This window comes from Marmota flaviventris, chromosome X (assembly GCF_047511675.1).
Source record: "Marmota flaviventris isolate mMarFla1 chromosome X, mMarFla1.hap1, whole genome shotgun sequence".
NCBI classification, from domain to species: domain Eukaryota; kingdom Metazoa; phylum Chordata; class Mammalia; order Rodentia; family Sciuridae; genus Marmota; species Marmota flaviventris.
Genome location: NC_092518.1, coordinates 31,179,843 through 31,446,492, shown reverse-complemented (window position 1 = coordinate 31,446,492; position 266,650 = coordinate 31,179,843). Strand labels below are relative to the sequence as shown.

At 37.8% G+C, this 266,650-nt stretch overlaps 2 protein-coding genes and 1 pseudogene across 4 annotated transcripts; 2 read left to right on the top strand and 1 right to left on the bottom strand.

Annotated features, from left to right (window-relative positions):
• Positions 1 to 31,374: 31,374 nt before the first annotated feature.
• LOC114085940 (ferritin light chain pseudogene) lies at positions 31,375 to 31,983 on the top strand (annotated as a pseudogene).
• A 60,462-nt stretch (positions 31,984 to 92,445) lies between these two features.
• On the bottom strand, positions 92,446 to 149,847 carry Otc (ornithine transcarbamylase). The gene is made up of 10 exons (XM_027927433.3): positions 149,771 to 149,847; positions 136,137 to 136,275; positions 134,580 to 134,661; positions 124,642 to 124,729; positions 110,217 to 110,370; positions 107,818 to 107,940; positions 101,547 to 101,600; positions 101,317 to 101,466; positions 97,799 to 97,936; positions 92,446 to 92,505 (listed from the first exon to the last, which is right to left on the bottom strand). Exons 1-10 carry the CDS (start codon positions 149,845 to 149,847, stop codon positions 92,446 to 92,448), a joined length of 1,065 nt encoding a protein of 354 aa, XP_027783234.2.
• A 21,593-nt stretch (positions 149,848 to 171,440) lies between these two features.
• On the top strand, positions 171,441 to 227,858 carry Rpgr (retinitis pigmentosa GTPase regulator). 3 transcript variants are annotated; one of them, XM_071606852.1, is made up of 17 exons: positions 171,441 to 171,612; positions 174,705 to 174,830; positions 175,261 to 175,353; positions 176,758 to 176,820; positions 177,911 to 178,069; positions 179,481 to 179,630; positions 183,555 to 183,713; positions 188,234 to 188,389; positions 191,456 to 191,580; positions 193,172 to 193,357; positions 194,480 to 194,639; positions 200,141 to 200,238; positions 200,624 to 200,689; positions 213,680 to 213,859; positions 215,435 to 215,492; positions 218,700 to 218,791; positions 227,357 to 227,858. In XM_071606852.1, the coding sequence occupies exons 1-17, from the start codon at positions 171,585 to 171,587 to the stop codon at positions 227,558 to 227,560; spliced, it is 2,103 nt and encodes a 700-aa protein (XP_071462953.1). In that variant the 5' UTR covers positions 171,441 to 171,584; the 3' UTR covers positions 227,561 to 227,858. The 3 variants fall into 3 exon arrangements, with proteins under 3 accessions (XP_071462953.1, XP_034491159.2, XP_071462952.1); XM_071606851.1 differs by lacking the exon at positions 171,441 to 171,612 and adding an exon at positions 171,824 to 171,909; XM_034635268.2 differs by lacking the exons at positions 213,680 to 213,859; positions 215,435 to 215,492; positions 218,700 to 218,791; positions 227,357 to 227,858 and adding an exon at positions 202,961 to 205,516.
• Positions 227,859 to 266,650: the final 38,792 nt, after the last annotated feature.

Sequence of the window (266,650 nt, the reverse complement as noted above, 5' to 3'; positions counted from 1 at the left end):
CTGTGACTCATTTTTTTTCCTTGAAGACGGATAAGCAGCAGCTCATGCATTTTTAGAGAGCTCACAGATGCTATGTCGATGCATCTATTTTGCAATTTAAATATTTCATTTTTATGACTGATATTAAAAGCCTGCAGTAGTCTAATGCCACTGGATATGTGAGACCCTTACATAGACTTTGGTTTATTGTATGTAATGTTCAGAGTACCTGGAAGTCTTTTTCATGATGCCTAAATATTGGAAGATTTAAAACATATTATTTTGCCAGAGAATGTGAGTTTTCACACATCAAAGCTTACAAATGAAGAAAAAAAGTATAGCTGAGTTTTATCTAAATTAGACCAAATCACTATACAGACACAACTGCTGCACCACCAGGACACACTGGAATGACTATTGTTAATATATTGAAATATTTCCATATTGATTGGTCAACAGATGCTGCTCTGAGCTCCCAAAGTCCCCTGAATTGCCATCACAGTCACCTCCTTCCCTCCCCCAAGATCCCATAGGCCATTCCTTGAGCAGAAAATAAGAAGATATTTTGACCATATCAAACTGCCTTTCGGACCCTACTCCAACACACAGATGAATCTTTTAGTCTGGGGCCTGTGCTATATGCAGCTATTAAATATTTTAATATCTCTCTTACACACAGATGTGGTGGAGAGGAGACTGGCATAGAACTTGGCAGATTTAAGTTGGAGTCCTTGCTTAACCTCTCTGGGCCTCAGTATCCCCCATAGACAAAAATGGGAATTTGGACAAGATTATATTTAATGATCCTTTGAGGTTTATTCTGGGCTTCTATGATTTAGAAACATCTGAACATTTTCCATTTTCATCAGGAAGTTTTGGTGTCTTGCAGAGGGAAAAGAATGGCTGAAAGGAGTGGGATAACGAATTCCAGAAAGCTGGCCAAGCAGGGGGACTTGTCAAGAAAAAAAGCAGCAGAAACAAAACAGAACAGTGTATAAAATCCCTGTACAACCATGCTGAGAAAACCATTTGCAATTCTGATTCTGAAACTTCTCAAAAAATTCATCCTGGAGCTGAAAAGTGTCCAGGAAAGGGCAGCTAAAATGGCTGGAAAAATAGGGGACTTCTCTCTTTGAAGGCAGATGAAAAGATTTAGGATGCTTCTGCATGGAAAGGCAAGGATGAATAGGAGACAAAGCCAAAGTGTGTATACATTTTGAAAGACATGGAAGAATGAACATTGACTTATCCATTCAGCCATTATAATCCTGCACCTGGAAAGTAACTCTTGAAGATTGAAAGGTTGAAGTGTAGAGTCCTCTCCCCTTTGCAGCCCTGATAGGGGTGTGAAGTTGGCGTGATGAGCTTATGAAATTTGTAACTGCCAAGAAGTGCTATGAACTATTTGCACTGATTCAAATAAGATATATATTATTTCATGGCGACAAATCTATAACCTACGCAGGAACACTTAGGTTCAGTGTATATCGGGGAAAAAGTGTGAACCTCTTCTAACCCAGTTCAGCCACAGTCCAGGAGAGAAGGTAACCCAAAATGACACCTAGAACATTTTGCTTTTCTCTTTTCCCCTAGATTTTGTTTTTCTGTTTTTTCATATTAGTATCTATCAGAACAAATGAATGATCACTTCAAAAAGAAAATTCAAATAGTTCAGAAGACTATCAAATGAAAGTAAAAAAATGTTTCCCCTACCAACACCTTCTCCCCTGAGGTAACTATAGGAAAATGTGCTTGTTCATTTCTCTCTGTAAAAAATATATGCATGATTATATATATATATATATATATATGTGTGTATATATATATATATATATACACACACATATATATGCACATATATGTGAAAAGTGTATATATATGTATTGTGTGTATGTGTATAGTTTATTTAATAAATATCTTGGGTATCACTATATCATCAGGACACAAACTTATTTCTGGAGTAGTATTTCTTTGCATGAGTAAGCCATGATATATTTAACCCACCAATCAGAATTTAACATGTTTCCAGTATTTACCATATTTGCAATATTACAACAAATATTTTTTGTATCTGTTTATATCTTGTACTCGCTTAGCTTGTTTGCTAGGGTGCTTCTATATAATAAGTTTCTGGGAAAACAACTGCTACTTTAAATTGTACTACATGATATATTTTGATAAAATGGCCAGACTTGTCCTCTAACGTATGCTCAGTTTATGAGTATTCCAATTTTCTAATATTGTCACAATATGGCAATTTTTATGTTTCCGTGTCTTTATGCATCTTCTCCTAGCTAACAGAAATATATTCAGTTAAGTATATTACTACTCTCCTAAGAACACAGATGTTATGAGGATAGCAAAGTGATATAAATAAGCTTGGGAACTTGGAGAAATGCCATATAACAATATCTCTGTTGGCCAAATGGATAAAATTATGAAGAGTTTTCTGATAAATTTCATTTCCATGTTCCCAAATAGGGTATTTGATCCAAATCTTATTTTTAATTTAATTTTAGTATATATATATATATATATATATATATATATATATATATATATCATTAGAAAAGTATATACATTAGAATATATGAAAAATGAACACCTGTATACCATTTTCTTCATGGCAATTAGAGGTGGATTGAGTGAAATAATGGGAATTTTCATTTCTGTTGACCTGATCATTATTTAGATCACATAGTCTCCCCGTTCTGCCTCCTTCTTTACCTAATCCTCTACCTGTATATAGTGAAGCAGAAATTATTAATAGAGTCTATCCCTTTTAATTTTGTGACCATTTTAGAGGAGTTAATAACAACAAACATTGTAGGTTGTTTTGAATTCAAAAGCTAAGGAGATAAGTGTTATACATCCCAGGATTATATGCATATTACTGAGACACAGAGTCCTATATCCAAAAATAAATCCCTAGTTAGGAACTTTCTAGCATTAAAAAGCAGAGGGGAATGCATTTGATGAAGTGGGCCTGGAGGGAGACCTAGGTAAGGTCAACGTGTGTTGGGGAGGGAGGGTGATGGTCCACATGCTTCTGAAATATACCTGCTGTCCCCAGTTACACAATTTGGTGAAAGAATGCCAGGGCTTGGCAGCTAACTGGTGGTAAGAAATAGCTCTACTCTCTTGTCGGCTTCAGCCTGCAGCATATGGTACCAGGCTGTCACAGGCAGGAAGATAACCCTGGTGTCCTACACCTGAGCCAGTTCTCTCCTACCTCTACCCTAGCTGCATCCTACTACACCACAGGTACAGAGGCCTCTGTGTCTGATCAAGAGGGAGGTGTTTTTCAACCAAGAATATGAAATCTAAACTAGAATTTCAACTAGCTCATAGATCAGAGCACTTGGCGATTCCCTGGCACTTTGGTATTTATTATCATGCCTACACTTCCCACACTTTGTGTCCACGGACATTCACTGGCTTCATGTTGCTTTTTCATTTGAACACCATACTGCATTTTTTAAGCCCTAGTGCTCAGAGGGATTTGTTTGCAGAACCTAGTTCCCATACAAAATAAATAAATAAATAAGAAGCGCTTCCTCTTTTGCAAGGTTGCCAACTAGTTTACTTCAAGGGGCAATTATGTCGCTGCCAAAAACACACTGATAATCTCCCTGTATTTGAATTTTTAAATGAAGCCCTCAAGAGGGTTAGGCTCAGAAAGAAGCAGTGATAGCTTACTTTACTGGACTCAAGCTCCATTTAAAATTTGCATGTTAATAAAGAGAAGTTCTTTCTTTCTATTTTGGGCTGAAAGCGAGAGAATAATGATGAAAGGGAGTTAGGACTTACCTTAGTAATTAGGGAGTCCCCATGGATTAGACTTGCTAATAGAAACCCAATTAAAACGTATTTTTTGAAGGATTTTGTGAGAACTTGTAAATATCCCAGAGCTGGTTCTGGATTGTCAGCTTTTTTGTTCTTTTAAGTTTACAATTATATATTTTTTTGTTTTATGTTGCATACTAAGTGGGACTAGAAGAAATCAATCTCATTAATCAATTCTTTGACAATGCACAAGTCTTTGGTACTTTAGAACTTGAAACGGGTTCATAATTTCTTATAGTCCACATGTCATGGCCTCTCCTTTCAACAGAGAGGCCTGTTACTAATAGGAGAATCTAGGTGGCTTCATTTGTGTCTGAAGATCAAAAAATGGTGCACTTTGTAAGTTCACAGGCTCACTGTCAACAGGCAGGCACCTGCCAGGTTGAGAGGGTACAGCCATCTGGAACAGCAGAGAACAGGGTGAGGAAAGCTTTTTTCAATTTGCAGAGAAAGCAATTACTACATAAAATGAGCAAGATGGGACCCAAAAACGAATGCCCCCATCTATCCACCTGCTGTTCTTGATCTAGAAATAATTCAGTCCTTTGGTTATTTGCAGGGAGCTTTGGGAAAGGAACACATTTCATAAATCCCCATGGCTACAGAGATTGCTGCTATGGTTATGATCGCACGCAACACCCCTGGATTCCTGTGCACTGTTACATGGCTCTATTGACTCTGAGTCACTGACTCCTACTGCTGTGAAGAACCTTGATGTCCTCACTGCTGATAAACCCAGCAAGAGGGTTTAAGAGTGATGGACCAAGAAGATGAAATGGCTGCCTCAGGCTCATTGCAGATATTAACACCCTCAATTTTATCTCAGGTGTAAGTCTGGAGATTGGAATGATAAAGGTTATTCCTTTAACCCACAACACTGTGAGTCTGAGAATATACCAGAAAAAGCCTTTTATTGAATCTACTCTTAAGATTCTGGAACTCTTTCCTGGGGTCTTTAGGAAACCAAAGCAAGAAATGTTCGATTCAGTGATTAATCTGTTATAGTGATTGTTTTGATTCCCCTGGAAGCTGGCGTCAAGATAATTATTCAAACATGAGTAACACTTGTTTGGGAGATGATTCCAGGAAACACTAATAAGTGAATAGGGAAGTGAGACAAGGAAGAGAAGGAAAGCAATAAGGGGAGAGTTTTCCATCAAGATACCACTGTGGAATCCCCGGAGAAACTCTGAGAGGTAATATAGAACAGAGGTTGGCAGGTGACCACCCATGGGCCAAATCCAGTTGGGTTTTATGTAGCTTATTTGCTCATGTGTTAGTCATCTTTCTATCACTGTAATGAAATACCTGAGGCAATTAACTTGTAAAGAGAAAAAAATCTATTTTGGCTCTTGGACTTGGAGTCCATGATCTAGTTGGCCCTATGGTTTTGGGCATCTGATGAGGTGACACATCATGGTTGAAGAATATGGTGGAGCAAACCACTTTCCTCATGAGTAGACAACAAAGAGAAAGAGGATGGATCGGGGCCCTACAGTCCCCCTTGGTAGCATACCCACCATGATCTCAGGACCTCCCTCAAGGTCCTGCCTCTAAAAGGTTCAACTTCCTCTCAATTGCGCCACCTTGGGGACCAAAGCTTTAACACATAGACCTTTGAGGGACATTCAACATCCAAACTATAGTATGTAAGAATGTGTTTCATGGTTTTAAAATATCAAAAGATATTTTATTTTTCACATAAAAATTATGTGAAACTCACCAGGTGCAGTGGTGCATGCCTGTAATCCCAGTGGCTTGGGAGGCTGAGGCAGAAGGATCACGAGTTCAAAGCCAGCCTCAGCAACTGAGCAAGGCCCTAAGCAATTCAGTGAGACCCTATCTCTAAATAAAATACAAAATAGGACTGGGGATGGGGCTCAATGGTTAAGTACCCCTGGGTTCAATCCCTGGTACAAAAAAAAAAAAGAAAGAAAGAAAGAAAAAGGAAAAAAAAAACTATGTGAAACTCAAATTTCATTGTCCATAAGTAAAGTATTATTGGAATACAGCCATGTTCATTCACTTATGAATTATTTCTGGCTACTTTTACTCTACAACAGCAGAGTTGAGTAACTGCAAGAGAGACCATGTGGCCCACAAATCTTGAAATATTTACTATCTAACCTTAACAGAAATAGTTTGCTGACCCATGATGTAGAACATGTGCCTCAGAGTGATCCCATCTGAGAAGCTTGAGTATACTTATCCACAAATTTCTATTCATCACTGGATAAGGGCTGCTCCTGAATGGCTTTAATTTCCCAGTACTTACAGCCTGGCCTGCCATAAATGGAGAATACCCTGGTAAGTATTCTGAAGTCTATGAAAATTTATTCTCATCCCCCAAATGCATATTTTCATACTTTCCCTAATTAAACATGAAAACACATATTTTGTAAATTCCCAATTTTCTAAATTCCTGAAAAAACACAGTTGCATTCTAGGCAGAATGAAATAAATATTTCTGCCTATTTCACAGTTATGGATGGAAATAAGCTGTATGATAAATTACATAAAAGAGCATTAGGTTCAAAATATGCTGCCTGTATAGAGCAGGGCTGGTGGAATTAAATATTTGTTTATAATCAACAATGATCCACTGTAATGGGTAAGTCAATATCAGAATATCTTTTTTATTTCACATAATTTCACCATGTAGATAGAGAGATATTTCAGTTAGAATATCAAAACCCAATGAAGATTAAATTATATATTTAATGTTTTTGGTACCAGGAGTTGAACCCAAGGGAGTTTAACCAATGAGCCACATCCCCAGCACTTTTTTTAAATTTTGAGACAGGGTTTTGTTAAGTTGCTTAGTTCCTCACTAGGTTGCTGAGGTTGGTTTTAAACTTGTGAGCCTCCTGCCTCAGCCTCCCAAGTTGCTAGGATTACAGGCATGCTCTACTGTACCCAGCCTTATATGTTTAATTTTATATTCAGTAATGTTATGTTTATAAATAAATAACTGAAATTGATAAAGCATAAAAGGCAAAGGCATTGCCCAAGTAATTGTAAAGCAAAATTAGCATTTACCAAAGACAAAATTTGTTCTGGTACCAGAGTCTAGACATCTCTCATTCCCCAAACTGTACATCCTCTGCATTAATACTTTTTAAGAACAAATTTTTGTGGTTTTAGATGGAAAGAATGCCTTTATTTTATTTGTTTATTTTTATGCAGTACTAAGGATCAAACCCAGTGCCTCACGCATGCTAGGCAAGTGCCCTGCCACTGAGCCACAACCCCAGCCATGCATCAGCACTTTTAAAATTAAGCCCCAATTTAACCAATTACATACAGCTTTACATCTTAATTTATTTAGATAGTGAAGCACCACTAGACTTTCTTTAAGAGTAATAATGGCAGCACTGTTTAAAATCCAAAATGAGGGGCTGGGGCTGGGGCTCAGTGGTAAAGTGCTTGCTTTGCACATGTGAGGCACTAGGTTTGATCCTCAGCACCACATAAAAATAAATAAATAAACGTATTATGTTCATCTGCAACTAAAAAAAAATTTAAAAATTAAAAATGAGCAGTTCTGAAAATATTAAATTAAAAACAAAAATCAATTTCTCATTCAGAAATTCTCTCAAGTTCTTCTCTGGTCACCATACCTAAGAGCAGTTATTTCTTCAATAAAGTTGCTAAATGCTCCTGAATTTTAGATGTTGGTTATCTCTCTACCTACCAGTAGATTATTGTTAAAGAAAGAAAGTCTATTTGTCCAAGCCCAGATTCATAGAACAAACTATACATTTGAATGATCTTGTGCAAAATTCCCTTATTTCATACTATACATGCTGGAGAACACCTAGATTAAATGCTGCTAAACTTCATCATGGCTGCCTAAACTGCCCCCCTACTTTGAAGGTTAACTTTCCTGTTTTGGGATTCTCTCACAGACATACATGCTTCCTATGCAAGACTACCACAGTTTTCTGGTCTTAGGAGGAGGATGGTTGGTGATAGGAGGGCAGGAAAGTACTAATCTCCCCTGTCCTGCTTCTATTTTTATGGCTTGTTAGGTTGTTCCAAAACAACAAAAGGCACTTTTTCCCCCACTACTTAAAGTGGTTCCCAATAATTTCGCTCATTCATTTAAGTATTTATTCACTTGATAAATCTTTGAGATCTAACAATATGTCAGGCAGTAACTCCTCATTTCCCCACAACTTACCCTCAGCTACTGTTCACATAAAAACAAAACACATGCACACACACACACCCTTTCAACTTGTCTTGGGTATAACAGACAGGCCTGGAGAATGTGTGCACTGTACTAGAGTCTTGCACATTGCCACAGCCACAAGAACCACAAAATAGCTCTACACAAATTTAAATGGTAAAGCAAGAATGTGGGTGTTGAACCCAAGGGAGTTCGGTTGAACCCCTGAAAGAAAAGCTTTTCAGAAAAGCAATGTGATTTTCCCAGCAAGGTTTACCTTCTGGACTTTGACAGTTACCTGGCAGCTGAGTAGGTCTGGCTATCAAAAGAAATAAAAGTTATTAAGCTTTGAGAGTTCAGAGTTCCAGTTAAGGTGTGGACAATGTGGCTTTGTGGTTAATGAAATAGCTTTGGAAATAGATGATGACTGAAGTTCAATTCTATGCCTGCAAAATTAGTTTTGCAATCAATATTAGAGGAAGACTATCTGTGTCCTCCAATAAGCTAAGCAGTGTGATATGTAAACATGCCAATATCAGTTCTGTTTCTTCTCTATTTTAAATCATACCTAAATATTTCCTTAGGGTTCCAGTCTTAAGCTAGGAGATTTGCAAAGATGGTTTATATATTCTTAGTTTACCAGTATTATCTTTCCATCTTCTATTGGATCTCTTTATCTTTAAAAAAAACTCACTAACTTCTGATTTCCATATTCTTGGAAGGAGTCCATTATACTGTGCACCAAATTTCACTGATATCTGTAGGATCATATATGCCTCTGTTATTAAAATATTAGATTACCTTTTTAATTGTGATTAGTTCTCAATATTCCTTAGGGTGTTAGACAGCAGGAGTAGCAAATACCTGGTAAGCATGCTCTAATCCCCCTCCCTGTGCAGAGCAGGCATTGCTAACCAGGCACAGTCCTCTGAATGCAGCTTCTGAATATTTCTGAACACAAAGTTCAGGAAATCTTTATCAAGATGAAGTCTGTTGAATTCTATTTGACATTCTTGGTATATTAGGCAATGAATCCTATTCTTAGGGGTTAATATCAAGAAAATTACTTTTGAGATAGGTGTGAGCCAGTTTTTAATTTGGAAGGGATGAAGACAGAGAAAGAGAAGAGCAAATAGAGCATTGCTCATATAAAGCAATGTTTTTCCGAGGAGAATGCTTATCAGATTTCATTTCCATTCTAGCAGATGGATTTTAACGTTTAAACAGAATCACTTGGGTTTGAAGAGACCTCTGGTGGGTCATTTAGCTCATATCTCAGCACTACCACAAGATAGATCTCATTATTTTTCTTAAATCCTGTCTTAAAAATGAATGAGTATCTAATGAGTCTTTAAATAGTGATTTTACTACTTCCTTTGGTAGCATGTGTCATAATTTCTGTATTCTAATAGCTTTATAACTTCTGGATTCTAATGGCTAACAATTCTTCTTTAATATTTACTTAAAATTTCCCATTACATCAGAAGTTCATTGATGTATCTTCTATATTCACCTTTTAAGCTAACCTAGTGGGCAGTCACAGCTGGAAGTGACTGAAGAAGAAACATAAGCTTTGGGTGTCATAGATAGGCTGGCCACCCAAATTCCCTTGAAATTTCACAATTGCTCTTATCAGGTTCCTGTTTTGAACCCCATCTTCAAATGCTGGGAGGAAAGTTGGCAATCATGCCTCTAGCACTTTGGATTTACTACTGTTACTGAGGGTTTCAACTTTTTTCTCTCGCTGGCTCCTCCATTTCTTCATACCTAAGGCTGCTTCAGCAGGGATTCCTGCAGTACTGAACCCTATTGTTCAATCCTGACATCTGCATAGGGGAAATGAGACAAATTCTTCTAAATCCTCATTAGAATATTGACACTAAGTATGATGATGATATCTAGACTGTGCATACCCAGATCTATTAATCTGGGCCCTATAGATGGAATGGGAAGTTAGCTTTGTGGTCTAACTGGAGTGAATAGCCTCCCTAATCAAAAATATATTCCCTAATCAGTGTAAATGCTAAAAATTCGATCACTGAAGTGTCTTTTCTCTTGAATAATCACAAGCCAAGCCAAGACTCTCTTTTAAAATTTGATGAACTGGAAAGGTTAACCCATTAGATCAAAAACTCTTTAGTATGAATTGTATTTTTCAGCCTAATTTATTCCTAAATAGGTTAACATAAATAGTATACTAGAGTCCTTGGAAGTGGTACTGAAAAGAAAGAAAAGATAATAAAAGTGAGTGATGGAAAAACACCGAAGGAAAGTTTTGCCTACTTCCCCATGTGGTCATGGGCTAGCCTGAAATCAATTCTCACACCCACAAAAGTAAGACTTTCTCATTGTGTTTCCTTAAGGCTTGGTTCCAAATCAATATCCCTCCTACTTATCAAGTGTTCTTTATTCATTAATCCAACCTTTGGCTGCCTGAGACTTCAAAGATTACCTTCATGCTATCTTATTACCAAGGCCTGGGAGGCCTTTCTTCTTTTTCGCTTTCTGACAAATCTCAGCTTCCCCTCAAGGCCAAGATCATTATATACCCTCTACAAAAACCTTACCTGAGACCACAAGCCTTGCTCTAAATTTCTTAACAAAAATTACTCTAAGGAATAAAAATGAAGAAGAATCATACTAACTATTCACTATGTGCCAGTCATTAGCACATCTCATAGGTTATCTCTTTTTAATATTAACAACAACCATATCAAGTAGGTATTACTATCATTAAACAATGACAATGAATTAAAAGTTCTGTCTTGTTACTGTAAAAAGAAATCTAACTGGAAAACTGACCTGCACCTAACAGGGAGAGTTAAGAAGGGTACTGTGCCTTGTGTTCTTAGTAGAAGCCATTACTTTAGAGCAATTGGGAAGGTTCTAATTCCAAAAACTAGCTAACATTTCACAAAAGCTATCCATCTCATGCTGAGCAGCTTTCTAGTGTATAAACACCTAGAACATTTATGGGTAAGATGAGGTCAAACTTTCCTGGGAAAAGAATGTAAAAAAAAAAAACAATTTAAAGCAATTATTGGTGACAAGTAGCTTAGATTCAGCAGTGTGCCATTTTGCAAGTGTTTATTTTAAAAAAAATAGTTATATTAGTCAACTTTTCATCATTTTGACAAAAATATTCAACAAGAACAACTTAGAGAAGGAAACATTTATCTTGGCTCATGGTTTCAGATGTTCAGCCCGTGGTGGACTGACTCCATTGCTCTGGATACAAGGTTAAGCAGAACATCATGTCAGAAGGCTGTGGTGGAGGAGCATCGCTCCACTCATCATGGCCAGGAAACAGAGCGAGAGGAAGGGGTCACAGGAAAGATGCACCCTTCCAGGGCACAACCCCGGTGACCCACCTCTTCCAGTCATGCCCCACCTGCCTACAGTTACCACCTGGTTAGTCCATTCAAATTATGATGGACGGATTAGGTTATAGTTTGCATAATCGAAAAATTTCATTTCTGAATATTACTGCAATAACACAGGAGCTTTGCGGTGGTGGGGGGACCTCAGATCATAAAAATAATCAATCCAGGGGCTGGGGTTGTGGCCCAGTGGCAGAGTACTCGCCTAGCACATGCCAGGCGCTGGGTTCGATCCTCAGCAACAAATAAATAAATTAATTAATTAAATAAAGGTATTGTGTCCAACTACATCTAAAAAAAGAATATTAAAAAATAATCAATCCAGATTTTTTTCTCTCAGCAATTTCATGGTGTATCTGTTTTCATCCTTTTAGCTTTTAATATACTTTTATTGTTATACTTGAAGTGTCTCTTGTGGACAACTTGTCATTGGGTATTTTTTTTTTTTAGTTCATTCTCACAGTCTCTGACTTTTACAATTTACATTTATGGAATTATTGATATGTTTGGATCTAGACCTACTATCTTATCATTCATTTTGTGATTCATCCCTCTATTTTTCATTTCTCTACTTCCCTTTTCTTCCTCCTTCTGGATTATTATCTCTTTATATAGTATTTTTAGTGTTCTAGGAATTATATACATACTGAAGTTTTCACAGTCTATGCAAAATTGATATTATTAGATATGGAAAATGACAAACCCCCAAAATAGTGAGGCCTGGGAAAAGGGAGAGAGAAGGAAAGCCATACATTGAGAGCATTGATTCTTTCCCAGTACATTCTTTTCCAGTAATAAAACAAACCATGGGGAGGAGGTATCCATCAAACCTAGAAGCAATCTGGGAAGAGGCCAAAGCATTGATCCTTCCTTAAACAAATCCTTTCCCAGATACAAACCACTGACCCCAGGCCCCCCATCTGGTCCAGTAAGATAAATCCCAGATACTGACCGCTGACCCCAGACCCCCTCCCATTTCACCCAGTGAAACAGACCCCAAATTCCTGAGTGCCTAAGCTGACACGCTCATTAATTAAGTCACCTCTCAGTATAACCTATATAATCCCAGTTCCCTCCTTTGTTTAGTGGCTCGTTTTACACCAGGAGAGTGGGCCCATTCCTGTGGGTATAATCCTGTTCCTGGATAAAAGGCTGAGATGATCCGTGAAGTTTGCATCTGGCCTGGTTCTTTTGTACTAATAAATATTTTACTGTTTCAAACGGGAAAATATTACTGCATATAGGTTCCTTCACTACCTGCCTTTATATTGTTAGTTGCCTTTTTTCAGAAGCAGGGAATTTTTCCTTTATTCTTTGTAGTTTTATGTATAGTTTCAAGCATGTGTTATTTACAGTGAGAAAAAGAAGACATTTTTATTATAAAATCAAAATAATTAAATGAAAAAATACAAAGCATACAGAAAGTGCTCAAAAAGTAAGAAATGACTATCATTACAATTATGAGGTTCTGGGGGTAAGAAGTTAAAAGACACATAATAATCTTGAAATCTATTAAGGTAGGAGGTTAGAACTTAGTTTGCTTGGTCCTTCCCCATTTCTGGGTTCTAGTTTCTCCATCAGGACAACATGTATAGACCCATTGATCTCTAACAGCCCTTTCAGGTCTGGCATTCTCTGCTCTCTTATCAGGGTACCTGCTGCAGACTACAACCTGTGCTTCTTCCCAGAACCCAGTATGCTTATTTTGGTCTCCCTTCTGTCTAGTTACCTTCTCTGCCTTCTAGCACTTTCCGTAGCCCCACTGTGGCCACTTCATTCTGATTTTTTTGTCAGCTTGAAATTCTTCCACTTCTCTTTCTCTTCTTTCTTCATCATTCAACCCTCCTGCCACTTCCTCACAGGCTCCATGATGTTCTGGTCACACACTGTGGGCCACATCCCTGCCAATCTGTAGTTACCTTTTATTTTTTAAAAAATATTTTTTAGTTATACATGAACACAATATCTTTATTTTGTTTATTTATTTTTATATGGTGCTGAGGATGGATCCCAGTGCCTCACATGTGCTAGGCAAGCACTCTGCCACTGAGCCACAACCCCAGCCCAGTAGTTGCCTTTTATGTAATCTACATATATTGAAGACCCCTCAGAAAATGTAATAAGTTTGACTTTCAGTCATAACACATATTTTAAAGAAGTAAAGAAGGTAGAATATTTTATTTCTCCAAATATTTATCATTTATATTGCTTTTTTTTTTTTCATTTCTGATATTCCAGGTAACATTTCCCTTCTGTCTAAAAAACTTCTTTAGCAATTTTTTCAGAAAAGATCTGGAGGTAATAAATCCTTTCAGTTTTCCTTCATATAATAATGTCTTTATTTTATCATCATTACTGAAAAACTGGGTTGATAGTTTTTTTTTTTCTACCCAGCACTTTAAGAAAATATCATTCCAGTTTCTTCTGGTTCCCATGGTTTCTGATGAGAAATTTGTTGATATTCAAATTGTTTTTCTCCTGTAATTAATGTGTTAATTTTACTGGCTCCTCTCAAGATTTTTCTTTGTCTTTAGATTTCAACAGTTTGATTATGATGTATCTGGGCATAGATTTCTTTAGGTTTATCCTATTTGAGGTTTTCTGAGCCTCTTAAATCTGTAGGTTTATATTTTTTTGACTACTATAATTCTATTGATTTATCAACAAATTCATTCTTTTCTTTATTATCTTCATTTTTCTATTGAGCCCATCTTATGAGTTTTCTACATTGGTTTTTGTATTTTTAAGCTGTAAAATTTTCATTTGATTCCTTTTTGTATCTTTTATTTCTTTTTTTGCATTTTTCTTTTTAATTTTTTTCTATTTTTTAAAATTTATTTATTTATTTGTTCTAATTTGTTATACATGACAGCAGAATGCATTTCAACTCATAGTACACAAATGGAGCACAATTTTTCTTTTCTCTGTACACCAAGTAGAGTCACACCATTCATGTCTTCATACATGTACTTAGTAAGGTAACGATGCCCATCTCATTCCACCATCTTTCCTACCCCCATGCCCCCCTCCCTTCCCCTCCCTCCCCTTTGCCCTATGCAAAGTTCCTCCATTCCTCACATGCTCCCCCACCCCCAGCCCATTATGGATCAGCATCCACTTATCAGAGAAAACATTTGGCCTTTGTTTTGGGGGGGGGATTGGCTTACTTCTATTCTTTGCCAAAGTTTTCTAGCTTTCCATTTATTTCAAGAGTGTTTTCTCTTATTTCTTGGAGATATTTTAATAATAGTTAGTTTAAAGTCTTTGGTAATTCCAACATCTTTGTTATCTTGGCATGGATTTCTTTTGATTGTTTTCCCATGTGAGTTGAGATTTTTTTTTCCTGAATCTCTGTGTGCTGAGTAATTTTAGATTTTATCCTGGGCATTTGGGGGAGGTTATAAGACTCTGGTTTGTTAAATTCTATGAGGAATTCAGATAGTTTTTTTTTTTTTTTTAAACAGGCGATCAGTGTAACTGGGTTCAGGCTGCAAATTCCAACAGCCTTCTATGGGTTGTGGTTTCAATGGAAGTTCAGTTTCCAAAGCCTTTACAGTGCTGTCTGTGTTTGTCTCATATGTGTGTCACCCAGTGGCCTATCTAAGCCTGGGCAGCATTCTATTCCATAATTCAGTTCTCAAAATCTTTGGTACATCTTTCCATGTCATATATAAAAGTATAGCTAGGGAAGGAAAGTTCATAAAGAAATTTAGGAAGTAGTTTTCTTCATACTTTCTAAACTTTCCCCATTATTTTTTCCTCCCTAGGCCTCATCTTTCAGTCTCTGATGCCAGAAAGGTGAAGCTTTAGCTAACTATGTGATGCCCATGTCTGGGACCAAACATCAGGATGTAGAAAGAAGAGGGAGGGAACAATGGAGGTTGAATCCACCATTTTGATTAGCTGTTCTAATCAAAAACGTTTCTTCTCTTTCAGAGTTTAGGCACCTATAGGTCCAGTTGCTGCTGCTGTCTGTTCTAATGCTCTTGCTATGAAGGATTGCCTAGAGCTCAAGAGACCAGAGAATAGGGGTGGTGTTGGATTTTCCCCACTCTCTCTGAGCATCAGTGGAATGCTTTCCTGTTCTTTGAGACAGAAATAGAGAGTTTCTTCTAGAGATCTCTGGTATGTAACCCAGTACCTAATTCTAGATTTTGAGGCTTTATTTAGTCTTGGCCAAGGATAACAGAGGAAAAATAAATGATCTACTCAACACTAGTTTGGCAGTACTTCAGATTCTTGACTGTCTTCCTTCCTAACCTGCCTACTACTATTTATTTATCTTTCAGAGTGCTCAAATAGCTGCCCTATGCATTCTGACCAGATTTTATGGCTACATTGAGTGAGAGAAACAGGGTAGAGTTAACATATTTACTTGGAACCAGAACCTCCTACTTATTTTAGCTCTTGTTACAAATATAAATCTTAATTTATTAAAGATTTATTTTGTTATTTTTACAACTTTTTTCCTCTAGGAAAAGACTAATCAGTGCTGAATAACAATATTGACTTAGGTAGAGTCATCTAGAAACAGACTGAGATAGGGATTCTTTTCCTTAATTGTATATATGTAAGTGGATGAATGATGTTTTGATATTATACAGAGTGAAACAGTATAGTCAAGCAAGTTAACATATTGATCATCTCAGTTACCTTTTTCTCTGACAAGAGCATCTCAAATCTGCACTTTTGACAAATTTCCAATATACACTATTAAGTATGGTACTCAGGTGATACTTTAGATCTCTACACTTACTCATCTTTCTAACTGGAAGTTTGTACCCCTTTGTCCTACATCTCTCCATTCCATTATTCTCCTCTCCTCATTCTTCTGGTAGCCAGTGTTCTACTCTATTTCTAGGCATTCAATTTTTTTAAAAAAATTTTAGATTCCATATATAAGTGGTATCATACACTACTTGTCTTTCTGTATCTGGCTTCACTTAGCATAATGTCCTTTAGTTTCATCCATGTTGGCACAGATTTCCTTCTTTTTTAAAGATTGAATAATATTTTGTGTGATGTATAAATACCACAATTTCTTTATCTATTCATCCACTAACAGACACTTAGGTTGATTCCATAGCTTGGCTATTGTGAACAATGTTCCAATGAACATAGTGGTGCAGATTTGATCTCCTTTGGCATATTCCCATAAGAGGAATTGCTGGTCATATGGTAGGTCAATTTCTAAATTCTTGGAGGAAACTCCATACTGTTTTCCTTAATGGCTGTGCCAATTTGCATTCTCACAAACAATGTACAAGGGTTCCCTTATCTTTTTTAAAAAAAATTATTTTAAGATGTTGATGGATCTTTATTTTTTATTCATTTTTATTTATATGTGATTGTGAGAATCAAACCCAGTGCCTCGAACTTACTAGGTAAGCGCTCTACCACTGAGACACAATCCCAGCCCCAGGTTCCCTTATCTTTACACCCTCACTAATACTTGCTTTTTCTTGGAGTGCTCTCAGAAGAAACCTGTAAGGACGAAAATGAGGGAAATGGAAAAGAAGTTAAGCAAAGATGTGTTTTCAGCATAAGTCTAGCATCAGCCTGATCTCATAGAGAACTCCAGAGCAAGGATGGCACCACAGTTTTCTCCCTTGAGGCAAAGGGGCTGACCTTCCCTTTGCTCCTACAGGTATTGAGTATCCCTTGTCTGAAATGCTCAGGACCAGAAGTGTTTCAGATTTTGGAATATTTGCATTGACTTTACCTGTTGAGCATCCTTATTCTGAAATACTGAAAAATATGAAACTTTCAAGTGCCCACATAACACCCCAAAATATGTTTCATGTTTTGGAGCTTTTATGACTTCAGATTTTTCAGTTAGGGATGCTTAACCTGTATGTACTAGTGAGCCACTGTTGTGTTGCATAACCTTTTAGGCATCTCTGGGTGAGGCGGCCCCTATCAGCCAAGAGCAATTCTTGAGGGAAGAGTACAGCTGCAAGCTGTTAGCAGCCAACACTCAGAGTTGCTAAATATAAAATAAATAGAGCTTGTCCTGGCTCTGGGTAAGCTAGAGCAAGCAGCTGGGGGATGGGTACACCAGACTGGTAAACGGGCTCTGGGTGGGGCATCAACGCCATCATTACAATGATTAATCACACATTTCAGTGGTGATAATCACTGAATGCTGCCATTTCCTTCCAAAACAAAGAGAACTACTAACGAGTTGTGGCATTGCAGGAACCATGCCTACAGTGAAATAATCAGCCTCTAGGGCAATAGTTCTGCACTTATAGTGTGCATAAGAATCACTTGGGGAACTTATTAAAGATGCAGATTCCAATACCAATCCAGAGATTCTTATTCAGTAGATATGCTATGGGAGCTGCATTTTAACAAGGACCTTCATGATTCACTTTGAGATCATGAGGGTGGTCACACAATCCAGCTGATTTTCATGATAAGCATTATTCTGTTTTAATTATCTTCCCCCAACTAAATCTGAAGGTATTATGTGCAGATGTTAAAATGCAGGAGTCCCCCCTATAGTGACATTCACAACCATGAAGTGTAATGTACAGAATGTTTTAATTAAGCCCTTATTGATTCACTGTTCGAGTGATTCAAGTAACTACTTTATAGGAGGCCTGAAATGAGGTGATTATAAGAATCCGGAGCACAGAAGCAAAATCTCAGAGCATGAGCCACAGGATTTATAGAAGTCTAGGAAGCAGCTAACCCCATCGGCAGTGAGTCATAGCTTTTTAAGAATAATTGTCAGAGAGTTTCAGGGGTATCTGAGGCTTACTGACACAAAACGCCTATCTCTGCCAAGTGCCTGGCACCACAGATAAAAATGTATGGCAGGGCTGGGCCTGGAAGAGGAGCATCTGTTTTTACAGCTGTGATTGTCCATATAGATTGGCATTAGCATCAATCATATCATCTTTCACTATAAGAGACAGAATATTGACCAGTACCCATGTCTGCCTAATAATACCAGCTCCACTTTGGGTACCTAGATACAGTCTGAGATCAGGAATGGAACAGTATTTCCAAAGGGACATAACAAAACAAAAACGAATATAAGAAATCAATAGACTTACCAAGAGTTCTTTTCATTCCTTCATAAAAATTAGGCTGCATGCTGTGAGAGCAAAGGATTTGCTTAGGAAGATATATTTAATTAGACAAAGTATCTTCCCACAGAAAGTCTAAAAAATAAGCAGTTATGCTCTGCTGAGTTTTTCTTCTGTGACTTTATTAGCTTATCAAATACAGCACTACACACTTCAATAGGGCAGTTATTTTACCTATTCCTTTTTAAAAATATTTTTAGTTAGAGAGGAACACAATACCTATATTTTATTTGTTTATTTTTTCATGTGGTGCTGAAGATCGAACCCAGTGCTTCACATGTACTAGGCAAGTGCTCTGCCACAGAGCCACAACCCCAGCCCTCTATTCCTTTTTTTCTTTTTTTTTACACCTTTATTTAATTTATTTTTTTATGTGATGCTGAGGATCAAACCCAGTGCCTCAGATGTGCTGGGCAAGCCCTCTACCACTGAGCTACACCTCTAGCCCTATTTTATCTATTCTTGAAGATCAAATGGAAACAGATTCATCCTGTTGTAGTTTCGGAAAAGACAACATGTGAGGGAGCATATTAAGATTTTATGGGCCATTAAAAGTACAGACATTTTAATGATTACTCAGATCAAAATGTCATTTATAGTCATAACAAATAAGTGGTTTGGGGTTGGCTATTCCCAAAGAGAGTATCATTGAGGCTGACCCTTGCCCAAGGGCATGTTTATAAATATATCAACCTTTACAAAAAACGTATGAGGCACCTCGTTGTTTATATTCACTTAATGACTGACTCTTCGTCTGCTTCTGACATATAGTTAAATGAGCTTGTTGTTGGCTGATAAATCCTCCTAGGACTCAGGAGGTCAAAGTAAAGAACCAGTGTTGTGTGGCAACTCATGATCATCTGTCTTACTTCCTTTAGGAAAGAGAAGCCCTGAGCTGAAGCAATGAACAGTAGGCAAGAATTGATTAATAGGCATCATTTTCCTGGCTCCATTTATGTGCTTGTGTAAGCAGGCAGGCTAGACTAGCCAAGCCTCTGAGAAGAAGTGAAAAATGGGGATGAGTTGGTGAAGCAGCCAGGGAGCTTTAATCCTGGGAGGCCATTTTGTTTCCTGAGTTTTATAGTTTGTAGAAGTATACAGAGACCATGCAATGGTATAAGTGCACTGGGCTATACCATGCGTTGTAGGATAGGCTTTCTGGAATGCTGACTCTTTGATAGAGCAGAGGTAGCAGGTTGTTGATGAGGGTACATCCTTTGGATGCACTTCTGGGGAGGAAACTGGTGGACAGAGGAAGAAGCCAAACTGTGATACAGGCCAAATAGCAGCCTCAGCAGAACCACAAAGGGAACTCTGGAGCCAAAATGGACCTTCAGAATTGTCTCCAGTTGGGCTGGGGATATGGCTCAAGTGGTAGCGTGCTCACCTGGCATGTGTGAGGCACTGGGTTCGATCCTCAGCACCACATAAAAATAAAATAAAGTTATAAAAAACATTGTCCTACGAATGTGAAATAAATTAAAAAACAACAACAAAAAAGAATTGTCTCCAGGTGGGCCAAGGTGAGTGGAAGTTTATGTTCCTTCACTAATATATTACTAGATATGAGTGACCATAGAGGCTCATTAAGAGAACAGCTTCTTGGTCGTAGTAAGTTTGCAATTGAAGCAATCTCATAAAGGTCTGAAGATATCAGTACTCCTAGCAGCAGATATGACCAGTATTTCACTGGAAGGGGATCTGGGCAGTGCACCAGAGTAGTCAGCAAATGTAGTCAAATTTGAGCTGTGGCTCAAGTGATTGATTGTACCAGAAAATGGGAATCCAGAACTTCAGGGCTAGTTATCATAGGCAAATCAGGCCACCTAAACTTTGTTGCATCTATCTAAGAATCAATTTATTTAAAGATCTGACAGGAAGGGGCAGATGTGAACACTGTGGGACCTGGGACCTGGCCCTAGTCCTATCTAGCAAGGTGAAACCAAGCTAGAGTAGAGTCAAGGGTGGATGTGATACGAGACTGAGCCTGTATGTGGAGCATCTGAATGGTGGCTGGGTACATCATCCAAGACATTCAGCAAAAGTCAGTCAACATAGGGCATCTAAAATGAAACAAAAGTCAGATGAGGTAATACTTGGAAGTCTGTGACGTCTGTTGGAATGTAGAAGACAAGGCACTGGGATAAAAATGATAGTAACTATCCTTTATTAAATGCTTATGTCTATCAAGGACCCTGTTAAGCACTTTAAATATACCATCTCATTTAATGCTTAAAATTCTGTGTGGTAGGTTTTACTATATATATATTTTTAACCAGGGATTGAACTCAGGGAGTCTTAACCACTGAGCCACATCCCTAGCCCTTTTTATTTTTTATTTTGAGACAGGATCTCACTAATGTTCCTTAGGGCCTTGCTAAAGTTGCTGAGGCTGGCTTTGAATTTGCAATCCTCCTGCATCAGCATTCTGAGCCACTGGGATTACAGGCATGTGCTACCGTGCCTGGCCTATTTCCATCTTTTATGAGCAAAGAAATCAGAACAAAGAAGAACTTACTCAAAATTATACAGCTGGTAAGTGGTAGAGATTCTGGCAACTGACTAAATTCTAGCTTACTAGATATGTGACCTGGGACAAATTACTTAACCACTGTCTTCCTTGTTTTTTTTTTTTTTTCATCTTTAAAATGGAAAAAAATAACAACACCTACTTCTTACAGTTGCTATGAACATTAAATGCATTAATATCATTAAATTACCAAGATCAATGCCTGGCACAGCTTAAGAATTATGTAATTGTCAATAAGTGAATAGGTCACTGTTAACTCCTAACTTATATTTTAGACTAGTGTACTGCCCTGGCAGGACTCAGATTCTTTTTTTTTAATATACATTTTTTTAGTTGTCAATGGACCTTTATTTTATTCATTTATTTATATGTGGTGCTGAGAATCAAATCCAGGGCCTCACACATGCTAGGTAAGCACTCTATCACTGAGCCATAACCCCAGCCCAGGACTCTGATTCTTAGGATGTACCTGGAGAGAGCTGGTCAGTAGCTAAGATGTTAGATAACTAACCATTCATTGATTCACTCAATTATTTACAAATATTTATTGAGCAACTCTCTATATATGCTAGGCAATTTTTCTAGTCAAGATAAAGCAATGAACAAAATGGTCAAAGTCCTAGCCATCACCAAGGTTCTATTTTAGTAGGGAATGGTAATAAACAAAATAATTAATAAATATATAAATAATGACAGGTAATCAGAAGAGAAATTGTTACTAGGTAGCACAAGATCCCACCCAGGGAGGAAGAGGCTAGGCCATGATGCTTTCTGCTCCAGAAATATTAAGTCAACTTGTCAGGAAAAGAAGTTTTATTCAAGACCAGTTTTGAAGGAAAATGGAAGAAACTTAATTACTCCAAAGGTGCTATCTCCCCAAATCCCTGAAAATTAGCAGAACTTTTTAAAAAGAGGAGGCAGTGGATGAGGTGGCACAAGCCTATAACACCAGCGATTTGGGAGGCTGAGGCAGGAGGATCGTGAGTTTAAACACAGCTTCAGCAACTTAGTGAGGCACTAAGCAACTCAGTGAGACCCTGTCTCTAAATAAAATACCAAATAGGCACTAAGCAACTTAGCAAGACTCTGTCTTAAAGTTTGTTTTAAAAAGGGATTGAGGAGTGGCTCAGTAGTTAAGTGCCACTGGGTTCAATTCCTCAAAGAAAGAGAGATGGTGGGTGGGTGGGGTGGGGAGAGACAACAGTAGATTAATAAAATAAAAAGTGAGAAATATACATAGGCAGATATTTAGGTAGCCTGTGTTAGGCTGGGGCAGGAGGTAATCTTAACTCCCATCTTCTTTGTCACCTGTGGTGGTGGGGGGGGTCACAGCCCCTCCATCTTCCTTCACTCATCAGGAAAGGCAACTTCAGTTTGTTTCAAAATGAAGAAAATGAAAACAGGGCAAGGACTCAGGTAGACTTGGTGGTGGGGCTATAAGGAAGGGGTAATTGTGTGCTATTTTAGAAAAAGAGATAAGAAAAGCAATGATGAGGTGACATTTGAGCAGTGACCTGAATAAAGCAAGAAGGGATTCTGGCAGTAATTGAAGAGGCAAGCACAGACAGAGAAAATAACACAGGAAAAGCAGATATGGCCCTTCAGAGGTCTCCCAAGTTGGGGGATGGGAATGGCCCTTATTATGAGAAGAGATTTGGGGTCAGGTAGTTGTCTTCAGTGGCGGCCATTTGCAAAAAGGGCTGACAGCTGAAGCCCACCTTCCAGCAGCACTCCCAGCAGCTGGGTGCACAAGAGCTTCCTTCTGGAAGGGTGATGTGGGTGACACAGCCTCACTTCCAGCACCCTGAGATTGCTTTATTTGCTTTTTCTACAACTTGGCTTACTCCTGTGGAAACTGGTCCTTGCCACCAAAGAATATAGGCAGAACACTGAAAATGTCATCTGAGTTGTTCACAAGTACACAGGTTGAAATGTTACTTTGGATTTAAGTAGCTAGAAAAAATAATGTAAATATTGGAACGATGATTCTTGAATAACACAGGTGGAAAAGAACAAAAGTTGAAATCTGAAGGTTCTCTGGAAGGGAGTACATGGCAGATGGGCGATTTAAAAATGTGACACCAGGAATTCTTTTGCAACTTGATAACACATCAGCACTGCCCACACATTATAGAAACCATGTGAATGAAGAAGGCTGTCATTACAGTTGGAAATTGCTTTCTGATTTTGGCAATGGTTTCCTCTTAGGCCCGGTTCAGATTTCCCAATTTCTGACCAATTCCAACCAATGATTGTTGTTACTGTGTTTGGAGAAGGTTACTGGAGATTGTGGCAAAAGAATTCTCTGCAATTTTAAGGCATCTTAATCATGATTTGGACAGCACAGAAGCCTTAAACTTAGTAAACTGAGCAGCCATTTCCATAGCAGAGAAACAAGCTTCTGTTCAACCCAGAGAGGGAGCTTTCGGCTGTTATTTGTTGACCTGAGCAGAGAGAAACAAGATGACAGATTGGATAAGCAGCACACCATGCAATTTATGCCCTTCATGGACTGTCAAACATTAATTTAATGTAATTTTAATCATTACCATCTGGTTCTTATATAGCAAGTCAGGCCCAGATAGATATTTCCTTATCTTGAACTGGTGAATAGAGCTGTTTTTTGGACAGCAGCCACATCCATATACCCTAAGCAGGGGGCAGAGACATCATGGGAGGCGAAATTTGTACTGATGCCAGACATGCAGCTTTCAGCAGCCCCAAAAGCTGTAAATGGGACCTGTTGTACATACCAGCCCCACCATGGATCAGTAGCCCCTACTCTGGCCCCACTCATGGAGGCAAAATGCTGAGTCATGTCTTTGTATTCCTGGACATTAACAAAGGGGACTGGCTAGGGATGTTGTCTGGGTGAATTGAGGCATGTGGCTCTGTAGATTAAACCCCTTGAGCAGCTAAAGTGACTAGTTCATTAAGTAATTATTAAGCACTGACAATGAGGACCAAATGACCTTTAAGGTTTCCTCGCCCCTGACAATCTGCAATTCTTTGTGTGGATTACAGTGCCAGACCCAGTTGGGAACATGGAAGAAACATAAAGCAGGATCCCTGCCCTAGAGCTGAACTCCATCTCAGGAGGGATTCTCCTTTCTTCCCAGTCCCTAGACTGAACCTCAGATTATTAGTGTCTAGTAGGGAATAGAAGGGTTGCCAACAAGTCACAAGGGAATGGGGGGTTGAAGGAGGAAGGCCTTCATGTTCCTGAATTTTAATTTTTCCATTGCAAAGTAGCTTGGCGCCCACAAGACTGGAGGATGTCATTTAGCAAGCCAGCTCTGGCTTCAGGAGACAAACACTGAGCCTTGTTCATTGCTTTGTGTGCAAAGATCATATGACCTTCTAGAGAGAGGAGAACAAGTTTTCCTCCTTCCTTTGAAAGTAGAAACAGGTCTTTTTCCCTGATTTTCCTGCAGTAAATTTTATAGATATTCTTATTGCCAAAAAATCCAGACAATTACAGAAAGTTAGAAGGTAACAAATTGGTGACACACAAATATAGACCACTGTTAACATCATTTTAGTACATATGCCCTTACACACACACACACACACACACAATCATGTTCTAGGTAAAGAAGAGCAAAATTTCTTGCTGGGTGAATTTCTTCTCCAGCCGGATGTCAGCATGACCAGAAGGAATATTCAGGGGCTTCAAGCAGAGAAAGAGAGCATAGTATTGCAAAATTTGCCACTTCAAATTTCAAGGCTCAATGTTCTTTTGAGCTCAAGCTGTGTCTGTCCAACCCACCTCTTGGCAACTGCCAAGGACAGACTTGCCAGCCCTTCTGAAATAAGAGGCCACCTCTATTCAGAGTGTGAATCCTGTTTCTTTCTATGAAACATCACATTTTTCCTTTTAAAAATGGACAGAAAACACTTTTCATTGTGGAGGGCAAGGAACAAGTGGAGCATGGAAAAACATTTGCAAGAGGTAAAATGGAGCATGGTAAGGAAACAAAATCATTTTCTGCCCTCCTTTTCTAACTATAATGTGTTTAACCATTTTTGAAATTTTCTTTATGATTAAAAGAAGAGTATTCCATACAGAACTTTTTTTTAATTTTTTATTGTTGGTTGTTCAAAACATTACATAGTTCTTGATATATCATATTTCACACTTTGATTCAAGTGGGTTATGAACTCCCATTTTTACCCCATATACAGATTGCAGAATCACATCGGTTACACATACATTGATTTACATATTGCCATACTAGTGTCTGTTGTGTTCTGCTGCCTTTCCTATCCTCTACTATCCCCCCTCAGAACTTTCTTTTTTTTTTTTATTGTACTGGGGATTGAACTCAGTGGCACACAACCACTGAGCCACATCCCAACCCAGCCCAATTTTGTATTTTGTCAGAGACAGGGTCTCACTGAGTTGTTTAGCACCTGAGGCTGGCTTTGAACTCACAGTCCTCCTGTGTCACCCTCCCGAGCTGCTAGAATTACAGGCGTGTGCCCTGGGGCCTGGCACAAAACCTATTTTGACCTATGTGCAACAATATTAAAATGAATGATCTGCAAGTATATTTTGCCCCAAGTAAACATGAAACTTTGGCTCCCTGATTGGTGGGAAATCCAGTCCCAAACTTTGCAGAATAACCAGAGAGAAACCCACAGAGCAAGGCCATTTGCAATGTGGCACAAACAGGGTATGTCTCTGTGAAGAAAGGAAGTCTTCTATCAGTGGAAAAATGGGTGCATTTATTCTAGATTCTTCTGAAAACTAGAACCAGAATAAAAAGATCAAATGTACTGTGAGTCACAAAACTGACATATGAGGACTGGGGTTGCAGCTCAGTGGTAGAGTGCTTGCCTGGCACGTGTGAGGCCCTGGGTTCGATCCTCAGCACTACATTAAATAAATAAATAAAATAAAGATATTATGTCCATCTACAGGTAAAAAATATTTAAAAAGACTGACATCTGAGATTTAAGAGGATGTAGAAGGAAAAGGGATGAAGTCAATTAATATTTATTAAGAACCTACTGTGTGTCAGAAGTTGTGCTAAATTCTTTGTATTACCTCATTTTCTTTACAGTAATCTTAAAAGGTAGATAATATACTAGTATTTTATAGCTAGAGAATAAGATTCAGAGACATTAAGTAACTCTTTCAAGGTTCCACAGCCATTAATTGGCAGAAGTCAATTTAATCTCAGATCTCCTTGGCTCCCAAGTGGCTCTTTTACCCCTATATCACACTCTATGAAAGTTGAATCAGTAGCCCTTGTAAGCTAATGTGTTCCTGTGTACCTGGGTATATTAAGGCAAAGACCAAGGACTAGATAGTTTTTTCTTGGAGATGCTTTCTTTTGTTTGTTTGGTTGATTAGTTTGGGGTTGTTTGGTTTTGCAGAACTAGGGATAGAACCCAGGAATGCTCTACCACTGAGATACACCCTCAACTTTTTAATTTTTAAATTTTGAGACAGGTCTTGCTAAGTTGCTGAGGCTGGCCTCATATTTGCAATCCTCCTGCCTCAGGCTCCCCAGAAGTTGGGATTATAGGCAAATGCCATTGTGCCCAGCAGTGATGTTCCTAGGGGGATTTGTGTAGTGTTATAGAACTGGAACACATGGTTTCTAAGAATCCTTCCAACTACATGTTCAAATAAGGCCTCGCTAACTAAAACCTGCTACTCTTACATGTCTTCTAGGACATCTACCATGTTTATAATTAGAATTACTTTTTCAGCTAAGGCATTATCCTCAAAAAAGGAACTGAAGATATATCCCATGACATTTTCCTAGAAGACTAAACCCAGCAGATGTTGTTGGTACCCTACATAGTCCCCTCATCATTCACCATTCTCAAACATGCCATGCAGACTTGTTATAAGCACCCCAAATTCTCTACCTCAGGGTTTTCCTTTGATTCATTCTCACAGTGTAGGCCGGAAGTGCCAGAAAGTTAATATCCTTGGAAGCACACTCTAGCTAATGACAGATACTAACCAGAAGACAAATATTTCTGCTTTCAGAGCTATCCCAAACAAGATGACGGAAGCAGGAATGGATCCAAGTTGCCCACTGGGGTCACCTGTCCTTTATTTAATACACCCTTTATTGCTTTTCTCCAACCTTTCTGTCTCATTTCCCCAAATCCTTACTGGTACTTTCAGGGATCACCTCCAAAATGAAATAGTTGTTCTCAAGGCCCTGTCTCAGAGTCTATTTTTGAGGAAACCCATATCTGAACCTTGGCATTATTGACATTTTGGCCTGGAGAATTCTTTCTTTGGGCCACAAAATCAAACCCAGCTGAGAAGCACTGTTTGCTTGAGGTGCCTGTGGGAAGCTTGTGTGGAGGGGTAGGTCTGAGGCAGGCCTGTTGGGGTGGGCTGTGGGCGAGCTTAAGTTTAATGGAGGGCACAGGTGGGGTGAGGAGGAGGGTGTGTGTGTGTGTGTGTGTGTGTGTGTGTGTGTGTGTAGCTCTTCCTATTTCATAACTGTTCCTGCTGCCAAGCAGTTGCTTGTCCAAAATAGATAAACAGCTCAGAACTAAACTCTGTACCCCTATAGTTCCTTTCAGAAAAATGAGAAGCATGCAGAGACCATTTTGCTGTTTGTGTAACATCAGTTTTCAGGTGAATTCGGTTTGGATGACAGGCCCTTAAGCAGTCACTTCACAGCCTGTCAGTTTCTGGGTTGCTAGGATGTTTTGACTTTTAAGTACTATGTGAGCTATTAAAAAATCAATATGTGGTTCCACTATGGGGAATGCTGTCAATCAGAGTAAAGGGTCAGATAAAAGATGCAAATGTCTTCTTACCTGAAGCCTTGGGCTTGATTTGGCTGGTGTATATGCAAAAGAAACCCTTGAAGAAGATGATAGACTTTCAGGGATGACAAAGGAGATTGCAGATGTTTAAGATTGCACCCCAAGCCCTGTATCCCCTGTAAATAGAAGCAGTAAAGAGGAACAAATGTGGATTAATACCTATGATAAAGTATATTATTCATTAGATTCCTGGTATAAAGGTTCTGATTAAAGTTCCTCATTACCACTGAATTCTGAGACCTCCCAAGGTCAATCAGTATAGCAAGCTGGTGCTGGATACTGGACATGCCCTGCCCAAATCTACTTGGATCCCTTCCATTAGTTTGGTGTGCTCTGCACCCAGGGTCAGTGTGCTTTTCTGATAATGATTGGCACCTGTGACCTTCTTTGGCACCTTGCTCTTTGTTTAATGGAGTTGTCTTACCTATATATAGACTCTGGGAGTTTATATCACCCTAGGTAAGCCCACAGTCAATGGGAAGGAATAGGAAAGCCCAAATCCCTTGCCTCATGCTGAAATAAATTCTTGGTGTAACTTATACTCCGGACCTCCACCTTAGGATTAGGAAAAAGCTGAGACTTTTCCTGAAATTGCAGCCTTACATCTTGACTTCCTTTCTTTCTCTGTCCTGCAATCCCTATGCATTTTTTTTTTTTTGTCTCTTTCGGAGCACTTTCCCCATAAATCAGTTATACAAGAATCCTCATATCAGTATCTGCTTCTGGAGAATCAGACTGAACACATACGAATTCCAAGTTCGACATTTGAGTTGAAGGAGCGGTGAATTCTATTAGTTGCACGAAGTGTTCCAGAATCTTACCATTTCCTACGAGGTAGGAAGCCATGAGATGTTTCTTGTTGTAACTGGGAATGACCTTGGGCTATAAAACTGCCACAAAGTACCTCAGGAGATGCTGTGGAAGCACGTTTAGCCAACAGAAGGAAGAAAAGCTTGCTCATGTTTCAAGTGAGTTGGATTTTGGACACCCAAGTTGCGCCTCTCTGCTTTCCTGCTCAAAAGTCACAGAAATGATTTAGGCAAACCGGTCTATAGTGAGGAAACTTGGATCAAAAACATATTGGTATCTGCTCCTGATACTTCTTAGGGTTTCAGAGGCTCTTCACAATTTTATTGTAAAACCAATATGTCATTTCTTAGCTCCTTTTACTCATTTGACACTGTCTTCTCATGCATTATATCATTTAATCTTTGTAGTACACTCATGAGATATTAACATTCCCATTTGACAGGCAAGAAAGTTGAGGTTCAAACAAACAGGTTATGCTATCTGCCTCAGGTTGCACTCATGGTTGAATGCCAAAGCTGGGATTTAAGCCCATTTCAGTCTGATTCTGACAACAAGGTACTTAACCACCCACTAGAGTGTGACTCTGATGCTGGCCCCCTTTTCTCCAAAGTGATGAAGGAAAGATTTGTCAACATTTGCACAAAGCAGAAAACTATCTCATCTGGGAAGGTTTACACAGACATTTTTCTTTACCAAGAGAAATAAGGAAATGTATAGGAAATTGAAATATAGTAAATGAGCCTGACATGTTATGATACAGATAATATTTTATACGGTGAAGTTTTCTGTAGGCTTAGCATTTTTTTCTTACAAGGCCAATATGATGATTAATGGTTCATGCGCAAGATAGAAAATGATCATTTTCTTTGCAGCCCTTTGCAAAGTATTGCATCTTCTGTAATTTCCATCCTATTTGGCCACTTGCTAGGTTATTCTTGGGTTTGAATTTCTGTTTTTCCTCTTCCTGTTCAGTCCTAGCCCCCCTTTTTTGCAATATAACCAAGGCCAAGAAGGCTGCAGAACTACTTTTGTTTTATTCAATTCCCTCAAGGACTGAAAAATGTGGCTATTCCTGAATTCTAGCAGTTTTTGCAAACCTCAAATGCAATACGAGAACACATTTGGACAACAACCTTCCATGAAAAAAAAATCCTGTGTTTAAAATACAGGATATGTGTTCATATTTTTGCTTAAGCAGTAAAGGGAAACTATAGGCTGCTTTTTTGAAATTTTAAGGTGTCGGTTTTCAGCAACCGAAAATAAAATCTGAAAGTAGCTGCAAAAGAATTGATTTTTACTTTCATTTAGAACTAGGTCCAAAGTTTAGAGCAAAGCTCTCTTCTCTGGGGTTCAAATCTTGTTTACCCTGAATAGAATATGATTTCCTGTTTGATAGAAAACAAATGAAAATGTTGTAATTGTGAAACAGCCCTAGGCAAATGGTACTTAAGAATATAAAATGGTAAGCATGGAATCACAAAGCTGGAAGAGACCCTATGAGAATATCTAGTCCTGCCCCTCTCTTCCAATAGGGAAAAGCTAACATCCTCCATGACCATTCTATTTTATAAATTGATGTTTTTCATCTCTCATGCTGTTTATATGATGTTTCAGTTAATGGTGGAATTTCTGGAATCACAAGACAGCAGTATCTAACAAAACACCTGGTATATATGATATTCCATAGAACTTTCTAGAAGAAATGAATTCATCACTAAATAAAAAGCAAACTGGGCTTGGTGGTGTATGCTTTTAATCCCAGAGACTCAGGAGGTTGGAGCAGTAGGATCGCAAATTCAAGGACAGACTCAGCAATTTAGTGAATCCCTCAGCAACTTAGTGATTCCCTTTCTCAAAATAGAATAAAAAGGACTGGGAATGTGGCTCAGTGGTAGAGCACCCCTGGGTTCAATCCCAAGTACAAAAAAAAAGATATAAAATATGAATAGATGAATAGAAAATTTATAATGGGAGCTCTGCTATGATTAATAAAATGAAAATAAATTATGCCTAAGTTCAATGTTTCACAAATTCTATTCATGTCACATTCCTTAGTGTGTTTTGTCCTTTTGAATCAGAAAGGTGCCCATGTAATATGTATTCTAAACAGGAACACTTTTGAGAGAGAAAAGGGTTACATTAATAATTACACCAGGACGACAGGATTGCCCTAGGCAAACTGGGATTAATGGCTAATCATTGAGACAATGAGTGACCAGAGGCAGGAGAAAAAAAAAAAACACTGAAATATAGGTTCTCAATTAAGAAACAAGAGAATTTAAGTCACAAACAAAGATTCAGAGGGAATTCACTGTAATACTTTTTGACATTCTTACCTCAGCTTGGAATCATAGTTAAATATGGGTCAGATAACAAATAAGGACTCCTTTCCAATAATTATGAAAGAAGAAAGGATTAAATTCTTATCAGAAAGTAAACTGAGAGACTGAGTCTCCTGTAATCCCACCTACCTATCAAAAATGTGGTGGTGCACACCTGTAATCCCAGCAATTTAGGAGGCTGAAGCAGGAAGATTGCAAATTGGAGGCCAGCCTGAACAGTTAAGCGAGGGCCTGTCTCAAAACAAACAAACAAACAAACTAACTAACTAAAAACAAAAAAGGGGCTAGGAATGTAGGTCAGTGGTAGAGACTCCCTGGATTCAATCCTCAGAACGGCAGGGAAAAAAAAAAAAAAAAAAAACCTTAACCCTACCCCCAACGTCACACCAGCCTCTAGCCCCACCTCTTTACTCACAACTTCCGGTATATCTCCTCAACTTTCCCCTGCTTCCGGGGCGAGCCAGCATCATATTTTGTGTCTGCTCCGTCTTGCCACGCAGCCATGAGCACCCAGGGCCACCAAGTTTATACCCATAAGGTGCAGGCTGCCCTCGACCGCCTGATCAGCATGCACCTGCAGGCCTCCTATACCTACCTCTCTCTGGGCTTCTATTTCGAAGGAAACCGTGTGGCTCTAGAGGGCGGTTTCTTCTTCAGGTTGGCTGAGGAAAAGCGAGAAGGTGCCCATCGCCTCCTGAGGCAAAACCAGGTGAGCGACCGCTCCCTCTGCCAGGATGGGCAGAAGCTGACCCAAGATGAGTGGCATGATTGCCTGGAAGCCATGGAAGCTGCCCTGATCCTGGAGAAGAATCTGAACGAGGCCCTTTTGGATCTGCATGCCCTGGGTTTGGCTAACACAGACCCCCAACTCTGCTTTTTCCTGGAGAGCCATTTCTTAGACCAGGAAGTGCAACTCATCAAAAAGATGGGTGAGCATCTGACCAACCTTCGCAGGCTGGCCGGCCAGGATGCTGGTCTGGGCGAGTATCTCTTCAGAAAGCTCACACTCAAGGGTAACTAGGAGCCCCCGGGGCCCGGCGGCTTTGGAGCGGCTCCTCTGTGTTCCCCTAACATCAAGATGCGCCTGAGTTTCTAGCACCAGCCAAGAGACAGCTTCTCACCACCCAGGAGCACCCGCCCAAGCCGTGGATTAAATGGAAACAAAAAAGGTTCTTTTTGCAGAGAAGGGGTAAACTTAGGCTAAGATGAAAAAAAATAAGTATTCAGAATAGCATGCAGAATTTTTGGTCTGTTTATTTCTATAACCTGTTTAATGTTAATCTGTTCTTAACCTTTCTGAGTGATTTGTGGACTTTTGGGGATCCAACAAGCCGTCTTTTCTCTGTCAAGAAGAAACACACTCACCTTATTCCTAAACATTGCATATACAGTGTTGGACGTTTTGCAGTTTCTCCAAAACCATCATGAGGACTGGAATGATTGTAAAATGTATCCCTGATTTTGCCTAGCTAAAGAGTGGACTATCTGGACTACATCATACTGGACACTCCCAAAACTGTCAAATTCACAATAACAGTGTTTTTCCTGATCTTCAACTTGGTGTGATGCCATCTGCCTATTCTGAGGAATCCAAGAAGAAGTCCTGTGAAATTCATCTTTGCATCTCCCATTGGATTGCTGTTGAGAACACTGACTATAACATCATGTGCTGGTCTGTTAATGAAGCCTCTCAAGAGAAATTTTGGTCTGGACTTACTATTAGAAATAACAGTGTTCCACTTGTATGATTAGTTTGTTTTGGTTTTATGGACACTAAATGAACTAATTAACTTGCCTTTTCTGATTACCTACTAGAAAGCTTAGGACCAAATTTGTAGTCCACCCAGAGTAAATGAATAGAACTGTATTAAGTTTTGTTTTGGTGTGTGTATATGCTTCTTTCCTGATCTGTTATTAGATTCTTGGTGTATGTTATGGATCCTCTTAAACCACTTTAAACTCTTTTACATGGTTGTGTATAAATAGATAGCCAAATAAACTTTAAAATGTAGATTAAAAATGGTTCTGAAGTTTATTTTGGAGAAAAGGGAAGATAACTATAAGGAAGTGCTAAGAGAGCCAAAGTGATTAGCCTGGAGGTGGGTCAGGTGGAGGTTAAATTCCAGAAGACAGAAAAGCAGCAAATGTAACATTTTATTTAAAATATATTTCATCTTTCTCCTGAGTTATCTTCTCCTAACTTAATACATTTGGGTCCCACAGATAGCAGTGTAATAAGTGTGTATTGTTTTCCTTGCACATTGAAAGGCTGGAGTTGTAGCTTTTTCTCAAATCACACAAGTGGAAAAAAAGTAATTTTCCTACAGCTTCTTTCCCTCCTGAAGTGGAAGAGCAAACATGCTATCATTTCTTTTATTCTGGAAGGGTCAGAGATATAGGGAAAATATTTTGCAGAGATTGGGACAACTGTTTTGCTTAGTAAGGAGAAAAAAATCTTTCTCTTCCTGTTTTCATGCAAGGTCATTTGATAATAAAAAAAAGAATATAATGGCAACCTGATTCCTAGAGAAAAGAGGGTTTTTTTTGTCCATTTGCTAATAGTTGGCAATTGTCTTCAGATTTGATGTCAAAACTAATTTCTATACTTATATATTTACATAAAATATTTAAATTGGAGATTATTTTCAAATTTACATTCAAATATAAACACATAAATATTAATGATAAAAAACTGCCTAACACTGAGATCAATTGAGAGGCTGTCATTTGAGGTGCACTGTTTGGGAAGAAGTATGAAAAAATTGTTTCCAAATAATAACAGTATTTGTCAGATCATTAAAGCCTTCCAAACAGACTGACATGTTCTTTGGTCATCAAGCAATGCTTGAAAAACATCAATTTGGGGAGAAGAGAAATGATTCAAAGACGTGATAATATATTAGTTTGACTTTTGGAAATGACTTAAAGTTCCTTTTGATATGGTGGTGTATGCCTGTAATCTCAATGACTGAGGAGGCTGAAATAAATGGATTACAAGTTTGAGGCCAGCCTCAGCAATTTAGCAAGACTCAGCAATGTAGCAGGACCTTGTCTCAAAATAAAAAAAGAAAATTAGATGTAGCTCAGTGGTAAAGCACCCCTGGGTTCAATCTGCAGTACCAAAAAAAAAAAAAAAAAAGACTTACGGTTCTTGGCAAATTTCTTTGTATAAAAATGGGGATTTCGTTTTTTATGTGGTGCTAAGGATTGAACCTAAACAATTTAGTGAGACCCTGTCTCTAAGTAAAATATAAAAAGGGCTACAGATGTGGCCCAGTGGTTAGGCAGCTGTGGGTTCAGACTCTGGTACAAAAAAAGGGGGATTTTGTGACATTATATTTCTAAAGATTAATTTGGAAACAAATCCCAGAATGTTTTCCTATATGGAGAAACATGGTATGTGTACTTGCACAGAGAATTATAAAATGATTTTTGTAGGCTTTGGATAAATTTCTTATACCACCCTTTATTGATCTCCTTGGTCTGCCATGTATAATTTGCCTTTTAAATTGAATTTTCTATTACTTTCCCATTGTTGACATTTTGAGGGTGTCAATTGCTCATCTTTTCATCCAAGTTCAGAACAGACAAGAAGCCAGAGGAAAATCAAGATAGCTTTGCTCATAGTTAAGCTAAATTGGAGAATGTGGTATGGCTTTCCACTGCCACACCCTGAGTTAAACTAAACTACCTAGTTCCAAGAAGTGAAGCTGGGATAGAAAGAGCAGTAACTAGGCTGGTATGGCCAGGGGTAGGTTCAGTCTTTTCAGTTAACCCCATGGAGACCCAAGGAAACACTGGTGGCCCAAAGGATGTGGGGAGGGTGTAGCAGGTCCAATCGCTTTGTCCCTGCAGTGATCCTGTGCCCTGGCCAATCAATATCAGGCTGTCAGAATTCTCCACATTGACCTCTCTATCCACCTCTGAGGGTTTAGTTCAAACCTGCCTTCTGTGAAATTTTCTCTGGCCAACCCAGTCATCTGGAATGTATTCATCTCTTAGTTGTCTTATGGCAACTATTAGACTGTAGGCAAATTGAAAGCTGGAATGTCAATGGCACACTGGTTGAGTGATGGGCTCTGGGCCAGACTACCTGTGTTGAAATACTGCCTCCACTTTTAACTGATCTTGGCCAATTTCTTCACTTTTCCCAGTTCCAGCTTCTTCATCTGAAAAACAGGATATGATCATAATAATGATCCAACTAATGATCATAATGCTATCCAACTCATATAATATACTGAATATTAAATGAGACAAGCTATGTAGAGCTCCTAAGGAATGGCCCAGCACATTCTAAATGCACAAAAAATATTATTTTAATCAACTAACTTTGCATTTGAGCTATGCTAGTAACATCTCTAAATAAGCTTGCTTCTCAGTTTCAGGGAAATAGAAACTTTAGATTCTATTTTCCCCCTTAATAATCCCTTCCTCTCTCTAAATAGACCCTATGTGTGGAAGTAAAATATAGGAATTTGCTCATTTTCTTGGATGTGATCTTCAGTGAGTAGAAGCAGATGAAGGAGGACCACTCTCTCTTCTACCATATAAATTGAGCCACATTATTTAGGACCTAGGATTAATTGTTTTAATTACCACACCACTAAAAGCAGGCAAGACAGCATTTTAATCTCTCTCTCTGGAAGAACAAGCTGTACAAAGGGGTCATTTCCAAGCTGAAATGAATTAAGTGCTGGGTGCTAACCTTTACAAAGTTGCCACTTCTTGGAAGTCTTCTCCACCCATTCTTTTCTCCCACACTTCCTTCTCCTTCCACTTTGTGATAGCCTTGGATAATCCATGTCAGCATGAGGGAGCAGGAACTGAATAGGCAGTCAAAACTCCAAACCTCACTAAAGCCTTGACCTCCTTTGCACTAGGGCTTGATTAAAGCTCTTGCTTTGAGGATTCTATGTGGTTGACTTTCCTTAGAGATTGGATTGCAAATGTACTTATTTAGAAGAGGAGACAAATAAAAGAAATAAAGACAAAAGAATAAAATACAAAAAAAAAATAGAGGAGAAAAATGGCCTTACCACCTTCTTGTCATTATTTATCCCTGTCAGTCATTTATTCACCTTGATAGGTGATTTATGCATCACCATCATAATAAAGCAGACACTAGTCCATGGGTGAATGGAGACATACATCAGGAATTAACATAAGGTTTCAGTTAAGTCTAAACTCCCCAAGAAGCAGACATGCTCAAGGATTTTATCAATCCTTATAACTAAATTAGGGATCATAGGAAGAAGCAAAGAAAAATTAATGTAGTTTTGGTCTGGAATGTCCCCCCAAATCTCATATGTTAAAGGCTTTTTCACCAACTGGGGTACTGTTAGAAGGTGGTGAAAACCTTAGGAGGAGTGGCTTCATTGAAGAAAGCAGGTCATTGGAGGCATGTCCTTGAGGGTATATTTTGTCCCTAACCCTTCTCCCTCTCTCTCTGCTTCCTGGTAGCCATGAGGCAAGCAACTTTGCTCTACTGTGTGCTCTCCACCATGATGTTGAGACTTCCATCAGGCCCAAATGATGGGGCCAAGTAACCATGGACTGAAGACTTTGAAACCATAAGCCAAAGTAAACTTTTCCTCCTCAATTTGATTTATCTCAGGTATTTTGTCATAGCAATAGAAAACTGACTAATACAACCTAAATTTTGCAAGAAAACCTCACCCCCCTACAGCTATATACAATGTCTGGTCAAAGTTAAGGGAGCCCTGGGCAGAGGCAGGTATTCTGGGGTTTAAAAAATCAACCACTTATTCTTGTCATAAATTCATACAGTGAATCTCACCATGAGAAAACATCACATAGATCCACCTTGAAGGGAATTCTATAAAATTACTAGCTTATAACCATCAAAACTGTCAGGATCAAGAAAGAAAGAAAAAGACTGAGGAACTGTCCCAGGTTAAAGAAGAATACAAAGTATGACAATTAAATGAGTGAGCCTGGATTGAATCAGTTTTGGCAAAAAAAAAAAAAAAAAACTATTAAGAAAATTGAGACATTTTGCATACAGACTATACATTGTGTAATGATGTTATATCAATGGTAAATATTATGATTTGGATAATTGCATGGTTGTTAAGTAGAATAATGTCCTTGCTTTTAGAAAACACACACTAAAGTGTTTAGGAGTAGTTAACTAGGCAAAATATTTCCAAATTACAAATGGTTAAGAAAAACAAAGAAAAAAATTGGTGAATCTGGGTGAACAGAAGTTCTTGTAGTATTCATTGCAACTTTTCTGTAAGTTCAAAATTATATCTAAGTAAACTTATTTATAATTATTTATTTTAATTTATAAAATTATAAGTTATTTATAAAAATTATTGTATCTAAATAAAAGTTGTCACTAAAAAGTGAATCTTAGATCATTTAGATTTTATTGGTTCCAACCACTCATGGTTATACTTCCTCTGTATGTGGCACCTGCGATGTCACTTCTCATTGCAGGAGGTGAAGAGTCCGTCAAAAGAGGTGCAAGGGTTTGGCTATTTATTTATTGCTTTTTTGTTAAGTTAGTAATTATTTGGGCTGGAAATGTAGCTTAGTGTTAGAGCACTTGCCTAGCATGCATGAAGCCCTGAGTTCAAACCCCAGCACACACACACACACACACACACACACACACACAAGCTTAAGTCTCCTGCTGGACTATGAACAGGATTTGCTTTATTCATCTTTGTATCTCCTGCATGTATCATAGTACCTAACAAACTAAGTGTTCCAAAATAATTTATTGAACAAATATTGCAAAGATTTCTGAGTAAATATTTGGACTTAGATTTCCCATCATAGGGCTTCATAAACATTTTAGCTACCAGAAATTTTCATTTTTTTCTTTTCCTTGTGAGTATAAATTATATGCTTTCAGATTTGCTACATGACTCTCATCTACACAAAAGATGTCAACAATTTTTAAAAAGAGAAAGTAGCCAGGACAGGGAGGCAAGGAAAAGGAAATCCTATTATTTTATTACCTCACAAGTGATATTGGTACTGGACTAAGTATTTTAATTTTTCAGGCCTTCTGGTTTATATCTTCAAAGGAGGATTTGTGCTAGTTGCTTTTCTGGTGAAAAAAAAAATAGATTTCTTTCAGCCATTTTGTGCTTTGGGGACTATGCAGAGCTTCAAGATTTAAGACTCTTGTCAGCCTGAAAGGTCACAGAACAGGATGGAAGATCCAGTTGGCTTTTTGTTTTTATTCACTTCTTCTATTCAGCTCTCATCCCACATTTGTGAGAGCTATCAGCTCCTGCACATATAATCTTATTCTTTTCAGTCTTTCTCTCATCATGTCAAAAAAGGCATTCCTCTGTTCATAATTTATCTGACATCCAAAAGTGAACCTTAATATTATTACAAACAGGTCAAATGATCACAGCCAGGTTATTTGATTCTGTGGGACAGAAACAATCTTACAGAACACCAAACTCAGTTAAAGTCACTATGAGATCACTATATAATGAAGCAAAGCAAAAAAAAAAGTCAATTTATAAGTTTGTCTAAGCATAGACAAACTAAAAGCCCACATGTCTTTCACAAAATATCCAATCTTAGGATTACCTCCTCTTTTTGACAGCATCCAATTTACAGAAAAAAATCCATGCTTTCTTGGTCCCTTCACCAAATCATTCATAGATAGCTCAGATCTTATTATAGTTTTGTTATGGGGAGCCACTCCAGAAAGCACTCTAAGTCCAAACTTCAAATCAAAAGAGAGCTTTATTTACCTGGCCAGGGACTGTCACTCACCTGTAGAGACTCTATGGGAAGACAGCAGCTTTCTGGTCCATCCAAGGAGAATATAAGCACAAAAACTACAACTCAGTGACTTGCTTATGGTCATGTAAGCTAGCCAATCACAGAAATTAAAACATTAATAATAAGTGGGACCTATGGGCTCTAAGTAGGACAGGGATTTTCCAGTCAGCAAGCAAGCAATAAACAGAAGCAAAAAAAGCATTAGCTTTGCAGTTCAGTTGACCACAGTCCTGGGTTCAAGCAGGTGCTAGACAGTCGTATCTTGAATTTGGGTAGGGGTTGGCAGGGCGAGAATTTACTTCAAAGTCATGTAGACCCACAAGGGCATTCACACTAGGATGTAGCTCACCATGACCACTGCTGAATCCTGAGTAGGGTACAATTTGTGGGGTACAAAGTACAGAAAGACAATTTTTTTTATAAGAAAACAGCTTTATTTTCTATTTCCTAGAAATGGGTCATGCAGCTCTCTCTTCACAGGGACATAAACAAAGAAACTAAGATGGAGTTTCTATAGTCAGATCTTTTTACTCAAATGACTACAATGACCCTATTCCCATAATCCCAGCAAGGCAGGATTTGTTGCTAGTGACTAATGAGTCTCTACCAGAGCAATTGCTTTACACACTCAGTACTAGTAATTTATTTGATGCCTACTTAAAACTACAGTTATCTTATAGCTTACATACACATTTTCATCTGTCATTTACTAATATCTATTCTATCTTGCCTTATGCCTATAACCTATATCTATGACTTATCGATTATATTGATCAGTTCACACCATAACAGTTTCTTTCAAACATACTTTTATTTAGACACCCTATAGTCCCCCAAAAATGTATGTCACTCTCATTGAGATAAGAACTCAACTTGTTTAACCAAATAGCCATGTTCCTGGCCATCTTTGGCTGAAGGACATTGACACAGAATTCTCAAGAATATTCACCATGACCCAAATTCAATATACAAATATTTGAAAGGTATTTTAGGGATATCTAAAATAGGCATTTCCAGCTCCTTGTTTTATCTAATAAGAAAAATATTTATTGGTCACATTAATTTATCATTTAAAAATATTTTTGCATATTTACTCTATATCAAGCACTCAGCTGGGTGAGTGTTTGATATCTAAGAAACAGTTCACTTTCTCAATGAGCTCCAGTCTGGAAGGCAAGATTAATACATAAAAATAAAATTTATGGGCTGAGTGTAGCTCAGCGATAGAAGATGTGCCTGGCACGCACAAGGCCTGGGTTCCATCTCTAGCATGGCAAAAAATAAAAAATAAACTTCAGTATGTTAGGATAAATTGTATGGCAGATGTAAGGAGCAGGTAGTGGTTTGAAAAAGAGGACATGACTATTTAGGTGGTACTTGGAAATTTTTATGAAAGAAAAGTTACTTAGCTGATCTTAAAAGATGATTAATGTTGACCCATTGCACAAGGGGGTATGAGATATTCTAGGTAGAGAGGAGTCAATTGAGGAAGACATCAAGGAACAGCCAGAATGCTTGGGTTGAGAAAGTACACTTGGAAGAGAAGTCTGAAAAGAAAGGCACTGGCCCCCCAGTCACAGTGGGCTTAATGGACTTTGTCTTGCAGTAGCAAAGAACTCACCAGAATTTATTGGGGAGGGCAAGCAATACAAGTACAATCTGTGGCCCAGATTCTACTACAACAGTTTACATTCCCATTGGTGAGATAAAACTCACACACAAGAAACAACCAGAGAACGACATAGCAATATAGAATTATAGCTTTCATATTCTCTTGGTCTACTACAGAAATTGCTTGTAAATAATTCCCATACAATTCTTTGCCAGAGGTCACTCTCTGACCACAGGAGCATGTTTGCTCGGAAAGCAGGGCAGGTCAGAAGTGCCACGTTTGACCTCTACCCCTTCCCTCATAGAGACAACCTTGAACCAATGAAGCATGGAAATGAGTGGATAAATATTTCAGCATCCTCAGCTCTCAGCAAGACAATTCCGAAGCACATTTTACACAGTATCTTTAAGGACGTTCAGTGAGATTCAGCCCCCAGTGATAACCTTTCATTTATACACACTTAATTTTACTTCTCTCCTTTGTCAGAATCCTATTACACTGAGGATAAGCAAATAGAAACAAAAGTAGCTAATTGGGATCAGAGTATCCAATATACTGAGATCATGCTCCTTCCTCCAACAAACTACTGGCTCTTAACTCCTTGCTCAAGGTCTTCTTTTTCATAACCCCAAACTAAGACAAGCATGAAGTAATAAATTATGGGGCATGTCTCTATCAGTTCAAAGAAGTTCTGTAAGAAACTGTTATATTCTCCCTTTGTTTTCCAACCAGCATGTCTCACCCCTTCTGCTCCCACAAGCTTTGCCCGATTTATTGCTCATTACCATGCCCTAGATAAGTTACACTTTACCTTTAGAATTTCCATGGCCCCAGAGGAGACTCAGTTAGGAAAGCCCCTTCTCATATGCAAAGTTTCTCTTAATCCAGTCTCAGCCAGATGAGTGAGATGGCTGTCTCTTAACTTTCAAATAAAATGGTCACATTTTGGGAGCATTAAAATCATTGCCAGTCACATAAATTCCTAAATATAAATACAGCAGAGCTTGGTAAACACATTTTTCCAACCAGTAAGTCATTTGGAGTTCTCTGAATAATGACAACCATATAATGAATATAAGCATCCAGGTCGTGGACCCACTGAGACTGGAGAAGAACAGTTGAGCCTATTTCTCTAAAGCAAATATTAATGAGCCGGATATCTATTCTTGAGTCAGCTCACATTCCAATTATTATTAGCTGCTTACATCAGTAAACTTGTATTTAGCATGGCACCTGTTGCAAGAAGGATCATGTTTCTGTATGCCTGTAATAACAATTTAAATCTTTAGGATCAGCCAGAATTTGACATTGAATCTATTCTTATTATAATATTGATTTTAAGTCTTTTTACCATGGTAAGATAGAGTGAAAAGTAAAAACAACAACAAAAAACATGTTGGGATGTGATACCTTTTTAATGATTGCCCAAATCTAGTAAGAATTTTTCAGAGTATGTATCTTAAAATAGAATTTAGTAAGTTAGCAGGTTAAAAAAAATCAACATATAAATATCTATCATGGGTGTGGTTGTTAAGCAGTAGTTAGTAATGAGCAGTAGAATACATAGCAAGGTCACAGATAAACTTTAAGTTACTCTAAGTTTTCTTTAAATTAGTGCCAAGGCAGATGAGTAAATAACTTGGAGGATAACCTGTAGAAAAACATTAGTACAAAACCTTGAGGATAAGCAAATAGAAACAACAGGAGCTAATTTGGAGACTAAGTGGGGGAAATGTATCAAGAAAGAAGAATTAATGAGGCTAATTCTTGACAAGTCCACTAAAGTCAGGGTAAAGCTAGGAGTTATGGCCATAAGTGCCTCCATATATCTTGGAAGGGAGATTTCTTTAGTAACAAAGGCACACTAAGTAAATTCTGACGGGCCACTGACCCCAGTACCCACATTAACATAGGATTTACTTGTGGGTGAGGCTTCCCTGAATAGGATGGACACCATGACAGTTCTGGAAAGAACCAACTATGGTTCAAAACTCCACCGCCCAATATAAAGGAGGAATTGAACACCTGATTGTCAAAGAGTCCAGAAGATAGTCCCCAGCTCTCAAGGCAAACATCAAACAGTAATACATTTGGAAGCAGCATTGTTTCTTTTGGTATTCTCTCCTTGGAGAGGACCCACTGTATCTCTTCAGAGTGCTCTTTGCTTGAGCCTCAATTTACTTTCACTTAAAATAAAGTTCTCTTGCACGGATTTTGGTGTCTGACTTTAAATTTTCTTTCATCAGACACAAGAACCCAGATTTGGAGCTTCAGCTCCCTCGTGACATAGTAGCTTAATGGATATATCTATATGTATAGATATATCCATCTACACATATAGAGATATACATCTACATATATGTATATATACCTATATATACATTTTATACATATATGTACATATATGCATATATATGATACATGCACATTATATACATATATATGTATATAATATATACATATATATATATTTTAAGTGTACACTTAAAATCTGAATGTTATTTATATAAATTATATCTTAATAAAGCTGATTAAAATTAATAAACTTCATATATGTAAGTAATAAAAAATTAGAAAATTTAATGAAAGGGAAGACCCTTATTTAAAACAGTAAGGTATGAACTAAAATAAATAAAATACAATACCTAGGTGAAAACTTAGTTTTGAAATGTCCAAAACCTATATGAAAAAATACTGAAACACTTCTGAAATACACAAAAATACACATGAACAAATAAAAGGTCATACCATTGTCAATAAACAAAATTGCAATAATTAAAAAATATTAATTGGCTTTATTTTCTATTCTAATGCTGGGCAACATTTCATTGCATGAAACAGGATCGGTGTTTTGATGGTTTGAGCAGAATATTTGGTCTGGTCCACTGGAGTTCAGTGCAGGAGCTTAGCTCAAAACAATAGTCTCTTGTGATTTCTACTTAACACCATGTTCTGCATTAAAAACAACCATTATCACTAAAGTGTCAACTCTTCTTAACTTAACTTGTTTAAGTTAACTGACTATTTAATATTATTAGATTTAATTTTTATTTTTATTTAACACATAATAATTGCACAATTTATGAAGTACAGCACTGTTGATTTTTTGATGTGACAAAGCTATTGCAATTATATTAAAAGAATTTTGTTACTTAGAAATTCATTTTGAAGCATTTGTGAACAAAGTAAGATGTTATCTGGGAATTTCTTTAAAAAAAATCCAGGGGTGGGAGAAGGGGGACTATATAAGAGCATAGATGAATCAAGGTGGCCATGTTTTTTGGTAGTGGGAATTGAACCCAGGAGTGTTCTGCCACTGAGCTACATCCCCAGTTTTTTAAAATATATTTTCTTTTGAGGCAGGGCTTCCCTAAGTTGTTGAGGCTGGCCAAGAACTTTCAATCCTCCTGCCTAAGCCTCTCATCACTGGAATTACAGGCATGTGCCATTGCACCCAGCATTTGTGAGCAAAAAGAACAGAACTGGAGGCATCACACTACCTGACTTCAAAATATAATAAGCTGTAATAATCAAAACAACTTGCTAGTAGCAAGAAAATAGACATATAGACCAATGGAATGGGACAAAGGGAAAACAATAGAGGCAGTGATTCTTAACCAAGGTGCATGTCAAATCCATCTAGAGAGTGATTTATTTTCTCTTATTTTCTAGATTTGAGCGAGGCCAGTCATCTGTAATTTTGAAAAATTCCCCAGGTGATTCTAATGTATATCTTTGAATGAGAGTCACTGATTGTGAGCATATGAAATTTCTAGAAAGTCCCTGCTGTCAAGAAATTTGTTTGGCATTGCTTACGCTGACATTTCCTACACTTATGTGACCAAGGTACCCTTTTATCATACAACACCTAGTAAGATCTCCTGAAACCAAAGTTCTACAACAGGCAGCAAAATCCAAACTTGAGCTTCCTTGAATGCTATCTGAAAAGCAGAAGTTTGGATTATATTACCTCCAAAGCATCTTCTAGCTGTAAAATTTAAAAAATTGTAAGCCCCAGCTCTCTAGGACTGCAAATGTGACTACTGACATAATTAATTTGTGCCTTTGTATTCAGTCAAATGGTTCCATCAATCACTAATGTACCAGCAAATTTAAATGCACTCCTAGTCCATATTTTTGACAGCTTTCTGTCTTCCAAACTCACACTCCTATCTCCAACTCCCAACTTTCAGTTCAAATATATTATGTGAATAAAATTAGTAAAATCTTTCCAATGTCTGTCACTTTTTTGCTGAAGAAATAGAAGTTGTGGCATTAACTCAAACAATAAGCTCTGCCAGGAGGATATTTATGGCTTTCAAGGAGAAAAGTTGAAGAAAATAGCTTTTTGTTGACCCCTCTAATTAAAAAGCAATCATCAAAGCGAGCTGAGTCCTTTGGAAATTAAGTGTTGTTGCTAAGGTGACCACCCATTCTGATTTACAAGGGACTGTGTTGTTTCCAGGGACACGGGACTTTCAATGCTAAAATGAGGACAACTTCAGACAAATCAGGACAGTTGGCCATCCCAGTTGTTGCCAAACACTATTTTACAGGGATGGAGATAATGCACATGTTACCCTGTGGGTAAAAGAATATTATGCATTTGTCTTTATCGCCTGGCTTTTTTCTACTCCCACCATCATAGCAGCCGACTGTCACTCAATGTCATCCATTCCATTACTACTTTCTCTTGCCTATTCAAAAGATGGATTCAGGCTGCTGGTATAGTTGCATTTTTTTCAATTTTACTTTCATCATCTGACTTTTGATCTGTCATCCCATGGCAATGAGAGGAATAAAGAGTTGGAGAAAGCATCCTTGGTTGATTTCCATTTACATGACGACTGTGCTTTGTGTGGGTGAGTGTGCAGTGCAGAGAGAGGCACACATTGGGAAATGTGCAGTTGTCTAGGAGGCACTGAACATAGCTTTGCTTACAGTTGAGCAATAAGTCTGCTGGTGCCTGATTTGCACTGTTCCTTATTGAATGATGAACTGATTGGAACAAGGGAATGCTTATTTTGAATGCATTAAATAATTTCTTTAAAGAGCCTTCACTTATAATTTATTTGTTGTTTACTTGGTTATAAAGGCATCAAGTACAAATCATACTGAAAAGTTAATATTTTTGTTTCTTTTTTTCATAGTATTTTATTTTATTTTTTTGGTGTTTTTTAAAAAATTAGTGCATTTTAGTTGTACACAAGGATGGAATCTGTTGTTGCATATTTATACATGCACACAATATAACACTATCATCTGACCAATATCACTCTCCAGCACATTTTTCAACTGGTTTACTGCCATCATCCTAGATAAACTTATAGAATTGTAAAATTAACACAGGTGACAGATTATTAGTTAACATTTCTATTAATAAGTCACTAAACAAAAGGTTTCATGTATTAAACAGAATAACAATCCTCACTCTACTGTTTTTTGGGCAACAGAGTATTTTTTTTCACATTTAATATCTGTGGGCCAGGAATCCAGGCAGAGCTTAACTGAGCCCTCTGGCTCAGGGTCTCTCATGAGCTCCAGTCAAGATGTCAAAGTTCCACTGGGGGAAGGATTCACTTCCAAGCCCACTCTGATTGTTGGCAGGATTCAGGCCTTAGTTCCTCATAAGCTATTGATTGGAGCCCTGTCTCAGTTCCTTATCACAAGAGCTTACCCAATATGACAGCTTGATTCATTAAAACCAGCAAGATGATCTATTAGTGAGATAAAAATCACAGTCTTATATAAATAATCAAGGAATTAAATCCTTTTATCGTATTCTATGTATTAGAAGCAAATCACTAGGTCCAGATTGCACCCATGAGAAAGGGATTGCATAGAGTATTTATACCAAGAGTCAGGGATCTTCAAGGGTCATATTAGATGTCTGCCTTCCACATAGCAGTTTCAGGAGGAAAATAGCTAAGTGGTTGGCTGAGCTTCTGCTTCTGAAGGCTTGTTTGGATTCCTGGCATTGCCACCTACTAGCCATATAGCCTTGAAAAATCTTAACCTTTCTAAACTCCAGTTTTCACATCTGTTAAATCAGAATAATAATAGTATTTACCTCTTGGGTTGGTTGTGATGGTTAAACTAAATGAAATTATTTACATATGTGTTTAACATGGTGCCTGGCACATGGCAGGTACAATTGCCCAGCAGCAGACCCTGAGAGATAGGCAAATGGGTTAGGGCATAGGAAAGGAGAGTAAGACAAGTGAGGGTGGGAGCCTGGCATAAATCCTCCAAGGGGTAACTTTAGCCTGATCCTAAAATACGGAAACTTTGTATTATGAGTTAGGCATTTAAGCTGTACCATCTTTAGGTCAGGCATTTGTACTTTTATTACTATTATTATTATTATCATTTTCATAGTATTAGGATTTGAGCTCAGAGAAGCTCTACCACTGAGTTATGCCCCTAGTCTTTCTTATTTTTTATTTTGAGACAGGATCTAAGTTGCCCATACTGGCCTCAAACTTGTGATCTTCCTGCTTCGGTCTCTTAGGTCACTGGGATTAGACATACCCCACTGCACCTGACTGCATCTGTGATTTTATATTCCCAGTCATTGGTTAGCATCCACCTTGGGGTAGAGTGGCAGGATGGAAATGCTCAGCACTCATCCTCTGACCCTGTAGGAAAAGTAACTACAGTACCCTGAGTGCAGCTTTTTAAAGAGTAAACTCAACAAAGGCACTGGCCTGGCAGTTCAAAGAATAATGAAATTGGTGAAGAAAGAGTGCATAAGGGTCAAATGGTAAAAAGAGACCTAAAGAGATCTCAGTGGAGCACCAACATTGTCTAATAAACAGCCATATATCATTGAACAAGGATGCATTCTGACAAATAAGTCTTTCATCACTGTGCAAACATCCTAGAGTATACTTATACAAACCTCAACTATATGGTACTCACCTAGACTATATGGTAAATACACAATGATGTACCTCATGAGGATGTTTCAATCAATGATGGACCACATATATGATAGTGACCCTATAAGATTATAATGGAGGGGCTGAGGTTGTGGCTCAGTGGTAAGAGCACTTGCCTAGCACGTGTGAGGCACTGGGTTCAATCCTCAGCACCACATAAAAATAAATAAATAAAATAGAAGAAAAAGATTATAATGGAACTGAAAAATTCCTACTGCCTAGGAATATACCCAACATGATATAGCACAATGTATTAATGATGTGTTGCTCTATCTTAGAAAACCAATTAAACTTTGTTGGATATCATGAATTGGGAGAAGAAAGGCACGGGAAGAGAAATTAGAGCTTTATGGCAAAAGAGAATATGAATACTTGTGAGAATTAAGATCAGGGAAGTAATAGTAAGGATGGACACAGATATTGAAAAGGCAGGGAGCTTACAGATTTAGCCATTGAATAGACATAAGGAAGAGCAAAGACAGACTTTGAGCCTTTGAGAAAGGATATAATTTGTGGGAAAGCAAATGAATTTACCATTGGACTTGTTGCGTTTGAGATGCTATTGGATTATCCAGGGAGGAATATCCATTAGGGAGTCGTGAACATATGAATAGAGTTTGAGGAAATAAATGACTTAAAGAGACTTAAGGTTAGTAGATGAAACCTTGGACATTGATAAATTTATCTAGTACTATGGTTTGGATCTGAAATGTGCCTCAAAAGCTCACATGTTTAAAGCTTGGTCTCTAAAGCAGCAGTGTTCAGAGATGGGACCTGTGAGAGGTGATTTGATCATGAGAGCTCTAACTTCATCAATGGATTAGTCATGGATTAATTCATAATTTATTGGGCTATTGGGAGGTGGTGGAAACTTAACAGGTGGGGCCTAGAAGGAGGAAGTAGTTTCTTGAGGGTATACTCTTGAAGGTTGTATCTTGTCCCTGCCCTACCTTCGTATCCACCATGAGATGAGTTGCTTTGTCCCGCCACACATTCCCTGCCCTGATGTTCTACTTCACCACAAGCCCAGAAATAATACAGCCAAGTGACCATGGACTGAAATCTCTGAAACCACAATCCAAAATAAGTTTGGATTTTCCTTTCCTCCTTTAAGTTGATTTTCTCAGGTATTTTTGTCACAGTGACAGAAATCTAACTAACACATCAAGGTTCATGAGAGAAAAAAAATAAGGATCAAGAATAGAGTCCTGGAAAGCCTTTAGGATCAAAAAGAGGCATAAAAACCCAGATTTATTTGAACAAAAAGGCTTTACTGTCATAAAAGTCAGGAGTAGAAGGTTGAGGACATTACCAAATGATAGAAAGAAAAAAGATGGAAGAGGTAGAGAGGAATATGGAGAAAGAAATGGCAACAGGATTGACAATTAGAAGTTTATCTGTAATATTGGTGGGTGGTTTCAGTATGGTGGCAGAAATGGAATCCACAGTTCAAGAGGATAAGTGGTGAGAAGGTTATGAGAATTTCCTTCAAGAAGTTTGAGTGCAGTTAGTTTGGCAGCTTGTAGGAGGCAGGATATAACTATTTTAAATAGATGATAGACCTAAAAATGTAAGCAGGGCTAGTAAAACAGGTGGAATTGAACATTTAAATTGATAACACCAGGCCTAAAGCATCACCAGAAGAGAATGAGGTTGAGAATATCTGGATTCTTCCTGTCCTTTTAGATTCCAGCCAAGTAAGCAAACCCATTCATGACAGCTTCCTGTAGTTGATGTTATTATCAGCCCCCTACCCTTCACTTTAAGCTTAGAGACTGTCAAACTGTGACGCAAACAGTATCTCTAGTAAAGTGCCTAATTTCAGATGAAACTTTCCATTTGAAAAAGTAATATGCAAAAGATGACTTTATCAGGATGAAGAATAGCGGATGCCTGACTAGCAATGAGAGCTCACAAATCCACCCACACACTCATCAGTACGACAGGGAGTGATCACCCTTAAACAAAATGCAATTTACAGACCTCGTTTTTGGTTTCTATGTGAACCAGTTTACATCAGCAGAAGAATAAAACAACCTAGTTGGATTTCATGTGCCCAATCACTCTTGAAACCTTTATAGGTAAAGATTTGGGGATGATTTTTTTTAGTCAAAGGCTTTAAATAGAACCAGAAATGAAAAAATCTTGAAATTAGTCACTGTATTATTTTCATCTTCAATATGTTTTTGTGGTAATCATTGTTTAGATCTCTTTTCTCAGATACTATGAGAAGGGATTTGGGATTGTAATGTGGGCTTGGGAATGAGAAAACTAAAGCTATGTTTGTGACATCATTAGCATTTTCCCTGAGTATCACACTGGAATGCAATTATGAAATCCAGCTTCTTAGATTCAGCAAGACCTCACCTTGTGCAGATAGTGGCAATGGCAGTTGTATTCCCCTATTGAGGGCACAGTGGTGGTGGTAGAGAACTCTGAAAGCAGAGACTTGCTACACTGTGTGGCCACTTTGTAACTGCTTCGTTTATATATGCCATGCTCAACAAACTAAGAATTTAGTTATATGGTATGTACATGGGGTGGTTTCTTTTCATCAACCTGTATCCTATATGAAAAAATAATCTAAGGACAAAACAATAGAACAGGAAAACAATCACAGATATAAATAAGTAAAACATTGCTGAATACCATAGTGATACAGCCACATCAACGTTTATAGCAGTGCAATTCACAATAGTCAAATTATGGAACCAACCCAGATGCCTGTCAATGGATGAATGAATCAAGAAAATGTGACATATATATGCAATGGAGTTTTACTCAGCCATAAAGAAAAATAAAATCATGGCATTTGCTGGTAAATGGATAGAACTGGAGAACATCATGCTGAGTGAAATAAGCCAGACTAGAAAATCAAGGGTTGAGTGTTTTCTCTTATATGCAGAAGCTAGAGCAAAATGAGAGGAAAAAAGGGAGGGGATCAGATATTATAAAGATATAGGGAAGATCAGTGATGTAGAAGAAGGAGATCAAGAGGAAGGGAAGAGGGATAGAAAAGGAGAGGAAATGTGGAATGAATTTAACAAAATCAAGCTATGTGCATGCATAATATGCCACAGTGAATTTCATCTGATGGATAGAATGAACAAAATTTATCTTCATAAATTTTCTGGAGTTCAAGAAGACAGTGTGGCTTGGAATGTAGCTCAGTGGTAGAATGCCTGCCTAGAATACATGAGGCCCTGGTTTTGATCCCCAGTACCGCAAATAAATAAACACAGATTTTAAAAAAGTATGAGTGTACCTTTTTCACCACATCCTCACCAACATTTATTGTTGCCTGTATTCTTGATGATTGCCATTCTGACAGGAGTGAGATGAAATCTTAGAGTAGTTTTGATTTGCATTTCTTTAATTGCTAGAGATGTTGAACACTTTTTCATATATTTGTTGACCAATTATACTTTTTCTTCTGTGAAGTTTCTGTTCAGTTCCTTAGCCCATTTATTGATTGGGTTATTTGTTGTTGTTGTTGTTTTGGTGTTAAGTTTTTTGAGTTCCTTAAATATTCTAGAGATTAATTCTTTATCAGAGGTGCATGTAGTAAAGATTTTCTCCCAATCTTTAGGCTCTCTCCTCACTTTATTGTTTCCTTTCCTGAGAAGCTTTTTAATTTGAATGCATCCCATTTATTGATTCTTTTTTTCCCACATTTTATTTTTATTTTATTTTTTATTAGTTGCTCAAGACAATACAATGATCTTGACATATCATACATTTGATTCAAATAGGGTATGAATTGTCATTTTTCCATGTGTACAGATTGCAGGATCACATTGGTTATACATCCATGTGTATACATATAGCAATCCTAGAGTCAGTTGTATTCTGCTGCCCTCCCTATCCCCCTTCCCCTCTCCTCCCCTCCCATCACTATTCTCTACCCATTCTACTGTGACACTTATCTCTCTCTTTTTTTTTCTTCCCTTCCCCCTCACACCATCGTATATGTATTTTGTGAACCCATGAGGGTCTCCTTCCGTTTTCTGTGCAATTCCCCTTCTCCCTCCCTCCTCTTTTCCTTGCGTGGTAATCTTCTTCTCATGCTCTTCCTTCCTACTCTGTTTTGAGTCACCTCCCTTATTGCGCTTTTGGAGTCTTGTTAAGAAAGTCAGATCCTAGGCTGACGTGGTAAAGATTTGGGCGTATTTTTTCTTCTATTAGGCCCAGGGTCTCTGTTCTAGTGCCTAAGTCACTGATCCACTTTGAGTTGATTTTTGTGTAGGGTGAGAGATAGAGGTTTAATTTCATTTTGCTACATATGGATTTCCAGTTTTCCAGCACCATTTTTTGTCCTTTATTCTGTACCATTGGTCTACAATTCTATTTTGGTGCCAATATCATGCAATTTTTATTACTATAGCTCCGTAGTATAGTTTAAGGTCTGGTATTATGATGCCTCCTGCTTCACTTTTCTTGCTAAGGATTGTCTTAGTTATTCTGGGTCTCTTATTTTTCCAAATAAATTCCATGATTGCTTTTTCTATTTCTATGAAGAATGATGGGACTGCAAATTGGTGCAACCACTATGGAAAGCAGTATGGAGATTCCTCAGAAAATTGGGAATGAATCCACAATTTGACCCAGCTACCCCACTCCTTGGTTTATACCCAAAGGACTTAAAATCACTATACTATAGTGATGCAGCCACATCAATTTTTATAGTAGCTCAATTCACAATAGCTAGAGTATGGAACCAACCTAGGTGTCCCTCAATAGATGAATGGATAAAGAAAATGTGGTATACATACTCAATAGAATATTACCCAGCTTTAAAGAAGAGTAAAATTATGGCTTATAATTATTCCAAAATGGATTCAACTGTTGTGTATAAATAAAAAGAAATAAAATAAAAAGTAAATAAAGGAAAGGAAAAAACCCTAAAATAAATATATATATCATTTTTCATATGTAAAAAAAATTATGGCATTTGCCAGTAAATGGTTGGAGTTGGAGAATATCATGCTAAGCGAAAGAAGCCAATCCCACAAAACCAAAGGCCAAATGTTTTCTCTAATATACAAATGCTAATTCACAATAAGGCGCGGGAGCACTAGGGAAGAGTAGCATTACCTTAGATTAGGTAGAGGGAAATGATGGCAGGGAAGGGGAGGGGATGTGGGGATAGGAAAGATAGTAGAATGAAACAGACATTATTACTGTATGTATATATGTGACCACATGACCAATATGATTCTGCAACATGTACACTCAGAAAAATGAGAAATATATCCCATCTATGTATGATATATCAAAGTGCATAAATGCATTCTACTGTCATGTATAACTAATTAAAACAAATAAAATATCAAATAAAACATAATAAAATAAAAATTTGAAAAAAATGATTGCTGATGTAGCTCAGAAAAACAATGGTTTGGGGTTCAATCTCTCCCCCTCCACTCCCTACATACACATAGAGTCACAGAACAACACAAGAATGAACCAGGTGTATTCAACAGAAGTGGATAATAATAATGTGTCAATATATGTTCATGAATAATAAGAAGGGTTCCCCTACAATGGGAGCTATTGAGAGAGGGATGCTATGCTCCTATGTGAACAGGGGGTGAATGGAAGGCTACATTTCACACAGGCTGTGAACCTAATACTAGTCCTACCAATAAATCTTACTTATTTTTTTTTTAAAGTAAAGAGGATCTCTTGTGGGCATTAAAACATAAAGTCACCTATGAAGAGCACAGCAATGCCTATATACCTCTATGAGAAAAAGAGTCCTAGCAATGTTATAGCCAACTAAATATTGTTCAAGTATAAAACCAACAAATAAATATTTTTCACTATGCAAAAACTCAGTTAATATATTCCTTTGAAATCTTTTTGATGAAACCTAAAATATGAAATTTTCTCAAACAAAAGATGAATGGAGACTCCATGGCCAATGAAAAAGCAATAGGCTAGACTCCACTTAAATATGTGTCTACTACTAAATTAAGATGGTAGACAGCGAAAGTTGTACAATATGACAATGGGAAATGAAAGTACTAACATAACTCAATAGGTATAGGAGATATATATTCTAACAGATTATTACTCATTTGCAGAGATGCAATTGACTTCTATACATTTCGTTGTTTTTAAATTCAGGAAACTTGCTTAACATTCTTCTTGGCTCTAGTAAACTATAAATTCTTTCAGATTTTCTAAACAGATAATGACATCATCTTGCCATAATGACAGCTTTTCCTTCCTTTTAAATTCTGACATTAATTTTTTTTCTTTGTTATATTGCACTTGCTAGGATATCCAGTACAATGTTCAAAAGCCGGGTTAGCCAGGTGAAATGGCTTATACCTGTTAATTCCAGGGGCTCAGGAGGTTGAGACAGAAGGATCTTGATTTCAAAGCCAGCATCAGCAAATTTGCAAGGCCCTAGGTAACTTAGCAAGACCCTGTCTTCCACTAAAAAAAAAAAAAAAAAAAAAATAGACTGGGGATGTGGCTCAGTGGTTAAGTGCCCCTGGGTTCAATTCCTGGTATATTAAAAAAAAGCAGGTTCAGGAGGTTCTCTTGTTATTTTTTCTGATCTTAAAAATACCTTTCATTTTGTCACCATTAGTGCAATAATTTCCATTACATTCATAGATGTCCTTTATCAGGTTAGAAAAGTTCCCTGTTATTTGTAGTTTGCTGAATGTTACAATTATGATTAGTGTGTTAATCCATTTTCTGCTGCTATAACAGAATATCACAGACTGGGTAACTAATTAAGAAAAGGAATGTATTTTTCACAGTTCTGGAGGCTGGGAAGCTCAGTATCAGGGTGCTATCTAATCTAGTATCTTGTGAGGGACTTTCCTTGTGTCATACCGTAGCATGGGGCATCGCCTGGAGACAGACCACTTAACAGTAATAGAGAAAGAGCAAGAGGATAGAAGCAAAAGAACACATAGGGTGCAAGAGAGCTTGCTTTCTCTTAGCAAATCCATCCCCATGATAACTAAACATCTCTTTAAAATCTCACCTTCTAATACTGTCAGAATGGCAGAGGACTTTCAAACCATAGCAGATAGATATTAACTTTACTGTCCCTCATTTTAATTTTCCATATGATTTTTCAACTTTAAATTATCAATATTGTGAATTACATTGATTAATATTCTAATATTAAATTAATCTTGCATTCCTGATGTAAACTAAACCTGGTCATCAATTTGGGGTTTTTATTTTTGTTTTGGGAGAGGAGTTAAAATCTTTTTGTTCTGTTTTGTTTTTCTCTTCCTACAGTTACCTTTTTAAACATCACTAGTTTCAGTTTGTAATATAATGTTTGACTCTCCTACATCTATATTCATCAATAAGAACTGTCCACAATTTTCTCTTCTTGTATTATTCTTTTTTGTTTATTTTTTTTTGGGGGGAGGGGTTACATGGATTGAACTCAGGGGCACTCAACCACTGAGCCAGGTCATAGATGTCCTTTATTAGGTTAGACAAGTTCCCTGTTATTTCTAGTTATTTCCAGCCCTATTTTGTATTTTTATTTAGAGAGGGTCTCACTGAGTTGCTTACACCTTGCTTGCTGAGATTGGCTTTGAACTCGTGATTCTCCTGCATCAGCCTCCCAAGCTGCTGAGATTACAAGTTTGTACCTCCACACCTGGCTCTTCTTCTTGTATTATTCTTGATTGGTTATTGAATCAAGATTGTGCTGGCCTTATCAAATGAGTTGGGAGTGTGCTTCTTGTTTCTTTGCTGATCATATGGCTTCCCATATAATTCTTTTAAAATTATTTTGTATTCTTTTTCTTTTTTTTTTTCCATCTTGGGGATCAAACCCAGGGCCTCACACATACCAGGCAGATGCTGTACCACTGAGCCACATACTCAACCTTAATGGTCATTTTTTAAGCATTGATAGATTTAGTTGTTTTATTAGTTTATGTATTTAATTTGGATTTTTATCCATTATCATCTCTTCTTGCATTTCAGACCATAGATCTGAGATTATTTTCTCTTGCTTGATTGGCAATCTGTTAGAATTTACTTTAATGGGTCTGGGGGTATAGTTCAGTTGTAGAGCACTTGCCCAGCATGCATGAGGACCTGAGTTCAATCCTCAGTGCCACTAAATTTTTAAAAAATAAATAAATTAAATATTTGACCTTAATGAGGATATACTAATAGACCTTTTAAGTATTGTTTATAAAAAATTTTTCTTATTTCATTTTTATTCTTGAAAGTTTATCTAGGAACAAAATTCTAATTTTACAGGTATTTAATCTCAAAATATTAATGAATTATTCCACTGCCTTCTGTCTTCATTGTATCTATTGGTCTAGTAGCCATCCTTTTATAAACAATTATTAATCTTTTCTCTCTGGCTGCTTTTAATATTTTCTTTGTCTTTGTTAAACTGAAGTTCCACTAAGGTATATCATGATGTAGATTCCTTTTTATTTATCCTATTTGGAACTCCTTAGGATTTCATAATGAAGTTTGGTGTCTGACAGTAAATCTGGAAAATTCTCATTCTCCATTATCTCTTCTTTGAATAATTCCTTTCCTTCAGATCTCTCTCTCTCTCTCTCTCTCTCTCTCTCTCCTTTTTTTTTCTTTTTGGTGCTATGGATTGAATCCAGGGTCTTATACATGCTAAGTACATGCTCTATCAGTGAGCTATATTCCCAGCTCCTACTTCGTGTCTTTTAATCTTTCTTTTATAGATTTTATCTTCTCTTTCTGGGTTACATTCTAGATTGTGCCTTCAGATTTCCTCCCTGGTGCTGCCACAACACGTTTCTCTGATGGTTCAGCCTCTTTTACTCCCACACTGCAGTAGTGCTGTAGAACTTGGGCTCCTGGTTGTACCTTCCCTCTTTTCATGTATCTTATGTCACTCTCAGGAAACATGAATTAAAGTGGAGTTTGTTCCTGGAAACCTGTCTATTTGGTAGTCCTTCACTTTGCCAACTTCTCCAATTCTTGTTTCCTTCTTCTAATAGTACAGGGATAGGCCACCAAATTATCTGGCTACGGAGACATCCAATGAACGAGTGAAATTCCAGTCTCCTTTTCTAATAGTTATTCATAAATTTATGAATGATTCTCTTGAAGTCCCACCTTAACTTTGAAAAAGGGAAGTACCTTCTCCCCTGCCTAATCAGAGAAAGAGTGATGGTAACGCTAAAGGGCCAAAATAGCTCAGTTTACAGATATTAAGTCCATAAGCTTTCCCCTAACACCAATTCTCCCATTGCACTTACTAGGAGAGGGGTCAGGTAGGATCATTTTAAAAAATCTCCAGTTCAGATTCCTCGAAGGGGAGTGGCTGATCTTAACTCTAAATGACTTTATGAACTTAGATATAGAGTATTAATTAGATTTTTATCATCAGTTTTATGCATTAACTGAAATTTCAGAGAAAAGGGAAAATCCCACTCAATACATAGAGCATTAGTTTTGAGACAGTTTGCTTAACCACTGAGATATTCAACTGTTACTGCCAATTGTATTCTCAACTCTATTCCTTAATATACTGTGCTTAACTCAAATAGTTAAATGAATGTATGTTTAGAAGACTCACTAAATCTTTCTGAGCTCTTAGTTTTGATGTAGCAATTTATTTTATAGTTTCAAAAATGATATCTATTATAAGGGGTAGTTTGTTAAATACTTCAAGGTGTATGAAATCTACACCTCAATATCCCCTATCTTCATCTTGAATATTCCTCAGAACAACAGCAAACAAACAAAAACATCAACTTCTGGTCAGCTTTCCAAATAAGAGTGAGTACAAGAACAATCTATTGATTGTCTGGGATGAACACACACTGGCATCATCCATTAACAACTCTAATTAGGGGAGCCATCAATTAAAGTAAAGCAGGCCTTGGGCTGAGAGTAGACATGACAGAAAACAGTCATGATCTGCTAATTATCTAATCACTAATGGACATTAGTGAGTTGAAGGGCATTTTGACTCTCATAAAAAAGAAGTGAAAATCTTAAAGAAAATTACATATCTTTATTATAAAAAATTTAAATAAGACCACAAATATGAAAGAAAGAACACACAAATCTTCACAAATCCCCTAGCCTAGATACAGACACTTTTCATATTTTGGTAAACTTCCTGATAAACAACTATGTCATATCTTTTAAAAATAGACTCTTTGCCATGGTTTGGGTATCCCACCAATTGTCATTTCAGATGTTTTGCAATATTCCCCATAAACTCTTCATATGCTTTCAGATAATGAAGGATAAGTGACTAGCCATTTCTATTACGGACATTCACCTGAGTGGGGTTAACCTCTAGAATGGAAAGTAAAAAGGTTATGGAGCCTATTGAGAAGCATCTGAGAAACTTCAGAGTTGCCTATAATGTAAGGGAAATTCCTCAACTTTAATAAGAAAAATCATATTTAAAGTAATGATATTAGCAAGTTTTTCCCAGTTGATCCCATGCTGGTGTTAAATTTTGGTTTCTTTCTGTGGATCCTCCTTATAAGTTGTCTTTATGACGTGTTCTTTAATTGCTAAGCAGGACTGCCACCTAGCTTCTGTTGCCTAAGCTTTCTGAATGTCAGAGCCTCCATCAGGTAATGAGTGGCCAAGTTTCAGGTCCCTTCAAATGCCTTGATCATTTCTCAGTTCAAGTGCCTTTATCCCAGGACAAAGGAACTCTTCATTTGGGTTATTATATTTTAAGCTTTGTTATATTATTATTGCAGGCAACAAAGATTTCAGAGGGAAAAGTAGAACGATTTCTCTCTGTGTGAACAGCAGATAACAAGAATGAGAAGAAACTTTGACCATCCAGAGAATGGAGGAAAGGGAAGTATTCTATGGTCCTTGGTCAAGGATAACAGGCAGGGAAATCATTTTCCCCCAAGGAGACCTTAAGTTTCTCCATTACTCACAATATCAGGTACCTTATAATAGAAATTATTATTTGAAGACCATTAGAATTAATATTAGAATTTTCTAGAAATTCTAATATTATCAAGACTAGGGCCCACCTCCAGAGACACTGATTTAATTGTTTCAAGATATTTCTCAGGTACTGGCATTTATAAGCCTCTCAGTGATTCTAATGAACACCCACAGTTTCAAATCACTGATTCAATATGAATAGAAGGGAGAGGAAGCCTCACTGTATCTATAATTTAGAACAGGCAAGATGTCAGTTTGAGCAGATGCTGAAACTTTGGAGAAGGAGAGATGGGAAAAAAAGAGTTAGGAAATTTTCTCATTTTGGTCTTTTGTGCTTCTGTGCTGTTTCCTTAGAGCTAGGATGACCATATAATTTGTTGTCTACATCAGATCACTGTTGAGAATGAAAAGGAGCTATTAGCAATTATGCTAGTAAAATAGTTGTTAAGTATAACCATCTGGGCAACTTGAGACCCATTGTCTCTCTGCTCAGATCTGTCTTGTGTCTCCTCTTGGTCCCAGCAACAGCTCAAAGTGAAGCTATGCTGTTGTTGATGATTTAATATTTGCCCATTGGAAGACTTTTAAATTACTTTAAAAATACACGTGTTTTCATTGTATAGATTTTGGCAACCATATTTTGGAAAATAATTTTGAGGGTTTTAAAAATGTATTTTCTTAGCATTCTTATTTCATTTGTTCACCACCTTTCTCTTGAAAGAGAAATAGGAAATGGAACCCACATGCATTGCTTTTTAAAATATTTTCTTTAATCACTGTTGGATATTTTCTAAGATCTCCATACAAAGTTTAATGAAAAAGAAGTTAGAAACTATTTGCTATAATTGAATTTTTAGTTTTTTGTGTGGCCTTACACACAAACTGGGTCCATTTCCCATTAACAAGGATAATTAAATGTTAACTGGATTTAAGACATTTGTGAATACATAGTCTTAATTAATTACCTTTATTGATTAGCTTTGTTCTTCTAGCTAAATGAAATGTCTGTGAAAACCCTTTAAAGAAGTAGACCGTGCCCTGTAAATGGAAGGCATTATGACATCATTGAAATTTGTATTTTAAAACAGAGAATCCTCATTTTCCTGGATTGATTTGGTTCAATCAATGGGTTTTCAACACAGAAACTTATTTATAAAACAAATTTAAAAGATCAACAGCTTGAGGTTGAGTGAGAAGAAGCCATTGGGGTGGGAATGAAGTTCCTTGCCTTTTCAATCCACCTCCCTCCCCGGGACACACACCCTGTCCCTTGGTCACACACACACACACACACACACACACACACACACACACACCTCTTTCAGAATAAGAACACAGGAAGGGATAGATAGAGTAACTTTGAAAATCTTATTGTGTTCCTAGTTTCAATCTTAGCTTTCTGCTTTAGCCTAATATATTAATGTACTTCCAGAAGTTTTGTTTCCTTTGAAATTGAGGGAGGTTAATAAAATCTGCTATCTGTCTGCCATTCTGGGATGATATGTGAGCCAAAGATTATAATTATGACATACACTGATTTTCAACAATGAGAATTTAAATAAATCTAAAGTATTTTAGGTTTCTATAATAAAAATATTTACTAATTTTAAAAAGTGATAGGTCTAGAGAGAGAGAGAGAGAGAGAGAGAGAGAGAGAGAGAGAGCAAGAGAGAGAGCAGTTTAGCTGTTGAGTTAAAGGATATTTTAGCAAAAATTCTATTCCCTTTACATTTTGTTATGCATAAAGCAAAGCTGCCAGGTCTACAGGGTTGTTTTTCTTCCAGATTTCCTCTCTTACAATAATTCTCCTATAAACTAGTGAATGAAAGAACACATCACAGTATATTCACACAATGAAATATCACTCATTAGTAAAAACAACTTTTGATACATACAACATGGCCGAATCTCAAAAAAATATGGTGAGGGAACAAAGACAGACTCCAAAGACCACACGCTCTCTGACTCCATTTATATAACATTTTAGAAAAGACAAATCTGATCTACAGTAACAGAAAACAGGAGCAGTTGTTGCCTGGGGCTGGAAGTGGGGAAGATAAACTGGTATGGGGTGTAAGGAAAAATGGATTTTAGAAATGTTTTGCATCTAGATTGTAGTAGTACTTACACAGGTTTATAAATTTGTCAAAACTAATCAACATAAACACTTAAATAGGATCATTTTAGTGTATCTAAATGATGTCGATTTTGTTGATTAGAAAGTCTCATCTTCTTAGGACAAACACTAGTTTGTCTTTGGCATTGATGCCAGGGAGAAAGATAAAATATATTGAAATGACCCTGTGCAATATACAGATCAATTGATCTGCTTTTCTCTCTTAGACACTATTATATCTGTTTCTAGAAGTATAAATTCTAGATGTTAATGTTGTATCTACTTCTAAGTTTATTCCTAGCTTCTCTTTACCTTCTGATTAATTTTTCTTCACTCCTTTTTTTTTTGTGTGTGTGTTACCGGAGATTAAACCCAAGGATGCTCTACCACTGAGCTGCACCCCCAGTCCTTTTTATATTTTATTTTGAGACAGGATCTCTCTAAGTTGCTGAGGCTATCCTCAAACTTGTGATCCTCCTGCCTCAGCCTCCCAAGCTACTGGAACTATTGGGGTGTGCCACCATGCGTAGCTCCTCATTCCATTTTTAATGGTTGCTAATTTTCTATGTTGACATGCACCCATGCAAGTTATGTGAAATCCTTCTGGTATGTAGTAAAACATAATTTTTAAAAACAAAGTAAAATAAACTTCTTAAGGTTTTCTTCTTTTATCATAGTCAAAAGTGATATGAATTTTTACCTCACTACACTTATACTAGCATGTGTGCACACACAAAAATACACGCATACAATGCACACCTAAAAAAGTTACTAAACATTAATAGATTTACAAACCCAGTGAAGTTGGGTTTGAGAGGACATCTCACAATTGTGATAGGTTCAATAAATGAAATGTTCCTTATATTCTATTAGTCTTTTTCTACAATAGATGGAAACTTAACCAAATAGGAATAATAGTGGGTATCCTGTATTTGACACACCTGGCAAAAAATAATTCTAGACAACTCATTGGAAAAGCATATAGATGTTGTTTATCATATTCATGGTGGCAATGGAGACAAATAGTGACAAGCCTGCTCTGGTATTTAAGAATACTCCAAACCAATTTTCCTGGAATCAAAGCTGTCTCATAACACTGACAAAATGTGTCATTTAAAGGAGATTTGCTATTGGGAAATGTGCCCAAACAAAAGTACATAAATGAAGTTTTAGATATGAAGTCAATGAAATAAATGTAGAAGAGCCCCTAGTAAGCACTTTCATGTCATATATATGGAAATATACAAGAAATATATAGAATTAAGCCTTTTATAAGAATGAATAAGGATAAAAAACATACAACTCCGTTTGAAGGTGCATGTGGATGGTGGTTATATCTGATTGTGAGAGGAATAGGTAGTGTGGACATGATAATAAAATAAAAAATACCTTGGAAAATATCAAGTTCAAAATTTGTTCAAAATTAAAAAAACTAAATAAAACATAAATACAAAACAGTAAAGCAACAACCAAAATTTATAATTTTTATATTAATTAAATGTTCTTTGTACAAATTGAATATTCTTCCTTTAAGCTGTTTTTCATAAATGTGAATGCACTATTAGTAAGTCAATTTTTTCTTCCTTCACCATGCACGCTCATAAAGAAACATTATCATATTGAGATAAAACAAGATACAATTTGAAATGTTTGGGATTTGTAGCAAAACTTGGCATTGGTATTGTCTCTGCCCTTGATCTTTGCTACTCCAAGTATGGCCCATGGGTAGACCAGAAACAGCAATGTCACCTAGAAACTAGAAATGCAGAATTGCATCTCCCACAGTTGGCCTTTTGAATCAAAATCTGCATGTTACCAAGAAACTCAGAGAATATGGATATGCTTTGGTTTGATAATCCCTATCCTAAATCATTAACATAACCAGAATTATTAATAATTATATATGGATATGCTTTGGTTTGATAATCTCTATCCTAAATCATTAACATAACCCGACATTACCCTGGACTTGAGACTTTCAGTGCTAAAAATGGAAAAATCCCAGGCAAAAAAAGACAAAAAAGTCACTCTAAAATTGACCAAAGCTTTAGAACTGAGGAGAAAAATATCCAAATATGGTGAAATTATACTCTGGGTCAATTTGCATTCATGCTAGCTCTTCTTTCACAATCCATATTTCTGCTTACTAATTTTAAGTATTAAGAAAATAAGTGGAATGAGGAATAGCTTTGCTCTCTGCAATGTTAGAGTCTTACAGCTCCTTGGGTCATCTTATAAATCAAAACTTAGAGACCAGGGACAAAAGCCTAACAGGTAAAATCTGTTCCCTTTGTCAATAAGCTTCTTGCCACAGGGTTAAAATTCTTGAGTCTCAAGCAAGGCATTTTGTTTTATTCCCTTCCTGGTTTCTCATTCAGGATTGTTGAGCTGAGCTCTGGCCCACATGTGATTATCTTACAGTTGCAAAACCTCTAAGGAAGGCCACCCGGGATAGAGCTGTTTGCTCTCATTAGCTGGGAAAACAAAGCTCTGTTTATTCCTCTTGCTGGTGTCAGGAGAACCCTGGTTTAATTCCAACACAGGTCTGGGTGTTGATTTCACACAAAGGGATTACCTTGGGCGTCTGTGAAATTTCAAAGGCAGCCTCATAGGAGCCATCTGACTCAACACTGTGTGACTAGGGAAAACTGGGTGTGCATAATACACTGTAATTTTCTTTTAACACGTGATTAGCAGATAGTTGTGAAGTCAAATCAAGTAAATAAAATAACAGTGATGCTTTCTTATTTATCTGTGTTGATTTTGAAATCATTTCTGATAACGACCCTTTTGTACAATGTAGACCTCTCATCAGTGTGGGATGGGTTGTCATTCATTGGAGGAGATGCTGCAGTGTTCAGCTTGTAACCCCTCTGATCCCTTTACCATTTTAGTGCTTCCTGGCTCCCCATAGACTTGTATTTCCAACAGCCAGCATCCATATCTTTTAGTTGGATGACTATCCTCAAGCAGCTGGTCAGAGAGAGCAGGAAGTGCCTGGAAATCTGTCTCTCCTGAGAGCAATCTTTAACCAATCAGTGTCTAACAATGAAGAGAATAAACATCCCAGTTCCCTTACCACCAGCTGGAGACAATTCTGAAGTGCATGTTCCACAGTCTCCATAATCCCACTATGAGATTGACCCAGAACAATAGCCCTTGGAACTTTGCTTACTAATTATACCCTTGTCTTGCCTCCTTCCCTTCCTTGTTCCATTTCTTCATTAACATGCTACTGATCCATGGAAATACTTCCTAATTCACTTTCACATGACTCTGTCTTAAGGTCTGGCCCTGGGGAACTTAGTCTAAAACACTCACATTATGTAATTTGAAGAACATTCCAATCTCTACCATCCCAAAGCGAATGACTGTGTAAAATAGACCAAGCATATGCAAAGATGTTCTACAATAATCATGGAAAGAGAAATGTAAATTAAAACTACACTGAGATACCATTCAGTTGGCAAAAATTCTCAAAATTTAACAACATTCTCCATTGGTGAAATTGTGGAGAATTAGGCACTCTCAATACAGAAAGCTATTGGAAATGCAATTCCTTTGAAGAATTTGTAACATCTTTTAGAAATTATGTATATTTATCCTTTGACCAAGCAATCTTACTTTTAGAAATCTAGCAAAAAACCCAAGATAACACTCACCAAATGATTCCTTTCACCACTATTTATAATAGCAAAAGATTGGAAATAACCCAATGGCCTTCAATAGGAGACTGGTTGAACAAACTATGGTACACCTAAACAATGAAGAATCAGTTTATGTTAAAAAAGTGATAGGAAGACCTATCCATACTGCTATAGAGTATTATCCAGGACGTATTGTTAAAAGCAAAAAATTAAAAAACAAGTGGAGTAAATGTGTATAGTTGGCTACCTTTGGTAAAAGAAAAGTCTTGGGAGACATAACAAACTTTTCTTTTTCTTTTCAGTAAAAACAACAACAACAAAAACAATAGAAACCTAAAGCTAATATGGATTGTATATGTGAAGGGACATTGATGAAAGCTACTCTTTGAATATGCTTATTCTATAATTTTGACTTTGGAATCAGAGAATTCTTTACACACAAAAAAAATAAATTTGAATTAAAAAACAAAGCAACCTCTAAAATATACAACAACATTGGTGATAAATCAAATTATAGACCAATTTGATGGCATAACCACAGAAAAATGATTTCAAGTGACTTTAAAATGCATCCCTTCTATATCTCTTTACATTCTTTGAGGATTGAGGAATACATGTGAGAAGAAATAAAATAAAAGATGGGTAGAAAGGAGACAAAAGGAAGAAAAAGGAATTTAAGTTTCTTTTAAAAAATTTTTTTAGTTGTAGTTGGACACAATATCTTTATTTTATTTATTGTTATGTGGTGCTGAGGATCGAACCCAGTGCCCTGCACATGCTAGGCAAGTGCTCTACCGTTGAGCCACAACCCCAGCCCCTATTTATTATTTTTTATGTGATGTTAAGGATTGAACCCAGGGCCTCACATGTGCTAGGTGAGCACTCTACCGCTGAGCCACAACACCAGCCCTCTAACTTCCTTTTAAGACAGAGTCTCAGTAGATTACCAAACTGCCTTGAACTGTGAATGCAGGCGTGTCTGAGACTCTAACTTCAATCTAAAAGCCTTGTGCCAAAGTTCCATATACCTTTCCTCTCCAAGCCTGTCACTCCTAAATTTTTGGGAAACCTGTAAATCTTAAAGTTACCATAAACTCACTCACTTATGAAAATTACCTGTGTACTGTTAATTAGCCCACCAATAAATAGATAAAGTAAAGAGATACATTTTTTGTGGGGTACTGGGGATTGAACCCAGGTTGTTCTACCACTGAGCTACATCCCCAACCCTTTTTATTTTGAGACAAGTTTTCACTAAGTTGCTGAGGCTGGCTTCAAACTCACTATCTCCTTTGTCAACCTCCCAAGTAGCTGGGATTATCCCAAATGGCTGGGATTACAGGTGGTGCCATCTTACTAGGAAGAAAAATATATGATATTTTAGGAAACCTATAATTTAGGGTACTTTCCAGTGTTATGTACTGATCAGATAGTGGAGACCATGTCAGCCTAAGGAGTCTGAGAATGGCAAGACCACATAAACCATCTTGTGATCACTAGACTGATGTCATCTTCACATACCTTCCCATGTCCCCTCATCAAGTTTCCTTTAAAAGAAGAACCTAAGAACTCCAAAAGCATCTCTCACTTTAGAGATGGCCCCTTTTCTCCCCTGACTGTGTATTTCTTGTTTTTCTAAATCTCTGTATGTCTGACACATCCTTAAATTAATTTCTGCAAAGTTTATCAAGAACCTCACTTGTTACTTGTTGAGGTTCCCCACTCCAGGAAATCCTCAGATCTCCTCCAGTCATAAAGGTTAAGTAACCTCAAGCAAATATCACAAAGAAATAAGACCCAATAATTTTATTTTTAATAGTAATATTGCTATTTCTGAGACTGATATGTAAAGTAGGATAAATCAAATGACCGTGTTAGTGTCATTAGGAATGAACATTTTCAATACAAGAGAAAAGGGATGCATGTCTAAAATCAAAAACATCAAAATCTCTATAATTTTAATTTGCCTTGGAACTATCAGTATAAACTCATAATTTTTCACTTTCTAAAAATGTACATATTCCTAATTTTGTTCACTGAAAAAATATAGAAGTAATGAAAACTCAGTAGGAATGAGAATCCCTAGTGGCCCAATTATGGTCTCTAAATAGCATTTGCCACAAAAAGGAATCAGGGCTCCTTAGAATGTTTGGTTCCAAGTCTAGATCAGGAAATGTATAAAAGGAATTTCAGACACCACATTGTTCCAGAAAGAAAGGAAGCTATCAAATCCTATTGGGGTCATGACTAAAAAGCAATAGCATGAAGGGACTACTGTTGGTATAATATGGGACAATTAAAGTACCAAAAGAAATGATGAAACACAACAAATATATATATATATATATATATATATATATATATATATATATTTATATATTTATATTATATATTATATTACATATATTTGTTGTGTATGAAATGTATATATATACATATACACATTTATATATACATATGTATGCGTGTATATATATATATATATATATATATATATACATTGTGTGTGTGTATATATATATATATATTTCCAATATTTAAAAAGGAGGAGGGTTGGAAGTTACTAGAATATCAATTCCATTCTGAAAATTGAGAAAGAGAAGGAAACATTTATTTCACACCTTATAGAAGCTATATTTTAGGGTAACCACATAGGTGATGCATGGCATTTATAACAGCAATCATCATAAGTTGTCAAAATCATTAGGTGGATATCAATGGGGACATTTATAATGGAAGGATCAGAAAATATCTGAATACAATGTCATTTTTTCAAGTCACAGAAGGAAACAATATGGCATAGCCAAGTAAGATATTTGAGGATAGTTTCAAACAGTTTCTGTAACTATGCCCACGCTTACCAAGGCATGGGCATAGTTACAGAAACCAATAAGTAATGACAAAGTATCCTAGATTTAGATGAGCAGGATCCCATTAATCCTATACCTAAAAGTGGTAAAGGGAGAGATAAGTTACTGAAGTCTAGAGACAGAGCTATAGCTCTCTGAGAAGGCCACCCAGTGAGAGCTGTGGACTTCCATAGAGAAATGAATGTAATTACTGTCAGCCCAGATGGGAAGCAAACTAGGGGAATACATTTGGTGACTTTACCCTCTTCCCATTCAGTGATATACAGGTCCCTACCATTAGGCAAACAGGAGTCAGGGGACAAAGAAATCTGCTGAACCTGTCTATAAAAGTTCTTGGGACAAGAACAAGGTGAAGAGTAGAAATGGAAAGGAAATCATATCTGGCACTCAAATGACAAAACTTTTTAGCACCAGACTGACTTTTTAATAGACCGGAACAAAAGATTAAATAACATAAGGATGCTTCCAGAAGTCAGGATTTCTCAATTCCTCCCTCATATTGAATACTAATATGAAGGAATATGGATGGGTAGCTCAGTGTCATGTGCTTAGCATGAGTGAGGCCCTGGATTCAATTACCAGTGAGAGAGAGAGAGAGAGAGAGAGAGAGGCGGGCAGGGGAGAAAAAAGGGGTGAGGAAGACAGGGAGGGGGGAAAGAAAGAGAAAAGAAAAAATATGAAGCTCGTTGGTGTTGCAATCAATTCCATCAGAGTCCTCAGGATGAAAACTACACTAACACTGTTCATCCCTTTTACCATCTAGGAGACTAAAAACACTTATGGCAAGATGAAAGATAGAGTTAAAATTCTGAGCTCTGGTGACTACAGAGGAAGATAAAACCTGTGACAAATCCAATCTGTCTAGCCCCTTACAACTCTTAAGTAGATTTTAAACATTAATCTTCAACAAAATCTTGCCCAGACTGCAAGTCTTCCTTCTTCTTCAACTGATCCTTTCTATCCATGAAAAGAACTAATGACTTGTGTCATCTAATATCTAGAATGATCACAATATACATATTTGCAAATTTGCCTACTCACTAAAATTTATTTGTAACACCAAAATCAATGCTCATGATGCCTCTGCTGTCACTCACAGATATATGCCAAATGGCAAAAAAAAAAAAAAAAAAAAATGGAATCACCCAATGTTCATGTTCCTAGCTGAAGTTGAAAAAGGTGACGTTCCACATTTCTGTTCAGCTGTAATCCTTAAACAAGTGTTCCTCTTGTACATTTATTGTCATGTTTCCCCCCCCCCCGTTTTTTGTACATTTAGTGGGTGATTTGGCTGTTTAAAATGGCCCTTAAGTTAGTGCTGAAGTGCTGTCTAGTGTTCCTTAGCGAGAAAGTCTGTGATGTGCTTTAAGGAGAAAATACATGTTAGATAAACTATGTTTTCGGGCATGAGGCATGAATTATAGTGCTGTTTGCCATAAGTTCAACATTAGCAAACCAATAATATATGTTAAACAAGGTGTCTTTATATAGAAACACATATAACATAAGGTAATGCATTGATTGGTTGATGAAACTACGATTAGAAGCCCACAGGAAATTAACCTTATATAACCCTTAAGAGTGGTGGTCCAGTATTCACTAACTCAGTTTGCAGTTACTTTATAGAAGACAAGTACTAGGAATAACAAGAATGGACTGTATAAAAGAAAATATTTGGGGAAGTGAAAGATACAATATCTGGACAATGGGGACAAGAAGGACTGTCTTGGACGCCCCACATTATATTTAGTGAGTTGCAGCCAGCTCCTACTGAATTTCAGAGCTGATTGTGTGCAGCTTTGTCCAAACTCACTGTTTGATACCATATCAGTAGCTTAAAATTGGCCATCATGGGAGTCTTTGCTCCATGAAAATTGGCAAATCCTGCAAATCAGATTATCTTTCTCCTTGGAGAGCCAGTTGTTAAACATTTACCAGCACACCCTAACTATAACTCATCCTTTCTGTGATGTTTGCCTCAAATACTTCACCAGTAAGGGCTTTTTCCACAGGTCACCGATTATCCTGTTACCTTCCTATAAATTGGAATGAATTTTCTTCTCTGGATAATTCCTTTTTAGAATAATTCTTGCCAAATGGAATGGACTAGGAAGCTCCATATATCCCAAATTCAACTGTAGCAAAATTTGGTGATTGATCTAGATCTCACCAAATCTGTTCATGTACAGGGAAACTGCCATCAGTTTTCCCAGGGGATGTAGCACTAGAGGAGGATGCTCACAAATGTGTGGGAAAACCCCATGCCTGCTGCGTTAGTCTGTTGATGCCCATCTGCCTGTCATCAGGGAATAATAGCTCTTTCTTCATTCCACCTTCAGTTTCTCTCATAGCAGAATCTAACTGGAATTCTGATGCCAAGAAATCTGGGAAATATAGTTTCCAGGCTTCCCATCCTTGTGGTATGAGGGAGAACTTAGAAAGTGGAGATGATATTGAATATCAGCAAACCCTATGTTACATGGAGGAAAGATAACACTAACATTAGTATGCATCAATAAACAATTTAATAAATGTTTCCTGTGTGACAGCTATGTTCCAAGCACTGTGTTGGAGCAGTGATTTTTGAATTTGGGTTGGAAAATCTATAATAGATCATAATATAAATTTAGTATGTATGTCCAATATTATTTTCAATAAAATTGAACAAAGCAGACTTTAGAGTAGGGATTAGTGAATCTTTTTGGCAAAGGACCAGATAAATATGTAAATATAATGGACTGTCAAGACCATAGGGTCTCTGTGCAACTACTCAACTCTGCCTCCACAGGGGGAAAGAAGCAGAGATAATAAACAAATGAGCATGGCTGTGTTACAGTAAAATTCAATATACAACAGGTAGATGGCCATCAAGATATGACTCACAAGCCATAGTTTGTCATCTCCTAATTTACAGCAATGCTTTTCAAACTATCTGCGGTAAAACACCAGTGTGTGGGGTTTAAGCACTCGTGTTTACATGCATGTGCATGTGTGCACACATGTACACACGTGTGTATGTGTTTTGTTTTGTTTTATTTCTCCCTAATTAATTGCAAGTCAGACCATATGCAACTCATCCAAGCAAGTTTAACAACACTCAATCTGGCCTATGCCTTGTTCAACAAGGTGAATGCAATGATCATGCACTTAATATGGTCATATCAAACTTATATAAAATTGGTTAAATATGTACTTTTAGCTTATGTATTTATCTTGTTGAAGACTGGAAACAAAGAATTCAAGGGCCAACTCTAATCTACAAACCACATTTTATGTAGCACTTTGTTAGAGAACACAAAGAAATAGAAGATTCTGCAAGACACTTGGGTTGGATGCAAGAGATTTATGAGCTAATGGGAGTAAACTTGCTAAAAATAATACAAGATAAAATACAATATGTGCTCTAATAAAAAGCTAGTTCATAGCACATACAAATTTTCCTCAAATCTTAACTACCTGCCTGGAATGGCATATGCCATTTACAAAATTCCAAAGAAATTATTTAATGTATATCAACCATCATTAAAATGTCTCCTTTGATAATAACAATATATTTTGTACCAGAATTTTTCTACCATCTTTTTTGTTTTGAAACATGCCTTGTGAAATTAAAAGGAAAAAGCCCTTTCACAGACATCATTATGCACAATTCTTGGTGAATGACTTGGAAAACATCCAACTCAATTACTGCTGGAGCTGTGGTTGACCAACTAGAGACAGAGGCTATTGCTATTTCCATGTCAAATGACTTGCTTCTCTCTCCGATGAGTACCACTACTCTCTATATGCTAGTAGCAAAACCATTTAGGAAATATTTTTAGATTTATAAATATGTAATATGGTAGATAAAAGCTAGATCATAGTGTGATGGAGCCAAACTTCTTGGCAATTGAGAATATCTGACCGTTCCCCTCCCCATTCTCTCTAAATTGGATTGTTTTCCTGCACACTCCTTTTCCTGTATTCCAGGGAGGGACTTCTGATGAGAAGCTGGTTTGAGAGTTCTGTGTATCAGAATAAAATGATGAAGCAGAGTATGTGGACAAGAGTCTCATGGAACCATGGTTTGCTAGATGTGGGTACAGATCCATGTAGGCAAGGATTGCTAATGAAGATGATGGTTGAAAAGAGGATCTGTGGGGGCTCACCTATAGATTGAGATAGGAGTTTAGAGAAGAGGAATAAAAAAGGAGATTTATGGATTATTGATATGTTTCCCTTCATGGAGTCACTGAAACATAAGTTTAAAAATAATCTATTTAGCAGGAAAGGTGGTGGAATGGACTGGATATCATTACCCTAAGTACATGTATGACTGCACATATGGTGTGACACTACATCGTATACAACCAGAGAAATGAAAAGTTGTGCTGCAATTGTGTACAATGAGTCAAAATGCATATCCACCTAATTAAAATAAATAAATTTATTAAAATATAAAAAATAACCTATTTAAGGGCTGGGGTGTAGCTCTATGGTAGAGCACTTGCCTGGCATGCATGAGGCCCTGGGTTCCATCCTCAACACTGCAAAAAAAAATTAACCTACTTAAAAATTGCTTTTAGTTGTAAGAATTGTGCTCCTTTGAAGATAACCCCATGTGAGGAATGGTTTTGTAACACTAGTATCATTACCTTTAAATTAGTTATATTTGACCTTGTCCTTTTCCTCCTCAAAGCTGGATCTTCAGAATCTGTCAGAGCCCCAAGTTTTCCTTTGGTGAATGCAAAACTAACATGGATAATGTTGAAAGATTCCTGTGAATCATAGATTTGACACTTCATTTCTGGTGATTATAACATTGACTCACTTAGAATTGGGGCATCTTTTCCCTTTATAAAAACTTATGAAATGGGGATGAAGAAAGCAAGATAAAAATCAGTTTTACAAATGGTTGAATTTAAGCACAAAAAAATGTTTGGTTTAGGGTCACTTGGGGAATTGGGTCTCCCAATTAATTCAATTGCAGAGCGGACATAGACTCCCAGAGATTTTTGTTCCAAAGAGAATGACCACATGATATTTGCAATTGGAACAGCTGTAGACATAAGAATGAAGATAAACTCCAATCAATCCATTGATGTTCCAGCAGCCTCTTCATTCTAATATCTTGCCATGAGCAGCAAGGTGCTCCACAGACATATTACTCTTGAGGAAATATAACTTAGGAGTTTATGTGCTTAGGAAAAAAGGCTTTACTCCACTCATACCCGAGCCTCCAGCCCCACCATCTCGCTGACCCACACATGGCCCTCGAAGAGTCATACCCTCAATTACTTTAAGTTAGACTGGCATCTGGAGAGATTTGGGACACTGAAATATTATAATGTGAGACTGTTTTATTTCAGTGCTTTGAGGGGCAAAGATCCAAGAAACATTATCAAGATAAGAATTGGACAGGAAAAGGACAGGGCATGAATTTTGCTTGAGTTTATTCATTTTTTATTATGCCGTGAAATAGAAAGCTTGGCATAATTTTTGAGAACACATCCATGAATTAATGGGTCAGGAAGGAGCATTCTGAGTTAGTCCTGTCACTAATCAGAGAAAAGAGTTGCCAGCCTCTAAAATAGTCTCCCATGGGTAATAATAGATCTATCAGGTAGATAGCACTCCTCTCTGTGCCAGCAGAACACAATTAATGTCACGAAAAAAGCTCAAAGCTGGCGAGGGAGCATACATTTCATCTTTAAAAAAAGGGTCTGCTTATAACCTGAAATGTATGTATTTAATTTTCTCCAGAAATGGATTACAGTCATCTTTCCTTGTCACTGCATTTTTCAAGATGGAGGAAGCTCGTGTCTTTGTGTTTGTGGGACACTGTGAGTTCTTGAAGTGACTGATAGCACTGCAATCTTGGATGATTCAGGAAGGATTTTTAGTCCCTTTAATGTATTATTTTAATAAGCAAATTTAAAGAAGACTATTTCTCCACTTAATTGCTTTTGTGACATTCCACTGAGTCCCCATAGTTCATATAATAAGGCTGACTCGGTTGGAAGGATGGCCTGCCTGGCCAGAGGGGGGGAAATCACTTTTGGGCCTAATCTTACTCCCTGCATTGACTCATCTTCTGATGCTTCAGCACAATCTTATCTTGATTAGGGATATGGATAGAATAAAATCATTGATAAAACTCTCTCATATTCTGTTTCTGGTTCTTCCAAGGCAGGAATGCAAACTTGGCATCTAGCAAATGGGTCTTAATCTTTTATAGGTTACAGAACTTCTGAATATATGATGAAATATCTATTGATCCAGGTCCTCTGAGGTGAGATTAACCATGCAAGAGATTCATTGAGGGAAAAGCCTGTGAGGAAAAATGGGGGATGGCCTGGGGGAGGTTAGGAGAGCCACCAGACTGAGACTGATATCCCAACCCTCTGTAGAGGAGAGAGGGAAGGAAGGAAGTTTAGGTGAAAGTATCTTAGACTTCAGTGCAAATCTAAGAGAGTTCAGCAAGTCTATGTGAGAGTCCTCAAGCCAAAATTGTGAGTCAGATCAGTCCCACGTCTCCCACTAGGGAACCTGCCTTACTCTCCTTGAGCCTTCTCTATAATGTGAGCAGCAGGTGGGCGCATGGCTCCACCCCAGTGATAGATTTCTGAGCAGCAGCTAGGCCAGTTGATCAATTACATTTCCAGTATTCTCAGAGGTCTGAGAGGGCATTCTGTGGCTGTCAAAGTCTACTCTTTGCACTGCACATATCTACTTCACCCAAGTTCTAGGAACAGATCCTGGATGGTTCCCATAGGCTTCTTGACTTGCAAGGAAAAACTCATAAAAGGAAATTTAATGGAATCAATCACAACCCCTATTGCTGTAGTTGGACTTGGGGCTGCAATTGGTGCTTGTCCTTTCCCTCCTCTACCAGTCTATTCTAAATTCCCTTCATCTTCAGCAACCATGTGTGCAGGACTTACTGGCTTTACTTGATTGTGTGACCCAAACTTTCATTCTTGAGAGATCTGAGCCCTTGAGAATCATACATTTCTGAGGCTGGGTTCAGCATACTTGGGCAAGAGGGTACCAAGAGGCACTCAAGTGTATCATCTGGGTAGCACATGTTCTGGAAAAACTCAGTCTCAATATGTGAGTACTGGCTGCAAGGTGATGTGACACTGTAGAAAAAGATTCAGAATGCAGACAGTGCAATTTATTGGGGAATTAATAATAGAAGCATGGCTGAAGGTAGCAGCAAGACCAGTGGATCCCCATAATTTGGGTCAGAGAAAAAGGGACAAAAGTGATTTTTATCTAAGCCAAAATATACCTGGTTTATCTCAAGTTAAAATTAAAAACCCCAGGCATATTCCTGATGCTAAAGGCAGCAGGGTTTTGTAGTAAATCTCCATATACCACTCTAATGTTTTTATCTGTTTAAGATTTGCTGAGAAACTATGTAAGTAAAATAGACCAAGATTAATCAGGGGCAATCACAATGGTTACAATTCAACATGGCCCAGTCAGGTCAAGGTCAATGCCTACAAAACACAGTCCCCCTTGCTCCCATTGTGTAAAAGCAGCCCTTCTTCCTCTGATCATCAGCATCAATTTCTTTTTGTTGTTGTTGTTGGTACCAGGGATTGAACCTAATAATGCTTTGTCACTGAGCCATATCCTTAGTTCTTTTTTACTTTGAAACTGGGTCTCTCTCAGTTGCTGAGGCTGGTTCAAAATTGCAATCCTCTTGCCTTAGCTTCCTGAGTCATTGGGATTACAGTCATGCACCACTGCACCCAGCAGCATCAATTACTCTTGCCACAATTATAATCTCTCTTCTTTTTGCCTGCTGGTCTCTGGACACAGGGAGTTCAAAGTGTCCTGGTGACAGCCATGGTCTGTAGTTCAGTGGCCCCCCTTATGCATTATACAGCAAGAGTACCCTCTAGAATTATCTAATTTAATACGTGACCTATGCCCTAAAGGATACCTCCTTCTTTTTAAGTGTTGCCTTTAAACTGGCACATTAGTCACCACTTTCAAAGGTCATTCTAGCATTCTATGAGGCTGGCTGCCTCTGGGTAGTATGTTATCTAGTACAACCAGTGGATCCCATGGTCATGGGATCACTCCCACCCTTCTTTTGCTATAAGTGGGTCCTCTGGTGTATTAATCAGCTTTGAATTATTACAGTGAAATACCGGAGGTAGCTAACTCATAAAGAGATGTTTATTTAGTTGAGTTTCACAGGTTCAAAGTACAAGATCACGTGAACCCCACTGATTTGGCCTCTGATGAAAGTGGTGCATGCAGGAGATAGTGTGATAGGAGCATGTGTAGGAGCAAGCAATCATATCTCAAACAGGAACATAAAGAAAGAGAACAGATGGGTACAGGTTTGCTCTTTTTATAATAGCCCTATCATGAGAACTCAAGGGGTCATTTAGGAACTACCAAGTGGTCCCATGTGAGCTATGTCATACCCCTAATAACCTAAGGACCACCCCAAATTTTTACCTCCTCCATGCAATGTGCCCATTGTGCTAATTCTGGACTAAATGATGAAAAAAGCTAGCTAATGTCAACTGGCCAAGTCATTTTATCTTCTTCTTTGTTTGGTACCATTTCTGTGGTGAGTGATTTCTGGTGGGTATTTATAGATATACAAGGATCTTCACACTTTGCACTCACCTCATTGGTCCCTCCAATGGCCTCTATACCAGTACCTCTTGTCTTTGATCTAGTCTTTTTCCAGGCCCCTGAAGAAAGATGGCTGGACCACTGCCTATTAATGTATAAACATCTTCATCTCAGACCACTTCTTGTACATAAAGTGGATGACCAGATGTACCACTTCATCTCTACCCATTAGGAAGATTTTTCCCTCTTTCTGTCTTTTAGGGTGTTGAGAGCCACAGCCGAAGCCGCCCCAGCAAACTTCCAGCTGATTGGCTCACGGAGGACCAGCAAACTTCCAGCTGCCAGCTGATTGGCTCCTCTGCAGTGATGCTCATTGGGCTGTTTCCCGCCCTCCCCCCAAAGATAAACTTAAAATAACCCTTTTTACTCTAAACTTTTTAAATCCAAATGCCACAGTCTGGCTGGGCACAATTCAGGAGCCACTTGTCAAGGAGAAACAAACTTTATTTTTAGAACACACATGCTGCACCACAGGAGCTCTTCAGGAATTCCCTCAGAGCCCAACTGCCACCACCGGCTTCCAGCGAGCCTCTCAACCCCCACTCCTCCCGCTCTTGAGGCCCATTGGCTGGGTTGCATGGGCGCAGCCAAAAGAGTCCCCCAATGAGCAGCTCCCTGGTCTGAAAGGGCGGGGAAACAGCGCAATGAGCATCACTGCAGAGGAGCCAATCAGCTGGCAGCTGGAAGTTTGCTGGGGCTGTGGTGAGCCAATCAGCTGGAAGTTTGCTGGGGCCCGCTTCGGCTGTCGCTCTCAACATTAGGGGAACTCCTGAATGCATCCATCATTCATTTTCAGCTTTCATTCACATACTGAGTAGACTCATTTATAAACAAGAAACAGCTTTATTCTTCTCCTTCAGCTATTTATATAAAAAGTCTTTCTCTATTATGACTATAGATACAAACTGTGTTGGGGGGCACTAGTATAACTCATATGGGTGATGGGGGGGGTCTTAGCTACTAGTGCCTGCAACTTAATTGTGTCCTCAGGTTTTGCTTCGGCTCCATTCTGAATGAACCATTTCCATGGTACATGGTACAGCATGGACTAGTGCTAGGCCCATCTGAATTTATGACTTGGTAGGTCAGAAAGAATCCAACTCATAATGAGTAGTTCCAGCTGCGTAGTCTTTTGGTGCCCATGAGCAAGTCTTTGTCTCTAACAGGGCCCAGTATCATGCCAGGACCTGTTTCTCAAAAGACATATCTTTTATTACTATGGATAGCAGGCCCTTGCTCCAGACTCCTTAGAACCTACACTGTTTATCTCCCACTGCTTGCCATCAACTCCATACTGTATCTTTTTCCACTACTGACACCTATAATAACATATGGCCCACTGGGTTGTATGGTCTGAAAATCAGAATTACTTGAAGCATAACCTGGAACAGCTTCAGATTCTTTTCCCTGTTCAGGACTGTCCTCAAAGCTGGCATCCCTGTACGACATCTGATATATGGACCAAAAGAATATTCCTAGGAGTGGAATGTCTCCAAAACCCAAAGTGGTCTGCCAGATACCATCCTTCCTTCTCTGTGATCAGGGACTTAAGATGTAGTACTGCTTTTTACTTTGGAAGGAGTATCCCAGCCTGTCCCTGACCACTGAACTCCTCCACTGGGACATTATTCCGGTTCACCATCCATGAAATATTCGGCAATTGAGCCACAGCTTTGTGGCAGGGACTAACTATGCCTCATCTATCAACCAGGACATCTATCACCTGCTGTACAGTGAATGCCTGAGTTTGAATTCCTGCCTGTATTCTCAGACTACTCCTGATACTATTTGTGGAGTCCAGCTCCTCCAAGAAGTAGACATCACAGTGGGATTAGTCATGTAAGAAATTAATTAGAGAGAACGTCTGTGAGGAAATTGAGGGGAACCAGATGTTCTAGTCATCTTTTTTGCTGCTGTGACCAAAAGACCTGACAAGAACAATTATACTTGGTGTTCATGGTTTCAGAAGTCTCAGCCCACAGATTTCATTGCTCTGGGCCCAAAATGAGGCTGATTATCATGGCAGAAGGTGTGGCAGAGGAAAGCAGCTTAGGACATCACACCAGGAAGGAGAGAGAGAGAGAGATCCCCTCTTTACCATGGAGAAAATCTAAACCCCAAGGCATGCCTTCAGTGACCCACCTCTTTTAGCCACCACCCCACCTACCTGCAGTTACCAATGAGTTAATCCCCATAGGGTTTAATGCACTGATTAGGTTAAGGTTCTCATAACCCAATCATTTCACCTCTAAATTTTCTTTTATTGTCTTTTGCATGAGCTTTTTGGGGATGCCTAATATTTAAACCATAATACCAAGGGAGGCTAGAGACTTCAAAGCAGAGCTAACCTTGGGTGAAGGAGAGAGAAAAGAGAGAAATGAAAGGAAGAAAGATGGGTAGAAACATCCTAGACTGAAGTACAATTCTGAAGGAGTTCAGCAAGATTGCCAGGGAACTTGATCTGGAGTTGCCATTAAAGGGTCCTGCATCATTGGATGGCAACATGCTGTGGGAAGCATAGTCTTGGTATCAGCAGAGTGATAGACTTCCAAGTGCTGGGGCCATCAGTCACATACTGTCCTGACAGTAGATCTGAAAGGTGTGTTTTCAAGGTTGCCACAAAAGCTTTGATTCCCTTCACAGAAGAAAAATACTAATACACATATAAAAATATCATGTGTGATATCATGGGGTTCATACTGCCACTCAAGTCCATTCACAGTCCTCATGAGTGGTTAAAAACTCCTCTTTTCAGAAATGTTCAACATCTCTAGCAATCAGAGAAATGCAAATCAAAACTACTCTAAGATTTCATCTCACTCCAGTCAGAATGGCAGCTATTAAGAATACAAACAACAGTAAGTGTTGGCGAGGATGTGGGGAAAAGAGAAAAGAGAATGTCCCAGTGGAGGAGTTCAGTGGTTAGGGACAGGCTGGGATACTCCTTCCAAAGTAAAAAGCAGTACTGCACTCATACATTACTGGTGGGACTGCAAATTGTTGCAGCCAATATGGAAAGCAGTATGGAGATTCCTTGAAAAACTGAGAATGGAACCACCATTTGACCCAGCTATCCCATTCCTCAGTCTATACCCAATGGACTTAAAAACAGCCTACTACAGGGACACAGCCACAACAATGTTTATAGCAGTACAATTCACAATAGCTAAACTGTGGAACCAACCTAGATGCCCTTCAGTAGATGAATGGATAAAGAAAATGTGGTATATATACACAATAGAATATTATTCACCATTAAAAGAGAATAAAATTATGGCATTTGCAGGTAAATGGATGGAGTTGGAGAATACAATGCTAAGTGAAGTTAGCCAATCCCAAAAAAACAAATGCTGAATGTTTTCTCTGATATAAGGAGGCTGATTCATAATGGGGTTGGGGGAGAGCATGGGAGTTTATATTAACACTAGATAGGGCAAGGGGGTGGGAGGGGAAGGGGAAGGGGTATGGGAGTAGGAAAGATGGTGGGATGAGATTGACATTATTACCTTAAGTACATATATGAAGGCACGAATGGTGTGATTCTACTTTGTGTCCAACCAGAGATATGTAAAAATATGTTATATGAATTGTAATGCATTCTGCTGTAATATATAACACATTAGAATAAATAAAAATGTTTAAAAAAACTATTTTCAGAATTTATTATTGATCTCATTTACCAAGACAGACTGCTGTGAGCTTTTATCTGAAAGATACACAATGCATTTTCAAAAATCACTACAAATTCCTGCTACGGTTTGAATCTATGAGTCCCTCCAAAATTCATATGTTGAAACTTAAATCCCAAGGTGATGGTATGAGAAGGTGGAGCTTTTAGAAAGTGACTAGGTTATAAGGACTCCTTGCTCATGAATGGGATTAACACCCTTATAAAAAAGGCTTCATGCAGCATTCATCCTCTGTCAACCTTGTACCAAAGTGAGGACACAGCCACAAGGCACCATATTTGAAGCAGAGAGCAAGCCCTTACCAGACACTGAATGTACTGGTGCCTTGATCTTGAACTTCATATTACAGAACTATGAAAATAATTTATATTATTTATAAATTATCCAAGCTGTGGTATGTACTAAGACAATTCCTTAAGGAGATCTATAGCCTCTTAATTAAAAAGGGGGTTATGTACTTTAAATATAAAATATAGTACAGTATTAAACATTCTAGATAATCTGGATATGTTGATAGATATCAAATATGGATACAACCCAAGAAGTCTCATTTTAGGGATCGTTTTAGCAGTAAGAATAGGAAACAACCTCTCTCTTTCTTCATAGTTTCACAGAGCAGAAATTTGGTGAAATGATCAGCTGCAGAAAGTTCAGACCTTAATTCTAATACAGGAGATACCTGATTTCTTTAACGAAATAAGATAATTTAAAAATGTAATTCCTTTTCGATATGCCTCCCAGTTGAAGCAAAACAATGAAGCATGTATCTAAATCAAGACAAAGGATAACTTTGGGCAATTCATTATTTCCCCTGTATTTTGGATTCCTCCTACCTTCTTTAATGGTTACACATTTACTATTTTTTCTTTGTACTAGGAATTAAACCCAAGGATGCTTAACCAGTGAGCCACATCCCCAGCACTTTTTATATTTTATTTAGAGACAGGGTCTCACTGAGTTGCTTAGGGTCTTGCCAAGTTGCTGAGGTTGGTTTTGAACTTGTGATCCTCTTGCCTGAGCCTCCCAAGCAGCTGGATGTGCACTAACACACCCAGCCACATTTATAGTTTTAAAAAATAATTTTAATTGGTATTACATTTACATACTTCCAAGGAAACAGCTCAATAAAATTTTACATACTCTCAGGTAACCATCAACCAAATCAAGTGAAGTTAGTCAGAGGACATACATATGTTTAGCTTGACTAAAGACTGCCAAAGAGTTTTGCAACATGGTTGTTCCAGTTTACATTTCCATCAACAAGGTGTAAGAGTTTAAATAATTCCATATATTGTCCTCATAGACACTAGGAATTGAAATCCATTTAAAATTTAGCTGTTTTGGTGGGGATTCCTCATTTTTAATTGGTACATTATAATTTTATATAATATCTGGAATCATTATGCCATATGTGTACATGCATATAACATAATTTGATTCATCTCATTCCCTTTTTCTCCCCTCCTCTCTCTCCTTATCTGATTGCTCTACTCAAGTAATCCACCTCCTGTTTTTATCATTATTATTTTAGTTAGTGTGTTATCATTATATATAAAAGCTGTATTCAGTGTGTTATTTATTTGTGCAGATACCATATACACATAGCATAATTTAGTAGATTTCTCCCCCATGTCCTCTCCTTCTCCCTCCTTCTCAATATCCTTCCTCTATTCTATATAACACTGAAATGAAACAAAATCTTTGCCAGCTACTCTTCCAACAATAGATTAATATGCAGAATGTATAAAGTGTTAAAAACATATCAGAAAAACAAATAGCCCAATCAATAAGTGGGCAAATGAATTAAATAGACATTTCTCAATAGAAGAAATATAAATGGCCAACAAGTATATGAAAAAAATTCAATATCCTTAATATTAGGAAAATGCAGATTCTCCACTTTTTAATATGACTCATTGAGCTACTATCAGTCAGTACAAAGATAAGTCACCTCTTAGCTTTGAATAATTTTATCCTGCCAGATAACATAAGGTTGTGATGTGGATTCATTTTATTGTCTATATATTAAGGTATTCTTAGTTATTTGGAAGAGAGCTTATAGAAATAACAAAAGAAAAGTTTTATAATTACAAAGGCCCTCAGAAAAGCCACTAGAAGTGATTCCTGGAAATTGAAAGTTGGGTCTATGGCCAAAATTGAAGTGGTATCAGGAGGGAAATCACCACTTTGGGGACCATAGAAGTGGTCTGATTATGTATTTATTACTAAGGAGTGGATTATGTATTTATTACTAAGAATAACTGTCCACTTACTTAAATGTGTATAACTTCTTCCCAATGGCATTTAAAGGATTAATAATCTAATTATGAAAGATTTTAGATTTTGTTGGGTAAGAGAAACAAGGATGTTTGCATACATAAAGTTCTCCTATTAATTTAGGTTTTTACTGATGAAAGAAGAAAGACTGGGAAGCCACCAACAATGATAACTAGTAACTTCCTTCCTGTATTCTATCATACCCAAGGGCAGGAAATATCTTCGTTTGATCTATTCATCTGTAAATCAAATTTGAAGACAAAAAATATGTCCAGTATCTTCTTTAATCCTTTCCCTTAGCTATTCTTGCCTTATCAAACTGCTTTGATTTGTCTATAAGTCTCTATTTCTAACTGTTTAAAAATGAACAAACATCTATGAACTGCTTTCCTTTGGGCTAGATAAGGGGATAAGTGATCTTGCATCTGTTATCATATTCATATTACATACCAAGAATCTTGCTTAAGTTCTTCTCATCCCTGTGAAGCTAAGAGATTATATTTTATTAAATTCTGCCTTAAATGTAGAACTATTAAGGCAAAGAGGTGACGTGATCTGCTTTTTTTTGTGCCTCATGATAATTTTTTTTTCTTTTTTACCTTTTAAAATTTGTTCTTTTTGTTATAAATAACAGTAGAGTATATTTTGACATATTTATACAAACATGGAGTACATCTTATTCTAATTAGGATCGCAGTCTTGTGGATGTACACAATGGTGAGATTCACTGTAGTGTATTCACATATGTACATAGGAAAGCTAGGTCCAATTCATCCTCATAATAATTTCAACTTCAAAGTGTTTATTGTTTTCTTTTACTTTAGATTCAACTGCCAAGTCTGCCAGGTTTCTCTTGGCTCAGCTCTTCTGTTTCCATGACTGCTGCCCTAATTTAGGGAACACAGTAGCCACAAAACTTGTTTCCCAAATAAATCTGTATAGCATCACCAGATCAACCTTGATGAAACACTACTTTCCTCATGTCTCCTTTATGTCAAAATTGTCAATGGTTCCCCCAAGCCTGCAGGAAAAATCTCATACTTAGTAGCTAGTTGATCAAGGTGCTCATTAATTCCATGCTAACATACCTCTCCAAATCCATCCACACACAAATCCTCCACTTTCAACAGTATAGAATACTTGCTTATCACTTAACAAGCTGTACACATTCTTGTTTCACAGGTTTTCTGACAGTTCTGTCAATTAGAATGCCTTCCTCCCTTTTCTTTTCCTAGTCAAATGTTGCCAAGTCTGCAAGGATTGAGTTGCATCCATCCATTGACTTGAAGGGTTTTCTTATCAATCCTTCAGGGGTTATTTTTCCCTCTTTTTGAATCTTATGGCATTTCCTAGCTGTATCAAGCAGACAGCAAATATTTACAGAGTGGCAACAGAATGCAAGGTGATATAATAGATTTGAAAATAAGTGATCTATTCCTTGAACTGAAGGAGCTCAAAATATGAGGTGACTTTATAAATGAAAAATTTAAATGGGAATTGAAGATCTATTACTAATATCTTTGAGAATGTGCCACATTCCAGACCATGCATTAAATATTTCCCCTTGCTTGCATGTTTATTTCTATAAGTAGGTACTGTTAACATCCCCTATTTACAGGTGAGGAGTCTGAGGCTGTAGGACTTATATCATCCAGGTAAGAATAGGAGAGATGGAATTTGAATAGCCCATATTCTTATCCTTTATGTTATCCTGCACACTTAAGATGAGATCTCAAGTTCCAATTATTCCAGGGAAAAGATAGAGAAGTTGGGAGGATACAATGGGAAGATGAATTCAGAGAAGCAGAGAAAAGTAAAAATTAACAATGAAGAAACAGAAATATGGAGAGTAGCATGAGCCAGTAAAACAGAGCTCAAGAGATTCTTGAGCTAGTTCTGTCAAAGTTGACTGTCCTCCAGAGAACACCATCATACATTCTTCAATGGCTCAAGATTGGTCAAATATTCCCACAGCTTTAAAGGTGTAGAAATGCCATTTTGTTGATTTCTTAATAGTTGAGTAGACTTAAATATTTAGGCTTAATAAATATCTAAGAAATCAATGGATAAATCAGAATACAGTGTATTTCTTGAGTCAGTTTTATGATAAATTTGAATCAAAGTTGTCTTCACAGAGAACTCCCAATGGATAGGCCTCATCAATGGCTTCCCTTTGGACTTAGAATAAAAGCCAAAATTCTTACCTTGGCCTCAAAGGCAAACGTAGGCTAACCCCTGCTAAACTTTATAGATAGTTTGATGTTCCTCTTTCTCTTACTCATTACACTCACGCTGTACTCTTTTCTTCCTGTTCCTTGAAAAAGACGATCCCCTTTTCACCTCAGGGACAACCTGTACCTGTACACTGTTCTCTCCAGCTGGAATACTCTTCTCCTCCATTCTTCACTTAATTATATGGGAATCAGAAATTAAATACTTTAATTTCTTTTACTGACCTTAGTTAAAGAAATGTAATTTTTACAATTATACTTAATGAAAAGCCTTGAGGGGAGATAATCTTATTAGCATAAGTACTTTGAGAATTAATTCAAAGTGTCATGCTGGATGCTAACTTCTTAGCAAGACATCCAGGAGAATTTCAGAGAACATTTATATCCCAGTAACCATGTTAAAAAGTCAGTGTTGGAAAAATAACTAGTTAGGGTGAAATTTTTTTAAAGATATATAGTCTCTTATCAATGGGATAGACTTTCAGAGAAGTTCTATGACAAGCCTTATAAATACAAAATGTCTAATGAAATCACTTTGGCTTATAAAATATTTGTTACAGAAACTTGAGTGATATAGTACTTTTTTGCAATAAAAAAAGGAATGGGCTGATATACGCCATAAAAGAATCTGCCAACCCTACAGGTGAAGCTATAGATGTAGAAGTACTGGCATCACCTCAAACAAACCTGATCTAAATCCAATGAACAGCTCCCCAATTATTCTCACCAGTCACCTTCTTTGAAAGTCTTGCTCTGGGCACTATATTTAAAGAATCACTAGTCAAATTTTGGAAAATAATTTCATGAAAACAGAGACCCAGGTACTCCCTATTTCCATATACCAGGGCTTCTGTATTCTTTATTAGCTCTCCAGGTGGTTCTGATACTCACCAAAGTTGAGAACTATTGATCCAATGTGGACTCTTCCTCTCATCCCTTTCTTTTTTTAATATTTATTTTTTAGAAGTAGTTGGACACAATACCTTTATTTTGTTTATTTATTTTTATGTGGTGCTCAGGCTTGAACCCAGGGCCTCACACATGCCAGATGACTGCTCTACTGCTGAGCCACAATCCCAGCCCCTCATCCCTTTATTTTCTATTATAGCACCTTATTCTTTCCCACACAGCTGTTATCACAGCATCGATTTACAAGCAGTTGTCAATCTCCTCCTACTAGGCTGTAAGTACCATGAGGGCAGGGATCATATATTTCTTGTCAATTACTATCTTCCCAGAGCCTTAAACACTGGAACAAAGCTGATGCTCAAAAAATAGATAGCTTAATATGCACAGAATAAAAAACTTGAATTTTATCCATAATTAATGCAACCAAGACCTACTTTATAACAATGAATCACATACTTTTTATTTTCCACCAGAATCTTTTTGGAAGGTAAAATCAGAATGGGCTCATTTGTCCTGGTTTAATCGGGAATGGCTATTCCCAAGTTTTGCTCATTTGGCCTCTCTTGGATCACTGGAGGCAGAAAAGAACCATCCTTCACAAAGGGTGGTCCCTGGAGCAGCAGCATGAACAGATGGTGCAAAAAAGAATGATGAGGCCGGGTGCAGTCGCGCACACCTGTAATCCCTGCAGTTTGGGAGGCTAAGGCAGGAGAATCTTGAGTTCAAAGCCAGTCTTAGCAACTTAACAAGGTACTAAGCAATGTGGCTCAGTGGTTAAGTGCTCCTGGGTTTAATCCCTGGTACCAAAAAAAAAAGAATTGGGGGGTAAAACTGCTGACACTTTAGCACAAGTCAAGTCTGTAGAACCAAAAGTTATTGCGTTCTTCGCTATCACACAGAGGCACTTAAAAACTGAAGAATGTCCTTAATGAATCAGGAAAAATTTATTAGTATTAAATTTCAACTCTTAAGTACACATTTTTCAGTATTCTATGTGTTGAAATGGGAGGTGAGCAATGAATTCTGCTTCTGTGTGATGAAGTATGATGGTCATCTTGCAGGAAGGCATTTGTGTAATTCTTTGAGTTGTATGTTGAACAAGCCACCTTCTTTTTCCCACATTTTTGTTGTTGTTGTTGTTCTGGGGATGGAACCCAAGGCCTTGTGCATGCAAGGCAAGCATTCTACCAACTGAGCTATTCCTCATCCCCCCCACATTTTTTAATTGGTGCATTTTAGCTATACATAATGGTGGGATTTGCTGTTACATATTCATACATGCACACAATATAACAATATAATTTGGCCAATATCATTTCCCTGTATTTCCCCTTTCCCTCCCCTTCTCCCTCCCCTGGTCCCTTTCCTCTACTCTACAGATCTCCTTTTGATTTTTGACAGCCCCCGCAACACACCTCTTTTTTCCCCCCTTTTTTCCTCTCCAGTTTCCACATATGAGAAAACATGCGACCCTTGACCTTCTAAGTTTGACTTATTTTGACAAACCACCTACTTCACAAGATACCAGTTTTACTTGAAAAAAATGATTAGCCAACTTGTGGTCATTCAGACTTGGACATTTGCCAGACATCTTGAAAATGAATGAGGCGAAGCTGTCATTGTAAGAAAAGCAACTGATAAAAAAAAAAAAAAAGAAAAAACAAAACAACTGATAATGTTTGTTGTCAAAGATAAAACTTGAGACTTCAAGAGAAAATTGGAATTGTATGAAATTTTTATTACTTTCTCAATACTTAAAGATTTTCCTAAAGAGATCAGTGGTGATATTAACAAATGTGTTTTTATAAAGACGAGCTATGTCATTATTTGGAGGATGTGCCTATCTTGGTGAATGAAGATTTTTCAAATGACTAATGTGGACTCATGCCTGGTTAAAAGATCTATTCAGACTGCAAAATAGACATGGAATTAAGTATGAGTATAGAAAAGTTCATTGATCTGGTTTCAGATTTCACATTGCAACTAATTTTTTGTTTTTTTGGTACTGGAGATTAAACCCAGAGACACTTTACCACTAAGCTACATCTCCACCTCTTTTTATTTTTTATTTTGAGTCAGGGTCTCACTAAGTTGGTTAGGTCCTCACTTAGTTGCTGAGGTTGGTCTCCAGCTTGCGATCCTCCTGCCTCAGCCTTCCAAGTTGCTTGGATTACAGGTTTGTGCCACCATGCCCAGCTACCTTGCAAATAATATTTAGGGAACTATCACTTGCAGAATTTCAGCATAGCATTAAGGAATATTCATGATTATCTGAAAATACTATTAAAATAGTCTTCCCCTTTCAGCTACTTATCTGTGTGAAATCATATATTCTTTCTATACTTCAAACTAACATAAAGCCACAGCTGGAGTGCAGAAGTAGATAGGAAAATTCATCTGTCTTCCACTAAGTCAGGCATTGAAGACATGTGCAAAACTATAAAACAATGTCAGCCACTCTATTAACTTCATTTTTTGGGGAAAATATAATTGTTTTTCATAAAATGCATTATTTATGTTAACCACTAATAGATTTATTATTGTTATTTAAAGTTAATTAATAAACAAATGTTTTTAAATTTATGTTTTGCTTTCTAGTGTGGTATACACAACAGATGTATTTCCCATAAACAGAACTTGATATCTTCACAATTTATGAGTGAAATTTCTGAGAAGAAAACGTCTGAGAATTGCTATCTTAAGAACACTTTGAAAAACTTCTTCTTTCAAGCGGTCCTATCCTCAAAGATGGATCAACCCTGATCAGTTCTTTGTAATCCTTTTCTGCTTTTATCAGTTGGACCCCTATCCAAGAATTGCTGGATGCTTACAGTTTATTTCACATAAATGTATATTCACATTAAGGCCTCCGAAGCAAAGAGTTTAGTCACCTTGATTGAATTTCCAGTCTTCTTGGCCCCTATGATTCAGTTTGGCAAAGAACAAGGTCACTTCCTTGAGTAGCATATTTACAACCAATCCCTGGAGAGAAATGGCTTAACTGAATCTGCTGGGTTCTACCAATTTCAGAAGACAATCTCATTCCTTGTCCTTATGTTTTATACCAGCTATGCTGTTCAGCATTTTTCTGATAATGGAATATAATTATTTTATAAATGACTAAAGAAAAATATAAGGTTTTAGAAACATCTGAACAGACAAAAGGGGAATAATATTTATTTAGCATTTGCTTTGAGCCAAATAGTATTATATATGTTACTTTGTTTTATCCTTCCAATAACTCCATAGGATGATCTGTATTACTCACATTTTACAGATGAGGAGAGCAGGATGAGATAGCAGAGATAGCAGAGAAGGGATGAAACTCCGGCCTCAGTGCCTCAAAAGAGGTCAATTGTTAGATAATCTGGGTTGTGTCAAATACCTTATAGTGGGACTTTATGGATATGGGGATGAAACACCTCATATTAGTCTTCAGAATTGTCCAAAACCGATGATTCTTAAAGTGTGGTCCCTGGACCATCAGCATCAGCATCCCTGGGAAATTGTTAGTAATGCAAATTCTCAGGCCTCACTCCAGACCTGCTGCATCAGAAGCTTGGGGTGGGGCTCAGTGATGCATGTATCAGCAAGGCATTTAGAGGATTCTGCTACACCCTCAAGTTGGAGAACCACTAAAGTAGGCCAATACAGTCTCAAAGTCGGTACAAAGGGCAGACCACCTAAATAGCTGCTGAGGTTGCCAATCGGTAAAGATGCTAGCATATCATAGAAATAAATCACAGGTACTGTGTCGTTAGATATCTTCTTCTGTAGGAAAAGTAAATTGGTCTTACTTCTATTCTGTACTGGTAACAAACTCCTTGTTATGAATTTGAACATGCTACAGGAAAATATTTGTCATTTCTAATATTCTGCTACCTTCTACAAAAGGCCGATGATCCAGGAACCTGAAAAATATTGTCCGTTGTTACCCTACTCTTCTACTGATGCCTAAAGGAAGAGTTGTTCAGCACCACCCCCCACAAACTTTTTATTACAGACCATCTTAGATCAGATTTCATAGAAGCAGAGCCTGAAATCGGGATTCATATGCAAGGAAGTTATTGAGAAATCATTCTCAGAAAGGAAGTAGGTTAGAGTAGCAAGGGGAAGCTAAACAGGGAGGGCTGCTGGTGGCAGGGTGAAAGTGAGTGTGACCTCCTGGACCAAAAGTGATTTCTGGTAGCCGAGAGCCTCAATTCATAGAAAGGGGCAGCCATGAGTATCAGCAGCCACCTCTGATAATAGCTAGGGGAAAGATAAACCCGGGTAAAAGGGATCTGGATGGGTGTCTACTATGTGGAGTTTTTGGGTTTCTGTGCATACATCTGGACATCAGTGTCCATCCCTGCCTCAAGAGTGAACTCTGCTCTCCAACCCCCTGACCTCACAGAACCATAGTCCTTGGACCAGCCAGCTTCCCATTCTCCACTCAGCCTATGGGCAAATCAAGTCAAGTGGCTATATTTGTAGGATCTCAAGTAGATTACAGAGAGGTGTTAAATCCATGAGTTATCCCTCCCTTTTGGGCAAATTTCTATCTTGGAACATTGTCGTTATTTCCTAGATCTTTCTTTTTGTAAAATGAAGGGATAGACTGGATAATTTTAAAACCCTGTTCCAATTTTAAAATTCATTTGCCTAATGATTTTGTTCCAGAAGGCAGTTTTGCTCACATTTCCTCTAAGGATGAGTTTCACAACAACATTGATTAGGAATGAAGTTTCCTCTCACTGGCATAAGTCTGGCATTGATAAGACTATGAAAATTTTAGCCCATGATAAGGAACTCACTTCCATTTGATCTGACTATGGTTGTCCTTTTTTTAGCCATAATTGATATTAATTTTTATGGATAATTTTTAAGAAGAATTTCTTTATAATATTAAGGTACTTCAGAGTTGATTCTCAAATCCTTGTTTCAATGATCTGTGTCATGTCCAAAGATGGACAGATACTATTATTTCCACTATGGGATATTAAGGAATCTAGCAAAACCCAAAACCATTAAAAGCATTGCTGCATTATGTCTGTGTGTCATTGTCTTCAAGTACAAGATAATATTGAAAACATTCCTGTTGTAAATTGTTGATGGCAAGGTTGCCTACCAAATACTGGTCCTCTGTATAACTTTAAACAAAGTACCTATTCAAGCTTACAAAATACTGGATGGACAATTCACCAAAAAGGCACTCTTTCCTCCTAGCTGGAAGGCCTGGAAGGAGATACTAGACTTGGTAACTGAAGTGCAGACCACATCTCAGCTTTTATTCCCATCTTTCACCTATGACCTTTGCCCAAGACACAACTTGCAGTATATGGCACTCCTGGTTGTGACTTGACTGGTTTTCCATTATTCAGTATGACCCTTCATATTTGTCAAAAGACATCAATACTCCAAAACTGTTGAATGGCACCATGTACCTCAAACATCACTATAGACATTGATGAGAATTTCCAAAACAAAAAGGCCCAAAGGGAGTGTGTTCTGGATACCCTTGCCTTATGTATTCTTCCATAACATTTTTTATCACATGAGAAGACTTGCTTCAGAAATTTGGCTTTGTATCAAGGAGCCCCTACTATTTTCACTGAGGTTCTAGGGTTACTTGGGTAGGAGGCCTAAAGTGCCATTGCCACGTCAATCCTCTGTGCAGTTATCTGTACCTGGGGAACTTTACAATAAGCCAAATCATTAGTAAAATATGTATTAGATATATGTGACATTGAATTATTTTTCTGAAGTCCCTAAAATTAATATTGCATTCTGTCTCTCTCAAACACACACACACACACACACACACACACACACACACACACATACACACACAGGATTCTTCCTTAACATTGAAATCATTGCAGTATAATCACCTGGGATTTATATTCCCAATATTACAGAGGCGAAAGCCTGGAAGAAAAGAATTCTTTGGTTAGTTATATTAATTAAGTAGATAGAGTTTCATATATACACCAGGGACCCAAAGGTCATTGCTAGAATTTTTGTTAATCTTTGGAGTTGCAGTAGTTACATAAGAAATTGAATGATGAAGGCAAGTATAAGAAGAAAGACGAGATAAAAATAGCTTTGCAAAAATGAAAGCCAAACTTCCCTCCACTGTTTTCTTTTTTCCTGATGATATAAATAATATCTTGTTAAGAGGAGAAGTTTAAAGAGCAAAGAAATTCCTATGGGCTTGGTTGGAGAAGTATGTCAAATTGTGTATACATAAAAAGAAAGCTTTGGGGCTTTTTGAGGAAAAAGCAATTGCATTTTAGCAAGAAAATGATTACATGTTCCTTCTGATTGAGGGAAAAAGGATAAATACCATCCATTTGGTTCAAAAAATAGCCAGGAAAATATATGAGAGTTCATTAGCATGAGGGGGCCATTTGGTAACAGGAAAAATTTTCCTTCCTATGTAGGCAGTTTGAGGGCAAAGCTCTACAATCCATGTGTGTCACCTTCTGGTTAAATTGTTCCTATGCTTTCTGCTGGGAAAAAAAAAAGATTCCACTAAACCCTACTCTCTTTCTAAAGTGCTTCCAATAAATTACCATAGATGTGAAAGTCACCTTTGACATTTACTGGAAAAATTGATTTTTTCCCAAACGTCATGAGTTCCCCCTGCCCGACAAAATATGTTTTATTGCATCTTCATTGCAAATCTAATTTGTAATTCATCTCTTGCTTACTCAATTAAGTCATAGCTGTCTGCTGAAGAATATCAGTCAACCAGCCTAGAAACATTCTTCTAACACTAGAAGTGGAATATAAAGGAAATTGGATTATTTTATCCTCTGTACCTTATGTTATATTTTTAAAGCTCTGCCTATGTTATTTAATGTTTTAACCAAAACACTTCTAATTATATCACGATAATTAACAATATAAATTTTGGTTACCCACAAGAGAAATCTAGTTTTAATTATATTATGACAATTCAATAATGCAAGTTTTGATTATCCTGAAGAAATATTAGAGGAGAAACAGTGGCAAAAACATGGCAAGTAGTAGATTTATGGAAATATCCAGTGTGTGATGTGAATAGATGCACGATAAGGACTGATGTGAAAAAAATTAGATTGCTCTTGCTGGAAAATATGAATCTAAGAAAATTTCACTTTCTATTGGATCTTATCTTCCTGGCTAGGTAGCTGTGATTTTTCTACTTGCTAGCAAAGGCTTCATTCAGAGTGTGATACTAAGTATTCATTACAGAGAAAAGGTGCATAGTCTTGAAGGACCCCCGTCCTTTCCCATAAATGTTTCAAAAAAAAAAAAAAAAAAAAAACTCCAGTTTAGACACAGTAATAGCTGTTTTCCAAGACTTTCATGATTTGTCTCTATGACTATCTGTCTTCCTCATTGGTCTGAAAACTACCACATCTGCAAGATATATCATTTGGCTTTCTCGTTGGTCCTGGGGGACATGAACACAGCCCACAGATCTACCAGAAGCTGACTGCCTGGTAAATGTTTACTTATAAATTAGCATGGGTTATCATTTATTAAAGTAATAAGCATAGATTACATTTAATGGCTTAGATATTATGCATAATGAACATGGCATTTTATGTTTAGTTGAAGCAAATGTACATGATGATTAATATGATACCCAAATGCAACTCAGAAATTGTGAATTAGAGAGTATAAACCAAGTCAAGCCAGGTATTACAGTGCCTAGGCACTTAAATTAAGGGTTTCAGGAAAGTCTCACAATGACAAAGCAATATCATACAGTTCACCCACACCATGTATTAGGGATTTGTTTATATCTTAGATTCTCTTCTTTTTCCCCCATTCTGTTGTTACTGAAGAACATTTTCTCTTGACAAGCAACACAGAATCAAAACTTTGGCTTCTGGAGCTTAGGTGAGTAATCTGTCAGCAGGGATACCATGACAGCCTGGGATAGTACAACGAGAGAGAGAGAGAGAGAGAGAGAGAGAGAGAGAGAGAGAGATAAACATTAGTAAGATTCTGCTTTGGGACCTAAGGAAGGGGAGTTCGGTTTCAGTTTTGCAGGCCTAGAGTTAAAATGTGTTTTTCCAAGGAAATGATAAGGGAACAGTTCTGAGCTGATATTTATTTTTATTCGGATAAAGGAAGGTCCAGAGGGATCAAGCTGACCCAAATATAAGCACAAACACTATGCTTACTTAGGCCTCATTCCAGGACTAGTAGGTCAGATAGATGAAATGTAATGCCATAATGGTTGTCATGATTGCGTTTTCCAATCATGAATTGAAACCCATAAATTGGCCAGTTTTAGAGAAATATAATCCCCCCTATCCCAGTTCTCATGTTTACACTGTGGTCTGGTCACTTGAAACCTAGAGAAGTTTAGGATAAATCAAATGTAGACTAATGAAAATAAATTATTTGGGCTAATGAATAACATCTGCAAGATGAATTTTTGTCCTCTTGAAAGAACATTAACTTTATAGCCAAGAGTATAGCTTCCCCTTGGGCTGTCAGCCACAAACAGTGACTTTCGCTTTTATTCTTACCAATCTCCATAACAGCAACAATAACAATGTCAGAAACAATGGTGAACATATATTGAGTTCTTACTAGGTACCAGACAGTGTATTAAATGCCTTACCATGTGTCAGTCAGTCAAAAACTATTTGCCAGGCATTGTACTAGGTACTTTGGTGAGTTGGAGAGAAAAGTTCATGCATTATCTCATTTGATGCACTGATCTTCTAAGATGGCTTCTGACATCATTGTTTGTAGACTGAGACCAACCCTTGAAACAACAGATTGTGAGAAATGGATTGGAGTCCAGTTTCTCTGACTTCACTCTTATGAGATGTTTTCACTGCCTCTCAGGTACTTGCTCTTATACTTCAGCTGTATTGCACAAGTGTCCTTAGGCTGTATCAGGAGAACAGGTTTTATATTTCAAAGGTGTTCATTGAATATATTTTTTAAACAGACAACTGTGCTAAGTGCTTTGTGTTACTCATACTAATTAATATCCTTTCCTACAATAGGAAGTGGTAAGAGATGTAAAATACACATGAATAAGCTGAGGTATGTTTTCCTGAGTGGTAATGACAAAAGGTGGATATGCACCTGACTGTCCCTGGAACCTGACCATTTTCAGATGACTCTTATCTCATTGAATCCTCATGACTTCATGAAGTTGTTTCTATTTTCAACCCCATTTTTTCATATGAATAAACTAGGCTTACTGAGGTTAAAGTACTTGCTTCAGATCTCACAGAAATCAATAATTGTAACCTGATTCCAAAGCCTGTGTACTAAAATCAGTACCCTATGTTGACTTTAAGTTATAAAAGTCTACGGAGCATATATTTAGGGTATGTTTCATGCACTCTTCTAGGTATAATGCAGAATATTATAGACAAGATGATTGCTCTTATGACAGATTTTTCATTTTGGTGTGTGTGGGGGAGGGACAGGTAGCAAAGAAATAAGAAAATACCAGGTAGTACCTTTGAAAAATAAAAGTTTAAGTGGATAAAAGGAGGCTGAGGAACCACTTAAGAGTAGGTAGCCTAGAGTGGGGGGGGGGGGGAAGAGTAAGCAGACTGCAAAGACCTTGCTAAACGAATGACATTTAAGGTGAGATCTGAATGACAAGACGGAAGTAGTTAAAATCTGGGATAAGAATATCTACCAGGTAAAAATATTTTAAGCTTTTTATGAGTTCCTGGGATCACATCTGAGGTTTTGCTTTGTTCAAGGTTCAGAGTCATTGGATGTGTCAAACTTATTTTCAAATAAAAAACTTAGAAAGCCAACTTGGGGTAGGGCTGCCAGATTTAGTAAATATAGACAGTTAAATAGGGGTGCCAGATAAACAAAAAATATTTTTTACTGTAAGCACATTCCAAATATTGCATGGGGCATAGTTATAGAAAAAAATTGTTCATTGTTTATCTGAAATTCAAATTTAACTGGGTGTCTATATTTTATCTGGTAACCCTAGACTCTAAATACGGTAAGCTACAATTGCAATGGTGTTATGTGCTTAAGGGTCATTCAGATAACAGTGTTATCAAGTGTCAGCCCTTTTGCAGAGTCCCTTTATGTTTCTTTAGTTCCGAAATTTATTGGCAGGGGAAGAAACCTACCTGACATTTTGGAGGACCTACTGACTTACTAATCACTGAAAAATAAAAGAGCAAGTTTTGTAGGGAGAAAAGGGTAAATTTTGTTTTAGAACAAAGGGATCCAAAGACCTATGTGCTGTGGAGAGAAAGGTGTGATTACTAGAACCTTCAGAGCATCACTGCTGGAAATCACCCAGCATGAAGCTGTTAAAAAGTTACTCTGAATGAAAACCAAACAAAACAAAAAATAAAAGCTACTGAAAGAGTACACTTCTGCTTGAAAGTTGTCACATGCTTTAGGAATAAGTTCTTCACCCTCTTAGTTAGACCTTACATTACATCAGTCATTATAGATATTATCAGCTCAGAACTAGAGGCCAGATTGTGTTTTTTCTTCCTTCTTCCATCTTAAATGAATTTATGTGTGCAAAAATCATTCCCCAGGGTGATGTTGTCCAATATAAACTTTCTGAAATGATAGAAATGTTCTGTCTGTGCTGTCCAACATGGTAGTCACTAACCACAGTGAGTATTCAGCACTTAATATGAGTATTGTGGTTAGCGTGACTGAGGAATTGATTCTTCAAATTTATTAAAATTTAATTTAAACTTCAATAGCTGCATGTGCCTAGTGGCAACTATATTGGATAGGGAAGTTCTAGAGGTAAACAAGTAATGTCCCTTTAGAGATTCTAGAAAAAAATCAATCACGGTGGTGCTGAGCCTAAAGGCCATTCTGAATAAATTGTCTATGAATAATTTCTTTGCCTATAAAACAGGAACTTAGTCCAGTTGATCTCTAAGCTCTCATCCTACTTGAAAAGTTTATGTATCTGTGAATTATATAGACTATGTGAGGACTGCATATTTTTCTTTTTCTCTCTTAAATCTCCAATGCTGGGCAGAGGTTCTGGTACACAGTAGATGCTAAGCTATGACTGCTGAAATGAACTAAACTCAAAGAAACCTCCAAATCATCCAGCTCAGACATAAGGAGTGCCTTTCCAGTGTCCATATCACACACACTAATTAATTGGTTATGCTACTCTTTCTGTCCCACACCACAAGCAGATTCAGAATCCTTCTCCACACAGGATTCCAAGTGGCCCATTGACGAGATTAAAACTCATTTTCCATCTCTATGGCTCAATCTACTTATCAGTGGGGAAACTGGGACCTAGAGAGGTAATACTTTTCCAAGATGGCGCAGATAACAGAAGCCAGTTATAGAAGTCATCTCCTCACTCCCAGTTGAGCATTCTTTCTACTTTAGATTCTCTATCTTCAGTTTAACATGGTTCTGCTTTCATGTTTTTTTAGACACATTTTCTGCTAATAATAGTGGGTATCTCAGGAGAATAGGGAATGATGAGACAGTAGCAAGACCTATATGGATGCAAAATGGAACATAAGATTTCACTGTGTGTGTCTCCTTGTAAACATTTCAACCATGTGAATGTGCTATTTAATTTTAAATAAATTTAATCTAAATATACTGTTCGCTAGGCTCTAAAAATTTAGAATTGTAGAGCATCTCTAAAATTAATATTTTAGAAGGCTTTTTTTCCCAAGTTTTACCCCCTGAATTTCTACAATCTGCTGTAATAGATTTGGTTGATTTATCTTTGTAACTCCAATTGTCTTCTGATGAGAAAAACAGAACTTGAGGATATATATATATATTTTTTTATCTTCCTGAGGTTGGAAAGCTTCCATTTTCTTTCTTGTCATCTAGTTCTTTGCTACTCAAAATGTGGTTCACAAGGCAGTGACACCTCAATTACCTGGGTGCTTATCAGAAGTGCCAAATTTGGGGCCCCATTCAAACCTACTGAATCTGAATCTGCACTTAACAAGATACCTGGGTGAATTAAGTGCACAAAAGCTTCAGAAGATCCAGTCTGGATGACATGGCAATTGTCATTTGTCATAGTAGATGCTAAGCTATAACTGCTGAAATGAACCAAACTCAAAGAAACCTCCAGATCATCCAGCTCAGAGACATAAGGAGTACCTTTCCAGTGTCCATATCACACACACTAATTAATTGGTTATGCCACTCTTTCTGATTCCAAGTGGCCAGTTGATGAGATTAAGAACCCAAGATTAAAACTCATTTGCTATCTAACATTTGACAAAGTTAGTATCCTGAGGTGACAAATGGGAAAGATACAGTAAAATAATTATTATGGGATATGACAAATTTAGGCCTGATAGAGAACCTCCCCCAGAAAAAGAAGCCATGATTGGCTTCTAAGCAGCCATAGTGGAATTTGAACTCCTGCTGGTCATTGTATCAAATCAACAATGAAGATGATAATAATTATAATATTTACAATGTTTTAGGTACTACTAAATTCTTTACATGTATCATTTTAATATTCACAACACCACATTCTTACTTATAAATTCTTAGCAGATAGTCATCTCCAACTTTTCTCTACTCCAAGACTGAAAGCTAAAAACTACATATCCCAGACTCCCTTGAAGCTAGGATGCAAGCATATGACTCAGCTGCAACTACTCAACACTTGGATGCAAAAGTGAATAACATGGAGTAGAAGCCATACTTTGAGAGATTGGATCTTCTGCTCCATGTGCAGGTAGAAGTATTTGTTTTAGATGGAGTATGGCATCTAGTTCAAAGGCCTTTGGTACTAAGTTGTGAGTGACTATATCAATGGTTTTCTGGCTATAATTGATCTGCAATGTTGTCGAGTAAATTTCCTGCTGTGTTGACCCTGGTATGTGGTGTCCAAGAATGATTCACTACATCCCCTTCCTGAGAGATTCTGGGAACTGCTTAACATCTTTTAATAAATTCATTTCTATTTATCCACCTAGAATGGACTCAGTTGTTTGTGTGTTAGACCCTGGCTGGTACCACTATTAAGACCAGGTAATTCACTAAAATTTTACTTCATTAAAATATGTTAAAAATACTAATGAATAATAACAATTTATCATGAGTTTTCTGGAAAAGAAATAGATGCCATATGAACAAGTAATATAGTTGGATAACCTTGGTTGCTTATTATTTACCAGAAAGCATGAACAACCAAGTTGGAATGACCCAGAGAATTCCTTATCCCTTAATTTCCCATTTTCGCTTACCATGATTGTCCACTTTCTGTTTTCTGCCTCTGGGAACACTAGTGACCGTGGGGAATAAAACACTTCATCATCCACCTCTTCTGGCTTTCTGGGCAAGCAGTGTAAAAATGTCCAATCAGAGGCAGCAACTTTGGCAGTCTAAAGAGATGGAGACAAGATCACAGTTTGACTATTACATGTGACAGTCATGTTTATCTTTTTACAGGATTTAAAAACACATATAACATGGAGTCAGAGATCAATGTAATGAGAGAGATAAAGAGGCAGAGTAAAGTTTTTAGCACAAGACACCCAAGGGAAATGTATATAGTATTTTATCCTTATGGCATTTCAATAATCATTTATTTTATTTGGGAGATCATCACCTCCAAGTTAAGCTTGATTTTCTGGTATTCTGTCTAGTGGGATAGTGGACGTTTCAATAAAGAACTCTACTAGTATAATATGTGGCTGATAGCAAAAGTCACCAATTTTATCTCAATATATTTAAGAAGTTGCTTTGAATATTTGATTTTAAGCTTATTTTCAAAGAATTATTTTAGCACTTGAAGCATACATTGTGCCTAACTATGGGATTTTTTTGGGAAGAAAAGCCCCAAAGTAAGAGTGAATTAAACAGGTTTATGAACACTGTACACTATATAGTTCATTCTTTTTTTAAAATTATGTAATACTTTATTTACTTATAAGAAATAACAAAAATATTATAGTCAACAATATTCATATTAACCACCACTACATTATTCGTTAAGAAAATACTGGTAGTAATATCAGATAACAGGTAATTACAGTAATAACAAATGTGTTCTTTTTTTTTTTTTACTTAAAACCAACATTATTTATTTATTACAGTTCTAAGGATAGTTCATTCTTAATGTAAATGTACTAGCAGTCACAATTTTCTCTAACAGTTCTTTGCTTTGACGGGGGGTACTGGGGATTGAACTCAGGGGCGACTGAACCACTGAGCCACTCTTCCAGCCCTATTTTTTTGTGTGTGTTTTATTTAGAAACAGGGTCTCACTGAGTTGCTTAGCACCTCACTTTTGCTGAGGCTGGCTTTGAACTTATAATCCTCCTGTCTCAGCCTCCCAAGCCACTGGGATGACAGGCATGTGCCACCATGCCAGGCTTCTAACAGTTAATTTTTGAAAGTTACATTTTCCATTCTATTTCCATAATACACTTAACAGATTCAAAATTATATATCCTCATACTTTCTTACATTAAAAGCATTACTTTTGTACTAAAATTTTTCTCTACCTCCACCCTAGCTTTAAGTTCAGAACATTCTTAATTTCTAAAATACTAGAAAAATGACAAGGAAAAGGAGTAGCATTTATATTAGTCATACATTAGTGAATAACCATTCTTCACACCTACATCCCTGACACCAGAAGAACACCTAAGAGTAGTCAAGGTAATTATGTGGGAAACCATGGATAATTTAAAATATCTCCATGAAAATATGTGCAACATATATGATAAGGGATTCACTATAACATATAAAAGCCCCTATAATCAATGATTAAAAGGCAAAAATTAGAAAACAAGCAAAAGATATGATAGCAATTCATAGAAAAGAAGTGAAAATGGCCAATAAACATGAAAAGATGCTTAACTTCATTAGCAATCATGCAAATTCTAATTCTAAAAAGCATGAGTTACCTTTTCCTTTCATATTTACAAAAGTTAAAAGTGTAAATAACCAAGAATGGAAAACATGTGGAGAAAGAAAGTATCATATGCATCTGTGGAAAATAAATTGCTCATCCTTTTTAGATGGACAATTTAACAGCATCTCCCATATTTTGAAAATTTTTTAGGGATTTATTTTCCAGTAACATTTGTACAAATAAATCTGTAAATTGTGTACATTAGCATTGTTTGCAACTGGGATATTTGGAAATAGCTTAATTTATCAATTGGAAATATTATAGGCAAGTTATGTTTCATCCTTACTTCAGAATTCTATGCAGCTATTAAAAAGAATGGAGATATTTCAATGAATATATTTGTTAGGTGGAAAAAGTAAGTCAGAATAATAGGTTTAAAATAATACTTATGAAAAGTCATAATGTGATTGGGTGTGTGTGTAGGCATACATATATAAATGCACAGAAAAGGTCTGCAAAGAAACACATGGAATTGTTAGGATACCTATAGGAACAGTGACTTGTTAAGAAAGTAGGGAAAATATATTTTCACTTTCTGTTTTTCAAACTTTCACTCTGTTTGACATGAAATAATAAGAAACTTGTATATATATACCTTACCAATAAAATATATATTTTTTGGTACCTGGGGCCTTAACCACTGGGCTATATCCTCAATCCTTTTTTTAAATATTTTTTATTATTTAGTTTTCAGTGGACACAACATCTTTGTTTGTATGTGGTGCTGAGGCTTGAACCCGGGCTGCACGCATGCCAGGCAAGCGCGCTACGACTTGAGCCACATCCCCAGCCCCTCCTCAATCCTTTTTGACATTTTATTTAGAAACAGGATCTCACTGAGTTGCTGATGCTGGCTTTGAACTTGCAATCCTCCTGCCTCAGCCTCCTGAGCAACTGGGATTACAGGCATGCGCCAGCAAGTCAGGCTAAAATATTTTTTGTACTTGCTTAATCACTTTCTTCAACAAAGTAGATCAGTTGTTCTGCTGACAAAATCTCCATGTGCACCTGACTTTTAGGGTATCTGGGGTGGGACCACTAGGGACTAAACCTAGGGGCACTCTGCCATCATGCTATAGCCCTAACCCTTTTATTTTTATTTTTATTTTTTGCCCCAGTTGGCTTGGAACTTGTGATCCAGCCTCCCCAGTCACCAGGATTACAGGCATGCACTACTGTGACCAGCCCAGACAGCAATTCTCAAAGTGTGGCCCTGGACCAATAGTATTACATCACCTGGGAACTAGGTAGAAATGCAAATTCTCAGGTCTCACCCATGACCCACTGAATCAGAACCCTTGGAGGAGGGGCTCAGATAGCAATACATGAACATTTCCTCCAGGTGATTCTAATGCCTGATCAAAATTACACTGCTTCAAGTCTTACCAGAAGGTATCAAATTGAATGAGTTTGCTGGGAATGCCCTGAAGGATTTGGCAAAACTAAACTGAATGTAGGGTCCTTAGAAAATAGAAGCAAGAATGAGCATGATTATGGGGCTTTTCTTACAAGAGAAATCAGAAGAAATTGCATGCATCAGAAGTAACCTAATATCTCTAAACATACATGGATGTATGATATTATGATATCTCTGTTCCTGTAACAGGGAACAGCACGCTTCTCTCTGCTGCCTGGGTTTCAAATTTCTTTGTCCAGCAAAAAAAAGTGTCTTTCCCAAAGGACACAGGTAATCACTGGGATGAGAGAAATCCCTGGGGGATACATGAGTTCTTTATGGAGTATGAAAGGATAGTTTGCTCTTCCTAAAATGAATGAGTGATTAGATGATTGTGGCCTTTATGAATGGAATTAATGAACCTTCAGAGAGGCATCAACTTGTACCTTCATTGTAACCTGGTAGCCTTGGAAAGCCTGGAGCCGCTTTTTCTTCTCCTCCTCTTGTCCCATGCTTATCCAAGTGTCTGTAATTAATACATTGCCTCCATGTGCCGCTTCCAATGGATCATTCGTCAGTGACAGCTTGGTACCATTCTAGCATACATAAGCATGCTGGTTAAACAACTTCATGAGACAGAGTGAGGCAATCATAGCTTTACAAATAAGGAGCATACCTCCTTGGCATACTGCTCTGCCAACTGGGTTATACTAGGATCCGGCTCATAACCCTGCAGGAGGAAGAATTTAACTGTTATTTAGGTAATTGTTTTTTTTTTTAATTTTTGTTTTGTTTTTGTTTTATTCAGTGCTGGGGATGGATGGATGCCCAGGGCTTGGTGCATGCTAGACAAGTGCTCTACCACTGAGCTACACTCTCATCCCTTAAGTAATTGTCTTATACATTTTTTTTAATGCATGGACTATTTTATTTTTGAGAGTAGGCCCTCTCTCCTTCCATTTTTAAAGATATCGCCCAACCACATTCAGTAGAATTGATTTTTATAACTAGAATTTCAAACTTTCATAGTGCCTTTTGAAATTTAAAAAGACAACTAATTGGCTCACCTTTCTTTGATGATCTTTGACCTCTTTTTAGTCATAAAGATAAACATGGAGTATGCTTTCTAGCTCTTGGCAGACCTTCATCTTGTTCCCTTAAGAGCTTAAGAGGATTATATACATAATTGTACAACTTCATGCATTTTTATTTGAACATTTCTACATGCTGTTCTTTTTTGTCTGCAATGCTTTTCCCCACCCATCCCATGTGGATAATGCTTTCAGATCTCAGTTTTAATGAACCCTGCTCAGAAAACCCTCACTGACCACCCAGCTAAATACTACCAGACTTCCCCCCCAAAAAAACCTTATTCTTTTGCAGGGTACTTGCCTTAAAATGGTCTTCACACAGCAAGTACACTGTTTTTTTTAACTAATATTATTTTTTGATTGGTATGGTGAGGCAGGCAAGGTGCATAAGGTGCAAAATTCTAGAAAGCACTTGTTCTTAGAGTACAAGCACAAATTTTGCATTTGAGGTGTCTTCCTTGCTCACCCTAGTCCAAGTTTGGGGACATTTTGGGGAAACTAAATCTACCCAAGCTATTCCAGACTTCAACAGGTAGCTTTTCCTCATCCTCCAATCTATTCTGTACACAACAGTAAGAATTGTTTTCTCTGAAGTCCTCCATGTTTACTACTTGTTTCTTAAGTCAAAACTGATTAAGAGTATCAAGATCTCCCACTTACATCCCTGCTTCTCTCTCTTCTAATTCGTCTCAATATCTTGCTATAGGAAAGCCAATCTTCTTGTCATCCCTAGACACATTCTGTTCTTTTCTGCCATCACAGCTGTAGGACAGGCCCAAGATGGCTATAGTTAGGCTTCCTCACTGGGACTTGCAGCCAGTTATGTTTTAGTATGTAGTCAAGGTCATAATCACCCTGATTCAGCATATATACTCAAGGTCATAAATATCTCCTTATAAGCATGCATTCACTTATGTAACCTTTTGGTACTGTGCCTTCTTCGTTGGACCTACATATAAAAAAAAAAGGCTTCTAGAAAGCCTGGAGTGGGTTGGGGGAATGGAGGCTGCTGCTGCCTCTGAATAAAGCATGTCTACTGTCTCAAATGTGCCTTGCATCTTCCTTCACTGGCCAGCATCCTGAATCTGTTTCTCTGGGTCTGAGCCTCAACCTAACCACAGCCTTTCACCTTTGAACACTATCCCCTTTGTCCCCTCCTGGGAATCTTCATCAGAAGAGGCCAACTCCTCAAAACCCCAGCTCAGTCTTTCCTCTGGACCTCCCATATGGAAAATTAGTCAGTTCAAATACCATGATTATGTTCACCTTTGTCCACTCTTCTCATCTTCCTGGTTTCCGAGCATTTCTCATAAGTTGACTTTTAAGTTTTTTTTTTTTTTCCAGTGGAGTATTGTGGTCTCTCAGCCCCCTTCCCTTCGTGAATAATTATGCATAAAGAATTATTCCTTCTAGCTGCTGGGGTGCTGCCAGAAGACTGCCTTTAGCTGTCGGCTCCCTTTGGGTACTGACTGAGCTGCAGAAAACTACCTCACCCCAGGTCATGCATTTTTCCAGGGCCCCATATTCAATGAGTGATTAACAGGAGGGTATGAAAACCTGATCCTCTCTGCCCAGCTCTGGAAAGCTCCAAATGGCCATCTCAGATTCAGAATACTCCCTAGTTGGCCAAGACTGTTGTTAGGCCTGCTTTGCAGATCAGCCTCTACCTCTGTCCACTCTTACTTCCTTTTCTACCTTTCCACAGTTGTTGATCTCAAGGGCACACTGTGATAAACATCTTGCACATCCTGCACACTGAACTCTCAGATTCTGCTTTCTGGTACATGGAAACGTGACAGGCGTGTCCTGGTTTATTCATTTGTAACCGTATTTACTTACATGTGATTGATGTGATTGTCTACTATAGTTCCTCTCAAATTACAAACTTCTTTAAGAACTACTCCAATGTTGATGATAGTGGTTACAGATATTTTTAAGACGTTTTGCCATTATCTAATGGCCATGGATTCTGGGCCACTGTTTATATGAGCTTGGGGAAAGTGATTAATAAAGCCTTGCTAATTTAATAACTAATGCTGTGAACAGTCATACTGGTAAACATAAATGAAGAGTCTTGGATATTACCCCAGGTACCTCCTGCCCTGAAAATTTAGCCTTCCCTTTGGAGACCAGGTTTTATACTCAGTATAATCATTCTTAGAGAAGGAATCAATAAGTACTTAGAGAACCGAAAGAGGTTTGGAAATTAGAAAATCACCCAACCTTGCAGGCACTGGACCATGACTTAGAATACAGAGAGAAATTCTTTACTCACATCTCAGCTTTCAATACTAAATCGTTCATTGGCCTTTACATAAATCTTAAAACCAGATGATGAGAGTGATTAACAAATCCACTTCAGTCTAAATATTCACTTAGAACAATGTTAAAATCATTACCATTGATAGTTTATGGAGTAATCTTACAATCACGGACAAAATTTTTTCTTGAACATGTAAGTTATTGTTGGTTGAAAAATGGAGAAATGGATTAGTTATAGCCGTGGAAACTTTTCAGTGTTTCTTAAATTTACAATAAATCTCCTAGCTTTATCTTTAAAGGAAATAGATCTACTAACAACTAAAGAATTACAAATTGATGGACTGACTTCCGCATTATCAGACTTTCCAGAAGATTTTTTAAAACTCTTACTTACTCCCACCAAGATTTAACTGGGTTTTAGTACTCTTTATCATTTAAATGAGTTCCTGCATAAGAACAATACTGAAATTACTCTGTAATATTGGAATTTTTTCCTTTCATGTTAATAAAACATCTTTGACATGCAATAAAATGTTTAAACCATATATTTTTTCAACAGAATAAGGCCTCCTAAAAGCACCTTATAGCAGGAAACAATTATTGTTAATGTGTGTTTCATCCTTAGAGACCAAATGCAATAATAGATAGCGTTAATTCAGAGCCTTTCTTCAAACTAGATTTGTTGTGAGAGTGTGCTCATCTCATAAGTGAAGAAAACCCACTGTGAGCACATGTTATATCTGACCCTTTATTTCAGTTCATGCTGAATAAAAGAAGAGAATTATCTATTATAGGGGTAATATCTCTGAGTCACAAAAATTTACCATAATAGGAGGGCTTCTAGTACCTGCTATTGCATATGTATGCCATTTCTTCTAATGGCAGGTACATGGATTGAATACTGTCCTCAAAAAATGTATATCTAGGGCTGTGTGTATAGCTCAGTAGAATACTTGGTTAGTATATGGGAAGCTCTGGGTTCCATCCCCAGTATTGCCCAAAGGAAAAAAGACATGCCCACTCATAATCCCAGAATGTGACCTTATTTGGGAATAAGAACTTTGCAGATATAGCTAGTTAAGATGACAGCTTACTAGATTAGGGTCGGCCTAAATTTAATGACTTGTATCCTTATAAGAATAGGGGCATTTTTACAGAGAGATACACATTGACACAGAGGGAAAATGACAGAGGCAGAGATTGGAGTGATGTAGCCCTGAGCTAAGTAACAGACATAATGTGGCCTTGCCAGCACATTGATTTCAGGCATCTTGCCTCCAGAACTGTGAGACAATGCATTTATGTTGTTTTAAGCCACCCAGTTTGTGATAATTTTTTATGGCCACCCTTGGAAACTAAGATAGCAAGATGCATTGACCCAAACTGGTTCAGCAAGAACACGAGGGAAAAGTACTTAGTATTGTTTCATTTTGCTTTGGCAAGATGCAACAGATGATGCTGGGGCCCTACACAGGTGCCCTCAGAGGATCTGCTTTTATGACTTTTGCTTCTTCCTCCAATTTCAGTGGGTTTTTAACACCTAGTACTTTCAGTTCTTCTTCAGAAGACAACCTTCCAGCTACCAGGCTGCTTTCCTACAAAAGTGATAGGGGATTTACCATTCCACCTTTTCGGCTGCCCTTGATCAACAACAGGTTCAAAAGGATAAGAGCCCACTATCCTCACCCCTGATTGAGACTATTCTGAGGAATAACTTATCCTCCAGAGCTCATCTGTGGGATCAAGCTGAAGCTACTTTCCATGAGACTGGTCCTGACATGACACTAGGAGAACCAAATCATCTGGTCTACCCAAGATTCTTCCAATTTTAGCAGTGAAAGCTCCTCTCCTATAGAAGTTCCTCAATTTCAGAAAGTCTGGCCACCATAAATGGCACCCTTGTTTGAATTCTTCCCTTTCCCTGTTTTCCCTGTATAGGTCTCCCTTAGAAGTAAATCACTTGTGCACAAATTCCCACTTGATGTCTTCTTGTGAGGAACCTGGTCTAAAATACTGGTGGGGATCAGGAAGGGGGTAAAAAGTACTTGAGAGACTCAAGGATTTGGATATTTCCTGTTGGAGAAATTCAGCCATTAATCCACATTGTGTAATTTATGTTCCCTGTGGTTGGCAAATACACATCACAAACTCAAGAAACAGAAACAGAAAGGGATTTTGAAACTCCACATATTCACCTCAGGATGCCTTAGCTTCTCCAGGTTAACCACTGTGGTAACTATGCATATAATAGAACACATATGCTTGGTCAGAGATGCACTAGTGCACAATAATTGTAAACAATCCCCTCCCCACCTCTCTCTCTTTCTACTGGGGATTGAACCCAGGAGAGCTTGACCACTGAACCACATCTCCAACCCTTTTTATTCTTTTATTTTGAGTCAGGATCTTGTTAAATTGCTGAGTGCCTCGCTAAGTTGCTAAGGCTGGCCTCAAATTTGGGATCCCCCTGCCCTAGGGTCTCAAGTCGCTGAACTTACAGGCATCATGTCTTAATGAGAGAGTCAATTCTATCTTTTATCACAAGTGAAGACTTTGTTTGGGATCCCATTTTTATTTGGGGGAATTTTCTTTTCAAAGGACTCCTGATAGGATATTTGTAGCTAATGAAAAACATAATAGAGAAGAGAATCTGTAAAGATAGGGTGTTTAAAAGGTTCTTAGCATCATTCAAAGCTGGTTTGTGTTTGAGTCTCTTGTAGGATTAATTTTACCCTCTAAAAAGGCCTATTTATTTTGTATGGGGCTGGAGTATCTTAAAATGGGGCTTCTTCTAGAGGGATTTGCAAATTTGTATATTAATTTATTCATGCATACTATTATATAGATCAAATAATTTCATGTGAAGAAATTCAAACTATATAAAAGGATAAATGGTGAAAATAACATCTCCCTCCCGCCTCTATCCTTGAACCTCCCAGTTCTTCTCTTTAAAGGCAACAACTATTACCATTTTCTTGTGAATCAAGAGGGTTAACCTGGGCCTATGAAAGATGTCAGGCTTTCCATACAATCTGTGGGAGATTAGCAGCATGGTAGAAAGTATGCAGGGATCATCTTCACAGCCACAAAAGACTCAGATTTAAAAAGCCAAAGGACCCCTGGAGTTGAGGTTTGAAACACTAAGCTGGTGTAGATGCCATCACTGTGACCTTCATATTGGATTGAAATTTTTCTACCAAATTGCAATATTAGAAAAATGACAGCATCATTCCTATATGTTGAGAATTCTACACTGGCTTGATTTTGCTGCTTTCTGCAGCCTGTGTGATGGTAATGCACAAGGATGCCAGTCATCATAATGGCCGGTATCAGGGCATTCAAAGGGATAATTCAGACATGCTTTTAACACAGACTCACAGAATGAAAGGCACCAGCCAAGACTAGCTCTTATTGTAGAGATAGGAAATGGGGCTCTTAAGAGGCCGGATAGCTATTTAATAGTAGGGCTGGTAACATAACCTAAGTTTTGTGGCCTCACCTATGCTGCCCTTGAATGGAAGAGAGCTTTATTTTCACTAGGTAATTGCATATGATTTAAGTGGGAGTTCATTTCAAGGTAGAAAATTTCCCTACCTTTGGAGTGGCCGCCTGAAGGTGCATCCCGAATTTCGCGGCACTCATCATGATGGAGTGCAAGATGTTGTTGCCATCGCCTATCCAGCTGAGGGTAAGACCTTTGAGAGAGCCATAGTGTTCCTAAAATGTAAGGGATGAAGGAGTTTCAGTCTGGGAGAAAATCCACTTTTGTGCAACAATTATTAGGTAAAAATAAAGGAAGCATTTTTCACCTCAATTTTAATGCTTTTTGGAATGAATAAACTACTAAACTTTTGCATTGTATAGAATGATTTAATAATATGAATGAACAATCACAAAACAATAGTAAAAATATCCTAATATCTTAAACCAAGACATCAGATGACCTTGTACAGAGACTCAGATTTTCACACATTCCAAATCTGAATCTCAGTCGTAGTCGATCAAGAAATGCGCACCACAGTGTCCAGACATTGTCCTTGTCCCTGGAGGTATAACAAAGGACAAAGGAGACAAAAATTATTGCTTTTACAGAGCCTTCACTGTTGCGTATAAGAAAAGGGAAATCCAATGCACCCATAACACCAGTGTGGTGTTCTGAGTATGTTCAGATTTATGTAAAGTTAAAAAACGTGCCTAACAATACTGTTGTTGTTTATAGGTATAGATGTGTGTGTCTGGGAATTATAAATGCAAACATTAAAATAATAATTTAGTAGAGTGGGAGTATACAGGATCAGGCAGTTACACCATGGGCTTCAAATATACCTGTAATGTTTTTTTTTTTCAAAACAATAAATAATTATAAAGTATTTGCTTCATCACATTAAGATTTCAGAAAACTGCTGGGCACAGTGGCACATGCCTGGAATCCCAGCAGCTTGGGATGCTGAGACAGGAGGATGGCAAGTTCAAAGCCAGCCTCAGCAAGTTAGCTAGGCCCTGAGCAACTCAGTGAGATCATGTCTCTTGATAAAATTTAAAAAAGGGCTGTGATGTGGCTCAGGGGGAAAGCATCCCTAGACTCAATCCCCAGTACAAAAAAAAATTTTTTTAGAAAACTGCATAATGGGCACATGGCACTTGCTTTAGTTTTCTTGAAGTGTCTACAGGTTTCATGTATTTATCAATATTTATGTATTTATAAAGATCAGATTTTAAAAAGAGGCACACCCAATCCCAAAAAAGCAAAGGCCAAATGTTCTCTCTGATATGCAGATGCAAACACACAATAAGAGGGTGGGAAGGGAAGAATAGAAGTTCCTTGGATTAGACAAAGGGGAATGAAGGGAAGGGGGGGGGATGGGAATAGGAAAGACAGTAGAAGGTATCAAACATAACTTTCCTATGTTCATAAATGAATACACGACCAGCATAAGAATGAGAAGTTATACTCCATGTATGTGTAACATGTCAAAATACACTCTACTGCTGTGTATATCTGGAAAGAAAAAATAAAAAAAAATTAAATAAAAAAGGAGGCTAACCAGTTTTGAGATGACGGAACTAAGCTAAGCTAGGATTTATTTATTTTTTAATATTTATTTTTTAGTTGTAATTGGACACAATACCTTTATTTTACTTATTCATTTTTATGTGGTGCTGAGGATTGAACCCAGGGCTCCACACATGCTAAGTGAATGCTCTACCACTGAGCTACAACCCCAGCCCCCCTAAGCTAGGATTTAAATCCAAGTTCATTTGACTTAGATCTCATGTTCTTGATAAGCAGCTTCCAATTCATTGAAATCCTACTTTACAATCTCCTATATAAAAGCATTGCACAAGACCTTGCAGGGGACACTATGAGGAACAGAACAGCTCATTTCACCTCATTGAATTTATTTTACTAATAATCTTGGTATCTATGCAAAGTCACACCTGCAGACAGAACCTTGGCATCTGAAATCATTGTTTCTTCTCTCCATGGATCTTATTCTCATCTCTGAACAGCTTCATTTTGAACTTAAAATGATAGAAAGTTGCTCCCTTCTTCAATGTGTGTGTGTGTGTTTTTTTTTTTTTTTTTTTGACCATTTTGAATATTCTAAGCAAACTTCCCTGGCCTCCAAACCCAAGCCATGTAGTTCAAGGTGTGTAGGATCACACAAGACTAGTCCACTCAGAATGTTCCAGCATTCCCTATTCATCCATTGTGTTAAATATGGCACCCAAACAGCAAAGTAATTGAAAGAATCGAATTTGGGAACCGGGGTTGGGAACAGGGTTGAGAGTGGAAGAATCTTATAGTCTGTTTTTCACAATGCCCTTTCCCCCCGAGATTTGTAGTATGCACAAATATGCTACAATTCTTTGTCAAGATGTTATATGAAATGAAACACTATTACTATAACTTAAGTAAATGGTTCCACTTGGTGCTAGTCTGGAATTAGTTGTTGATTTTGTTGTTTTTTAAGGCAAAGAAATACACCAACCTGGAGTGTGAGGTAATCAGCCAGGATCTGGATAGGATGATACAAATCAGAGAGTCCATTGACAATTGGGATAGATGCTTCTCTAGCCAGGATGTCCAGATCTGGTTGTTTGTACACTCGAGCCAACACTGCATCTGTCATGCTAGATAACACACTGTGGCAAACCAAGAAAAGACACACTACAATAATTATGCTTAAAAACTCCTTCTTTAATACAAGGTCCTAAACAATAATAAGAAATGTTAATAAATTAAAATTTTTACTAAATTATATAACTACCTAGCAACATGAAAGATTTCAAAGCTAATATGAAACATAGTTCTTACAGAAGACAGATGTTGTTCCAGCCATATCTTCCACAGTCACCAGCGATTTTACACTTTTTATGCAAATAAGAAATCAACTGTGGACCCAGCAGACATAATGATAAATTATAATCAATAAGTGGCTATTAGTTAAATTTAAAGGGACAAGACCAAAAGCAAGATATACAGAGAAACATTAATGACCTGGTGTGTGGCTAATTTTCTCTTACATTATCCAAGAGAGAAATATACATTCTCTCTGTAAAACTGAAAGTACCAATGTAACAACCATGGAAATGCCCACACAGATTGCTCTACGAGGAAAACCCTTTCTATGAGGGAAATTCTTGACTTACCACCTCTAGCTGCAGACCTTCAGGATCTGCTGTATCAGTGCTCAGTCATGAAGTGAGAACAGTTTGGGACTAAAGCTGGGCCATGCCTGCCTGACATGAGACCTTTCTGATGGGCAGTCTTTGTTCTGGGATTCCCCATTGGCCTGGCCAAGATGTTTCCCAGAAGTGTGCTGCTCTCTGGGGCTCTTCCTACCCATCCCACCTTACATCCTTTCTTCCACACAGGTTAGACCTGCATCTCAGCATTAATACATCTCTCCCAGAATCCCCTCCTGCTCCCTCCCTTCTTTATCCGTCACAGGTGTTTCCTATAGTAAATCTCTTCTAATTCCATCTTCAATTCTGCTACTTAGTGGACCTGAACTGTCAAGTCAACAATGAACTCGGTGGTTAGAAAATTCAGGGATCCCCAAGAGACTCCTTACCCCAGGGATTAGAGGATCAAAGACTGAAAATCACATTCCTATTACAACATTTCCTCAAATTTTTCATTTTTCATCAAACTTTCAGATTTCTCATACCCATAATTCCTAGATTTTCAGATTTCACAAATCATCAAAATTTCCAAAAACCACGTGGAGATCAACATAAGAGTCTCAACTCTCTGTTTGACAAAATAAGGGCACAAGGAACAAGCATATAATAATCTAATTGTCCTTCAACAAATGAATGAATAAAGAAATTGTGCAATATTGTCCAACCTTACAAGAAAGACCATTAGTGGCAGGTAATGTAGCTCAGTGGTATAGTGCTTGCCTAGCATGCATGAGGTCCTAAATTCAATCCTCTGCACCACCAAAAAAAAAAAAAAAAAAAAAAAAGAAAGAAAGAAAAAAGAAGAGAAGACCATGTCTTTTGTGATCGCATAGATGAACCTAAAGGATATTATGCTAAAGCAAATGAAAAGATTGTATTATCTCACTTATGCACTTATGCATGGAATCTTTAAAAAGCAAATGAACCAGGCTTGGTAGCACATGCCTGTAATCCCAGCGGCACTGGAGGCTGAGGCAGGAGGATCATGAGTTCAAAGCCAGCCACAGCAAAAGCAAGGTGCTAACCAACTCAGTGAGACCCTGTCTCTAAATAAAATACAAAATAGGACTGGGGTTGTGACTCAGTGGTTGAGCGTCCCTGAGTTCAATCCCTAGTATCCTGCTCACCCCTGCAAAGAAGCAAATGAGTTAAACAAAAGATGGTTACAAGGATCCAGAGAGGCAGGAGAAAGGGGTAGATGTGAGCCAAAGGATACAAAGTTGCAGTTATATAGGATAAAAGTATAGAATTCAACTGTACAGCATGAAAACTATAGTTAACACCACATTGTATGTTGTGTACTGGAAATTTGCTTAAAGAGTATATTTAATATGTACTTGCCACAAAAATAAAAGTAATTGTGTGAAAAAGAGGTATAATATGTTATTACCCTCAGTTAATAAAGAAAAGAACATTTGAACACAAAAAAGGGAAAAGACAGAATTATAAAGAATAATCCTTGAAATGAATCAATTGAACTTTATGAAATTTCCTATATTATTCTTTTTTTTTAAAAAAAATGTTTTTAGTTGTCAATGGACCTTTATTTTATTTATTTTTATGTGGTGCTGGGGATTGAACCAGTGCCCCACACATACTAGGCAAGCACTCTACTACTGAGCCACAACCCCAACCACTCCCATATTATTCTTTTTTTAATTTAATTTTTTTATTTATATATGATAGCAGAATGCATTAAAATTCTTATTGCACATATGGAGCACAATTTTTCATATCTCTAGTTGTGTACAAAGTATATTCACACCCATTCACATCTTCATATATGTACTTTGTTATTCTTAAATTTTTTCTTATTTCAATACTGATGGGAGCTTCTCCATAGTAAGGCATCAGTGGAGGGCAAGATTTGTAAACCACTGCTCTTAACTATCTAAGCATATTATATATTAGCACATGAGAGAGGCGAATAAAAGATCCACTGTATAGTTTTCAAATCAGGTAACGTGGTTAACTTTAATCTTGGAGTACATGAGTATCTTGGAGAGATTTTAATTTTTTTGTGTGTTTGTGTGATACTAGGGATTGAACCCAGCGGGGCTCTACCCCTGAGGTATATCCTCAGCTCTTTTTATTTTATATTTTGAGACTGGGTCTCACTAAATTGCCCAGACTGGCCTGGAACTTGTGATCCTCCTGCCTCAGCCTTCTGCATTGCTGGGATTATAGGAATATTGCTGTAGACACAAAAAGCCCTTTGGACATTGAAGCATCTGTAGACAAAAGGAACAAAACTTGGTAGTAAATGCCACCTGGTCCTCTTTCAACCAGGGAAGATGCAAGTGAAGCAGAACCCAGTGATATGGGGGTGGGGCAAGGGAAAGCAGTTCCCAGGTTGTTTTCACATTGGAAACACTTGGGGGAACAAAGATATTTAGAACATTAGTTCATATGATCTTGTCCATGACACTGGTTTCTACTTTATGCTTGAAATTGCTGTGAACATGGAGAGACCCCATTCCTATTCTTCCAGGCTACTAAAGATCTTGAAAAAATAAAAACAAACCTTGTCATCGGAAACAATGACAACCCTGTAACTAGAGCTGGACTACAGGCACATTAATAGTAACTTAAGCTTTATATAGCTCTCCAGTAATTTAAAAGCCCAGCTTTAAACATTTTAAGAACTTTATTATATGTGCTACAAATGAAAGGTTGACAAGTTAAAAATACTCTCTGGCTCCATAAAGACTCCATTTTGGTATATTTTCATTTTCATTGAAAATATGGAGTTCTGCTTGCCTTCTAGCAGATTCCTGCAACTTTGGAGATGATTTTAGGTATTGCCAACAATGGTACCAAAACAGCTTTTGCAAAAACCCACATTATCCACATTTTTCACACATACCAGTTTGTTCTGGATGTTGAATAGCAGATATCAAGATTTTTCAAAATAAGTTATTCTATTTTGCCTAAATGTTTAATATGTGGCCTATTTCCCTGCTGTTTAGAAAAGGGAGAGGCATGGTATGGGACTTTAAATGAAAAGATGGTTCGTGAGATAAAATGCTAACATTGACTATTTCTAGATAACAGTGGTATCAGTGGCTTATAAGATTTTTTTCATCTCTTTTAGTATTTTCTATCAAAAGAAGTACTATTGTAATGATCAGAAAAACATCATTCAAAAAGGAAATTTCTCTCAAATATCATTTTGAAAATAAATGAAACTGAACTAAGGCTTCTTAGAGCAATGGCTAATTCTTGGCCTTGGTAAAGAAATGTACAAGATGAGCCTGGGAACATCCTTTTATACAAAAAAGCAAGGGAATTATCAAAGACAAATGGAGCTCGGTCAAAATAACCTAACCTGAACACATATTACACTGGCCACATCTGAGCCTCAATAATGATAATAAATGGAATGAAGTGAAACCTTCAAATATACTAAAATCCATGAGTTCATAAAGATACTAAAAATCAGAAGAACATTGAGAAGAATAGTAACAAGACCAATTTCAACTTATTTTTAAAGAGGGCTCTCCAAAATAAAGGAAAGAAGGAGTGAGGATCAGATATTATAAAGATATAGGGAAGATCAGTGGACTAGAACAAGGAGATGGAAAGGGAAGAAAGAGGGATGAGAAAGGGAGGAAATATGGAACAAATTTAACAAAATCATGTTCTGTGGGGCTGGGGTTGTAGCTCAGTGGTAAAGCACTTGCCTAGCATATGTGAGGCACTGGGTTCAATCCCCAGCACCACATTTTAAAAAATTAATAAAATAAATGTATTGTGTCCATCTACAACTAAAAAAATTTAAAAATCATGTTAAGCACATATATAAATATACCATAGGGAATTTTGCCTTTATGTATAAGTAGAAACAACCAATCAAAAAATAATAAATAAATGAGCAAAAGGAAGATCAGTAGAGTAAGGGAGGAGAACAGGGAAGAGAAAAGGGAGGAAAAGGGCAGGGAACAGGGACTGAAATCAAATTCCAAATTTTATATATATATTATACCACAGTATATAATGCTGTAACAAAAATAAAATATAAATAAAAGTGAACTCTCAGATTATATAAACTCTTGGGTAGAACAAATCCATTACATAAAAATGGAACAAGATGGCTTAGTATGTAGAGTGTTCTGATACTGTATATTTTCATGCAGGGCTCAATGACCATTTTTTAAGGAGTGGTGTGGAAAGTGTGAAAAGAATGGTTGATCTAAATAAATCCTTTCCAACCCTGAGCTTCTGTTAGTTTTAGATATTTTTTTTTCCTTTAGTATAAGATGGAAACTTGCTTAGGACTTAACTAAAACACCCTCAAGCCACAAATGAAAAAAAAAAAAAAAAAACATAGTAAGCAAAGTCCTCCATGGCCCCAGGGAGGCCTAGTGCAGAGTCTGTGGGGTTGAGTGAACACACACACACACACACACACGTAGTGTGCTGGGACAAATCTTTTTTTTTTTTAAAGAGAAGAGAGAGAGGGAGAGAGAGAGAGAATTTTTTTATATTTATTTCTTAGTTTTCGGTGGACACAGCATCTTTATTTTATTTTATATGGTGCTGAGGATCAAACCCAGGGCCCCGCACATGCCAGGCGAGCGCGCTACCATTTGAGCCACATCCCCAGCTCCAGGGACAAATCTTAAGAGCAAATGTGGATATGGTGGAGATGGATGATCCCCCAGCAATTCTAATGTCCTTAGAAGGACTTGAATTCTTCCTAAAATAATAGAACGCACTGACTGTGCCTGTTTTGGGAAAATCCACTGCAGATACGTGAGAACTGGCTACAAGGTACCAGGAGAATAAAGAAAGAGATAGATTCAGGATTGAACAGAGTGCAATCTATTCAGGATTCACTGAGAGAAGTGTGGTCAATGTTAGGTAGTTTAGTTAACCATGAACAGGTGGGTGGGAAAAAGGACAATGCAGGACAGACATTAGGCCTATGCACCAAGAAAAATGCAAGAGTCATAAAACCGAAACCACAGGGAACTTTATCTAAACAGGCAAGCATTTGGGAATGTGGGCTGGAACGCCCAACCTTCCGCAAGCTGTAGGTAATTATGATCCTTTGAGGGAACTATTACTTAAAATCATGGGGAAACCTAATTGAAGCACACAAGCTTCAGAAAAGTGGGCTTTGGGATGTCAAGACCTCCCTCAGCTATAGTTGATTATAACTCCTCAAGGGACATCACTGTTTTTAGACCATAATGTCCTTACCTCTTATAATCAAGTCACCAGAACCCTCCCCTGACACTGAAACTGTGTCACATCCCCCAATCGCCCTGTCAACCAGAACATCAAGACCTCACAAGGAAAGTTTGCTGAGGATTATCCAAATGATAATAAACCAATTAAGGGGACAGGAGAACTGAGGCAAGAACAGGGAAGGAACTCCTTAAAAACTCCAAATCTGTGAGCACTACACTGTCATTTCTTCCAGGTGGTCTGTACAGGTCCTATGTCATATGTTACCCTGTCCTTTCACTGTCTTTTTGCTTACTATTCTGTGTTTCTCTCAAATTCTTTCCAGCAGATTCATAAGAACAAGCACCCAAGAACTTCAGTGGCTGCTCAGGCTGCATCTGGAAGACCCCAGCCCTGTAACAGTCAAGGGCAGCAACAAGACTTGGACAAGATGGAGGGGGCTTAGATGGTGACCAGAGCAAAAATGGTTTTCATTTAAACTGAAATGTACCTGGATTATCTCAAACTTACATCAGGACATCAGGCACATTCCTGGCATGTGCAGTACCACATACCATTCTAATGGCTTTGTTTATCTATAAACAAGCCAGGGTTACTCAAGGGCAACAAGGGTAATTGTAACTCAAGATGTATGCAGTCAAGTCAAGCTGGATCCCTACAGATTCACAAAAGCCAAAGACAAACAGAAGTTGTATTCTCATAGGGCCCTGCTATTCATTCTCTCCTTTGTCTCCATTCTCCCTCAAATTAGACCATGTGCAATCTAGACTCCAGTTTGTTATCAATGACAACATTTATTAGTTGAATAGCTGACTAGGAAACTGAGAAGAACTTTGGTTGCATATAATGACACCATTGAGAGTACTGTCATCATTTCCAAAATGGATGTTTCCTAATTTTATTTGTTATAAAAGCAGGTCAAGGCCCTAGAGGAGAAATAGGATCTGCAATGTAAATTGGTCAAAGGATAAACTCTCTGAGTCTCCCCTGAGGAGGAAGAATATTCCAACCCTCTGGTATTTATACTCAGGTTATCATTTTAGTTATATCAATATAAGAATGATGAAGAAAGAAAGAAAACCTTCATCAAGCCTACATAGGGCCTTATCAAATAGGCCAGTATTGGAAAAAGCCAAGAAGGAATGAAATTGCCATTTTCAACTCATTCATGAAATATTTTACAGTGACCACATTGTTTTGGCTTAAATGTCAGATTCCAAGTTTGAGAACCTTTGAGAAAAATCAGTAGGGCACTATGGCATTCAGAATGATCTCTTCAAAATGAACTAGAGGAAGTTCAGTGTGAGCCATCTGGGAAATCACATAGAAGGCCAGATTTGAGTTGGAGATTGTCCCAAGATTGAGTTAGATCATAACTTGATTCAACTAACATAACTTGAATTTCTTCTGTATGCCCATACTTTACAAGTATGATCACATTTCTCTTCATATGATTCATAAAACATTTCTACTTTGCAACTCAGGAACCTGGGACTCAGAAGCAACTGGCCCAAACCACAAGAGCCAGTGTGTAGGAGAGCTATGAATTGAATCAAAACCTGACTCTGCTTCAATGCCTTTATTCTTTATACTACAACACATGATTCTAAGAGAATATAACATAGTTCAGACTGTGAGAACTATGTTATATTGTCACCATTTACCTAAGGATATATAACTGTCCTGTGTGGTGTCTTGGTGTCCTCTGTAAAGATTCAAGGAGATGTCATATTCCTCATTTGGCACCGATCTATTGAGTACCTAATTAGGCAAATATTTCCCATTAGGTACCAATATTTTAAAACATTTTGCCAATAAAGACTATAAATTTTACCTTTTTGATCTTTATACCATTGGTATGAACACTTTAAAAAACATTCCTTTAAATATGACCATGATTCCCTGTTTCTCTTGACTGCTTCTCATGTAGAAATTCTTCCATAACTTCCATTATTTTGGTTGTCAGAATAACAGTTGGCAACTCTTCCACGATGCTGCATGGGCAGAGTGAGTTGAATGTTGTCCCTCCAAAAGGCCTGTTTCTTGATGACTAGAAACTCAGAATGTGATCTCATTTGGAAGTAGGGCCTTTGCAGATGTAACTGGTTAAAACGAAGTTATACTGGTGTGGGGGTAGGTTCTAAATCCAATGACTGTTCTTATGAAGAGGACAGGGTACACAGAGACACATAGAGAAGAAGCCAGGGTAAAGATGGAGGCAGATTTTGGAGTGATGTAACTACAAGTGAAGAAGTACCAAGGACTACAGGAGCCACCACAAAGGGACTCATGGTCCTGTGGACACATGGATTTTGGGTTTCTACTCTCCCGAATGGTAAGAAAATAAATTTCTATTGTTTTAAGCACTGAAGTTTGTGATAATTTGTTGTGGCAGCTCTAGGAAACTAGTATGATGGTTTATGCTGATTCCTCTCTTAGTTTTACATTAGTAGAACACACTTTAACAATCACTACCATAAGTAAATTACTTCTATAGGGAAAGTAATTAGAATAGAACAACATTACATTATTTGGTTTTATATGGAGCCTTTCATACACATGGTTCCTGAAGCCATATTACTAAGTACTGTATTAAAGTGCAAATGACTGTGAAGCTATTATGCACCTTTCAATTGTGCACTCAGAGCATTAGGCATGAACAGCTATCATTATGGAAGAAACACAAAGCCTTGAAACTGGAGTGATAATGTTCCACTGCTGTTGCTAAGTTCCATCTGATTTTAAATTTCCAAAGAATCAGCGATCTGAGTCATGCTAAGGTGTCACTTCTGGTGTTACATCTAAAAGTACAAGCCCAGGGCAAGGGAAAAAATAGAATATCTATCTCTTAACCCCATTAGAGCACCATGGTATTGACAAAATCTGAAAATGCCGTCCAATGTGAAGCAAATTTAGCTCAATGCACAGGTATATGTTTGGTGCTTTCTGATATGTTAGAGGGTGGAAAAGAGTTAATGAGAGAGGCTTCTCAAAAGAGGGAAGTGAGCAACAGGGTTGATTCTATTTGATGGGAGCCTTGGCTTCCAGGGATCAGCACTAAACTGAGTAAACAACTCAAATCTTAAGACTATCCTTACCAGTTAGAGAACATATGGATTTTTTTTCTTTTCAAAATGCTGAAGAGAGATGAGAGCCTGGTTGTGCAGAAAATAATTAATATGGTGGCCATGAGACAGCTATCCTTTGAAGACCTGCTTACAAGGGTGACCCTCAGCAGGCATCTTGGAACCTGGCCTTTAGAAGAGTTTCCACCATTCCCAAAACTGATGGGGATACACACACTATTATTTAGGCTAAATATATTCTTTCTTTCTGAGTGACTGAAATTGGGGTTTGTCCTAGGCAGAGGGGTGCTTAAATGACCAGTTTCCAGTAAAAACTCTGAGAGCTGGTTTGATGAGAAAATTAAGCTCACCCTGTGTAATTCCACTGGTTAAGACTTGGAAACTTGTACCTGGATTCCTCCAGACTTTACCCTATGTGCCTTTTCCCTTTGTAGTATGTGTTTGCATATGCGTGATGGAGTGATAATGTGCATGTGTGTGCGTATGCATGTGTGCATGTGTGTGCGTATGCATGTGTGCATGTGTGTGCATATGTGTGATGCTGAAAATTGAACCCAGAGCCTTGCACATGCTTGGCAAGGGTTCTACCAATGATGTATACTTCTAACCATCCTTTACAATCTTGATTTGTATCCTTTAGTTGTCATAAATCTTAGCCATGAATATAATCATTGAGCCCTATAAGTCCTAATGAATCATTGAACTTGGGAATGGATTTTGGGGCTCCCTGATACACCAGCTCCTCCAAAATGTCAATAGACAGCTCCTATCAGTGCTCCCCTTCACTTACCTTCAGTTTTTACAATATTCAACTCAGACTTAGCTGAGGAGAATTCACCCACGACTCGGACATTTTCCAACATTGCTGCTTTTCCTTCTATTCCTGCATACATGCAATGTGTTGCTGCCTTAGGCCTTTGCACCAGCAGTTCTTTCTGTCTGTGATGCTCTTCCCGTAGCTTTGCATTTCTGGCTCTGTCTTTTCATTGAGTTCTCAACTTGATGGTCACCTCCACTGACAGATCACTTGCCTTAGCTTCATTATAGTACATATTTCAACCTGCTTTTTAATTCATGCTTTGTTTGTTTATTTATTAAAAGCCCTCCTCACTCTGGATTTTATTTCCACTCCAACAAGGATCTTGTTTGACTTGATCAGCATTTTATTCTCAGTGCTAAAATGTCTGGAAGAAAAACTAGGTATTCAATAACTGTTTTTGAATAAATGAATAATTAAATCACATGAAAAATAAGTGACACTTTGGAAATTGCATTTAACACCTTTCAAGAGACTGGCCTGGCTTTGCTCCCCCGATTTCTGTTACTGCATTCACTAAATTCCCCCTCAGTTTCTTCTTTCACCAATGTGCAGGCACTTTTTATTCTACCAGGCCCCCAGAGCAGCTAGACAGGTAGATTGAAGAAGCGACACCATCAATCAGTGTCAGGTGTGCACTATTTTCTTGATTTGAAAGGGCAAGCACTGTCACTTAAACATCACCCAATCCCTTTACATCTTAAAAATTTAAACTTCTACAAAAAGCAAAAGAGGCAATTGTTAAGGGTTGTGTGGTGCATATTGCAGAATAGATGTCATTAAGATCTGCTTCTTTACTTCTCCTGTTCAATTACTTCTGTAAAAGGCAGTGGATTTTTCTTGTCTTCTTCAATTTGGGTTTATTGAATTTCTGAGTCTCAGCATATCTTGTTTGTTAGGTATTTTGGCAGATTAAGCAATACTGGGACACACAGGAGAAAGCCAGATTTCCACAGTAGCTGCTCTGTCCCTTTTTCTGATACCCCACATCTCCCATCCCAGACTGTTCTAATATTGTACTATCTTTATTCTCATATTACTCTAATTGCACCTGCCCTCAAGGTATAGCCTTCTACAATTCTCCCAAGAGACTCTGGAGCTCATTTCTTTTTCTTTACCACTGAGCTTATAGGTACTTATATTTTTCCAGTTCCCAATGTCACCCAAGGTGCTTATCTCCAGTGGCTTGTGAACATGGTACATTTAAAAGTTCAATCTTTAATGCAGTATGTCCAATACCTGATCTACATACCTTCTCCACAAAACAGAAACTTCTTTCTCTTTCCTTTTCTGCCTACGCACACACACACACACACACACACACACACACACACTTTAAGAGTAATGAATCTGGAATCATTTCATCTCCATTATCTAATCATCTGTCATAATCAGCTGACATGAAATCACACAAAAAAAATCTCTTATGATCAATCCATTCTTTACCATTCATGACTTTACTAGTCTACATACACAGCACAACAGCCCAGGTTTCCTATATCATCTGTCAACTCAGGATCTCTCAAAGTATAGTTCACCTACTCTTGCATTAGAATCACGAGGGAAGCTTGTAAAAATGTAGATTACCTCACAGCATCTGAAACTTAAATAGAGAATTAGAATTTCTGAGTGTGGGGTCCAGAATTCTACATTTTAACAAATGCCCCAATATAATCCCCAAACTGGGTTTTAGAAACCCTGAAATTAATCTCTCTACCTACTATCTCTACCCTGATCTAAATTCCTCTGCATCTGTCTACACATAGTTTATACTGGGACACACAACTCTGTTTAAGGACTATCACCTGTTATCTAATATACTGTATGCTTTTAGGAGGATAAATTGGACCTTAAAAATCAGAATGACTTTCTTTTGTAGAAAAGGAAATGAAGATCCAGAGAAATGTTTTCCTATGAAATCAGAGTAGGTAAGTTGGAAAGCTGAGATTAGGTCTCAAGTATCCTGATTTCCAAGCCTCACCAAAATGTGCTAACTATATAACTGACTGCTATTCTTTGAAACATTTCCTTGCAAGGTTAGCACTTGGATGACATCTGGGAACTTCACTCTGGGAAGAGTTTCCACCATTCCCAGGATTGATAAGAATGACTCACCATGCCTCAAGCATTTTTACAAACAATATGACATAAGGCGAACATCTGCTTTCCTTTTGGACATATGGAATTTGGGTACATGCCAAGGAGAGGGTTCCAGTGTTACCAGATTCCAACAAAAACCCTGGGTGCACAGTCTCTAATGAGTTACCTTTGTTGACATTGCACATGTGTTGTCAGAATCCATTACTAAGAGAATTACGTGTATTCCCTAGGTGACCCCACTAGGGGAAGACTTTTGGAAGCTTGCACCTGGTTTCCTATGGACTTTACCACCTGTGTCTTTTCCCCTTGCTGATTGAATATGACTATGCTGAGTCCTGAGGCCCTCTACTGGCCCTGGGGGCCTCCTTACACATAAACCAATGCTTTCCATAACTTATTTCACCGTCACTCTCATGGTCTAAATAGAAGAAGCATTTGGGGTGATCAAAACAACCTGGCCTTAAAAGAAAGATGGCATGATTTCAATCCTAAATTAGCTTCTAAGTTCCATTACTTCTCTGAGCCATGGTTTCCTCATCTATAAAAACAGACCAATAATATTTACTTTACAAGATCTTTACAATGATCTAGAGATAATGTCATAAGAGGTCCATAACAGTTACCCTTTAAGGTGTGCCAATTATTTCCATTCAGTCTTTTGGGTCACATGAAATGATCAATTAGAATTATATGGATCCAGTCTTATGTGTCCATATATTTATGAAGCAATGGAACTAAATACATGAACTCAGAAAGCTGCAATCATGTTGGAACTTTTGAGCACAATTTTCCTTAGGATCTTTCTAGAATTTCTCTATCCAAGGACTCATAGTGGGAATTGTGTGGACAGCAGGCACAAAAATGAGCATGTTTATACTCATCCTCAAATTTCAAACTATGTTTGGCTATTTGTTTCTGACTTATAGGATCCTTCCCACTCCACTGATTTCTAGGCCCTGACCTCTTTCTGGATGCTAATCTGCCCTGCTTAAGTCTTTATTGGGTGCTCCATTTTCTTTTAACTACACAATTTTCCAGCCACTAATTCACACATGACTTAGTCACCATGGTTCACCTGGTCCTGAGTGGAGAATCTCCACTGAAACTTCTCTCCTATATGTTTCACTGACTTCATCCTTTAACCTGATTTTAATATTTGCTTATGAATAAAATATGTTTCGCTTTTGCATAAGCAAAATCGTTAGGCAAATATAATCGCAGTCAGTGGCAGCATATCTGGAAGAAAAACTCATTTATGTTCATTTATTCTGTCTCTAGTATCCAGAGGCTAATCACACTTCTTATTTCTGGCATTTCCCCACCTGAAATAACATAACTAAAAGTTTTGAAGATGAGATATTTGAAATCTCTTCAGCAAGTCAAATAAGGTGAATTCTTTAGTGTACGCTTGGATTGTTGCCATAAAAAGCAGACAGTGTCTGCAAGGAGTTACTTTACAGCATATCATTTCAGGGGGGGAAAAAAAAACATTAGTCTTCTCTGTTGAGGGTAAAACATTTAACAAAGACGTTTGCTCTGGATTTCTCAGCCAGACATTCTATAGTGGTGAGAGCATTGCATGTGGAGTCAGAAGGCCTGTTTCAGTCTTTCACTATAACATAGAGGACAAGAGCCTTTTGCCATCTCTCCTTTCATCTAAGTTAGGCTGAGCTCCTAGTACTTGCCCATGGAATGTGAATGGAAGTGATTGTGCCACTTCCCCGCTAAGGTGGCTTTGAAGCAAGTATCCCTTCTTCATGCTCTCTTCTCCTAGGTCCTAGCTGGATGTTGACATCCAGAGTGACCTTGGAGGCCACATGTTGAAGATGGCAGAGCTACTCTCAGCCAGTTGCTGAATGAATCTGTAACTTAATAATCTGTCCTTCCCTCTTAGCAATCAAGAATATCTGCACTAAGTTAAATCATTGACTACGTTAAGACATTTGAAATTTTGTGTTATAGCAGCTAGTATGTTCCTAATTAGACTGTTTCACGTCTTTTTGATAATCTTTGTGGGTTGTTGTAAAGATGAACTGAGAACAGTAGCTGGCACATAATAAATATTCAATAAATGTTAGCTATTCATATTATTACCTACACTGAAACTAACTAGTTATGTTAATTTTCCTGGACCTCCATTTTCACAACTGTCAAACGTAAGAATCATACTTCATGGTTTCCAAGTTTCATTGTTTGAAATTTTATAATCAGAAATTCTTCAAAAAATGCTAAGAAAAATTTATCTTGGTCTCGGGATATAGCTCAGTTGGTACAGAGCTTGCCCCACATGCACAAGGCCCCGGGTTCAATCCCCAGCACCACAAAAACAAATTATCTTAATTCATGAAAAAGTGGCCAGAGGATGATGAAGAGGCAGTCCAAATATCAGGTAAACAGAGAAAGACAAAATGGAGAATAGTACAAAGGATTCTCAGAGGGAAAACCATTATTTACAGAGTAGCACATTTTCTTTTTGAAATTTATCCATCAAATTTTGAAATAATATTTTGAGAGAAGAAAAGATTTACAAACCGAGCTGTGTCCGTGAGACTTTCATTCACACCCAAATGAATATCTTGTGTAGTAAGAAAACAAGGGTGTCCTCCCAGAAGTGCAAAACCTATAATAATAAAAAAAAGAACTAAAATGTGAAACAAAATTACGAGCAATTGGCACCATCTCAATTGACAAGTGACCATCTTTAAAGCTCTCCAACCTCTCTGACAGGGAATTTCCAAACAAAGCAAAATGAAGAATTGAGGGAAGTGGATGAAATTTTGTGCATAAGGTCTTAACTTTCCTTCAGGTGTATGCCTATCTCTGCATCTATTTGTTAGGGACATGGCAATGATGGAATATTGTTCCCTTTTGGGATCTATGGCTAGGTTTGATTCTTTCAATTTAGAAAGCTGCCCAGCCAGGAAAATGGAAAAATGAAATAGTTGTATGGGATATTATGGATTATAATGGAATACTACTCAGTAATAAGCAGGAATGAACTATCTCCAACATAATATGAGAGAAGCTAGATCCAGAAGAATAAATACTACATGATTCCATGTATATGAAGTTCTAGTCTAGGCAAAATGAAGATAGAGCCAGGAACAGTGGCGCACAACCTGTAATCCCAGCAGCTCAAGAGTCTGAGGCAGGAGGATTGCAAATTCAAAGCCAGCCTCAGCAACTCAGTGAGGCACTAAGCATCTCAGTAAGACCCTGTCTCTAAATAAAATACAAAAGGGGCTGGTGGTATTGTTCAGGGGTTAAGGTCCCTAGGTTCAATCCCTGGTACCAAAAATAAAAAAAAAAAAACTAACCTAGAGTGGCAAAAATTAAAACAGTGGCCGCTTCTGGAGTGGGGGATTGAGTGGGAAGGAGTATTGGGGAATTCTCTAGGGTAATGAAAATGTTTATTTGGTGGGTTTTTGTATTGTAGATTTAACCCAGGAGCCCTTAACCACTAAGCTACAACACCAGCCTATTATTGTTATTATTGTTTTGATATTATTATTATTTTCAGAGAAGGTCTCATGAAGTGGCTTAGAGACTCCCTAAGTTGCTAAGGCTAACCCTAAATTTTCAATCCTCCTGTCTCAGCCTCCTGAGCCACTGGGAGTACAGGTGTGCACCACTGTGTCAGGCAATGAAAATGTTTTATATCTTGATAAAGTGTGGGCTACTGTGGGTTTCATGGATATACACACTTGTCAACACTGATTAAAGTATATGCTTAAAAGCTGTGCATTTTACTATAAGTACCTTAATTTTTAAAAAGCTTAAAAGTAAAATAAAGTAAGCAAAGAGATGGTGTTTTCAAGTCACTAAGTGTTAAAGGGTCACTTTACTGATTTCTACATTTTCTAATGAACACATTCACATTTTCTTGTGAAGTTCTATTCACACACTATGCTCACTGCTTTTTCAATCACCCTTGCATTGAGAGAGTATTGTGGATACCTGAGCAGGTGAGGATGGCTCCCACCCTGTTCTGCCCTTGTAACACATTCTATTGTTCTGAAGAGAATGCTACACAGAGGACTCTGCTCCAAGTCACAGCTAAACTTGCAGGCACAAGCAGAGCCTTTTGTCACTTCCTCTGGGGCAAAACTGTGGGAGATGGTGACATCCAGCCAGAACATTGCTATCTCATTGGAGACAGGTTCAACGGGCAGACTTCCTCCAAAACATAATTAAAGGCAAATAAGCATAATTACAAGATAGAAAATTGTCTGGGGTATTTTGCAAATATTACTTTTCCTTTCATACTACATTGTGCCTAATTTATCTTTTGGGAAATATACAACAGTCACAGTTTGATAATCCCATCTGTTTTCCATAAAAGAGGAGGAAATCATTAATTGCATAGTGAATTGGAGGAGGTGAGGAGTTTTTTTTTTTTTTTTTAACAATTTTTTATTTATTTATTTTTATCTGGTGCTGAGGATTGAACCCAGGCCCTCGCATGTGCTAGGCAAGCACTCTGCCACTGAGCCATAAACCCAGACCAGAGATGAGGAGTTTGTTTTAGACCCACAAATAAGAATTTAACTCAAGGACTTATAAAATTCTCCTCTGATGCCTTAACAAAATTAGAATAATGTAATTTGAAAATGGACTGGTATTAAATGATATTAAGGAATCATTATTTTTCTTATGTAAGTAATGATATAGCTATATAGTAAAATATCCTTTGTTTTTAAAAAGATGCAAATTGATGTATTCAGGGATAAAAATATTGTACTTTTAATTCAATTTAAAATATTTTAGCAGTGGGCTGGGGTTGTAGCTCAGTGGTAGAGCGCTTGCCTAGCATGCTGGGTTCGATCCTCAGCACCACATAAAAATAAATAAATAAAATTGCTGGGCACAGTGGCGCTCGCCTGTAATCCCAGCACTTTGGGAAGCTGAGGCAGGAGGATTACGAGTTCAAAGCCAGCCTCAGCAACAGTGAGATGCTAAGCAAGTCAGTGAGACCCTCTCTAAATAAAATACAAAATGGGGCTGGGGATGTAGCTCAGTGGTCGAGTGCCCCTGGGTTCAATCCCCGGTATCCCCCTCAAAAAAAAAAAAAAAAACATAAATAAATAAATAAATAAAGGTATTGAGTCCATCTACAACTAAAAAAAATCAAAAAGATTTCAGCAATAAAAAAATAAATTAAAGACAGCAGTATAATGACAATTGTTAGATTGATAAAAGGAGTATTAGTGTGTTCCTTCTGGTAATGTTTCTATTTTTCTATTCATTTGAAAACTTGTCATTGTTTCTGTCACTGTATAAAAACGAAATAATTATATTCTACCTATTTTATACTTAAATGTTCTCCCTGAAATAAATCCAAACCAAATGTTTTTCATCCAGAGGCCACCATGTTCTGACACTTGCAATAATTATTCACAGAACACAGTCATGTGCGAGAGTTTTATAAACATCCTTCTACTGAATCCTCTGCTCTGATAAAGTGCATAGTATATGCTGTTATAAGAATTTTATAAACGGGAGTTCTGAGAATCAAAGAATCTAAAAAATTGTGGAAGATTGTTTTATAATCCCTGTAGGGGAGCTCCCCTCTGAGCCTGCCCACATTGTGATCTACAGGAACAGGACAACATAGTGAAACTGTACTCAGATTTTTTTTTTCTTCTGGAAAAAGACTAAAGTCCTGAGATCCCTTGTAGATTAGATGTGCTAGGTTCCAAGTAGAATTAGAGAATATGAAACACCCAAATGGTCCTACTTGCCATGGGTCCAGTAATAAAGAGTCTGATGCCATTTTTGATGTTTGACTCCTGAAAGTGTTCAAGCTCACCTTTCCACCTTCCTCTTCTGCCCTACGTCTGGGCATTCTAGGAAAATGCAGGTGTTCCTTGCTTCAGCACTAGCAAAAGTTTCAAATTCAGTATCCAGTCCCATGGACTTAAATGCCCTCTATATACTGATGACTTCCAAATTTCTCTAAGCCAGATCTCACTCCAAAACTCCAGACTCATATCCAACAGCTTTTTCAACACCTTTCTTTGTACATCTGATAAACATCTCAAACTCAATACACCCCAAACTGAACTCCTGATCTTCCCCTTTCAATCTGCCTCAGCTGCAGCTTTCAAATTGCTCAGGCAGAAATCTTGAAGTCATTCTTGATATCACTCTTCTGCCAAATTCATAAATCACCTTTTTTTCAAAAAAATTTTGGTGGACATGATACCTTTGTTTTATTTATGTATTTTTATGTGGTGCTGAGGATTGAACCCAGTGCCTCACACACTCTAGGCAAGTGCTGTATCACTGAGCCACAACCCCAGCCACTCATAAGTCATCTTGATGGCTCTCCCTTCCAAACATATCTAGAATGTGCCCCTCTTACCCCTCTCACTACTAATACCCTGGATCCAGTCCCTCCCTCTCCCCTCTCTTGACAAGCTTCACTGCTTGTATCTTGTTTCTACAAACCCCCCTTCCCTAAGGCCTATTCTCAACAGAGCAATCAAAGTGATCTTTGGGCACATTCTTCTGCTTGCTGAGAGCACTTATCACCTTCCTACATATTATATCAAGCATTTATTTCTTATGTCTGTTGTCTGTGTACACATTAGAAGGCAAGCTCCACAAATGTGGGGAATTTCCAGTTTTGCTTACTGATGTATCGCTTACTCAAGCACTTAAAATAAATATTGGTGAATAGTAAGTGCTCAAGAATCACTCCTTGAATGAAAAGAAGGAAGGACTTGGGAGAAAGGGCTCATTTTCCACATTGGCAAATTCTCCCTCATCTTGTTAATACAAAAAAGAAACAAATATCTGTTATCTCTGAAGTGAGATACTGGAGTTTAATGATGATTATAACCAATAACTTTTTTTGGGGGGGGCGGGGGGCTGGAGATTTAACCCGGGGCACTTTACCACTGAGCCAAACTCCCAGATTTCTTGCTTATTTATTTGAGACAGGGTCTTACTAACTTCTCTGTGCTTGACTTTCATAGCTGCAGAATAGTATCACAATTTTCGTATTAGCCTCTTTTCAAAGATGATGAACTTGAAACAGCTGCTAAGGCACCAACTTCTATTTCACCTTGAAAGTGAATCATATCTGTTAAATGATGAAAAGAACCATCTCTTAGAATGCCCTGTGCATTTTTCTATCAGCTACTGCACTTCCTGAGATTAATAAATGTATCTGTCCATCAGCTCAATTAATTTGGAATAAAAGAATATAATCATCAGACACACAGGAGAATTGCCTGGTTGGCCAGGGAGGTACACAAAGCGGATGAGGAGGGAATGAGCTCCAAGCACACACAGCAACAAGGACACAACTCACAAACACAAATGCTGAAAGAAGCCAGACTCAAAAGCATACATGCTGAATGACTCCATTTACATGAAGTTCCAAAACAGGCAAAACTAATCTGTGTTAGAAGCCAGGATAATGTTTACCCTTGGATGGGGCAAGTGGAAGAAAATACAAGGGGGGAGGAGAGGGCTTCTGGGTACTTATTAATATTCTATTTCTATACCTGGGTGTTAGTGACAACAGTGAATTCACTATAATAATTCATTAAACTACATGTACACTTAGTGATTTGTTACTCTTTCTTTCTTTCTTTCTCCTTCCTTCCTTCCTTCCTTCCTTCCTTCCTTCCTTCCTTCCTTCCTTCCTTCCTTCCTTCCTTCCTTCCTTCCTTCCTTTCTTTCTTTCTTTTTGGTACCAGGGATTGAACTCAGGGAGGCTTAACCACTGAGCCACATCCCTAGCCCTTTTCATTTTCTATTTAGACACAGGTTCTCACTGAGTTGCTTAGGGCCTCACTAAGTTGCTGAGGCTGGCTTTGAACTCATGATCCTCCTGCCTCAGCCACCCAAACCTCTGGGATTACAGGAGGGTGCCACTGTGCCTGGCTGACATGTTACATTTTAATGAACATGTTACATAAACAATTAATATGGTTTAAATTGAGTCGAGAATTTTATTATATCCCCCAAAATGTCTGTGCTGTTTTGTTTGTTTGTGGTGCTGGGGATGGAACCCCAGACCGCACACATGCTAGACTAGCACTCTATCACTAAGCTACATCCCTGGCCCCTGGATCTCTGACTGTCCAGCTTGAGATGGAATCCTCAAGGACCATCATTTGAGGATCACCCCATCCTAGGGGTTGGTACAACTCTGAGGGCAGTAATAGACAGTTAATTACATCTTATTTTCATTCTAAACACCAATGAAACAGGTTGGACCTGTTGTATCTGTTGAAAAAAAATCATACTGAATGACAACTATTGAGATGCACAAACACAAAGAAATGCTCTGCCATGATTATGATTTCCATAAGCTTTTGAGCAGCTTCTCACTCTGCCAGGTTGTTCTACTACCAAGTTGGGCAGCATGCCATAAGCAATTAGACCCACAGGTACTTACTGAGGATAAAAACAAATACTCTGTGAACCCTAAGTTTTAAGAGACAAACATCCCTCATATATTTATTGTGATGGTTTGCAATTATGTGCAGGTTTTATAACACCTCTTTAGAGAAAGCCATCATTTAACAAAAGGCTTAATGCCATTTGTAGAAAAAAAAAAAAACTTACTAGAACAAAACATGACCATTACATGCCTGAATTAAACTGGATATTTTAAAAAAATACATTTAATAATAGCTTCCAATCCTGGGCCTGTTGTTCATTAACTATGTCTTCACTGGTCATTTCCTGAATCCATTGCAGCCTGTTTTCATTAATGGTCTTGCCCTCATAGAGTTGTTGTGAGGATTAAGCGAGATAATCCATGCAATTAATACAGAGCACTTGGCACAAAGTCTACATCCAAAACCATGTTAAATCCTCACTCTTGTTTTCATTAGTAGCTTAACTACCATATTATTGTGAATGGTGAAATTGATCAATTTTTCAGGGACATTTTGATATTAAACATAACAATTGAACAGAGAAGAGTGGTACAAACACAAACAACAAAGAAAAGTCCATTTCAGTCAATTTATCAACTCAAAACTCTATTCAACAGTTCTTTGGGCAGCTTCCAAGAAGACCACCTGTGTTAAGGACTAATGCTAATATTTTGCTATTAAACTTTGTTCTTTTTAGTTATACATGACAGTAGAGTGTATTTTGACATGTTATACATACATGGAGTTTAACTTATTCTAATTAGGATCTCATTCTTGTGGTTGTACATGATGTGGAGTTTCATTATTTGTGTACTCATATAAGAACATAGGAAAGTTATGTCCAATTCATTTAAGTATCTTTCCTATTCCTATCCCCTTTTCCTTCCCTTCATTCCCCTTTTGTCTAATCCAATGAACTTCTGTTCTTCCCCTCTCTACCCTCCCTTGTTGTGAATTAGCATCCACATATCAGAGAGAACATTCAGCCTTTAGTTTATTGGGACTGGCTTATTTCACTTAGCATGATAATCTTCAGTTCCACCCATTTACCAGCAAATGCCATAATTTCATTCTTCTTTATGACTGAGTAATATTCCACTGTGTGTGTATGTATACCAAATTTTCTTTATCCATTCATCTGGTAAAGGGTACCTAGGTTGGTTCTATAGCTTGGGTATTGTGAATTGAGCCACTATAAACATTGATCCATTACATCACTGTAGTATGCTGAATTTAAGTACTTTGGGTATAGAGGGAGGAGTGAGGTAACTGGATCAAATGGTGGTTTCATTCCAAGTTTTCTGAGGAATCGCCATACTGCTTTCCAGAGTGGTTGCACCAATTTTCAGTCCCACCAGCTATGTATAAGTGAAGCTTTTTCCCCAGATCCTCACCAAAATTTATTGTTACTTGTATTCTTTTTTTAATATGTATTTTTTAGTTGTAGATGGGCACACAATATCTTTATTTCATTTTTATGTGGTGCTAAGGATTGAACCCAGTGCCTCACGTGTGCTAGGTGGGCACTCTACCACTGAGCCACAACCCCAGCCCTAATTGTATTCTTGATAATTGCCATTCTGACTGGAGTGAGATGGAATCTCAGTGTAGTTTTAATTTGTAATTGTAAAATTTTTAAAAAGATGAAATAAAATTCAGCCCAACTCATAAAAAACTGGTGTCAGAGGGAGCAGAATTTGAGAACTATTGATTGGTTTATTAATTTCCCCCTACTGCCAATCAAATGCCAATAGGAGGGCATCTTTAAAGAGCAAAATATACTCATCTGTTTTCTTCCTTGGACTTTTAAGATTAGGTAACACCTTATATGTTTCTCCTTTTCCAGCTTCCTTCTCTCAAGGAGCAAAAGGATTGCAGTAATAAGAAAAGTGGGTTTGATATTTGAATTCTGGTGCTATTTGTATTAATTGAGTGAACTTAGAAGTCACTTAATCCCCCTAGATAACAAACATTTTTGTTATCTATTTGGTGAATTTCATTATTAATCATTCATTACAAGGAAGGCAAAAATCACATGTAGTACAGTAGTGGTTTACATCTAAGCTCTAGAAAGCTCTGATGCTTATAAGGTAGGATAAGACACTAAAAGAACCAGCTGATATTTTTTTAAATTATTTTTAGTTGTAGATGGACATAATACCTTCATTTTATGTATGCATTTATTTATGTATTTATTTTAATATTTTTAGTGGTTGATGTACCTTTATTTTATTTCTTTATTTATATGTGGTGCTGAGAATTGAACCCAGTGCCTCATACATGCTAGGCAAGCACTCCACCACTGAGCCACAACCCCAGTCCAATGTATTTATTTTTTATGTGGTGCTGAAGATCGGATGCAGTGCTTCACATGTGCTTGTCAAATGCTTTACCACTGAGCCACAACCCCAGCCCAGCTGATATGTTTTTGTTTTTGATATTTCCTCCTCAACGTTGTCTGATAGTCCATTTGAGCAGTCATATTATTGATTTAAGGGAGGTCTGATGGAGCAGAAATACAGAGAGAAAGAAAGAGGCAATTCATGGCTTATAAATGTCAAAATAGGCTTTTTGAAACTCATCACAGAGATAATAGCTTGAGAAAAATGAGAAAATTTGAGTTTCACAGCCTGGAATTCTAGGCACAAACAATAGATTTGGAAAAACACATGGCTAGTCAGAGCCAGTTTTTTCTCCTGTTTTATCACCTGGCCTTCAACACTGGGAACCCAAAGGGGAATAAGAGAGGAAGCAACAGAAATAGAATTGACACTGTACCAGATGTGTGTATCCCAGGCCAATTTCCAAAGGGTAGGGAACATGATAGAAATCTCAGATGAGTTTGAAGAACCCCAGAACAGAAAACAACTGTTTCTTGCTTTTAAAACAGAGCTCTACAAGGGAGTGACAGTTCAAAAGCTCTTTGGCTGGGTATGGTGGTGCACACCTGTAATCCCAGTGGCTTGGGAGGCTAAGGCAGGAAGATCACGAGTTCAAAGCCAGCCTCAGCAATGGTGAGGCACTAAGCAACTCAGCGAGAGCCTGTCTCTAAATAAAATACAAAATAGGGCTGGGGATGTGGCTTAGTGGTTGAGTGCCCCTGAGTTCAATCCCTGGTACCCATCTGCAAAAAAAAAAAAAAAAAAAAAATCTCCCTGGCACCCAGCTTGTGGAAAGAACAATAGAGCACAGACAACCTTGCAGTATCTCTGTGCCCATTGTAGCTTGGATAGAGAACCAAACAAAGATATATTCAGTCTTGTGATTAGAGTGAAACAAACCCTGCAGTAAATTAGAGATTGCCAAGATCCAACAGAAATATATAAGTCCCAGCAGACTCTAGCATAGACATTTGATGATGAAATTCTGATGACCAAGAACCAGATCCCTAGATATCTTTTTTTTTAAAGAGAGGGAGGGAATTTTTTTTAATATTTATTTTTTGGTTTTCAGCGGACAAAACATCTTTATTTGTATGTGGTGCTGAGGATCGAACCCAGGCCGCATGCATGCCAGGCGAGCGCTCTACCTCTTGAGCCACATCCCCAGTCCTCCCTAGATATCTTGACATTCAGATACCCTCCAGGATTTAGCCCTGCCTGTAGGGGAAGGGAGAGAAGACCTGAAATTGACAAAGAAAACCCTGAAACAACTGAGTACTGCCTAATGTGGCAGAGATTGTTTGCACCCACCAGCAGAAATGTGACACACAAGAAAAAGTTCTTCATGTGTCATAAAAATGAACACATTAGTTACTCACATGAGTTTAAGGCCTAAGATTTTGCATCCATCTACATTTTGCCCTCAACATGAAGAGTTGTGTGGGACTTGTACTCAAATCGTCATGGAACTCCAAGAGATGAAGCTAATCCTTCTGCTCACAACTTTTTATGAGAATTGGAAGAAGCATTCATGGGCTTACACTACTGTTCCCAGTGAAAATGTTTGCTATTTGTGGTTGCTAAAGAGGCAAACAAACTCCCCCACTGACTTACACTCCCAAGTCCTTACCAGACAACAAGTGGGTTTAAGTCCTCTTTAACACAAATGGAAGTTCTTCAGTGGACTCACCTGTTTCTGTGGACAGTCTTGTTCGAGTACTTCTTTTCTCAAAAATCATGCCTAAGGACTTCCCTTGCAATAAAGGCAAATACTGAAAATCAAGGACAAAATATAATTAAAATGCAAAATATATTTCCTATCCAACATGCAGGATTATGTTTCAAAACTTATTGTTTACACTACTAGAAATATAGAATAATTAATCACCACTTCCAAATAAATATTCACAGTATTGTTTAAAAAGTGAATTTAAAGCAGTTTTTTTTTTTTTTTTCAGTACAAATGGGGAAAGGGAATAGTTACTCCCACAGCTTATTGACATGTAATTAGGAAAGCAATATTAATTATTATGGGTTCAACCTGGGCATTTGTTCCAAAGTATAATGATATTTCATATTGGAACCATCTTCATACTTAACCCTGTTGAAATCCCCATTCAATTGTTAATGACCTTGAAAATATTTGGTTCTGTGATGTTTTCTCAGTTGGGAATAAGCTACTAGATCACTAAGCACTAAGACTCCTACTTAAGTCAGTAGTGAAAGCCTCAGATTTTCAGCTAGACGCTCATCTCACGTTCTTGTGGGAATACAAAGGCTTTGTTTCTGAAAGTCATTTGAAAACAATCTGGAGAGTTTGGGTGTGGGGTGGAGCTCTTCCTCCTTCCTCTCCTGTTGATGGATTTCCTGATAGGATAAGTTCTAAAACAAAGAGATTTCTGCCAGCTAACCTTCCTCATGTACAGACTGTGAAGAACAAAGGCCTGGGATCTAGGGACACCTTTTCTCTTCATTTCAAGGGTTCCATAGGAACACCAACCCACAGCACTGGAGTCACTCCTGCCCCTGTTTGTACATTGAAGCTTGGAGAGCTAGCCAACTAGATAAGAAAATCAAGGTTGTGTCGAACTTTATCAACCTGAAACAAGCTCTTTAGAAAGCTTTTGAACAAGCTTGGAATACAAAAATGCTTTCACAATTAAGCAGCCTAAATGAAGCTACTGCATTAATTAACTGTGTTTCAAACATAAATTGCTCAAAATGCAGAATAATGCTTATAGCTAAGCACCATATCCCATCTCTTTCCCTACTTGGCTACCATTTAATTGTTTCTTTGCTAATCTAGTGCCTTTTAAACATCATCACATTGTTGAGAATTTTAAAATATTATCCTAATGATCTTACATCTAATATGCATCTAGAACTGGAATTTATTGCCAGAAAAAAATAAACCATCCTTATTTTTAACTTGATAGAAAATACACAGAAAAAAGGTGTAAAAATAAAATCTTTCCAGACAAATGGTTCCTTAGGTTCTGATCCAGTTAATAATGAATTTCAGCATTCCACATGAAAGAATTGCAATGACTTGTCATAGAATAACTGATTTTTATGCTTTTTATATGCCTATACACTCAGTGATAATCAATTACCTTGACTGTGAGGTTTCATTACTTAGCTACTGTTAAGGAATTTTAATGTATTTTATTTTCCCTCTTTCTTTGGGAAGATTGCCTTTGAAAAGGCTAATTACATTAATGGAATGTAAAAAGCAAATGTTACATACTTCTCCTTTCTGTTTTATTCTGAATTTCAGATCTGCTGATAGCCACAGCATGTACTTGATTTCTTCTCCTGTAAAGTCCTTTAGAGTCAGAAGGTCACGACCCTTTAGCCGTACTTCATTTTGTAGTGGTTGTCCACACCTATAAAAGAAGAAAAAGAAGAGAAACATTGATTTAAGAAAAAAAAAACATGTTGTACAGTGGTCTGTTTTTTTATTCTTCAAACAAAATATGACAACATTCATTGTAGTCTGGTGTGTGCCTACAAAGTGTTAGTGTTTTGAAACTGATATGGCCATGATTTACATTTTAGATATCCAGTACTTTGGATGGTTGAAAGAAAAGTACTTTGAATGGTTGAAAGAAAAGAAGAATTTGAGGAAAGAAATTGGATTCTGATTTGTTTTAGTCAGCTTTTTTTGCTGCTGTGACTAAAGGACCTGACAAGGACAATTTTAGGGGAGGAAAGTTTATTTGGGGGCTCATGATTTCAGATGTCTCAGTCCATAGATAGCCAGCTCTATTCCTCGGGGCTCAAGGCGAGGCAGAACATCATGGCAGAAGAGTGTGGCAGAGGGAAGCAGCTCACATGATGATCAGAAAGTAGAGAGACTCCACTCTCCAGATACAAAATATATGCCCCAAAAGCACACCCCCAATGCTCACCTCCTCCAGCCATACCCTACCTACCTTCAGTTACCACTCAGTTAATCCCATCAGGTATTAATTCACTGATTTGAGTTAAGACTCTTATAACACAATCATTTCTCTTTTGGACCTTCTTGCATTGTCTTACACATAAGCTTTTTGGGGACACCTCAAATCCAAACCAAAACATGATTCACTTGAAATAGCCCATACAAGTAACTTTGACCCTTACTAGTCATGCAATTTCTGGCAAGTTTCTTAACTTCTCTCTGTACCTAAAGTTCTCACTGACAAAATGAGTATAATAATCTTACAGGGTTATTGCAAAGATGAAATCATTTAATACATATAAAACAGATAGTGTCTGGCATATAATATGCATTTTATACATTTTAGCTATTATTATTAAAATCATTAGACTGTATAAGCAGAATTTGTAATGCACTGTAGATACCATTTCACATTCCCTCTACAACTCCTTTTCGAATGTGTTCTTGAAGACTTGTTCTTTTGGCTCTGAGTTTTGTTTTTTGTTTCTGAATGAAAATACAATGGACCCTGTAGCTTTTCTTGTAACTTTCAGAAACAATAAGCTTGTTATATTAACCCAAAGAGTTAATAACAGTAAAATAACAAGTAATAATATAATAACAGCAATGATTTTTTAAAAATGCTTAAGAACTTTACTGCAAGTTGACACCTTTATCTTCTAACTCATGCTTGATACAAGCAGGCCTTCTCTATGGGGGAAGAAGGGCTATGAGCTGTTTCCTCTGTGTCCTTGCCATCCATTTCTCCAAGTGAAGCCAAGGGAAGGTGAGAAGTTAAGAGCCAATAGAAAGTCCAATTCTGTTCTAAGCTTACGTTCTGGCTATTTAGTGTTGGTTTAGGGGTTTGAGGCTGATTCTGTCTTGCAGGTTGCTTTTGGGGGTCCTTTGGAGAGTTCCATCACCACCAGGAATCTCTCACACCAGTTCTTGATGTGAACAATTACATTATTACATTTCCTCTGTCATTGAAGAGATACACCAACCTTTTTGTTTCAAAGATTTTTCCACTTCTCCAGGAGATCTCTTGGTCCTAATCTGAAACAATATGATGGTAGGTTTCTTTGCTACACCATATTAGTTCATGTGAAGTCTTCCATATCTTCCATACTCATTGCTCTGACAAGAGTCAGGTCCATCTCAGAATAGACACCTCTCTTGTTTTGTCATCAGAACAGCTAATTAGCCAGTACTTCTTACTTTAGTTTCTCAGTCATAGTCCTGACATCTGTTTGCAGGGCCCCCAAACTCTCCTAGTGAGGATATTAGTCCCATTGGAACCACTATCCCTATGCTTAAACTGAAGAAAGAGTACCCACTCGATGGGAGGGCACATCATACACAAAGGTAACACTTTCTAAAAATCCTCCTTTTATCCCCTCTCTTTGTTTTGTTTTTAATGATTTTCTTTTCTTTTTTTAAAAAAAAGTTTTGTTTCATTTTATTTGAAAAATAATAATTGTATATATTTATGGGTATGATGTGATGTTCAAGTACATGCATACATTACATAATAACTAAGGTCATAATGAATAATGTCCTTAATTTCTGAACTACATACCCTTGCATTTTAAAAAATTATGAGCATGTGTTCATAGTTTATGCTTACTTATTTATAATATATATGCTATTATACTAATAGATAATCCATGTAGCAAAACCTAAACAAAAATATTGAGACTAAGAAGAGCAAAATATTTTAAAAACTAGTTTGTATGTATACAAAAACATTCTGATGGCTAAAGAAGTTTTTATAACAGGCCTTCATTTGCTTCCTTCTACTGGAACCCTAGCAAAAAGCATATTTAAGTGTACATAATATCTCAATCATAGTACTTTAACAGCTTTGGAAGCATGGCATTTTGGTAGGAAATTTGAATTTATGTGAGATTTTAAGTTATATATTTGGCTCTGATAATATTAATTAGTGATAATATTAGGCAACACTTGTAATATAGCAATACTGACCCTGTTGAGAAGTAGACCCATTGACAGATATTCATGCATTTTCAAGGTCAACTGGAGGCTTTGAAGGATCTGTAAAACCTATTTTACATATCTGGCCTGGAATGGAGGCACAGTAGCTTAATCTTTAATAATTCACATTTAGGGCAGTTTTGAAAATTTTTTTTTAATTGTGAAATAAGATCAAAGCAACATATAATTGTAGAAGATATACTCTCTGGACTCTTTTTTTTTACATAAACAAGTTTCTATTCCATGGCTTAAGACTTCCTTAAACATTATTTTAAATACTTTTCTGGAAAACCCTACTTCTATGTTTCAGGAATTTGGGGAGCATCACCATAGCTGTAGAACTCACCTCACCAACAACAGGAAAAACAACTACGGTTCTAATTTCAAGGCCTTAGTTTTTCCCTAGAACTCAAGCTCAGACTTCTAGTTACTTTGGAGCTCATGAAAACTGAATATAAGGAATTCAATATTCTCTGCCACTCTCATCTTCTGTAGGATTTTGTCATAAACCTTCCTTCTCAATTATCACAGGATTCCAAGTTTCATTTAAAATAATATCATAGATTTTAAAATTATGTTGTTCTTATTGAGCCTCAGAGAAATCCAAGTAGAAATAAAAAGGAAAAGGTAAAATTTCAAGGATCTAAACTTTTCTCCCCACTTTTCATGAAAGGATACAGAAAAAGGGAGAACCAAATTTACCATTTCAGAATATCCAACTTCCAGTTCTTATTACCCTTTCCCTGATAGAAAATAAAAGACAGATTGAAGGAGATATAAAATCTCTGTGGCTTTTTTATATTTCTTCTTACACACTTTGAGAAGTTTCTGGGTTGGAGGTGGGGTTAAGCTTGTGTTTAGGGTTCAGATTTATATTCTGCTGTTGGGATTATATTTGAGATGGAACCATTTCTGTGTCCACTGACAGAAGGCATATAAGTACAAAGGCAGAAAGAACAAACATCCTGATTGAATCTTTCACTTTTGCCAAATTTGATATTCAAATTTATTTAGAACAGAAATTGTATTTTAAATACTTCTCCTGGGTGTATATGTGATCAGAAGAATCTCTCTTCCATGATAATGGCTTCGGATGATGTTCCTCTCACTCTTGTTGCCCTGAGATTGCACCAGCAATAAACAGGTAACAGATAAGCTCACTCCACCAAAGCTTCCTTGTGTCCTTTTTTGGTTTTGTTTGTTTGTTTTTCAGTAGGAACATTTAACATGAAGTCTGGTATTCTAACAAATTTTGTAGCGTACAATACCATATTGCTAACTATAGACACTAAGTTGTACAACAGATCTTTAGAATTTTCTCATTTTGCATAACTGCAACCTTATATATCCGTTGAACACTCCCTATACCTATCACTCCCCAGATCCTGACAACCACTATTGTATCACCTGATTCTATGAGTTTGACTATTTTAGACACATCATATAAATGAAATCATGGAATATTTGTCTTTGTGATGGCTCATTTCACTAAGCATAATGTCTTCCAAAGCTTGCTTAAAAACACAGGTAGGCTGTCTTGGCTTTGCATAGTAGTGTGAGACTATAAATAACCATTAAATCTTAAACTGTGCAAAGCAACCTTAATAGTGGGGAAAATCATGATCATTCTATGACTTTTTTTTGATACTGGGTATTGATCTCAGAGGCTCTTTACCACGCCAGCCCTTTGTATTTTTTTATTTTGAGACAGGCCTCACTAAGTTGCTGAGGCTGGCCTTGAACTTGCAATTCTTTTGCTCAGCCTCCTGAGTCTCTGGGATTATATGCCTGTACTACTGTGCCTAGCTTCATTCCATGACTTTAAAAATTTTTGTTAAAGCATAGAAAACTCTTTTATGGCCCATTCAAATGTGTAGGGAAGTGATAAAAAGTAAAACTGATGTATATTTGCTACACCACAATTTTAAAAGAAACACTGAGAATTATAGTAGTTTATTTTTTTGCAAAAAATCTCTTGTCAGAGGTAGTTTGCAAAGTGCTTGCCTCCTAATCATATAACTTACCATATAGAGCAAGCATCTTTTCTGTGCTTTGGTGAATTATCATATTCCATTCCCAGTTTGAACTAACTTCCAACATTATATCCTTTGCACTTTCAGTGTTTAATAACATCTCTTAGAATTACTTTAATGTCAAGTGTTTTGTCACTTCCTCTAAGACATCTTTTTTGAAGAAGAAGCAGCAGAAAAAAATCTCTTTATTCTTATTAATCCACAAAGAATAACATCCTCTGGGACATCTCTATCCTTTTCATCACAACCATTTTCAGCATTTACATCAATAGCCTTGCCTTTACTAAATTCCTCTGGCTGTGTATCTAGTGCTTCTCAAACAGAGCAGTGTTGACAATGTCTCAATTAGCTTTTTCTTCCATAATTCTATCTACATTCAATTCAAATTTAACTTGCAGTGCTATCACATTTTATTTCTCTATTGAACTTTCTTCTCAGCTGGCAATTCCCTCTTTTGATTATCCATTTCCATAAAACATCCATGGGTTTATCACTAGGAGAAAAAGAGGCTGCACAACTACACTCTTTGCTGTCTGTATGTGAACTGAGTAACAGATGGGCAATGACCAATTACCAACAGACTTGAAAGAAAAGATGTGATTGGTCACTGATCATGATGCATATCTGTAATTTGCATACTGATCTGTGGACTGAAGAGATAGCAATATAGATTTCACTTTATACAATTACTGACAATTTATGGTAATGAAAATTTGAACTGTAGGGCATCTAGGTTGGCTCCGCAGTTTAGCTATTGTGAATTTTGCTGCTATAAACATTGATGTGGCTATGTCCATGTAATACTGTTTTTAAGTCCTTTGGGTATAGACCGAGGAGAGGATACCTGGGTCAAATGGTGATTCTATTCCCAGATTTCCAAGGAATCTCCATACTGCTTTCCATATTGGCTGCACCAATTTGCAGTCCCACCAGCAATGTATGAGTGTACCTTTTCCCCACATCCTCTCCAACACTTATTGTTGTTTGTCTTCATAATGGCTGCCATTCTGACTGGAGTGAGATGATATCTTAGAGTGGTTTTGATTTGCATTTCTCTAATTGCTAGAGATGCTGAGCATTTTTTCATATATTTGTTGGTTGATTGTATATCCTCTTCTGAGAAGTGTCTGTTCAGGTCCTTGACCCATTTATTGATTGGGTTATTTGTGTTTTTGGTGCTTAGTTTTTTGAGTTCTTTATATACACTAATGATTAATGCTCTATCTGATGTGTGAGGGGTAAAAGTTTGCTCCCAGGATGTAGGCTCTCTCTTCACCTCAAAGATTGTTTCTTTTGCTGAGAAGAAACTTTTTAGTTTGATTCCATCCAATTTATTGATTCTTGGTTTTAATTCTTGTGCTATAGGAGTCTTATTAAGGAAGTTGGGGCCTAATCCCACATGATGAAGATTAGGGCCTTTTTTTTTCTTCTATTAGATGCAGCATTATGGATTTTTTTAAAAAATGTGGCATATATACACAATGAAATTTTATTCAACAATAAAAGAGAATAAAATCATGGCATTTGCAGGTAAATAGATGGCATTGGAGAAGATAATGCTAAGTGAAGTTAGCCAATCCCCCCAAAACAAATGCCGAACGTTTTCTCTGAAATAAGGAGGCTGACTCATACTGGGGTAGGGAGGGGGAGCATGAGAGGAATAGATGAATTCTAGATAGGGAAGAGGGGTGGGAGGGAAATGTAGGGGGCAGGGGACTAGCAAGAATGGTGGAATGTGATGGGCATCATTATCCAAAGTACATGTATGAAGACATGAATTGGGTGTCAACATACTTTATATGCAGAGATATGAAAAATTGTGGTATATATGTGTAATAAGAATTGTAATGCATTCTGCTGTCATTTTTAAAATCAATTTTTAAAAAAGAAAAAAGCAAATAAAAAATGGAAAAAAATTTAAACTGTATTTTTGGGATACTAGTGCTATTAACTAAACTGTGGTGGTTAAAATTCATGCATATTAGAATCATGAAAGAGAAAAGCGGCCTTTACTCCAAATGCTTTCTCAACACAGGACACTTTGATATGTCATTTCTTCTGTCTAGAACACTCTCTCCTCAGCTCCAAGGCTGACTTTGGGCTAGGAGTTTAAATACCATCTCCTATGATATTCCTTCCCTAATAGTGCTAAGTGTTCTTAATTTTACCTTCAATTTGTTCATAACATTTGTCATGGTTTTTAATATATATTCATATGTCTGTCTGTTGCTTACTTTTAAACTTCTTATTGGATTATATGATCCATGATGTCAGGGACTTTGCCTGTTTTATTCACTAATATATACCCAGTATTTATTACAGTACTTGAGATAGAGTAGGCACTCAATAAATAATTCAAGTAAATGAATGAAAAAATGATAGTAGGTCTCTGGAACCACCAAATTCAGTAGATTTCTGGGAATGAATTTAGAGAGATTTACCATGATGGATTTTCAATGTCCTAACGAAATTCTGATCCAAGAAAAGACACCAAGAACCTTCAAAACAAGTTGAGCAAGAGTAAGTATAGGCTGTCAACCAGGCTAAACACAGGTTTAAGAGTCATGGAGGGCCAGGTACAGTGGCATACACCTATAATCCCAGTGGCTGGGGAGGCTGAGGTAGGAGGATCTCAAGTTCAAAGTCAGCCTCAAGCAATTTAGCAAGGCCCTAAGCAATTTAGCAAGACCCTGTCTCAAAAGAAAAAAAATAAAAATGGCTGGGGTGTGTGGCTCAGTGGTTGAGAACTCCTGGGTTCAATTCCTGGTACCCATAAGAGAGTCATGGAGGACAATTGATTGTGGCCTAGAGTGTTGCTAAAGCTGAAAGGCTCTAGAGCCCAACTAGTCTGATATAGTAGTTGTCCTACTGGGAACAAGGGTTGGACATATATTCATGAAACAAGAGCATTATAACCTTGTATCTTAAGAACATTTCTTTGAATAAAGTGCCCAAACCTGAAAAACTGGTGAGAAGACCAAGTAGGACCAGTGTTTGCCCACAGCATGGTGAGGGTTGAATGTGAAGTACAGTGATAGTGATGGACAAACCCCTTTTGGATAGAATAAATCCTCAGGGTTCTTGGGAACAAAAATGGTAGAGAGATGGATACTGTACATTTTGTCACACCAGTATGTGAGGACTTGAGTGATTAACTAGAAAACTTTTTAAAAAACTGTAGCTCTACTGATGAAGGGGGCCATGCTGTTTATATGGTTGAAAAGTCATTAGAGTAGTCACCACCTCCCTCCATTCTATCCAAGAGGTGGGGCAGGAAATGTTAGCTTGGGAAAGAGTTGTTTTTCAGAGCTATCAAGAACTAACCAGGAAAATTTATCACTGGAAGGAAAGCAAACACAATGGTCCAACTTTAAATTCCTATCCTGTTTATTATCTCCTCAAAGACCTCCCTCTGGCTCCAAAATGAAGCTGCCACTCCCCTTTGCAAAGTTAATAAAAATTAGAGAATTAGAGCTCTACAATTGGAGCACATAGAAATGCCTCTAATACAGGCTTCTTTTTATCTGGTCTGTATCAAGAATTTTCTTGCTTTCTGATGATAAATGCACACTTGAATTAGTCACAGTTGCTGGCATAAGGTCATTAAGTTCCTAAAGAGACTCCATGGCTCAATTAGAGACAGCCTGCTCTGGCTCACAAACTTCAGAACCAAGGCCCAAATCACTGTTATCCTTCCATCAAAGACTTGGTCTTCTTATATCAGAGTGTATAAGAAGTAAGCCAGAAAGAAATAAGCAATTGCCTTGCTAAACCAGACCTACAGCACATTATCATTCTTTAGCTCACATATAATAAGGAGGAGACAACTTTTGGGAAAACAATGGGAGCCACTTACAGATTTTCCATCAAAACTGTCAAAGTGATGGATATGCTAATTACCCTGAGTTGATCACTATCCGATATATATATGAATCAAAATATCACATTGTACCTCATAAATGTGTACTAATATTATGTGTCAATCAAAATACAAAATAAAATAAAGATTTTTTAAAATGTCATTTGCAGCCTGGTTAGAGCCAGAGCCTTTGGAAAAAAAGGCACGACTCATTCTTTATATTAATTTTACCCCTTGAAAAAGTAACTACAGAAATTTCTTAACCTCAAACCACTGAATGCTAAGAAGCTAAGCCAAGGTAATAATAGATTCTTGAATTAACTTTACCCAAATATCTTCCTAGTTAGAAAATGGAAGAGAATTTTCTACTGGCAAAATGAAGCCTTTCATTGCTACAGTCTGCATTTTCCAAATCTGGTAAATTGGGGGATGGGAGAGACTTGGAGGGGTTCTCTGGTATAACTGTATTTTGTTGGAAAAGAAAGTGCTTGATTTGAGTAAAATATGGTCAGTCAGAAACTGACTTTGCCAGAATAGAAAAAACTTCAATGTCAAATGATATTCTGAACTCCCCTGAGAATCTGAGATAAAGACTTTAGCTTCTGGAGTCATAAGTGAGGGCCAAAAGGCCTGAAGGCTGAAATTGATATTTTCTTAACCTTTCATTAATGCAAGAGTTAAGGCATATTTTCTTGTTTTTTTTTTTTTTACTTTTTTGAGTTATTCCGGTCATACCTAAAAAAGGAGGGGCAAGGGTAGACTGGCCAACCTGATCAATTTGGAGGGACCAAAGTTAGCATATTGAAAAGAACTGTGGCTTTAAATAGTTGAGTATGACCTACTACGGCCCAGTTGCAGGAATAAACTATGACCTTGGGAAAGTCATCAGCCATCTCTGGTCTCAATTGCCCATTTGAAAAAACTGAGAAAATGAACTAAATTAGTGCTTCTCCATGTCTTTGTCTTCCACAATACTCATGATGTTTATAAACACAATATTTCTCAATTCTCAGTTCTCTTTAATCTCATCCCTTTCTCTCATTCTCAAAAAGGTATATTAGAAAGTAAGCAAGGGAAAGCAACTTTATTTTCACAATACTTTTGAAATGATTCCGTGGATATATGTATATATAAAAAGATACAAATGTTTTCTAAAATTATTAATTTTATTTTTAGCAGCTATAATCATTTTTAAGCAGAATTCACTTGAAATCTTCCCTACTCATGGAAAGAGTATGTCCATCTGAAGTGTAAATTATTATTAATAACTGAGTGAAAGGGTGTTTCTAAAATATCTTCAATTGTTAATATTCTAAGTTTGTGGAAATTCTCTGAGACTTGAAGATCAGATGAGGGCTTACTTTAGGTAGATTTATTATGAAAGGGCTGGAAACCTGAACCTGCTTAAAAATACATGGCTTCTTTTCTTAGTTAAATTGCTAAAAACAACAAACTAGGAAACAATTCGGCTGTTGGCCAAAGGAAACATCATGTCTCTATTCTGGTCCTAGTATCATGTCTTACATGGTTTTCTGAAGTCAGGTTAAGATGCATGTTTTTTTTCAAAAGGCATTCATTTTAGTTTTGACATAAAATGTGAATAATCAAAGAGCACTGTTTTCTCTCCTCTATACAAGAGCATGGAAGGTCTGTAATTGCTTCATCTGTGTGTCCATGTGTGTACAGATGGGCATGTGTGTGGGATGAAGGGAACATAATGAGTTATGTGAGTCCTTATAGAGGTCTGGAATGAAATAGCTGAAAACCAGTCACCTCCAGCTCCAATCCATAACCTCTACAGAATTGGTGGCTTAGCTCAATATTCTTTGAAGAAATTTCTATTTGTGAGATGAAATTGAACTGCGCTTACAAATTGGTCTTCTCTGATAAAGAAAGAGATTTTTAGTGGTTTCTTTAAAAGCTCTAAGTGGTTTCCCTAATAGGCAACAAATCATAGGACACTATTATCCAAACACAGCCAGGCTCCAGAGCCTTGTTTGTGAGATGGAAAGCCTGTGGATTGGATGTTTTCAGCAGTCTTGGTGTCTGATCTTATTGATTTTGTAAAAAAGAAAAATTAATTGACTAAAAATGATTGATCCAGGGGCCTGTGTAGATGGTTTCAGCCTCAATTCAGCTGTTATTTTATCTTGTCCATGGCAAAATGGCTCCTCACTTCAAAACTGTGCAATTCCTTTTTTTGTGGCACTGCCAAACCCTAACCACCTATTTCCCATTACTCTCTAGTGGTAAACTCACATGGTATGTTGCATAACAAGGATCTTCCACTTTCTCCAAGAGATGGGAAAAAAACACAAAGAACCCAAATCTTGGTGGAAGGCTGAAAATCAAAATAGAAATATAACACAAAGTTGCCCAGGAGCTTTTCTCTTCATTGAGGGGAGTTTTTTTTTTTTTTTTTATGAAAGGTTGTAGGTCTTATTAAAGATCAGCAATTCTGAATTCATCTAGCTGGCAGGTAGTATGGCTAAACAAAATAGTAGGAAAGAAAAATACCTGTGCCACATGAGAACACCGTATTGAAACCATTTCAAGGATAACTTATTTTTTCAATAGAGACACACTATTGGATTTCTCACAACCTAGGTGGCTTGAGGCTTTCTTATTTTCAAACAGCAAGTATAGATTTGGCTTGCTTTAGCCATATTTTGCCCTTGTCTCCTTCACTGTGAAAGACAGCTAGCCAGGATTTTCAGAAATGTAGTCTAGCTAATTGGATATAGAGAAGAGAATATTAGTGCATATCCAAAAAAGGCCCAGTTATTTGGAAGAAGTTCTACCTGCCAAATTTAATCTGCAAGGATAGTTTAAAAAAATCAAACAACTGTAATTTTCCAAGAAGAGTACAAGTATCAAGTTTTGGTTATCCATTCATTAGAGTATTTTCATCTCAATGATTTTTTTTCTTTGTTAAAAACTATGGAATAAGGGCTGGGGTTGTAGCTCAGTGGTAGAGCACTTCCCTAACATGTGTGAGGCACTGGGTTCGATCCTCAGCACCACATAAAAATAAATAAAATAAATAAAGGTTCATCAACAACTCAACATTGTTTAAAATTTTTTTAAAAAATATGGAATAAAATTCCATCACATTTTTATCTGATATAACTCACTGGAATAAGATAATAAAGGAACAATGGACATTGATCTGTTACTTTATAGGTCTCACACACTGTCTCATTGATTATCACTAGATTGTGACTTCATGTGGCTGGAATGAAGTATCTTTTTTAATGTATTCTTTTAGTTGTAGATGGACACAATTACTTTATTTTGTTTATTTATTTTTGTGTGGTGTTGAGAATCAAACCCAATGCCTCACACATGCAAGGCAGGCGCTCTACCACGGAGCTACAATCCCAGCCCTGGCATGAAATAACTTATTACCTTATTTACTACTATATATCCAACATCTTGCATAGGGCATGGCATGAAATGGTGCTCAATTAATGTTTGTAGGCTTAATGATTGAACTACCTTGTAATGTAGGCAGAGCCAAGTATTATCCTTTTCCCATTTTGTAGGGGAAGCAACATTACAGATTAGTTTAATGACTTATTTAAGGTCATATAGCTAGTTAGTTCCAGCCCCAGAACTTAGTTCTTTAGGCTCTTAAATCCGAGTTTTTCTCCAGATTCTCGGATTATATGGCCTAACTCTATCATTAGTTGGTAAACCCCATAATCTCTGTGGGTTTCATTGATCTTCTCTATAAAATAAGAGAAGGCATTATTTCATAGCTATGAAGTCTCAACTAAGTCTAATACTATGGGCTTAATTTACATCATCAGTCACTATGCCATTTTGACTTCCAAGAGCCTTACATTCACCAAAGAAGTGGTGCTAGCCAGGCTAGTAGCAGATGCCTGTAATCCCAGCAGTTTGGGAGGATGGGGCAGGAGGATGCCAAGTCAAGGTCAGCCTCAGAAATGTAGCAAGACCCTAAGCAACTTAGAGAGACCTTTCTCAAAATTAAACAATTAGAAGGGGCTGGGGGTGTAGCTAAGTAGCAAAGTGCCCCTGGGTTCAATCCCCAGTACCAAAAAGAAAAATAAGGCTGAGGAGAGGTGGAGGAGGAGGGGGAGGGGGAGGGGGAGGGGAGGGGGAGGGGGAGGAGAAGGAGAGCTAACAGCAGAGTACAGAGAACCTAGAGCTGTCAGATGATCCAGAGAAGTGAGGCCCAGGGCCACTGTCAGATTAGGTCCACTTCCTAATAGTAGGAGAAAACTTCACACCAGAACCTTCTTCCTTTAGGAAGTCAGAGAGGTTCTTTTGAGGTTGGTTTAGAGAGTAAAGAGGCTCTGAGGAAATTCTGATTGTCAACAGGCAATTATACTCTAGAAGCTTCCTGGCACTCGTGTCTGTACTTCATGGCCTTGCTTACCCAGCTAACACATTTTCCTGCTCTCTCTTCCCTCTTCCCCACTGCCACCCTCCATGTCACCTTCAACCACATGCTCAATGGCTGCAAGCAGGATGTAAGCTTTTATCATGAATTCATTGTAGGCAACCTCCTTTGCACATGCCACCAACAATTTCAGAGATGAATTTCAAATTTGGATTTTATAAACAACAAAAAAACAGTTATCCTCATTACATACAAGGGTCCTTTACTGTAGCTTTGTAAATATTTTCCGGGTTGCTATTTGTAGTCTGTTTTTAAAAGGAACTGATTAGTCCCAACACCCTAGAGTGATATATTATTTTCCAGAAAACCCAAATACAAGTTGAAGGCCCTGCGTAAATTAGTTCCTCTCATTTCCTTCAGCCAGTTGCTTGTTTAAAATGTACACAAATGGAAGATGTCAAGAATATTTAGTCTGTTATACCTGCTGCCGGTAGCTTCTCCCAACCCGGTGCACAATGAAATCTGATTACAGAAAGCCTGAGAAATGAAAGCTTCACTGGAATTAGAGACAGCTGTCTCACATAAGCTAGACCATGCTGTTACACTCTGCAGAAAGAGATCTTTTGCAACTGCACTCCTCTGCAGAATGCAATTTCATTTATCACTATGGTTCCTAAATCAGACCCAAATCTCTGTCACTTACCGAAAATTTCGTACCACAAAATTGTGACCATTTCTAAGAGATGCGTTGTTGAACAGGATCCTCAAATTAAACAGCATCTTCTTTTGATGTGTAAAGAATAACTCTATGCTCTTGACAACTCCACAGCAAGTCAGCCAGTGGGAGCCACCTCAAAGCTGTGAATGCTTTCAATTGCAGAGAGAGGGCAAAGGTTGAATCACCCTTCAACCACCTTATCCGTTTGTTCTGGTTAGAGATACAACAGGGCAGGGTGCAAGAGCATTTGAACTTTAAGCCTAATTCCACTGCTGTGTATTTTTTGAAAAAAAAAAAAAATCCTGACTCTTTTAGTGCCCAGCCTCCTCATTTTTCATAATGTATTTATACTGTCAGATGCTTGTATAAAATCAGTTGACAAGTACCCATTGAGCATATAATGTATGCAAGGCACTGTGGTGCTGGCTGCTGTGAAGGTACATAGAAATAACTCATTCAGAAAATGTGAACTGGCAGTGCAGAACCCCAGATGTAGATGTGACAGCCCTGAGTATTTCCACTTTCCTACCTCTCTGTCCCAGGCTTTCCACAAAAGCAAACAGAAAGAAGTGGCTTCGAAGGGGTGTGTGTGTGGGGGGGGAGGGAATCTAGAGATAGGAAAGAGGTATGATAAAAAGATCTGTCTTGGAGCTTCCCTTGTTCCTTGCACATAGTAGGTTTTCAATAAATAAATAACTGCTTATTAGTTCTAGCAGCATCTGACCATCAATAGAAGTGAGGAGGGAATATTATATTGTCCTCCCTCCCCACCAGCAGTCTCTCCAGATCACCAAGGGACCATCCACAACTTCACATTCATTCATTTATCCATAGATATAAATCAGATGTTTCCAAAGTGTATTGTGTCTTAGACAGTGGGCTAGACTAGAATTTCGGAAAAGGAAATGATCTGACCTTTGCAAAGTTTACATTTCAATAAAGATGATAATATTTGTAAATAAACATCCATAATACAATCCCACAGGAGCGGTCCAGATAAATTTGTCTTGCATCACAGGGAAGGGGGAATGTTCCAAGATAGGAAGGGTGGAAGGCTAGGAAGAAGGGAAAGGGGTGGGTGCCACCTCTTCTGGCCAATTTATATGACTTACCCAACCTAGGAAAGCACTTTCTAGAAGTCTGAACAATACAAAAATGAGTGTGATTTTAAAACCAAATATGGCCACTTCAGGGACAAGGATAGTTGTGATGCCATAATTGATGTTAGCAGGGGAATAAATCTTGACACTATTCCCTTCTACTCATGGAGAATGATGTGAGATAAAGAGAAAGACAAATTTCTGAACCTTTGCCAAATATTCTATTCTGGAAAAGAATATTCCAGGAAGAAGCAACTGTAAAGGCACAGAGATGAGACATTAGAAAGTAAATGTGCCAAGTAGAATAGATGGCTGCTTTGTTTGAAAAGACAGTAAAGCATCTTTAAAGAGGCAAAACAAGGCCAGTTGTTGGACAGGTTTCAGAAAAGTCAAATTGCTCATGTAATACAAGGGAGGGAAATTGGATGTTTGCACGGAAAGAGGGCATATCATCACCTTGTTATCGTCAGCAAATTGTGCTAACCACACAAACAACTTGCATGAGCAATTCTCAGGGAGAAGTCATTCTTGTCTTCTGTGTTCTGAGCTAGAGAACGTGGGTACCACTTCTGAGATGCTGAAATAACACACAAATCTTAATTCTAAGGAAGTAGGAGCTCAAAGCTGGAGGGGACTGAGGGATGCTGCCCATAGAAGTTAGTAGCTGCACTTGAAGTGAGTTGAGATTAAAGGCAATTTCACTGAATCTGAAAAGGCTCTCTCACTGACTTAGCCATCTCTGGAGCCTATTTACCTTATTGGCTTTGATGTCCACCCTCAGAATTCATCCAAGGGCTCTTGTTGACCCCTCCGTGATTTCTGTAATCCAGCTTCAACTGCCTAGTTTGACTTCCTAACTTGTTCCCTTTGTTTATTCTGTCTTCCATTCATTCATATTGTTTTTTCTGTGCTGGGTGGGCTCTGAGGAATATAGTCATGAGTGATGAGTCCCTTCCCATCTGGAGTTCATCATTTGGAATGACTCTGGGATACAACTTTTGTCTCTGTCCTTTGACTCCATACATCCTAACCAAGGGAGAGGGGTTTGTTACCTACTCCCTTCTTCAGGCCACATGAGATCCCCCAGCTTGGCTTGACCCTCAATCAGCTTCCACCATCAGAGGATAGGGATTAGCTAGGTTTTCTGAAGGAGGTGGTCCTGATCTTCAATGAATTGCAAGAATTGGAGAATTTTCAAAATTGGAAGGATCTAAAAGGATTTTATAGCAAATGAAGGAAGCTTTGAGTAGACACAGGAGACTGAACAAATAGAGTATATAGGGTAACAACCAATGATTCACAGATGGAACAAAGGGTCCACCCCAACCATTAACTATTTAAATGAAGTCCTGCTACCACCAAGAACACCATGGAAAATATAAAACCATGAGTGTCTGTGTCCTGTTTGTATCTCCTTGGCATTCAGTCTTCCCTGAAATACCTGACACTCCTTTTTATTATTATAATTAACCATATTAATTGTTTAAGTTAATGGGATATTTCCATACATGCATATATTCTGCTTTATTGTGTCTATCCTTCCTTTTCCCCACAACCCCCTTCCCAGTCCCTCATAGTCCCTCTCCTATATTTAGATCATCTTCTTGTTTGTTTAGTTTCCTCATTGACAGAAAACATGATACTTGTCTTTCAATGTTTGGCTTATTTTGCTTAACATGATGTCCCTCCAGTTACATCCCTAGTAAAATCCAAGCACTAGACAGGGAATCAATGTAATGTAAAAGAAAGAATGAAGAGAATGATGTTTGAAGATCAAATGTGACCTCTGACTCAGTCACTGATGGTGAACTTGATTGAGTCACTTGAGATCCTCAGAATCCTTATCTATCCAACAAAAGTTTTTATAAAATGACTTAGACAGTGCTTGGGAAACCTTAGCATGCTTACCAAACACGAGGTAAAGTGTCTAACAGCATGGTATAGCTATTACAAAAAACATATATTGCAAATTTGAGCTCTATACAAAAAAGGAATATGGTTGTTACTATAGTGAGAAGCTCTAGTTTATTTCTGAGTTTGACTAATTACATAAATAATATTTATAGCCAATTGTCTAGACTCCTAAAGAAACCACAGCATTTGCAGGCAATATACCCTTTAGTTGTCTTCCAAGTTCTGTGAAATTGTTGCAGATGTTGTATTTTCTACTGGATATGTGCGCAGTCTGGCTGGGCACAATTCAGGAGCCACTTGTCAAAAGAAACGAACTTTATTTTTAGAACACGCACACAGCACCACACAGCTCCTCAGGAAAACCCTCAGAGCCCAACTGCCACCACTGGCTTCCCACAAGCCTCTCAACCTCCCCCACTCCTCCTGCTCTTGAGGCCGATTGGCTGGGTCGCCTGGGCAGAGCCAAAAAAAGTCCCCCAATGAGCAGCTCCCTGGTCTGAAAGGGCGGGGAAACAGCCCAACAAGCATCACCGCAGAGGAGCCAATCAGTTGGCAGCTAGAAGTTTGCTGGGCCGCTATGAGCCAATCATCAGCTGGCAGCTGGAAGTTTGCTGGGGCCCCTTCGGCTGTGGCTCTCAACAGATATGAACAAAAAACCTTGTATCCTTGTCTGAGCCCAGTGTCCATCCTATGGACATGAGAGGGAGTAGCCTTAGAATGAAACTGTGATTGGCAGAATGGAAAAAGGAAAAAATTCAGTCATTTATGACATTATTAAATTTTAAAATCAACCAACATAATTACCTTCACTACCATTTAACACCTTGTTATGTGAAATAATTAATGTCCTTGTTCTTGAAATCACTCTGAAATGGGGTTTAGTTACTTGTTGCCAAATGCCTACTAATACACAATTTGGATTAGGTTTTGAAGGTTTATTTCTTATATAACAACATGGAAAAAATCATGTCTAGTTCAGAACCTATTGCTTATTGGTTGAATAACCTTAAGCAAGTCAAGTCAATTTCCTTATATATAAATAGAAACAAGTTCCATCACACCAGAAAACCTGCCTTTATTATTATTTTTTTTTAGTTGCTGATGGATCTTTATTTTATTTATTTGTACATGGTGCTGAGAATCGAACCCAGTGCCTCATGCCTGCTAGGCAAGTGCTCTACCACTGAGCCACAACCTCAGCCCCAGAAAACCTGCCTTTAAATCCATAAGTAATCACACCCTCTCCTCTAACCCCTTGTATACTGATGATTTTTCTCTCCCTTACAGCTTTGCCTTTTTCAGAATGTAACATAAATTGAATCATACATAATCTTTTCAGATTGGCTTCTTTCACTCAGCATAATGTCTTCAAAATTTATCCTTGTTGCATGTATCACTAGTTTTTTCCTTTTATTGTTGAACAGTACCCAATTGTGAGAACATATCACAGTTTATTTATCCATTCCCCATAAAGGACACTTGGGTGCTTCTTGGTTGGGGAGCTTATAGTAAATAGATCTGCTATAAACATTTCTGTAAATGTTTTTGTGAGAACATACGTTTGATTTACCTAGGGTAAATATCTAAGAGTAGAAAGACTGGATCTTATTGTAGTTATATGCTTAACTTTTGAAAACACTGTCACATTGTTCTCCAAAATGACTACACCATTTTGCAGTCCCAGAAGTAAAGCATGAGAGATCCTTCCAGCACTTGGTATTGTCACTATTTTTCAAATATGCAATGCAAATTATGGTTTTAATTTGCATTTCTATAAAGGTTAATAATTTTGAACATCTTTTCATGTGATTATTTGTCATCCACGTCTTCTTTGGTGAAATTTCTGTTAAAACCTATTGTCCACCTTTTAAAATTAATTTATTTCTTATTGTGTATATATAGTCACATACATATATATTCTTGATACAAGATCTTTATTGTATATATGACATGAAAATACTTTTTTCCCAGTCTGTAGCTTGTATTTTATTCTCCAGACAGTGTCTTTTTTCCTTATTTTTATTGGTGCATTATAGTTGTATATAAAGTAAGGATTTATTGTTACATATTTGTACATGCACATAATATAACAATATAATTCGGCAAATATTATTCCCCAGTATTCCCCCTTTCTCTTCCCTTCTCCCTCACCCTGGTCAGACAGTATATATTTTTTTAAGTTTTTTATAAATATTTTTTTTAGTTGTAGATAGACACAATACTTTTATTTATTTGTTTATTTTTATGTGGCACCAGGGATCAAACCCAGTGCCTCACGCATGCTAGGCAAGCGCTTTACCACAGAGCCACAAATCTGGCCCCTAGGCAGTATATTTTGTAAAGAAAAAATTTTTTAATTTTGATCAAGTTCAATTTACCATTTTTTTTCTTTTCACAGATCAAGCTGTTGATACTATATCTATAAAGTATTTGCATAACCCAAGGTCACAAAGATTTTCTTCTCTGCATTCTGAAAGTTTTATGGCCATACATTTGGTATTCAGATCTATGATCTATTTGAGATAAGTTTCATCTAAGGTTTGTGGTTTAGATTGAGGATTTTCCCCCCAACATATTGATGTCCAATTTCCCTTTTCTTATGAGCTCTCTATGTCTTGGATCAGATCCACTATGGGGAAGAATCCAATAATTCTTATGCATTAATATCCCTGGAATGCTTCGTAAGCTGTAAAGCTCTGCCTATGGAAGAATTATTATGTGACTTGGATCTTCATGGGAACTGGCAATAAGAAAAAAAATTAGACTTATGGTAGTGAAAGAAATCACCTATCAGTTGGCTATATTTTTCTCTCCCCATGTTTATATGTTACCCAAGGAGCTCCTGATTTACAGAAAATCTGAAAATTACTTTTCAATTAACAGATGGTAATGGGACTTTGTCTAAAAATATTGATTCAGGGGTGTTTTCTTGCTACAACACTGCTAAGTGTTTGTTCAAATGGCAGGCCCTAAGGGAAATTGTGAAATTAGTAAAAATTATCTCTATCCCTTTTCCCACTATATACTTTCAACTGAGGCATTTGAAGAAGGTAATCAGTTTCCCCATGAAGTCCAAAATTCTGAACAGAGTGTGAAATGCTGTTCATCAAATTTAAGATTGGCTTAAATCTTAAATTTGATGTAAAGAGAAGAAAGTATAATCTTTCTTCTCTTGACATATAGACCACATTGCCATTGAAGTCATCCTGATGATCACTTAATCTTGCAGTTCTTGGTTTTAATCTGAGCTCTGAATTTTCCAGAGCTTAGAAGGGACAAAAATCTCAAGATTTTATGCCTAATGCCTTTTACGTTATGATCTAGTAAATTTCAGCATAAAAGACAAGACTAAGAAATGCACAGCACAATTTATGAGATAGGAAAAGGGTAAAAATTTTATGGTTAATGATCCAACCTCATGTCAGAGGCAGATGAGATGCAAAGGGCAAGTTCTTTTTCAAGGGTACCCTTTTATTTGCTTAAGCTCCCACCCAGAATCCTAGAGCCATCTCTTCCCCCATAGGCTGATTCCAATTCCTCCCCTTGGAAGTGCAGAGGTCAAGTTGTGCATAAAGGAGATTTATTGGCAGACCAAAGGCTATCAAGCATTAAGCAAACAGGGAAATCACAGATGTTCAAAGTTCACCAGTGTCTCAACCATCATCCCTGAAGCTCCCTGGGACTACTAGACACTTCCAGGCCTGAGTAATGAAGACCTTGTGAGATCATTGGCATTGCTTCCTACTTAGTCTACAAGCACTGTGTTGGGAATAATTTCCATGACAATATTCTCCCCTCAAGTCCAGGACACATATCCTTAGATGTACTCAAAAGCCATGCTTATTGAATGCCTTCTATGCCCATTTTTACTTCTTGATGAAACATGCAATCATCTTTGTGGTTGATGCCTCTCTCCAGACCCTACTTGGGAAGTCATCTTAACTTGCTCTTGATTGTTTTTTTTTTAGGCTACATGTGCTAAGCAAGTGCTCAGCCCTCACCTTCAGCTGTTGGTTAAACACAGCCTTCTTTTCTTAAGGCTGATCCATTGGAAACAACTCAGTGGCCTGTAAAGATGCAACCTATCCAGTATCTAGAAGATACACTATGGGAATCTTTTGTCCCTAATATAAAAGAGAAACAAGCCCTTTTAATGCAACTTAGTTGAATATTTGGAGGCTGGGTTATGAGACTGGGCACTCACCATCACTGATTTCATCCTCCAGAATTTTTCAACTGGAGTTCAGGATCATTTCTTTTGGAAAACCAAGTAGTTCATTCCCAGGTCACCCTTGATTGTTACCCAGTGTATTGCCATTAAGGAATAAGCAAATCATTTGGGAAGCAGTGTAAGCGAGTTAATCCAAGGATTTGAGAAGGAGCAATTTATGTTAAGCAAATTAGTTTCTCTAAGCCTCAGATCCCTCCTTTGTTGATTGGTGGCACTATTAGTTCCTACTTGTAGCTGTGTTGTAAGGATGGAATGTGATAGTGGATTGTAGGGTACGTGGCTCAGTGTTTGTCATGAGACCCAGGAAACAGGGCTGGAGGTTCTGGCAATTGAAAGATACGGTGGGGATATTGGTCATCCTTTATTTGGAGGCTGCCATCGCCATTAGCAAGCCCCCAGCTTCAGCTTCAACCACCAGCCAGTTTCATTGTAGTCCCCATTTTGTCCCAATTAGCCTATCCCTTTTATTTGCAGGCCAAACAAAGAAGGCACACTGCCAACAGGTTACATAAGGGGGCGCATGCTTACAACTAAATGTTTATGACCTTAAATCTAAACACTGAACCACAATGTTAACTAACCATAAATAACTGAATCCCAGCCTTGGTACACACTAAAAATATAACATAGCCCCCGGAAGTCTTGGCAAAGGAGACTAAATACAGCCATGTTTGTGCCTAACCCATCGGTGTTCAATAAATATTAGCTTTTGTAAATTACTACAATCAGTACATGTGGTGAGAGCCCCCACCTCTGGTCCTGTGATTGTTTTATAATAGTCACTTTCCTAGAAATAAAAGTATTTGGGGGCTTTACTTTCTTTGATCTACTCTTTGGGGTTGTATGAAATTTCAAATCACCCTGTTGTTCTCTAAATAAAAAAATAAGAAACAAGTGCAATGGTTTGCAGTGAGTACCTATGGTGTGGCTTCTTTTTCTCTTTTCCTTTTTCCCATAAATGATGTGAAAACAAAGAACTTTGTTCTCCCTCAATACATCAACTGCCTAACATTGTAAGTTTCTAATCTTTTATTGTCCTTCTGTGACCTGTCACGCTAAGCAACCTATCCCATTTGAGATGAAAATGAGATAAAGTAATTAATGATTGTTAAGTGCTTCAAAAATACAAAGCACTCTATAAATGCCAAGAGTGATTATTGCCTTCCAGTGTAAAGAAGTATAATAAAAATGGATCATAAAATCTCTTCACTATCATGGCCACTACTCTTTTTGCCACTTAAAATTTACAATTACAGTCTGCTTATTCAAAGCAATGAGGGCCATGAAAACAAGGCAGTCATTTTCTAAAGGAGGTTTGCCCCAATCAATTGAACACAAAATGACTCTGGAGACATCAACAATACATTTTACAAAGTCCATGTGGAAATAACACATCAAAATCACCTTTAGAAGCCAGGCATGGTGGTGCATGCCAGTAATTCCTGTGACTCTGGAGGCTGAAGCACAAGTTCAAGGCCTCACTCAGCAACTTAGTGAGGCCCTGTCTCAAAATAAAAAATAAAAAGGGATGGGGCTAGAACTCAGTGGTTGAGTGCCCCTGGGTTCAATCCTCAGTAGTAGAAAAAAATAATTTTAAGTCAAACATGTACTTGATACACTTAACCTACTGACTATCCTAGCTTAGCAACACAGCACACCACAATTGTTAGTTGTTTCCCCCTTGTGATTATGTAGCTTACTGGGAACTGGAGCTTGTTGCTGCTGGTCAGAATCATGAGAGTATCAGATTGCATAGAGCTAGCCAAGGAAAAGATCAAAATTCAAAACTGCAAGTACAGTTTCTGTTAAATGCATATCATTTTTGTACCATTATAAAGAAAACAAACAACAACAAAAAAGCCAAACCATTGTAAGTTAGGAACCATCTATGTATCACTACCATGTATTTGTTCTCATACTCTCTGCATCATAGCAGCAGGACACTAGACAGAGAGAATAAATAATCCAGATAACCTTGGGTTAGGAAGGGGGCAAAGGGTAAATGCATTATTGAGTTCAGAAGAAACTATTTGATCAACTTAAAGTGAAAGCTATTTGCTAGTTTCCCTACTTTAATTCCAAATTGAACTGCATTTTAAACTTGCCAGGTATAACTGTCATGTCTGGAAGCCCACCTATTTCTTTGAGTTTAAAGAATCCTGGGGACTTTAGTAGGATTCTACAAAGGGTTAAGACATGAGGAGGGATGTAAACAATTGAGTTTTCATTGGAGGGCATGAACATATTCTTGGCCCAGGATTTAAGGTTGTTTTGGAGCCACATTATTATAGAAGTGTTTTATACTTTTGAAATGGACCACAATTTTCAAAACATTCTGAGCTATTTTCTTCTTTTTCATCCTGACTCTGCCCTTTGATTTGACAAAGTGATGTTGGCACCTGACACCATTCCTTAACTTTATTAAGAGAGTATAATTAAAAGTTATTTGTGTTCAATTATTTGCTTATCTGCTTCTTTGATTGTGCTTTCTCTTTTCATCAATACCAATTTTAGCTTCATTTAATCAAAGTGGTGAAATAATTAGATAGATAAGAGATTTAAAGTAAAAGTGATGCATCAACCTTGATAAGACCCTAAGGCCTCCTGGAATATCAACTTCCTTTATCACTGTTCTCCCTAAGATTCACCTTGATTTTTATATGCATTTTAAATTGGCAGGGGAGGAGGTTACCAAGGGAATTATTAAAATCAACAAGAAGTTTCATAAGGCAAGTAAGGTAAAAAATGCTTCAGTATTTAATATTATAGGAAAATTCAATAAATATGTAGAATGTGACATATGTAGAAATATTATATTTAATAAACAACTGGGTCAAAACAATCACTTGAAACAACTCATTAGATAAAAGGTAAGATCTTAAATTATGCATGCATTAAACTCCTAATGTTAGCCTTGTACAGGGATAAGGCGTGTGCCACTGCGCCTCACCTCTTTTTACTCTTGATTGAGGGAAAAGAGGGTTTTTCACTGCCCAGCATCTAAACCCCCACTTCAGTTAGTATAAAGTTTTACTCTCTCTCTACCCTTCACAAATATAACTTATTGGCACACAGTCCAGTAGATGCTCCTACCTTGGGCTTTGAATCTTGAATGACTAAAGAAAAAGATCCAGTGAAATGAAATTTACCATGTATGGGGTTGGGGAGAGCACCATCGGCTCATTAAGGGGTTACTCTTCCTGCCCAGGATAATCTACCCTAAAACAATCTCAAATAATTAGTAAATAACAAAGCACAAATACTCAGAAATATATTTACAGAAAGCAAAGCCCCTGATAGATCTAGTCCACATGGATTTTGAAACTAGACAAAGACAAAATGACATCTAGTGGTTTATTTAAGGGGGCACATCAGAGGCAGGGATAAGGTTTCAAAGGCAGAGTTTTGCTTTGTGATGTCTTGTAGTCAGCAGGTTGATTGACATCTTGGCAGGTCACACCCATCTCAGGTGCTGTGTGGGCCACAGCAGAGTGGGATAGAGGTTCACATTGTCCCTGGACAATTGACCAGAGGAAATGTTCACTGGCCATTCCCAGACACCACATGTCTCTATCCACGAGGCTTCCATGCACAGTCACCCACATGCAACCCATGGACAGATCCTGACAACCATGCTTGTATCCACCAGTATTTCTGGCCAAACCCAGTGGCTAGCAAGGTCTTGCCTTAGTGACTAGGTCCAGTAGTAGCTGTGGAATACAGCAAAGATACTGGCTACACCCCAACCTAATCTCCTATTGCCTCCCCTCCCTAGTTTCCCACCTTTACCCAAGCATTCCTCTCCAGCCTTCCTGTTAATTCTATGAGTTCCCTGATGGTTTCCCACTAAATCTTTTTTACCTCCAAGAACCCTGATTCAGAAATTGGTATCATAAAATAAGCTGGAGGCAACTGACCTTCAGAGAAAATTGATAAAACTGGAATTGGTTGACTGACAGTAAAACTCCCCCTTAGAAACACAGCAGCAAACCAGTTTATTAAACAATTGCCTATGGTTACCTGGAATGTCCAATGAACATCCAATTCAAAGGAGAATAGTATGAAGGGCACAAGGAGTTCAATGGCAGCTGATGAGGTGACTGCTTCTTATAATAAATAGCTTAATGGTGTAAAAAAAAGTCATTTGCCTCAGCAGATCTGAAATGGTTGAAGATAAATTCAGACTTTGACTTGATCCAGTGTGTTGATGAATTACAATATCAGTAGTATTCACAGCCCTGACAGGTTTCTGAGTTGCATATTGTAGTATTATCTGGGTTAGATTGAAAGCTGGAAAATTGACATGGAAATATATGAGAGGATTTAGAGGACCCTACGAATGTTGAACCCTTAATTCTCATTGAATTTTCCTTGCCAGCTTAAGAAACCTTTCCTACCTTGCCTGATGAGACTGTTCTTCCCTTGATTGAAGATGCTCTTTCACCTGAGGGAGTTACCTTTCAAGATGAAGCCAGTTCACTTCATTCTCCTCCCTCCCCCATCAATTCCCAAGATTGTCGGATGTCAGCATGACCCTGAGAAGGAGGTGGCACTAACAAAGTCAAAAGCCAAAGAAAGTCAATGAACTTCCGAATTTCTAGTTTTTATTGGTAAAACTCTGAGAAGTGTATATGGGAATAGAGTATAACAATGTTTGATCAAAGATGAGAAATGTAATTTTATATTGGTCCAATAATTCATGAATCATTGTAGATTGAGGAGCAGCCATCTTGAATCCAAGGAGTGAATAAGGTAATGTTCCCAGTGAGCACAAGTCCAAGCAGTGTGCCTCACTGCATTTTACCTGAAAGGAGAGATGATACGAGGCATGGATCATACCACTTCATAAGCAGTGGTTCATGATTTGGCCAGATAATTAGGCATATGGGAAGAACAAGATTAAAGACTGGAGACAAGAAGGTTTTTGCGGAAAATGTGGACAGACTTCTCAGTGGGTAGGAATGTTGATGTCCCTATGAAGACACACCAGAAGCCATATAGGGTGGCAGCCTCTTATGTCTGTCATGTTTATTACTCAGTTAATAAATGTTGCATTTCAATTTAAGGACATAACTATCATATAAATGTTTCCTATAAAGATAGCAGCTGAAAAACTCCAATACTGTATTAGCAGAAACGCATGTTCAGTGACTTTTACACATCCATAGCCCAAAAGGTTTTAAGCATTCTACCAAGAAAATATTGACTAGAGAATTCTACTAGATGGACCTGTATATATTTTTGACTGCCCAGCATTTGAACTCCTAACTAAATTTGGGTATCATGATCTTGCTCTCTTGCATAAAGATCTAGAGAGATAAAGAGGCCTTCCTGAGATCAGGAAATGGAGGAGGGAAGGGAATGAGAGAGAGAGAGAGAGGACAGGGAGGGAACTAGAAATTTTTAAAAAGTCAGTACTCTTGTTTGATAGTCTTACTGTTGCAGATTAATAAAAACAAAGACTAAGGAGGTCATTTGTTAGTAGAGACTTGTCTGTTTTTAGAAAGGACACAGCCTTGTTTCTGAACTTTTTTTTAATACCTAGAAATCTCTAATTGTGTGAGTTTCAAAAGGCAGTTTCCCAGTTCCCACCAGGAAAGCCAAAGACAGGCAATATTGCTTCTACCAGGCACTTGAATGTTCCCACTCAGGACTTTGCTCTTGAGAGTGTGACCAAATGGTGAAGGGACAATCAATGAAATTAGAAATATGGTGAAAGCAGCAGCTACATCCAGAAGTGATGTCTGAGCTAGATTACTCCTGCTGAGTGGCCTTTCTTGATCTCTGTCTTTGCTATTACTGAGCCTCCTTCCCCTATCATCCCCAGCCTTTGCACTGGTTCTGCCACAGTTGATTGCCCCACATATTAGATATCTACCTCTGAAAGTTAATTTGTGTGGGCTACATCAATGAGCTCTCTTATTCTTCCAGCTTTTGGGTGGATTTGACTATTGGAATCCCAGCAGGAAAATGGGGAAAGGTCAAGTGAAGATTGTTTATTCTCATTGTTCTCTCCCTATCTGGATATCATGGGTTGGCTTGCTCTTCAATAGAAATTTACTTTTCCTTTCAAGGTGACCTGTTCTACACAACTCCTTCTCTTTCCAAGTTCTAATAAACTCTCTATCCCTTTATGTCTTTGGGCCAAAGGATAGTAACACCTTCACTGCTGTTAGCCTTGGGTGTGTCCAACATTGATATTAGCACTATGTCTTGGGTTTGTGCCAACACCTTTAAAATTGGTTCCTTTTTAAAATTTTTTTAATTTGTTCTTTTTAGCTACACATGACAGTAGAGTGTATTTTGACATATCACACATACATGGAATATAACTTCCCATTCTTATGGTTGTATATGATGGGGAGTTACACTGGTTGTGCATTTATATGTGAACATAGGAAAGTTATGTCCGATTCATTCCACTGTCTTTCCTATTTCTATCCCCGTTCCCTTCCCTTCATCCCCCTTTGTCTAATCCAATAAACTCCTATAAACTGGTTCCTTTTAAATTCTGAAATTATCCTAACAAGAGGGTGTCATCTGTTAGTTGGAAACCTAGTTGTTGATGGTCCTTCAAGTACATTCCTTTTCTAGTTAACTTTATGCCATGGAAACCCAACAGACTTAGCATTTTAAGAGGAGGATAAGGAGGGAACAAAAGTTCAGAGTTGGGATCAAAGGTGAAATTTTCAGTGAATGGTAATGGTAAATGGGCTGAATGTATCCAAGCGACCCCGTTAGGAAAAAGTGACCCATAGAACGGCTGAGATAAAAATGGCTCAGAATACACTGAGAGAGTTTTCAAGCCTGATTCCCAGTCACAAAGGGCAATGACAAACAGCTGATGTAAAAGGGAACCTCTGTTCACAGACACAATTGCTGAACAGTTGGGCCATTCATTTTTAAGTGTCTGATAGTCATTAAGTCCTCCCTCTCTCCCTCCCAATTCCTATAGTGCTTTACACAAAGTAAAATGCACACAGGTTCTTCCAGATGTCTCCTGCCCAGTTTTCTTTGCTGTGAAAGAGAAACAGCTGCGCCATGTTTAGAATGATGCAGCATGAAAAAGCTATTAATCTGGCTCCATCTAGATGCACCAAGCCTAACTGCAAGGCTGCTTCCAACTTAATTACAGGAGTGTGTACAAAGTAAAGAAACTTTAAAAACACAGACCATGAAACACAAATAAGGGGAATCAAAACTATGAGGCAAAGTAATATGTAAGGAGCTTGCCAAAAGACAGGAACTATAGTTTTGTTCACAGCATCTCATTTAAACTATATAATTCAGCAAATTAGAAGTTATTATCCTGATTCAACAGATGAAGAGTCAGAAGCAGAGAGCAAGAAACTGCCCAGAGTACCAGGGTAATGCCTGGATTCAAAGCCTTGCTATCCCAAGCCTAGTCTGGGATGTGTGTCCCTCATGGGATGTTAAAGACAATCCATCTCAGTGAAGCAAAACAAATAATGGAACTTTTAGTTATTTTTTTAATCTTACCATTTTAAATCTTCTATTGTTTTATGAATGTTTTACAATGCATACAACATATTAACAGTAGTATATACATATAAAAATGTAAATACACATTACTGCTTTGGCTGGGTAGTATCTTTTGATCTCTGCCCTCTCATCTGAGCCTCATTCCTCAGTCTCCCCCCACACTGAGTCGGTGCCCCAGCTGATACTCTTAAGTGCCAAATATCAACCCAGGAAAGCTGATTTGCATGGCTACATAATGGGCTCTTATGTCTTCTGACTTTGGGTTTATGAGAAATGAAGATGTATAATCTAAAAAATTTGAAGGGTACTGCTCAGTGCTGTTTCAAGAGACAGTAGTGTAGTTTTTAAAAGCATAGATTCTAGAACCAGTTTGCCTGTGTTCAAACCTCAGCCCTACTGTATTTTAGCTGAGAGACCATGGGTAACATAATCTCTGTATACCTTGGTTTTCTCTCCTGTAATATATAAACAGTTAATACATAGAACGCTTAGGAAATAGCTAGTGCATAATAAGAGAGATTAATCTAAGCTATAATCACCACACTACACGGCCCTTCAAAGTAGCTATCCAGGACATTGTCTCATCATACAACTATGGTCACAGTTACTGGAAAATTCTTCTTTTGGAACTGCATCCTGATTTAATTTATGAGCCATCCAAGATCATCAGATCTACTTCTTGGTAGTCATCCTGTATTTGCAACTTATTTTTGTTCTTGACAATATTTTAAATTTTCATCAATTTACGCTTCAAATTTTCTTCAAAATAACTTGGCTTCCTAAAATCTAATCAAAAGAAAATTGTTTTCTAAAAATCTTTCTTATATGCGAAGATTAAGGATTTTCCATTTCCATAGCTTTTTAACCAAAACATATCCCATGCTTTGGTGTCTCTTCCAAAAAAAGAGTCCAAGAATTTTCTCAGCAATTTGCAGCAATGCTAGGCTAGGTGACCTCCCAAAGAAAGGGACTCGTCCCATTTGGATATATGAGTTATGTCTAGCAAAAAGTAATGCTCATATTAGAGCAAAAAATCACCATCTTATTAGAGCATGGTGTAACGGAGGGAGTCCAGTGTGGAATAAAACTAGGTTTAAATCCTGGTTCAATATTCGCTAACAGAATCACTTACAAATCACTAACGTTTGTAAAGTGATTTAATTATTCCTTGCTGTTCAGATTTGGAGTGGGAGATAAGCTCAGTGAGGTAGAGAGCCATATAAGGCAGTCATGTGGCTATGGTTGGGACTTTGGCTTTCAGACTTTGGTTTTCATTTTGAATGAACACAGTAGCTACTGGAAGGTATTTCTGAGTTTAATTTTTAATAAAATAGCATAATACAATATACATCATTTTGTGATTTTATTTTTCTCTCAAAATTATGTTTTCATGAATTCTTCACTTTCACACATGTAGAACTGGTTCGTTAGTTTTAACTGCTACATAATATCCTGCTATATAAATAAACAGTGTGTCCACTCCTTTACTGATGGACATTTAGGTTAAATGTTAGTCAGCTTTCCATTACTGTGACAAAAATATCTGAAATAAGCAACTTATAGGGAGGAAAGTTTTATTTTGACTCAAAATTTCATAGATTCAGTTGGTTGGCCCCACTGCTTTTGGGCTTGAGGTAAGGCAGTACATTGTGGAAGGAGGTGTGACAGAGGAAACTTCTCACCTCAGGGCAGACAGGAAGCAAAGGAAATGAGAAGAGACCATGGTCTCAATATCTACTACAAGAACATGCCCCCAATGACCTAACTTCCTTCAGTAGGCCCTACCTACTAAAGATTCCACCATCTCCCATTATTGTGGTAGATTAGCAAACAAACCTTTAACACATTTCCCTCTTTTGGAGGAAACTGATGCAAATCATACCCATTTTTTTCCTAGGTTACTGCTATAATGAGAATCCTCATATATGCCTCTTTGGCACAGGTTACCTTTTCAATTTGATTAGTATTAGCAAATTAATTTCTAATGTGATTGCAGTAGTCTTCCTGTGAAAATATATCCTGCATAAACACTCAAAACTAAAGTTATTGATATTATTACATTTAATGCCAATCTTACAAGTATAACATGTTATCTAATTATTACTTATTTTACATTTCGCTTATATCCAGTAGGGTTGAATAGCTTTTGGTAAATATATTGGCCATTTGGATTTTTACCTCTATGAATGCAATATCTTTTGCCCATTTTTTAATCTTTATTTTTGTTAATTTTTATTTATTTTTATGTGGTGCTGAGGATTGAACCCAGTGCCTCACATGTGCAAGGCAAGCACTCTGCCACTGAGCCACAACCCCAGCCCCTCCTTTGCCCTTTTTTTTCTCATCTTTTGCCTTTTCCTTATTGATTTATTGGTGTCCTATACATATTCTTAATACTAGCCTCTTTGTCCATTAAAAAGGAAACTGACCATAAAGGGAGAACCTACAATAACATATATCAGTCTTTTCCTTTCTGGCTTCTATAGACTAGTTTTGATACCTTTCCATAGTTTAAGTTCTTGTTACCTACTATCGTTTGGATATGAGGTATCTACCAGAAGCTCCCGTGTTAATGCAGAAATGTTTGGGGTGAAATGATTAGATTAGGAGAGCTATAACCGAGACAGTAGATAAATCAGATTTTATGGATTAATAATTTGAATGAACTAACTGGGTGGTAACTGTAGACAGGTAGGTGTAGCTGGAGAAAGTGGGTCGTTCCTGGCTCCTTGTGCTCCCTATTCTGTCTGAGTTGAACCACTTTCGTCTGCCATGCTCTTCTAGAAAGATCTTATGCTTCATCTCGGGCTCAGGGCAATGGAGTTGGCAGACCATAAACTGAACCTCTGAAACCATGAGCCCAGAATAAACCTTTTCTCCTCTAAGTAGTTATTGTCAGATATGTTGATCCCAGTGATAAAATGCTGATTAACACACTACCCAAAGTGTGATCTATAATCAGCAGCAACAGCAGCAGCTGGGAATTTTTTTAAAATTCAGATTACTGTAGATCTGTAGAATCAAAATCTTAACAAGATCTCTAGATGATCAGTGTACAAATTAAGGATTTTTAAATACCAACTAATTATGAAAGAAACAAAAATGCAAATTTTTTTTGGTGGGGTAGTAGCATAGTACACCCTACCTACCTTTGTGTTTTTCATAAATAAACTTTGGCCAAGATTTGGACTCGTGAGTCCTCAGTGCTGCATGAAAAAATTCAGAAATCAAAAAAGCGATTAGAATATGTTTTGAAATTTTGGATGCTTGTGGAAATTTCATAACGGAGGTTGCAAAGTGGAGACACATCGGTTTATCTGGTTCCAAAGAGAGAAATAAACTGTGATGGCAGCTGCACTGTAATGCAGCTCAGAACGCAGACCTTGGAAGTTTTGATGAATGCTGTCAAAAAAAGAAATGAATTCAGCTAGGAAGCATAATCTATCAAATGTCTTCCTGTTCATAAATGCCTCTATTTTTAGTTGACACAAAATGCTCCAGAAATGAATAACAACTAGAATTAATAGAGGAAATTGCTAAGTCTTGTACATGTTTTCAGATGTGTGATGACTTTTGTGTATCAACACGATTTCCTAAGGAGTATCTGAGTGTTTGGCCCCGTATGCAGAGGACATCAAAAGAGCACATGACTGCTGCTGAGAGTCATAAACTGTGGAACACCCTGCCTTCTCCAACATGAGGGAGGAAACTCCATGAGCTGAAGCCATCTGACTGCAGTGATTGCAGCAGAGGTATTTACTGCTCACTAAATGTTCAAGGGCTCTCCCACATTCCTCAGCCCCCTGATAGAACATACAGGCACATAACACTGGATCTGGTCAATGGGTTATAAGAAGGAGAAACATGTCACTTCTGGCCTCAAGCATTTAATTTCCTGCTCCATCTCTCTGGCCCTGCTACAGCATCCAAAGAGATCACAAGTTGCATATGATGTAGCTACAAGGTAACTGACCCTCCATCAGTAGCCTGGGTCCCTGTGTAACCAGAAGGAGCAGATCTCCCCATTGACCCACATTGAACGTGTAGCATGAATAAGAAAGAAACTTCTTTGTTTGTGTTAGGCCACTGAGATTTGGGTGTTTGTACTGAGGCACAGCCTAAATTTTGCTGATGAGCACAGTTGGCACAGTCAACTCTGCCTCATTAATAATAGCTAACATGATTGAGTGCTATTATATCCCAGGCTCCAAGCTGTTTCACATGCATTATCTAATATCTCCCAAAAGCCTTCTGAGCTGGACAATAGTATCACCATATATTGTATCATATATGATCTAGAACTATATCATAGCTATAAGTATGATGTATATGACATAACTCTAGATCATATATATTAACAATATATAGATGTCATCTATCTACATATATAAATGTATCATATACATCAAAATTATATTGTGAAATGGGGTCTTTCTCCCTCAATTCCTGTATGCTAGAAATGTTGTCTCCTAACTAAGGCAGCTCCTCCACATGGGGTCTGGATGTTATCTCCTCCTGCTTTATGTTATTGATCATTCTCACACTCTCCTGACTCTGCACACTCTCTCCATCTATTCCATTTGAGTCCTAAGTATTCTCAAGTTTCTCCAAGTTTCACAAAAGCCCTCCATCCACCTAACTTCCCTGACTACTATCTCCTCTTCCCACTGAATCCATCTCTATATCCTATCCAAAGCTATCACCCTGATGTCTCTCTCAGTTTCTCCCATTCTGCAACTATTCAAATCATCCTACCAAACAGCTCTTTTCAACAACACTAATGATCACCACATTGCTCAATTAAGTAGCCATTTGGCTTTTACCCTATTTGTCCATATTATGTAACCCAATTGGCCATGCCCTTCTTGTTGATACACTTTTCTATAAGTTCTTCCTTTATGGTCAGTTTAATCTCCTTTTCAGTTTAACCATCTTTTGCTGAGCCATTAAATTTTAAATTCTACGCTACTTATAATAGCCTCTTTTTCCTTCCCATTCTAGTTTACCTGTCCCCAAGGTTGTTATCACCACATAAACCCAGGAATTCACCAAATATGTGCCTCCATATGGGGCTTCTGCCTACCAATTGCCTGCTCAGCTCAACACCTCCACTTGGATATCTTAGTGTGCTCAAAGCTGAACTCACTGTACCCCATCTATCTAACCCAAGCCTCCTTCCTCAGAGTTCCCCATATCCATAAATTGTGCCACCCCACTCCAATTTGCTTATGTTGGGAACCTGAGTGTTGGGTACATCAATACTTACAGAAGTGCTCAGCATCGAAATGTGCTTTACTGCATTCTGAAAATTTTAAAAAAGCAAATGAAAGCATATCATAACTAATGTAAGTCTTTTTTTTAATTCTGATTTTCCCACAGTAACTATTATGATCCTTTAAAAGTGAACAACAAATCCTTTGGGCCCTTTTTTTGCTGTTGATCTGTTATTTGGTAATCTAGCACTTTTTAAGAGTTGATACACAGACACCATTTCCTATAGATTTTGCCACCTAAAATATTTTTAAATCTGCCTGCTCCTTTCCAGTGCCAATGCACTGAAATCCAAGTCAGCCTGACCATTTATCAGCACCTGCGATAGTCTTTGAACTGTTCTCGCTGCTCTAATTTACTCCCCACGGAGTAGCCAAGCCAGGCAGAATGATTTCAGGAACACGTGTAATTGATCCTGTCCTGTCCCTCCATTGCTTAAAACCCCTCAGTGGTTTCCTGAGGATAAAATCTCAGATTCTTTAACAGGCCCCAAACCCTCACCTGGAGCCAGCCTCTTTGAGTTCCTGGAAAGAACCAACAGCCTTATGAGCCACACAGCCAACTTACTCTACCCAGAGGTCTCATTTCCCTTTCAGCTTCCCCTTCTTCAGTTTTTAGACTTAAAGTCCTTTCTGTAGATAAGTCTTTTTTAACATCCCACACCAATCAGTGTTTCTTGTTAAACAGTTTCTTAGTACACCTCAGTGTGCTTTGTAAGTAAATGATTAATGAATGATTAATGGATAATTTAAACTGCCATTTTAATGTGAATTCCCTGAGAAAGAGTTGGGAACATGCTCTAGTTCACACAAATAATTCAAGGATCCTTGGGTCTGATTCTAGAGCCCTTGCTTACAACTACCACAGATATATAAATGTACTCATTCTGGAAGATGACTTTTTGCCTCTTTATTTTATGATGGTTACATATTAATGCATAGGAAAACAAGATGTGTCCTACAAAAATACAATATTACTGAGTGAATTCTATACACCTCAGTTTTCCCCTCCTTTGGGAAGCAAGGTTGTTCAGACTACAAACTGGACAAGCTAAGTGGGACTCCTACTCTCTCCATATATAATCTGCCACATTTGTAAATAGGGTGACATTAACTGCCTTACAGGTCTGTAATAGCCCTCATTTGTTTAATAAATATTTAATGAACATCTAGTGTATGCTATGCCTTGGTTGACATACTGGGGGTACAAATGTAATTTAGGATATAAAACGTTTAGCAGAAAGCCTAGCTCATTTAATGCTATATATGGTTACTATTAGTAGGTTGTCATAGCTGCGCATCGACATTCGCATGTGTCACAAAGCCCCAGTGATCAAATATGTGAGATTTGTGACGTTTGCCACTAATCCAGGCAGGGTCCCTGTGGAGCCGGTATTCCTCCCAGCAGAAACGCTCACTGCAGGAATCGCAGCTCGGTGGGGCCGCTCCTCCACTTTGAGCCGCCAGAGGGCGCGCGGTCTCTACCGCCCCGCCCGCTGCCATCTGCGCTTGCGCCGCCCTGGCCGCCCTGCCTCCGTTCCCCTCCCCCGTCCCACACTGGGCGCCCGTCCCGCCTCCTGCCTTAACGCTCCGCCTCCGTTGCCCATAGCGGCTATTTGTTGACTTCCGGGAGCGCGGCAGCGGCCAATGCCAAGAGGGTCGCTATGGGGGCCCCCGGGGGTACAGAAGCCCGCACTGTGGCTGAGGCACTGCCTTAAGCTCCCCGAGCTGCCCCCGCACTCTTCCCAGAACTGACGGAGACTTCCCTTACGGTCCTCGGCATGGGGGAGCCCGAGATTCTGGTGCCCGGTGAGTCGCGCCTTCGACGGTGGCGGCGGGCCGGGAGGGAGGGTCCGCGGGCGGGCGAGCGGCCAGGCTCCGCCTCCGGGCGGGCCCGGTCGGGGTACAGGCCTGAGGCTTAGCGACCGGACTGAAACCAGATCTCTTGCCCGGCCTCCGCGAGTAACTGAGGGGACAAGATCAGACGGGACGGACGGGACAGGGGACAGTGGGGAAAAGGGTTCCTGTCTTTCTGAGTTTTAAATAAACTTTTGATGAGTTTCTCCAAGGCAGGCACACCTTTTTCTTCACTACAAACTTCCCGAGGTACGACGGGCTTCAGACTTGGGCGCCTTGGAGATCGGCAGGACCCGGTTACATATTCAGCTCAGTAAAAAGGGGCTGATGAGGGGGTTCGGATTAAAGGGAGTGGAAAAAACAAATTGGAGAAGAGGAAAGCTTGAGATAGTGATTTGGGGTTTATTTGTTTTTTAAGACCCCCACCATCAGCTCTACAATTTGAAATACATTTGACATTGTGACCTGTACCTTCTACGACATAATAGACGTTTCACGAAGCACTGCTTGTTATAACCATTTGAGATGCTCTCGGAGTTTTCTATAATACATTTGTTAAAAATGCTGGTCGTAGTCTACTAAATTGATTTTCTTGACCCACTAGTGGATCACGACCAATAGTTTGAATTTAAAAAAAGCACTGACTAGAACAGAATTATAGTCATTGAAATATGTGTTGCGTTTTGTGCCATGCTCCAGGCTCAAACATTCTTAGATTCCTGGCCTCCTGGAGTTGTGAAAGTTGACAAGAAATTAAAAAAAAAAAAAAAGTAACAGTGCAGTTTGACAATAGATGCCAGGGGACCAGAACAGAGCCACTAAACCCTAGCCTGGGGTGGGGTGGCAGAGGGAGGCTTCCTGGAGAATCAGGACAAAACAGTTCAGTGATTCATTCTGGGGAAACTGTTCTTGATCCTGGCTTCCCAACTCTCAATTATTAATTTGAAATGTGATGCTTCACAAGGATTCTCAAAAGATTTTCCATAGTGGCTAGTCTCATGAGCATTGATATTTATTATTAATACTTACATTTGCTACATTTTCCTTTCTGGTACCAATTAGTTTATGTGATAATCCTCCTTGAGATTTCCTTAGAAGCTGGATCTGGCCTATTTAGTACAGGCATGTGTTTGTATTTAAATGGTTATTGGGAACTTACAGAGGTTTTCAGTCTCTCTTCAAAATGGTACTGGGCCAAAACAATTTGTGAATACTACTCAAATCAAGTAATGACTTAATTTAAGAATATTGAATTTCTACATTGCTGCCCCCAATCTCCTAGAATCATGGCATTTTGTTGTAGTGTTTGAAGGAACAAAATAAACCATTCTTTCCCTTACAGAGCTTATGGTAAAAGAAAGAAAAAAAAATCTCTATAACTAATGAGAAGCTTCCTGAGTAGTTCTGTTGAGAGAATCTTTTCATTATATACATGATCCTTAAACTGAATCCTCAATTCTCAATAAAATCAGCAGGAAACTGAAACATTTCTCTGTTAAATACTTAGATAATCTTATCTTTAACATTAAGAGTGTTGAAAGTTATGTTTGACTACCTGCTCACCATTAAGATGACCTGAAAACAGTTATGAATGTATGTGTGTAAGAAGGTAACAGACTTAAAAATAATTGAAGTTTATTAAAGGACCACTTTGTGTAAGAGAGTATGGGTACTGAGGACAATCTACACTCTCTGAAACTTTAGAATATAAGTGAGAAAACAAAATATTGAGCAACAAAAGATGTGTGTAACGATTTGATTGGAGAGGTTGCTTAATAGTGCATAGTTAATTGCCATATAAATTCTGTACATCTCATAATTCAGAGAAACCAATGATCACTTCCAGCTCTTAGAATAAAGGAAGTGTTTATGAAGGTGGCTGTGAGCTAACATATTGGCCATTCTAGGCAACATACTAGATTCTTTACATATACTATCTCATTTAACCCTCAAAACAACCCTATGAAATTGGTGTAGCCCTGTATTTACACTATTATAAATGCATTTTACATTCATTCACTAACCTGCTTATACCTGTGTGAGATTCAGGGTAAATAAGATGGAATATTGGTGCTTAGACACTATCAAATAAAGACTAATCATCAAAGAGAAATCAAAGTCTTGGTAAAGTAACCTGTTCAGGATCACATAGCTAATTATTCAGAGTAAGAATCTGAATACCTAATTACACTTAAAGCCTTTTTGTTTAGCTGCCTTCCCATAGTACAAATGAAAGAGGTATTGTGTAAATAGTTTGTTTCTGTCTTGACCCTGGTTTTATGGGTAGTCATGATGATTACCAATAGACACATAAAGAGTTGACCATTTGTGATTACATTCCTTTCCCTTAGCATGAGAACACTGGAGGTTTTTTGGAAAAACTGGACCAAAAAAAATTCAAACTGACTTATATAGATCCTCCCCTAGAATGTCCTGGTGAGCCTAATGAAGAAACTCAATACTGCCCTATTTCTGAATGTAGAAAAGAGCTCTTGGTCCAGGGACCAGACTTTGAAGTGTTAACCAGAGTGAATAGGGCACACATTGTACCAGCTCATTCCCAGGATCAGATATCTACCTGATGACAGCAGAACTATTAGAAATAGATGACTGACTTCTTTGTCATAATATATTTCTCACTAATAGATTTTGTAGGTCAAACTAGAATGACGTTTAAGGAGTAAGACTGAATTAAGGGGGAAGAAGGGAAACTCGAAGTGCTTGAAGCTGGGTATGATGGTGCATGGCTGTAATCCCATCTACTCTAGATGCTCAGGCAAGAGGATTGCAAGTTTGTAGGCAGCCTCACCAATTTAGTGCAACCCTGTGTCAAGATTCAAATTAAAAAGGGCCTGGGATATGGCTCAGTGGTAGAGCATCCCTTTGTTCAATCCGTAGTAACCCCACCATCCCCCCAAACAGTGCTCCAGTAAAGGCAGAACTGTCATGAGACAGGGATTTGTGTAGATATATTACTGAAAGTGTATTTTCATAACTGGCAGCATATTAAAAGTTGTTAAATAGAAATTGTCTTATATTTGCAGATTCGGGTGCTGTGTTTACATTTGGAAAAACTAAATTTGCTGAAAACATGCCCAGTAAATTCTGGTTTAAACATGACATACCTACATATCTCTCATGTGGAGATGAACATACTGCTATTGTTACAGGTTAGTATTACAATCCTTAATCAGAACAATAATACTTTGAGAATTCTAAATAGTATAGATGTGCTGTGTTTTCAACATGTTGAAGATATATAGAAGGTGTTGTTTTTTACTTTGCCAGAGAATTCTTCACAAACTGATCTCATCAAGAGTCTTTTGATTTTAAGTTACTTTAATATATTTAATTAAAATATGATTTCCTATACACACAACTTTCTTCGAATAAGTCTATTTCAATATAATAAAAATTGTTGCTGTATAATCTTAGAAGCTACTAATAAAATCTGGTTATACATTGAAGGTAATATGTTTTAACATAGAAAATCAGTGACTTTATTTAGGTGTAACTTTTTTATTGTCATGTGATAATGTTATCTCACATTATTTATTTGAAGAGTGCTTTAATTTGTTATTTCTCTTTTCTTCCCACTAGGAAATAATAAATTGTACATGTTTGGCAGTAACAACTGGGGTCAGTTAGGATTAGGATCAAAGTCAACCATCAGCAAGCCAACGTGTGTCAAAGGTTTGGGGTCTTGTCTTCTTTATCACTTTAAATACTTAACAAACTACATAAAGTACTTCCATACTGATTGTGTAGTTCTTTAATGTCATAAATGATAAAGCCTTTAGCTCTTCATTTTGTAACATTCACTTGAATATTATCAGAACTTTATATGAAATTCAAACCTACTTTTATGTGGTAAAGTCTAAAAATCACACTGATTTTTAAACCCAGAGATCACAAAGGAAGTCATGATTTTACAGTATTACATTTGGACATCCTCTTTTTGCTTCTTTGTAAAACTACTTAAATATTTCTGCTATTGCATATATAGATAACAGACATTAGAATGTGCTAGAGTTTTGAGCTCTCATATATCATGGTCATATGTAGTTGTTAGTTTTGTAAAACATACTTCATGCTGTAGTACATAATGAGTAGATGAACTGAACAAAACATTAAGACTGGGATTGATTAGTACTAGTGTGCAAGAATTTCAGGACTAAACATCTGAAATCATGACTGTCCCAGAAAACCTTTCTCACTGTTACAAGCAAAGCCTCTGGGTATAACCATGAACATCAACTAAATTTGAAGGGTGATAGACATTCCTTAGGATATGACAAGAACAGTATTCTTTATCTTTCTACCTAAAATTTAAATTGCAGCTCAGAATCTCAGGTGCGAGCTTATCTTATCCATGCTCTTTATAGGTATTGTTGTGGGACTTTTGAAATATTCCACATGGTCAAACTGCTAAATGCTTGTGGGTATTCACAGTGCCCATAGTGCTTACTCTTTAATATCTTATCTAATAGTCTAAAAGGAGATCTTTGAGACCAGGGGCTTTTAATCATCTGTGTAGATGCTATGCCCAGCACTTAGAAGATATTCTAGAAATGTTTTTTTTTTTAATATGTAGATAAATTAATGAACAACTTTAACATAGGTGTATGCCTATGAATATTGAACTTATGGTTTTCCATTGGATATGGTAAAAGTGAGCTTGATAATGGTGATGGCAGGTTAGGTAATGGATCAAGTTGGTGAGGAGGCAGCACAACAGAATCCAGTGGATTGTGGCATCTTTTAATTACCTGTGGGATTTTAAAAATATACCAATACTTAAGCCCTACCTCAGACCCACTGACTCACTATTTTCAGTGACTCACTGTGTTATATTACAAAACTAGTTAAGAACATCAACTTTGGAATCAGGTAAACCTGCTTTTCATCTCAGTTCTGGGGCTGGGGATATAGCTCAGTGGTAGTGCACATGCTTAGCATGCACAAAGCCCTGGGTTTGATCCCCACCACCAAAATAAATAAACAATTTCTTTTACCATTTAGTTACCATTTGACCTGGACTATTTATTATTTTCATAACCAGAAAATATTTTAATTGTCATATTCATATATTTTTAGCTCTTAAACCTGAAAAAGTAAAACTTGCTGCCTGTGGAAGGAACCACACCCTAGTTTCAACAGGTATAGTATTTAACTGGTATGACTTCTTGCCCGGCTTTGAGAACTGAGATCTCACTCTGGTAATGTTTTGGGGTTTATGAAATTAATAGAAAATGGTACCTTGGCAATAGATAGATTAGGGCTTTTAAAAATGTGTTTAGTACATGTTTGCCTTTGTAAATATGCAGATAAATGTTAAATGACTAAAGAAAAAGCCTTTGTTAAATTATATCAAGGGACAGCATCTCCTTACCTATAGGCACACCTCAAGATCTAGTTGCTTCTGTTCTTGTTCTTACCTCTTCCTTACTGAGGGTAAGTGGAAGCCAACCAAAGTCAGCATGGTTCTGATCAAAATCTAAACAGGCTGTGTGTGTGGGGGGGTAGAAATTGACAAAGTGATTCTAAAATATATGTGCAAAATCAAAGGACATAAAACAGCCAAAACAATTTTGAGAAAGACCAAATTGTAGGACTGATACTACCTGATTTCAAGACCTATAAAGCTACAATATTCAAGACATCATGGCATTAGCAAAAAGATAGAGAAAGATTAATGAAATAGAATAGAATACAGAAATAGATTCTCACATATATGCCCCACTGATTTTTGACAAAGGTGCTACGACAATCAGTGGAGAGTATTTTCTTTTTCTTGGGTGGGGGGGGGACCAGGGATTGAACTCAGGGGCACTCAACCACTGAGCCACATTCCCAGCCCTATTTTGTATTTTATTTAGAGACAGGGTCTCACTGAGTTGCTTAGTGCCTCACCCTTGCTGAGGCTGGCTTTGAACTCATGATCCTCCTGCCTCAGCTTCCCGAGCTTCTGGGATTACAGGCATGCACCACTGCACCCAGGGAAAGTATTTTCAACAAATTTAACAATTAGCAGTTCCTGACTACTTAACAGTTCCTCTTGTCTCCTTCCTTTCCTCCATCCCTAAGCTGCTTCTATCTTTAGGCTGTTCTCTCTGCCTCAGCTCCTCCTCACCAGTCTGCCTTTGTTTATACTTTTCTTCACTGTTAATAGAGGGAATATCTGGTATACACTAACCTGTCTTGTAAGCAAGATGACTATAGTATTACAATGTTTCATTTCTGTGTACAGAAGGAGGCAGTGTATATGCAGCTGGAGGAAATAATGAAGGGCAATTAGGACTTGGTGACACTGAAGAGAGAAACACCTTTCATCGAATTAGCTTTTTTACATCCCAGCATAATATTAAACAGCTTTCTGCTGGATCTAACACGTCAGCTGCCCTAACTGGTAAGATGTATTTTAATTTCAATCTGGAACACATACTTTCGTTTAGACCAAGATATACCAAGTTGGTAAACTCAAGACAGCATTGTCATTTAATTTTCTTGCATTGACTGTGTGCTTTCAGAAGACATTTGTTTTTGTTATAGAGGATGGGATACTTTTTAATGTAGGGTGTAAATTCTGAAGGGCACATTGGTTTTAAAAATATGAGTAATGTTGTGTGCCTCATTTTTCAATATATTTTAGTGGGATATAAATATATATTTAAAGATAATTGGTAAATAAATTTTAAGCTCTACTATCCATCTACTAATTTAGATAATCTGAAATATTATCTTAATTGTGTGCTGATATACTTCCAGTTTTAACTGAAGTTACTAATCAGAAGCAAGCTATAGAAACCTGTTGGGCATACGTTATAAAAATATTATGGTTTGTAATGTTTATTGCATATCTCAGCCTTCCCTGTCAAAAGCACATATAAGAACTTTAAAAGTTGGTGTCAAGATCACCTTGGTGTCACTGAAGCTGTTTGCTATCTGTTTTGTTCCAAATAGGAGACTATAAATGTCCAGTGTTGCTCTATTAGGAAAGTCAGAGTTGTATCTGAAGCTTTTCTCTTCAGTTTTGTCAACCAGATAGTTAGCTTTTTCATATTCTTCTTTCAGTTCTAGTTTTCAGTTATCGTTTTATTATTAAACCACTTCAAAGATTTTTAAAGTTTTTTAATAAAAAATTAATGCAAATAAGCATTAGTAATTCTTTTCTAAATTTTTTATCCTAATTTAACTTTTTCCAACTTTGAAAACCCTCATCAGAAAGGTCATAAATGAATATGTTTTTGAGATGCTAGATATGGTAATATATCTCCTCATTCTCTGAAACTAGAATTTGTATTTTCAGGTATAAAGAAAAGAGATTAGTGAAACATATTTCTTTTCTCTTCTTCTTCTTCATTTAAAACATTTATATAGTGTTCTCAAGAGCAAGGTCTTCCATTCACTTTTGACCTGGAACTTGCTCTTTTGATCTGGAGATGTTTTGTGTGACTCATGCTGGCTTTTAGTTCAGTGGCAGGTAGACTGCTTGGAAGAAGGAAAATATTTCTGTTTAGAGACATTATAATGAGACAAGGTGATTATAGGAAATGACATCCTGTGTTTGCTATCAAGATAAAAGTATGAACATAATCAGAGATTTACAATCATGTCATTCTCTGTTTTTTATTGTTATTGATGTATTTCATAATAGAAATTGAACTCTTTAGTAGCCAGCTGATATAATTGTCTTGGTACTTTTCTTTTAAGACATATAATTTTTCTAAATTAAAAAAATAAATGGCCTGTTGGAATTACAATAGCTGCAGAGCCCTACTACCTTTTAAAACTTTTCTCTCCTTGTGTTTTCTTTACAGAGGATGGAATACTTTTTATGTGGGGTGACAATTCTGAAGGGCAAATTGGTTTAAAAAATATGAGTAATGTGTGTGTGCCTCATCAAGTGACTATTGGGAAACCGATCTCCTGGATCTCTTGTGGATATTACCATTCAGCTTTTGTAACAAGTAAGCAGAACATTTTGGATTCATCACATTATCTCTCATTTCTGAGATATTCAATTAATAATAAAATTATATTAACATTCTACAGTTCTGTAGAAATAATGCCATGGTTATCCATGTAATGAAATGATTTCCATCTGTTTTACATCACAATATTTCTCTATTTCTATAATAATTTTTTTAATTTTAGATTCTCTCTGACATGTTGGCTTTTTAGGTGAATGTTATGTCTATTGATATAATTGAATGTTATGTCAATTGATATAATTGAAACCTTTCTAAATATTGATTCTCAAGCTTTTTAAATCCCTTTGGCATTGAAAAAAAGACCTATGAGCCACTTTCCTCTGGACCCACTTGCCTCTGTACCTTAACCTACTCTACTCTTTTGTACTGATCATTTATTTTATTATTTCAAGTAAATTAATGGGAAGTGAGGTGAAGACTAGATCAAAAAGGAAGAGAGCTCAGTATGAGATAGTTTCCTTGGGTGGGACTTTTCTCAGCATCTCCAATTTCTCTGGGCCTACTGACAATCTCTTCTGCCTTAAAATATTTGGAATGTTGGGTTCTATTATAGTCTGCATCTACACTATTAATAATAAGAAAAGTATGGTTGTGGATTTCCATCTAATTTACTAGAAAAAATAGTCTTGTGAACCCTCTTAGATACCTCTCTAAATATTTATTTAAATACTTACTCTTGGTGCTGGGGTTGTAGCTCAGTAGTAGAGTGCTTGCCTCACATGGGTGAGGCACTGGGTTCAGTCCTTGGCACCACATTAAAAATAAATAAAAAATAAAGATTAAATTATTTAAAAAATAAATAAATGTTTACTCTTTGTTCTGTATACTACAGATTGAAATTTAGAAGTGCTGACTGACCAATCCCAGTACCCCCAGAGTTACCAACAGATTGGTAGCAGCGTGATACCAAGATTGGGCAAACCTGACTTGCCGCAGTCTGGCTGGGCACAATCAGGAGCCACTTGTCAAAAGAAACTAACTTTATTTTTAGAACCACACATGCCAAACAAAACAGCCTCTCAGGGAAAACCCTCAGAGCCTCAACTGCCACCACCGGCTTTCCACAAGCCTCTCTCTCCCACACAAGCTTCTCTCCACCTCCCACAATCCTCCTGCTCTTGAGGCCGATTGGCTGGGTCACATGGGCGGAGCCAAAAAAGTCCCCCAATGAGCAGCTCCGTGGTCTGAAAGGGCAGGGAAACAGCCCAATGAGCATCACCGCAGAGGAGCCAATCAGCTAGATGTTGCTGGGGCCGAGGAGCCAATCAGCTAGATGTTGCTGGGGCCGCTGTGAGCCAATCATCAGCCGGCAGCTGGAAGTTTGCTGGCAGCTGGAAGTTTGCTGGGGCCCCTTCGGCTGTGGCTCTCAACACTGACTGTTGGTATTGTTCATCACTGTATCTCTGGTTTATTGCACAGACTTAATAAATACTAAGGGAGGAAGCCAAGTTTATTAATAAACTCTGCTTTAGCCATTAGAGGAATACATAGAATTGTTATCTTAAGCCAGCAAGCATTATATTGAGTTATTTTGTTTTTGTTTTTATATCTTTTTTTAAAAATAGCTTTATTGAGATATAATTTAAATACTGTACTATTCACCCATTTAAAGTATACAGTTGAAGATTTTTTTTAGTATATTCACAGAAATGTATATACCATGAACTGTTATACTAAACATTTTGCTGGAGATTCATTTATAACAACTGATATGAATTGTGAGTAATTTTCACACTAGCCATTATTTTATGACTTTAATAGTTTAAAGCAATTTTTTACACATCTTAGAAATAATCCAAGTATAAGAGATTTTACTTAATATATATTTCATGATAGATAAAAATGTTGTATAGAAAAGGACTGTAGTTATCTTTTTGTCTTGGTATGTCAAGCTGGGAGACCAAAAAGAAGAGTTTAATTTTTAATAAAAATGCAGAACATATCACCGAGATAGTCACATTTAAGGCTTCCTACAAATTTTTAATTTACTTGTGTATTTGAATGCTTATGTTCACATTCTAAATTCAAGTTCATGGTTTTAAATTATATAAAATATTTAATTTAAAATATTTGAAATAAAATATGTGGATTTTTCAGGTGTTATCACTGATTTCTATGTCTTTCATCTGATGTGTTAATAGTTGGGGTCTGAGCATTGCAACCAATGGACCATATAGTAAAGAGGGAGTTATGTGCAACACAATAGAGAATATAAGTAAAGAGCTGGGGCTGTTGGGACTCAGGGCAGGGATGTGTGGAACAGGCTTCAGAGACTGGAGAAGAGACACATGGCAGGGTGGTTAAGGTCAGAATCTTGGAGAAGGCAGATATCAGAGCCAGGTAGGTAGTTTGAGGAATCCAGATTTCATAAAAATTAGTAGACTGAAATAAAGTAAAAATGAGTAAGATGAAATTACAATTTCTTTATCATGATGTTATTTTATTTTTATATATAAACAAGAAAAAGAATTTGAAGTTAAATTGAATGTTTTATACAGATAAAAGCACTTACCTTCACCTTTAAAGAGGGTCTTAGTGTTAGCTACAGGAAATGTATTTTCTAACCCTTTGTAGGTGTAAATGGTTTAAAAAGTTGACACTGTAAGAAATGATTCAGCAGTTTACCATGTACAAGTCATCTTAAAGTATGTTTCTTACAATGCCAGGTTGATTAAAGCAAGTGCTTATCTTTCAGGAGTTTACAGTCTACTCACTCCAAAATGTATAAGGTTTTGCCATCTACAACGTGTTTCAAGTACAAATTACATTTCACTTAATCTCATGATAACTCTGTGAGAGAGGCAGTGGTGTCTCTTGATTACATATGCAGAAGCAGGTTTAGAACATGCTTTATTCAAGGTGGTGCTGCAGCTGAGTTGCAGAACCATAATTTGGACCTTGATCTTTGGACTCTATGGGCCTAAAGGACTTTTGTTGGCACCCAGTTTTTCTAAACCCACATGAGGAGGAGGAGAATGTAGTAGCAACTCATAACATCTGGGCACTGACTGTGTGTTCTAAAGAGTATTCCTGAATGCATTAATTAATTTATTCCTATTAAATAACAACCCTATATCATAGGTACTTTTATTCCCATTTTACAGGCACAGTGATTGCTCAGTATGACTCAATGAGTAAGTGGCAGTATTACAGAAATTTATAAAATTCCTTTCAAGAAACTCACAGTCATAATATAGTGTTATAAGTGGAATAATACAAAAGCATATCATTAGTGTTAGTACATACAAGGCAGTCATAAGTGTTAGGAGCTCCTAGGGTAAGAGAGTCTGGAGAAAGTGCCATCTAACTGTAAAGTCTGCTATCTTAAGAATCACTCGACATTTGTACTTAACAAATAAAGTGAGTTTTCTAAAATGAGTTTCATAGAAAGCATATATTCAACAAGTATTCATTAAATTCTTGTGCTTGACACAGCTGGGTTTCTGGGATACCATGATGATAAAAACAAAAATCTGTGTAGTTATGGGAGCTTAATATCTAGTCATCTGCTTTATTAAAAGCAAACAGAGGGCTGGGGGTATGGCTCAGTGGTAGAGCACTTACCTGGCATTTGGGAGGCCCAAGGTTCTATCCTAAGCACTGGGAAAAAAATTGAGCAGAAGATGATATCTTTTGCAAAAGAGCTAAAACTGTTTTCTGGTGGTTTATTAGTAGTGATAGTCATGAATTCATGAAGATTATTGAAGTAAAATAATCAAGGGAAAAAGAAAATCTAGTTTCTTTCTTTACCATATAGTAAGAATATCTCAATAAAGGTCAAATTTAGTAAGTTTTCATTGTCTAAATTTTTTATGGAGCTTGAGAACATATACTAACAAGACCAGTGTTTTATTCATATTTATGCCATCATTGATCACTCTACTTTTCCTTCTTCAATAGTGGATGGCGAGCTGTACACATTTGGAGAACCTGAGAATGGAAAGTTAGGTCTTCCCAGTCAGATGCTAATCAATCACAGAATACCCCAGCTGGTGGCTAAAATTCCTGAGAAGGTGATCCAAGTAGCTTGTGGTGGAGGGCATACTGTAGTTCTCACAGGTATGTGTGGAATCCCTGTTTCTTGGGGTGGCTCATGACATTTTTTTGATGATTTTTTTTTTTTTTACTGTGGTAAGAATACTTAATATAAGAGCTAACTTCTATGCAAAATTTTAAGTGTATAATAGGCATATCATACAGCAGATCTCTAAAATATTCCTTGTATAACTGAAATTTTGTGACCTTTGTACAGCATCTCCCCTTTCTTCCACCCCCAGCTCCTATCAACCACCATTTGATTATTAGCTTTTATGAGCTTGGTTCTTTTAGATTCTTTATGGAAGTAGCCTTCCATCTAAGATCCCCACCTTTTAACTCTATAGTTAATATACATTGCTGGCCTATGGAAGAATTTTTAAGTAGAAAGAAATGAATCTTGTCGAATTGTTTCTGCTAACATAATTGATATCTTCATGGCCTTAAATACCTTTAATGTCAGAAAATAATGTTGTTTTAGCTCATTTTCAAGGACATACTGTTTTCTTCATATATATGTTTATTTACTTATCTATCTAAAGTTGATATTATTTTTCCTAAAATGCTTTCTTTTGGAGAAGCTCCCTGTTCATGCTATTTTCAACACGTCATTGATAATTCTTTGTGATAGTCACAATATATAACTTAGGGATTTCTTTGTGATTTTACATTGTTATAGTAATTCATTAAAAAGTGGTAAGTTTTTAAATTATAGTTAATAAAAATTAGAACCTTAATAGTAATGTCACTTTTGGCTTCTGAATTTCATATTTGGTGTGTGACATGTCATTTCTTAGGATTCTAGTCAATATATTGAAATATATTCACATTTGAAAATATGCCTGCTAAATTGATGTTCTCAAATTTATTCAGTATTAGATTTATTTTAGATGAGTAATATAGGAGTAATGTAGTTAAATAGTGAATTATTATCATGAGTTTTAAGAAATTAACAGTTTGTAGTCACTACTTAATCTTTAGTAACCTAAAGCTAGAAGTATTCTAGACAAATTCTGAATAACCAATTCTTAGATGATATTTTTAATGCTGCAAAATGGAGGAGCAGTATTTTATCTTTAGATTTTCCTTTGTTGTATTTCTTTTCTTTGACTTCCTATTCTAGTCCCAGTCATGTTTATTAAACTTTAGTTACCCAGAATTACAACTTCTAGATGGAATCTTTTCTAAGTTAGAAATAATTTTTTCAAAACCTCTACTCTAAATTTGGAAATAATTCTAAGGTTTAAGATTATTTTGAATTCCTGCTTACAAAATGAGCTTTCATGTAATTTAAAAAGATGTATTCTAAATTAAATCTTTATAAATTGTTTGAAAATCTAATCTATAGTTAAAAAGACAACTTAGTTTTTATGCATTATGTGTTTTCTCTAGTTTTTACAAACATAGAAAATTTACTGGGTGATTCAAGATTATTTGGAATGACACAGATATTGATTATATAATTATAATAAACCATTCAACTATATATTGTAAAATATATAATGTGAACAAGAAAGTAATCAATGATACTTTAAATTTTTCTTTAAAATTATGAATACACTTAAATTGTGAATTTGATTTTGAGTTTACAAATCATGTTTCCAGAAATTGATTTTTCTCTCCAGATTTTTGCACTTTGGGATCTCACAGATCAGTGAAGGTTTTTTTTTTTTTTTTTTTAAATATGAGATATATTTATTGACAGATCTGGAGCAATTACTGTTTACTGCAAAGGTTTCTACTACAGATGCAGGAAAAAAATCCTGTCTTTCTGATTGTGGTAGACTGAACAGGGGAATAGAAGAGAAAAACTTGTAATACAGGGGAAAATATGAAGATAAAATTTGTATAAATTATAAGTAACCTTGGAAACAGTGAAAAACTTGTTTTCTTTTTAAGTAGAATTTAAACTTTAAGTTAGAAAAATAATGAGAAATAACAGATGGTTGTCAAATTCTGACTTGCATTTGCTTAAATATGAGCATTGAAAAAAGTGACTGTTTTCACTATCATGTCATAAAATAAGGAACATTTTCAAAACAAAAGCTCCTAATTTTGTAATAAAATATATTTAGTTAGATTGTACAAATTTATCTATATGGAAAATTCACTATTTTGCCTATTTTCCACATTGCTCCATGAATCTATGAAATGAAGAGCTTTGTTGTTATTAGCCACCACTGGTGAGGAACCTGTGTACTGGAATTAGATAGAAATATTTAATATTTAGTCCTAGGTAATGAAGAAATGGACCTGAAGAGTATGTTGATCATCATTTTCACTAAGTACTAAATTGGATAATTAAGAAAATTATGGAATACTTTCTGAGAACTTACGGTAAAATAAGTAATCATCTATTCTTATATCATTCCTTTCACTTAAGTAGTGATTAGATGATTCTACGGAGGCCCTCCCCAACTTTGTTTTTTTGTGTCTATAACTCTGATCTTACAATCAGTTTGGATATCACTCATTAAACCATTTTAAAGATAAGCAGATCATTGCTGATCAATTTATCTAAAAGGTACTATAGGCATGTGACCACAGTAGGTTAGAAAATACAACTACGGCTTGTAGTGATGGCATGATTATAGTTTCTCCTCAGAAGCAGGAACAGTGGACTGCTGTGGAGAAAGGGCCAGACTGGAACTTGGGACACACTGAGACAGAGTGATACATGTAATCTTTTACATTACCCATAGCAGTTACCAAAAGATGAGAAAGGCCAATTATAAGAGGGGTCCACAATGAAGTCTGTGGGTCCTGAGGCAAATGATAATTTAGCTTCTCTAGATTATGTTTGGACAAACCTGAGTTCTCTACAGGGTAATAAATTGCACTGTTAAATATCACAAAGGTGATATGGCCAAAAATTATATTAGTTTTTTATATGTACTATTTTTAGTTGAAAGAGTTTTAGATATTTAAAAACCAGAAACTGCTGTCATCACTAATCATCCAAGCACCTGAAAGTGAACCTAACAGGATAAAATGAAACTTTTAAAATATGATTAAGCTGCCTACCTAAATGGCCTCATTTCACAGGCTAATATCAGACAGCCCAAGGAAAGTTGAGTAATTGTTGATAAAGTAACAGTAAATAATTGTTTTAATTTACTCAACATTCTACTGTTAAGCTGAACATTTAGAACTGGAAATATACCACATGGTTATTAATTAACTAAAAGATTTTTTATATTAAAACAAGAATGTGTTTTGCCATTGCCTCAGTATGGCTTCATATCCTTGACACAGCATATTTTCTATAAGGAGTAATATCTATGTTTTACTGATAAAGCAAACATTCTTATTAGGCAGAAAATGATGTAAAATGATGTGGTATTAGACAGTTTTGAATTCATCAGTAACCCCTGCAATTGCCAGAATTAGATGGGTTGATTAAATGATGACTTTTTCAAAGATAAATTGTTCTTTAAAACTAAATGTCTTCAAATCTACCTGAAATAAATAAAGATTATAACATCAGAGAATCTAAGAAACTTATCTACTTGCCACAGCTGGTAATAACCACGATTTGAGTTTGGGCCCTAATGCAGATTTCTTGTTCTTTCTACACATGATTGAACCAAGGACACTGTACTTCCTAACACATTGACCAGGGAAATTGTGTCTAAAAGAACCCATTTGTCACCATGCATGTATCCTGCTTTTGTACTTGTGCATTTCTAGAAAATATATGAGCTAATGGAGTTATTGGAGGTCCTTTGTATTCACCCCAAAAGTATCAGTATAGAGGAAAGCTTCTCCTGTCCTTTCTTCAGCATTGCATTTCCTAATAAAGGAGCTTTACTTGTGACTGAATATAGCATATCCATCATAAATCTTAATTTCTCTGCAAATTATTTTCAGAAATTATGTTTTATAAAATAGATTTATTAAACTTCTTTTAAAAGTTAGAAGCTTATTTTTGTAGGAGACACTATTCACATTTTTATTTGTGGCAGTGAAAGAAATTGCCTTTATGAAAATTTATGATTTTTGAATTGACATGGTAATTATAGGGACATGTTGGTTAGTTCCTTGAGTTATGTATCTTCTATTGTATCAGTTTCTTACTTATAGAAGTTCCTTTTGTGGTTATGGATATGAAAGATAAAACTGAACACCTGCCATAATTTTTTTACAGTGTGTACCTTTTCTTTATTATTTCTTCGTTTTTGGTTTTTGTTTGGATCCAGGAATGCTCTACCACTGAGCTACATCCCCAGCCCTTTTTATTTTGAGACACGGTCTTGCTAAATTGCCAAGGCTGGCCTCCAACTTGTGATTCTCTTACCTCAGCCTCCCAAGTAGGCAGGATTGCAGGTATGCACTGCCGCACGCAACTAATTGTGTGCCTTTGATTTTTGTCTTTATCACTGAAAAAATGATACTAAAGTATTAGTATTCTTAAATTAGTATTTCTTTCAGAGAAAAGTTACCTTTGTTATATAAAAGGAAGAATGTCACAATCTTTTTAGATATGATGGTGACAGTGTCTGCTTCCATGTAATCCTTTTCTTGTATTGTGCCTTTCCTTTCAGAGAAAACTGTGTATACCTTTGGGCTAGGGCAGTTTGGTCAGCTGGGCCTTGGCACATTTCTTTTTGAAACTTCAGAACCCAAAGTCATTGCAAATATGAAGGACCAGAGAGTAAGTTATATTGCCTGTGGAGAAAATCACACAGCTTTGATAACAGGTATGGATTAGATTTTTATGTTTTATATTTCTAGAACTGGGTGTGTTTTATTATAAACTAAATAATATAGGGAATGAATGTATCTAACTTAAGTAAAAGAATTAATAATTGAGAAAATTGGAATTCTTTTATTAATATCCCAAAGTATAAAGTTGTAAAGTCCTTTTGATTATTTTAATTCATTTTATAATAAATGTAGGGTCTGGGGTTTTAGTTAGGTGATAGAATGCATGCTTAGCATGTATGCGACTCTGGACTCAATCCCCAACATGAAAAAAAAGTAAAAGATCTGAAGATTTAGAACCTCAAAATAGACCAGCTGATGTCAGAAGACCATAATATACTGTACTTTGGCGGAAAGTTAGAATCCTACTGAAATTGAAGGCTTTTAACGCTGTGCAAGCCACAGGGAAGAAAGAAAGAAGTTTTTCAGAAGAACATTCTCATGTTCATTGTGACAGAGCTATATTCAGGCTGAGTAAATTCTTTATGCTGCTTTTGCCACCAGGAGGCGTTTTCAGGAATAACTCCTCTTTCCACAGTGGTAGAGAGAAAGGTACTTCAAAAACCCCCAAGTGAATACATCTCTCAATTTTGTGGCTTCTCTTTATCCAGGGAGATGTTCCTTTGGGCCTGCTTCTTAACTTCAGAAATTAGGTTCTGCTAATAGTGTAGAACTCAAGAAAATGCTTCCCCGAAATAATTCAGTCACTTACTTATAGGTAATTGATAGACTCCACAAACTTAAGTGCTTTATAAGAAAACCATCTGTAATTTCACTATTTCTATCTGAAGATGAAATAAAGCACCAAATATTCAGAAATCATCTAGTATATTGAAATAATCCAGATACTTGTATTTCTACTTTTTTCCCTCTTTCTAAAAATGCTACTGCTACAGTGGAGCTCATCTAATGATAACAGGTTAGGGGAAGTGTAGGAATCAGCACACACAAGGTAAACAGTTCTTTTTTCCCCACAGAACTCTTCAGAGAGGATAACCTGCCTATCATCAATTATTTATGTTCTTGTTAACATGGCATGAAATAGTACTGTATAGAATGTAAAGAAATGTTATTCATTTGTTGTCTCATTAGAATTGATATGTGTCCCTTACTGTGGGGTCCTAATCTCAGTTTCTCTGTCCTTACTGCCATTTTTCATCAACTCCAAATTGCAATTGATGGGTAAACAAACTTTCATGTATCATCTAATATACAATTAGGTTATTTAGTTAAAATTTCATAGTATCTTTCTTCTTAATGAAAAGAGTTATATCACAAATAATTGAACATAAACTTCACTTGCCTTTTTGCTCTTCTGTCCTCCCCAGAGGACAAGTGTAGTTTTTTTCCCCTCTAGACTGATGAGATGTGTATACTGAGTTATCTATAAGTTCTTATCAGTTCCTCATTATAGCCAGTGGCTCATATTTTTTAAATCACTCTGAGGTTTGAAGTGTACTCAGGCAGCTTGGATCAGAGTTTAGTTTTTGAGGCATAAGATAATCAAATTAGAAAGGCAAGCCTTAAAAATCACTTTTGAACAAAGAAATTGGGATCAAAAGAAGGGAGAGGAAGGGATAACAGTAATAGAGTATATAAAGAAAGGAAATAGAGTTATAAGAGCTAACACATCTAAACACTGGTTATTGCTTATTTATACAAATCTATTTCTATAAGTTAATTTTTGAACTTATCACTTTATTGAATTATGTTATTTACAGTCATTTTTTCAGTCAATTTTTATATATTTTCTTGGTAGGCAGTTACTTTGCCTTCTTAAACCAGAAGTCTCTAAATATCATCTAATCATTTCCCAGCCTAAAACCATTCATTTGGCTTCTTCTTGCCTTTAGAATTCAAAAATTTATAATCTGAACTAATGGAATCCTCTGAGGTATGGTTCCATCTTCCTCCTCAGACTCATCTCATACACTTTCCCCTTTGTGCTTTGGGCTTGTTGGTTGCCTTCACCTTCTTGTCTTAGCTCTGATTTCTCTTGATTCAGGTGTTTCCTACTTACTGCTGACTCTGCCTGGAGAATTCTTCATTCCTTTCTTCTTCCAGCTAAACCCTAGTCATCCTTTAGGTTTCAGTTTGAATGTCTTCCCTAATCCTCAAACTATAGGGAAATCCCTCTCTGCACACACATTGTCACTCATTAATTCTGCTTCCATGGCACTTACCTCACTTGAGATGCAGTATATGGAGGAGAGGCCTGAGAAGAGGAGCTGAGGTTCAGAATATCTGCTATGGTAGCAGGCAAAAAAAGATAACTGGAGAGAAGTAACCAGATCACTTATCAGCAGCTCAGCTATAGATGAGACCCAGTTATTGGTATAGGGACTGGTCAGCATTATTGATTGGCTTATGGTAGGCAGTTCTTTAGGCAGCATTATTCAGTCCAGGAACCTAATTAAGAAAAGAGAGGAGTTGGATTGATCTAAGTCAGTAGTTCTCTACCACTGACAATTTTGTTCCCCCCAGGAGACAGATGTGATGTCTGGAGAAATTTTTGACTGTCACAGCTGCAGAGGAGAGTTTTACTGGCATGTAGTGGGGCAGAGGCCAAAAATGCTGCTAAACATCCTACAATGAACAGGACCAACTCTCACAACTAAAAATAATTCAGCCCAACTGTCGGTAGTGCTGAGGTTGAGAAACTGATCAATCAGTGATCTGAGGAAAAAATAAAATAGGTTATATCACAACATAAGAGATCAGAATACAAGCATCTCTTTCTCCTTGAGAATATGATGTACATCACAAGATCTCATGCTGTATTGTTGGTGTTCCATATAATTTCTTGCACCACAAGGCATCAACTTCACCAACCACCAGGGTTTAGTGATTTGTTCTCAGAATATCTACTGCATATTGTTATGCATAGGACCATAGAAATCAGTGTAAGTGGAAAGATCAATGGACCAGAGTATTCAATGTAGAATTTGATGGGAAAATTATAACTGCAGTGTGAATTAATATATTCATCTGATTATAAACAGATGAATGCAAGTAACACTTGTATAATTCTCCTTATTTAATTATTTATTTTTGCATTTTAGATGTAGGCCTTATGTATACTTTTGGAGATGGCCGACATGGAAAATTAGGACTTGGACTGGAGAATTTTACCAATCAATTCTTTCCAACTTTGTGCTCTAATTTTTTGAAATTTACAGTTCATTTGGTAAGGTTATCACATTCCCCTCCTTATGTTTTTTTATATTTCTATAATTGAGTCTTTCAGTATTTCATAGATAATACTTACCTTTGTGTTTATATTAGAGACTGTCATATATTTATCTACTCAATACAACTAGTTTCTAAAAGTCAAATTTCATACATTATGCCATTCTGAAAATCTGCCCCTTTCCTAATTTTCCTCCTTTAACATTTTCCTTTTTGTTGCAATCTTAACTCTTCTGCTGTATTTTCATTTGTCTCTTGAAACACAGTAGTATTCAGTAAATATTTGTGCAATTAAATGTTACTGAGACTCTCAAATCCTGTACCAGAGGAATCTGATAACAAATGAAGAGGTGTGAAAATGTTTTATTGACTAAATATTATTTAGATAAGAATGTGTGGCTTTAGTTTAACATTACCATCACACATTGTATGTCTATTGTTTCTAATACTTTTGCTAGTTAAGAGCTATATAGACTAGTGAAAATTCTGTTTATTTGACAATAATTTTACTTCTCCAAAGATGCATTGTCTCATACTATGGAGCACCATTTGTTGATTTGACTATGTGCAAGATACTGGATTAATTATTAGGAATACAGAGTATTCAGTGATGAAGAAACTAATCCTCATTCGTTGGGTTTATAATCTTACAGGGATTATCACTTCAAAAGGTGATAAATAAAATTGTTCATGAATTTTAAATTTGAAAATATTATAAAAGAAAGGTATAGTCAAAACACTATAAAATGGCTAGAATCTATGTATTAAAAATACTGGGGCCAGGTATAGTAATGCACCTCTGTAGTCCCAGTGACTCTGGAGGTTGAGGTGGGAGGATCACAAGTTCGAGGTCAGCCTGAGCAATTTAGTGAGACCCTATCACAAAATAAAAAATCAAAAGGGATGAGGGTATAACTCAGTAGTAAAGTGCCTCTGGGTTCAATCCTCAGTACCTCCCCCAAAATACACTATGGGATCTTTTTTTGGCATTTTCTTAGAAGCCATTGATATCTCAAAATTCTTTTTCATTGTTCCATCATTGTGAATTCTTGTTTTTCTCTAAGGTCTTTTAAGCTTTAAATGTAGAAAATATTCATGTAAAGAAAAAGCTTTGGATATATAATTATCTCAGGAGACTGTTTTATTCTTGGCTCATTTTATTTCCCAGTAGATCTTCTCTGAATAGTTTTTAAAAGTTTTTAATATTGCTCCCAGTTGAAAATACAACACCTTCTAACTTGTAATGAAACATGTAGTGACAAGTACTTTTTCCCTCTATGTTATGTTAAATGAAAGCAAATGGTGAATTAAACTTGTTCTAATTTTCAATTGTAGTGTTTAAAGAATATATACATTAATTCACATAGATATAATTCAGACATGTGATGTATACATGCACACTCACACATGTATATCTAAATGAAAAGAGGGAGAAGAGAGATTAAAAGAGAATCAGTGAGTCGGTCAGTTTAGGAAGTCTGCTGTGTAACACTAAGTAAATTTCTTGTAGCTGACCTGATAATTGTTACAAAATCCATTTGTGTTTGAATCCAATGTTGATTAATTTTTCTGTGGCTTTATGCTTGCAGGTTGCCTGTGGTGGATGTCACATGCTAGTTTTTGCCACTCCACGGCTCAATATATCAGGAGAAGTTGAATTTGATGAAATAAGTGATTCTTCCTCACCTGCAGCTAATTCTCTGTCCACCACTGATCTGACCTCAGGAAATTTACTGCATAGAACTTTATCAGCACGTCTGCGGCGAAGAGAGCGGGTACAGTTGTGGCCTATTCTATATAATAGTATTGTATAGCACTGCTAAGAAAACATGAAGAAAAAAATCTATTTTCTTTATAAAATCAAAGGCTTTTCTCAGATAAAATTGCTAATAAAGTGATTAGAGCTGAAGATTTTGGACTTTTAGAGTGAGTGCAGAATTAAGCCATTAAAGACACAAATTAGACAATTCAAATTATCATGGATAACCTCTGCTTGTAGACAGTGATAGTATACAAAGCATCCTTTTACAGACCTTTCTTACACCTCAGAGTAGATGCTACATTGTTTTTTTAACTTCATGTGATTCATCTTCTACTTTAACTTGTCACACCCTTTTTTCTATTATTGTAGTAAGAACATGAGATCTACCCATGTAACAGATTTTTAAGCATATAATACAGTATTATTAACATAGGCACAGCGCTATGTTGTACAGCACATCTCTAGGACTTCACCATCTTGCCTAATGCTATATTCTTTTATCTTTTAGTTAGACCTCATGTGGTGGAAGGTTATATACTATAAACTATGAAACATGAAAAACCAAGAAGGAATTTAGTTGGAGAAAAGGAATATTTTCTTTCAATTAAATTTAGAGATTCTCATGTGCTTTAAAATTACTGTTTCAGTGACACTTATACTTTTTTAAAAAATGAAAATGCCAAATATTTAAAGGAGAAATTCCTCTTTGAAAATTACTTTAAGTTCTTAAATTCTTTCCTTTTGGAGTAAAAGTTAAGTGTGACTTTTTATTTACAAAAAGTATATATGGAAAGGTTGAGAAATATTCCACCCATGTTTTGTAATTTTTTATATCTCATGAGCAAATTTTTGTTTCTATAAGAGAAAGCAGAGAAAACACACACACACACACACACATTTTTTTTCCCCAAAATGTGAAAAACAGGCTTTCCGATTGACAATTTAGAGCAACTAAGATACAGAAACAACAGAACAAAACGTTTTTGATCCCCTGGGGATTATTAAGAAGTGAATGTTATGGAATGTTGGTAGACTTTGGACTCTTTCTCTTAAATATTTTTAGCAACTGCAAGGAAATTTATGCCAATGTTATATATAACATCATTTGACAGATATTTATTATTTTATTTTAAAGGAGAAATCCCCAGAATCTATTCACATGGTTCGAACACTACCTCCATTAGAGGAGACTGCCTCAGTACCTTATTTTTCCCCTTCTTCAATCTCTTTCCCTGTGCCTATTAATTACCTCTCAGAGAAATGCACCTCTGACTTCACGGAGCCACTGGATCCAGGTAATACTTGTCACCCTGCCTGCTCTTAGGAGAAATGTGCCTTTTATTCCTATTGCTTTCATGTTTTATCTTAAGATGTTTTCTCCAGTTCATTAAATTGTTTCATCCCCAATTAGAGCCTGATATCACCCACTTGAACTCAAACCCAGAAATACCCTTACAAATACAAAGCACCATCAATGAATCTTGTAACCATAGCAGCATGTCTTTATAGAGTAATGGATAATATGCATGCCATTATTATATTACTTTCTATAAAACCTGAAGCAACTTCATGAAATAAGTGGGAATTATATTCTTTATTTTACAAATGAGAAAAGCTAGACCTGAAGAAATCAAGTGACTTACCCAAGGTCAGTCAGTTTATATCTGAAGTGGACAGGATTTGAATGCAGGTCTTCTGGATCTATGTCAAGTTCTGTATTTAAGCAGTGATTCATAGTGGTTAAAGCATGGGATATGGAATTAAAATTGATCTAGGGTTGCATGCCAGCTCTGACATTTATCAACTATGTGACTAAATCTAAGCCTCAGTTTCCTTATCATTTAATGATGCCTACTTCAGAGAATGATTTCAATGATTAAGTGATATCAGGCATGTAAAATATTTAGCATTGAGCTCATCACCTCTAGAAACCCCTAAATAAATATACTTATGATTATCAGTAACACCTCTATCTCAGTCCCTATTAGATATTCATGCTTTAAATTGTAATCCCAACTCTTTTACTACTATACACCTCTTCCACATGATTGTGTTCATAGACTTTATATCTTGAAGGAGTGTCTGTATGGTATTAGAGGGTGTATGCTTGGATGATGGGCGCAGGACCAGGAGATCAGAAGAAGTAGATTTGAAATTTAAGTAGATAAACCTGGCTAGGCTTGGTGGCACAGGCCCATATTCTGTGACTTGGGAAGCTGAAGGATCACAAATTTGAAGCCAGACTCAGCATCTTAGCAAGGCCCTAAGCAACTTAGAGAGACCCTATCTCAAAAACTAAAAAGGGATGGGGTATGTAGCTCTGTGATAAAGTGCCCCCTGGGTTCACTCCTCAGTACCAAAAAAGAAAAGAGAAAGATAAACCTGTACATTGGGAATTAAGAACCATGGCACATACTTTTTATTGTTTGCGATCTATCATCTAGACAGGACCTTGATAATGAGCTGAGTTTCTTCACCACAACTTTTGTATGTTGTTTTTTTAAGTCGTAGATGGACACGATACCTTCATTTTATTTATTTATTTTTATGTGGTGCTGAGGATTGAACCCAGTACCTCATATGTGCTAGGCAAGTGCCCTGCCACTGAGCTACAACCCTAATTCTCCTGTATGGTCTTTTTGAAATAAGAATCAGTGTCAAGGCTGAGTGCGGTGGCACACACCTGTAATCCCAGCAGCTTGGGAGGCTGAGGCAGGAGGATCACAAGTTCAAAACCAGCTTCAGAAACTTTGCAAGGCACTAAGCAACTCAGTGAGACCCTATCTCTAAATAAAATGCAAAAAAAAGGGGTGAGGATGTGGCTCAGTGGTTAAATGCCCCTGGGTTCAACCCCAGGACCCTCCACCCCCAAAAAAAATCAATGTCAAATGATGCTTTTCAGTCCTAGACATGGAAAGTATAGTAGTAGATTCTGACAAGCATTGTATACAGGGAAGAAAAGTATGTGGTTTGGGGAAAGAAAGTCATTTCCCACTTCAAGAGATTTAAATGTAAATATGTACATAATTTTGTACCTAGATCAAAAGGAAAAATTTCCCCTATCTTTTTGTGACTAATAAAACTTTCTTTATAATAAGTAGCTTATAAGTTATACTCAGTATATAATATGATTTGTTCTAAATTATTTGCAGACTTTTGTCTTTATAAGGGAAGAAAATGGATCAGGGTAGGTCTTGCTGAGAAGATGCCATTCATGCTAAAACATAAAGGATAAGAAATAGCCACATAAATTGACAGTAGTTGCATTCCTGGCAGAGAAAATAAGAGGCAAAGAAAAGGAAAGACCAGTAGGGCTCTAAAGTGAGGGAAAAGACAGAACAGGATGATGTTGGAGAAAAGACAGTGAAAAATTATTCCTCAGTTTATAGGCCAGAAAGAGCCTATTCAATTTGAATGGTTGTCTCTCTCTCTCTCTCTCTCTCTCTCTCTCTCTCTCTCTGTGTGTGTGTGTGTGTGTGTGTGTGTGTGTGTGTGTGTTAGTGTGTATGTCACTAGGGATGGAACCCAGGGATACTTTACTGCTCAGTTACATCCCCAGTCTTTTTTATTTTGAGACAGCGTCTCTCAGTTGCAGAGGCTGTCCTCAAACTTTGATCCTACTGCCTGAACCTACTTAGTAGCAGGAATTACTGGTGTGCACTACTGTGTCAAGCTTGAATGGTTTTAAATACAATAAAAAGCAATTAGTGGGTTTTAAAGAGTGGACTGATATGTTCCAATCCAATTGATATTTTAAAATGATCATTTCTACCTCCATGTGGATTCTAGGGAAGCCATATTAGAAGAAGAAGAAAAATACTTGTCAGATTTTTTTTTTTTTTGCAAGAGATAGCAATGTGTGGACCAAGGTCTTTGCAGTTGAGATGATATGTTTCAGACATATAACCAACTAGACTTGCTTATCATATTAATAGATTACACATAGGGATGACATAAAGGGAAGAATCAAGGGTAGTTCCTAAGCAATAGGATGATGGACAAGTTTGAGGAAGAAATTTAAGAATTGAGCCTGGGGTGTCTATGAGACACGCAAATGGAAATATTAAGCAGGCGGTTGAAAAATAGCCTAAAGTTCAGAAAAGAGCTCTGAACTAGTGATAAAATTTGGAAACCATCAGTAGAGAAATGGTATTTAAAATGTACAAAGTTGGTGAAATCAACAGAGAGTAGAGTCAGAAGAGAAGAGGGACCAGGATATAGACATAAGAATATTTATCTTTCTTGATCTCATCAGTCAGTAAGAGAGGAGGAGGAGGAAAATTAGGAAAAAGTAGAGGCATGAATGCAAATCTCTGCTCAAAGATTAAGGGAAAAGAACTCAAAGAAACATCCAGTGCATTTGGTATCCTGGAGATTACTGGTGACCTCAACAAAGAGCAGTTCCAGGGAAAGATCACAGAAGCCAGAATGATAAGTATTAAAGCATGAATAGGGAATGAGGAAGTGAAGAGGAGATAGGCTGTGTAGATCATTATTTTGCTTATTTGGTCATGAGATAGTCCAGAACACTTGGCAGGCAGCTAGAGGGAACTGTGGGATCCATGGGAAAAACTGGAACACATGTGTATACCTATAATCAGGAGATCTTGGTAGTCCTAGGAGACAAAAGCTCTTGGAAGACAGAAGAGGCTGGCATACAGAGCAGTCTTTGGTAATAGGAAAGACATTTTACATTAACAGGAAAATGAGAACTTGGGCACAAATTTAGGTAATAGTATATGTTGGTGAGAAGATCAAGCACATCATATTTAGTTATTTCTGTTTTCTCATCTGAGACAAAGCCATCAGCTTAAAAAAAGCTACTCTATTTTCTAAACCTACATTTTCTTACCTCCAGTATATCCAGTGTAACACTTTTCACATTAATCTCCCTTAAGTCCAGTTCAGATCCTATCTGCTCCACTGTCTTCAGAGGATCCCTGATATTTATGAAAATAAATGTTTCCTTATAACTCCCAACTGCTTTTCTGGCTCTCTCTCTCTCCCTCAGTAACCTTTTTTTCTTATAACCTCTATTTAAATCAGGAGTCTGGAAACTATGACCCATGGACCAAATCTAGCCAGCCACCTGTTTTTGTAAATAAACTTTTATTTGAACCCATTCATACCCATTCCTTCATGTGTTGTCTATGGCTGTTTCATTCTACAATGTCAGAGGTTAAGTTAGGACAGAGACTGTATGGCTCACAAATCATAAGATATTTACTGTGTGGTCTTTTAGAGAAAAAAAAAATGTAACCCCTGATTTTGATCAAACTGAGCAATTCAGAGTCTGACTTACTGGAAAGAACATGGGCTATGGAGTTACATAGACCTGAGATTGACATTAGGTACCATAATGGTAAATTAAGTATACTTTTCTCATTCGTAAAATGAGAATATAATGTTTAACCTTTCTTGTTATCATAGGATTAATCCAACACACAAAAGAGTATATGTTCTTAGGACATTGGCAGCCTTCAACACAAGTTGCTTCCTTCCATGTGCTTCTCTTCCTACTCCTTGGCTTTATTAGGAATGGGAATTCATTTATTCCCTTTCCAGCTCTATCTCTGCCTGCCTCTCAGAACACTACTCATCCTTCCATGCACCTCTTTAGTGAAACCATTCCTGATTCCCAACATTCATGTGTGATTTCTCTTTCCTCTATGTTTTTATATTCCCTTGATAATTACTACTTCTTAATGAACTTATAGTCTATGTATATCAACATCTATTGTAAAACTTAAATATAGATAATGAACAACAAAAGAATTAGCAGTTAAAATTTAAGTTACTGTCTCTGCATATTACAACACATGGAATAGATACAAAATGAGTACTTGCTCATGGAGTTGAATAGATTTAAAATGGAGAGATCAGTGTGGACTGGCATTTGTAGTTAAGACTTCATTTAAGAAACTCCCCTCAAATAAATGGACAGGTGATCAAAGAGGATATAGTGAGAAACTTTAGAAAAATGTAAGGTCAAATAGAGCTTATGACTTTTAATTTTCTGCTTTATGATATAATAACTTGCCATTTTCTGTGAAAGGTACTTGAGATAGTTATTTGTTGCTACATTTAAAAATGACCATAAAACTTAGCAAGTTAAAATGACAGACACTATTTCACATAGTTTCTGAGAGTCAAGAATCCAGGATCACATTAACTGGGTAATTCTGGCTCAGGCTCACTCATCGAGTTAAAGTCACACTGTCATACAGGGCTCTAGTTGAATTTCCAGCTCATTCATGTTGCCATTGGCAGAGGGCTTCCTGTACTCTTCACATAGGCTTCTATGTAAAGATGCTCACAAAGTGGCTTCCTCCAGAGCAAGTGATCCAAAAGAGAGAACATGCATGCATGTAGCAAAGCAGAGCTAGAATGACATCATAGTTATGTCTGCTTTATTTAATTGGCCATACAGCCTGATATGATGTATAGGGGAGCTACACTGGGGTAAAAAGCCAGGAATATATGGGTGATTGGGACCTTTCTTGGGGCTAGCATCCAGTGCTCAATATGTGGGTTGTAGGTATCCCAAAGGAACAGTATTAACCTGTCCATATGAATGATACAGTTATTATCTAATTGGTGTCAAAGTTCTTAAACCTTGAAAAAGAGATTTTAAAACACATTATCACTGTGGTTGACTTCTATTCAGCTCCCCTGACATTAAATCAAAGGACCTTTGGTAAAATTGTACTCACACTTTGTATTATAGAATTTCTGTCTAGTTGCTTTTTATATTTCTATTGAAATCTGGATTTCCTTTTTCCTTCTCATCATTCAGACTTTTTTCAAGATAACATGACCAAAGAGAAAGAGACAGAAAATTCTTCAGCAGCAGATTCAGAAAGCCTTGAAGAAACTAATGATATCTTAAATATGGTAATGATTCTGTATCTATGTAGATGAGTTTGGTATAAATTTTGGTTCATGTGTTGTGTGAACATGTATGTATATGTCTTCTATATTCTCGTGCACAAAAAAACTATTTCTTTGGTTTTGCTAATTTTAACCAACTTTATTGGTTAAAAATTAGCAAACAAAGTTTAATTAATGTATGATAAAATTTATTTCTATCTTAACACCATTAGCATGGCAATTGAGAGTAGATTATATTACTGTCTGAACTGTTTGGCATTCATTTTACTGTGTGTGTGTGTGTGTGTGTGTGTGTGTGTGTATTTAGAATGCACGATCATATATATAGCCTGCATTAGCCTATATATAGTCTATATTTTTGAGAACATATACTTCTTTTTTATTTCAGACACATATGATGAACCTGAATTCTGATGACAAGTCATTAACATTTTCGCCAATTCAAAAACAAAAGGTATAATATAGAGAGTTATTTTTATTATGGTAGGTAAGAACAGTTTAAATTATTTTGCTTTGAAAAGTTTCTGGGAAGACCACAAGAAAGGTAAGTATTCATTTATTTAAGAATTTAAAGGACAGAGGAGCACAATGTAGATGACCTCCATTTGGCTTGTTCTGTTGGTATGTATTTTCTGTGATGCAGCAAGAATGCTAGAATTTCATTACTGAAATTTGTTCTTTGGAGTTACTAACTTAAGTTGTGATAATTATATTTTCTTCTGTCTAGCAATAGTTCATAATTGTATTTCTTACTTATAGAAAGAGGCCACTGTTTATCAGAGTCTGACTGGTTGAATATGACTTTGGGTGAATTACTATGCTGACTTTACTGGGTGATATTAACATTTTTTTCTAGGTCTGCTATTTTGTGATTTCAGTAAAAAATATTTGATAATCACTTCTAATTTTTAGATTTGTCTTTTTAATTTATCAAGGAATGGATAGCATAAAACATGATTAAAATAAATATTTGGAAACTCGAGACTGTTTATGGGTGAAAAGGAGACCTTTACTGAATAACAAATAGCAAGAGGAAGGAGTAGTCTATGTCTTCCACAACCCTGGAGAAATAAAGGCCTTCCGTTAGATTTTTTGCTTTCCCTGGCTTTAAGAACTAGTGGGATAAAAGGATGAGGAGTTTGGAGATTAGGAAAATAAAGCAGAGAAATGTAAATTAAAGGAAGGAGGCTGTAAAAAACATTTTCTATTTCTAGTGTCTTTGCCATATTAAGATAAAAATTCTTCAAACCAAAGCCACTGAAATGAAAGAGCATCTTGATAAATCATAAAAATTTAGAGCCAGTCTTCATTAGTCCTGTGTATATCAGTGAGAGTCATGGTGAATAACAGCATGCCTTTGAATATGGCTTCCACCGCAGTTGTGGAAGCTCAATGAATGTTAACTGCTTTAGTTACTGACTATACTTCCATCTTTCCTCTTTCCTTTCTCTGCTCTTAGACTCTGGGCTCTGCCTCTTCTGGGCTGCCTTACTGTTCTGGGAAAAGAAAGGCACATACATTTAGAAATCAGTTCTGACTGTTGGGCCTGTTTCTCTTAGGGCTCTGGAAAGAACTTTCAAGTTTTAGCACTTTTGAAATGACAGACCTAGAACATAATAGAAAAGTACTTCCTTTTAAGCTGATATGTATTTCATACTTTAGATAGTCCTTTTAAGTTTAGGCTCTATCAGGCCTACTTTAGTGAGTAAAACATATTTGTTATACCATTTCTCTATATCAGTTTGTTAATTCATAACTTGTCCTGTTTTAATTATTTCTTTGGTAAAAGTTGAACCTCTTCCTATGCCTTAACACTCATCACAATTTATAAAATTTGATTTTGTGAGCTTTTACCATCCAGAGATCCAAATTCATCAAATATTTGAATTAATTAACTTGTAGAATTTAGGTCAACAATTTGGTTTTGCCTTATTTTGTTCAGCAGGAAATTATTTTTATATTGTTGATATATCATTCAAATCTCAATGTGTGATTTCATAGTTTTTACCTAAATCTTACATTTTGCCCTAAGTATTTTTTCTTTTTAGTGATTTTTCATGTTTACAAATTATTTTAAAGAATATAATAGGGTAAAACTTTTGAAAATTCATACAAATATTTTGTTTAGGAAAGAAAAATATTGTTATTAGCTTATAGATTTAAAAAAATTTCATGTGCAGTTTTCCTTTTTTCTTCTAAAAATAAGCTACTCATTTTTTTCAGTTTTAAAAATTTTCATATATTGATTAATTTTGTGGATTTCATGAACTCAAAGACTAATCAAAATTTGGAAATTAAAAATGATAGAGAAGGTGGAAAAATTATACTGAAATGATTCATGCAAGTGCGGTGTAAATTTTGAAATAGCATCTTGCAAAATCAATCTAGAAATGTCATAATGTAAGTATTTACTCCAATTGAGAAAAAGGGTAGATAATAAATATTGGAATTGTGATTGGCAGAATTAAGGCACATGATTAAAACTGAAAGCTAAACAAACACAGATACATGTTACTAAGTCAAAATTAGATATACTGGAGACCTAGAAAGTGGTATAAGTTATTCCTAAAGAAAATAAAACCTCAGAAAAATATCTGATATTTTTATTCTATCTGGACATTTTTATTCTACTTTTAAAAATGTAAAATTGTAGCAGTAATTTATAGAAGAAAAGTTGCCATTGTCAACTAATAGTAGTATGATGATTACTTCAAAAAATTTACAGAAACAAGAAGCAGTTGACCAATTGATTCAGCATGCAGCTTGTACTGAAAATGATGATGATAGTAATGAATATGAATATGAAGAGGTATCAAAAATGAAAGAAGGGAAAGCATATAAGGAACAGGTAGATGAAGGGATCTTCATGATGCAAGCAGCTAAGACTATGGAAACGTTTACAGATGAGGAAGTAGATAATGACTCAGACCAGGAGGACCCTGAGGCCAACATCAATGAAGAGGGCTTGCAAAAAGAGATATTTAGACATGAGAGTAAAAGTGAGGTTGATGAACTTGATACTAAGGACACAGAAAAGGAAAGTGATGGAGAAGAAATAGTGTCTGAGAAGAAAACTGAGCTGATGGAAATGGCAGGTCTGAAAGATATACAAGAAAGAAAAGAGAATATAGAATGTTTACCATATGATATGTTCTTTGATGAGTTACCAGAAAAAGATGTGAATTTTGAGGATGAAGACGACAAAGGCTTTACTCAGGAAAGGAAAAGTAGGCAGCAAGATATGATCTTTGACCCTGAAAGAGAATTGATAGAAGAGCCAGACAGTTACATGGAATGTGAAAGCCAGAGACAGATGGGTACAGCCGACATATTGGATCAGCCCGAGTCAATAGAATTTGATAGTGAAGAGAAAGAGGATGAACTGGAAACTGATCATCACATGTGGTTCAGCAGAAAATATGTCGAACAAGGACTCGAGACTGAACCCAGAGTATCCAGATTCATGACAAAATATGATTATAAATGTGACCACTTGTCAGAGATACCAGAGGAGCAGGAAGGAACAGAGGATTCAGAAGGAAGTGGAATAGAGGAGCAAGTGGTAGAGGCACATAAGGAAAATGTGGAGGTGGAAGGAGAAACAAAGGAGGAGGAAGCAGGAACCCTGTCAGATGACCTTTCAAACAGAGCAGAGGTGAGTGAAGGCAAGGGAGAGGCAGAGGATGGGACTGAAGGTGAAAGGAACCAAATCTATGAGGAGGGTAGTTCAGAAGTGGAACAATGGCATGGGAAGGAGGAAGGGGAGAAAGATGGAGGAAGAGGAAAAATGGAGAGTCTGGATAAGGAAGGCAAGTACCTAAAAGAGGAGGAGGAGTGGGAGAAAAGAGATGAGGTAAAACAGAAGAAAAAGGAGGGGGACAAAGGCCACCAGGAAGAAAGAAACCAAGAGATGGAGGAAGGAGAATGGGAGGAGCAAGAAGAAGAGGAGGAAAGAGAGGAGGAGCAAGGAGAACAGGAGGAAAGGGAGGAGGAGCAAGGAGAGCAGGAGGAAAGGGAGGAGAAGCAAGGAGAGCAGGAGGAGGGGCAAGGAGAGGAAGAAGAGGAGGATGGGAAGAAGAAAAAGGGAGAGGGAAAAGAAAGAGCAGAAGAGGAAGGAGAAAGTGAAGAGGAAGGAGAAGGGGGAAAGGAGAAAGAAGATGGAGAAAAGAATGGAGGGGAGGAAAGAGATAGAGAAAAAGAGAAAGAGGAGGGGAAGGAAGAGGAAGGAGATGGGGAAACAGAGGAAGGAGAGAGGGTAGAGAAAGAAAGAAAGGGAAAAGAGGAAGAAGATGAAGAGGAAGGAGAGGGCAAAGAAGGAGAAGAGGAAGGGGAAAATGAAGGAGAGGGAGAAGAGGAACAAGGTGAAGAGGAAGGAGAAGGGGAAAGTGAGGGAAATAGGGAAGAGGAAGAAGGAGAGGGGGAAGAGGAAGGAGAAGAGGAAAATGGGGAAGAAGAGGAAACTGGGGAAGAAGGGGAGCAAGGTAAAGAGGAAAGAGAAGGGGAAGATGAGGAAGGAGAGGGAGAAGAGGAAAGTGAAGAAGGAGAGAGGGAAGAAGAGGAAGGAGAGGGGGAAGAGGAGGAGGAAGAGGAAGGAGATGGGGGAGAGGAGGAAGAGGAAGGAGAGGAGGAAGACGAGGAAGGAGAGGGGGAAGAGGAGGAAGAGGAAGGAGAGGGGGAAGAGGAGGAAGAGGAAGGAGAGGAGGAAGAGGAAGGAGAGGGGGAAGAGGAGGAGGAAGAGGAAGGAGAGGGGGAAGAGGAAGAAGATGAAGGAGAGAGGGAAGAAGAGGAAGGAGAGGAAGAAAATGAAGGAGAGGGGGAAAGCGAGGAAGGAGATGGGGAAGAGGAAGGAGGAGAAGGGGAAAATGAAGGAGAGGAGGAAGAAGAGGAAGGAGAAGAGGAAAATGAAGGAAAGGGGGAAGAAGAAAGGGAAGGAGAGGGAGAAGAGGAAGGGGAGAATAGGGAAAGGAAGGAGAGGGAAGGGGAGGAGGAAGAAGAGGTAGACAATGAGGAAAAAGAGGGGAAATACCAGGAAATGGGTGAAAAAGAGAAGGAAAGTCAGGGTAACAGAAAAGAGTCCAAAAAAGAGAGCAAAACAAAAGGATCTATGAAATGTGACAGACATAGAACATATCAAAAAAAGTCTGTTACTAACTCACAGGGAAAGGGGAAAGAGCAGAGGTTCAAAAGGCCAGTGCAGTCAAAACAACTTTTAGAGAATGGGCCACCAGGTTCCAAAAAATTCTGGAATAATGTATTACCACATTATTTGGAATTAAAGTAATAGACTTTAAATTTGACCTGATTATGGCCAGCTAAATCATTTGAACACCTTGCATGCGATTGGCACTCATTTTACTAAAAACTGATTTTGTATTGTGGTTATTTTACATGTGGTAAAGAAGCAACTGATGCAGGTTGTGTTAAGGGGTCAAAGGCAGAAGGAGGGCACTGCAAAATTAGTTTCTTCTAAACTGGCATCTCATTGTAGTTTTGCCCCAAATTATAAATTTATAACCAGAAAATATTAAAAGACCATAACAGATAATTGACATTATATTTTCATCATTAAGTCACATTTTGGAAATAGAAATATACTGCAAGAGTATTTTGTTTGTATTAATAATCAGACCATTAAAAAATAGTATAGATTCTTAAGGGCTATCAGAATTTCTGAGTTCTTATACGTATGTTAGCACATATTTTTCAGTCTGTGTCTACAAAGTGACAGCTGTGTTCAGGGCTTACATCCTAATTGAGCTCTCCATTTCATTAGTATACCTAATAAAATGGAGATTTACTTAAATGTGTAATCTGAAAGTATGTATAACTTTTAAGTGTTTATCAGATGGGCAAAGTGATTCAGTAAGCTCATTTCCTCATTCATGAAATAGAGTGGATGAGATGATATAACTATGGTCTTTTCTAATTCTTAACATTCTTTCCATTCTGACAAGCAGATTTGCTCTATTGTTTTTGTTATTTGTATAATAAGTTTTTAAGGAAGAAAAATATATACTTTAAAGTTAACTTAAGTTTTTATAAATTTTTGTTTTCTTCTCTTAACAAGTTTGTTGGCTTTAATGTCTCTTGTCTTCTGTATTTCTAAACTATCATTTCTGAGCTCTAACTATACTGTCAGAACCTTCGAACTCAGTGTCTGTTACCTGCCCTGTATGTACTCTTCATTGACTATCCTGTAATTCTCAGTTTGTCTATTGCATATCAGGATGTTTCCAGTAAAATAAAGATTTAATGTATACAGTCAGTAATTGTGTGTGAAAAGAAACTGTCTAGTACTAGATATTGAATTTTAAAGAGGCTAAAGTAGATTTAGACTAATTTCCACTAGAGTAATTTTAGTCTTCCCATAAATTTTCAGTGTATAAAATGCAGTTAGTTTGATTGTTGTGTATTTATTGCTCCCTTTTCAACTGATTTCCTTTCCCAGTCACTTCCATATTTTGGACATGAGGGATTTCTTATATTTTAATCAAAGAAGATTTTGATGGTAAACTTCCTATGAAATTTGTGTAGATGAATACTTTGCACATTCGATTCTCTTAGGTAAAAATGAAAAAGAGAAGAAAGACTAGAATCAAAGTGAAGAATTTTCTAGAAACAGCTATAAATTGTCTCTTAACTGCTGGAATCTCTGGTAACTTCCCATATCTAACCAAATACATTGATTTGGCATTGCAGCCCTCAACCAAATTCTACCACATTCATTAAGTGTTTGAGAAGTGGGATTAATAATACTGTAATAAAATTTATGTGCCAAACATGGTTATTGAAAAAGTAGACTTAAAGTGATTAAGTAAGATGGATGATAGAGACAGAGTTCAAAAGGAAGCCCATAAAGGAACTCAAGGGAGATGAGAAACTCTAAACTCAAGTTACTAAACTTAAAGGTAGCGGCATTCATCTTCTGCCGCAGTCTGGCTGGGCACAAAATCACGAGCCACCACACAGCTTGTAGATTCAAACAGCAACTCTTTATTCCTGAACTCACACCAGCCGTCTACAATCACGTTCTGGGGAAATCCACGTTCTCTGCCCAAAATCCACCTCCACTGGGCTTCTATCTCCCAAAATATACTGTCTGAATCCCGTGAGAACTCAAGGGGAACTCAGGCAGCAGGATACGCCCTATTCCCAGCAGGAATAATCTTAAACCTGGAACGCCCTAAACCCGATTATCCTAAACTGGAAACATCCTAATCCGCCCTGGTCCTTGAGCAAGGTCACCTACATGTAATGTCACTGCAAAATGGGGTACACTGGCAAGGAAATTGTCATACCTACTTGGCTAATGGCTCCCAGCAATCTTCCAATTAAGAGATAACCGGCCAGCAATACTGAAATCATGTTCTAATGTGTGCACGTATTAGTATTTCAGCTGGTCTGGATATCCACTTTTAGACAACATTTCTTACCATTTCTTTCCATTTCCATGGCCAAAAACTTAGAAGCAGTAGTTTCTATAGGGATAATGTTCTGGTCAAAATCAGTATACTAGTCATTTTGAGGCCAAGGCCCTGCTTCTAGATTTGTACTTTAAAGCTATATGAATTTGAGCCAGTTTTTTTTTAACCTTTTCAGGCTTTGGTTTCTTTACCTGGAAAAGTATGGAATTAGAATGGGCAAGTTAAGTAATTCTATAGGAATGCTAAGTGTTCCTTACCAACTACAGCTTTGTCAGAACCAGAATTGCTGGTATCTCTTTTTCTCAGAAAAAAAGTCTCAATCACCAAAATCATCCCACCTTCAAGCATACTAACAGTTAGACTAAACTAAGCATGCAAACTTTCAGTGCCCACTACTCAATGAACATTTATTTAATCATGTATGTGGCAGGCCTCCTGCCCTCTGAAGTTTATGGAAGGGAGTTTGTTGCTAGTTAGTGGTGGGATGGTGTGGGTAAAAGAACCGAGACCTTTATGAATAGAAGGGATTTGATTATTTATAAATATTATATATATAAATTGCATATTTGTAAATATTATATAAAGATAAGGAGAGAAAGGAAAGGAAGTTAAGAATGAGACCACATTGCCCCTCATGAATTAACACTTGGTTACCTAGATTAAAATCACTGGTTGCTTCTTTATCATTCCTATCTGCTGGTTTCTTGAGCTTTTACTATAGCTTATCACTGGTCATTACTGAGGGAAGTATAAGTTATATATGTAGAATCCATTGAGTTACTATTTCCTAATAAGGACTTTGGCAGAAAAAGACTTTTTAAGGTAAGCTGCTGAGGAGTACTGGCAGAAGCACCTGCTGCTGCTGAACAGCAGCACTTGAGGTGAGTGCAATTGAAATGTCTTTTGTTAATTCATGATAGAGATAAACTGCTCTTCATGTGTATATAAAAAATAAAATGTGCACCCAGAAGAAGGTGCTGTAGTTCCTTCCTTTATTCTTTTCATTGTGCAAATTCAGTTCCAGTACCTGAATCATGGCTTAATATTTGGTACCTATTCATTCAACAAATACTTATGTACCAAACACCAAAAAGCAACGGAAGCTTCCCCAAGTCAGGTCAATCTCAAAAAGTGAGAACAGTTTACAATCCACCTCTTGTGGCCCTCTTAGCTCTCGGGGACTTTAGGTATATATTTCTCCAAAGGACATCAGGGAACACCAAGGCAGCTCTGCCTTAACTGTTTCTTAACTGTGCTATTTGTTTCCCGGTACCCCTGTGTTCTTTGCCAGGACTGCCCAGACAAAAATATGACCCCCAAAACAACTCTATGACTTTTTTCTTCCATTAAATTACTTAATGAGTAAGAAGAAAAGGTTTTCATGTTTTGGGTATGCAGGGAGTAAGATGTGGTTCCTGATCTCAAGGAACTCTGTAGTCTGAATGGGAACTTAGTGTTTGGCATGGAAGTTCAGCTGCTAGACAATGGTTAGGAAAGAGCTTCCTAGGAACAAGTGGGAAAACTTGAACTGAGTCATGTCAAATAAAACAATCAGGTAAACAAGTCAAGGAGATATGAGGACTTTCCAGGCTGATGAGAGTCATGAGAATGTTTGAAGTAATGACAGCCTAGGGTATACTTTGGTCTTAGAAATAAAGAGGCAAAGGGCCTGATATGTTTGTTAACCAAGATGTTAAAGGTTTTTTGTGTGATCATTCTAGTAGCAATATGGAAGATGGATTTGAAGAGGACAGGATGAGTTGGGAGTCCCAGTTAAGAGGCAGTTGTTGTAACCAGACAAAGAATGAAGAGGGCCTGGAATAAGATCGGGAGGATGAAGACAGGGACATTTGCAAGGAATGGAATCAGTTCTAAACTTAAAAATATAAATATCAGGCATAGAGTGCTCCTGGCATATTTATCAGTTTAGAAAGGGAAATATATATTCTGAAGACTTGGATACTTTGAGGAAAATATTCTAAATTTTTGTTTAATAATTTGTACAGTGGTACATAAGAATGTTATTGGCAGGATCTTATGAACCACAAGAAGAGTCTGTGATACTTTAAATATCAGTGTTGGAGGGGAAAAATAGTTGTGAGGGCAGCCCATATGATCTTCAAATTATTTGGGAAGAGTTGGGAAATAATACGGGTTCTAGGGTCCAGACCTGAATTCAAATCTCAGCCTTCCACTGATTAGCCCTGCGTCCCTGGAAAAGGTTTCTAGTTATTGTTTTGTTTACCTTTCTGAGTCTTATTTCCTCTTTTAATAAAGGAGGGGTCCTTTGATCAAAGTACTTAGTACATGAAGTATGTTATGGGCGCTCAGCAATAGTATTCTGTATCACTGTAATTATCGTTTCTGATCATACCAAGTCACACACAAAGGTACAGTCAGGAATTTTCAAGTCACTGACTGATGTGCATGAGTTTAGTCCTATGAACTTGGCTTTTGTTTAAATACAATATACCAACCAAAAATGACTTATGGGAATAGATCTTTGGGAATAAATTAGATTATAATATTGATAACCCTTTAGCAAGAGGTGGAGTGAAACTACTTTTATACACCATTACATGGGTCCCCCTCCATGTTTGAAGTGCAGTGAAAGGCTGATCACACTCGAGTGGTTAACCTAAAATGTAGGTGTTAGTGCTGTCACACAACAGATTTTCCTGTGTACCAACATTATTGTCAAATTATATAAAGTAATTAGCACAGAAAGTATGATCATGCATCATATATTTGTCTAAGATACAAAAAGGAAATAAATTGTCTAAAGAAAAAGAGAGGGAAATAAAGAATAAATCTGAAAATGCCAATCAGCAGGAAGGTCTGTATCTTTCAGAGTTAAATTACAATACATTCAGCAATTAAAATACAGAATTAAGAATAGAATAAGAGATTGGTGCCTAGAAAGAAGGAAGACTTAAGAGATTTTAAAATGGTATCAAGACAAGAATTTGGAAGTCACAACTGGTAGCCCATGAGTGTGATCTGCCCTATGTACACAGTGATTTTTTAAAAATTTGGATTGGTTGCCAATGTTGAAATATTAGTTGGACTTCGCTTGGAAAGACTGAGTGCCTAGGAGCATCATTCTCTGGGGCAACCCTAGCCTGAAGTAGAGTCAAGACTGACACACCCCCAATTTGCTAAGGTCCCATGGATACTTCTAACAGGTATGCAGCTGCCTTCTCATATGCTTAGCTGCAGGACTCCTGGCTCAGAAGAAAAGGATGTATGGATGAGGGTAGAATAAATATAAGGGTACTTTAAATAAACTATTTTGTAATGACAAGATCTAGGACATAAGGGAAAAAAATGTCCAACTTTCTTATTTTTTGCCAGTCCTCAGTGCACACTAGAAATATTCTTTATGGAGGGACCTGTATAAAATAACTAATATTTATGTACAATATATACACTATTTACTCATGTTATTTTTGTGTAAGTAGTCTTTTTAATCTTTACGCAAACACTCCGAATAAGGTGTTGCTAATGTTATTTTCCCATTTTACAGATAGCCTGTAAAGTACATTGATTAGGTGTCATGCTGAGGCCGTGAGTGATAGAATAAGGCTTAGAAAACAGTGCTTAAACCTTTGTATTTAATGTCCTTCCTACTTCCTCACTACTACCTTGGTAATTTCTAGTGTAGTTAAAACATGAAGGCTTGGGGTGTAACTCAGTGGTAGAGCATGTGCCTAGCATGCACAAGGCCCTGGTTCAGTCCCCAGTGCCATACAGACACACACCCAAACACACAAAGAAAAAAAACAAAACTTATCCTTAAAAAAACCCTGAACTTAAAGTTTAAAAATAAAGACATTTTCCTGACAGATATAACTTAAGATGCAAATGTTTAGGGCTATAATAACCTATTTGGAAAAAGTTCACTGAGTGACATGGAAGCATATCACAAATACAGAATTATAGCACAGAATTTTATGCTTTATAATTTTGTGTAATTTAGGGTTCTTTTAACTGTATAAAACTATACTATACACAAAATGCATATCCCATACATACATAGTTTAATGTATTTTTCACAAACTGAACACACGTTACAAACTAATCAGCATCCAAATCAAGAAAAAGCATACTATCAACTCCCCAGAAGCTCCCTTCCAGTCTTTTACCATTCCCCCCCCCCCAAGGGTAACCACTATGCTGATTTCTGACACCAATCTCTAGTTCTTAAAATATGCAATGTAGATTTTTTAATGTCCTGGTATTTAAAAATACAGGTAATTGAACCCAGGTCCTCACATATGCTAGGCAAGCACTCTACCACTGAGCTACACCCCGAGCCCTGTAATTATATTCTTATACAAACTGAAACTTATAAGGAATGTTGGCTTTCTTGATAATCTCCATCAGAAATATTTTTTTAAATGTTACCTGGAACCACACCAAAGACTTCAGCTTATTGTGCTGTGTCTGAACCAAGAGGTCAAGGCCCACTTGCTTCTTTACTGATGTCCTAACATAAGACACATACTTGACCATTTCAGACTACCTTACATGCCTTATATGGTTCTAGTGCCAAGAATGTGCTTAAACTTCACCCTTTCTTTTTATAAAATGACAGTATTCTGCCAATCTCTCCTAAATTGTTTCAGTTTGAAGGTAAAGTGCTTTCTGTGATTTAAACTAGTTGTCCAGATGTGTATAGAATAATTTAAATGTGCTTAGTAAGCTCAAAGTCTTACAATTGATGTAATTTTTAGTGAACAATGTCATTTTCTAATAGCTTTCTCAAATTTTAGAAAATGATGCAGTTCCAAAAGTTTTATTATTATAGATTTTCTTAGTTAATGAGTAAGATTGTAATTCATTATAACAGATGCTGTGTTTTGCTTATTTTTAAATAAGGTAAAACTCCAAATCCCTTTTTATAATAGTATGCTCTTATCCTATGATGACATTAATACCTTAGTTAACAAGCCTGATTGGAGTTGACCCAGGTGCTAGATTAGCCGGACTCTCCAGGTGAGGATTATTCTGGGAACACTGCTCACTGACCCTCCCTCTGTGAGATGGGGGTGGAGGCATGGGGGGCATAGCCTGGAATTCTATTTCTCAGGAGCACTGTTATTTCTAGTTAGCCTTTCATTTATATATATTTATGAATATATCTATTTATCACCCATTACCCTTTGATCTAGTAGCCTTGCTTCTTATTCCCTTTCAAAGTGAAGTTGTCCCTGATAATGTTAACTACCCACAATGTGTATATGGCTAGGCATAATATACCATATAATACACTTAGAGGGAAAGCATGCAGAAAAAAAGTTTTAGAAGTCTTTGGTAAGTGGTATCTACCTCATGGTTAACCCTACCTAACCTGTTCAGTATAGAACAAAGACTAAAATTAATATTTTATGTCTTTTCTTAATATCATTATATGATTTATTAACCATCTGTTTGATCCTTGCACTGGGTGTTTTATAATTTGGATTGGGTGAATAGTAGCCAGATAAACCAAATTCTGTCTCCAGTTGGGTTTCCCTTTGTTTTTAATAACCAAGAGCAAAGCATTTAAACTATGTCCTTTTATCTTTTTGCCTGAAATGTAAATAGTTATACTTGCCTCTCTTATGGAATATCAGTGAATTGGACCACTGGAGGAATTCTAAATCCCTATGTCTTAGAAAATGAACATAATAATGTTATGCTGCTATAGTAAATAAAAAGCTTTTTAACTTCTCAAGTTTAAAAGCACTCTGGAGACAGTTAAGAAAATGAATTTCATTTTTTCCCATTTTAACCTTGCCATAGGTACTAATAGAATTTTGGGAATCTTAGTAATTGAAATAGAGAAGCATGCATAAAATACAGTAACTTGATATTCATCATGGATTATACAGTATTTTATTTTTTCAGCTTCTGTATGTGATTTTATTTGCTACATGTTCTTTTAGGTGGTATGAATTATTTATGACAGCTGTATCAAATCTCTAATTTTTAAAAAAGAAATTCTTACTCTTCTCTGATGATCAATTTTGTCACAGAATGAGGAATCTTCAGAAACTGAAACAGAATCAGAAGACATTAATAAGGATATTAATGACAAATATCTGACGGAAGAAAAGAAATCTGTAGGAAGTGATGAGAGTATTTCTGCAGATGACCATGGTGAAACAGAGAAGTTGAACAGTATCCATGACAGCCCAGCTGCAGTTGATACAGAGGTATGATGATGGATGCTTAAGTCCTGAGATCATGCCAAAGAGAAGCATGGGGGTCCTCTGGTCCCTGCAGGGAAGATTACAGTTTCCTTTGGGAACAGAAATAGTTCTGTGAATAACTTCATTTATGTGCCAGGAAAAGGCTTTGGCTAGTTTATGAGTCAAGCAAACATCTAGAGCATATTTGCATTCTGTTCCCTACATGAGTGGAAATAAATTTGTATGGGCCACAATAGTACATTGTTGGGAAGTGAACCAAAAAGTTGGGCACCCAGTCTGAAATGCAAAGTTAGGAGTCTCGTGCTGGTGGCAGAAATGGGAGATAAATATATATATATATATATATATATATATATATATATATACACACACATACATACATATATATATACATATATACACACACACACACACACACACACACACGTATATGTATATAGGCAAAGAAAGTTGGTCACAGCAGTATCTGAGGTTGCGATCAGTTCTTCCTTAGATGCACTCTAGACAAAAGTATATGTAGGAGAAATAAGAGGGAGAATCACTGAGGAAACAAAGACTATCCTGAAAGTGGAACTAGAAATTCCAAAAATATAATCTGCATTTGGTGGTTTTGTCTGAGAATGACCTTGCTAGGAGACAGTTGGTAAGTTTGAAATCATTTGCTTTGCTAACAGTACTGTGGATTCATTTCAGAGGCACAGAATTCTGAAACCCAAAACTAAATGACATTGTATTAATTCATTTGCGCTTTTGGGACTCTCATGAAGAACATGAGTTAGTCTTGCCTATAGCTGAAACACTCTCATCCTTGCTCTGTACCCAAGGTCTTCTCTCTTATTTAAATTCATTCCCTTTTAGGCCTCTGCCTGTCTCCCTTTTCCCTAATGTAGACAACTACTGAATCATATCTGTCCTTTATTTGAATGTGTAGTTGTGAAACATGCCTTGTTTTATATGCATGTACTTTTAACTTAACAAAATATCACTGTTCTACAGAGGTCATTCTCTTCACTGGTTCCTTCTTTTTCTAAGACTCCTTCCTCACACTGAGGAAAAAAAAATGTTCTAGCAGTTATTTGTTTTCTTTCAGAAGGGGAAAATGATTCTGTTCATAGAGAACATTTATGAGTTCAAGTTAGGATGGTCCCTAAAAGTTTTTAATGTAGAATCATTAAACACCAATTTGACATTTTAAAGTATTAAGACAAGTCATATACCAATTGGTATTCCTGAATCTTCTTTGAGAATTCTTTAATTGTATAGCATATATATTATATGTATGTAATGTATATAATATATATGCTATATAATTATATATAATATATAGTATGATATATGTAGGTATGATATATATAAATATATATCCATATATATGTATATCATACAGTTATGAGCTAGGAGGATATTAGCAGTTAACATCTAAAACGCCCCATTTTACAAGAGCCCAGTAAAGTTAAGTGATTGTCACACATTTAAGTCATTATAAAGGCTTGCTCTAGAACCCTGCTTTAAAACTAAGACTAAGTTTTCTACCACCACATAAATGTTTTTTGTCATATGTTTCTTTGTTATTTATAGGAGAAAAAAGTCAACCTAGAGGAACGGGCCATTCGTGAATACAATGAAAATCCAAAAGGTATGAGCATACTTCACTTCAAAAGCATAATTTTAAAAAATCTAGATACATAACATACATACATATGAACATGTATGTGTGTGTGTGTTTGCGCATGCACCATGATTGAGTACTATAATACATACATTCCTTTTTTAAAATTTTTTTTTCAGTTGTAGTTGGACACATGCCTTTATTTTACTAATTTTTATGAGGACCAAACTCAGTACCTCGCACGTGCTAGACAAGCGCTCTACCACTGAGCCAAAACCCCAGCCCCTGCTTTTTATATTTCTGTCAGAGGACCCTCATAGCAAGTTATGAAATATGTAACACACCCTTATCTGTTCTCATTTATAACTACCACAGCTCTTTCATATGCAGATATTCACTGTACTCGTGTGTATTCATGTGTCAGTGTTCAGGGATTTAGGACAGCTTTTTTTACTCCCTATTTTTTTCCAACTCAATCAGTATTATTAAGTTGAGATTTTGCCCCAAATCCCAGTTTATATCTATGGTGAGCACTGTGGATCTCTTTACCCATGTTATGTTGGCCAAGAGTCCCTGTGGCCATTCAGTTATTCCGCCCGGGGTCCAGACCTGAGTCTCTGACCTTTCATGAGCATTGAAAAGAAGTCCTTTCCCAAGCCAGGCTATTGGCATTAGAGAACAGGTGCCACAGAATAGAGCAGATTGTCACCGCCCTCAAGACCTACATTTTCTAGACCCACAATTCACAATAGCAAGACTGTGGAACCAACCTAGATGCCCTTCAATAGACGAATGGATAAAAAAAATGTGGCATTTATACACAATGGAGTATTACTCTGCATTAAAAAATGACAAAATCATAGAATTTGCAGGGAAATGGATGGCATTAGAGCAGATTATGCTAAGTGAAGCTAACCAATCCCTAAAAAACAAATGCCAAATGTCTTCTTTGATATAAGGAGAGTAACTAAGAATAGAGTAGGGACGAAGAGCAGGAGAAGAAGATTAACATTAAACAGGGATGAGAGGTGGGAGGGAAAGGGAGAGAGAAGGGAAATTGCATGGAAATGGAAGGAGACCCTCAGGGTTATACAAAAGTACATACAAGAGGAAGTGAGGGGAAAGGGAAAAATAATACAAGGGGGAGAAATGAATGACAGTAGAGGGGGCAGAGAGAGAAGAGGGGAGGGGAGGGGAGGGGAGGGGAGGGGGATAGTAGAGGATAGGAAAGGCAGCAGAACACAACAGACACTAGTATGGCAATATGTAAATCAATGGATGTGTAACTGATGTGATTCTGCAATCTGTATATGGGGTAAAAATGGGAGTTCATAACCCACTTGAATCAAAGTGTGAAATATGATATATCAAGAAATTTGTAATGTTTTGAACAACCAACAATAAAAAATTTTTAAAAAAAAGAAATTGGAGATGGTATAGAGCAGAAGATTTTAGCTTTAGCCTTTAACTGTGAAGCATGTTGTAATTAATATTTTACTGATAGTAGTGAAATATTGTATCAGTATGGTACTTTAAAAAATATCAGAGCAGGGCTGGAGATATGGTTCAGTGGCAGAGGATATGCTTAGGCTGGGCAAGGCCCTGGGTTTGATCCCCAGCACCTGAAAAAAAAAATCCAGGATTATTCTCACTTCTGATAAAGGTATCATGCTTTTTTTTTCTCCAGTAGAAAAAACAAACATTACATCTTGCCCTATTTTCTACAAAACCTCAAATTATCCCTCAGTATTAAGGTACCAATAATAATGAAGAACACTGGAAATCATTGTGAATCATTGTAGTTTCCTCCTTTTAAGTGAGAAACATGCACAGATTTATGGTAGGAATAAAAAGCAAAATATATATAAGTAGTTTATAATTGTGAAGGATGCAACATACACTTATATTAATAATATTATCAAAACAATGTGATGAAAGAAATCTTCATTAATGCTATTTGTATTACTGGTACTTTTTTTAAAAAAAAATTCAACAGATCCAACATTAAAATAATAAAATTATCTAAGCTTGTTCTTTTAGCATACTACTTCCTTGCCCTGTTATTATATGTGGAGAAATGTGTTGAAAATAACTTTTCTAGCTTTTTAAATAAAGTTTAAAAATTAGACTAAAAAAAAAAAAAGACCTACATTTTCTAGACCCAAATCATCTGTGATTTTGCTTCATGGTCCCTACATTATGTTTTAATACCTCTACACCAGGGTGTGATTTTAATCATGTTCTCATTAAATATAACTGTGCATGGGCTGGGGATGTGGGTCAGTGGTAGAGTGCTTGCATAGTATGCTCAAGGCCCTGGATGCCATCCCCAGTATCACAATTAGTCAATCAGTTAAAAAAAAAAAAAAAAAAAAAAACCTGTCCGTAATACTGCCTATCTGATCTAAACTTAAGCAAGGGAAGGAATAGGGTTTTTTTAATCCTTTTGTCCTTCTAACTTCTACAAAAAGAGTAGTAAGTTTTAGAATATTTTAAGCAAAATGTTAAAGTATTTATCACCTCTTAAATATTTTTAGCATATAGCCAATAGTGTCAAAAAGAAATTAAGCCAGGCGCAGTGGTGCATGCCTGTAATCCTGGCGGCTCAGGAAGCTGAGGCAGGAGGATCACTAGTTCAACGTCAGTCTCAGCAAAAGTGAGGCGCTAAAGTCTTTAAATTAAAAAAAAAAAAAAAAAATAGGGCTGGGGATGTGTTTCAGTGGTCGAGTGCCCCTGAGTTCAATCCCTGTTATCCTCCCAAAAAAGAAAAGAAATTAAATATAAGCTGTAAGAAGTCTATAATGTTAAAATATTAGCATGCTTTATAAGTGTACTTTAAAGATTGTTATTCAACCACATAATATGTGGATTAATTTGAAAATTTGAAACACCCTAAAATAACACGTCCATTTGAGTACAAAGAATCTAAATATAACTAGGCTAAGTTTTAAAAAGTGATTTATGTTTTTACAGAAGTCTTCTCTAACTTTTTCTATTACCTTTGTGACTATATTTAGATACAGATCACTGAAACATTTCAATACTGGTCAGGTCATTCTGGGCATTTAACCTTAACTCACCTTTTTAGGAACTACAACTATATAGACATTGTCCAGTGGTGAGCTGTTTTTTATATTACCCTATAAGTCAAGGTCAATAGAGTTTGCTGAAGTAAACAGCTTTTTTCTTTTCCTCATCAGTTGGAACAATATTTTTAACTGTATTCAATTGTAGGATGGGTGTATGATCGTGCAAAGAGCAGTTCTTCAGAAGCTTCGGAAGTTAGTGAATCAACACCAAATAAGGATACTAAAAAAACCAAAAAGGTGAGTGAAATGAATTTTCCATTGTAGTGTTAAGACCCAAGTATCAAATTGCCCCTTTTGCTTTTCATATGGTGATCCACAACATTTAATTTTTTTTTAACTGTAGTTGGACACAATATATCTTTATTTATTTATTTATTTTTATGTGGTGCTGAGGATCGAACCCAGGGCCTCACACATGCTAGGCAAGTGCTCTACCACTGAGCCACAATCCCAGCCCCCCCTTAACTATCTTAATATAAGTTTTTATGTCCCAAAAATATGTGAAGAATTTCAGGTTGATGTTTTACATATTAATAAAATATCTTTCCTTTAGTTAGCATTTGCTTGATAGATCTTCTTTCCACCTTTTACTTGTGTTTTAGATACCTTGTAAATGACCTATACAGCTGGATTTTGTCTTTGAAATTTTTGACATGCCTACCTAAAATCTAAAACTAATCGGAGTTCCTATCTTTTTTCTGAAAGATAGGATCTTAGAATAGTTTTCTTTCCTATCACCTCTTCCTTCCCATTTTACAAGTTGTCATATCATACCCTGTTTTAATTTTTTTCATTTCACAAATCAAGTTATTATTTGTCTTCTCTACTACTTGGCTTTACTCACCATTTCTTTTTTCATCTCCAATGTCCTTTCTGGCACCCTTATTATTCTTCCTGAAGAAATCCTTTGGAAGTTGTTGTCATAGGTGTCTCTTGGTAGTTCATACTTTGAGTTTCTGTTCATTTGAAAACATCTTTATTTTACCATAGTTCTTGAATGATAGAATGACTAGTTGGCAGTTATTTTTCCTTAGTGTTTGCTTCCATTGTTAAGAATATTGCTTTAATGTAATTGCTGATAACTTTGTATGTAGTCTGTCATTTCATTGGCTGCTTTTTAAAAAAAAAATCACTTTTTAGTTGTAGTTGGACACAATACCTTTATTTTTAATTTATTTATTTTTATGTGGTGCTGAGGATCGAACCCAGGCCCTTGCACCTGTAAGGCAGGTGCTCTACCTCTGAGCCACAACCCCAGCCCCTCCCTGGCTGCTTTTTTAGATTCTTTGATATATTTCAGTTCACAATGAGTTACCTAGGTGTAATTTTTTTTTTATTTTAACTTTCTTGAAATTTTTATTACTCTTAACTCTGAGAATTTATAACATTTTTCATAGTTTTTAAAATTCTCATCCATTATATATTTGATTCTTTCCTCTCTTCCTCTTCAAACTCTGATATAAAACTTTTCATTCTGTTATTCATGTCTTTTATGGTTTGTTTAGGGTTTTTTTGTTTTGTTTTGGGGGGTACTGGGGAATTGAACCCAGGGCTTCCCTCATACTAGACATGCATTCAACCACTGAGCTACATTCTTTTTTTTTTTCTTTCTTTTTTTTTTTAATTTTTTATTGTTGGCTGTTCAAAACATTACATAGTTCTTGATATATCATATTTCACAATTTGATTCAAGTGGGTTATGAGCTCCCATTTTTACCCCATATACAGATTGCAGAATCACATCAGTTACACATCCATTGATTTACATATTGCCATACTAGTGTCTGTTGTATTCTGCTGTCTTTCCTATCCTCTACTATCCCCCCTCCCCTCCCCTCCCCTCCCCTCTTCTCTCTCTGCCCCCTCTACTGACATTCGTTTGTCCCCCTTGTATTATTTTTCCCCTTCCCCTCACTTCCTCTTGTATGTACTTTTGTATAACTCTGAGGGTCTCCTTCCATTTCCATGCATTTTCCCTTCTCTCTCCCTTTCCCTCCCACCTCTCATCCCTGTTTAATGTTAATCTTCTTCTCATGCTCTTCGACCCTACTCTGTTCTTAGTTACTCTCCTTATATCAAAGAAGACATTTGGCATTTGTTTTTTAGGGATTGGCTAGCTTCACTTAGCATAATCTGCTCTAATGCCATCCATTTTCCTGTAAATTCTATGATTTTGTCATTTTTTAATGCAGAGTAATACTCCATTGTGTATAAATGCCACATTTTTTTTATCCATTCATCCATTGAAGGGCATCTAGGTTGGTTCCACAGTCTAGCTATTGTGAATTGTGCTGCTATGAACATCGATGTAGCAGTGTCCCTGTAGCATGCTCTTTTTAGGTCTTTAGGGAATAGACCGAGAAGGGGAATAGCTGGGTCAAATGGTGGCTCCATTCCCAGCTTTCCAAGAAATCTCCATACTGCTTTCCAAATTGGCTGCACCAATTTGCAGTCCCACCAGCAATGTACAAGTGTACCCTTTTCCCCACATCCTCGCCAGCACTTGTTGTTGTTTGACTTCATAATGGCTGCCAATCTAACTGGAGTGAGATGGTATCTTAGGGTGGTTTTGATTTGCATTTCTCTGACTGCTAGAGATGGTGAGCATTTTTTCATGTACTTGTTGATTGATTGTATGTCCTCCTCTGAGAAGTGTCTGTTCAGGTCCTTGGCCCATTTGTTGATTGGGTTGTTTGTTCTCTTATTGTCTAATTTTTTGAGCTCTTTGTATACTCTGGATATTAGGGCTCTATCTGAAGTGTGAGGAGTAAAGATTTGTTCCCAGGATGTAGGCTCTCTATTTACCTCTCTTATTGTATCTTTTGCTGAGAAAAAACTTTTTAGTTTGAGTAAGTCCCATTTGTTGATTCTAGTTATTAACTTTTGTGCTATGGGTGTCCTATTGAGGAATTTGGAGCCCGACCCCACAGTATGTAGATCGTAGCCAACTTTTTCTTCTATCAGACGGCGTGTCTCTGATTTGATATCAAGCTCCTTGATCCATTTTGAATTAACTTTTGTGCATGGCGAGAGAAAGGGATTCAGTTTCATTTTGTTGCATATGGATTTCCAGTTTTCCCAGCACCATTTGTTGAAGATGCTATCCTTCCTCCATTGCATGCTTTTAGACCCTTTATCAAATATAAGATAGTTGTAGTTTTGTGGATTGGTTTCTGTGTCCTCTATTCTGTACCATTGGTCCACCCGCCTGTTTTGGTACCAGTACCATGCTGTTTTTGTTACTATTGCTCTGTAATATAGTTTGAAGTCTGGTATCGCTATACCGCCTGATTCACACTTCCTGCTTAGCATTGTTTTTGCTATTCTGGGTCTTTTATTTTTCCATATGAATTTCATGATTGCTTTCTCTATTTCTACAAGAAATGCCGTTGGGATTTTGATTGGCATTGCATTAAACCTATAGAGAACTTTTGGTAATATCGCCATTTTGATGATGTTAGTTCTGCCTATCCATGAACAGGGTATATTTTTCCATCTTCTAAGATCTTCTTCTATTTCTCTCTTTAGGGTTCTGTAGTTTTCATTGTATAAGTCTTTCACCTCTTTTGTTAGGTTGATTCCCAAGTATTTTATTTTTTTTGAAGATATTGTGAATGGAGTGGTTGTCCTCATTTCCATTTCAGAGGATTTGTCGCTGATATACAGGAATGCCTTTGATTTATGCGTGTTGATTTTATATCCTGCCACTTTGCTGAATTCATTTATTAGCTCTAATAGTTTCTTTGTAGACCCTTTTGGGTCTGCTAGGTATAGAATCATGTCATCTGCAAATAGTGATAATTTAAGTTCTTCTTTTCCTATTTTGATGCCTTTAATTTCTTTCATCTGTCTAATTGCTCTGGCCAGTGTTTCGAGAACTATGTTGAACAGAAGTGGAGAGAGAGGGCATCCCTGTCTTGTTCCAGATTTTAGAGGGAATGCCTTCAATTTTTCTCCATTCAGAATGATGCTAGCCTGAGGCTTAGCATAGATTGCTTTTACAATATTGAGGTATGTTCCTGTTATCCCTAGTTTTTCTAGAGTTTTGAACATAAAGGGATGCTGTACTTTGTCGAATGCTTTTTCCGCATCTATCGAGATGATCATATGGTTCTTATTTTTAAGTCTATTGATGTGGTGAATAACATTTATTGATTTCCGTATATTGAACCAGCCTTGCATCCCAGGGATGAATCCTACTTGATCATGGTGCACAATTTTTTTGATATGTTTTTGTATCCGAGTGGCCAGAATTTTATTGAGGATTTTTGCATCTAGGTTCATTAGAGATATTGGTCTGTAGTTTTCTTTCTTTGAAGTGTCTTTGTCTGGTTTAGGTATCAGGGTGATGTTGGCCTCGTAGAATGAATTTGGAAGTTCTCCCTCTTTTTCTATTTCCCGAAGTAGCTTGAAAAGTATTGGTATTAGTTCCTCTTTAAAGGTTTTGTAAAACTCTGCTGTATACCCATCTGGTCCTGGGCTTTTCTTAGTTGGTAGTCTTTTGATGGTTTCTTCTATTTCCTCAATTGATATTGGTCTGTTTAGGTTGTCTATATCCTCCTGACTCAATCTGGGCAGATCATATGACTTAAGAAATTTATCTATGCCTTCACTATCTTCTAATTTATTGGAGTATAAGGATTCAAAATAATTTTTGATTATCTTCTGTATTTCTGAAGTGTCTGTTGTGATATTGCCTCTTTCATCCCGTATGTTAGTGATTTGAGTTCTCTCTCTTCTTCTCTTCGCTAGCATGGCTAAGGGTCTGTCGATTTTGTTTATTTTTTCAAAGAACCAACTTTTAGTTTTGTCAATTTTTTCAATTGTTTCTTTTGTTTCGATTTCATTGATTTCAGCTCTGATTTTAATTATTTCTTGCCTTCTACTTCTTTTGCTGTTGTTTTGCTCTTCTTTTTCTAGGATTTTGAGATGAAGTATGAGATCATTTATTTGTTGGTTTTTTCTTTTTTTAAGGAATGAACTCCAAGCAATGAATTTTCCTCTTAGAACTGCTTTCAATGTGTCCCATAGATTCCGATATGTTGTGTCTGTGTTTTCATTAATCTCTAAGAATTTTTTAATTTCCTCCTTGATGTCTTCTATAACCCATTGATCATTCAGTAACCTATTGTTCATTCTCCAAGTGATGTATTCTTTTTCCTTCTTTCTTTTATCGTTGATTTTCAGTTCCATTCCATTATGATCAGATAGGATGCATGGTATTATCTCTACTCCTTTGTATTGTCTAAGAGTTTCCCTGTGACATAATATATGATCTATTTTTGAGAAGGATCCATGTGATGCTGAGAAAAAAGTGTAACTGCTTGATGTTGGGTGGTATATTCTATATATGTCAATTAAGTCTAGGTTATTAATTGTGTTATTGAGTTCTATAGTTTCCTTATTCAACTTTTGTTTGGAAGATCTGTCCAGTGGTGATAGAGGTGTGTTGAAGTCTCCCATGATTATTGTATGGTGGTCTATTAGACTCTTGAACTTGAGAAGAGTTTGTTTGATGAACATAGCTGCACCATTGTTTGGGGCATATATATTTATGATTGTTATGTCTTGTTGGTGTATGGTTCCCTTGAGCAGTATGTAGTGTCCCTCTTTATCCCTTTTGATTAACTTTGGCTTAAAATCTATTTTATTTGATATGAGTATGGATACTCCTGCTTGTTTCCGCAGTCCATATGAGTGATATGATTTTTCCCAACCTTTCACCTTCAGCCTATGTATGTCTTTTCCTATCAAATGCGTCTCCTGTAGGCAGCATATTGTTGGGTCTTGTCTTGTGATCCATTCTACTAGCCTGTGTCTCTTGATTGGTGAGTTTAAGCCATTAACATTTAGGGTTATTATTGAGATATGGGTTGTTCTTCCAGCCATATTTGTTTATTTATGTTACTAAACATGGTTTGTTTTCCACTTTGATTATTTTCCCCCCTTTAGTGTCCTACCTCCCACTGTTGGTTTTCATTGTTATTTTCCATTTCCTCTTCCTGTAATGTTTTGCCAAGGATGTTTTGAAGAGATGGTTTTCTAGCTGCAAATTCTTTTAACTTTTGTTTATCGTGGAAGGTTTTAATTTCATCTTCCATCCTGAAGCTTAATTTCGCTGGAAACACAATTCTTGGTTGGAACCCATTTTCTTTCAGTGTTTGAAATATGTTATTCCAGGATCTTCTAGCTTTCAGAGTCTGTGTTGAAAGATCAGCTGTTATCCTGATTGGCTTACCCCTAAATGTGATCTGCTTCCTTTCTCTTGTAGCTTTTAAAATTCTCTCCTTATTCTGTATGTTGGGCATCTTCATTATAATGTGTCTAGGTGTGGGTCTCTTATGATTTTGCACATTCGGCGTCCTGTAGGCTTCTAGGATTTGGGGTTCTGTCTCATTCTTCAAGTCTGGGAAGTTTTCTCGTATTATTTCATTGAATAGATTGCTCATTCCTTTGGTTTGAAACTCTGTTCCTTCCTGTATCCCAATGACTCTTAAATTTGGTCTCTTGATGTTATCCCATATTTCTTGGATGTTCTGCTCATGGTTTCTTAACAGTCTTGCTGAGCTGTCTATGTTCTTTTCAAGTTGAAATACTTTATCTTCATTGTCTGATGTTCTGTCTTCTAAGTGTTCTACTCTGCTGGTAGTATTCACTGAGCTACATTCTTAGCCCTTGTCCATATCTTTCAATGTCAGTTTCATATTTTCTATATCTAAGTGATATTCTGGGTAATTTCAGGGTTATTATTGATTCCATAGTTTCTCTTACCAATCTTATATTAAAAATTAGCATCTTGTTTTGTGCTTTAAATAATTTAAGCGTACTGTTTCTTAATTCCAATGTCATTCATCCTTAAGATTGAAATTTGTTTGTTGCTTTGGCTGACTTGCTAGTGATGACTTATTTCCATATGTGTTTTGGAATTTGGATTATAAGTTCATGTTTAATCAGGTTTTGTGGAAATCCTATAAAAGTCAGATTAAAGTGAGTCTATCCATAGAGAATGTTTATTAGTCTGTTCTGAAGCACCTAAGGGTTAAGGGTCACTCACTCACACTGGTAATATGAACCTCAAACTTACCTCAACCAAACATTTTTCTTCTTCACTCAAATGCCAGGCCAAAAGAGACATTTTGTTATCCCCCAATGTTTGTGGCCTTATGTTAAAGACATAGTCCTTAGAGGACACCCACATTATTTAGGGGTCTCAGCTCCAATTTCCCACATTTTGTGAGATTAAAACCCGAGCAAGAGTCTATTATGAGATCAAACTATGTCAATACTCACCTCTGAGGCTTTTTGAAGCTCCTTCCTTATTTTTTCATCCACAGGGGATTTCCTTTAATTTTTTTCAGAGATTACTCACACATTATAAAACTCTACTTTTTATACTTAGCATTTCTTGGTATTTAGTGGTGGCAGAATTTTTCAAGATGTGTATTCTTCCAATGTAGCAAAAATAGAAATGCCTCCAAATGCCTCCATTTTCATTCATAGACCCTAAACTTTGGGGGTTACAAGTTTTCACGTTAGTTCTCCTATTTTTAAAGATAAAGGTTTAGCTACTATTATTGTCACCATTTTGGCTTCTGAAAGAGACAAGTTTTCATCTGTTTATTTCCTCTTTTTCTGAAAGAGACAAGTTTTCATCTGTTTATTTCCTCTTTTTCGGGTTTTGGCATATTGTCAGAACCATTATTTGTATTGTAACTCTTTAATAATGCTATTATCTTTCTCTCTGGCTAAATCTTCAAAGGGCCTAAATTAGATGAATTATGTCATCATCTTGCTTGATCACTACTGTATGTAGGCCTGTTGGCCACTCCCTTCTTGTATTTTCTTCCCCTGATTTCCAAGCTGCCTCATTTTCCCAGTTTTGCTCCTACAAACCTCCATCCTCAATGTTGGCTCCTCTCCCTCAGCTTGCCTCTCATATTTTGCTCCTCTTCAGTCTCTTTTATTAATATTTTCTTTTCTGCATACCACGAATCCCTAGGTTACTGAATTTTATCAGTATTCTGCATATGTACAGCCCTGGCCTCGCCTAAGCAGCATCTCTATATTCCTACTGCCTATTCAGTCCCACAGGGTGCAGACTGCTATTATTTGGCAGCACTAACATTTTGCCAAAAGATCTGATCCACAGGAATAGGGAAATATATCTTCCTTCACCACCACATTACAATAGAAATTCAATGTAACTGTGATATACTGGCAGTGGAAGAAATGCCCCCCAAACAACCCATCCTGGTTAAGTTTAAATATTATAATAAATGATATCCTTGTTTTCCTCTTTTTTTCCTCTTATAATGCAACAAAATGAAATATTAAATATGTCCTTTGAAGAAAAATGATAATATATTACCAAGATGCTAATGTTGTTAGATGTTAAATCCTGAAACGTCTTGCTTTAGAGTGGAATCCGGACCGCAATTTGGTAAAAGAGAAAAGACAGATGGATGCTAAGAACATACCATTATACATGTACAGCTCCATAAAGGTGTGAGAAAATCATGTTTGTACTTGTTAAAAATTATACCCCTAGCCAGGTGCCATGGCTCTGCCTGTAATTTCAGCTACTTGAGAAGCTGATCACAAGTTCAAGACCAGCCTGGGAAATTTACTGAGACCATGTCTGAAAATAAAACAAAAACAAAAAAACAAAAAACCAAGGCTTGGGGGATGTAGCTCAGTGGTTCAATCCCAGTCAGTACCACACACACAAAAAATGATACCCCTCAATACTAAGTGAACAGTTGACTTACTGAAATGAAATATCTTGTTGTGTGTCTTTTCCAGATTTTCCTCTTTAAGCGGATGTCATTGACAGGTCAGAAAATTACGCAGAATAATAGTGAGCCACTCCCAGAGATAAAACCAATAGGAGATCAAATAGCTTTACAAAGCAATAAGAAAGATGCAAACCAGAACCACATGGGACAAAACCTTCAGGATACTTCACCAACTATGGAGGCAAAGTCAAAATCCTGTACAATACTATAAATATACATTTATGTTTTCATGATCACTGAGCACATTCATAATTTATACTTGAAAAAATGGTATGACTTCTGAAGGAAATTTTCTGATAAAAGACTTTTAAAAATATAAGTTAATATGTTTGGACCTGTTTAAATAGTACGACCAGTTTTGATATTTATTTATGCTAATTTTTAACAGCAGTTTCAAAATATGTACATCTCAAACTCTTAAAAAAAGTGTTGTGGCCTTAACTGTTCAGTGTTTCATAAAACAATATATTTTTATATGTGAAAACTGAATTGATATTTCATAATTTTTACTAAACAGGTTTACATCTTTATAATTTCATAAGACAAATGTTTGCAATCTTATGACACTAACAGTTTTAATGTATTTGCACTTTTAAAAAACTGAAACAAAATTGTAATGATTTATTTTAATAAACTTTGGTCGGTTCTGCTGTGAAAATGGATGAGTATGAATAAAATTTGGAGGTACATGGAGTTCTCTATTGATCAAATTGGAAGCAAAACATCTAATTTTTTAAATATTGAAAGACACAAAATATCTTTACCCCTGAGTAAAGAAAACATTAATGCAACTGTGTTAACATATTTCTGGAGAAACTACTAAGTGTTGAAATTTCTTTGCTTCTCATTCCTTTCTTTAGGGAGGTGATTGAACACCTTTAAAACATTATAGATTATGTGGTGTGATCTGGAGCATTTGACCCTGCCACAGACTATTAGCTTAAAAGACCCAAACATAGGCAGGCTTGCTCATTTCCAATGTCTCTAGCATTGACAGTGGTAATCAAATTTGGTTCAGTGACACAGTGCACTGCCACAAGGATGGGAAGGATAAAGATTTTATGTTTATTCTGATAGAAATATTGCTTTCCTTTCTCACAGGTGCTACTTACTTAATGGCTCAAGCCACCTTCATTTTCCCCATGTAGCTTGTGAATAAAACACTTTACTCTTCAATCACATTAATCGTTGCCCCATTTAAACAAAGAACAAAACTCTTGTGTTTCATGCACAAGGATTGTAAGAATGTTAATCCAGAGTAGTTATGATTTTTAAATCTCAAAGTCTTCTGTGTGAATATTACATTTAGTAGAATTCTAGTTTTATTGAAAGTAAATGCAATTTTAAAACTCTGGCTATTTACTAGTACAATATTGCAAAAAATACCCAGACAAACTATAAGAGCCAAGTAGAAGTACAGCTCACAAATGGTACTAAGACATACCATTTGTAGTGCACAATTCTAACATAACCCTAAGGTTCCTACTTGCTGGTGCCACATGCCCTTGAATTATCCTTTTCCTTGGAATATGGATGGGACCATTGAATACAATTGGATGACACTCCCTTGGTCAGGTCACATCATATGGAAAGAGTGAAAGATTTTGAACACAAAAGTAAAATTCCTAGTTGATTAATTTTAAGTTAAAGAAAAAAATGCTGGGCTGGGGATGTGGCTCAAGTGGTAGCGTGCTTGCCTAGCATGCACAGGGCGCTGGGTTCCATCCTAAGCACCACATAAAAATAAAATAAAGATGTTGTATCTACCAAAAACTAAAAAATAAATATTAAAAATTCCCTCTACCTCCCCCTACCTCTCCCCCTCTCCCTCTCCTTCTCCCTCTTTTAAAAAAAGAAAAAAGTGTTGATCCAAGGTGGCCCTGACCTAAGTCAGGTGAGCCCCTTCACAAAAGAGACTCTAGAGTTCCAACATAAAAGTAGTCAGTCCTGAAGACATAGCTCAGTAGCAGAGTACTTGCCTAATGCACAAGGCCCTGTGTTTGATACCCAGTACTACAAATAAATAGGTAAAATGTAAGTAAAAATTAAGAGGAAAAGTTTATTTTAAAAAAGAGAAGTGAGCTGGGTGCAGTGGTGCACACTTGTGTCCCTAGTGGCTCAGTAGAGTGAGGCAGGAGGATCACAAGTTCAAAGCCAGCCTCAGCAGATTAGTGAGACCCTTTCTCAAAATTAAAAGAAAAAAAAAGATGTAGGCCAGTGGTAAGGAATCCTTTGGGTCCACAAATAAAAGAAGGAAAGAAATCAAGTAGCTGATTTCCAAGGAAAGAAACACTTGGAAGAGGTACATGAGAGAAACCTCACTGAACTGATAAAATAACCCTGCTCTATTGGAGGTTCCTAAAGTAATTTATATTTATAAGGTGGTTTTTTGAGAATCAACACTCAAGTGTCAGTTTTAATGGTGAGAGTAAGTGCTTTTACAAAAACTCATAAAAACATACCAACCATGTGCCCTTGGACTGTGAATGCTTATATTTCTTTTCTAAATTTTGTTTCCTATCTGGCTTTTACATTGAAGAAATACTACTTCCTATGTACTAGAATGTTATGCCAGAAACTAAGAAAATGGAAAGTCACAGTTATGTGGAAGAAAAATGAAGAATATGGGATATGATTTTAATGATCAGTTGGAGATAATAGGGAAATTTTAAAACCTAAGTTTCTTAATTAGATAGAAAGGAGATTAGTGAATATTAAACTTAAAACAAAAAAGTAAGCTAACATATTTGAGAATGCTTTAAAAGAAACATTGATTGAACTAAATATACTAATTTCAAAAATAAAAGTATTTGCCAGACATGGTGGCACACACCTATAATCTTAGTGACTGGGGGGACTGAGGCAGGAGGATTGCAAATTCAAAGCCAGCTTCAGCAACTTAGCAAGACCCTGTCTCAAAATAAAAAATAAGGAATGGGGATGTAGCTCAGTGTAAAGCACCCCTGGGTTCAATCCCCAGTACCAATCAATCAATCAATCAAATAAAACAAATTGCATTTACTGATTACCTTATAACTTTACAAAAAGTTAAATGAATTTTAATACCCAATCTATTCATATTTCTTATCTTTATGTATTCTTCTTTCCTCTCTATAAAGATGTTGCTTCAGACTTCCATTTTTTTTTTTTAATTTTACTTACCTATTTATTTATATGCAGTGCTAAGGATTAAACCCAGGGCCTCACATGCCAGGCAAGTGCTCTACCACTGAGCCACAACTCCAGCCCCAGACTTTCTTATTAATGTTAATTTGACCTGAAAATAGAGTCCATTGCTACGAAACTTGGGGGATCATTGACATTGTTCTTATATATTCAGGATCAATGTTAAATGGATATTAATTTTTAAAATATCAATAGTCGTAGGATTTTTAAGATCTTATAAAAGATCCTACAAATCCATGTTCAAACATGAAAGATAAAATAAAAAATTAACAGTCATGAAAGACCCTCCTATGTATGAAGAAGAAAATGTATAGTTTTGGGAGGGTGTTATATTAGTTTTCTGGTACTGCCTTAACAAGGACTGCAAACCGGGTAACTGGAAACAACAGGTACCTATTGTCTCACAGTTCAAGAGGCCAGAAGTCCAAGATCAGGGTGTTGGTGGAGCCATGCTCCCTCTGAAGGTACTAGGGAAGGATCTCCTCCAGGTCTCCTAACTGCTGACAGTCTTGTAGATACATCATTTCAATCTTTTGTCTTCACATGGGGGGGGGGGTCTCCCTATGTCTCTCCATATTGTCTTCTATGTGTATCTCTATACATATTTCCCTTTTAAAAAATATTTAATTTTTAGTTGTAGTTGGACACAATATCTTTATTTCACTTATTTATTTTTATGTGGTGCTGAGGATCGAACCCAGGGTCTCGCACGTGCAAGGCAAGTGCTCTACCGCTGAGCCACAACCTCAGCCTATATATTTCGCTTTTATATAACACCTGTCATATTAGAATTGAACCCACTATAGTTACCTCATTTTAACTTAATTACCTCTGTAAAGACTCTGTTTCTAAATAAGATCACTTTCTGAATTAATTATTGGGGGTGAAGACTTCAGCAAATCTTTTTTGGGGGATGCAGTTCAACCCATAATAGTGCTTCAAGTTGAGAATTCCTGGTCATACAAAATAAACCTCAGTTGTTTATAGTTTAAATGCTTTAAATTCTTACTATTGCTTTCCTAAAATACAGAGCCTCTTGCTAAATCCTGGATCTTTAATGATACATCTCTAATAGAGATACACTGTGTTGTTGAAACTTGCATTTAATGTGTCACCAGTTACACCAATCAAAGCAGGAATTATAGTGAGGTCACTTTTATTGGGATTCCAAACATAGTGAGCAAGTATTGAAAGTTATATGATTACCAAATAAATTGACCCAGTTAGGGTTTTAGAGTTGGATGGGGATTTATTTCTTAGAAATTTCTGCACCACACTTTTAAGGTTTAAAAAGTATTCCTCTAAAGCATTTACCATATGGTTCATTACAGTATAGTTTTACCCTTAGGCTATTATAAATCCATAGAGGGAAAACAAAGTCTTTCCATGAGCAGGAGAGGCTCTGTCTCTTCCAACTGAAGCAGTGAATACCATCAAAAGGGAAAAGTTTGTCCAGCTAGTTTTATAATCATTGGGGCTGGCAATAAGAATGAGAACCCAAGTTCTTGTCAGACCTCTGCCCACAGGAGAATGGAATGACAATAGAACTAGAGACAAGACTCGCGATAATTACTTTGGGACAGAGCCAGACTGATTTCCTTTATTATACTCATCAACTTAAGAGTTTTTCATCCCACTTTGATTTTGTGAGGCTATCAAAAGTTGAAAATGCTTCCATATTTAAAAATCCCTTTTTCCAGGACACATAGTTTAAAGATTTTTCATGTGAAGAGTTGAAGGAATGTAGCAAAGATATTTCTGCTGGAAGAAGCTACAATAAAGAGAGAACAGGCTCAATTCTTTAAAAGCTTTGAGTATGTACTTAGATAGACTTTAAAATGTGCTTTACTTTTTTAAAAATAAAGAATAAGAAATCGGCAGGCTGGGGATGTAGCTAAGTGGTAGATTGCTTGCCTAGTATGTGCAAGGCCCTGAGTTGAATCCCCAGTACTGAAAATAAATAAGAAGTCAGTAAGTGACAAGTTCATGGGCAGCCTCAGCAACTTACCAAGACCCTGTCTCAAAATAAAAAGGACCGGGGATGTAGCTCATTACTAATTATGGAAAACATCAGGAAACATTATCCTAACCTTGAAATAATTTACAAAAACTACAGCAGGAAAACTTACCTGACCAGGGCAAGCTGCATTCCCATTAGTTTCAATGGCTTCCATTTTCATCTGGTATGGATAATTTGTTTATTATAATAGATGAGATGTCTTGAGGGGTGCAGGTTTGGGGGGTTTACCGGGGATTCAACCCACGGGTGCTCTACCACTGAGCTACATCTCCAGTCCTTTTAATGTTTTATTTTGAGAGTGTTGCTAAGTTGCAGAGGCTGGCCTCAAACTTGCAATCCTGCCTCAGCCTCCCTAATTGCTGGGATTACATGTAAGTGCCAATATGCCCAGCTTAGATGAGATATTTTTAGTAGCAATGGACTAGAAAACTGTCTCTAACTTTAAGGAATGTGTAAGTGATAATAAGATACCTTATTTTTACTTAAGAAAAATTTTATATTTTTCAGTAGTAAACTACTTTTAAGGATTTTATAGGATTTTTCCTGTGGCCTGAAAGTTATTACAACAGAAAAAAATTCTGGTATATTTTTAGTCTACAGTTATTTAAAAATCGTTGAAATTCCATGCATAGGAATTTCCAACTTGCCATTACATTTATATTGATTTGTTATTATAATATTTAATTCACTACATATAGCAATTTAAAATCATGACAATTATAAAAAAGTTTAAACCAGTTTGGGAAAACTTTAAGCTTCACATAGATGTTTAAGTTGATTTCCTCAGTAATTATTAGATAATATAAGATTTATAAATTAAAGCTAGAGCCAAGTATGGTGGCACACACTATAATCCCAGCAACTTGGGAGGCTGAGACAGGAGGATTACAAGTTTGGGCCCAGGCTCAGCAACTTAAGTTGTGAGGCTCTAAGCAACTTAGTGAGACCTTGCCTCTAAATAAAAAAAATAAGAAGGGCTGGGGATGTGGCTCAGTGGTAAAGTGCCCCTACGGTTCAGTTCCCAGTTCCAAAAAAGAAAAAGATAAGACATTAAAGCTAGAAAAATTACTCTGTAAAAAATATTTATTAAAATTGATCCATTGTGGGGCTGGGGTTGTAGCTCAGTAGTAGAGATATCAGATTTTAAGAAAAGGACAGTTAAAGAATTAACTAGAAAAGTGATATTCTACTAAGGTGATTTAAATTTTAATAAATATTAAAATTTATTTTAATAGATTTAAATTTTATTTTTAAATTTTTATTTTAAATTTATTTTTAATAGGTTTAAATTTTAATAAATATTAAAATTTTAATATTTATTAAAATTTAAATCACCTTAGTGAACATGTGAGGCACTGGGTTCAATCCTCAGCACCACATAAAATAAATAAATAAATAAAGGTATTGTGTACATCTACAAGTAAAAAAAAAATTAATTGATCCACTGTGGTTATTTAAAACTTCTTTATTCTGAAATATTTAAAATATACAGAAACGTAAAAAAAAATAATACCCATATAGATTTGTCATTTACACTTTGCTATGTTTTCTTCCTATTTTAGCTAGACATCCTGACATGCCACCTTAATACATCAGGATGCAGTTCTAAAAATGACATTTTGTATATTTTTGTATATAACCACAATGTTAGTACCTTGTCTAACACAGTGAAAAATTTTCTGATGTCAGCTATTACCCAAACTCATATTCAAGTTTCCTTTCTTCTCAAGTCTTTTATAAGCTAGTTCATTTAAACTGGGACTCAATAAAAATCTATGTATTGCATTAGGTTGTTATGACTTTTAAGCCTCTTTTAATATAGAAGAGTTTCCTCCCCATATTTTGTCCATGGCAATGACTTTTTACAAACAGGAACAGTTGTCTTATATTGTATGCATTTAAAAAGCAAGTCTCTAGTCTTCCGGTAATTCCTAATAAGTTGCTGAGACCACCTTACCACTGGGAACAGAAAAGCTGGACAAAAGTATATAGATTTAAAAAGCATTTGAAGTATCAGAGTGCTACCAAGACAGTAAAGAATTGTGGGACTACCATTTGGGAGAGGAAGGAAGCCCAAATGGATGTGCCTGGTACCTGGGGCTACTGTCCAACAAGAACTGTTAATTGCTTCTGAGGTTTAATATTTTTAAAGAATGAATATAAGAATGTGGATTTTAGTAAAACATTGAAGCTATAAAACTTTCTATAACTAATTATAAGCAATGAAATTAAGACATCCATGTATGGATTTAGTAATAGATTCATAGAAAGAATGAATAGAGAGATAAACAAAGCCCTCACCAGAGTGGTCACCTGATCATGAACTTTCCAGTCTCCAGAACCATAAACCAAAATAAGATTGGGGGAGGGACAGGTACTGGATATTGAACACAAGCCATTTTACCACTGACCTACATGCCCAGCCCCTTTTTTAAAATTTTGAGATGAGGTCTTGTTAAATTTTCCAGGCTGGGCTCAAACTTGCAATCCTCCTGCCTCCACTTCCTGAGTAGCTGGAATTACAGAGGTGTACCACCATATCCGATTTCCAAATTAGAATTCTATATCCAGAGAAACATAATTTCAGAAATGTTAGATCTAAGTTTTTTAAGATAATAGATGGCATTTGTCACTAGCAGGTTCACACTAAAGTAGTATCAGCCAGGGAAATTTTCCCCCTTCCACACCCCAGGGGAAATTTGACAATACCCAGAAACATTTTTTGTTGTCACACTCGGAGGGAAAGAATGATATCTGGGGAGGTGAGACCGGGGATGCTACTAAACACCCTATAATGCACAGGAGAGTCCCCCAAAACAAAAGAATTCTCCACCCCAAAGTGTTAATAATATTGAAGTTAAAACAAAACAAAACAAAAAAAAACTGTCCTGGAGAAAGGAAAACTTAAGTACACAAAAAAAGTATGCAAATATTTTCTAGCAGCTCTATTCACAATCCACAACACCTACAAAGAACCCACATATCCTTCAATAGTGAATGGAAAGCAAAGCACAGTAGGTCTATGTAATGGAATATTTCTGAGCCTTAAAAAAGACAAATTGCCAGGGCAAAGGACAGTTAAAGAATTAACTAGAAAAGTGATATTCTACTAAGGTGATTTACAGTGGTGCACACCTGTAATCCCAGTGGCTCTGGAGGCAAAGGCAGGAGGATGGCAAATTCAAGGCCAGCCTCAGCAACTTAGCGAGGTCCTAAGCAACTCAAGGAGACCCTGTCTCTAAATTTAAAAAAAGAGAGAGAAGTATTCAAGATGGTGGAATAGAGGAGGTACTGATTCTGGTTGTTCTGTGCAATTAAACCAAGAAAGCAGTCAGGGGACGTCTCCACAAGGTCTCACCTAGACAGAATGCAACATCTCAGAGCGAGCGACAGGACCCCTAAACAGCAGGTTTTTGCAGAAACCATCAGAGCTGCGACCAGCTGCACAGAAATCAGAGCCTCTGTGTTCCAGGAAGACTCCGGACTCTGGAACCAAAGTTCGCAGTTCTAGTGTGCACACGCGCTCAAGCAGCGTAACAGAGTCACCTAATCAGCTGCGCCGCTCGCAGGCGGGCCACACGGCTGCAATCTAGCCACAGCACAAGGCCATCCCAGCTCCCCCGACCTCACCAGACACCCCAGCGCTGGAAGCAGACCGACTCCATGTTGGAAAACCTCTCTTGCCATTTTTGGTGGGCGTGGCTCTCAGCCTGGACCTCAGCTTGAACAGACACCTGGTTCCCACCTTCCTTCCCCGCCCCCCTCCCCAGCTGCCAAGAGGCGCACAGGGACTACCCTGCGCAAAAACCGCTCTCAGCTGAATGGGAGAGCAGTGCGACCAGGGCACCGCCCACCTGGTGCGAGCCTGAGGGCTAGAGGTCCGCAGTTGGGACCTGATGAGCAAGAGAGGGGAGGGGTCAAAAAACCTGAAGCAAATCAGAGAGACTAGGATTGGGAAGCTGCAGGCAGGAGAGGGAGAGGGTCCCCAGGGGCTGTCCACCATGAAAAAGAAGTATCCCGTGAAAGGCACAGTGTAAACAATCATGACCGCCTACCCTGGAGTCCATCAGGGCAGGACTAAAGTTCACAGCCATGCTCCAGAGAGAGACCTCAAGAGCAAAGTAGAGGATTCTTTGGAAACGTGACTGTTTTATGCTGTTTGTCTTTTTAAAAATGGTTTTAAATTATAACAAGTATAAAATAATATTCCATACTCCTTCATTCAGTTAATTGTGAAAGCACAATTAACTTGGATGGCATAGAGAGTAAGAATGTTGAGTTAAGGCAATTTTATTCTCTTCCTGGGCTCACAATTAGCCTGCATTTTCCAGCTTCCCTCACAGTATGTTGGACTCATGTCACTGAATGTCAGTGGAATGTGGACAGAAGTTATATGAGCCATTTCAGGCCCGTAGAATGCCAAGGTCCAAAGAGAATGAGAAAACCACCAGATGATAGAAGCCAAGTCCCTGAATGACATAGACACAGAAAGTAGATTCGTGGTTTCTAGGATTGGGACAAGAGGGAAAAAGGAAGTGACTACTAATTGGTATGGTGATTCTTTTTGAGATGATAAAATTGTTCTGCAACTAGTGGCATTGGTTGTATAGTTTTGTGAATACAATGAAAACCACTGAATTGTATACTTTAAAAGTGTCCCTACTAAAAGGTATGATTTCCTTTTTCCCCACCCCCATAATACCAGGGGATTGAACCCACGATCTTGAGCATGCTAGGCAAGCCCTAAGTCCAGGGCTTCTTAGTATATAATTGCAGTCAATTCCTTGTAGTGGCCACATCCATAGTTCTTTGGGGGATATAGTTAACAGACCGGGCACATATATTGCTGCTTTGTTAATCCATGTTCTTTCTCTTTCTTGATTTCATGGTGAGGGAGTCTACAAGAGACAGAGAAAGCCATAATCCTAATCATAATTTTCCCTGAGTAATTTTGTGCAAGAAAGAAGTTAGTGAAAGCCACAAATTTAATCTGATCTTTACCCCACTTTTGAAGAAGAGCTTTATTGAGATGTAACTGAAGTATAATATACTGCAAGTATTTAAAGTTCACAGTTGAACAAGTTTTGACATATAGTAACACTATCACCATACTTAATATGATGAACAAATATGTCACTCCCAAAAGTTTACTTATACCCCCTTGTATTCTTTCTTTTCCACCCATCTCTTCCCCTACCCCAGGCAATCACTAAAAGATTTTCTTAATGTAGATTAGTTTGCATGTTCTAAAATTTATATTAATGGAATCATACTGTATATACTCTTTCTGTCTGATTTCATTCACTTAGCTTTATTTCAAGTGGGATGGCTGTATCATATGGTGAGTGGGTAGTCAATTTTTTTTAAAGAAACTACCTAAATCTTTTGGATGTGCCATTTAATATTCTTGCCAGAAAAGTAGGAGTATTTCAGATTCTCCATATTTCCCCAACAATTGGTATATGTGCTCATTCTTTTAAATTTTAACCATTCTAAATATGTAGAATGTAGGTATCTAGTGATATTTCATTATGGTTTTAATTTTAATTTCTCTAATGATGTTAAACATTGTTTCTGCTCTTATTTGCCATTTGCATATTTACTTTGTTAAAGTGTCTATTCAATATTTTGAGGGGTTAAAGCCGGGCATGGTGGCACGTCTGTAATCCCAACAATTCAGGAGGCTGAGACAGGAGGATCACAAGTTCAGGGCCAGCCTAGGCAATTTAACAAGGCCCTAAGCAACTTAGCAAGACCCTGTCTCAAAATAAAAAAAATAAAAAGGACTGAGGATATAGTTCAATGTTACATCATCCCTAGGTTCAATTCCAAGTACAAAAGGAAAAAAAAAACTTGGGCAGTTATTTATTATGATTGGTTTTAGTAGTTCTTTATATATAGTGGATATGTAATTGAAAATATTTCTCCCATCTGCGCCTCATCTTTTAATTCTCCTAGCACTGACTTACAAAGAGCAGAAGTTTTCATTTTGATAAAGTCTACTTAACATTATTATTTTTTCTTTTATGGATTGAGCTTTTGATGTCATATCTAGGAATCTTTGCCAAGGTCACAGAGATTTTCTGTTCTGTTTCCTTCTAAATTTGGATCAAAGTTGTTTTTCTATTGGCATATGGATGCTTGATTGTTATAGTATGGTTAGTTAAAAAGGGTAGCCTTTTTCCACTGCATTGCCTTTGCATCTTTGTCAGAGATCAATTGATCTTATTCAGTCCCCAGTAAGACCGAAAGGGGAGGGGAAGAAATAAGGGAAGAAGAAGAAAAAGAAAAGAAATTGTTTAAATACATGAATCAACTTCTGGAGTTTCTTTCTGTTTCATTGTTTTATTGGTCTACAGTTATGCCAACACCACACTATATTAATTTATGTAGCTTTTAATGAATCTTGAAGTCACAGAGTGTTAGTCTTCCAAATTTTCAAAGTCATTTTTCTCCCTTAGGTCCTTTACAGTCCCATATTCATTTTATAATTAATTTGTTCATTTCCACCAAAAAAAGTCAACTGAAAGTTTTATTTGTATTGAATTGAACATATAGATCAGTTTGGGGAGAATTGGCATTTTAAAAATATTGAGCATTCTCATCAGTGAACTTGAATTTCTCTCAACAATGTTTTATTGATTTTTAGTATATACATCATGCACATCTTTAGCCGGATTTATCTATAAATCTTCCATACATTTGATGCTGTTGCAAAAGGTATTATTTTAAAATTTCAATTTCCAATTGCATGTATAGTATAGAGAACTTGCTTATTCATTCTAACCACTTTACAAGTAGATTCCAGTCAATTTCCTACACAATTACATCATCTTTGAATAGTCAGTTTTACTTTTTTTCTTCTCAATCCAAATACATTTTGTTTCCTTTTCTTGCTTGATTTCACTTTTTAGAACATCCAGTACAGTATTGCATAGAAGTGGCAAGAGTGGGGCTGGGAATGTAGTGCCATGGTAGATCACTTGCCTAGCATGTACAAAACCCTGATTCAATCCTCAGTACCTCCAGAAAAAAAGGCATTTAAAGAGGAGTGGCAAGAGTAGATATCCTGATCTTAAAAAAAATTATTCCATCTTCACCATTAAGTATAATATTTTTAAAATTATTTTACTTGTAGATGGGCACAATATCTTTATTTTTTTTTTATGTGGTGCTGAGGATCGAACCCAGGCCCTCACACTTGCAAGACAAGCGCTCTGCCACTGAGCTACAACCCCAGTCCATTAAATATAATATTAACTGCAGTTCTTTTGAAATGTTCTTTTCTGGGCTCAGGAAGTTTCCTTCTAGTCTTAGTTTGCTGGAATTTTTTTCCAGAAATAGATGTCAAATTAAAGATTTTCTTTTTTGATCTGCTAATGTGGTAAATTATACTGGTTGGATTTTCAATGCTACAATTAGTTTGTGTCCGTAAGATAAACTCCACTTGATCATGATGTATTACAATTTTTATGTTATATACCATTTGATTCAATTTGCTAATATTTAAAGAACTTTTATATCTGTTTTCATGAGGGAAATTGGCCACAGTTTTTTTTAATATCTTGATTTTATTTATTTGTTTATTTTTATATGATGCTGAGGTTCAAACCCAGTGCCTCACACAAGCTAGGCAAGTGCTCTACCACTGAGCCACAACCCCAGCCCACAGTTTTCTTTTTTGTAAGTCTTTGTCTGGTTTTGCTGTCAGAATCACACTGGCCTCTTAGAATGAGTAGGAAAATATTCCTTCTTCTCCAATTTTCTCTAAGAGTTCATGAGAATTGGAGTGAATTCTTCCTTAAATGTTAGGCAGAATTTATGAACGAAGTCAACTGGGCCCAGAGTTTTATTTGTGGAAAGGCTTTCAACAGCACAGGTCGACTCTTACATGCTTAAACCTAGGAATGAAACATTGCATTTTTCATGGAACCAGCCACATGATTCCACCTAACCACAAGGCAAGGAAATGTAAAGGAGCACATCAATATTTGGTGGTCAGTAAATGTCTGTGTCTTAGGGTCTTTCTGAAAAAAAAGTCTAGAAAATTAAAATCCTGAGAGGTAGCAACTATGAGATTGGGCTGGATTGTTCTCTCCAACACTCTACAAAAAGGCCATTGCTTTTATCATACAACTCTGAAAATAAAATCCCATTCTCTGTGCTGTGACTCTCTTCTCTGCTCAGTGGAAACTCAGTTTTCTCCTCCTATGGCTTCTGCTCCACATTTGTGAAGGAGAGGATCTTATCCAAGTTAGACTTTGGCAGGAAAAAATAATTTCTAGATTGGTTCCAAGATGGAAAGGGTTCCTCAGTCTTATGGAAACACAAATACCATGAGTCTTCCTGTCTTCCACTATAAATATTCCAGTGTCTGCAGCAGCTTCTTTTGGCTGCAGAACTGTTTAAATATTTCATGTCTGCTGATGTTTGAGCTACAAAAAACCACAGAAGTTTGAATTTTATTAATATTTTCATGTTATCAACACTAATATACTAGGCATGTCAAATAAGTTTATTTGTTCATAAATGAAGAACTTACTGGAACTTAAATTCCTCAGAGCAAATGCCAAGATATTGCAACAGAGGCCCACTATTCAATGGCTGATTCAAGATATATGTTTCTTTTTCAGATAATAGTACAGAAATGTGATGGTTAAGGCCAGTACAGCCATTTTGTCTGTGTTCCTCAATATGGGGTTTCCATTTCATGGTTCAAGATGGCTGACCAGTTCTCGTCCTCTCCAGCCAACATTACAGGGAAATCCTTAGGAGAACATATGAGCATTCCATTGCAGAGGAACAACTTGGAAGTAGCATATATTACCTCTTCTTAATTCTAATGACCAGAATTTAGTATCATGGTCACATAAAATTTGAAAGAAAGGTGAAATATCATCCTTAGCTTAGAATTCAAGTGCCTAACTAAAACTTGGGAGTTATGTTACTAAATAAAGGAAAATTGGATATTAGTAAAAAGTGAGTAGGATTTTTGGAGTATACAATGTTGGCAGGAAGGCAGAAGAAAAAGGTTTGGATAAGAGCAAAAGAAAGGCTGCTTTGTGAAGGAGTTGGGGCAGAGGATTGGTAAATGGGCATTGTAGAAACAGATGATGCTATCGAGGATTTTTAAAATACAACAAATTTCATCATTTCTTCTGTCACTGATTCTATATTCAACATCCAAATGGCTAAGAAAAGGTACTTACCTTACACTGTATTGAAGAAATAAAGAAGAATCAGATAGTTGCTACCTCTTGGAAATTGTTGGCCTTTAATAGTTGGAGGGGAAGCCATTTGACTTCCCATATGACCAGATGTTTGACAATAGGGACCAGTAGTTCACCAGAAAAAAAAATGGGCATACCACTTGTAAGGGGTGCTGAGCTATGACAAAACACATATCTACCACATCAATCACTTAAAATATCTGCCCAAATATTGGTTCGATCATTTGCTCCAAAAACATAAAAGGTTGGAACTACTAAGTTACCAGAGTACTCCATATGCTGCCAAGACCAAGGTTTTACTGACACTTTTTTTTAGTTGTAGATGGACCTTTATTTTATTTATTTATTTGTATGTGGTGCTGAGGATTGAACCCAGAGCCTCACACAGGCTAGGCAAATGCTCTACCACTAAGCTACAGCTCCAGCCCATTACTGACACTTTCTTTATGACATTTTTTTTTGTCCTTGTGCGTTTTCCATCCATTCTCTGTATATTTTCCAAAGCTTATCATCTTTTGCCTTATGATTTTAGCTAGCATACTTTGGATGCAAGTAAGAGAAACCCATAACTCAACTGATGCACAGGAAGGACATTTATTACCATCTTTATAAAGGAGCCCAGAACTCCAGGTATGCTCCAGACACCACATATATGGCCTCTGCTTCTGTTTCTCTTGCAGGTCTCTTCCTTCTCTTCTTCTCTGTATGTTGGCTCGAATTTTAGCCTGGTTCTAAAATGGCCACCTCATTCCAGGCATTACATTCATATGGAACATCAGTGGGAAAAGAGGGGCTTTCGCTTGTCTGTATGATTCTTTTAAGAGTATGGTGGACACTGCACTATACTGCATATATCCCTCTTTAGGTCTAAAGGACTTATTCTCCCAGCTTCTGGGAGTGTTTCCTACAAAGAGCCTGCAGTTGTAAGCCCTATTGGAAATGCCCTTTGCTGAAGACTCCTGCCTTGTTCTAAGTTCACCTTCCCTGCCAAGGAGTAGCCAATATCCAATAACAGTTTTCCACAAGCATATTAAAAAGTCCTGTTCCCTCACCCCAACTCAATACAACTGCACAGGGCCATCTTCAGAGATCCTTGTTGAGTCATTTGAGGCCTTCACCAAAACTACATCACAGCTCACCTTTCCCTGGGTCTCTCCTGCTGCCTTCCTTTTTCTCCCATAAGTGTCCTTCATGAACTTCCAGTGTGCTCATCACCATCACAGTCTGCTTTCAGGGAACCCGGTCAGCAATGAGAAGTGAAGGAAGCTTTCACAAGTCTTCCCTCACATCTCAGTATCCTGCTGTGCCACACCAGCACCCCTAAATGGATTCCTGGTAGGGGGATTAGGACTTTCTTAATTGGCTAACACTAAGTAGGATTTGCCCCTAGAGTTGGAGATGGAGTGAAATTCACCTGACTCTTATAGAGCAGGGGTGGGAATTAGAGAAATGTGGGGCTCTGCCAGCAATGAAAAGTAGGCAAAGGATGTTGGGTTGATACCCATCAATGTCTGAGGCACCAACTTCCTCCCTCTAGATTGCCTTTCTTCTTACTCCTTGGACTCACTATCACATTTATCATTTGACAACCCAGGAGGCTGTACTGGGGTATGTTTTACTTCATCTTATTGCATTGCATACGACCAATTTCATGTTTCTGGTCACATTGCTGTTTCCTTCCTTCCTTTCTTTCTGTTTTTTCATACTAGGGATTAAACCCAAGGGGACTGAGCTACATCTCTAGCCCTTTTTTAAAGTTTTGAAACAGGATCTCCCTAAGTTGCTGAGGGTGTCACTAAGTTACCTAGGCTGGCCTCAAACTTGAGATCCTCCAGCCTCAGTCTCTCAAGTAGCTGGGATTACACATATGTGACACCCAGCTGTTTCCATTTTTCACAATCTGCCTTAAATCTGCCCCCTTTATAATGGCTTTCTTGACTTCTCCAGTTCTCTTTGACTTCTTTTCTACTTTACTATCCCCCAGCAGATCCTTGTGTTACCGCTGTTTACTGATGACGAGTCCTTGCTTCCCCAAATGCTGAAGTATAACACCAGAGAAGCACGCAAGGCAAGTGGAGAGTGGACAGTGGAAGGCTTTATTAAAGGACAGCAGAAAAGACTTCTCCCCGGAGGAAGAAGGGGAACCGAAAGGAGAATCCGTGGAAGGACGAGGTCTTCCCTTTTTTGTAGCTAAGGTCTTCTTTTAGCCTTCCCACATTTCTGTCCTTTACCCTGCAGTGAGAGAATGCAGGTGGGAAGGCCAAAATGTGGGAGATAGGTGGGCTGAAGGAGTGATCTGGGCAGGAAGGGCCTGGGGTGGTTTTTGATGAACACCTCCCTGTTTGCTGGGAGCCACTTCATTAACAGTTCCTTAGGATGGGTTCAGGGCCTTGGGAACATTAACATTTCAATTTCCCTAAGTACTTCTCTGGTTTCCTGGACTCCATTCTCTATAATGGCCTCCATTTTCTTTATCTTACTGTATATTAGACCCGATTTACCTAACTACACTAACTACCTATCTGTAAATCTGGCTTCATTCCCTCCTCTAATTTTAGGAACTCCTTACTGCTGTAAGGAAAGGGGGCGATGACCGTTCTGGCTTCTTCAAGCTGAAAGGGGGTGGTGTGGAGCAAGCAGTTCTGGAGTCCCCTTTTTAAAAAATTGGGTCTATCGAGAGGTCCATGATAGAAGTCCAATTGAGAAGTAACAGGCTGGAGGGCCATTTGAGTGATGGGTGGTCTATAAGAGAAACAAGAAGTTATTAGTACTAGAATGAGATTAATGCAAAAATAAATGCCACAGCATAGGAATATGCCAATGAGTATAAAGACAATGATGGAGACTAACAATGTTTTCCACCAGGAGGTACCAGAGAACCAGGAGCTAAGGTTGGTGAGGACATGGCTTCAAGTTGCCAGTCCTCCCCAGGGAACTGTCCCATCCTTTGTAATCCTGGGGGCTTCTTGGCAGAATTCAGTGGATTTTAGAGTCAGTGTAAATATTAATTCTCTGTTGTTTCCCTATTTCAAGTGCTCTTGTTAGGGCTATCAATTCAGCTAGTTGTAAGCTTGTGCCTGGGGGCAAAGATTGTGCCTCTATGGTGTCATGTAAAGTCACCATAGCATATCCAGCTTTGTGTTCTCCTTGTTCCATAAAAGAACTCCCATCTGTGAACATGGTGAGGTCTGGTTAGGACAGGAGAAGGTTTTGAAGGTCCTCCAGGCTGAGTAATTTATAGCTAGGACCTGTTGGCAGTCATGTTCAGGATTTCCTTCTAATTTCTCTGGGAGGAAGGTGGCTGGGTTTAAATTAGAGCAAGTCTTTATTTGAGTTACAGGTCCATCTAAAAGTAAGGTTTGATATTTTAGAAGGCGATTGTCTGAGAGCCATAGTTCTTTTGTATTTAAAATCCCTGAGAGATCATGGGAGGTATAGACAATAAGGTCTCTTCCCAGGGTGATTTTAATTGCCTCAGGGACTAGTAAGGCTGCTGCTGCTACTACCCTCAAACAGTGAGGCCATCCTTGAGACACTAGATCAAGCTCCTTACTGAGATAAGCTACTGGCTGTTGAGCAGGTCCCTTCTTTTGTGTGATCACTCCCAGGGCTATTCCTCCTCTCTCAGTGACAAATAGGTTGAATTTTTGTTCAGTAGGTAAACTGAGGGCAGGGGCTTCGAGTACAGCCCCTTTTAATGCCTTAAAGGCTTTAATGTGTTCTGGTTCCCATATCAGGGAAGTTGTTCCTTGGCGTAGTGTCTCTCTGAGGAGGCTATAAAGAGGCTCAGCTAATTCCCTATATCCAGGGATCCAAAGCCTACAGTATCCAGTTATCCCTAGGAAGCCTCTGAGTTGCCTTATGGTTTGAGGTAGAGGATATTGTCGTATAGGGGTTATTCTTTCTGGTCCTAGTTTGCGGGTTCCTTGAGACAGCTGTAATCCTAAATATTGAACTTGTTTTTGGCACAATTGAGCTTTTTCCTTTGAGAGTTTATAACCCTTATCAGCTAAGAAGTTTAAAAGTTCTTTAGTGGCTTCTTGACATTCCTTTTGAGTGGAGGCACATAAAAGTATGTCATCTACATATTGCAGGACAGTCAGAGATGTTTTATCTCTGACTTCTGTTAAGTCCTTAGCTAGGGTTTGGCCAAACAGATGAGGGCTATCTCTGAATCCTTGGGGCAATACTGTCCAAGTTAATTGAGATCCACTATCTGGTTCCTCAAAGGCAAACAGATATTGTGATTGGGAGTCTAAGGGTATACAGAAAAAGGCATCTTTTAAATCTAACACAGTAAACCAAGCAGCAGCTGCTGGAATCTCAGATAACAGAGTGTATGGATTAGGAACTATAGGGTGGAGAGGAACAACTGCTTCATTAATTATTCTCAGATCCTGAACTAGTTCCCATTCCCCATTGGGTTTCTTAATTCCTAAAATGGGTGTGTTACATGGGCTGTTGCAGGGCACTAAAAGTTTTTGTTGTTTGAGGTTCTGAATGATCTTCAATAAGCCCTTTTTTGCCTCTGGATATAGGGGATATTGTCTCTGATGTGGAAAGACAGAAGGGTCTTTTAATACTATTTTGATTGGAACTGCACTTTTTGCCCATCCAATTTTGCCTTCAGTAGCCCACACTTCAGGGTTTATATTACATTCTAATAAAGGCAAACATAATGGCCCTCCCGGTCCTAAATTCATTGTAATGGATGTCTGAAGTTTTGAAAATAAGTCTCTTCCCAATAAAGGGGTAGGACATTCTGGGACTATCAGAAATGCATGAGAAAACATCACCCCGTCCCACTCACAACTCAGTGGGGGAGTAAGCCTTCTGGTAATAGGCCATCCAGACACCCCTTGTATGGTTACAGTATTAGAGGAAAGAGGTCCAGGATAAGAGGTGAGCACAGAATAACTGGCACCAGTATCTAAGAGGAAGTTGACCTCTTGGCTCCCTACAGAGAAGCATACCCGTGGCTCACTTGCGGTGATGGGAGCCAGAATTGAGCCCGGGCCCCCACAGTCCTATGTGGAGGAGTCTGGCTTCAAGAACCTACGCCCCTGGGGACAGTCACTCCTCCAGAAATTGCCTTGACATTTAGGGCAGGGCTTTTGGGGTGGTCGCTTGGCTATCGGGCAATCCCGTTTGAAATGTCCTTCCTCTCCGCAATGGAAACAAGTCCCTTTTGTGGATTGAGGAGCATTTCGTCTTCCTCCTTTTTCACCCTGGGAGCTTACTCCTCTAAGAGCCACTACCAGCGCTTCAGTTCCTTTTCTGTCTCTGAGCTCTTTCTCCTTTTTTCCCTCTATATCTCTATTATAAAAAACAGAAGTAGCAAGTTGGAGGATGTTATCTAAAGATTGATCAGGGCCATATGCCAATTTTTGTAACTTCCTCCGAATGTCTGGGGCTGACTGAGTGATAAATTTGTCCTAAAGTAGGTGGCCTTCTGTGGATTCAGGATCCACGGTGGTGTGTTTTCTCATTGCCTCTCTGAGTTTCTCCATGAAAATAGCAGGGCTTTCCTGGGGGCCCTGAATAATTTCTGAAACCTTAGAATAGTTAATGGGCTTCTGCTTGATTTTCCTGAGGGCATCAAGGACCAACATTTGGAAATGTCTAATTTTCCAAGCATCTTGCTCGTCATTTGGGTCCCACTCAGGATCATTTCTGGGAACTGCCTGTGCCCCAGATGGATAATTGGGTTTGCTCCTAGTCTGTGCTGCTGGGTCATGAGCAAGGTACAGGTCATCTCCAAACTGTTCAGCTGCTCTCAGGGCTGCTTCCTTCTCATTGGAAGTCAAAGTCTGGTTGAGTAATAACATAATATCTTTCCAGGTGAGGTCAAACACCTGGCATAGGTTTTGAAATACCTCAATATATTTATCTGGGTCCTCCAAAAATCTCCCTACATCTGTTCTTATCTGCCTTAGGTCTTGAAGGGAGAAGGGGGTATGTACTTTGATTGGTCCAAATTTTCCTCCTGGCATCTCCTGGAGAGGTAATATATTTGATCTGTCTATTGGGGCAGATGGAGAGAGGCCAGGGTATGGGGGACAGGAGGGCCGCTGCTGCACATCAACAGAAGATGGAGATTTCGTGCGTCCTCCTGATTCTTTTCCCTCAGCAGGTGACTCCTTAAGATTTTCTCTCTTCATGGCAGATATCATAGCTAAGTCTACTTTACATTGTTGACATAATTTGGGGTTTTCCCTTAGGGCAAAGAAAACCTGGACATATGGTACCTCACACCATTTCCCTTCCCTTTTGCAAAATTTATCAAGCTGTAAAATTGTATTAAAGTTGATACTTCCCTCTGGTGGCCAGGTTTCTCCATCAGGGAGTTTGTATTGAGGCCAGGCCTGGTGGCAGAAGAAAATGAGGTGCTTTTTCTTGAGCATCTGTGAATTAAACTTATCCCAATTTTTCAATATGCAGGTAAGTGGTACACCTGGCATACTGGAGAGAGAATCTCCCATCTGAGTGAGAAGAGAAAAAACAGGACTCAGGTGCCTGCACTGGAGAAAACTGTTCTCATTAGGGAGGTCTCCCTATGAAGTGGCACCCCCTTTCTCCACAGAAAAGGCTTCTTCACCATGGCTGATTTTAGGACTGTCAGCAAAAGAGTCCAATGTAGATAAACTTCCTATTTTCATGTCACCCTGTTTACTTGGCCACTGGCCAAGAAGATACCAGCACTCCAGGTGCTGGACACCCCCTTACTAGTTTTTCACAAACATGTATCCGGTATAGTACTTTGAAGAAATGTGCAAACAAGGCCTCTGGCCTTGAGCTGGGCTTCACAGAGATGACTACATTTTTAAGATAAGTTACAAATGGGCTCCATGGTCACAGCTGGCAGGGGGAGGATACAAAGAAGAGAAGAAGCTCTCCCCTTCTCAGGTGCTGTCCTTGAAGGGTTAACTTGCCCAGAACAGTGAAAGAAAAAGCTGCTTTTACATGAATTTCTGCAGACTGTGAACTTCTGAGCCCCTCCCCTTACATTCTGAGTATAAAACACTAAAACTCCCTAACTCGGGGTTCAGGAGATTGATTACAGCAAAGGCTGTACCCTCTGAACCTGGCTGCAGCCAAATAAAACTGTTTCCTGCTATCTTCGATGCCTTGCCTCGTTTGTCCCTAAACATTTTTGGCGACCCAGATGGGACAGAGGAGGTAAGGAAGGCTATTCTGCCTCTCTTGTCTCTGGGGACCGGCTTCCCTGGGGCGATGGGGGACAGCGGTCCCCTTGGCGCGCCCAGGCCATTCTTGGCCTGAAGGATGATCATCAACTCATCTAGTGCCCTGGGGCTGCCACCCCAGAGCACAATGGAACCCACAGGCAGCAGGAACCAGAATTAGGGTTTGGAGCACCGCCCATCTGAACAGGAAGGACCCGGGTCCATTTGGTTTTGTAGCCCACCTGACTTCCCCTTGGAGGCCTAAGCGGGTGGAAGAGAGGCTTGATCACCCTCTGTTGGGTCCCAGTACCCTCCAAAGTGGTTGGAGCTGAAACGGACCGGGGAGTCACCCGAGTAGCCTCTGTTCGGGGTCAGCGAGCAGAGGGGAAACCGTGACTCCCTTTTTGTTTGGTTTGGAATTGTTGGAATTTGGGCGGTATAGAAATCCTGTCCTGGCCATGTCTGTGGGAAAGTGTGTGAATGAGACAGACAAAGGGAAGGGTTCCGACCCAACCTGAGGGCTGAAGCGAGTGCAGAGTCCTGATCCGCGGTTCCGTGGCACCTCATACAGTCTATGGCGGAATTTCACCAACCAACGTCTAGGTGAAAGCTCCAGGTCGGGGGTTGATACCGACCCGCAAGGCTAAGAGGGCCCTAAGTCCCCGCGAGGGGAGTCGCTGGAGATGGAGTAAGCGAGTCTTGTCCTAAATGTGTTTTGTTCTAAGTGTACGACACCGATGCAGGGTGGAACACGGGTGGCACACTAAGGAAACTGAGCCTTCTGAAATGTGTGTTAGAAACCTTTAGGAAGGTTTTCCTGGTAACTGTGGGGTGAGACTCACTCTACAAAGGTTGCATACTCTGTGAATTAGAGTGGCTCACCCAAGATGTGGGCTGACCACCAGAAGGATCTTGAGATGAGAGAGTCATTGCTGAGGTCCTTTTGATGGTTGTTGGAACCCCTGAACCAATTCTCTTATATTGATTGCTGTCAAGAGAGTACAGAAGCAGTCCCCTTGGTTGAGAGCCTGTCTAGATGGATGTTAGCCAGGAGCACAGTGGTCTCTAAGACCCAGCGGAAAGTAGAACCTGACTAGGAAAGACAGGAAAGGAAACAATCCCCCCCCCCCCCCTGAGCCAGAAGAGGACCCAAGACCAACTTTGCCAAGACCACTGGGACAGCAGAGTGTCCCCTCAGCCCCATTGTCCTCAGAGGCAACAAAGGATGGCCCCCAATACTGGCTATTCTTTCCTCTGTGACGGCCTCAGAGCAAAGGCTTCCTAGAACCAAAGACTCTTTCACCTCCCAGGATGAAGGTGGGAGATTTGTCCCAAGACCAGAGCCACAACTCAGATGAAAACTCTCCAGATGCCCCTGCAAGGGACTAAAGGACATACCCATGTTGACCAGAAGGGAAACATCTGAGGGAGACAAGGCAGTTTTGTGAGCCAGCCTTTCTCCACCATTGAGTTCATAGCTGGAAAAACCATACTCCCTCCTACACGGAGAAACCCTGGGCCAGGACTGATCTGGTGCATCCCATTATCCAGACCTAGGATGGGGCCCAACCAAGAAGAAGGTCTAAAGATAAAGAGATGTCAAGAGGCCTCATAGAAAGTCTAAAAGAAAAGAAAAAAAGAGAGAGAGAAAATAAAACACACTGTCTGTTCCCAAGAGTTAAAATGAATCGGAGCCATTCCAGAGCCCTAGCCTAAGCTGAGCATCTGCAGACAAACAGAGCCGAGATAAGCCTCCCAATGCTCCAGCATCTCCCTCTCGCACCCTGGATAGCCCTGAACATTTCTCTCGGCCCCACATCTGCCTAAGGCCCCTCTGCCCTATGAAACTGGCAGCAATGATCAAAAGAGATGTGCCAAACTGACTCAGAGCTAAATGTCCAGGCCACCGCTGCTGCCACCCCTCTCTCTGCCCAGAGGTGCCCAGGGGAGGAAGGGCACATACAAGTGTAGCAGCCACAGTGCAAGTTTGTCAGTGAGGAAATGCACAGGCACAAGCAACAGGTGATCAATGCAGCCTTTGTGGGACAGGCTCAAAGAGCCATTTGCCAAAATTTACAATCCTAGAGGGCTTTACTGAGAAGTGTGCCAATGAACTGATTAAGGTGGCCACCACAGTTTTCATCAATGGAGATCCAAAGACTAAAATATAGGCAGACCAAAAAGATAAAAAGGAGGATAGATCTCCTTATAGCTGCCCTCACCACAAACCCAGAGGTCACTTAAAGGGGGGGGGGGGTCTCACTAGAACAAAGACAATGGTCCAAATGTTTATAAGGGAAAAAAAGCGTGGCCAGACAAAAGGGGAAGCCACCAATGGCCCTGGCAGACAAGTACCCACTGCCATGCTCAAAAGCTAAGACTTGAACAGAGAAGGAATGAATGTTTGGGCCTCAGCTCCTCCTTTCAGTTTCTTCCCACTTGCTCGGAAGTCTGTGATTGACGAATATGGCATGGGTCCGATAGACCCACACAACCTGCATCTGATGCACGGGACCCAGCGCCTCAGGAGGGCTCAGCTGCTGCAAGCCCCCAAATGAACGAGGAATATGTTCATGTTAACAGCTGATAGTGAGCCATAGGGTGCTCACTCCAAAAAGATATGCCACCCTGGCTCCAAGCCACACGCTGTGAGCCATCAGCAGGAAGGGCCACAGAGCCCCATGCACCCAGGCTTACTGAACAAAACACAAGTGGGGCAACCGCTATATACAATTAGAGCAGGCTCCCACCTGGCAAGAGGAAAAAGCCACGCAGTCAAAGAGCAACACCTAGGTGTGCACAATGTGGCTGCCACACTGGGACCTTCACGGAACTGTACCGCTGCCCTCCAACCTTGGCAGACAGCCCACGGTGAAATTGGCATAGGTGCCTTTTATACAAATGATGCCCCGGGTCATCAGTTTCTGCTAAGATTTACATTAGATTTAAGAGTTGGAGAATCCTAGCAGCCAGCATCCTGCACTGGGAGATAACAAAAAATTCCTGCATCTTAAAGCGCCAGATGCTCTATGTATGCCTCCCTTCCCTAAATGACAGTTCCTACCAGGGGCTTGAGTACACCGTCCTTGGGACAGCACTGGGCTCTGACTTAAAAGCCCATATCTATCAAGAAAAAGGTCAAATACTTTGGTTACCATCTGACTAGGCAACAGAACAGACAATAGCAACTGGGCCTCAAAAGAAACAGAAGATCTGCTCAATTCCAGTCCCTCCAACCTGCCATCAGACTAGAGAATTCTTGGGGGCTACTGGGTTCAGACATATATGGATCCCCAACTTTCAGTTATGACAAAAGCCCTCTATGAAGCCACAAAGGGGGGAAAATGGGATCCTCTTATATGGGGGTCAACTAAGCAAAAGGCCTTTGAGGACATTAAACAAGCACTCACCAGTGCACCTGGATTAGGACTCCCTGACCTCACAAAGCCTTCCTTTCTGTATGTCCATGATCTGTCTGGAGTAACTGTGGGAGTTTTAACTCAGATACTGGGGACATGGCACCGTCCAGTGGCCTATTTGTCCAAACAGCTGGACTCTATAGCCCAGGGCTGGCCACCTTTTTTGGGCCCTTGCAGCCACAGCTCTTCTGGTATCAGAAGCTGACAACCAGTTCTTGTCCCATGGCCAGTTTGTCAGAGTTCCTCATTCAATTTTGACATTGTTAAAATATAAAGGACACTATTGGTTGACTAATGAAAAATTGGTCAAATATCAGGGCATGTTATGTGAAAACCCACATATCTATGTTGAGGTCGTCAGAACTCTAAACCCATGCCCATTGGACCTGGAAAACCTGATCACAAATGTGTTGAGGTCATAGATGAAGTGTTCTCTAGCAGACCAGACCTAACAGACCAGCCTCTCAAGGACGCTGATGCAGGGTACTTCACAGATGGAAGCAGTTTTATAAAAGATGAGGTATGCTTTGCTGGATATGCAATGGTCACTCTGGACTCTACTGTTGAGGCAGAACGTCTGCCTCAGGGAACTTGAGCACAAAAGTAAAACTTATTGCTTTGATTCAAGCACCTCAGTTGACAGCAGGAGTCTATGTGGATATTTACAGACTCAAAATATGCGTTCGCTACCTTCATGTTCATAGGGCCTTATGTAAGGAAGAGGGGCTCATTAACTCAGGAGAAAAAAAAAAGGCATGATGTATGGGCAAGGAATTCTTGAATTTTTGGATGCACTGTGGGCTCCCAAGAAAGTTGTGATTATATATTGCCAAGGTCATCAAAAGGGAAACACTGTGGTTTTTCAGGGCAACTGGAGAGCTGACAGAGAGGCCAGGTTAGCTGTCTGCAAGAAACGGGGAAAAAAATCCAGTCCCAGGTTTAAATGCTGCCCTTCTGCCTGGCCGACTATCTAACAGAATGGGAGCCAACACACTCCCAACATGAAAGTAAGTGATTTAAGACTGAACAAGAAAATTTTCTCCCAGGTGGATGGTGGAGATTTTCTGATGGCTGGAATAGCCATCCCAGAGATTCTAGCCACAGCCTTTATCAGACAGTTTTGAAGGAAAATATGCTGGACATACAGCACTTGAGACAGTTCTGAGTCAACATTTCTATGACCCCCAGCTCACAAGCATCACCTGGATGATCTGCAAACAATATGAGGTTTGTGCTCACAACAATTCTTGTCAGGGGCCAAAGCTTTCACCAGGAATCCAAACTATAGGAGGAGCACGGTTTGAAGACTTGGAAGTAAACTTCACTGAACTACCATGCTCACGTGGCTATAAATAACTTTTGTTTTTTTTTGTGTGAGTTCATACTCTGACTGGGTGGAAGCCTTTCCCACCCGCACTGAAAAGGCTAAGGTGTCCCAATAATTATTGGCTCAGACAATGGGCCAGCTTTGGGGCAGAAGTGATACAATTACTAACCAAGAGTTTAAATATCAGATGAAAGTTACATACTGCCTATAGGCTGCAGAGTTCTGGTAAAGTTCAAAGGATGAACAGGACTTTAAGGCTCAATTGGGTAAGTTATGTCAGGAGATTTACATTGTGATGAACTTCTCCCTATCACACTGTTGTGGATTAGATCCACTCCCACTAGGAGGACTGGATTCTTTTCTTTTGAGATAATACATAGGAGGCCCCCCCTCTTATTAGGGGACTACCGGGAGACTTAAAAGAGATAGGAAAATTAACCCTGAGTCAACAGCTTCAGGTCTTAGGGAAAACATTACAGGTTCTCAACCAATGGGTTAGAGAAAGATTGTCAGTGAATTTGACCCAGGTGCACACTCCTTCAAGCCTGGAGATTGAGTCTGGGTCAAAGAATGAAATATTCAGCCCCTAAACTTCTTTGGAGGGGCCCTTTCAATGCTATTTTATCCACCCCAACTGCAGTAAAATTTGCAGAGATAGGTCCCTGGATTTACTACACCAGACTCATACCTGCAGCTGCGGACTCGGAGTGCTCTCCAGATGCTGCTACGCCCTTGAAGCTGACCACCCTGAAGAAAAAGGAGCACGGGAGAAGCTTGAGGATCAGAAGGACAACAGCCCTGCTCCAGTCACTCCAGAAGCTGACTGGTCTACGCACAGCCGAAGCTTGAGGAGTCTACGGCCCTGTTTCAGCCACACAGGAGGGACTAACTGATCAATACATGGTGAAAGATAAACTTCCCACCAGGATTATGAACTCTTTCAACCTCTGAGATAGTTCTTATACAGTAATGCATTGCCACCCCTTGCTTCTGGATATATGCACAGTTCTCTGGTTTTAGCTACTGGTTTGTTAACAGTAACTCCTAACTGACTGGACTCTGGGTAAAAAAATTTCACTTATTTTTTTTATCTTGCTTATATAAGCTTTCTAGGATTTGTTTGGTGTTATTAGTTTGGCTTTGTTAATTCATGCTGTTTAACCTATGCTAACCAAAATGTTACTCTATTATTTAGTTTGGTTTCCTTTGATAACCTTAAGGGATTCTGCCCTACTCCTATTCCAACCACGGAGATCAAGTGAACCATGTGTCAAGACAATCCACTATAACCAAGAGGTGATAAAACATATATTTAGGACCTGTCCCACCAGAGGAATGTTATAGATGTATGACTTTTTGTAAAGGAAAAAGAAGTCCATTGGAAACTTGATTTAGGAGGTCACTAATCTTGGGGTGAAGGTAACTGGCCACCCCAGAGGATTATTGCCACTTATGGTCTCACTATCTGGGCACAAAATGGCAGTTGAAATTATAGAACTCCTATTTACATGTTAAACAGAATTATTCACTTACAAGCTGTACTAGAAATTATTATTAATAAGACTGCGGGGCTGGGATGTGGCTCAAGCGGTAGCGCGCTCGCCTGGCATGCGTGCGGCCTGGGTTCGATTCTCAGCACCACCACATACAAACAAAGATGTTGTGTCCGCCGAGAACTAAAAAATAAAATATTAAAATTCTCTCTCTCTCTCTCTTAAAAAAAAAAAAAAAAACTGCCACAGCCTTTGACATCCTAGCCACACAACAGATCAGATGCAAGTGGCTAACTATCAAAACTGCTTGGCATGAGATTACCTAGTGGTTGAGGAAAAAGAAATATGTGGAGAGTTCAACAGCTCAGATTATTGCATCCAAATGGATGACAATAGACAAACAGTTAAGGATATAGCCAACAACACAAGAGAACTAGCACATGTGCTCATTCATACGTAGAAGGGCATTAAAGTTTGGGTCCCAAACATGCTTTTGGGAGATGGTTTTCAACTCTTATAGATTTAAAAGCTTAACTGGTGTAATGGGTATTCTGCTGTTAACCTGTTCATTGCTCCCATATTTGGCTCCACACTGTGCATTAAAACTATTGGGTCCACTAAAGAAGCTGCTGTTGAAAGGATGACAACAACTAAGGTTTTGACATTCTATAAGGCTTTAAGCCAAGATAATGGTAATGATGCTCTTAAATTTAAAGGATTAAATTATGGGGAGCATCATTAAAGGGGGGAATTGAAGTGGCACCCCCTTTCTCCACAGAAAAGCCCTCTTCACCATGGCTGATTTTAAGACTGTCAGCAAAAGAGTCCATTGTAGATAAACTTCCTATTTTCATGTCACCCTGTTTACTTGGCCACTGGCCAAGAAGATACCAGCACTCCAGGTGCTGAACACCCTCTTACTAGTTTTTCACAAACGAATCCAGTATAGTACTTTGAAGAAATGTGCAAACAAGGCCTCTGGCCTTGAGCTGGGCTTCACAGAGATGTCTACATTTTTAAGATAAGTTACAAATGGGCTCCATGGTCACAGCTGGCAGGGGGAGGATACAAAGAAGAGAAGAAGTTCTCCCCTTCTCAGGTGTTGTCCTGGAAGAGTTAACTTGCCCAGAACAGTGAAAGAAAAAGATGCTTTTATGTGAACTTCTGCAGACTGTGAACTTCTGAGCCCCTCCCCTTACATGCTGGGTATAAAATTCTGAAACTCCCTGAACCTGGGGTTCAGGGGATTGATTGATTACAGCAAAGGCTGTGCCCTCTGAACCTGGCTGCAGCCAAATAAAACTGTTCCTGCTATCTTTAGTGCCTTGCCTCATTTGTCCCTACAACACCTAAGCTTGAGCTTCTTTATGGTCCAGAAAACCTATCTCTCACCTTGCTTTGCCAAGGTTGTTTCTGGTCCCCTTTGGTAAAGTGCTAGGTCCCAGTTTGCCCTGTGCCAGAGACCCTGGGAGGATTCAGACTTAAGGACATTACTGCTTTCCTCCCTGCCACTATAAAACCCACAGCAAAAGAGAATCCGCACTCTTCTTGTTGCCTTTTTGCCCTGTAGATAAAGGAATCTCCTGAGGGTGAGGGATATCTACTGGTTGTAAGGCATACAGCACTTTCTATCGGAGGGACTCACAGAAGGGTTGACTTAAAGAGAACACAACACATTTTAAACATCGGAATGGTAATGGGAAATTTTAAAACAGATTAGTGAAAGTTACCTATGCACATTAGGGAACCTGGGCAGCTTTGACTAATCATCCCATGTCTTTCTCTCAGTCCTACAACCTGAATTGCTAGTGTTTCTGACAGGCAAAGGAAGAGGAGCATCTAGGAGGGTATGGATGCAGGGTTGGGAGTGTTGCCCAGCCCACATGGAGGCAAATGTAATTGGGGCTTTCTCTCAGTGCCATTCATCTACCGATCACCCCAGATATCCCTTAGGGCTGTCGGGAGGGGGTTCAGGAGAAAGGAACCTTAGTAATACATCTGAGTGTAGCCCAGACTGGAATTCCGCAGTTGTCCCAAACTCCTTCCTCCACCTCCATGCAGATCAGCATTAGGGACACTGTACACTCACGCCAATTGCTCTCCGGGCACAGACAGAAAAGTGGGAAGCGGCTTTGGCAGAACCCAACATGCCTGCTCTGCATTGAACAGGTGATTGAGAGCTGCCTAGGCCTGGAAACCTCTCACCCGAGTCTTGAAGAGTGGCGGCTGCACTAGTTGCTTAAATAGCCGTCGGGTGCCCACATCACCCTCCAGAAAGAAAGAGAGAAAGATGCACCTCAGACAGACGTGCAGTACATGGAGAGGTGCTTACCTCGTTGTAGATCCCACTGGGAAACTCCAATCTGTTACCGCTGTTTACGGGTGACAAGTCCTTGCTTCCCCAAATGCTGAAGTGTAGCACCAGAGAAGCACGCCGAGGCAAGTGGAGAGTGGACAGTGGAAGGCTTTATTAAAGGACAGCAGAGAAGACTTCTCCCCAGAGGAAGAAGGGGAACCGAAAGGCAGAATCCGTGGAAAGGCGAGGTCTTCCCTCTTTTGGAGCTAAGGTCTTCTTTTAGCCTTCCCACATTTCTGTCCTTTACCCTGCAGTGATAGAATGCAGGTGGGAAGGCCAAAATGTGGGAGATAGGTGGGCTGAAGGAGTGATCTGGGCAGGAAGGGCCTGGGATGGTTTTTGATGAGCACCTCCCTGTTTGCTGGGAGCTGCTTCATTAACAGTTCCTTAGGATGGGTTCAGGGCCTTGGGGACATTAACATTTCAATTCCCCCAAGTGCTGTTCTGCTTCCCCGGGGCTCCATTCTCTATAATGGTCTCCATTTTCTTTATCTTACTGAATATTAGACCCGTTTACCTAACTATCTATCTTTAAATCTGCCTTCACTTGGCATTCACAAAAGCCTTCTAAACCATCAAGATATAAACTAGAGATATTTCTCTATGTGTTCCCAGACTTTTCCCTAATCACATTTTGGTAGAATCAAGTGATTCCTGGATGTAACAGTACTACAAGTTAATTGACTCAAAAATACAGAGGCTTAATCAGTTTAACAGCATGTAGCTGGACATGGTGGTCCATAACTGTAATCCCAGTTTACCAGGGAGGCTGAGACAGGAGGATCACAAGTTCAAGGCCAGCCTCTGCAAGTTCACAAGGCCCTGAGCAACTTAGCAAGACCCTGTCTCTAAATAAATAAACAAAAATGGCTGGGGACATAACTCAGTGGTTAAGCAGACCTGGGTTTCAATCTATAGTACCAAGAAAAAAAAGGGAGAGAGAAACACACACACACACACACACACACAGTGAGAGAGAGAAAGAAAGATACCATTTAACAGACGGAAAAGAAAATTCTAATGAGATGTAGATGCTAGAGTCAAGATTGTTCATGTACCAACTAAGCAGCTACACCTTTAAGATTCAAATAAGTGGGCTGGAGCTGGGGCTCAGTGGTAGAGTGCATGACTAGCACGTGTGAGGCACTGGGTTCAATTCTCAGCACTATATATTAATAAATAAATAAAATAAAGGTCAATCCACAACTAAAAAGTAAATAAATAAATAACCTTTTAAAAAATTCAAATAAGTGCTTCATTAATTTTTCACCAAAAATTAAACTTAGTTATCTTAGTCTATCCAGGCTGCTATTAAACTAAGTAATGTATAAACAACAGAAATTTATCTCTCACAGTTCTGGAGCCTGGAAAGTCCAGGATTAAGGTGCCCACAGATCTGGTGTCTAGTGAAGGCTTGCTTCATGGTTCCTAAGTGGTGCCTACTCACTGCATCCTCCCATGGTCAAAGGGGTAACCAAGCTCCCTTGGGCCTCTTTTATAAGGCCACTCATCTCATTCTTGAAAGCTCTACTCTGATGATGTAAATTATCTCCCCAAGGCCTCATCTCTTAATATCAGTTTGTGAGGGGCTAGGATTCAACATATGAATAGTGGAGGAATACAAACATTCAGACCATAGCAACAGGGAATGTGGAATCCTTAAATGCCAATGTCTCTGGAAGTATTCTACATGTGAGCAACTGGAGTGCAGAAACACTGTGGTGTAATTTTTTTATATTCCCAAAGTGCCTTTGTATATGGTCAACAAACATTTGATGAACTAATGTTAAATCATCATTTATTATTATTATTATTATTATTATTATTATTATTATTATTATTATTATTTGGTACCAGGGATTGAACTCAAGAGTGCTTAATCACTGAGCCATATCCTCAGCCCTTTTTATGTTTTATTATTGAGGCAGGGTCTTGCTAAGTTGCTTAGGACCTAGCTAAGTTGCTAAGGCTGACTTTGAACCTCATGATTTATTGCCTCAGCCTCCCTAGCTGCTGGGATTACAGGTATGTACTACCACACTCAGTATCATTTATTATTTTTACTGTGAAATATCACCTCAAATAAGCATTAAGAGATTATACAATTATATAGTTTAAAGTGTTCATTCAAGCTTTCATGTAAAAAAGTTGGTTTTCTATTTTTTTTTTCTTCCCCTTTTTCTTTCCTTCCTTTTTTTCCTCCCTGTGTTGGGGATAGAACCCAGGGTCTCTCTCACACATGCTGGGCAAATACTCTGCCACGGAGCCACATCTCCAACCCTGACATGAAAAAGGTTTTAAGACTTGCACAGACAATGGAATTCATTCATTTATTTTTTTAATGCCCACAACTTCTTTTTTTTCTTTAATATTTATTTTTAGGTGTAGATGGACACAACACAACGCCTTTATTTTTTATGTGGTGCTGAGGATCAAACCCAGGTCCCACCCGTGCTAGGTGAGTGCCCTACTACTGAGCCACAATCCCAGCCCATCATTCATTTATTAATTTACTTCAAAAGTGTTTTGTGAGTAACTACCATGTGCTCATTGCTAGTGCTATAATACAATAATGAGCAAGCAAATAGGACAGTGTCCCTACTTGCATCAAGGAGATTTTGGTCTATTAAGAAGTGCAGATATTATCCAAAATCTTTATATAAATAAATACTGTGATGAATCCAAACAGTTTAGACAAATAGAATCATGCTATTACTTAGCTATCTTTTGCTGCATAATGAATAAACTCAAAATTTATGGCTTAAAACCATACCTATCATTTATTATTATCTTTCACATCTCTGGGGTTAATTTGGCTTAGCTGAGCAATTCTCACTCAGGGTTTCTCCGTGCTGCTGCAGCTTACAGTGATGGGGTTAGATTAATCTTGAAGATTTTCCTAATCCCATGTCTCACAGTTGATTCTAGTTCTTAACTGGGATCCCAGTGACCCCTTTATTCCACTTCTTTATAACATGGTTCCTGGCTTCCAAGAATGAGTATCTTAAAAAGAGGTGGGGGAGTCTGTGTGGTGGTGCACACTGTAATCTCAGGGGCTCCAGAGGCTGAGGCAGGAGGATTGCAAGTTTCAAAGCCAGACTAGCAATGTAGTAAGGCCCTGAGTAACTTAGTGAGACCTTGTTTCTATATCAATATTTAAAAATGGGCTGGGGGATGTGGCTTAGTAGTTCAATCCCAAGTACCAAAAAAAAAAAAAAAAAAGGAAAGAAAAAAGATCATTCAAAAGGGGTATCACCTTTTGTGAGCTAGCCTTGGAAATCATATAAAATCAGTTCTGGCATAGTCACAAAATCACCTTGATTCAAGAGGAGCGAATATATTAGAGACTCTATGGCAGGAGTGACAATGTCATGTTGTAAGCAGAGCATAAGGACTGGGAAGTATTGTTACAGCCATCTTGGAAAATATGCAGTTCATAAGACAGGCAGGCAAAATCACCTATAACAGAATCAGGGAAAGCTTCCCTGAAGAAGTGTCATTTAAGATAAGATCTGAAAATAAGATGTTGGGCTGGGAATGTAGCTCAGTGTTAGAGTAGTTACCTGGCATGTAGGAGGCCTTGGGTTCTGTCCCCATCACACACACATACACACACATACGTTATCTAGAATAAAGACTAAGAAAAGCAAGCAGTCAGAAGAGTATGTGCAAATTATCAAGAATACAAGTAATAATAAATTTTGGCAAAAACGTGAGGGAAAAAGTACACTCATACATTGCTGATGGGACTGCATATTGGTGCAACCACTCTGGAAAGCAGTATGGAGATTCCTCAGAAAACCTAGAACCACCATTTGACCCAGTTATCCCACTCCTCGGTTTATACCCAAAGGACTTAAAATCAGCATACTACAGTGTGCAGACCCATGATCTAAATCATGGCTTATCTGACTCTTATGGCTGCATTTGCACTGAGAGCTGCCTGTGCAAAGGCACAGGTCAAGATGCCCCAGTTGCTGTGATAATGCTGGCATGTGTATCAGTTGAGGTGGCTACATACGTATCAGTTGAGGTGGCTACATACGTATCAGTTGAGGTGGCTACATGCGTATCAGTTGAGGCCTTGAGTTCAGCCCCTTCTCCCAGGGATGGTGAATTCGGAGCAAAACAAGATGACCCTAATGTCTCACCAGTCCTGTGTCCTTCAAATTCCCTACTTTGTTGAAACTTTCCCACAATTAAGCTTTCAGTGGTGAAACCTATATAATAAACTTGTTGAGCTAGCTCCAAGTCAGTCAAGCCTCACCAGGGCTTGGCTATCCACCTGGCCCCAGCTTTCTCTCTACATGTGCCTGTTTGTTTTTTTTCTTTATCCCCCGTCACCCCTGCATGGCTGATATCTCCCTTAATTATTGGCCACAGCTCCAAGAAATTAAAGGTTCACAGCAAATGGTGCCCAAACAGAGACAGGAGAAGGCCATGGCACTACAGTGATGCAGCCACATCGATATTTATAGCAACTCAGTTCACAATAGTCAAGCTATGGAACAAACCTAGGTGCCCTTCAACAGATGAATGGATAAAAAAATGTGGTCTATGTACACAATGGAATATTACTCAGCCATAAGTGGCTCAGTGGGAGAGCACTTGCCTAGCATGCATGAGGCACTGGGTTCGATCCTCAGCACCACATAAAAATAAAATACAGATATTTTGTCCATCTAAAACTAAAAAATAAATATTTTTTAAAAGAGAGAAATGAAATTATGGCATTTGCTGGTAAATGGATGGAACTGGAGAATATCATGCTAAGTGAAATAAGTCAATCCCCCAAAAAACAAAGGCCAAATGATCTTTCTAATATGCAGATGCTAATTCACAATGAGGGGTGGGAGAGAAGCTCATTGGATTAGACAAAGGGGAATAAAAGGGAGGGAGGGGGATGGGAATAGGAAAGACAGTAGAATGAATCTGATATAACTTGCTATGTTCACATATGATTACGTGACCAATGTAATTCTACATCCAATACAAACAGAAGAATGAGAATTTATACTCCATATCTATCTAATATGTCAAAATACATTCTACTGTCATGTTTAACTAACATGAACAAATAAAAAATTAAAACAACAAAAAAGAAAAGTATGTGCAAAGATCCTGAGACAGAAAAGAACAGAACACAGACTGAAGGAAGTGTTCTGTGAAGAACAGAGAGTGAAGGGGAAGGACAGTGCTGAAAAGGTAGATAGAGTCCAGATCAGATGGGCCTTTGCTGCCTATGTTCAGAGTCTTGTCCTTTATTCTACACACACATCAAGGGGATTTGACCTGATGAGTGATAGTTTGCTTTGACTTTAGCAAGTGAAGACTATATTGAGGTTACAGTAGGGACCGGAGTAGATTTAGGGGACCACTTAGAAGGCCATTCATGGGAGCCCTGTTGAGAAATGATGGTATATAGCTTTGGCTAACTAAGTGGCAATGAATATTGAGAGACAAGGTGGCCTTCAAGCACTGTAGAGAGGAAAATCAACAGGACTTAGGGGTGGGTTAAATAAGGATGGGCTATAGTGGAAGGAAGGAGTCAATGATTAATTGAGGTAACAGCCATAGAGACACAGAAGACAACTTGGTTTGCAGAGTAGAGGTCCTGAATTTATTTAGCATACATGGAGTTGGTGCATTCGAACAATCCATGAAAGAAAAATCAGTAGGACCAAGAACACAGATGAGAATGGGAAGATGCACATTTATAAAATCTCAGTGTTTAGCTGGTAATTAAAGCTGTAAGTCTGGATAAGATGACTGAAAGACAATATTCTCTTGGAATCCAAAATCTCATGGTTTCCCAGAGACTGATGGGTGGCCAGAGACTAAAAAGCATCCAGAGAGGTTACAGGTAGGATAATATGGCTTCCTGGAAGCTAAAGGGGGTCACTGTTACTGAGGTGGTGGAGTGGGAGGAGTTGGGGGACAGTCAGCATAGATAATGAATGATTGGGTCCTCAAGATGGGGACTGATATCTCCCTTAATTAATGGCCACAGCTCCAAGAAATGAAAGGGTCACAGCAAATGGTGCCCAAAGGAGAAGAAATAAAATGCTAATGACCTCCAGAGCAATTCCTCCTTCTCCAACCTGTTGCCAAGGTTACCTGCCTGCAGGGAAGTGTTCCTCCTAAAAAGGAGTTGTTAATAAAGTACCTCCTGGTGGGGGGCTCCCTTCTTGCCTGTACCCCTGGAAGGCTCCTTTCCCACCTTTTGCCCACTGGGGCAAGATAAGGGGAGGAGGGGGACATGAGAACAAAGGAAATGTGAAATCTATAAAAGGAGCAGGACACCCCCACTCCCTCAGGCATCAATTTGAACCCCCTCCTCTGTGGAGGAGCCTCTGTCCCTCTCTATATATATTCTATACTTTAAATAAAATGTTTTGTGCTTCCCTTGGCATTTCTCAGGTTGAATCTCCAACACCAGGGGAACAGGACTCCAACACAATTCTCAACACTGGTATCATTACTAGAAATGATATGCAGCTGTTAGTGGTGGGTACTCCTGCGAGGAATATAAAGAAGAAAATCACTACTGGGGTCAAAATCATGCAGGTTGTGAAAGCAAGAGCTATTTCACAGGAGTGTGGTGATGAAAGTAGAGAGTTTAGACAATGTTTTGAAAGGGAAGGAAGAGTTGGAGAAAACTATTTAATATGATCATCATATAACAGAGCCCATTTTGAGAGTAAGATACCAAATATTGAATTTCACAGTACCATATCATATGCTGGAATAACACATTACTGTGTTTGTTCTCCTTTTAAAAGAAGGGAGCATGCTGGGCATGGTGGCACATGCCTGTAATCCCAGGAGCTTGGGAGGCTGAAGTAGGAGGACCATGAGTTCATAGCCAGCCTCAGCAACTGCAAAGCACTAAGCAACTCAGTGAGACTCTGTCTCTAAATAAAATATAAAATAGGGCTGGGGATGGGGCTCAGTGGTTGAGTGTCCCTGAGAGTTCAATCCCTGGTACCAAAAGAATAAATAAAAGAAGGGAGCATAATGCAAATGAGGAATCTTATGTGTTCTAGACAAACACAAATTGGACCCCACTAAGAGAGAGAGAGGAGAGAGAGAGAGAGAGAGAGAGAGAGAGAGAGAGAGAGAGAGAGAGAGAGAACCTAGCACAATGCAGGAAAACTTCAGGCAGAGCATTAAAAATATTAATGTAGAATCCCGAGGCCAGGGCAAAAGACAGGTAGCTGATGATCAAAGAAAAGGAAATGGGTAAATAGCACTTCCCCATCAACCAGTTGCTAACAGCCTTCCAGGGGAGGAGAAGGATTGCACTTTCTTTCTATTTTTTTGGAGGGGGGGAGTACTGGAGATTCACCTCAGCAGCACTCAGCCACTGAGCCTCATCCCTAGCCCTGTTTTGTATTTTATTTAGAGACAGGGTCTCCCTGAGTTGATCAGCACCTCACCGTTGCTGAGACTGGCTTTGAACTCTCAATACTCCTTGCCTCAGCCTCCCAAGCCCCTGGAATTACAGATGTGTGCCAGTGCCATCAGCTCAGGATCATACTTTCTAACATGAGCAATCACCCTCTGGAAGGCTCTCTTCCTGCCTTTTGGTCATGTAGGCATGAGAAGAGAGGAAACCTAAAATCAATAAAGGAGCAAGACACCCCCACTCCCACGGGCGTCAGTTCTGGGTCCCCGTTCCTCTCAAGATATCTCTCTCTCTCTCTCTCTCTCTCTCTCTCTCTCTCTCTTATCTCTTAAATAAAATGTACTTTCTGCTCTTGCCTCAGAGTTTCTCAGGGGTTTAATCTTCAACGCTGGGAGAACAAGGACCTGATCCTAATTATTTTTTAAAATTTATTTATTCTAATTAGGTATATATGACAGCAGAATGCTTTTTAATTCATTGCTGATTTTTCAAGACTGGTATCAACCCCAACATCGATAGCTCAGAATCTTTATTCAGCTTCAGTGTGTTCAGCTCTTGTGGGTCTTTGTGCAACTCTTGTAACCTTTCCACACAGGAACTTTTCTTTAGCTAGTTTCTCACAAAGGTCAGAGAAACAGTGATCCTTGGAAAATCCTCGGAACAAAAAGTCCAACAGGATTTGACTAAATGAAGCATTTGATTACTTATCGCTAACAGCATGATGCAAACCCAGGAAGTTCTATTAACTCATTGTTTCTGAACTTGGCCTGATTTTTGTACTTGGCTCCAGCTCTTAGAGCTCTGGCCAAATAGCAGGGTTTCTGCATGTCCTCTGGCCTCCCTGAGGACCTCCCAAAGAGCCAGAAATGCTCAACATCCAAGAGAGGTCTTTAGGAAAAAGAGGAGAGAGGCCATGGACATAAGCACATGGAGAGGCAGCCTATGCTGAGTGCACCCATAGAGGAAGCAGGGAGGACAGAGGGAAACTGGAGATGTGTGTTGGCTCCTCTTGCAGCTGGAAGCCCTACTGTAGCCTCCAGAACAAATTTTCTAGTCTAAGTCATGGCAATGATGATGGCCTTTGGGTGGATTACAAATGAGTATTTGAAAGCGTTCCCTCTCCTCCACACATTGTTCTTTGACTTGAAATATGTGACTAGGCTGATAACCTCCAGCAGATGCTATCTGGATGAGTCAGCACTCTAAAAGACCCAGCCCCAGATGTGCCAAAACATCAATACAATCAGCCAGGGGAGAGACAGTTCAATGGATGCAGGGGAGGGGAGACAGTTACACCATGTTCAAAGTTGGCAGCCCAAGACTCTTGTTGAGAATAAGGGGTGAAAGGATCAAAGCTACCTCAGTGGAACAGAGTGGATTCCACTGTGCCTAGGGCTGGGTTGCTTTTTTTTGGTTGAGGGGAATCAATATCATAAAAGTTGGGTGGAGGCACACCTCTGAGGATAGTTTTCTTGCAGAAAAAGTTCCAGTCCCACAACTGTTATACTCCTTTTCAGCTGCATAGCCTCAGGGATCCATATTGGTTGCTTCTTCATTCTGGCATTAAAGTGTCCTTGCCTGGATATTCTGGCCTCCTGCTTCTTTCTTATGCAGAAAGAGTAGTGCCACAACCTAGGGTGAGGGCTTCCAAATGATGGGGCTCAAACCTTACAGGAAA

What these genes read in the sequence shown, in the direction of transcription:
- Otc (XM_027927433.3), bottom strand. Translation starts at nt 149,847, where the DNA reads ATGCTGTTTAATTTGAGGATCCTGTTCAACAACGCATCTCTTAGAAAT. An exon ending in AGTCTCACGGACACAGCTCG is followed by an intron (nt 110,371 to 124,641) that starts GTTTGTAAATCT and finishes GGTTTGCCACAG; the next exon opens with TGTGTTATCTAGCATGACAG. An exon ending in CTGATTACCTCACACTCCAG is followed by an intron (nt 107,941 to 110,216) that starts GTTGGTGTATTT and finishes CTTACATTTTAG; the next exon opens with GAACACTATGGCTCTCTCAA.
- Rpgr (XM_034635268.2), top strand. Translation starts at nt 171,585, where the DNA reads ATGGGGGAGCCCGAGATTCTGGTGCCCG. An exon ending in CCATTCAGCTTTTGTAACAA is followed by an intron (nt 179,631 to 183,554) that starts GTAAGCAGAACA and finishes CTTCTTCAATAG; the next exon opens with TGGATGGCGAGCTGTACACA. An exon ending in CGCCAATTCAAAAACAAAAG is followed by an intron (nt 200,690 to 202,960) that starts GTATAATATAGA and finishes AAAAATTTACAG; the next exon opens with AAACAAGAAGCAGTTGACCA.